Here is a 287,658-nt window from a genome sequence, read left to right on the forward strand (position 1 = left end):
CTCTCCCTAAGAGTTTACAAGGAAACAGCAAACTACATGTGCCTGCCACGTGAGCTTCAAGCCGGTGTAAAGAAGCCTGCAGTTGGCGTATATGGAGTACAAGCTGCACTCCAGTCCGGATGAGTCCTTGTGGAGAAGTTGAAGGCCTAGCAGACTAGCACTGTTGGAAAAGGCCACCAAGACTTGCTGGCCAGGCTGAAAGAACATGGTGCTGCATCACAACACCAGGCCAACATTCATACGAAGAGAACAAAAAAGGCAGTGACAGCCAGACATAACACTAGAAGGACGTGACAACCAGGTAGAAGCAGTGAACTTTATTCACTAGCCTTACGACCTCAAAATCGGGCGAGGTGACTTGAGAGTGAACACAGGGGCTGTGCTTGCAAGGTTGTTGGTTGCCGCAGTAACAACGAAGCCACCTTTGCGATAGTGAATTTTTTCAGTCAGCTGCCACAGACATATGAAGTATGGTGCTGCTGCATTTTTGAAACCTCCACCACCAGTCGATACCATCAAAAAGCAGAATATTGCTGCCCGTCAGACCACATGGATCGAGACTTTTGATGATTTCATAGATGCTCTGGAAGAAGGAAATTATGAAAAAATCATTAAATACTTAAAGTATCTCGTTGGTGATGGAGTAAAAGAAGTGATAAAGAAAATCTCAAAAACAGACAATGGGGGTCATTCTGACCCTGGCGGTCCATGACCGCCATGGCGGAGGGCGGCGGAAGCACCGCCAACAGGCTGGCGGTGCTTCCTGGGCTATTCTGATCGCGGCGGTAAAGCCGTGGTCAGAAAAGGGGAACTGGCGGTTTCCCGCCGGTTTTCCCCTGGCCCAGGGAATCCGCCATGGGGATTCCGACCCCCCTTCCCGCCAGCCTGTTTCTGGTGGTGTCCACCGCCAGAACCAGGATGGCGGGAATGGGTGCCGTGGGGCCCCTGGGGGCCCCTGCACTGCCCATGCCACTGGCATGGGCAGTGCAGGGGCCCCCTAACAGGGCCCCACAAAGATTTTCACTGTCTGCTTTGCAGACAGTGAAAATCGCGACGGGTGCCACTGCACCCGTCGCACCCCTGCAACTCCACCGGCTCCATTCGGAGCCGGCTTCCTCGTTGCAGGGGCTTTCCCGCTGGGCCGGCGGACGGCCTTTTGGCGGTCGCCCGGCGGCCCAGCTGGAAAGTTGGAATGACCGCTGCGGTCTTTTGACCGCGGTGCGGTCATTCAGCAGTAACCGCATGGCGGGCGGCGACCGCCGCCCGCCGCGGTCAGAATGACCGCCAATGTCCTTTAGGAGCCAAGTTCAATCCAATGCCAAACATTAACTATGAAAGGTCGATTTTCAATCAGGCGATACAAGAAGTTGGTGAGGTTGTTGAGAGACTCGATGTGCTCATCATTGCAAATTTAGTGAATTTACTAATGAGGAAGACATGAGCCTCAGATTCTTGACGGTTGTTTGGCAGACTCATTTAGAAGATGCATGTTGCAAAAGACACTGAGGGCCAGATTTACACAGTAAAAGGTGAGTTGGCCTTGGTTATGAAGAGTAGACACAAGCACTGAGCAGGCGCTGTCTAATAGACATCGTCATTGAAAGAAAGACTGTGTTTCTGATGTGGATTTTCATTTTCGCATGAAAATAAATGTCCAACCATCGTACAAACCTGTAAAGGGTGTGAAAAGGAGAACCACTTCATAACAGTTTGTAAACCGAAAGAGAATCAATTGCGACAAGGCGAGATGAGAAAATGGACGCCAGAAGGTTCCACAAGCATTCTCGCCACGCCTACCGAGACAAAAAGCAACCTCAACTGCAACAGGTGGAAACTAAATGAAATTGATCGTCATCATACTCATCCTGCAAAAATTCCTTGACATCACCATCGAGTGGCAGTGAAGAGGGTGAATTATGCAGTGATGATAGATAATATGGAGCGACATGCACAGGTCGGACTTGCCGCTTGCAAAAAGGACAAACGAACGCCAAAAACAAGTGAGTTAATTAAGCAACAGAACTCATATGGGCATTGCCCCATGATCAAACTAAATGTCAATAGTTGTCCCATAACTTTTGTCATCGATAGCAGTGCATCGATCTACATCATGCTAGTCGAACAATTTAACAGTCTGTCACCTGTCCCGCAACTCAAACCATCAAATATGAAGGTGTACACATGGTCTGCCTCCAAACCCCTGCGGAGTCAAGGTTCATTCCCAGTGACTGTGCGGCATAAGATGTCTCTGAAGGCCCCAATCCATGTTCTTCAATGTACTCCATCTAGTTCATGCCTGTATAGTTTTGCAACTGCTGCCAAGATGGGACTGATATCTATCAATTATAACCTAAATATTTAATCTGAAATTGTGAGCCAGTTCCCATCACTGTTTCATGGCCTGGGAAGGCTCAAAACAATGAAAGTGCAACTTTACATCAATGAAGATATCCGGCTTGTTGTCCGGTGACAGCACAGAATAGCATTTCATCTATAAGAAGTAGTCAACAGGAACTAGAAGCCTTGCTGAAACATTATCGAGCACTCTACTGGTCTCACACCATGGATGTCACCCATAGTGGCAGTGTCAAAAAAGGACAGTGAGGTGCAGTGCGCATCTGCATGGATATGTGCCAAGCCAACAAAGGAATCGCAAGAGAAAGACATCCCGGTCCGCACACTGTGAATATGATCATGTAGCTGAATGGAATGAAGTCTTCTCCCATCTTGACCGGATTAGGGGATACCATCAACTTGACTGGAAGGTTGGTTTGTTTAGCAACAAAAGATTGAGCTTTGGAGTGTCATCTGCTGCAGAAATATTCCAAGATGTTATACGTAGAATTATTCAGCATGTTACACCACGCCTTCAATTACAGAGATGACATACTGGTGTTTGGAACGACAAGAAAGAAGCATGATAAGTCTCTCAAACAAGCGTGGCAGTTACTTACAGATGCAGGGCTCACATTAAATGCTGAAAAGTATGAATTTCACAAAACAAAACTCAAGTTCTTTGGGCATGTGTTTTCAGATGGATGTATGACTCCTGATCCTGATAAAGTGTGACCATTATCAGCCACCAGCCCTCCTCAAGATGTCACCTTGGTACGGTCCTTTGAGGGCTTGGCCACGTATTGTTCAAGGCACAGTTGTGATTTTGCCACAGTGAGGGCCACGTTGCGAGACCTGGAAAAACAAAATGTCTAGTTCTCATGGAGCTGAATGTGACCACAGCTCTAAAAGTATAAAACATGAGATTGAAAGTGCTACTGAGGTGGCTTATTTTGATCCTAAACTGAACACTGAGGTCACTGTTGATGTGAGCCTGGTGGTCCTGGGAGCAATCCTTGCTCAGAATAATGGACATCCAAATGCTCGGAGGCAAATTGTGGCATACGCCAGTTGAAGCTTGTTTTAGACAGAACATGTCAATTCCCAGCTTGAAAAAGAAAGTCTAGCTGTAGTATGGGCCTGTGACATTTTCATGTTTCTATATGGAAAGCATTTCAAGATTGTCACAAACCACCAGGCACTGTTCACCATTTTTGGAAATCCGAGGGCCAAGATGCCCCCTCTCATTGAAAGATGGTGGTTGCATCTACAAGAGAACAATCATACAATTGTGCACAAGCCAGGAAAGGATCAAAACCCTGCAGATTACTTCTCACGACTACCCCTACAGAAGCACTGCCCAACGTCGAAAGCTGCTGAGGAAAACATCAACTTGATTGTAATTGTAAACTCTAGCACGCCTGCGGCTCTGTCCATCGCACAGATTATCGTCACTACAAATGCCGGTAAGGACGTGCTTACTCTCAAAAACATAATTTAAGCACAATCGTGGAGAGAGAGCGTTCGACTTCTAAGTGACAATGTTGGATTTTAAAAGCACCGACATACCAAGGATGAACCGTCTGTCACTGAAGAAGGCATTGTGCTAGGAGGATCCCGGATTGTCATACCTGTGAGTCCAAGGCAGCAAGTCATTGAACTTTCTCATGAAGGACCTCGTGGCTTTGGAGCCACCAAGAGGGCCTTGAGAGATTGAGTGTGGTTCTCTCGTTTGTACAAAAAGGGCGAGAGGGAATTTTAAGGATTGTCATTTGTCAACTGCCTGTCTCCTAAGGTGAGACCGTATCTGCTGACTGTCTGATCCTCCCGTGCATGTGTGGGAAAGAATAGCCGTAGACTTCTTTGGGCCCTCTGGTGAATGAACACATCTATTGGTGGTCATTGATGAGCATTCCTGTTTTTCTCTGGTGAAGGACACATCATCAACAATTCACAACAATGTCATTGAGTGGCTGGATAACATATTTGCACTGTGGGGAATTCCAGAGACTCTCAAGCCTGACAATGGTCCGCCATTCAACAGCAAGGAGTTAAAGGAGTTTCTAACCAGATTCAATATCAAACATCAGAAAAGCACACCCTTGTGGTCTCATGCTAACAGTGTCATGGAATGGTTTGTGGGGAACCTGGAACGAGTGATCCAACGTGCATCGATGGAGGGAATTCAGAAGAGTTAGGTGTTTTGTCAAGCCCTCCGTGTCTATCGGTCGACTCCTCACTCTACCACTAGTGAGAGTCTGGCTACCCCAATGTTCGGGAGAGCTATAAGAGCCAAGTTACCACAGAGGGCCCCCGAGCGAACCCTGAATGATGATGGGGGTTCCTGCTACTGACACTGTGCATAAATGTCAGATGAAGACATGCTGGTCAGCGTCGTCGGACTCAGGACATTGTTAAACAAAAACAGAAGTAACAGACAGATCCTCCATTTGAGGTTGAACCTTCGGAAGTTGGGAAGCACAACTGAAATATGATAACGACACCGTCCTGGCAAATCCATCCCAAGAGATTCATCACATTTCAAACATCTGTCTCGCCAATCATCAGTCCTTGCAAACTCAGAGGAGGTTGTTCCACCTGAGAGCCCTAATCAGGCATCAGACCCTGCACCCTTGCGATTCACCCTGGGACCAGCCCAACTCCCTCATGTCACACGGTCTGTGCGAGCACCCAGATGGCTGATCGAGGAACTGCGATGCTGCTATTTGTTCACGCTTTTTTGATTGTCTTTTTGTTTGACAAGGGGGCAGATGTAGTGTCTTAGGACTGTGAGCACTAGGACCCTGTGGCCTCGGGCAAACTCGAGGAAGGGATTAGCAATCAGTCTGGGAGGTGTTGTGGCCTGGTGATTAACGGTTATGAGAGAGTGAGAAGATAGTTGAATGCTGTACGCTGATGAACAAAGATGTTGACTCCGAGCTCCGTGTGTAGCGTGTTCTTGTGCATGCTCCTGGTTTGGGGAGGATGCAACACACTAATCTGGGGCAGGTACACGGCTAGGTGCAGTGTAGAGTTGTGACATACACTACACAGGGGCAGGTACATGGGGTAGGTGCACCGTTGAGAGGTGACATACACTACACTGGGGCAGGTACACAGGGTAGGTGCAGTGTAGAGGGGTGACGTACACTACATGGGGCAGGTACACAGGGTAGGTGCAGAGTGGAGAGGTGACGTACACTACACTGGGGTTGATACGCAGGGTAGCTGCAGCATGGGAAGCTGATGTACACTACCCTGGGGTAGGTATGCAGGGTAGGTGCAGCATGGAGAGGTGACGTACATTAAAAGGGGCAGGTACATGGAGTAGGTACAGTGTGGAGAAGAGATGTACACTATACAGGGGCAGGTACATGGGGTAGGTGTAGCATGGAGAGGTGACGTACATTACACTGGTGCAGGTATACGGGGTAGGTGCAGCATGGAGAGGTGACGTACATTACACTGGGGCAGGTACACAGGGCAGGTGCAGCGTGGAAAGCTGATGTACACCACACAGGGGCAGGTATATAGGGTAGGTGCAGCGTGTAGAAGTGATGGACACCACATTGGGGCAGGTACACGGGGTAGGTACAGTGTGGAGAGGTGACGTACACTACACAGGGGCGATTACACGGGGTAGGTGCAGTGTGGAGAGGTGACGTACACTACACTGGGGTGGGTACATGGGGTAGGTGCAGTGTGGAGCGGTGACGTACACAACACAGGGGCAGTTACACAGGGTAGGTGCAGCGTGGAGAGGTGACGTACACTACACTGTAGCAGGTACACAAGGTAGGTGCAGTGTGGAGAGGTGATGTACACTACACTAGGCCAGGTACACGGGGTAGATTCAGCGTGGAGAGGTGACGCACACTACACAGAGCAGGTACACGTGGTAGGTACAGTGTGAAGAGGTGACGTACACCTCACTGGGGCAGATACACGGCTAGGTGCAGCGTGGAGCAGTGACGTACACCTCACTGGGGCAGGTACAAAGGGTAGGTGCAGTGTGAAGAGGTGACGTACACTACACTGGGGTCGATAAGTGGGGTAGCTGCAGCATGGGAAGCTGATGTACACTACACTGGGGCAGGTACACGGGTAGGTGCAGCGTGGAGCAGTGACGTACACTACACGGGTCAGGTACACGGGATAGGTGCAGCATGGGAAGCTAATGTACACTACACTGGGGCAGGTACACAGGTGACATGCACTACCTTGGGGTGGGTACATGGGGTAGGTACAGCGTGGAGTTGTGACGTACACTACACAGGGGCAGGTACATGGGCTAGGTGCACCGTTGAGAGGTGACGTACACTACACTGGGGCAGGTACACAGGGTAGGTGCAGTGTGGAGGGGTGTCGTACACTACATGGGGCAGGTATTCGGGGTAGGTGCAATGTGGAGAGGTGACGTACACTACACTGGGGTCGGTATGCGGGGTAACTACAGCATGGGAAGTTGATGTACACTACACTGGGGAAGGTACACGGGTAGGTGCAGCTTGGAGAGATGACGTACACCACACTGGGGCAGGTACATGGGGTAGGTGTAGCGTGGAGAGGTGACGTACATTACACTGGGGCAGGTACACGGGGTAGGTGCAGCATGGAGAGGTGACGTACATTACACTGGGGCAGGTACACAGGGCAGGTGCAGCGTGGAAGCTGATGTACACCACACAGGACCAGGTATATAGGGTAGGTGCAGCGTGTAGAGTTGATGTACACCACATTGGGGCAGGTACACGGGGTAGGTGCAGTGTGGAGAGGTGACGTACACAACACAGGGGCGGGTACACGGGGTAGGTGCAGTGTGGAGAGGTGACGTACACTACATGGGGTGGGTACATGGGGTAGGTGCAGTGTGGAGAGGTGACGTACACTGCACAGGGGCGGGTACACAGGGTAGGTGCAGTGTGGAGAGGTGACGTACACCTCACTGGGGCAGGTACACATGATAGGTGCAGTGTGAAGAGGTGACGTACACTACACTGGGGTCGATACGCGGGGTAACTGCAGCATGGGAAGCTGATGTACACTATACTGGGGCAGGTACACGGCTAGGTGCAGCGTGGAGCAGTGACGTACACCTCACTGGGGCAGGTACACGGCTAGGTGCAGCGTGGAGCAGTGACGTACACCTCACTGGGGCAGGTACACAGGGTAGGTGCAGTGTGAAGAGGTGACGTACACTACACTGGGGTCGATACGTGGGGTAGCTGCAGCATGGGAAGCTGATGTACACTACACTGGGGCAGGTACACGGGGTAGGTGCAGCGTGGAGCAGTGACGTACACTACACGGGGGCAGGTACACGGGATAGGTGCAGCATGGGAAGCTAATGTACACTACACTGGGGCAGGTACATGGGGTAGGTGCAGCATGGAGAGGTGACATACACTACCTTGAGGTGGGTACATGGGGTAGGTGCAGCGTAGAGTTGTGACGTACACTACACAGGGGCAGGTACATGGGGTAGGTGCACCGTTGAGAGGTGACATACACTACACTGGGGCAGGTACATGGGTAGGTGCAGCGTGGAGCAGTGACGTACACTACACGGGGCAGGTACACAGGATAGGTGCAGAATGTGAAGCTAATGTACACTACACTGGGGCAGGTACACGGGGTAGGTGCAGCATGGAGAGGTGACATGCACTACCTTGGGATTGGTACATGGGGTAGGTACAGCGTGGAGTTGTGACATACACTACACAGGGGCAGGTACATGGGGTAGGTGCACCGTTGAGAGGTGACATACACTACACTGGGGCAGGTACACAGGGTAGGTGCAGTGTGGAGGGGTGACGTACACTACATGGGGCAGGTATTCGGGGTAGGTGCAATGTGGAGAGGTGACGTACACTACACTGGGGTCAGTATGCGGGGTAACTACAGCATGGGAAGCTGATGTACACTACACTGGGGAAGGTACACGGGTAGGTGCAGCTTGGAGAGATGACGTACACCACACTGGGGCAGGTATATGGGGTAGGTGTAGCGTGGAGAGGTGACGTACATTACACTGGGGCAGGTACACGGGGTAGGTGCAGCATGGAGAGGTGACGTACATTGTACATTACACTGGGGCAGGTGCACAGGGCAGGTGCAGCGTGGGAAGCTGATGTACACCACACAGGGGCAGGTATATAGGGTAGGTGCAGCGTGTAGAGGTGATGTACACCACATTGGGGCAGGTACACGGGGTAGGTGCAGTGTGGAGAGGTGACGTACACAACACAGGGGCGGGTACACAGGGTAGGTACAGCGTGGAGTTGTGACGTACACTACACAGGGGCAGGTACATGGGGTAGGTGCACCGTTGAGAGGTGACGTACACTACACTGGGGCAGGTACACAGGGTAGGTGCAGTGTGGAGGGGTGACGTACACTACATGGGGCAGGTATTCGGGGTAACTGCAGCATGGGAAGCTGATGATCACTACACTGGGGAAGGTACACGGGTAGGTGCAGCTTGGAGAAATGACGTACACCACACTGGGGCAGGTACACGGGGCATGTGCAGCGTGGAGATGTGACTTACATTACACTGGGGCAGGTACATGGGGTAGGTGCAGCGTGGAGAGGTGACGTACATTACACTAGGGCAGGTACACGGGGCAGGTGCAGTGTGGAGAGGTGACGTACACTACACTGGGGTGGGTACATGGGGTAGGTGCAGTGTGGAGCGGTGACGTACACAACACAGGGGCAGTTACACAGGGTAGGTGCAGCGTGGAGAGGTGACGTACACTACACTGTAGCAGGTACACAAGGTAGGTGCAGTGTGGAGAGGTGATGTACACTACACTGGGGCAGGTACACGGGGTAGATTCAGCGTGGAGAGGTGACGCACACTACACAGAGCAGGTACACGTGGTAGGTACAGTGTGAAGAGGTGACGTACACCTCACTGGGGCAGGTACACGGCTAGGTGCAGCGTGGAGCAGTGACGTACACCTCACTGGGGCAGGTACACAGGGTAGGTGCAGTGTGAAGAGGTGACGTACACTACACTGGGGTCGATACGTGGGGTAGCTGCAGCATGGGAAGCTGATGTACACTACACTGGGGCAGGTACACGGGTAGGTGCAGCGTGGAGCAGTGACGTACACTACACGGGTCAGGTACACGGGATAGGTGCAGCATGGGAAGCTAATGTACACTACACTGGGGCAGGTACACAGGTGACATGCACTACCTTGGGGTGGGTACATGGGGTAGGTACAGCGTGGAGTTGTGACGTACACTACACAGGGGCAGGTACATGGGGTAGGTGTACCGTTGAGAGGTGACGTACACTACACTGGGGCAGGTACACAGGGTAGGTGCAGTGTGGAGGGGTGTCGTACACTACATGGGGCAGGTATTCGGGGTAGGTGCAATGTGGAGAGGTGACGTACACTACACTGGGGTCGGTATGCGGGGTAACTACAGCATGGGAAGCTGATGTACACTACACTGGGGAAGGTACACGGGTAGGTGCAGCTCGGAGAGATGACGTACACCACACTGGGGCAGGTACATGGGGTAGGTGTAGCGTGGAGAGGTGACGTACATTACACTGGGGCAGGTACACGGGGTAGGTGCAGCATGGAGAGGTGACGTACATTACACTGGGGCAGGTACACAGGGCAGGTGCAGCGTGGAAGCTGATGTACACCACACAGGACCAGGTATATAGGGTAGGTGCAGCGTTTAGAGTTGATGTACACCACATTGGGGCAGGTACACGGGGTAGGTGCAGTGTGGAGAGGTGACGTACACAACACAGGGGCGGGTACACGGGGTAGGTGCAGTGTGGAGAGGTGACGTACACTACATGGGGTGGGTACATGGGGTAGGTGCAGTGTGGAGAGGTGACGTACACTGCACAGGGGCGGGTACACAGGGAAGGTGCAGTGTGGAGAGGTGACGTACACCTCACTGGGGCAGGTACACATGATAGGTGCAGTGTGAAGAGGTGACGTACACTACACTGGGGTCGATACGCGGGGTAACTGCAGCATGGGAAGCTGATGTACACTATACTGGGGCAGGTACACGGCTAGGTGCAGCGTGGAGCAGTGACGTACACCTCACTGGGGCAGGTACACGGCTAGGTGCAGCGTGGAGCAGTGACGTACACCTCACTGGGGCAGGTACACAGGGTAGGTGCAGTGTGAAGAGGTGACGTACACTACACTGGGGTCGATGCGTGGGGTAGCTGCAGCATGGGAAGCTGATGTACACTACACTGGGGCAGGTACACGGGGTAGGTGCAGCGTGGAGCAGTGACGTACACTACACGGGGGCAGGTACACGGGATAGGTGCAGCATGGGAAGCTAATGTACACTACACTGGGGCAGGTACATGGGGTAGGTGAAGCATGGAGAGGTGACATACACTACCTTGGGGTGGGTACATGGGGTAGGTGCAGCGTGGAGTTGTGACGTACACTACACAGGGGCAGGTACATGGGGTAGGTGCACCGTTGAGAGGTGACATACACTACACTGGGGCAGGTACACGGGTAGGTGCAGCGTGGAGCAGTGACGTACACTACACGGGGCAGGTACACAGGATAGGTGCAGAATGGGAAGCTAATGTACACTACACTGGGGCAGGTACACGGGGTAGGTGCAGCATGGAGAGGTGACATGCACTACCTTGGGATTGGTACATGGGGTAGGTACAGCGTGGAGTTGTGACATACACTACACAGGGGCAGGTACATGGGGTAGGTGCACCGTTGAGAGGTGACATACACTACACTGGGGCAGGTACACAGGGTAGGTGCAGTGTGGAGGGGTGACGTACACTACATGGGGCAGGTATTCGGGGTAGGTGCAATGTGGAGAGGTGACGTACACTACACTGGGGTCAGTATGCGGGGTAACTACAGCATGGGAAGCTGATGTACACTACACTGGGGAAGGTACACGGGTAGGTGCAGCTTGGAGAGATGACGTACACCACACTGGGGCAGGTACACGGGGCATGAGCAGCGTGGAGATGTGACTTACATTACACTGGGGCAGGTACATGGGGTAGGTGCAGCGTGGAGAGGTGACGTACATTACACTGGGGCAGGTACACGGGGCAGATGCAGTGTGGGGAGGTGACTTACACCACACTGGGGCAGGTACATGGGGGGTATGGTGTGTATAACAGTGACGGCAGGTACAGTGTGGACAGTTAGTGTAGGAAAGTACCGTCTTGCCTGGCATGTTACCCCCATTTTTACATGTATGTCAGTTTGTTTTTGCCTGTCTCACTGGGATCCTGCAAGCCAGTACCCCAGTGCTCATAGTTTGTGGCCTGAATGTGTTCCCTGTGTAGTGACTAACTTTGTCACTGAGGCTCTGCTAATCAGAACTTTAATGCTTATGCTCTCTCTGCCTTTAAATTTGTCACTATAGGCTAGTGTCCACTTTTACCAATTTCAATTGGCACACTGGTACACCCTTATAACTCCCTAGTATATGGTACCTAGGTACCCAGGGTATTGGGGTTCCAGGAGATCCCTATGGGCTGCAGCATTTTGTTTGCCACCCATAGGGAGATCAGACAAACCTTTACACAGGCCTGCCACTGCGTCCTGAGTGAAATAACGCACGTTATTTCACAGCCATTTTCACTGCACTTAAGTAACTTATAAGTCACCTATATGTCTAACCTTCACTTGCTGAAGGTTAGATGCAAAGTTACTAAGTGTGAGGGCACCCTTGCACTAGCAAAGGTGCCCCCACATAGTTCAGGGCCCTTTCCTTGGACTTTGTGATTGCGGGGACACCATTACACGCGTGCACTACATATAGGTCAATATCTATGTGTAGCTTCACAATGGTAACTCTGAACACAGACATGTAACATGTCTAGGATCATGGAATTGTCCCACCATGCCAAATCTGGTATTGGGGTGCCAATCCCATGCATCCCCGGGGCTCCAGCATGGACCCCAGGTACTGCCAAACCAGCTCTCTGGGGTTTTCACTGCAGCTACTGCTGCTGCCAACCCCACAGACAAGGTTCTGCCTACCTGGGGTCTGGGCAGCCCAGTCCCAGGAAGGCAGAACAAAGGATTTCCTCTGAGAGAGGGTGTTACACCCTCTCCCTTTGGAAATAGGTGTGAAGGGCCTGAGAGGAGTAGCCTCCCCCAGCCTCTGGAAATGCTTTGAAGGGCACAGATGGTGCCCTCCTTGCATAAACCAGTCTACACCAGTTCAGGGATCCCCCAGCCCCTGCTCTGGCACGAAACTGGACAAAGGAAAGGGGAGTGACCACTCTCCTGTCCATCATCACCCCAGGGGTGGTGCCCAGAGCTCCTCCAGTGTGTCTCAGACCTCTGCCATCTTGAATGCAGAGGTGTGAGGGCACAGTGGAGGCCTCTGAGTGGCCAGTGCCAGCAGGTGACGTCAGAGACCCCTCCTGATAGGTGCTTACCTGGTTAGGTAGCCAATCCTCCTCTGAGGGCTATTTAGGGTCTCTCCTGTAGGTTTCTTGTCAGATAACGAATGCAAGAGCTCACCAGAGTTCCTCTGCATCTCCCTCTTCGACTTCTGCCAAGGATTGACTGCTGACTGCTCAGGACGCCTTGAAAACTGCAAGAAAGTAGTAAGAAGACTACCAGCAACATTGTAGCGCCTAATCCTTCCGGCTTTCTCGACTGTTTCCTGGTGGTGCATGCTCTGAGGGCTGTCTGCCTTCACCCTGCACTGGAAGCCAAGAAGAAATCTCCAGTGGGTCGACGGAATCTTCCCGCTGCTAACGCAGGCACCAAAAGACTGCATCACCAGGTACTCTGGGTCCCCTCTCATCCTGACGAGCTTGGTCCCTGGAACACAAGTGGTGGACCCACGTGACCCAGACTGTCCAGTGGTCCAACTGGCCGAATTTGGGGGAGGTAAGTCCTTGCCTCCACTCCCCAGACAGTAATCCTGTGCACCGCATGTTCTGCACCTACAAGAGCTTCAGTGCACATTTCCAAGAAATCCTTCACGCACAGCCGAGCCTAGGTCCCCAGCACTCTGTCCTGCGATGCTCAGCTCCCTGAGTTGATCTCCGGTGTCATGGGACCTCCTTTTGTAGTGTTGAGACGACTGGCATGTTCAGTCTTCTTGAACCCGTGTTCAAGGACTTCTGCGGGTGCTTCCTGCTTGTGCGTGGGCTCTCTATGTTGCCGAGGGCCCCCTCTGTCTCCTCTCCCAAGTGGTGACATCCTGGTCCTTCCTGGGCCCAGGCAGCACCATTTTTCTCTAACTGTGACTTTTGCAGCTAGCAAGGCTTGTTTGCAGTATATTGCCACATAAAGAACTCTGCATTCTCCAGCACTCCGTGGGACATCTTCTCCACGAAGGAGAACTTCCTACCACTTTTTGTTGTTGCAGAATCTTCGGCTTCTTGCACCCAAAGGCAGCCCTTTTGCACCATCATCCGGGGTTTAGTGGGCTCCTGCCCCCCCCCGTGGACACTTTGGCGACTCTTGGACTTGGTCCCCTTCCTTTGCAGGTCCTCAGGTCCAGTAATCCGTCTTCAGAGCTTTGCAGTCAGTTGTTGTCTTTGCAGAATCCCCTATCTCGACTTTACTGTCTTTCTGGGGTAGTAGGGTACGTTTACTCCTACTTTCCAGGGCCTTGGGGTGGGGTATCTTGGACACTCTTAGTGTTTTCTTACACTCCCAGCGACCCTCTACACACTACACTAGGCCTGGGGTCCATTTGTGGTTCACATTCCACGTTTGGAGTATATGGTTTGTGTTGCCCCTAGGCCTATTACATTCTATTGGATTCTACAGTGTTTGCACTACTTTTCTAACTGTTACTTACCTGATTTGGTTTGTGTGTATATTTTGTGTATTTTACTTACCTCCTAAGGGAGTATATCCTCTGAGATACTTTGGCATATTGTCACTAAAATAAAGTACCTTTATTTTTAGTATAACTGTGTATTGTGTTTTCTTATGATATTGTGCATATGACACTAGGTGGTACTGTAGGAGCTTCACACGTCTCCTAGTTCAGCCTAAGCTGCTCTGCTAAGCTACCATTATCTATCAGCCTAAGCTGCTAGACACCCTATACACTAATAAGGGATAACTGGGCCTGGTGCAAGGTGCAAGTACCCCTTGGTACCCACTACAAGCCAGTCCAGCCTCCTACAGGGAGTGAGTAACACCTGGGCCCGGGGGGCAGATACAGTGGGGAGGGGTTGTAAAGTGTAACACAGGGTGTATTTTAGGGGCATGGGGTGTATGGGGGGGGGCGTTGATGACTTGGGGGGGTGGGAGGGGGTGAGTACTAAGTGAGGGGATGTGAACTATCTCTTTGACTGGGGGCTGGACTGAAAAAGGGGGTCCGACTCTGCTGTGAGTGGGGGGGCTGGACTGAATGTGGGGGGCTGGACTCTGCTGTGAGTGGGGGGGCTGGTCTGAATGTGGGGGGCTGGACTCTGCTGTGAGTGGGGGGCTGGACTGAAAAAGGGGGTCCGACTCTGCTGTGAGTGGGGGGGCTGGACTGAATGTGGGGGGCTGGACTCTGCTGTGAGTGGGGGGGCGGGTCTGAATGTGGGGGGCTGGACTCTGCTGTGAGTGGGGGGGCTGGACTGAATGTGGGGGGCTGGACTCTGCTGTGAGTGGGGGGGCGGGTCTGAATGTGGGGGGCTGGACTCTGCTGTGAGTGGGGGGGCGGGTCTGAATGTGGGGGGCTGGACTCTGCTGTGAGTGGGGGTGCGGGTCTGAATGTGGGGGGCTGGACTCTGCTGTGAGTGGGGGGGCTGGACTGAATGTGGGGGGCTGGACTCTGCTGTGAGTGGGGGGGGCGGGTCTGAATGTGGGGGGCTGGACTCTGCTGTGAGTGGGGGGGCTGGACTGAATGTGGGGGGCTGGACTCTGCTGTGAGTGGGGGGCGGGTCTGAATGTGGGGGGCTGGACTCTGCTGTGAGTGGGGGGGCGGGTCTGAATGTGGGGGGCTGGACTCTGCTGTGAAGGGGGGGGGCAGAGAGGTTGGAGGGGGCGGTAGTTCTATGCCGGGGGGAGGAGTCAGGATGCAGGGGGGGGTCTGGTGCCTCCCCCGGGGGGGGGGGGGCAGGAGGGTCGGTGACTTCAGATCCGGGGCGGGGCCAGGAGCAGCGAGGAGAGGCCGCCGGTGAGTTGGGGGTGCATGAGGGGGTGCCCCCGGGGGGGTTGGTAGCGGAGGGGGTGTCTCTTCCTTGGCCCCTCCCCCGCCGCGGCCATTATAGTTCCCGTTACTTTATTATTCCCGCAGCGCCCCCCCCCCCCCGCCGCGTCTCTGCTTCCTGCCCCCCCCCCCCCCCGCCGCTCCCCGGCGCCCCCCGCACCCCGAGGCCTCAAAATAAAGAACCCGGGGACGGAGCGGAGACTCGGGGAGGGGGAGATAGGAGTGACCCAGAGGGCAGCATTGGCACCAGAGGGGCAGCAGTGGCACCAGAGGGGCAGCAGTGGCACCAGAGGGGCAGCAGTGGCACCAGAGGGGCAGCATTAGCACCAGAGGGGCAGCAGTGGCACCAGAGGGGCAGCAGTGGCACCAGAGGGGCAGCATTAGCACCAGAGGGGCAGCAGTGGCACCAGAGGGGCAGCAGGGGTACTACAGGGGCAGCATTGGCACCAGAGGGGCAGCAGTGGCACCAGAGGGGCAGCATTAGCACCAGAGGGGCAGCAGTGGCACCAGAGGGGCAGCAGTGGCACCAGAGGGGCAGCATTAGCACCAGAGGGGCAGCAGTGGCACCAGAGGGGCAGCAGGGGTACTACAGGGGCAGCATTGGCACCAGAGGGGCAGCAGTGGCACCAGAGGGGCAGCATTAGCACCAGAGGGGCAGCAGTGGCACCAGAGGGGCAGCAGGGGTACTACAGGGGCAGCATTGGCACCAGAGGGGCAGCAGGGGTACTACAGGGGCAGCATTGGCACCAGAGGGGCAGCAGTGGCACCAGAGGGGCAGCAGTGGCACCAGAGTGGCAGCATTAGCACCAGAGGGGCAGCAGTGGCACCAGAGGGGCAGCAGGGGTACTACAGGGGCAGCATTGGCACCAGAGGGGCAGCAGGGGTACTACAGGGGCAGCATTGGCACCAGAGGGGCAGCAGGGGTACTACAGGGGCAGCAGTGGCACCAGAGGGGCAGCAGGGGTACCAGAGGGGCAGCAGGGGCACCAGAGGGGCAGCAGGGGTACTACAGGGGCAGCATTGGCACCAGAGGGGCAGCAGGGGTACTACAGGGGCAGCATTGGCACCAGAGGGGCAGCAGGGGTACTACAGGGGCAGCATTGGCACCAGAGGGGCAGCAGGGGTACTACAGGGGCAGCATTGGCACCAGAGGGGCAGCATTGGCACCAGAGGGGCAGCAGTGGCACCAGAGGGGCAGCAGGGGTACTACAGGGGCAGCATTGGCACCAGAGGGGCAGCAGTGGCACCAGAGGGGCAGCAGGGGTTCTACAGGGGCATCATTGGCACCAGAGGGGCAGCAGGGGTACTACAGGGGCAGCATTGGCACCAGAGGGGCAGCATTGGCACCAGAGGGGCAGCAGTGGCACCAGAGGGGCAGCAGTGGCACCACAGGGCAGCAGTGGCAGCAGGGGCACCACAGGGCAGCAGTGGCACCAGAGGGGCAGCAGTGGCACCACAGGGCAGCATTGGCACCAGAGGGGCAGCAGTGGCACCACAGGGCAGCATTGGCACCAGAGGGGCAGCACTGGTACTATAGGGTCAGCAGTGGCCCCAGAGACGCTGGGCATGTGGGCACCCGGTGGGTTTGCCACCCTTCTCAAGGTAAAAACTCCAACATTTGTGGTACAGCGCCTCGAGTTGTGGCAGGAGCTAGGTGAGTGAGATACTGTGTGCCTGCGTTAATGCACCAGGCCCGCCTCTCTTCGCTTTAAACCACGGGGGCATTGTGAGGGGAGAGCTCCCTTCCTGTGCCCTCTGCTCTCCTTGGAGTTGTTGCCTTCAGTTCCAAGAGAAGGGCTTTTACTGTGTTTTCTTTTTAGCAGCCAGGCTGGTGATATACTGGTGACGTGGCAAAGGAAGAATGGGGCAGTAACAAGTCTGAGTGCAGGGCATCGTGGCACTACGGGGCAATAACAGGACACCGGGGCATCAGCAGATACTGAGGACAGGGCAATAACTGCACCGGGGCAATAACAAGGCACCTGGCCTAGACATGGGAATATAATGACATTAACGACCAAAGAGACAGGGCAATAACTGCACCGGGGCAATAACAAGACACCTGGGATAGACATGGGGATATAATGGCATTAACACCCAAAGGGGCAGGGCAATAACTGCACTGGGGCTGTAACAAGACGCCTGGCCTGGACATGGGAATATAATGACATTAACACCCAAATGGACGGGGCAATAACAGGACACCTAGGATAGACATGGGAATATAATGACATTAACGCCCAAAGGGACAGGGCAATAACTGCACCGGGGCAATAACAAGACACCTGGCCTAGACATGGGAATATAATGGCATTAACACCCAAAGGGACAGGGCAATAACTGCACCGGGGCAATAACAAGACACCTGGGATAGATATGGGAATATAATGATATTAACGCCCAAAGGGACAGGGCAATAACTGCACCGGGGCAATAACAAGACACCTGGCCTAGACATGGGAATATAATGACATTAACACCCAAAGGGACAGGGCAATAACGGCACCGGGGCAGTAACAAGACACCTGGGATAGATATGGGAATATAATGACATTAACGCCCAAAGGGACAGGGCAATAACTGCACCGGGGCAATAACAAGACACCTGGCCTAGACATGGGAATATAATGACATTAACACCCAAAGGGACAGGGCAATAACTGCACCGGGGCAATAACAGGACACCTGGGATAGACATGGGAATATAATGACATTAACACCCAAAGGGACAGGGCAATAACTGCACTGGGGCAGTAACAAGACACCTGGCCTAGACATGGGAATATAATGACATTAACACCCAAAGGGACAGGGCAATAACTGCACCGGGGCAATAACAAGACACCTGGGATAGACATGGGAATATACTGACATTACCACCCAAAGGGACAGGGCAATAACTGCACCGGGGCAATAACAGGACACCTGGGATAGACATGGGAATATAATGACATTAACACCCAAAGGGACAGGGCAATAACTGCACGGAGCAGTAACAAGATACCTGGGATAGACATGGGAATATAATGGCATTAACGCCCAAAGGGACAGGGCAATAACTGCACCGGGGCAATAACAAGACACCTGGCCTAGACATGGGGATATGATGACATTAACGCCCAAAGGGACTGGGCAATAACTGCACCGGGGCAGTAACAAGACACCTGGCCTAGACATGGGAATATAATGACATTAACACCCAAATGGACAGGGCAATAACTGCACCGGGGCAATAACAGGACACCTGGGATAGACATGGGAATATAATGACATTAAAGCCCAAAGGGACAGGGCAATAACTGCACCGGGGCAATAACAAGACACCTGGCCTAGACATGGGAATATAATGACATTAACACCCAAAGGGACAGGGCAATAACTGCACCGGGGCAGTAACAAGACACCTGGCCTAGACATGGGAATATAATGACATTAACACCCAAAGGGACAGGGCAATAACGGCACCGGGGCAGTAACAAGACACCTGGGATAGATATGGGAATATAATGACATTAACGCCCAAAGGGACAGGGCAATAACTGCACCGGGGCAATAAGAAGACACCTGGCCTAGACATGGGGATATAATGGCATTAACACCCAAAGGGACAGGGCAATAACGGCACCGGGGCAATAACAAGGCATCTGGGATAGACATGGGGATATAATGACATTAACACCCAAAGGGACAGGGCAATAACGGCACCGGGGCAGTAACAAGACACCTGGGATAGATATGGGAATATAATGACATTAACGCCCAAAGGGACAGGGCAATAACTGCACCGGGGCAATAAGAAGACACCTGGCCTAGACATGGGGATATAATGGCATTAACACCCAAAGGGACAGGGCAATAACGGCACCGGGGCAATAACAAGGCATCTGGGATAGACATGGGGATATAATGACATTAACAACCAAAGGGACAGGGCAATAACTGCACCGGGGCAATAACAGGCCACCTGGCCTAGACATGGGAATATAATGACATTAACACCCAAAGGGACAGGGCAATAACTGCACCGGGGCAATAACAGGACACCTGGGATAGACATGGGAATATAATGAAATTAACTCCCAAAGGGACAGGGCAATAACTGCACCGGGGCAATAACAGGACACCTGGGATAGACATTGGAATATAATGACATTAACACACAAAGGGACAGGGCAATAACTGCACCAGGGCAATAACAGGACACCTGGGATAGACATTGGAATATAATGACATTAACACGCAAAGGGACAGGGCAATAACTGCACCAGGGCAATAACAGGACACCTGGCCTAGACATGGGAATATAATGACAATAAAAGGACACCCCAGCTTCAGCAGATTGTGAGAACAGGGCAATAACCCTGTGAAGAGGGCAATAACTGGGTAACAGAGCTATATCGGTACCATGGTGTCGTAGTTTGACTTGCTCCAGGCAAGATTGCTGGTTTAAGGATGATAGTACTTTTCTTTATAGGCAAATATGCCAGTCCTACAACAAGTCGCAGCTGCCGTCCCAACCCTCCCGGCTCACAAGCAGCACCTCACCAGAAACCCAACCAGTAAAAGTGTTGTGGTTAAACGGAGATGACCCCTTTCTCACATGAACATCACGTCTCAACCAAACACAGGCAATGACGAAGATACAGTGATGTTTCAATAGGTTTTATTAACAAGACTGTCATCTGCGATAAGTTGCGTGGGCTGCAATGATTAGGATAACGAATAATGCAAGAAACAGAATTGTGAAGACGAGAGTCATTATTAAAAAGACCCCCACCATCTTGCAATAACATGAAATGACACGAGATATGAAATATGTCCTAATACCCTAACATAATTAACCTAATCTCGAACCTAAAGAGAGCTAGACATTATCTGCCAGTACCATGTCCACGAGAGGAGCCCCCCCCACCCTCGTTACCTTGGAATGAGGTCTGTAGCTCAGACTCCGTAGGGACACGAAGACTGGGCCAGTGTCAAGGCGACGTGCAGTATCGATGGATAGTGATGGTGCTGGCATCCGGTCGGAATCCCTCTGACTGTCTGTCTAAGTGAGGAGCATTTATGCAGATCTACTCGGACCCCTGATGTAGTTTGTTCCCAAACAATAGATAACAAGACCTGCTTGGGACGGCAACTTATGTAAACAATTCCTTCGAAGTCGCGAACACCTACAGTTTGTTTATCTTTGTCGCTTGATATTGACGCCTTAGCGCGGTGGCTCTGATAACGTGAAACTAAAACATGGGCCTAACTAGAGTACAAGGCAGCCATCTTAAAAGATATAATTAAATAAATGTGCTATACCAGAGCAAGTAAAGTAGGGTAAAAGTCACTGGGTGACGGGGGTACGAGTCTGCAAGCCAAAGGCTGAGATAACCCCTGTTGCCAATTACAACAAACTAGGATTCACTGCAATGGGAATAGCAGGTAGGGAGCACAAGGCCTCAGGGAAAGCGGTGAGAGGGGGCAGTAGAGCTATCTGCATTAACACCCAAAGGGGCAGGGCGTTAATAGGGCATCGGACAGTTACCATAGATGTATCAATTCTGTGGCATTGAGTGACTCCGGCAGTGTTGCTTAGAGGGATCCTGGAAGCCGGTACCTGGCACAGGTCCCAAGCAAACTCCTGGACACGTTTTGAGATTTCATAGTTCCACCTACGGAAGGCTGTTTGGGATGCACATTTCAACGCTGTAACAACTGTGGGGCATATTCATAAAAAATTCACGCAGCTCAGAAAGTCGCCTTCCTGTGCTGCGTGAAAGGGCAGGAATGCGCCGTATCTAACATTACACAGTACCTTCCTGTCTTTTATCTGCGCTGACGCACAGTGGGCTCCCTAGCACCAGCGCAGGCACCCTTGCACCATGGTACTGTGTGCCGGCGTTGTAAGCAGGATTATTTCTGTGCAGGAAGGGGAACCTTCCTGTACAAAAACAATTCTGGGAGGCTTTTTCCTCTCTCTATGTGCTGCAGAATACCGCTTGCATAAAAGGAGGGGAAAATTAGAAGAAATAAAAAATAATTCTCATTGCACCTCCCCTGGGAGGCGTAAGGTTTTCGATGCATTTCCAGGTCTGCCATTTATAGTAAATCTGGGAATGCATCACAGTCCATGCACCACCCTTAGAACGCCTCCCTGAAGTAGAGCAGTGCAAGGCAGCGATTTGCACTGTGTTGTGTTACTCTAGATTTATCACGCCAGGCAAGGCCACAGAAGGTGGCCTGGCGTGATAAATCTGCCTTAAGAGTTGCTCTTGCACCATGTTGTGTGGTGCAAGAGTGACGCAGTCCTTCATAAATATGGCCCCTGGTGTTTATGGCTCTATGCCAGGGCTTCTGGCACTCTTGCTCTATGGCTGAATTATGCGGCACAGTCTCTTCTAATATTCTCTCACTTTTTACCCTTTTAACATAAACTGATAGTAAAAACATAGAACTGTGCAAATCCAAAGGTTTTTTTAAAAACAAAAGTTACTCCTTTGCCTTATTGTTTTGAAGATGTTCTTTCGCAGCAAATTTAGTGGTAGATTTGTGTACAGGCTGCGTCGCTTTTGCACCATGCAATAAGTGCATGCGTGATGGAAACATTAAGTACGATTTATCAAGCCACACAAGGCCACCTTGCATGGGCCTTACTGCCTTGATGAATCCAGAGTAACGCAGTGCAAATCACTGTCTTGCGTTACTCTGCACCAGCGTTATTCATTCCACAATTTCCCCAGCAAATTACACTCCTCTGTCCTCTAAAAGGCATTGGCAAATCTAGTAGGTGATCCCGCCTGCCCAGGGCAAATATTCGTCTTCTTCATACATTTTGGAATAAGCCCAAACCATACCTCCTACCTGTATTTAGAACTCCACTTGCCCTATTCAGTGTATGCCTGATCTTGTCCACTGCATCTGCTTCAGTGCACCCAATGCCTCAGCAAAGCAAACTCTGTCCACAGCACTGGCACCGGGTCACATGCTGTAAAAGTAAATTCTCTTCATGTGCTTAGGCAGTGTCAAACGTGACAACTGTGCCAGATCATTGTTTCCTAAGTGTATGATCAGCCTATTTTGACACCCCTTATTGGAAAAAACTCTGCCAACAATGTAATTAGGTCCCCCCATCTCATGCCACTCTTTCCCAAGACAACACTTGGCGGCAGATTTACTAACATTTCGCATTGTGTGTGAGAGAGAAGAAATAACATATTTGCAAAGATATGGCACATTTCTGCTTCCTCCTTGCGCTGGTGCACTGTGTGCTTCCTAGCGCCAATGCAGACACCTTTGGGCCATGGTGCAAGGGTGCCTGAGTTATGAGCAGGATTGCATTTTGTGTAGGATGGTCCACCTTCCTGCCCAAAAAACAATCCATAAAAGCATTTTCCTTTTTTTTTAGGTCGAGTATAGCGCGCAAACGCTGATCTTCTCAACATGTTGTAATCTATTCTGTGGGCTTTAACCACGCCCAGCAATTTAATTTGTTCCTGCGCCTGCCTTTCAAAAAATCCTTGTTGTTGTTGGTAAATTCCTTATGTTTGTCCGACCTTGGGGCTGTTTTGATACCGCCTTTGAGACTGACCCTGTTACATGTATTATTGCACGATCGCCCATGTACTTTAGTTTGGCGCACTATTTTTAGGTCAAGCCTAGGCAGCGCGCATGCACTGTCTGCAAGACATGCTGTATTCAATCTATGAGCTTTTAACGATGCTCACTATTGCCATTCGTTCATTGTTGTGCTTTCCTGAAATGCTTCCTTTTTGTTGGTGCATTTGTATAAAGGTCCCTCACTCTGTGTGCTTAGTTCCCTCCCAAGCAATTTCACTAAGAGAACATTTCTGTTGGCCATCACACTACGCCACGCTTCCTCCTGTTACAGCATGTGATGACCCCCCCTTTCTGGTTTCGATTACCTATGCCTGGATGTAAATATACATCCTTTTTGGCTTGCTAAGCCTCTGGAAATGGAGGGACGACACAGCTATACAGGTGGATGTTTTGGTCTGCAAATCCTGTCATAACCAGTTTGTTGAAGTGTAAAGTTTTAGGTACGGTGTCCAAACAGCAGGCTTTATAATCGCTGGATGGACCAAAGCACAAGACAGATTAATTATAACGTAATGTGTCCTTACACCGATGGTGCCTAAAACTCCCAGGACAGTCGTAGGCCCAGGGGCCTCGGTGCTGGGCTTCGTGATGTCTCTCTGATGTCTCTGGACAGCAACATATGCTTGTGTTTACCATTCTCTCCCCTTCAGCAGCACACGCAGTGCCGGGGATTCCCTGGGGAACATTGGCAGCACCCCGAAGCCGTACATTCACCAATGGCTTGCAGATGTTCATGTGTCCTCAGCGCCTCGTTCGTTGCTGTGTCTGTGCTATCATAAGCATCTGTTTTTTACATTGTCAACTCTTAAAACCTATTTCATTCTCTACATTTGAGTCACTGGATTGTGCGATCCTGTGTGCAAGATTTGCATCTTATCAGCCCTAATGGCGCATGAACATAAGATACCACCTCCCCATTTTCGTGTGGAGGATTGTCGACTTATGTATTTGTATTTTTCCTGCACACTGTTGATTTTGGTCTCGTGCTTTGCCTCCAAGTAGCACCTTATGTGGTGCTGCGTTACTGTACCAGCCAAAAGGGAGTCAAAATGGTCTGGAATTATTACTTTTTATAATGAGCGGTATCCCCTGTAATCTACCCTTGTGGAAGACTGATGGCAGGTGTGTAGGTGAAAGCTTCTCGTATTTGTAGTGAATGTCTTTTGAAGTACCTAGGTTGTTTTCTTAATAAAAATATTGATGTTATGCTTTTAATAATTACCCAATTTTGCCCACCTCAACAGAGAGATTGGTTTCGTGTCGACAACCGAGTGATGCCTTCTGATTATGGGCTGGATACACAAATGCGAGGTTAACCGTGGCTTATCCTTCTTGTGTTTTTCAATTGAGGTTTATCAGCAGAGCAGATTGTGATGTGGAGATCTGTCAACAGACCTCATTTTTTGTTCCACATTTAGTCATGAAAATCGAAACCATCTCTGGGATATATTGTTTGACAGAAATGGCTCTATTGCTGTCCTCGAAACATTCAAACCATTATTTTTGGTGTTTCGCATTGAAAGTGTCTTAAATCTGCATGTTTGTCATATATTTCTGATTTACATTTGCTCTCACATGTACACTTGTATAGATAATTGTTTATGCAAAGCATATTTTTATACGAGTACTATTGTACAAATGGTACTCGCACAACTTATATATGATCGAGGAGGGGAGAATCCTTTGGGTCATATTTAATTTACGGATCTAACAGAGTAGGAAGCTTTGCAAGAAAGAAAGCATTGGCATAGCCAATCGGTCTCGACTTTGGGACCTTATAAGTGTTTAACCACGTGCCCAGGTGCTGCATGGTTAAAAACGTATGAGGTCCCAAAGGTGAGACCTATTGGCTATGCCAATGCTTGTTTTCTTTGGCCTCGCCACTTCACAATCGTGGTGGTATGTTGTGTTTCTTTGCAATGTCTGTGGGGTCTTTTTTATTTATTTTCTTTTGCAGTTTTATGTAGCACGAACTTGACACAAAGGTATTGGAGCACTTAATTTTTTTTGCAGTTTTATATAGCGTGAACTTGATACAAAGGTATTACAGCGCTTTACATGAGCACCAGTTACATTACACAACACATTCATTTTTGATAGCAAGGGGACATTAAGTGATTTGCCCAGAATCACAGGGTGTTGAGCCGGTGCCAAGACTCCAACCGTGTTTCCCAGCTCCAAAGTCAGCAGCTCTGGCCCTTACGCCACATCATCTCCCCTAGGGTTCTTTGTCTTGTGCAAGTTGAGGCAGTCTGGGAGTAACTCGTTTTTTTTTTTTTTTTAATATAGCTCGGCCTCAAGCTTGATAGCAAAAATAATCTAGAATTTGGATTGGGCCTCTTCAAATAGAGTTTGGTTAGCGCAAACTCAATACAAAGGTATTACAGCCCTTTACATAACAACTGGTTACATTACACAAGAGCACATTAATTTTTTATAGCAAGGGGAAATTAAGGGGGTCATTCTAACCCTGGCGGTCCAAGACCGCCAGGGCTAAAATGACGGGGGCACCGCCAACAGGCTGGTGGTTCCCCGCTGGGCATTCTGACCGCGGCGGTTTGACCGCGGTCAGAAGTGGAAAACCGGCGGTCTCCCGCCGGTTTTCCGCTGCCCATTTGAATCCTCCATGGGGATTCTGACAGCCCATACCACCATCCTGTTCCTGGCGGTTCGCCCGCCAGGAACAGGATGGCGGTATGGGTTGTCGTGGGGTCCCTGGGGGCCCCTGCAGTGCCCATGCCAATGGCATGGGCACTGCAGGGGCCCCCGTAAGAGGGCCCCACAAAGAATTTCACTCTGCATTGCAGACAGTGAAATTCGCGAGGGGTGCCACTGCACCCGTCGCACCTTCCCACTCCGCCGGCTCCATTCGGAGCCGGCGTCCTTGTGGGAAGGTAGTTTTTCACTGGGCTGGTGGGCGGCCTTTTGGCGGTCGCCCGCCAGCCCAGTGCAAAACCCAGAATACCCTCAGCGGTCTTCCGACCGCGGAGCGGTATTTTGGAGGGGGAAGTCTGGCGGGCGGCCTCCGCCGCCCGCCAGACTTAGAATCACCCCCTAAGTGATTTGTCCAGAATTACAGGATGTTGAGCTGGCACGTGTCATTTAACACACATAAATATAGTCTTAGCCAAGATTTCTCCTTATTGGTACCAGTTTAATGCATGACCTCAAGAGTCAGCAACTAAAAAAAGACCAGATGACCTCTGCAAAGAATCTGCCTCTCTGCAGAATATGCCAGAGTCCCAGAACTGCATTTTCCAGTGGTCCTTCCTCTTTCTAACATGCACCAAGAGGAGACACTACATGCCTAATGTGGGCTACATAAATGATTGTTATAATTTTATTATTATTGTTATTGCACTAGCTGTAGGGTGGGGTTATGAAGAGGAATGGATATTTACGACTTCACTATATATACACATGATGAAGTCATGATGCAGTCTATTAACACAGGAGTTAATATTTTCTCCAAAGTAAAACATGATTCCTATTTATGACTTGTGAGGCACTGAGAATTTGTGGCTTCTTCACAGACTTGGACACATCTGCACTCAGCATCACCACAACATTGATCTGCTTCAGAGCAGAGGTTCACAGCATCTTCAATACACACAGATTCTCCTGTCATGTGACCAGACTATTTCTGGACATCTTCTTTGACTTTAAGAGAGGTCAGAGCTGAGTCATTGCCTAAGAGGGACATGGCTGTCTTAGCCTGTTCTCATTGTGTGTTGTACAGCTGTGCGCTTTATACTGTTGCATTTGGGGATGCACAAGTTACCCTTCAGAGGGTGTATGGTCTAACCAAGCTCTGTTAGGAAGGTGCCTTATGGAGCCACCTAGTGGTTAGGTGAAATTATTGCCAATTTACCTTAAAAACCTAGATGGGGATTGCACCATTGGCGCAGTTTTATTTTGCCCAAGGAGCTGAAAATTGCACCACTCCCTGGCCCAGCTGTTCCAACAGAACGTCCATTGAATGGCTGGGCCTAATTAATTCTCACATGGTTTTTCCCAGTATGTAATGGCATAGACAAGCTAAAAATTATGGAGCGTAATGTGCCTCAACAAGTCTCAGATTATTGTATTCAATATTATAATTCGCACAGAGCTGCTTGCCAGCTAGGAAAGATCTGTGTGATTTCTCAATTACGACTGTGCACCAAACTGTGTCAAAACCAGAAAGGGGACCAAGCATTAGCGTGATATAACACAAGGCATCACCATCGCGGTATCCAGTGCCATGACAGTGACGTGGACAGTGGGCACCTTTGGCTGGATCAATGTCCCCATCCTGGTCTGCATGTAGATTTTGAATGCAAACCTTTTCCCAGCACCTAATTGAGGACCATGAGATTTACTTGTCAAATGATTTCCCAGGAAGCAGGAAGTTGGGCTTATGTGCCCCATAGCACTCATTCTCCTATTCACAGTCATTGCATGTATAGGTTCAACTTACTTGTGTAAATGGCTTGATTTACAAAAGTGGAATATGACTTTGAGCTTATAACTCAATTTACACACACATGATATAACACCTGTATTATGTAACATTAGGTTGGAGTAAATCTGATCTCATGGACGTGGAGTGTGCATTCTATGGTGGGGATGCAATAGAGAGATTGTGCTCACTGACAAAGTTATGAATTGGTAACTACTCACAAACATTCTTAGCCAGGAAATGTTTAGAGCCTTACTGTTGTTACAGACACAAATAAATAATTGTTAAGTAACAGAATGAGGGGAAACATGCCTAAAATTTGTGAAGCTGTGGCTTCTCTACCGATTAAAATCATTTTCCCGGTGGAAAATGGGGGAAAGAGTTGGAAAAGGTAAATGTCTTAGTCATTTTTTCTCATTTGAAATTGTTTTCCATGAGCAGCCATGTATGTGTAGCTGCTTACGATTGTGAGTACTTCCGAAAAGTTGTAACTGTTGCAGGCTTTCGGGCTTACTTCTGGAATTCTTCAAGAATTCCAAAATCAGAATCGAAAATCTTCCCCTCAATGTAGGAGTAAACTTAAGACTGTAGGTTTTCTTAGAGAATGTAGCCCCTTGTGTCTGAAAAAAACACACACACAACTGTAGCACATAATTGGAGAAGCCATGACTGCAGGCCGGGTTGCAGCCGAGTGTCCCCTTCTCCTTGTAAATATTTATGTTACTGTTTCGCTTCTGTAATTCTAACTTGCCATTTAAAATGAAGCCGGTGTTTTGTGGTCATACAGTCTTTGTTCGCTTCTGTACACAGAAGTTTGGCCTAATTTGCGAGTTGCATGTCTTTGCATTCCGAAACAATCATCTCCGGATCACGCTGCAAAGCATGGCTGCTTCATAGCATCTTCAGGCTGGGTAACTTTCCACTTCATAATTCCCAAAGGCCTTACGTACTTTCTTTTCAATTACTTTGAACACTGGATTTTTTTACTTGCTGGAAATGCTTGCTTTGTACCTCTGTCGTCATTCTCCTCTCTCAGAGAGGAGATACGCCTGTGATCTCACAAGCTGATAGAGTGAGTGGCCTATTTATAGAACATCGGTGGCAAAGGAAGCAGTGCACTGCACATAAGCTTTTTGATTTCATTTTTATGTTGCTGTTCTTATGTGCTATATACATATTATAGGTTAAATTGAGGTTATTAGAACACTTTATTGCATGTCGTTTTAGAACACGCATGTTCAATTAAGGACTGGGAAGGCAGGATCCATGCCAGGCTTGCAGGGTAACCACTGTGTAAATAAGTTCCATACAAATGATTTTTATGTAATTCATCTTATGTTGGTATAAAGAAACTCTGACATGGTTCTGGACCTACCTTGGATTCCTAAGAAAACATGCATTTGAATCCTTTTCAGAGCCGGAAAAATTTCCAATGAACCAGCCCTGTAGGGGCCTTACTGGGCACCAATGGTCTAGGTGAAAAAACACTCTCTTGTCCAAACCCAGGCTTCCCGCTCTACTCTGAATGGTCCAGATGGGCAAGAGTTAACATTTTGAGTAGCCACACCACACCGAGTCCAGTCCTAAGCCGAGGGCTGTCATGAGACTGTTAACCCAAGGCAGTGCTTTAAATTAATACAGAGTACCAGCCCTTCTGTATTTCCATTTAAAACACTAACCCAAGGTCACAGATGTGGTACCTCTGAAACGTATCCTGTCAGCCTTTCTCCTGCAACGACAGTCCTGGGAGGGTTGCTGTGGCACCTGGCATACATTAACTACACTCCAAACCAAAACACATTGGTAAACGACATTGCCATTTAGAATGCCAGTAGCTCTAACTCTCACAAATATGAGACCCATTGCATTGCAAATGCTTGTTTCTAACAGGGAGAGGATTTGGCATAACGGCCAGAGCTGTCAACTTCGGAGCTGGGGTATCCAGGTTCGAGATGATTCTGGACGAATCACTTAATCTCCGTGTGCCTACAATTCAGCGCCTTGAGACCCTTAAGGGTAATTTGCTGTGTTTTCCAAACCCTGGATTTATTTATTTATGATGCAAAACGCATCACACATAGAAACAAGGAAGCCATGGGGAGAAATAAAGATATTTTTCCTTATTACGCCTGGGTCTGGGAGGCGTACCGTTTTGACATGTTTACAACTCATTGTAAATCTGGGAGTGTCAAAACCCATGGGTGGATGCGTGATTCACCCACACTTCACCCAGGTGACTCCTCCCTGCCACAAGGTCACGTAAGCCAGTGAAATGCGCTGCCTTGCCTTACCTTGGATTTACTGACCCACACAGAGCCACGCAAGGTGGGGTTGCGTGGCTTAGTAAATCCGAGTTAAGGGGTTACATTGCCTTGCATCATCTTGAATAACGCATGGGCAGCTCAAATCCTTAGTAAATCTAGCCCGCCATGTCTGTTACTGGAAAGTCCAAGGGACTGGCCGTATATATGCTGACCGTGGTACTTCGCTGCCCCACTATCCAAGAAACTGCTTTTCCTGTAGTGGGTCCCTGTACTCAATCTGCAATAAAGAAAACAAAATGAAACCCTCAACTGTTAAAGCACCCCCAAACCACTCCCGACTCCTCTCCTTCCTAATGCACCTCTTACTACTAGAACGTCATCTCTCAATCCTTCTTGTCTTCTGCCATGTTGCTTCAGTCACTGCTCCTATTCTGAACGAATGAGTCCCAAATTGCTTTCCCTTAAAACCCAACCTGTCTGGCACCGTCTGCATCATTGGCAAGATATTTGATGCTGTAATCCGTGATCCGTCTCCATGACAATAAAAATCATCTCTCCTCTTTCCAGACCAAGTCAAAAATCTCTGATGCTTCTTAATAGGACAAATCTGTTCTCTGCCACTGGCCCCTAGCCAACTCCATTTACTTCTGCCATGTTGGTACTTTTAGGATGCACACAGCTGTATCCTCAGCCTGCCACCTTCTAGAAACTCTGCATTATGATCAGTGCCCCAGTCCCTCTTGTACCAACCAACTCAGACACCCTGAAAGCACTGGTGAACATCCGTAACATAGCCAAGCTAAAAACTCTAACCTCAAAAGTGTCATAACACCAAGACCGTAAAACCTACATCAAGCAGGTACCTAGGCCCTGTCCTCTAGACTTACCTGGACCAGTCCTCCGACTGGTCTTGGCCCTCACTGACCTGATGTAGGAAAGTACCATCTTGCCTGGCATGTTACCCCCATTTTTCACTGTATATATGTTGTTTTAGTTGTATGTGTCACTGGGACCCTGGTAACCCAGGGCCCCAGTGCTCATAAGTGTGCCTGAATGTGTTACCTGTGTAGTGACTAACTGTCTCACTGAGGCTCTGCTAATCAGCACCTCAGTGGTTATGCTCTCTCATTTCTTTCCAAATTGTCACTAACAGGCTAGTGACCATTTTTACCAATTTACATTGGCTTACTGGAACACCCTTATAATTCCCTAGTATATGGTACTGAGGTACCTAGGGTATTGGGGTTCCAGGAGATCCCTATGGGCTGCAGCATTTCTTTTGCCACCCATAGGGAGCTCTGACAATTCTTACACAGGCCTGCCACTGCAGCCTGAGTAAAATAACGTCCACGTTATTTCACAGCCATTTTACACTGCACTTAAGTAACTTATAAGTCACCTATATGTCTAACCTTTACCTGGTAAAGGTTAGGTGCAAAGTTACTTAGTGTGAGGGCACCCTGGCACTAGCCAAGGTGCCCCCACATTGTTCAGAGCCAATTCCCTGAACTTTGTGAGTGCGGGGACACCATTACACGCGTGCACTACATATAGGTCACTACCTATATGTAGCTTCACAATGGTAACTCCGAATATGGCCATGTAACATGTCTATGATCATGGAATTGCCCCCTCTATGCCATCCTGGCATAGTTGGCACAATCCCATGATCCCAGTGGTCTGTAGCACAGACCCTGGTACTGCCAAACTGCCCTTCCTGGGGTTTCACTGCAGCTGCTGCTGCTGCCAACCCCTCAGACAGGCATCTGCCCTCCTGGGGTCCAGCCAGGCCTGGCCCAGGATGGCAGAACAAAGAACTTCCTCTGAGAGAGGGTGTGACACCCTCTCCCTTTGGAAAATGGTGTGAAGGCAGGGGAGGAGTAGCCTCCCCCAGCCTCTGGAAATGCTTTGTTGGGCACAGAGGTGCCCAATTCTGCATAAGCCAGTCTACACCGGTTCAGGGGACCCCTTAGCCCTGCTCTGGCGCGAAACTGGACAAAGGAAAGGGGAGTGACCACTCCCCTGACCTGCACCTCCCCTGGGAGGTGTCCAGAGCTCCTCCAGTGTGCTCCAGACCGCTGCCATCTTGGAAACAGAGGTGCTGCTGGCACACTGGACTGCTCTGAGTGGCCAGTGCCACCAGGTGACGTCAGAGACTCCTTGTGATAGGCTCCTTCAGGTGTTGCTAGCCTATCCTCTCTCCTAGGTAGCCAAACCCTCTTTTCTGGCTATTTAGGGTCTCTGTCTCTGGGGAAACTTTAGATAACGAATGCATGAGCTCAGCCGAGTTCCTCTGCATCTCTCTCTTCACCTTCTGATAAGGAATCGACTGCTGACTGCGCTGGAAGCCTGCAAAACTGCAACATAGTAGCAAAGACGACTACTGCAACTCTGTAACGCTGATCCTGCCGCATTCTCGACTGTTTTCCTGCTTGTGCATGCTGTGGGGGTAGTCTGCCTCCTCTCTGCACCAGAAGCTCCGAAGAAATCTCCCGTGGGTCGACGGAATCTTCCCCCTGCAACCGCAGGCACCAAAAAGCTGCATTACCGGTCCCTTGGGTCTCCTCTCAGCACGACAAGCGAGGTCCCTCGAATCCAGCAACTCTGTCCAAGTGACCCCCACAGTCCAGTGACTCTTCAGCCCAAGTTTGGTGGAGGTAAGTCCTTGCCTCACCTCGCTGGGCTGCATTGCTGGGAACCGCGACTTTTGCAGCTACTCCGGCCCCTGTGCACTTCCGGCGGAAATCCTTTGTGCACAGCCAAGCCTGGGTCCACGGCACTCTAACCTGCATTGCACGACTTTCTAAGTTGGTCTCCGGCGACGTGGGACTCCTTTGTGCGACTTCGGGTGAGCACCGTTTCACGCATCCTCGTAGTGCCTGTTTCTGGCACTTCTACGGGTGCTACCTGCTGCTGAGAGGGCTCCTTGTCTTGCTCGACGTCCCCTCTCTCTCCTGGTCCAATTTGCGACCTCCTGGTCCCTCCAGGGCCACAGCAGCGTCCAAAAACGCTAACCGCACGATTTGCAGCTAGCAAGGCTTGTTGGCGTTCTTTCGTCGGGAAAACACTTCTGCACGACTCTCCACGGCGAGAGGGATCCGTCCACCAAAGGGGAAGTCTCTAGCCCTTTTCGTTCCTGCAGAAACCACAGCTTCTTCTGTCCAGTAGAAGCTTCTTTGCACCCACAGCTGGCATTTCCTGGGCATTTGCCCATCTCCGACTTGCTTGTGACTTTTGGACTTGGTCCCCTTGTTCCACAGGTACCCTAGATTGGAAATCCACAGTTGTTGCATTGTTGGTTTGTGTCTTTCCTGCATTATTCCTCTAACACGACTTCTTTGTCCTTAGGGGAACTTTAGTGCACTTTGCACTCACTTTTCAGGGTCTTGGGGAGGGTTATTTTGCTAACTCTCACTATTTTCTAATAGTCCCAGCGACCCTCTACAAGGTCACATAGGTTTGGGGTCCATTCGTGGTTCGCATTCCACTTTTGGAGTATATGGTTTGTGTTGCCCCTATCCCTTTGTTTCCCCATTGCATCCTATTGTAACTATACATTGTTTGCACTGTTTTCTAAGACTATACTGCATATTTTGTATATATATCTTGTGTATATTTCCTATCCTCTCACTGAGGGTACACTCTAAGATACTTTGGCATATTGTCATAAAAATAAAGTACCTTTATTTTTAGTATAACTGTGTATTGTGTTTTCTTATGATATTGTGCATATGACACTTCCGCCGTCCGCCAAGGTACCGCCGTCAGAACACCGCACCGCGGTCGAAAGACCGCTGTGGTGATTCTGACATTTGCCCTGGGCTGGCGGGCGGCCGCCAAAAGGCCGCCCGCCAGCCCAGGGCAAATCAACCTTCCCACTAGGATGCCGGCTCAGAATTGAGCCGGCGGAGTGGGAAGGTGCGACGGGTGCAGTTGCACCCGTCGCGTATTTCAGTGTCTGCTAGGCAGACACTGAAATACTTTGTGGGGCCCCCAGGGGCCCCGCGGCACCCCCTACCGCCATCCTGTTCCTGGCGGGCGAACCGCCAGGAACAGGATGGCGGTAGGGGGTGTCAGAATCCCCCATGGCGGCGCAGAAAGCTGCGCCGCCATGGGGGATTCTAAGGGCAGCGGTAAACCGGCGGGAGACCGCCGGTTTACCCTTTCTGGCCGCGGCTGAACCGCCGCGGTCAGAATGCCCTGCGGGGCACCGCCGGCCTGTCGGCGGTGCTCCCGCCGACCCTGGCCCCGGCGGTCTTAGACCGCCGGGGTCAGAATGACCCCCTAAGTGGTACTGTAGTAGCTTCACACGTCTCCTAGTTCAGCCTAAGCTGCTCTGCTAAGCTACCATTATCTATCAGCCTAAGCTGCTAGACACCCTATACACTAATAAGGGATAACTGGGCCTGGTGCAAGGTGCAAGTACCCCTTGGTACTCACTACAAGCCAGTCCAGCCTCCTACACCTGATTCCTGTGCCTAGAGGCCCTGCTTGTTCTGCTCCTGTGACTGCTGTTCTGTGACAAGTGCTCCTCTCTCTGACCTGATCTCAACCGGATCTGAACTTTCCTTATAGGAAGAACCCAAACAGGCAGCTGGCCACCATACAAGTCAGAAGACAAACAGCTCATTATCAGAGGTGCCCATGGAGCATCTCTCACTCCAACCCTATTCAACATCTACATGACCCCACTGACAGACCTCTTATGGCATCAACAATCTTTCATACGCAGATGACGCTAAAATAATTCTCTCCCTGTCAGACAAGAACCCCGCAACCAAAAACAACTTCGTGAGATGCCTGATTCCTGTGAAAACCTGGATGAGATCCAACTACCTAAAGCTCAACATGAAGAAGACCGAAGGAGTGATCTTCAAAGAGAAGACCTCTGTTTAGGATTCCACCTGGTGGCCAGCAGACCTCGGCCCCCCACCAGCCCTCTCTGCCCACGCCAGGAACCTAAGAATCATCCTTGATGAAAAACTCGACATGTGCGACCAGGTAAACGCTCTGACCTCCATCAACTTTCACACCATAAGGATGCTACGAAAAACAAACCTTCGAGTGGCTTACAGAGAAAAACCCGAAAACAGTAGCAAAGGCCCTGAGTTCTAGCAGACTCAACCACAGCAACACACTCTACAGAGGGAGGGCGAAACAGCTCCTGAACAGGCTCCAAACCATCCAAAACACAGCAGCAAGACTTGTCCTTAACCTACCTCGCCGCACCTACATCTCCCCACACTTCAGAGCCCTTCACTGGCTGCCTGTACAGAAGTGTTCTCAATTCACCGTTACTTCTACACTGCATACACGTCCAGCACCCAGCAGACACCGCCGTCCTGCGGGACTCTTTGTAGCACAGGCCCCCACATACACAAGGACAGAACTGCAGGGTGCGCATTCTCTCACATCACCCCCAAAGCCTGGAAGGACCTGCCACAGCACATCACACCATCCTCAGGACTCCTCAAGGTTCGCACAAAGCTGGAGATCTGGCACTTTCAGTAACCACCCCATGGGGGGCACAGCCTACCAATCCGCAAAGCGCTTAGATACCCTCAGGGATGAGTAGCGCACTATGGAAATAGGCATAACATGACTTTTACAATCCTCTGCCGTCACAGGTTCCCTCAATGTTTGCATTACTCTTCTTTCCCTAATCCAACTGCATAAAACTATCCTCACCAAATCGCCCTCCGCCCGGTCACACCCCCATCATAACTTCTTCTTAAAACACTATTCCTGCCAGCTCTCCTGCTATGGTGGTATGTGACAAACCTCTGTCAATCAAACCCGTTAGAAGATCCAGCAGCTCCCGCTGTCTCCCACACTTCCGTCCCACCAGTCACGCGTCTAGTACACCCGAGATGCGTACACTCCAGTCACACCAGCCGGTAAGCTTTCCTTGTAGAAAGTGCAACGTAACTCCCTAACACATCAACTACTCTACTCCCCCCACGTCCAGACGTTCGATGGCGAATTCTTATCCTCTGCTCCCGAAATCTCTGCTTCTGCGAATGGGATGAAGTACCCGCTGTATTGCTGTTCGCTCCTGGCACATGCTTTGTTTTAACTGCAACATTCAACTTCGAACACCTTAGCATGAAACTTCTCAACACCCTCAGCACTCACAAGCCCTTTGCTTTTTGACCAACTCCACAACCGTCCTGTTGCGCACATTAAAGATCACTGCTTGGGTAGCCAATTCCTCTCCTCCCATCATCAAAGCCACTAGCAGTGGAATGAACCCCTAGAATGCCTTACTACATCCTTGGGTCAGCCAATGTTCTGGCCACTTCTCTGCACACCACCTTCGATCCAACATATACCAAAGCCTTTGCACCTGCTGCATCTGAAAAATCCAAACGTGTCCTCCTTCAGGAGCCACAAGGAAACTGTTAAACTCTTCCACAAGCACCCTTCACGTATGTAAATCAGCTATCACTGCCTTGGCAATATGCACCATGTGATGCAGAAATCTTACCCCTGTTCTAGCTAAACCTAGTCACCTGCAGAAAGTCCTCCCCACACTCACAACTCTCCAAGCAAAGTTCGGGTCTCAAACCAGTTTTGCAATCAGCCTTAATTCCGCTCTCCTTACTCCAACCACGCTGGTTAAACAGTCTTGTATTTCTAGTACCTTGCTATCAGGAAGTCACGTCATCAAAGGTTCTGTGTCCGCTTCAGTACCCAGGAATGTCAGACCTGTTGTTAAACCTTCACTCTGTTCCTGGGCTAACGGGCCACCCAGTTCATGTGTCAACTGTTCAAAACTGCAAACTTCTGCCACATTAATTTGTAGCTGCATGCAAACAGGAAATCATCTAAACCACAACTTGTCACCATTGCTCTGTGTCAAACCCCGTTGTAGGAAAGTGCTTAATGTTTCAGACAGCAAGAAATCACGCAGCCCATCGCTAGAGCCTTGCCCTCGTACATTGCTGGTTATCCGTCCACCAGAAATCCTTCCTCAAGCCTCAGTCCAGCTTTGTGGCTGCTTCCCAGTCAGAGTATTATTGCAACCACCTTCCCAAAAGATCTATGTTAGCCAGATTATATGACCTTTGGCACAGGTTGCAACGACTGACCCCTGCCCCATGGCGTTCTCCAGTGTTCTCCTGCGTTAACCGTGGCAAACATTGAGTGGAGAGTGCCTACCACTACATTTGGGGCACTCCTGCTTGTAGCGGCAGAGTTGTCTTGAGCAATACCCTTTGTTGAAACCCCAGCATGCTCCCGTATAAGCCCGTATCCTCGCCTCTTTGTTGAAACCCCAGCATGCTCCAGTGTAAGCCAGTATCCCCGCCTCTTTGTTGAAACCCAGCATGCTCCAGTGTAAGCCTGTATCCCCGCCTCTTTGTTGAAACCCCAGCATGCTCCAGTGTAAGCCCGTATCCCCGCCTCTTTGTTGAAACCCCAGCATGCTCCAGTGTAAGCCCGTATCCCCACCTCTTTGTTGAAACCCCAGCATGCTCCCGTATAAGCCTGTATCCCCGCCTCTTTGTTGAAACCCCAGCATGCTCCCGTATAAGCCTGTATCCCCGCCTCTTTGTTGAAACCCCAGCATGCTCCAGTATAAGCCCGTATCCCGCCTCTTTGTTGAAACCCCAGCATGCTCCCGTATAAGCCTGTATCCCCGCCTCTTTGTTGAAACCCCAGCATGCTCCCGTATAAGCCCGTTTTCCCGCCTCTGTGTTGAAACCCCAGCAAGCTCCTGTATAAGCCCTTATCCCCGCCTCTTTGTTGAAACCCCAGCATGCTCCCGTATAAGCCTGTATCCCCGCCTCTTTGTTGAAACCCCAGCATGCTCCCGTATAAGCCTGTATACCCACCTCTTTGTTGAAACCCCAGCATGCTCCCGTATAAGCCCGTATCCCCACCTCTTTGTTGAAACCCCAGCATGCTCCAGTGTAAGCCCGTATCCCCGCCTCTTTGTTGAAACCCCAGCAAGCTCCTGTGTAAGCCTGTATCCTGTGCCTCTTTGTTGAAACCCCAGCATGCTCCCGTGTTAAGCCGTATCACCGCCAGGCAGGCCCCGCCCCGTGCAGGACGGTACAGGAAGGGCCGGTATGTGATAGGTAGGCCACTCGGATGACATCCAATGAAGGCATAATTCTGAGTCATCTTCCGCCCTGTCCCCATGTTTCTCGCAGTATATACTGACATAAATTAGAAACGCTTAGGTCCATTCATCCACTGTCATCGGCACCGAGGCCTCCTTGTAGTTCCCACTCCTCCCGTTTGATCCCTCCTGAGTTTGTACATCCCTATGGAGTAATTTTAAAACATCAACAAGTTTGTGCACCAAATTCTGATGTTTTTGTTTTCTGATACATGTGACCCTAGTGGCATAGAAACCTCATGTGTGGCAGCTTTTTCCTGTGAGTTTCTTCATCACCCTCATCATCATCCTCCTCTTTTCCCTCTCCTTTCGCTTTGTCTTTCCTGTCCCTGCATCTCCTTATCATACATTGATTTGCCTGTATTTTTTTCCGGCTCACGGTCTTCCTTTGGAAGGTTCTCCTTTGATGCTGCCTTGTCTTTATTTTCAAGGACAATTACAGTCTCTTCAACCAACCACCACTGCCCGACCTTTCTGCTGCTTCGACTCCTGCCCGGTGGCCACGTTTCTGCCCTGAGACCAGCTCCTCCTTGCTGTCCAGTGGGGCTCTCCCTGTCCGCTCCTGACCTTTGGAATACACCGACACTCTCCTTTCTTCTGTCCTTCATCCCTGCGTTCTTCATTCTTCTCCTCACCGCTGTCTCTCACTTCACCCTCTGCCCACAATCCAGCTGTGCCTCACATTATCCGGGGTGAGCCCCAGGCCCAGAGTGTCCTGGGTGAACCTCACCTCCAGAGTGTCCAAGGTGAACCCCACCCCCAGAGTGTCCGTGGTGAACCCCAGGCCCAGAGAATCGGGGGTGAGCCCCAGAGTGTCCTGGGTGAACCCCACCCCCGGAGTGCCCGTGGTGAACCCCAGGCCCAGAGTGTCCAGGGTGAACCCCAGGCCCAGAGTATCCGTGGTGAACCCCAGGCCCAGAGTATCCGTGGTGAACCCCAGGCCCAGAGTATCCGTGGTGAACCCCAGGCCCAGAGTGTCCGTGGTGAACCCCAGGCCCAGAGTGTCCGTAGTGAACCCCAGGCCCAGAGTGTCCAGGGTGAACCCCAGGCCCAGAGTGTCCAGGGTGAACCCCAGGCCCAGAGTGTCCAGGGTGAATCCCAGGCCCAGAGTGTCCAGGGTGAACCCCAGCCCCAGATTGTCCTGGGGGAACCCCACCCCAGAGTGTCTGTGGTGAACCCCAGCCCCAGAGTATCCGGGGTGAACCCCAGGCCCAGAGTGTCCTGGGCGAACCCCAACCCCAGAGTGTCCAAGTTGAACCCCAGGCCCAGAGTGTCCAAGGTGAACCCCAGTTTCAAAGTGTCCTGGGTTACCTCAGGCCCAGAGTGTCCAAGGTGAACCCCAGCCCCAGAGTGTCCTGGGTGAACCCCACCCCCAGAGTATCCAGGGTGAACCCCAGGCCCAAAGTGTCCGTGGTGAACTCCAGGCCCAGAGTATCCGGGGTGAACCCGAGGCCCAAAGTATCCGGGGTGAACCCCAGGCCCAGAGTGTCCGTGGTGAGCCCCAGCCCCAGAGTGTCCGTGGTGAACCCCAGGCCCATTGTGTCCTGGCAGGCCCAGAGTGTCCATGGCGAACCCCAGGCCCAGAGTGTCCTAGGTGAACCCCAGGCCCAGAGTGTCCGTGGTGAACCCCAGCACAAGAGTATCTGGGGTGAACCCCAGGCTCAGAGTGACCGGGGTGAACCCCAGACCTAGAGGGACCGGGGTGAACCCCAGACCTAGAGGGACCGGGGTGAACCCCAGACCTAGAGGGACCGGGGTGAACCCCAGACCTAGAGTGACCGGGGTGAACCCCAGACCTAGAGTGCCTGGGGTGAACCCCAGGCTCAGAGTGACTGGGGTGAACCCCAGCCCCAGAGTGTCTGTGGTGAACCCCCAGGCCCAGAGTGTCCTGGCAGGCCCAGAGTGTCCAGTGCGAACCCCAACCCCAGAGTGTCCAAGGTGAATCCCAGCCCCAGAGTGTCCGGGGTGAATCCCAGCCCCAGAGTGTCCGGGGTGAATCCCAGCCCCAGAGTGTCCGGGGTGAATCCCAGCCCCAGAGTGTCCGGGGTGAATCCCAGCCCCAGAGTGTCCGGGGTGAATCCCAGCCCCAGAGTGTCCGGGGTGAATCCCAGCCCCAGAGTGTCCGGGGTGAATCCCAGCCCCAGAGTGTCCGGGGTTCCCAGAGTGTCCGTGGTGAACCCCAGGCCCAGAGTGTCCGGGGTGAACCCCAGCCCCAGAGTGTCCGGGGTGAACCCCAGCCCCAGAGTGTCCGGGGTGAACCCCAGCCCCAGAGTGTCCGGGGTGAACCCCAGCCCCAGAGTGTCCGGGGTGAACCCCAGCCCCAGAGTGTCCGGGGTGAACCCCAGCCCCAGAGTGTCCGGGGTGAACCCCAGCCCCAGAGTGTCCGGGGTGAACCCCAGCCCCAGAGTGTCCGGGGTGAACCCCAGCCCCAGAGTGTCCGGGGTGAACCCCAGCCCCAGAGTGTCCGGGGTGAATCCCAGCCCCAGAGTGTCCGGGGTGAACCCCAGCCCCAGGTGAATCCCAGCCCCAGAGTGTCCCCAGCCCCAGAGTGTCCGGGGTGAACCCCAGCCCCAGAGTGTCCGGGGTGAATCCCAGCCCCAGAGTGTCCGGGGTGAATCCCAGCCCCAGAGTGTCCGGGGTGAATCCCAGCCCCAGAGTGTCCGGGGTGAATCCCAGCCCCAGAGTGTCCGGGGTGAATCCCAGCCCCAGAGTGTCCGGGGTGAATCCCAGCCCCAGAGTGTCCGGGGTGAATCCCAGCCCCAGAGTGTCCGGGGTGAATCCCAGCCCCAGAGTGTCCGGGGTGAATCCCAGCCCCAGAGTGTCCGGGGTGAATCCCAGCCCCAGAGTGTCCGGGGTGAATCCCAGCCCCAGAGTGTCCGGGGTGAATCCCAGCCCCAGAGTGTCCGGGGTGAATCCCAGCCCCAGAGTGTCCGGGGTGAATCCCAGCCCCAGAGTGTCCGGGGTGAATCCCAGCCCCAGAGTGTCCGGGGTGAATCCCAGCCCCAGAGTGTCCGGGGTGAATCCCAGCCCCAGAGTGTCCGGGGTGAATCCCAGCCCCAGAGTGTCCGGGGTGAATCCCAGCCCCAGAGTGTCCTGGGTGAATCCCAGCCCCAGAGTGTCCTGGGTGAACCCCAGGCCCAGAGTGTCCGTGGTGAACCCCAGGCCCAGAGTGTCCGTGGTGAACCCCAGGCCCAGAGTGTCCGTGGTGAACCCCAGGCCCAGAGTGTCCGTGGTGAACCCCAGGCCCAGAGTGTCCGTGGTGAACCCCAGGCCCAGAGTGTCCGTGGTGAACCCCAGGCCCAGAGTGTCCGTGGTGAACCCCAGGCCCAGAGTGTCCGTGGTGAACCCCAGGCCCAGAGTGTCCGTGGTGAACCCCAGGCCCAGAGTGTCCGTGGTGAACCCCAGGCCCAGAGTGTCCGTGGTGAACCCCAGGCCCAGAGTGTCCGTGGTGAACCCCAGGCCCAGAGTGTCCGTGGTGAACCCCAGGCCCAGAGTGTCCGTGGTGAACCCCAGGCCCAGAGTGTCCGTGGTGAACCCCAGGCCCAGAGTGTCCGTGGTGAACCCCAGGCCCAGAGTGTCCGTGGTGAACCCCAGGCCCAGAGTGTCCGTGGTGAACCCCAGGCCCAGAGTGTCCGTGGTGAACCCCAGGCCCAGAGTGTCCGTGGTGAACCCCAGGCCCAGATTGTCCGTGGTGAACCCCAGGCCCAGCGTGTCCGTGGTGAACCCCAGGCCCAGCGTGTCCGTGGTGAACCCCAGGCCCAGCGTGTCCGTGGTGAACCCCAGGCCCAGCGTGTCCGTGGTGAACCCCAGGCCCAGCGTGTCCAAGGTGAACCCCAGGCCCAGCGTGTCCGGGGCGTATCCCAGCCCCAGAGTGTCCGGGGTGAACCGAGCCCCAGAGTGTCCTGGGTGAACCCCAGGCCCAGAGTGTCTGTGGTGAACCCCAGGCCCAGACTATCCGGGGTGAACCCTAGCCCCAGAGTGTCTGTGGTGAACCCCAGGCCCAGAGTGTCTGTGGTGAACCCCAGGCCCAGAGTGTCTGTGGTGAACCCCAGGCCCAGAGTGTCTGTGGTGAACCCCAGGCCCAGAGTGTCCATGGTGAACCCCAGGCCCAGAGTGTCCATGGTGAACCCCAGGCCCAGAGTGTCCAGGGCGAACCCCAGCCCCAGAGTGTCCAGGGCGAACCCCAGCCCCAGAGTGTCCTGAGCGAACCCCAGCCCCAGAGTGTCCTGAGCGAACCCCAGCCCCAGAGTGTCCTGAGTGAACCCCAGCCCCAGAGTGTCCTGGGTGAACCCCACCCCCAGAGTATCCGGGGTGAACCCCAGCTCCAGAGTGTCTGGGGTGAACCCCAGCTCCAGAGTGTCCTGGGTGAACCCCAGCCCTCGAGTGTCCGGGGTGACTCGAAGCTCTAGAGTGTACGGGGTGAACCCCAGCTGCAGAGTGTCTGGGGTGAGCCCAAGTGACTGTGTAACTCTCAGGATAGAATGAGGGCAGAGAGCTTCCGTCGGGCTTGGGTTGACGTCTCTTACTTTGGATTGTTTTGAGGTGAAATAGGTGTCAGATTCTTTGGTGTCTCCTTAAGTCAAGAATGGGACAAGGAAGGTAACATAATACAGTTATTACGGCTAATCCCATTATGTCTGTATTATAAATATTCCTTAACTCCGATGATGTTCTTTAAGAAATAATTTATTGGCAAGATGAATTAACAACAGCCTCCAGCCACAACCGGTAGCGAGCATTTCTCCTCACAGCTGTCAACTGTCACAGCAACGGTTATAGAATGCTGGTAGGAACCAACTTGGAAGACAAGGGGGAAATGGGGAGGAATGGAATGTTACACTTGGATCCCTATGGGCAGGTGGGCACACAATGAAAGGAAGGGGGAGATAGAGAATGTACATTTTATACAAAACATTACTTATGATAAATTACAACACTTCTCCTTCCCATAAAAGACTTTCATAGAATGTTTGAAAGTAATATCCTGTTGGGAAATCAAGCGAGCATGTAATCTTTGTGCCAGACAGGAACTGCACGAGCCCTAGCTCTGCGATTGTTCCCATCATATTTCAATACATCCTTTGGCTTTCCATCCATACCTGAATACTTCTGAGATGGACAATGGGCTGTTAATCTATCCATGCTCCACGTTCTGCCATCCTCTAATGTTACTACATTTTTCTTCACCTCTGTTATTTTTATAGGTTTGGAGAATTTAGATTCAAACCCTTGGCGATTGTCTGGTAGTTTAACCATTACCCGATCGCCAACATTCCATCTTCCTAACTTGGAACCATGCTTTTGGTCATATCTTTTCTTGTACCCTTCCTGATGTGTTTTGACTTGATTCTTCATTTTATCTCTATGAACCCATTTAGGCTCTCCTCCACCCAGCCAGTTGGGGGTCAATTTGGTGCCTGGTAACCTCCCTTTGAGCGCTAAGAAGGGTGATACCTTGGTAACTGAATTAGGGGTTGTGTGATAGGACCAAATCATTTTTTGAAGTGCTTTATCAGGAGGAATCCTTGATATGTGTGCGGTTTGCATGCACTCTTTGATCATACGGTTAACGGGTTCCACCAAACCATTTGCTCTAGGGCAATACAATGCTGTTTTGTGATGTATGATAGACAACCTTTGTAAAAACTCACGCATTTCCTCAGAAGTGAATTGGACCCCGTTGTCTGTTACTATAGTGCTAGGCACACCTTCTGTCATGAATGTATCGGTTAAGAAATTCACTAGAGATTGGGTTGTGATGCTGCTAACTACTCTGATGGTGATCCAATGAGAGTGATAGTCCATCAGTACTAACATAAATTTACCAGCCCACGTGGAAAGTTTTAATGGACCAATAATGTCGAGACCCAGTTTGTCCCAAGGTTTGGATGGCACACTCACGGGGGATAGTGGTGCGCACCTGGTATTCTTGCTTTTGTTGCTCATGGCACAAGTCAAACAATCCCTGACTTTATTTTCCACAATGCGGTCCATGCTCGGGAACCAGTACGTGGCCCTGACTTTAGCCTTGGTTAAGCTTCTACCTAAGTGACCTTCATGGGCCAAATCCGTAATCCTATCCCACAAGCCCTTAGGTGGTACTATCCTTTCCCCTCTCATGACTTTGTCGTCAACAATACTTAATTCTTGTCTCACAGCCCAAAAATGTTTTAAATCCTGATCTAGGCCATTAGACTTTGGGGGCCATCCTTGGACTATCCTTACCTTCACATTTAATAGAGTATGGTCGTTTTCCATGCAAGTGTTCCATTCCTCCCTTGTAATACTAGGGATATCAATCATTAATACAGGCTCTTCAGATTATTTACATTTTCCTCCTCCTGTACACATGGTAGCCTGGATAGACAATCCGCTACAGAGTTTTTTATACCAGGAACATATTCGATTTTGAAATTGTAACCTTCCATACCTATGAGCCATTTAGCTATTCGAGGAGTGGTGGTCTCCCTCCCCTTTGTTGAAAATATATAAATCAGAGGCTTATGGTCAGTGCGTACAGTAAATGGTAATCCCCAAAGGAAGTATTTAAAGTGTGAAATAGCCCAAGTACATGCAAGTGCTTCACGCTCTACAGTGGAGTAATTACATTCTGTAGCTTTTAATGCTCTGGAAGCAAACGCTATGATTTTTTCCTCGCCTTCCACCATTTGAGTTAGGGATGCTCCAATTCCTTTCCCACTGGCGTCAGTAGTTAGGATGGTTTCACGTCTGGTGTCAAAATTTCCCAAGGAAGGGGCACTAACAATGGCTTTTTTGATAGACTCAAAGGCTTCATGGCATTCCCCGTCCCATATGAAATGAGTACCTTTTTTTAAGAGGGCTCTTAATGGTGCAGCAATATCTGCAAAATTCTTGATTCTTGATGAATTTAGTCATGTATTCAAATAACCCTAAAAAGGATTTTAATTCCTCCTTATTTGTTGGAGGAGGAGCATCTTTTACAGCATTGACTAAATCAATTTTAGGTTTAATTCCATGTTTGGAAATCGTATGTCCTAGGTAATCAACTGATTGGACTCCCAACTGGCATTTGTCTTTTCTTATGGTTAGACCTGCTTTTTTGAGTGCTGACAGAACTTCCCTTAATGAGTTGTCATGATTAGCTGTAGAATTGCCATATATAAGTATGTCATCTTGGAAGCATAAAACATTCTTTATCCCCTCCAAAATTTTTTGCATGACTCTCTGGAACACTGCAGCTGCTGAAGCAAGACCGAATGGCATTCTGCAGTACCTGTATGCTCCGAATGGAGTTATAAATGAGGTTAAGGATTTGGAATCTTCGTGTAATTCTATTTGGTGGTATGCTGAGGAGAGATCAATTACGCTAAAATGGTTTGCCTCTCCAATTACGCTGATCATTTCATTTATTCTGGGCAGAGGAAATCTATCCACCCAAATATTTGCATTGAGATCTCTTAAGTCGACACAGAGACGAAGACCCCTCCCTCCAGACTTTTGGGTGACTACAATTGGAGCGAACATTCTATAGGTTCTATAATTTTCTGCTTGACCAGTTTGTCCAATTCCTCTTGTAAAGGGTCACGCATTAAATGGGGAATTGGTCTTACCTTATGTATTACTGGTACTGCGTTGTTTTTTAGTTTGATTTTATGTTGGAAATTTTTAAGATGGCCTAAATCATCATTAAATACTTCAGAGAACTCTTCACATAGTTTCTCATACCGTCTTAAGTTCTCTCTTCCTTCCAAAATTGATAACACAGGTTCTTGGCTGTTAGGATCAAGTTTGATTCCTAAAGCTTTTTGGTGAGCCCAACCTAATAAATTAGATCCTTTTTTTGTTAGATAGATCTTTCCCGCAGTGGAACGGTCCTTAAAGGTTATAATCATATTCACCATTCCTACTAATGGTATGGGATCCTTGTTGTACCCCCCAGGTTTTACATCAGGTTGTAAGATAACATACGTTTTGTCCTTAAATTTTTCTTGAAAATTGTTGTAATCGATCAACGTGTAGGGAGAGCATGAGTTAGCATACATTTTGAACAATACTCCATCCAACAAAACGTCACAAGTGGGATAACTACTCCCAGTAGTAGATACTTCACTTACCACTTGGAAAACATATTTGTTAGTACATTCCCCCACATGTCCCACAACATGTACACTTTTTCTTTCATCTTTTAGGTTTTTACATAGTCTAGCATAATGCCCTCTCTTATTGCATTTCCTACAGACTACGGAACGTGCAGGACAATTGATATTGTTGGCTAAATGGTTAAAATTTCCACATCGAAAACATTTTAATTTGTCTCTTCTCTCTTCTTCAAATGCCTTTTTATTGAGAGAGTCTGGAATTTTCTTCCTTTCTCCTGTGTCTTGTACTTCTTTGCCTGGGTGATCTTTCACTAAGTGGATAGTGTCTGAATTGTTGTTTTGTTTCATTTCTCTAATGCACTCTTCTGTGTGTTCTATACTTTTAGCTATTTCTATTGCTTCTTTTAAGTCTGGATTTCCTGCTAATAGTTTTTCTTGAATCTTGTGGTTGTTCGTGCAACAAACTAGCTGGTCTCTAATTAAGGAATCACACAATGGGCCAAAGTCACACATACTAGCCAAACCTCTTAACACAGCAATGTAACTAGAAATTTTCTCTGTTTTTCCTTGTATTCTAGAAAAGAACTTGTGCCTTTCTAATACAATGTTTATTCTTTGACCAAAATGTTTCTCTAATTTGTTGAAAGTTTTATAGTAAACATCTGCTTCGCTATCTGCATCTTCATCCTCACTTTCAGGATCTGGCAGATTCTCATAAACTTTTCTCCCTTGAATACCTAAGTTGTGAAGTAATATGTGTTGTTTCCTTAAGGGAGAGAATTTTTCTCCTCCTATTGCAATCAGATATGAGATGAATATTTTCTCCCATTCCTTCTCGGGTATGGTTGGTTCGCCTGCTTCATCCAAAAAGGGTGGGGGTTGAGACATATTTGTTGCCGCCATGTATAACGTAAACAGATAACAATATACTCAATATACTCTCAGAAAAGAATTAGCATCACTGGCATATATTCGTAAATGCTTAAAGTTCACTGTTTACCTCAGCAATAGAAAGACATATAAAATCATGTATAATATGTTATTATAACAATGGAGGGGTTAATTGTTGATCTGTACCCTCAGTTGACATATACTCTTTTTAAATGGAAGGGAATAAACATAATAAACTTATGCATAAACAAATGCAATTAATAACTACTATAACTTGTTAAATAAGCTGTGCCCATCAGCGTGACAGGCTTCTTGTAAAGTTGGTAGAAGGTGCTAATGAAGGAGCTTTTCCAATCAGCGTGTAGACACAGAATATCAAGCCAGCTCAGATATAAGATATTGAGGCTGTGTCATTAGCCTCACAGTGCAATAGAGCAAATATGCAAAAAAACAAACTGTGTCTGCCAGTGAATGACATGAGATTCGGATTTGCTCAGGAAGGTTTAAGAGCTGTGCCCATCAGCGTGAAGATTATGTGCTGGCTCTCGATAGTAGTAAATCAAAGATGGCGCTATATTGTGTTAGTGTTTCCTGAAGGTGTGCGCTCTAGTCTTCACTCTCTAGTTTCCTGCAGGAGGGTCTGGCTTCCCTTGTCCCATCCCTCCACTCAGACTTATGAAGAAAAAGACTTCGGTTGCTGAAGGGATTCCCGTCAGAAGGTGAGGTAAAAGAAGGATTTCTTTCTAGAAATGCAGTTGGTGATAACTTTGACAGGCTATTTTAAAGCTGTGCCTGTCAGCATGCAGATGGAAAGATTCTTGCATCGTTTACAAGTTTTACAAGAGCCTTTCTCCTTTAATTAAATGTTGAGAGGCAACAATTCACATCGGTAGTTTCTGTTTGTCTCCCAGAGTTGAGCTGAATAGAATTCTGTTTATAATCTTGAAAATGGTTGAGAAATGCAGTGTGTGTCAATAGTTTATTCCAGCCTTGATAGACACAGTTATCAGCTGAGCCTGTCAGATCTGAAGATAGTGCAAGGTTCATAAGGTTTCCTGCTCTGTAATTCTGAAGTTAAACATAAACTTGCCGTTATGTGTTTATGCTGAGAGTATATTTTATAATAATAACCTGCGTTAGCAGCATGGCAGGTGAATGTAGAAACAGACAGTAGTTTCTCAAATTATTTCCAGACTGAAAGTTCTGCTCACTTCAGGGAATTATTTTTGATCTCCTGTTGTTTATTTCCAGCATCTGTCTGTGACACAGGTGTGTAGGAAAGTCCTCCTTTTTTGCCTGATCACCCCCACACTTTTTGGATAGGTACTGGTGGTTACTGACTCTTGGCTGTGCCCTGGGTACTGCTTACCAGTCCCAGGGCCAGTGCTCTGTGTAAAATGGATATGCAAATTTGGCTAATTATAATTGGCTAAGTGAACCTACCTATAAGTCCCTAGTATATGGTAGGGCATGTAGGTTTAGGGACCACAGCATAGGTGGTGCACCCATAGGTGCACTGCTGAGGTGCCCAGTGTCATTTTAAAGGCAAGCCTGCCTTGCTGGCTGCTTTTAAATTAAAGTTATATGCAAATTCGACTTTGGAATTAAAAGTAGTTCCAAAGTCTTAAACTACCTTATTTTTACATATAAGTCACCCCTAAGGTGTGCCCTATGTGCCCCTAGGGCTGGGTGCCATGTAACTATAAGCAGGGACTTTATAAAAATAGATTTATAAGCCCTGGTGAGGTAAAAACAGCCAAATTCGTTTTTCCCTCATTGAAGTAAATGGCCTTCATAGGCTAGAATGGGCAGACTTTATTTTAAATTTTAAAGTCTCCTTAAATATTACATACCAAGAATTTGGTATCAAATTAATTGTTGTAATAAATCCCACAACTTCCAGTTGTTGGATTTAATATAACTTGTTCAGGTAAAAAGTTTAGACTTTACCTAAAAAGTTGCCAATTTCAGCTCTGCATTGTTTTTGCTGCTGTGCTCTGATTGGCCAGCCTGCAGCAGCTTCTGCCAGGCTGCCTTGATGAGGTGTGAAGTGGCCTGGCTTCACACAAAGGAATGTGCTTGGGGGAGAGAATCTCCCCTCAGCAGATGGTGAGGCAGGAAGGGGGAGGGCTGCCAAACTGGTCTTCAAAGGCAGAGAAGGACATCTGGAGCACCCAGCAACACCCCCACATCCTGCAACCCCAGACAACTAGGTGCCCCCTTGATTAGATTAGGAGAGGGCAGGAGAGGGGTGTGTTTATGATTTTTAGCCACACCAGTGGGTGGGCTCAGCCAGATGTAACCTCCAAAAATCAGATTCAGCCATGTTGGATTTTTAGAGACTGTTGCCTTTTGGGATGGATTTTTGCCACACTTCCCAGGAAGTGGTCATCACAGGGGGACAACCCTGTACCTGATTGGAGGACCAGGACCCCCCTGCTTTTCACCCAGGAGCAAGGATAAAACTGGCAGACCTGCCCCCACACCTCAGATCCCCACCAACTTTCAAGAAGAAGGAACTTAAGGAGAAGAAGGACTGCCCTGCTGGACCCCTGGCCTGCACCTGGACCCTGCACTCAGAAGGACTGCACCAGCTGCACACTTGGGCTTCACCACAAGAAGGACTTTGCCTGGCTTCAACTGGTTCAAGGAGGGACTCCCTGTTTGCTACAGGTGAAAAATTGCTATCCAGAGTCCCCCTGCACCAACTCCTGAAAAGTGACCAGTTGACCACTGCCCAGTGGCCAAAAAGGAGTTTGCGCCAGGTGCATTCTGGGAGTTGAAGTCCGCACCCCCCAAGGACCATCACAGAACTTCTGGACCCTTGGGGTGAGCTGTGGACCCCAAAAGAACCTTAAAAGAACATCTGGGTGAAGCCCCAGAAGTTTGGAAAAGATTTGGAATTTTTTTTAAAAAAGCTCCAGAGAGGGACCGACCCGCCGCGGAAATTCTAGCCGGCTTGCCTCAACCGCGACCCGGCATGACTTCGTGGTTCATCCCGGTAAAGAAAAACATCCGAAAAAGAGACTAAGTCCGAACGTAAAAAGTTGACCGGGACCTCCCAGCCATCGTATCCGAGAAGGGCTCCACGGACGTCGGATCAAGATCCAGGTTTACCCCGGTCGAAGGATTTTCATCTCGAAAAAACGACTAAGTCCGAAGGTAGAAATCACCACCGAGGAAACCCACATCGCGTATCCGGACAAGGGCTCCAGGAGGTCGGATTCAACTGGCAGGTTCGTCCCGGTGAAGAAAAACTTCAAAATAAAGACTAAGTCAGAAGGTAACTTTTTAACCGAGGCCTCCCGCGACTTGTAGCCGAGCAGGGCTCCATCGCGGTCGGCCTGAAACTTTGACTTTGCCCCGGTCGAGGTGCAACCAGATGACCCGATTGGCGCTTTTTGTTTCTAAGCGCTAGAAAAATAATAATACTTTAAAAATTCATATCTCCGGTTCCCCTGAACCAATTTTATTCGTTTTTGTGTCATTTTAAAGATAAAAATATAAACTATTTTTATAAATTGGTTCTGGATTTTTAAACTGTTTCCTGTGTTTTATTTAATTACTGTTTTGTGATATTTGAATGCTTAACACACTGTCTCCTAAGTTAAGCCTTGACGCTCGTTGCCAAGCTACCAAGGGTTGAGCTGGGATTAATTTACTGAGACCTAACTGTACCTAGGTGGAGGTTAGTGGCTTGTTGCTAGGTGTAGGTACCTACCTGCCCTTACCAGCAACCCATTTTCCAACATTTTTGGTGGCAGCGGTGGGATCCTGTACTTGTGTTCAGTATCACGTTACAGTTTTGGGTAAAACAAATTAAAAATCCTTTAAATTGTCTTAGTGCAAAAAAACTTTTTTTAATTTTTAATTTTTAATTTTTTTTTTTTATTATTAATTTGGATTAATTTCAATTATTGAATTTTTGTAATTTTTCTAAATTCTTGTTTCCAATTTTTGCAAAATGTTTTTGTTGACACAAAACTAGGGAACCATGGAGCTTGATCTGGCTAGCCTACCCACACTGACAGTAGTCCAGCTTAGGGGGTTGTGTATTGAAAGAGGGTTGCCTGCAACCACAGATCTCAGGAAGCAAATCCTGATTAAATCCCTGACAGCATGGGCTGAGGCCCAAGAGGTAGAGACAGAGGAAGCTCCAGAGGAGGAAGAAAAAGGGGAAGATGCTAACTCTAACTACTCAGGGGAGGGAAGGCATCTGAGCCTAAGTGAGGAAGAGGAAGAACGGTCCTCAGTAGATACAGTCACTAGGGGCAGACCCAAAGCTAGTGGTAGGAAGGGGGTCCCTTCAGGAGGAGAGAACCCATCCATCAGAGAAAGAGAGCTGGAGGCCCAGCTAGCATACATAGCTTTGGAAGCAGAGAAGCTGGCCCTAGAAAAGAAAAAGTGGGCAAGCAAAGAGAAAAGAGATGGTGGCAGCGATAAAGAGGCTGAGGTGTCCCTGGGTGGGGGTTTTGCCCCCAGATTACCCAAAGGGGTGGTTCCTGCCTATGTAGAAGGGGATGACATAGATAAGTGGCTGGGGGCCTTTGAGAGGGCCCTCCAGATGAGGAAAGTCAAGCCTCAGTACTGGGGTTCACTTCTTTGGGAGTTGGTTCCCAACTCTGGGAGGGATAGGCTCCTTACCATGAGTGGGGAAGATGCAGACTCATACCCCAGTATGAAGAGTTGCTTGACTAAAAAGTTTGGTCTGACCCCAGAGCAGTATAGGCTCAGGTTTAGGGACACCCAAAAGACAAGCACCCAGTCCTGGGTGGACTTTGTGGACATTTCAGTAAAGGCACTGGAGGGCTGGATACAGGGCAACAGGGTAAGTACCTTTGAGGGGCTGTACAATTTGATTATGAGGGAGCACCTTCTAACTAATTGTGTCCAAGAGAGGCTCCGCCAGTATCTAGTAGACTCTAGGTTGACCAACCCCAGAGAGCTGGGGGAGGCAGCAGATGACTGGTTAAGAACTAGGGTTAACCAGAAACCCCCAGGGGGTGATCAGAAAAAGGGAGGACATGGTTCTTCTCAGGGCAAAAACCAGGGGAAAGATGATAAAAAGCCCAAAGAGTCCTCACAAGAGTCCCCAAAAACTTCTCAAGGAGGGGGAGCCCCGAGCCAATTCACTTTTAAAGGGAAAGGGTATCAGGGAAAGAATTATGATCCTGCTAAAGCAGGAAGGTTTCAGGAGCTTGCTAAGGCCGGCAAGTGTTTTGATTGTCACCAACCTGGACATAAAAGAGGAGATGCTATCTGCTCCAAGAAGCCCCCCACTGGTGGGCAATCCCAGGGGATTGCTAGTGTAGGGTTGGGGGTGGAAGTTGGCCCAGGGGTGGAATCAGGGTACACTGAGGTCACCTTAGTATCCGTGGGTGGGGTGGACATTGCAACTATGGCCACCTTACCTCCCATGATGGAGAGGTACAGGCAGAGGCCTAAAGTCAATGGGACTGAAGTGGAAGCTCTGAGAGATACAGGAGCCAGTGTGACAATGGTCACAGAAAAGCTGGTTTCTCCAGAGCAGGTCTTACCTGGTGTCTTCCACCAGGTGACTTATGCAGATAGCAGAACCAAACTCCATCCCATGGCTATGGTGAGTCTGGAATGGGGAGGTGTGACTGGCCCTAAGAAGGTAGCTGTAGCTCCTGCCCTCCCAGTAGAGTGTCTGCTGGGAAATGATCTTGAAGCATCTGAATGGTCAGAAGTGGAGAGAAGGGTCCATGCACAGATGTTGGACCTCCCTGAATGGGTGTGTGCTGTGACCAGGTCACAGGCAGCACAACAGGGAAATGCTGGACACTTGGACCCTGGAACAATAGGCCAAGCCTCCAAGAAAAAGAGAAAGGGCACTGGGTCTGGATTGCCAGCCCCAACAAGTACAGAGGGTCAGAAAGAATCCAACCCTGAGGGGGAGGATCTGAACTCTGAGGGAGGGACACTTTCCCTGCAAACTATGCCTGATTGGGCAGAACTGCAAGGGGCAGGTGGGCCCACCAGAGAAGATTTGTGCCAGGGACAAAGAGAGTGTCCCACTCTTGAAGGCCTGAGGCAGACTGCTGCCAGGCAAGAACAAGGGGATACCAGTGGGTCCCACAAGGTTTACTGGGAGGATGGAGTTCTCTACACTGAGGCAAGGGCCCTCAAACCAGGGGCTACTAGGAGAGTAGTTGTCCCCCAGAAGTATAGAGAATTCCTCCTTACCTTAAGCCATGATATCCCCTTAGCTGGTCATTTGGGACAGACCAAGACCTGGAACAGGCTGGTCAACCATTTTTATTGGCCCCAAATGTCAGAAAAAGTCAGGGAGTTTTGCAGCTCCTGTGTCACCTGCCAAGCCAGTGGCAAGACAGGAGGCAAGCCAAAGGCTCCCTTGATACCACTGCCAGTGGTTGGGACTCCCTTTGAGCGGGTGGGGATTGACATTGTTGGTCCCCTAGACCCACCAACTGCCTCAGGTAACAGGTACATTGTGGTGGTTGTGGACCATGCCACCAGGTACCCTGAGGCAATACCCGTCCGGACAGTCACTGCTCCCACAGTGGCTAGGGCCCTACTTGGTGTGTTCACCAGAGTGGGATTCCCAAAGGAGGTGGTCTCAGATAGGGGCACAAACTTTATGTCAGCCTATCTGAAAGCCATGTGGGATGAGTGTGGTGTTACTTATAAGTTCACCACCCCCTACCACCCACAGACCAATGGTCTGGTGGAAAGATTTAATAAGACCCTGAAGGGCATGATCATGGGTTTGTCTGACAAACTCAGGAGGAGATGGGATGTCCTCCTCCCTTGCCTGCTGTTTGCCTACAGAGAGGTGCCACAGAAGGGGGTTGGATTCAGCCCCTTTGAATTACCCGTTTGGGCACCCTGTAAGAGGCCCATTGTGCTTGGTGAGAGAGTCTTGGGAAAAGCCTCTCAAAGAATCCAAGGAGAATGTGCTAGATTATGTGCTAGGCCTGCGGTCACACATGGCTGAGTATATGAAGAAGGCAAGCAGAAACCTGGAAGCCAGCCAGGAGCCCATGAAGCTCTGGCATGATCAAAAGGCTACCATGCCTGAGTATCAACCAGGACAGCTGGTGTGGGTTTTGGAGCCTATGGCTCCTAGGGCACTTCAGGCCAAATGGACTGGGCCCTATCCAATTCTGGAGAAAAAAGGTGAGGTCACCTACTTGGTGGACCTTGGCACCCCCAGGAATCCTCACAGGATCCTGCATGTAAACAGGATGAAACCCCACCAGGACAGGGCAGACATGACCATGCTAATGGTCACTGATGAAGGGAAGGAGGAGGAGGGTGAACCTCTGCCAGACCTCCTGTCCTCAAAGGCAAAAGATGGGTCAGTGGAGGGAGTGGTACTCTCTCCCAAATTGACAGATCAGCAACAAAAAGACTGTAAGCAAGTTTTGGGACAGTTTGCTAGTCTGTTCTCCCTGACCCCAGGACTCACCAATTGGTGTGTCCATGATGTTGACACTGGTGACAGCTTGCCTGTCAAGAACAAGCTGTACAGGCTGTCTGACCAGGTCAAGGCCAACATCAAAGCTGAAGTGGCTAAGATGTTGGACCTCAAGGTAATTGAGCCCTCTGATAGTCCTTGGTCCAGTCCAGTGGTACTGGTGCCCAAAGCTAATCCCCAAGGTGGGAAGAAAGAATTGAGATTCTGTGTGGACTACAGAGGTCTAAACGCAGTCACTAGGACTGATGCTCACCCCATACCTAGAGCTGATGAGCTCATTGACAGGTTGGGGGCTGCCAAATTCCTGAGCACGTTTGATCTGACCTCAGGATATTGGCAGATTGCCTTAAGTCCAAGAGCTAAGGAGAGGTCAGCATTTTCCACACCAGAGGGCCACTTTCAGTTCAAGGTGATGCCCTTTGGCATGAAAAATGCTCCTGCCACCTTCCAACAGTTGGTGAACAGAGTCCTATCTGGGTTGGAATCTTTCAGTGCAGCTTATCTGGATGATATAGCTGTATTTAGTTCCACCTGGAGGGACCACCTGGTCCACCTGAAGGAAGTGCTTCAGGCCCTGCTTCAAGCAGGCCTGACTATCAAGGCAAGCAAGTGCCAGATAGGGCAAAGCTCTGTTGTGTACCTGGGCCACCTTGTTGGTGGAGGCCATGTACAACCTCTCCAGCCCAAGATCCAGACTATTCTGGATTGGGAGGCTCCAAAAACCCAGACTCAGGTCAGGGCCTTTCTTGGCCTGACTGGGTACTACAGGAGGTTTGTTCAGAATTTTGGGACCATAGTGGCCCCTCTGACTGAGCTTACCTCCAAGAAACAGCCCAAGAAGGTCATTTGGACCCCAGAGTGTCAGAAAGCTTTTGACACCCTAAAACAGGCTATGTGTTCAGCACCAGTGTTACTGGCCCCTGACTATAGCAAGGAGTTTGTAGTGCAAACAGATGCTTCAGAGGAAGGGATTGGGGCAGTGTTAGCACAAGTTAATGAAGAGGGCCATGATCACCCAGTTGCCTTCATCAGCAGGCGACTACTCCCCAGAGAGAAAAAATGGAGTGCCATTGAGAGGGAGGCCTTTGCTGTGGTCTGGTCCCTGAAGAAGTTGAGGCCTTACTTGTTTGGCACTCACTTCCGTGTACAAACTGACCACAGACCTCTCAGGTGGTTGATGCAGATGAGGGGGGAGAACCCAAAACTGTTAAGGTGGTCCATTTCCCTACAGGGGATGGACTTCACAGTGGAGCACAGACCTGGGACTGCTCATGCCAATGCAGATGGCCTTTCCAGGTTTTTCCACTTAGCTGATGAGGACTACCAGGGTGTAGGTTAGTACCCATCACCTTTCATCTGGGGGGGGGGGCAGTGTAGGAAAGTCCTCCTTTTTTGCCTGATCACCCCCACACTTTTTGGATAGGTACTGGTGGTTACTGACTCTTGGCTGTGCCCTGGGTACTGCTTACCAGTCCCAGGGCCAGTGCTCTGTGTAAAATGGATATGCAAATTAGGCTAATTATAATTGGCTAAGTTAACCTACCTATAAGTCCCTAGTATATGGTAGGGCATGTAGGTTTAGGGACCACAGCATAGGTGGTGCACACCTAGGTGCACTGCTGAGGTGCCCAGTGTCATTTTAAAAGCAAGCCTGCCTTGCTGGCTGCTTTTAAATTAAAGTTATATGCAAATTGGACTTTGGAATTAAAGGTACTTCCAAAGTCTTAAACTACCTTATTTTTACATATAAGTCACCCCTAAGGTGTGCCCTATGTGCCCCTAGGGCTGGGTGCCATGTAACTATAAGCAGGGACTTTATAAAAATAGATTTATAAGCCCTGGTGAGGTAAAAACAGCCAAATTCGTTTTTCCCTCATTGAAGTAAATGGCCTTCATAGGCTAGAATGGGCAGACTTTATTTTAAATTTTAAAGTCTCCTTAAATGTTACATACCAAGAATTTGGTATCAAATTAATTGTTGTAATAAATCCCACAACTTCCAGTTGTGGGATTTAATATAACTTGTTCAGGTAAAAAGTTTAGACTTTACCTAAAAAGTTGCCAATTTCAGCTCTGCATTGTTTTTGCTGCTGTGCTCTGATTGGCCAGCCTGCAGCAGCTTCTGCCAGGCTGCCTTGATGAGGTGTGAAGTGGCCTGGCTTCACACAAAGGAATGTGCTTGGGGGAGAGAATCTCCCCTCAGCAGATGGTGAGGCAGGAAGGGGGAGGGCTGCCAAACTGGTCTTCAAAGGCAGAGAAGGACATCTGGAGCACCCAGCAACACCCCCACATCCTGCAACCCCAGACAACTAGGTGCCCCCTTGATTAGATTAGGAGAGGGCAGGAGAGGGGTGTGTTTATGATTTTTAGCCACACCAGTGGGTGGGCTCAGCCAGATGTAACCTCCAAAAATCAGATTCAGCCATGTTGGATTTTTAGAGACTGTTGCCTTTTGGGATGGATTTTTGCCACACTTCCCAGGAAGTGGTCATCACAGGGGGACAACCCTGTACCTGATTGGAGGACCAGGACCCCCCTGCTTTTCACCCAGGAGCAAGGATAAAACTGGCAGACCTGCCCCCACACCTCAGATCCCCACCAACTTTCAAGAAGAAGGAACTTAAGGAGAAGAAGGACTGCCCTGCTGGACCCCTGGCCTGCACCTGGACCCTGCACTCAGAAGGACTGCACCAGCTGCACACTTGGGCTTCACCACAAGAAGGACTTTGCCTGGCTTCAACTGGTTCAAGGAGGGACTCCCTGTTTGCTACAGGTGAAAAATTGCTATCCAGAGTCCCCCTGCACCAACTCCTGAAAAGTGACCAGTTGACCACTGCCCAGTGGCCAAAAAGGAGTTTGCGCCAGGTGCATTCTGGGAGTTGAAGTCCGCACCCCCCAAGGACCATCACAGAACTTCTGGACCCTTGGGGTGAGCTGTGGACCCCAAAAGAACCTTAAAAGAACATCTGGGTGAAGCCCCAGAAGTTTGGAAAAGATTTGGAAAATTTTGTAAAAAAGCTCCAGAGAGGGACCGACCCGCCGCGGAAATTCTAGCCGGCTTGCCTCAACCGCGACCCGGCCTGACTTCGTGGTTCGTCCCGGTAAAGAAAAACATCTGAAAAAGAGACTAAGTCCGAACGTAAAAAGTTGACCGGGACCTCCCAGCCATCGTATCCGAGAAGGGCTCCACGGACGTCGGATCAAGATCCAGGTTTACCCCGGTCGAAGGATTTTCATCTCGAAAAAACGACTAAGTCCGAAGGTAGAAATCACCACCGAGGAAACCCACATCGCGTATCCGGACAAGGGCTCCAGGAGGTCGGATTCAACTGGCAGGTTCGTCCCGGTGAAGAAAAACGTCAAAATAAAGACTAAGTCAGAAGGTAACTTTTTAACCGAGGCCTCCCGCGACTTGTAGCCGAGCAGGGCTCCATCGCGGTCGGCCTTAAACTTTGACTTTGCCCCGGTCGAGGTGCAACCAGATGACCCGATTGGCGCTTTTTGTTTCTAAGCGCTAGAAAAATAATAATACTTTAAAAATTCATATCTCCGGTTCCCCTGAACCAATTTTATTCGTTTTTGTGTCATTTTAAAGATAAAAATATAAACTATTTTTATAAATTGGTTTTGGATTTTTAAACTGTTTCCTGTGTTTTATTTAATTACTGTTTTGTGATATTTGAATGCTTTACACACTGTCTCCTAAGTTAAGCCTTGACGCTCGTTGCCAAGCTACCAAGGGTTGAGCTGGGATTAATTTACTGAGACCTAACTGTACCTAGGTGGAGGTTAGTGGCTTGTTGCTAGGTGTAGGTACCTACCTGCCCTTACCAGCAACCCATTTTCCAACAAGGTGGCTATAAGTTGTAGGGGAGGAGGCTGAGACTGCTGTCCCCCACCAGCAATTCGTCGCCAGTATTATAAATATTCCTTAACTCCGATGATGTTCTTTAAGAAATAATTTATTGGCAAGATGAATTAACAACAGCCTCCAGCCACAACCGGTAGCGAGCATTTCTCCTCACAGCTGTCAACTGTCACAGCAACGGTTATAGAATGCTGGTAGGAACCAACTGGGAAGACAAGGGGGAAATGGGGAGGGATGGAATGTTACACTTGGATCCCTATGGGCAGGTGGGCACACAATCAAAGGAAGGGGGAGATAGAGAATGTACATTTTATACAAAACATTACTTATGATAAATTACAACAGTCTGACTCGTACTTCCTCGTTCCATGACTGAGGCCAGGTTCAGGCTTCCATTACGCCTTCTTACCTGTGGGATTTAAGGGGAGGCAATCTTTTGAGGATCCTATAGGGAGGAGTCTGGTTGATTCAGGAGGCAGGTGTTTCTCTCTCTAGTGTAGGCAGTGTGAAGTCTGTTGCGAGGTAGAGGCTCTCCTCCAGCCTGTAAATACAGGGTAAAACCCCTTATGCAGCGGCACTGAAGAGACGGGCAGTAGAAGCGTTGGCAGCAGGCCAACCCCCTGTTCTTGTAAGTAGCTGTTTTGGATTAGTTTGTAAGTGCTCCTGGTATGAGAGGTTGTGTGCATCGCTATAGCAGACAGTACTTACCAGCAGTCTGAGGCAGGTAGTACATATGTAAATCCTTGAGTTGTAGATGTGCGTGCAGATAGTGTAATCTTGATATGATATTATGTCACAATGGTAGGATTGCTGACCACACACCTACATGACGAGACCCTTATCAGAAACAAACAGAGCTCAGGGTGCAGAGTTAGACACTGAGGGCGTAGGAGGGTCTCAGGGGGCGTTGGTGGCTTTGGTGGGGTTTGCCAGGTGGTCCCTTTGAGTGGTCCCAGCAGCTGGAAATATCTGATATTTGACCAAATAATTTGGGGGGTTGTATTTGAACAAGATGGAGGTAAGGGGGTGCTTGAGGCGATTGTGGGGGTTGAACAGGTAAGTGGTGAGTTGATGATGATGGAAGAGGCTGAGCCTTGAAGGACTGTGCACTGAACTCAACTTGTTTTCAGTACTCAGGGGCAACTGATCATATTGTGAGGTTTAGTGGGAGGTGAAAGTGATACGTCACAGGGAACAGAGGCACGTTTGCTAACCCAAGAATTCCCTAAATCAGAGATCCACCTTGCTGTGACTGGGGCACCTCTCTGGGTTTAGCATTTGCCAAAGGTTGTGCATTTTTGGGGCTGGAGTCCGGTTCTACCCCTTGGGCCCCAACTACAAGTGGCCTGTCAGCTCTGATGGGCCCGGCACCCCAGTTACTGCTCCCAGTAGAGGCGCCACTGGTCTGGTTCCACACAGGGATTCTGGCCGCTAAAAACTCACTCACCCTGGAAAATACTGGGAAACGTGGGACCCGCTCAGAATCCCGAATCCCTGCGCGGTATTTCCCAGAATCTCATAAATCCAGTTAGTTCTCCTCCCCTGACATTACCAGGACCCCCGGAATTACCGCAGCCCGTGGTAACAGTAATTATAGGGTGGGGAATTGTCTGGGCCCCTCATAAGAAGGTGACTGTCAGTGAACGACTGAGTCTTGGTGTCTTTGAATCTTTGAAAAGTGATGAAATTAGATAGTTGGTGGGGTCACCCCTCAATGTACAGTGTGCCCCCTCCAGACGTGGTGTGCACCCCTCAGTGTGCACACTCCATGCGTGGTGTGCACCCCTCAGTGTACAGTGTGCCCCCTCCAGATGTGGTGTGCACACTCCATGCGTGGTGTGCACCCCTCAGTGTGCACACTCCTTTCGTGGTGTGCACCCCTCGATGTGCAGTGTGCCGCTTCCAAGCGCGGTGTGCACCCTTCAGTGTACAGTGTGCCCCCTCCAGGCATGGTTTGCACCCCTCGGTGTGCACACTCCATGCGGGGTGTGCGCCCCTCAATGTGCAGTGTGCCCCCTCCAGCCGTAGTGTGCACCCCTCAGTGTGCCCTCTCCAAGCGTGATGTGCACACTCCATGCGTGGTGTGCACCCCTCAATGTGCAAGTGTGCCCCAGCCAGGCGTGGTGTGCACACTCCATGTGTGGTGTGCACCCCTCAGTGTATAGTGTGCCCCCTCCAGACGTGGTGTGCACACTCCATGCGTGGTGTGCACCCCTCAGTGTGCACACTCCTTGGGTGGTGTGCACCCCTCGATGTGCAGTGTGCCCCTTCCAAGCGTGGTGTGCACCCTTCAGTGTACAGTGTGCCCCCTCCAGGCGTGGTGTGCACCCCTCAGTGTGCACACTCCATGCATCATGTGTGCCCCTCAACGTGCAGTGTGCCCCCTCCAGCCTTAGTGTGCACCCCTTAGTGTGCCCTCTCCAGGCGTGATGTGCACACTCCAGGTGTGGTGAGCACCCCTCAATGTTCAGTGTGCCCCCGCCAGGCGTGGTGTGCACACTCCATGCATGGTGTGCACCCTTCAGTGTACAGTGTGCCCCCTCCAGGCGTGGTGTGCACCCCTCAGTGTGCACAGACCATGCGTCATGTGCGCCCCTCAATGTGCAGTGTGCCCCCACAGCTGTAGTGTGCACCCCTCAGTGTGCCCTCTCCAGGCGTAATGTGCACATTCCAGGCGTGGTGAGCACCCCTCAATATGCAGTGTGCCTCCGCCAGGCGTGGTGCGCACACTCCATCCATGGTGTGCACCCCTCAGTGTACAGTGTGCACCCTCCAGACGTGGTGTGCACACTCCATGCATGGTGTGCACCCCTCAGTGTGCAGATGCCTTGCATGGTGTGCACCCCTCGATGTGCAGTGTGCCCCTTCCAGGCGTGCTGTGCACCCTTCAGTGCACAGTGTGTCCCCTCCAGGCGTGGTGTGCACACTCCATGCGTGGTGTGCACCCCTCGATGTGCAGTGTGCCCCTTCCAGGCATGGTGTGCACCCCTCAGTGTACAGTGTGCCCCCTCCAGGCATGGTGTGCACACTCCATGCGTGGTGTGCACCCCTCAATGTGCCCACTCCAGGCGAGGTGTGCACCCCTTAATGTGCAGTGTGCCCCCTCCAGGCATGGTGAGCACCCCTCAGTGTACAGTGTGCCCTCTCCAGGCGTGGTGTGCACACTCCAGGCATGGTGTGCACCCCTCAGTGTACAGTGTGCCCCCTCCAGACATGGTGTGCACACTCCATGCGTGGTGTGCACCCCTCAGTGTGCACACTCCATGCGTGGTGTGCACCCTTCAATGTGCAGTGTGCCCCTTCCAGGCATGGTGTGCACCCTTCATTGTACAGTGTGCCCCCTCCAGGCCTGGTGTGCACACTCCATGTGTGTGCAGTGTGTACACGCCATGCGTGGTGTGCACCCCTCATTGTGCCCGCTCCAGGCATGGTGTGCACCCCTCAGTGTGCACACTCCATGCGTCATGTGTGCCCCTCAATGTGCAGTGTGCCCCCTCCAGCCATAGTGTGCACCCCTTACTGTGCCCCCTCCAGGCGTGATGTGCACACTCCAGGCGTGGTGAGCACCCCTCAATGTTCAGTGTGCCCCCGCCAGGCGTGGTGGGCACACTCCATGCATGGTGGGCACCCTTCAGTGTACAGTGTGCCCCCTCCAGGCGTGGTGTGCACCCCTCAGTGTGCACACACCATGCGTCATGTGCACCCCTCAATGTGCAGTGTGCCCCCTCCAGCCGTAGTGTGCACCTCTCAGTGTGCCCTCTCCAGGTGTGATGTGCACACTCCAGGCGTGGTGAGCACCCCTCAATGTTCAGTTTGCCCCCGCTAGGCATGGGATGCACACTCCATGCGTGGTGTGCACCCCTCAGTGTGCCCCCTCCAGGCGTGGTGTGCACCCCTCAGTGTGCACACTCCATGCATCATGTGTGCCCCTCAATGTCCAGTGTGCCCCCTCCAGCCGTAGTGTGCACCCCTTACTGTGCCCCCTCCAGGCGTGATGTGCACACTCCAGGCGTGGTGAGCACCCCTCAATGTTCAGTTTGCCCCCACCAGGCATGGGGTGCGCACTCCATGCGTGATGTGCACCCCTCAGTGTACAGTGTTCCCCCTCCAGACGTGGTGTGCACCCCTCAGTGTGCACACGCCTTGCATGGTGTGCACCCCTCGATGTTCAGTGTGCCACTTCCAGGTGTGGTGTGCACCCTTCAGTGCACAGTGTGCCCCCTCCAGGCACGGTGTGCACACTCCATGCGTGGTGTGCACCCCTCAGTGTGCAATGTGCACACTTCATGCGTTGTGTGCACTTCTCAATGTGCCCACTCCAGGCGAGGTGTGCACCCCTTAATGTGCAGTGTGCCCCCTCCAGGCGTGGTGAGCACCCCTCAGTGTACAGTGTGCCCTCTCCAGGTGTTGTGTGCATACTCCAGGCATGGTGTGCACCCCTCAGTGTACAGTGTGCCCCCTCCAAACCTGTTGTGCACACTCCATGCGTGGTGTGCACCCCTCAGTGTGCACACTCCATGTGTGGTGTGCACCCTTCAATGTGCAGTGTGCCCCTTCGAGGCATGCTGTGCACCCTTCATTGTACAGTGTGCCCCCTCCAGGCGTGGTGTGCACACTCCATGCGTGATGTGCACCCCTCAGTGTGCAGTGTGCACACTCCATGCGTGGTGTGCACCCCTCAATGTGCCCACTCCAGGCATGGTGTGCACCCCTCAATGTGCAGTGTGCCCCCTCCAGGCGTGGTGTGCATCCCTCAGTGTGCACACTCCAGGCGTTGTGAGTATACTCAGTGTGGTGGGTATGCACAGTGTGGTGTGTTCTTAGTGTGGTGTGTATAAAGAGTGTTTTTTGTATACTTAGGCCCTCATTACAACCCTGGAGGTGGGTGTTAAAGCGGCGGTAACACCGCCAACAGACCGGCGGTAAAAAAAAAAATGGGATCACGACCACGCTGGAAACCGCCAACACAGACAGCCACTTTAACTCTCCGACCGCCAGGGCGGTAGCAACCAAGACCGCGGCGGTCACCGCCAACAGATAGGCGGAAGACAATGTACCGCCCACTCTATTATGAGAGGCCAATCCACCAGCCTTTTTGGGGCGGTACCAACGACATCAAAAGCACAGTGGAAACACTACACTGAAGGGGAACCACTCACCTTCCGACACTCCACGAAGAACCAGGACGCCATGGAGCCCGAATTGCAGGTCCTCCCCATTTGATGTATCTACTAATACACCAGGAAGTAGAAAGAAGGCGGCGGCGACGGTGAGTACTGCACCTAGCACACAAGGGGGTTGGCAAAAGAGAGTTACACACACACGCGCCACGCAACACCCCCACCCTCCACCCTTACCCACAATACCATACACACTAACACATCCAACAACATGACAGATACACCCCGTCACCCCCTGGAAGAACGCAAGGACAAAAGGAAATGAGTTTAACCAGTGATATTTTGGAACATTCAGATATAGCAATCGATTATAAATAATTCAGTATATACTAATATTTACATTATGTAAAGAAGTCCGTACACTCTCCCTTGTAAATGTCCGTGGACAAAAGCACGCACATGACACCTGCCTCAAAACAGAGAGAACACTGTAGTGGTATCAGGTAAAAAAAAACACAGGCATCTCAGGGGGATGGGGAAGGGGGGGGCACCTCAGCCGGAAGATGGTACAATGCCACTGCTCCTCGAGGGGGCTCCATGCCCACTGCTTGGTCGTGGGGAGTGCAAGGCCACAGTCTCTATAGTGGATGCCTTCTTCCACTGGTTCTGGAGGGGGCCTTGTGCCCAGTCTGCTTCATCCGGCCAAGGATAGGGTGAGTGGATGCATCTCTCCACTGTTTCTGGAGGGGACCTTGTGCCCAGTAATGCTGCACCTGGCGCATACTCACTCCTGCAGTAATGTTCACTTGTCACTAACCTAAGGGTGTGTTTATAAGTTTCCTCACTCACTCAGAATGAGTACACTCAGGGCGTGCTCTCAGTCCTGCAAGTTGTTCACTGATCACTGACCTGAGGGTGTGTTTAGACATCTTTCACTCAGTCAGAATAAATGCACTCCATCAGGACGCACACTCAGTCCTGCACTAATGTTTACTGGTCACTGACCTAAGTGTGTGTTTACATGTTTCCTCACTCACTACAAATTAGTGCATTCAGCCAGGGTGCACACTCAGTCCTGCACATGTGTTCCCTGGTCACTGACCTAAGGTTGTGTTTACACGTTTCGTCACTCACTCAGAATGAGTGCACTCAGTCAGGGTGCAAACTCAATCCTGCACTAATGTTCACTGGTCACTGACCTAAGGGTGTGTTCACACGTTTCCTCACTCACTCAGTCAGTGCGCACAGGCACTCCTGCACATGTGTTCACTGATCTAAGGTTGTGTTTACATGTTTGCTCTCTCGGAAAGAGTGTACTCAGCCAGGGTGCACCCTCACTCCTGCACGTGTGTTCAGTGACATAAGGTTGTGTTTACACGTTTCCTCACTCACTTAGAATGAGTGTACATCATCAGGACACACATTCAGTCCTGCACTAATGTTCACTGGTCACTTACCTAAGGTTGTGTTTACAGATTTCCTCACTCATTCAGAATGAGTGCATTCAGCCAGGACGCACGCTCAGTCCTATACACGTTGTCTCTGGTCACTGACCTAAGGTTGTGTTTACACGTTTCCTCACTCACTCAGAAAGAGTGCACTCAGTCATGGGGCGCCCTCAGTCCTGCACTAATGTTTACTGGTCTCTGACCTAAGGTTGTGTTTACACATTTCCACACTCACTCGGAATGAGTGCACTCAGCCAGGGCGCACACTCAGTCCTGCATGTGTGTTTTCTGGTCACTGACCTAAGGTTGTGTTTACAGTTTTCATCACTCACTCAGAATGAGTGTATTCAGTCAGGGTGCACACTCACTCCTGCACTAATGTTCACTTGTCACTGACCTAATGATGTGGTTACACATTTTCTCACTCACTCAGAATGAGTGCACTCAAACAGGGCGCACACTCATTCCTGCACTAATGTTCAGTGACCTAAGGCTGTGTTTACACGTTCCCTCACTCGCTCAGAATGAGTGCACTCAGTCAAGACACACACTTATTCCTGCACTAATGTTCACTGGCAGCGACCTAAGGTTGTGTTTACACGTTTCCTCACTCACTCAGAGTGAGTGCACACTCTCAGGGCACACACTCACTTCTGCACTAATGTTTACTGACCTAAGATTGTGTTTACATGTTTCCTCACTCACTCAGAATGAGTGCACTCACTCAGGGCATAGACTCACTCCTGTGCTAATGTTCACTGGTTACTGACCTTAGGTTGTGTTTACACATTTCCTCACTCACTCAGAATGAGTGCAGTCAGTCAGGGTGCACACTCACTCCTGCACTAATTTTAACTTGTCACAGAGCTAAAGGTGTGGCTACACGTTTTCTCACTCACTCAGAATGAGTGCACTCAGTCAGGGCGTACACTCACTCCTGCACGTGTATTACCTGACCTAAGGTTGTGCTTACACGTTCCCTCACTCGCTCAGAATGAGTGCACTCAGTCAAGACACACTCACTCCTGCACGTGTATTCACTGACCTAAAGTTGTGCTTACAGGTTTCCTCATTCACTCAGAATGAGTACACTCAGTCAGGGCTCACGCTCAGTCCTGCCTGTGCACTAATGTTCACTGGTCACTGACCTAAGGTTGTGTTTACAGGTTTCCTCACTCACTCAGTCAGGACGCACACTCACTCACTGACCTATGGTTTTGCTTTACAACCCTGAGTGAAGTCCGGCGGGCCCCATCCCAGGTGCCTACCGATGACTAGTGGTGCCTAGTGGTGCTCTTACTCCGCACCCAGAGGTGGCGCTGCGTGGTGCCTGGCCCCGGCACATTATCACCCTGGGGTGTGCACACGGGTGGTGTGAGGAGAGTCCTGCACCTCCTGGTCTGAAGAGGGGGCAGAACACACCAGAGATACCCTGCACTCTCCTCTTAGCGCTTCCTCCCTCTGAGGCCCAGATTAGGGTTTGAGGCCAGTCCTTGGGTTTGAGGCAGTCCCTGGATGTGAGGCCAGTCCCTGGGTTTGAGGCCAGTCCCTGGGTTTGAGGCCAGTCCCTGGATGTGAGGCCAGTCCCTGGGTTTGAGGCCAGTCCCTGAGTGTGAGACCAGTCCCTGGGTTTGAGGCCAGTCCCTGGGTTTGAGGCCAATCCCTGGGTTTGAGGCCAATCCCTGGGTTTGAGGCCAGTCCATAGGTTTGAGGCCAGTCCCTGGGTTTGAAGGCCAATCCCTGGGTTTGAGGCCAGTCCATAGGTTTGAGGCCAGTCCCTGGGTTTGAGGCCAGTCCGTAGGTTTGAGGCCATTCCCCGGATGTGAGGCCAGTCCCTGGGTTTGAGGCCAGTCCGTAGGTTTGAGGCCAGTCCCTGGGTTTGAGGCCAGTCCGTAGGTTTGAGGCCAGTCCGTAGGTTTGAGGCCAGTACTTGGGTTTGAGGCCAATCCCTGGGTTTGAGGCCAGTCCATAGGTTTGAGGCCAGTCCATAGGTTTGAGGCCAGTCCCTGGGTTTGAGGCCAGTCCGTAGGTTTGAGGCCATTCCCCGGATGTGAGGCCAGTCCCTGGGTTTGAGGCCAGTCCCTGGGTTTGAGGCCAATCCCTGGGTTTGAGGCCAGTCCATAGGTTTGAGGCCAGTCCCTGGGTTTGAGGCCAGTCCGTAGGTTTGAGGCCATTCCCCGGATGTGAGGCCAGTCCCTGGGTTTGAGGCCAGTCCGTAGGTTTGAGGCCAGTCCCTGGGTTTGAGGCCAGTCCGTAGGTTTGAGGCCAGTCCGTAGGTTTGAGGCCAGTACTTGGGTTTGAGGCCAGTCCCTGGATGTGAGGCCAGTCCCTGGATGTGAGGCCAGTCCCTGGGTTTGAGGCCAGTCCCTGGGTTTGAGGCCAGTCCCTGGGTTTGAGGCCAGTCCCTGGGTTTGAGGCCAGTCCCCGGATGTGAGGCCAGTCCCCGGATGTGAGGCCAGTCCCTGGGTTTGAGGCCAGTCCCTGGATGTGAGGCCAGTCCCTGGGTTTGAGGCCAGTCCCTGGATGTGAGGCCAGTCCCTGGGTTTGAGGCCAGTCCCTGAATGTGAGGCCAGTCCCTGGGTTTGAGGCCATGTTCTGGATCTGAGGCCAGTCCCTGGATGTGAGGCTAGTCTCTGAGTGTGAGACCAGTCCCTGGATGTAAGGCCAGTCCCTGAGTGTGAGGCCAGTCCCTGAGTGTGAGGCCAGTCCCTGGGTTTGAGGCCAGTCCCTGGGTTTGAGGCCAGTCCCTGAGTTTGAGGCCAGTCCCTGAGTTTGAGGCCAGTCCCTGAGTTTGAGGCCAGTCCCTGGGTTTGAGGCCAGTCCCTGAGTTTGATGCCAGTCTCTGGATGTGAGACCAGTCCCTGAGTGTGTGACCAGTCCCTGAGTGTGAGACCAGTCCCTGAGTGTGAGACCAGTCCCTGAGTGTGAGACCAGTCCCTGAGTGTGTGACCAGTCCCTGGATGTGAGGCTAGTCCCTGGGTTTGAGGCCAGTCCCAGAGTGTGAGGCCAGTCCCTGGATGTGAGACCAGTCCCTGGATGTGAGACCAGTCCCTGAGTGTGAGGCCAGCCCGTGGATTTGAGGCCAGTCCCTGGGTTTGAGGCCAGTCCCTGAGTTTGAGGCCAGTCCCTGAATGTGAGGCCAGTCCCTGGGTTTGAGGCCATGTTCTGGATGTGAGATCAGTCCCAGAGTGTGAGACCAGTCCCTGGATGTGAGACCAGCCCGTGGATTTGAGGCCAGTCCCTGGGTTTGAGGCCAGTCCCCGAGTGTGAGGCCAGTCCCCGGATTTGAGGCCAGTCCCTGAGTGTGAGACAGTCCCTGGGTTTGAGGCCAGTCCTCGGATGTGAGACCAGTCCCCGGATGTGAGGCCAGTCCCCGGATGTGAGGCCAGTCCCCGGGTTTGAGGCCGGTCCCTGAGTTTGAGGCCAGTCCCTAGGTTTGAGGCCAGTCCCTAGGTTTGAGGCCAGTCCCTAGGTTTGAGGCCAGTCCCTGAATGTGAGGCCAGTCCCTGGGTTTGAGGCCATGTTCTGGATGTGAGATCAGTCCCAGAGTGTGAGACCAGTCCCTGGATGTGAGACCAGCCCGTGGATTTGAGGCCAGTCCCTGGGTTTGAGGCCAGTCCCCGAGTGTGAGGCCAGTCCCCGGATTTGAGGCCAGTCCCTGAGTGTGAGACAGTCCCTGGGTTTGAGGCCAGTCCTCGGATGTGAGACCAGTCCCCGGATGTGAGGCCAGTCCCCGGATGTGAGGCCAGTCCCTGGGTTTGAGGCCGGTCCCTGAGTTTGAGGCCAGTCCCTAGGTTTGAGGCCTGTCCCTAGGTGTGAGGCCAGTCCCTAGGTTTGAGGCCAGTCCCTGAATGTGAGGCCAGTCCCTGGGTTTGAGGCCAGTCCCTGGGTTTGAGGCAGTCCCTGGATGTGAGGCCAGTCTCTGAGTGTGAGACCAGTCCCTGGGTTTGAGGCCAGTCCCTGAGTGTGAGGCCAGTCCCTAGGATTTGAGGCCAGTCCCTAGGATTTGAGGCCAGTCCCTGGGTTTGAGGCCAGTCCCCGGGTTTGAGGCCAGTCCCCGGGTTTGAGGCCAGTCCCCGGATGTGAGGCCAGTCCCCGGATGTGAGGCCAGTCCCCGGATGTGAGGCCAGTCCCTGGGTTTGAGGCCAGTCCCTGGGTTTGAGGCCAGTCCCTGAGTTTAAGGCCGGTCCCTGGGTTTGAGGCCAGTCCCCGGATGTGAGACCAGTCCCCGGGTTTGATGCCATTCCCCGGGTTTGATGCCAGTCCCTGGGTTTGAGGGCCAGTCCCTGGGTTTGAGGCCAGTCCCTGTGTTTGAGGCAGTCCCTGGATGTGAGGCTAGTCTCTGAGTGTGAAACTAGCCCCTGAGTTTGAGGCCAGTCCCTAGGTTTGAGGTCAGTCTCTGGATGTGAGGCCAGTCCGTGAGTGTGAGACCAGTCCTTGAGTTTGAGGCCAGTCCCTGAGTTTGAGGCCAGTCCCTGGGTTTGAGGCCAGTCCCTGGGTTTGAGGCCAGTCCCTGAGTTTGAGGCCAGTCCCTGAATGTGAGGCCAGTCCCTGGGTTTGAGGCCATGTTCTGGATGTGAGATCAGTCCCTGGATGTGAGGCCAGTCCCTGGATGTGAGGCCAGTCTCTGAGTTTGAGGCCACTCCCTGAGTGTGAGGCCAGTCCCTGAGTTTGAGGCCACTCCCTGAGTGTGAGGCCAGTCCCTGGGTTTGAGGCCATGTTCTGGATGTGAGACCAGTCCCTGAGTGTGAGGCCAGTCCCTGGGTTTGAGGCCATGTTCTGGATGTGAGACCATTCCCTGGGTTTGAGGCGAGTCCCCGGATGTGAGACCAGTCCCTGGGTTTGAGGCCAGTCCCTGGGTTTGAGGCCAGTCCCTGGATGTGAGGCCAGTCCCTGGGTTTGAGGCCAGTCCCTGGATGTGAGGCCAGTCCCTGAGATTGAGGCCAGTCCCTGAGATTGAGGCCAGTCCCTGGGTTTGAGGCCAGTCCCTGGGTGTGAGGCCAGTCCCTGAGTTTGAGGCCAGTCCCTGGATGTGAGGCCAGTCCCTGGATGTGAGGCCAGTCCCTGGGTTTGAGGCCAGTCCCTGAGTTTGAGGCCAGTCCCTGAGTGTGAAGCCAGTCCCTGGGTTTGAGGCCAGTCCCTGAGTTTGAAGCCAGTCGCCGGGGAGGGACCGGCCTGGGGTGTTTCCCCAGCTAAGAAGCTTAGACAGCAGTTTGTCCCCCTGGCAGTGGAGCTCAGTTTTCCACCCTCTTGCGCCATGGAACGGGCGAGGCGCTTTACAGGAGTGGCAGAAAGAGCCTTTTGGTGATAGAAGTGAGAGGCGCCTTGAAGGTGGGAGAGGCACTTTAAACAGAGGCTTTTACACTGAAAGGGGTATTCAGCTAAAATCTGGTTAAAAGGCGGCTGGTGCTTTACCGAGGGGGCATTTAAATAAAGTGAGGGGGCAGGAGATGTCTGTGCTTGCAGGGCTGCACTGTGAACGAGAGAGGCGCTGTACGGGGCAGGAGGCGCTTTATGGTGAGTGCGACAACTTGAAAGGCGCTTTAAGTGTGAGAGCCGAGTTAAAGGAGGCGCTTTATGGTAAGAGAGACGAGTTAAAGGAGGCGCTTTATGATGAGTGCGACGACTTGAAAGGCGCTTTAAGTGTGAGAGCCGAGTTAAAGGAGGCGCTTTATGGTAAGAGAGCCGAGTTAAAGGAGGCGCTTTATGGTGAGAGAGAGAACTTAAAGAAGTGCTTTATGGTGCATGAGATGATTTAAGAGGCGCTTTATGGTGAGTGAGATGACTTAAGAGGCGCTATATGGTGAGTGCGATGACTTAGAGGAGGCGCTTTATGGTGAGTGCGATGTCTTAAGAGGCGCTTTATGGTGAGGGCGATGACTTAGAGGAGGCGCTTTATGGTGAGTGCGATGCCTTAAAGGAGACGCTTTATGGTTAGTGAGATGACTTAAAGGAGGCGCTTTATAGTTAGTGCGATGACTTAAAGGAGACGCTTTACAGTGAGTGAGATGACTTAGGAGGCGCTATATGGTGGGTGAGATGACTTAAGAGGTGCTTTATGGTGAGTGCAACGAGGTAAGAGGCGCTATATGGTGAGTGAGAGCTTAAGAGGCACTATATGGTGAGTGAGATGACTTAAGAGGCGCTTTATGGTGAGTGAGAGCTTGAGAGGCGCTTGAAGGAAGCAGGTCGAAGCTTACAAGACAGAGCAGCTCTGCGCCTCTTGGAGACATGCTGAAAGCTTCCCTGGGAATGTCCTCCGCCCGTTCCTTACCACTGGCTCTGTGGTTTGTAACTCACATTTGCTTGTGTTCTGTTTGCTGGCTTTATTTGTTTCAGGCTGTCCAGTATGACTTTGTCCCTTCCCTGGAGCATAGCCTATTTACTGTATTCTTCCAGGAGTCCTCACTTGATGCAAACGGGCCTTTAAATCTTGTTGTTTTCTTCTCACATTTGTTGTGCATTCAAAGGACAGATTCAGATGTCAGGCTCTGTCTTCCAGGGAGCTGGCGCCTACTTTCCTTTCTGTGGCTTCACAGTGAGAGGGTTTATGTGGCACTCGGGCTGGCACTAAGGTTGTGGCACTCGGGCTGGCACTGAGGTTGTGGCACTCGGGCTGGCACTAAGGTTGTGGCACTCGGGCTGGCACTGAGGTTGTGGCACTCGGGCTGGCGCTGAGGTTGTGGCACTCGGGCTGGCACTAAGGTTGTGGCACTCGGCTGGCACCTTGTGGCACTCGGGCTGGCACTAAGGTGTGCCGGAGGAAGGCTAACACACAGCAACATGGACCTGTCTGTGAATGAACTGCAAATATTTCAGAATATCAGAATTATGACGCACAAATGAAGTACATTAATGGTAATTCTGACGTGTGGTGGAAACAAATATGTTAATATGATCAAAATAAATTAATAACTTGCTGATGACATTTCCACACATTATGGTTTATGCGCTGTGTGCTATTCTCAGTAAACTATGGGCCTGATTCTAACTTTGGAGGACGGTGTTAAACCGTCCCAAAAGTGGCGGATATACCACCTACCGTATTACGAGTCCATTATATCCTATGGAACTCGTAATACGGTAGGTGGTATATCCGCCACTTTTGGGACGGTTTAACACCGTCCTCCAAGGTTAGAATCAGGCCCTATATGTCTGCAAATGTAATTTTCATTTACATTGAAGATGTATTGTCTGTGGGGTAAGTGTGCTGCCACACATGCGTCCTTCAATCTACGCCTCTCCATGCTACTCCATCCTGCGTCACTGCACTCTGCTCCAGCCCACTCTACGCCACTCCACTGTGCGCCACTCTGCATCACTGCACTTTAAGCCACTGCACTCTACACTCTACTCTACGCCACTGCACTCTACGCCACTGCACTCTACACTCTACTCTACGCCACTGCACTCTACGCCACTCCACACCACTGCACTCTATGCTGCTGCACTCTGCTCCAGCCCACTCTACGCCACTGCACATCACTGTACTCTACACGGTGAACTCTACGCCACTACACTCTGCGCCACTCTGCATCACTGCACTCTACACAGTCTACTCTATGCCACTGCACTCTGCGCCACTCTGCATCACTGCACTCTACACAGTCTACTCTACGCCACTGCACTCTGCGCCACTCTGCATCACTGCACTCTACGCCACTGCACTCTACACTGTACTCTACACCATTCCACACCACTGCACTCTATGCTGCTGCACTCTGCTCTGCGCCAGCCCAATCTACGCCATTCCACTGTGCGCCACTCTGCATCACTACACTCTACGCCACTGCACTCTACACTGTACTCTACGCCATTCCACACCACTGCACTCTATGCTGCTGCACTCTGCTCTGCGCCAGTCCGATCTACGCCACTCCACACCACTGTACTCTACACACTCTACGCCACTGCACTCTACTCTACGCCACTCCACGTCACTGTTCTCTACACAATCTACTCTAAGCCACTGCACTCTACTCTACGCCACTCCACTCTGCGCCACTCTGCATCACTGCCCTCTACACAGTCTACTCTACGCCACTGCACTCTGCGCCACTCTGCATCACTGCACTCTACGCCACTGCACTCTACACTGTACTCTACACCATTCCACACCACTGCACTCTATGCTGCTGCACTCTGCTCTGCGCCAGCCCGATCTACGCCACTCCACTGTGCGCCACTCTGCATCACTACACTCTACGCCACTGCACTCTACACTGTACTCTACGCCATTCCACACCACTGCACTCTATGCTGCTGCACTCTGCTCTGCGCCAGCCCGATCTACGCCACTCCACTGTGCGCCACTCTGCATCACTACACTCTACGCCACTGCACTCTACACTGTACTCTACGCCATTCCACACCACTGCACTCTATGCTGCTGCACTCTGCTCTGCGCCAGTCCGATCTACGCCACTCCACACCACTGTACTCTACACACTCTACGCCACTGCACTCTACTCTACGCCACTCCACGTCACTGTTCTCTACACAATCTACTCTAAGCCACTGCACTCTACTCTACGCCACTCCACTCTGCGCCACTCTGCATCACTGCCCTCTACGCCACTGCACCCTACACTCTACTCTACGCCACTGCACTCTGTCACTCCACACCACTGCAGTCTACACTCTACTCTACGCTACTGCACTCTACCTCACTCCACACCACTCTACACTCTATTCTATGCCACTGCACTCTACGCCTCTCCACACCACTGCACTTTACACACTCTACTCTGCGCCAGCCCAGTCTACGCCACTCCACACCACTGCATTCTACACTCTACTCTACGCTACTGCACTCTACGTCACTCCACACCACTGCACTCTACACTCTATTCTACGCCACTGCACTCTACGCTACGCCACTCCACACCACTACACTCTACACAGTCTACTCTAAGCCACAGTACTCTACGTCACTCCACACCACTGCACTCTACACTCTTCCCTGCGCCAGCCCATTCTGTGCCATTCCACTGTGTGCCACTCTGCATCACTGCACTCTACGCCACTGCACTCGCCACAATCTACTTTACGCCACTCCACACCACTGCACTCTACACAATCTACTCTGCGGCAGACCACTCTACGCCACTCCACACCACTGCACTCTGCACTCTACGCCACTGCACTTTACGCCACCTCACTGTACTCTGCACAACTCTACTCTACTCTATGCTACTGTGCTCTGCAGCACTGCACTATGTGCCACTGCTCTCTGTGCCACTGCTCTGTACTCTGCACCACTCTATGCCGGCGCACGCTAACCCACCCTACTAGGTACCACTGCCCTCTACACCACTCCAGTCTAGGCCACTCCACTCTACTCTGCACAACTCTACTCTATGCTACCGTGCTCTGTAGCACTGCACTATGTGCTATTAAGCCTTGCAGCACTGCACTATGTGCTACTGCACTCTATGCCACTGCTCTCTTTGCCACTGCACTCTATGCCACTGCTCTCTACTCTGCACCACTCTACTCTTGCCGGCGCACACTAACCCACCCTACTAGGTACCACTGCATTCTACGCCACTCCATTCTAGGCCACTCCACTCTGCACAACTCTACTCTATGCTACCGTGCTATGCAGCACTGCTCTCTATGCTACTGCACTCTATGCACTGCACTCTATGCCACTGCACTTTATACCACTGCACTCTATGCCACTGGTCTCTATGCCACTGCACTCCACGCACTGCACTATACACACTGCACTCTATGCCACTGCACTCTATGCCAATGCACGCTACAACACTGCTCTCTACGCCACTGCTCTCTACACCACTGCTCTATATGCCACTGTTCTCTATGCCAATGCTCTCTATGCCAATGCACTCTACGCCACTGCACTCTATGCAACAGCTCTCTTCGGTGCACCATCCACTCTACTCTGAAACAATCTACTCTAGGCCACTGCACTTTATGCCACTGCACTCTATATGGCACTGCACTTTATACCACTGAACTCTATCGGGCATCACTCCACTTTATGCCACTTCACTGTACTCTGAAACAATCTACTCTAGGCCTCTGCGCTCTACGCCAGTGCACTCTATGACACTGCACTCTATCCTGCATCATTCCACTCTATGCCTCTTCACTCTATTCTGAAACAATCTACTCTAAGCCACTGCATTCTAAGCTGCATCACTCCACTCTATGCCTCTTCACTCCATTCTGAAACAATCTACTCTAGGCCACTGCACTCCATGCCACTGCACTCTATATGGCACTACACTCTATGCCACTGCATTCTACCCTGCATCACTCCACTCTATGCCACCTCACTGTACTCTGAAACAATCTATTCTAGGCCACTGCACTCTATGCCACTGCACTCTGTCCCACTACACCCTATGCCAATGCACTCTACATCACTCTACTCCACTCTATGCCACTGCATTCTGCACTGCGCTGGCTAAGAAGGAAATCCCAGACGGCCTGCAAGCTTATGCCACGAGGGCCTAGGTCATTATCACTACATTGGTTGCGGGTGTGGTTGCAGGTATGATTGCATTTGTGGTTGCAGGTGTGGTTGCAGGCGTGATTGCATGTGTGGTTGCAGGTGTGGCTCCAAGCGTGGTTGCAAGCGTGGTTGCAGGCATGGTTGCAGGTGTGGTTGCGGGCATGGTTGCCGGTGTGGTTCCAAGGGTGATTGCATGTGTGGTCGCTGGAGTGTTTGCAGGTGTGGTTGCAGGCATGATTGCATTTATGGTTTCAGGTGTGTTTGCAGATGTGGTTCCAAGCATGATTGCATGTGTGATCGCTGGAGTGTTTGCAGATGTGGTTGCAGGTATGATTGCATTTGTGGTTGCAGGTGTGGTTCCAAGCGTGATTGCATGTGTGGTCACTGGAGTATTTGCAGATGTGGTTGCAGGTATGATTGCATTTGTGGTTGCAGGTGTGGTTGCAGTTGTGTTTGAAGGCGTGGTTGCCGGCGTGGTTGCAGGTGTGGTTGCGGGCGTGGTCGCAGGCATGTTTACACATGTGGTTCCAAGCGTGATTGTATGGGTGGTCGCTGGAGTTTTTGCCGGTGTGGTTGTAGGCATGATTGCATTTGTGGTTCCAAGCGTGGTTGCAGGCGTGGTCGCAGGTGTGGTTGCACAAGTGTTTGCAGGTGTGGTTCCAAGCGTGATTGCATTTGTGGTCGCTGGTGTGTTTGCAGATGTGGCTGCAGGTATGATTGCAGGTGTGGTTGCAGTTGTGTTTGCAGGCGTGGTTGCCGGCGTGGTTGCAGGTGTGGTTGCAGGTGTGGTTGCGGGCGTGGTCGCAGTCATGTTTATACGTGTGGTTCCAAGTGCGATTGCATGTGTGGTCGCTGGAGTGTTTGAAGGTGTAGTTGCAGGCATGGTTGCATTGGTGGTTCCAAGCGTGGTTGCAGGCGTGGTCGCAGGTGTGGTCGCAGGCGTAGTGCGGCTTAAGTCTAGCTTCTGGCTTTTGTTCTCAGGCAATAGGCTTCATGTATATGACAGAGTATGAGCCTAGTTTTGCATTCCGGGTAACCTCTTTTTGGGTTCCACAGGCCTCGACTCCAGACCTGCAGAGAGGAGTACAGTCCACTTTGGGGAGCTCAGAGAATGAAAATACTTGTAAGTACCAAGAGCTGTCTGCTGGTGCTTGCGTCATCATCAGTTACTGCTGTGGAGAAGAGTGAGGTGCTGCTTGTGTGAGGTGAGGGGTTGGTTTTGAAGGCCCAGTGAAGGTGAACCCCCCGAACCCCTGAAGGTGCCTGATGCCTGCGGGGGCGGCCAGTGCAGAAGAGGCTGTTTTGACCTGTGGGAAGGCACAGAGTTTGGGTTCAAGGAAGAAGGTGAGATCACACCAAGTGTGAGAGCCCCAGACCTCTGACTCAGTGCCCGGTGGATGGAGATGACTTGCCCCTATGAGAGCGCTCCTTCACCAGGGTGGTGTGTAGGAGGCAGGACCTCACTCAGCAGAACCTGGAGGCAGTATTGGCGCTCGTTACGCGGCTCTCTGGGTTGTGAGCAGAATTTACTGACAGCCGCAGGGCTGTATCCCTCCTCCGTGAACTTCTCACTGAGCTGTGGCTATCTCTAGAGGAGGCGCGTGAGGTGGTAAGAAGGGGTGGGGTCTCGCGAGGTGGTAAGAAGGGATGGGGTCTCACAAGGTGGTAGGAAGGGGTGGAGTCTCGCGAGGTGGTAAGAAGGGGTGGGGTCTCACAAGATCTAAGAAGGGGTGGAGACTCACAGGGTGGTAAGAAGGGGTGGAGTCTCGCAAGGTGGTAAGAAGGGGTGGAGTCTCGTGAGGTGGTAAGAAGGGTTGGAGTCTCACAGGGTGGTAAGAAGGGGTGGAGTCTCGAGAGGTGGTAAGAAGGGGTGGAGTCTCACAGGGTGGTAAGAAGGAGTGGAGTCTCGCGCGGTGGTAAGAAGGGGTGGAGTCTCACAAGGTGGTAAAAGGGGTGGATACTCACAACATGGTAGGAAGGAGGCAGAGTCTCGCAAGGTGGTAAGACGGGGGTGGGTGATGGAGACTAAAGGCAGTGAGAAGAGGGTTGAGCTGCAGAGGTTCAGAAAGTGGTAAGATGGGGGATCTCAGAAGGCAGTGAGTACTGGGTGGAAAGCCCTCGTCTCGTGGGGTAGAAAACAAGTGAGGCTCTTCCTTAGAGCACATGTTGACCTTCTCAGGCACACATGCAGCAGAGACACTACATGCTGTAGAGTCTTTTAGTAGTGCGGGGTAGGAGAAGTCAGTGTTTGAAGAGAGGGTTTGACCCTAAAGACCCTTAATTGTGGAATCCACCTACTTCTGTGTTGACCCTATAGACTTTCTTCAGAGGTGTCTTCATTATTTCTGTGTTGACCATATAGAGTTTCTACTGAGGTGTCTATACAGCTATTTCTACATTGACCCTACAGGTTGTCTACTGTGGTATCTAATTATTTCTGGAGAGCTTTTCTCCATTTCTCCGTTGCCCCCGTAGACGTGCTGTGGTATCTCCTTCTAAAGCTGGGTGGACACAACAGAAGCAGATTATTCTCAATATGAACGTACCCAAAACATCTTAACACACGAACAAACACTCTCGCTGTCACTCTCTTGCTCTCTCTCTCTCTCCTCAATACTTTACAGAGGTACTTTTCATCCTTAACTCTACACCTTACTCTTCATCTCTTTTACTCATCCCCCCATACTCCTCAGGCCACCTTCCTTTCCCAGTACTACTTCACTAGGTCTCCTTCCATCTCCCCTTCTTCCCACATTGAGGTGGGGCCTCCTGTTCCTTCCTGTCATTCCTACCACCTCATCTTTTTCACCCTACACGCCCTTCTGCTACTGCGCCCCATCCTACAGGCCCGCCTACTAGTCTCCAGTTTCCTTTGTTAGCCCCTCCATTGTCACTTCAGTCTCCCTGTACTTTTCCAACAAATTCTTTCGATTAAAGCCATTCCCCGACCCTCACGCTAGCCCCTTCCTTGTTACACTGTCATTCGTAAGAGACAGATGTAGTTCGCTCACCAGCCTCTGCCTTTGCCATCAGGATCCTCATCTACAAAACACCCTTTGTTACTTCACTATAACCAAACTTACAACTCTCTTCAGCCAATGTCTACTACATGGCCCCTCCTGGCCTATCCGGTTGTCTCTCGTATTCATCCTCTATGTTCCCTCACCGTCCATTTGAACTCGTTATGGTCCTACTTCACCTCCTTCTGATTGGAGTCCTGGACCTTAACTTGGCATGGAGCCTGCTGCCAGACTATCCATCTCTGTGGCCATTCACAAGACAATAGGACCAGGAGAGATGACTAGAATGGTCTCCAGATACCTCCTGCTCGCCAGTTCAGTTCACACAACTTCTGTAAACAAACCCTCTCCATCTCTACGGCAACACCCAAGACCATGGGACCAAGAGAGATGACCAGACGGTCTCCAAATATCTCCTGCCCATCATCTCAGTTCACATAACTTCTGTAAACAAACTCTCTCCATCTCTACTGCCATATCCAAGACCATGGCACCAGGAGAGAAGACCACACGGTGTCCAGATACTTCCTGCCAATCGACTCAGTCTACAAGACTCCTATAAACAAACCCTCTGCATCTCTGCGGCCATACAGAAGACCTTCGGACCAGGAGAGATGACCAGAATTTTCTCCAGATACCACCTGTCCACCAGCTCATTCCACAAGACTTCTGGAAACAAACTCTGCATGTCTACGGCCATACCCAAGACCATGGGGCCAGGAGAGGTGACCCGATGGTCTCCAGATATTTCCTGCCCATCAGCTCAGACCACAAGACATCTGTAAACATACTCTCTCCAACTCTGCTGCCTCTCTAGCATAAGACGCAGCTAGTTTCACACCCTTTGTGGTCATTGGCCAGAGCAACCTTACTCTCTTCTCACCCCAATGGTGGCTTGATAGGTCAATGCAACCCCCTAAGATACCTTGACACTTAATATAAGATGTTTGTTAACCAACTCTGTACAGCCTGTGGCTCAACCAACCACACCTCTGAGCTCACACTGCCTGCTGTAGCACCAGACGGACTAACCACCAGATGTGGACTGTCTGGTGGCAAAGGAAGACTTCTGAACACAGATCCACTGTAGCCTCAGCGCCTGCAGCTTCACCAACCAGGGGAGTCTCTGAACCCCTGAGTACCCTGGAATACGCTAACTTCCGGTCGCTCCAGAAACACCTCTGTTCTTTTGAAATCTATTAAAAAAAGCAAGACCAGAGCCCTCCTGTATGACCTGCTCTCTGACTCCAAACCTGATGTCCCCTTTATCACAAACACTGAGCAGGGAGAAGATGCTCACCCACGATTCAGAAGGCCGCCCCCTAAGGGTACCAAGCACACTCCAAAGCCCACTATTGACCGCCAGAGGTCTCGCAGCATTGGAGGGAACGTCTTTACTGGCACAAGTACTAATGTGTTTCTACTCCTTAATTATGATTTTACTGACCCTCCCACACAACACTGCTTTCTAAAGGTCTCGGTTGGCCACATCTTAGATGATCAGAAGAGCTGGTTCCACAAGCTGGGACCACACCACATTGTATCTCTCTCCTCTGGCCTTGAAGGTTTTGACCTCCATGAAGGAGTCACTGGACCAACTCACTCTGTTGACCATACTCGGTTGTAATCATGAAACCAAATGTAATGATCTCAGTGACTGGAAACAAACCTACTTTAGCAACCGCGGCCTCAACCTACCCATTGCACCATTCTTGCAACGCCAGGCCTGGTGGCTCAGACATAAGAGCCTGTGCACCGCCCTGTGGTCGCAGTTCAGTCAGCCACTGGTTCTTCAAATGCGATACAGTGACTACTACTGAAAAACAGAGCAAAAAACATCCATTACTTGTCAATAGTGACAAGAAGCCCCCTTGGGTGAATCAGTTCCACATCTTTGAGGACGTTTCTCTCATGCTTCACCATTAGAAGGTGGCCTGGCTCAACCCAGATGGAAAAACATAACTAGAACCCTGGAAGGAGTGGAGAAAAATGTACATTTATGTAAAAAAACAACTTTAAAATTATATCTAGTACCCTTGAAAGACAAAGGAAACAAATGGAAAAACAAAATTAATCAGAATATAAAAAAACAAAAATCGAGAAGTCACTTGGGGCCAGATGTAGGAACCGTTTTGCATGGCACAAACTGCGAAATTTGCAGTTTGCGCCATGCAAAACAGGCATCGCGATGCACAATCCCATTTTGCGAGTCAATATCGACACGCAAAATGGGAATGCAACTTGCAAATAGGAAGGGGTGTACCCTTCCTATTTGCGATTCGCACCGCAATGCAGAATTGCTTTGTGACCGCGAACGCAGTTGCAAAGCAATTCGCAGTTAGCATCCATGTGAAGTGGGTGCTAACTCATTCGCAAAAGGGAAGGGGTCCCCATGGTACCCCTTCCCCTTTGTGAATGTCGGCAGAAATATTTTTTCAGAGCCGGCAGTGGTCCTATGGACCACTATGGACCACTGTCTATTCTGAAAAAATGAAACCAAATGGTTTCATTTTCCCGAGTGTATTGCAACTCGTTTTCCTTTAAGGAATACGGGTTGCAATACAAAAAAAAACTGCTTTATTGAAAAAGCAGTCACAGACTTGGAGGTCTGCTGTCTCCAGCAGGCCACCATCCCTGTGAGTGCAGAGAATCGCAAGGGGGTCGCAAATTGCGACCCACCTCATTAATATTAATGAGGTGGGTCTTTGCGACCCCTTTGCAATTCGCAGATGGTGTCAGGGACACCATTCTGCATATGGTTTTGCGAGTCGCAAATGTGAGTTGCTCTGACTTTGAATTTGCGAGTCGCAAAACCATTTCTACCTACATCTGTCCCTTGATCCCAGCACCCAAGGCACATTTTGCAAGCTCCATGTCATATTAAGGAGCACTTCGAAACATAAGTGAATTTTGTAACCAGGACTATGGCTCTACCAGCCATAGTTACCCATAGGACCTCTGCCTCTCGCCCTCTGATCGTTTACATGTAAAACCTACTCAACACTCATTGAGAGCAGACAGTAACTTCTCTTCCCATTGACCAAAGCCACTCAACCAAAAGTCTGCAGGTTCAACATACCGTCCATTAAAGGGGCTGCTGAACAAACCAAGGCTGCCTCAGTTACCAGCTCAAAGCCGACCTCTGCCTCCCAGATATCCTCAGTAGGGCTGCCTACTGCCGTCCTGCTCAGAGCGGTCACTAACTTGTCCCCGTGGACCAGAGACTTCCCAATGAACCAAAAACGTCCTACATTTACAAAATATGAACAAAGCGAATCATTCTCGTTTCGGCCCAGCAAACGGCAGGTCAATAGCAATGGACAAAATACACAACTTTAACATCTTCTTTCAGACGGACAAGTTTCTGTCCCAGGTGAGGTGCAGAATCTTTGCTAATTGCAACCTGGGATGAACTCAAGAGCACTGGGAACTTGAACAACGCAGCCTTCCTCCCCCTTCGCCTGCCTTCAGCCTCCAGCACTGTCCACCATCAAGTGCTGCTCCAAGGGCTGAGCTTCTGTGAATCCAAGATACATCTTAAGGGCGTCACGACTGGCCTGGCAGGGTTCAAATCTTCATACTTCCTCTCTTCTTCACCTCTCCATTTACTAGTAAAGTAAGGGTCCCATAACGATGGCCGCCTTCCTTTTTAATGTTCACGTGTTCCAGACCTTGTTGGCTCTTTCAAGCTTACCTGTTACTACTCCTTGACATCAACAACATGGTCCTGCTTTTGGATACACCCTCAAACCAGGGCACGTCAGAAGACGGCCAATGCTTGAGGGCAGCCAACTCGTGGATGCTGTAGAATCTCCTGAACTCAACTCTTCATAGTTGGACATCATCCCTTGCTGTCCGTGGCACCATCTGACGTACGGAAACTGGGGGCTTCCAATTCCGTCACAATGAGATCTGTGTAGTTGGGGGAACGTCGCACTGGTGAGTGCAGGAGGAGACACGCAGTGGTCTGCCAGGGCAGTAGCAGTTCGAGCAGGAGGTGTGTTGCCAATACCTGACAGGATCTGCTGCATGGACTGCTTGGTTGACCCTTCTGGTGCCTCAGTTTGGTGGCCGGCTTGTGTGAATTGTGAATCCCGGCAGCTGTCCTTGGCATTTCACAGGGATGTATGTAGTGAGCAGGAAGTGAAAGATGCCTCGTCAACAGGGTTGAAGCTCCAACTTCCACTGGTGGACTTTCACATGAATCCAGTTCCGAGCTACGGAATTTGACTGGCCCCAGTCAAGTAGGTGGGTGATGCGGCTTGTGCCAGAGAATGGAGCTGTTGGGACAGTGAATCCATTGCTTGCAATACTGCAGAGTCTGTCTTCATTTAAGTACACATCAAATAAAGTTGAATATATCAGAAGGGTAGATGGAAGCACCATGGAGGACAAAGCATAACTTTCGTTCAGGTTAGGCTCAAATTGACAAAAAAGTAGAGCATCACGCCTCCTAATCCTAGTTTCAATACACATCTTAACTAGATTTTTCTTTAAAATATCATTGAATCTTTCCAACCTCCCAGAGGACTGATGGTGGTAAAGACAAATAAATTTAGAGGCGGACGAAAGGCCCCCATCGAGGGAGGTGGGCAGCAGTGGTGATTTTGACACCCTTCCTAATATGGTGGGCTTGGAAAGTGGCACATAAATGAACTGGCAGTACTGGTGGGCAGTGAAGGAAAAGGAGGGGTGAACCGGTGAGTATTTGTCTCATGAGTCATGACATCTCTACTTGCCTAAGCAATACCATGGTGTAGTCGGGCAAGATTTGGAAGCAAACCTTTTGGGGCATGCACTTGCCTGTCCTTCCACACTTTGTAGACGCATCTTTTATCCAAGCCCTCTTTTCTACACCAGAGGCAGCCTCTTGCAGTTAAGTAGGAAAAGAGGGCATGAGGGGTCATTAACATGAGATACAAACAAATGAGCTGTACAAACAGGAGGTTTGGCAACCTTTGGGCAGCTTCGTTGGGTAGGTATTTCCTTTGGATACTTCCTCTTGTGCAGACTGGGGGGCAGCACATATAGCTATAGCAGGTTTAGAGGAGCTGAAGAGAATCAAGTAAACTCTTGTCATAAGATGGATTTCAACAGGGACTCCAACAGTGGTGAGGCCAAGGCCCCAGGGTCACGAGGGACCCTGAAATCATTCTTTGAATCAGTGAAAATGGTTGCAGGTTTTTGATCAGCTAATATTCATGTAATCACAGAATTGGCTGGAAGGGAGCCCCCATTCTAAAAGTCAGCACTGCAAAGCAAAGACAAGACATAAATAGATGTTTGTTTGCAAACATGGCCCTAGTTTAAATCAGTGTCCTGAACTCATGTGGACCTTCTTTGACTTGCAGTGCTTAGAAGTGAGTTTGATGCTTTGATAAACATTACTTTTAATGTCTATCCAAATGTAGGCAATGCTTACACACAACTTGTGACATTTGTAGCGCTTATCACATTTTAAACAGTTTTTACATCAAGTGTTCTGATTTTCCATTTTATTTCATAGTATTGATTTTAATTAATGGACACACGTGTGGTAGCTCTGCAGTTGATAATTGTTTTTGTTTCATTACTGTATTTCCAAAGATGATAAACACACTTTGACACTTCCAAGTTATTATTTCAATCCTTAGTTTAAATGTACACATTTTGTGAGTACTTGTGCAGGTTTTCCCTCAAGCTGTGCAAGGAGCTGGGACAGGTGGATCCATCAGTGGTTGGAAAATGGTACCCGACCAGTGGCCATTGTGGGCGCCTGTGACCTGGAGTGTGGCAGTAATCTGTGTGTCGACCTGCCTGCCACCCCACCTATGAGGTCACATCTGCCCTCCACCCCCCTGGGGAGGTCACACCTGCCTCCCATCCACCTTGGGAGGTCACATGTGACTGCCACGTCCTTGGGAGGTCACAGCCAGCTCGCTCACCATGACAAGCAGGGAGACCAGATGTCTCTTCCTTGGCCTCCTTATATTGGCTGCCCTCTCTCTGTTCTGTACCCTCCCATCTCTCCATGGCCTCCCCTTTCTTACTTCTAGGTTTCCACTTTAGGGCTCCCACACACCCCATCTAGAGTGCTCTGGGTGGCTACAAGATAAGTCCTGGTGGGTTCCAGAGATCTGTGAAGATGGGACACCTTGTGCTCCTTCTCTTTGGAGGTATCTGGAGGTCCCTCTCTGTTGATCCCCAGCTCCCTCTCCATGCCAATAAGCCTCAGATCTGTTGAGTGCGGTGATGTTGCAGCCTTGTTTTCTTCATGGATCCAGAAAATCCACTGATGGGACCTATTCACTGGTCAGTAGGTGTGAACATCACAGGTCATACTATCCGAGGCATCAACCTTGAGCTCTTCTTCCTCCACAGATCCGCCTGTGCGTGGTGTGTCTGCTCCTTGGCCTCTGCTCGCTCCTCTTCCACGTCTCCTGCTCCTCCTTCTGCTGGAAGCTGTGCTGGGCCCAGTGTGAGACGTTGCCACTGATCTCCAGCTATGGGCCATCAGTGTCACCCTTGCTGCACCTGACCGGATACAATCGAGTGCCTGATGGACAGGTGAGTGAGGGATCAATCAATCAGTCAATCAATCAGGGATTTGTAAAGGGCGGCTACTCACTCGTGAGGGTCTCAAGGTGCTAAGGGAGGTAGAGGGGGTGCTAACGATCAGTCGAAGAGCCAGGTCTTGAGGTCCTTCCTGAACTGAGAAAGGGTGGGGGATTGCCTGAGGTGGATGAGGAGGGTGTTCCAGGTCTTGGCGGCGATGTGGGAGAAGGATCTTTCTCCAGCTGTGGGTTTCCGGATGTCGGGGATGTTGGCGAGGGCCTGGTCGGCGGAGCGGAGTTGTCTGGCGGGAGTGTAGAAGGAGATTCTGTGGTTGAGGTAGGCTGGTCCGGCGTCGTGTAGGGCCTTGTAGGCGTGGGTCAGGAGCTTGAAGGTGATTCTCTTGTCGATAGGCAGCCAATGTAGGTCTCTTAGAAGGGCAGAGGTGTGGATGTGTCGTGGGGCGTTATCGATGAGATGGGTGGAGGCATTCTGGTTGCGTTGTAGTCTTTTCCGGGTCTTGGCGGTGGTTCCGGCGTAGAGTGCATTGCCGTAGTCAAGGCAGCTGCTGACAAGGGCCTTCTGGCTTCAATGGGGATCCACTTGTGGATTTTTCGAAGCATGCGCAGGGTGTGTAAGCAACCCGATGAGACTTTACTCACCTGTCGGTCCATTGAGAGCGATGAGTCTACGATGACACCGAGGTTGTGGGCGTGGTCGGTGGGGGAGTTTCCGAGGGTGTCGGCCACCAGGACTTGTTCCAGGTGGAGGGAGTGGAGCCGGGCATGAGGGCTTCTGTTTTGTCTGAGTTCAGTTTGAGGCAACTATCTTTTATCCAGACAGCGACTGCTTTCATTCTTTCGTGGAAATAGTTCTTGGCAGTGGTCGGGTTGTTGGTGAGGGAGACTATCAGTTGGGTGTCGTCGGCGTAGGAGATGATGTTTAGTGCATGGCTTCTGACAATGGTGGCTAGTGGGGTCATGTAGAGGTTGAAGAGGGTGGGACTCAGTGAGGATCCTTGGGGGACGCCGCAGCTGATCTTGGTGGCTTCCAAGATAAAGGGGGGAGTCGGACCCTCTGTGTTTTGCCGGTGAGGAACAAGGAGAGCCATTGCAGTGCTGAGTCTCGGATGCCGGCATCATGGAGGCGGGTGCGTAGTGTGTCGTGTGAGACTGTGTCAAGGGGGCAGAAAGGTCCAGGAGGATGAGGGCGAAAGGTCGCGCCTCGGTTGAGGAGGGTGCAGATGTCGTCTGTGGCGGCGAGGAGGGTGATCTCGGTGCTATGGTTGCATTTGAATCCTGACTGAGAGGGGTCCAGGATGTTGTCGGCTTCTTGGGAGGTGGTGAGTTGTTTGACTGCCTTCTCAATGACTGACTGGAAAGGGGAGCAGGAAGATGGGCCGGTAGTTCTTGAGGTCTGTCAGGTCGGCGGTGGGTTTCTTCAGTAGAGTTTTGATCTCAGCGTGTTTCCAATTCTCTGGGAAGGTTGCAGTCTCAAAGGAGCGGTTGATGGTAGGCCGGAGTTTGGGTGCAATGATGTCGCTGGCTTTTTGGGTGATGGGTGAATGGTGGACATGTGAGTGAGGGACAGGTGAGTGAGGGACCGGTGAGTGAGGGACCGGTGAATGTGGAGCAGGTGAGTGGGGGGCAGGTGAGTGGGGGGCAGCTGAGTGGTGGAAGGCAGGTGAGTGATGGAAGGCAGGTGACTGAGGGACAGGTGAGTTTGGGGCAGGAGAGTTTGGGGCGGGTGATTGAAGGGCAGGTAAGTGATGGACACGTGAGTGAGGAACAAGTGAGTGAGGGTGAGGAGCCCTTCTTGGCAGCCTCATGGGAGCTGCTTTTTCTTTCAAAATGACATTAATGTCCTTACATTTCTGCTGTGTGTGTTGTAATTCGGTTTGTAGCTCTTTTTTACGTTCTTGTAATTCCTCTTCCATTTTGTTTTCTCTTTCATGTTCTTATTACTCCTGTATTCTGTACTTACTTCATCATTTCATTGTTACTCTCCTTTTGTAGCTAATCTCGCATCATGAAATATACTCTTCAAATATGTCAAATTACAGCTCTCACATTTTGCTATAGTTTCACTTTCATTTTGTACGTAACCTTTTTATTCTATAGTAACTCCCTCAGTCTGAGTTTACTCTTTCAAGCTGTGGTAACTCTCTCATTCTGTATTTAATCTCTCCTTCTGGATTTACTCTCATATTCTGTATTTATTCCCTCTTTCTGTATTTACTCTCTGATTCTATAGTTAATCTCTCATTCTGTATCTACTCTCATTCTGTATCTACTCTCTCATTCTGTATGTACTCTCTCATTCTCTGTCTACCCTCTGATTATGTATTTACTCTCTCATTCTGTATTTTTTCTCTCATTCTGTATCTGCTCTCTCATTTTGTATCTCATCTCATTCTGTAGCTATTCTGTGATTCTATTTGCTTCTAGTAGTTCACAACCCCGCAGTAGTATTTACACCAGCGTTTGATTCTTGTAGTTCATGACCGCGCAGTGGTATTTACACCAGCGTTTGATTCTTGTAGTTCATGACCGCGCAGTGGTATTTACACCAGTGTTTCCTACTTGTAGTTCACAACCACACAACAGTATTTCCACCAGCGTTTGCTTCTAGTAGTTCACAACCGCTCAGTAGTATTTACACCAGTGTTTGCTTCTAGTAGTTCACAACCGCTCAGTAGTATTTACACCAGCGTTTGATTCTTGTAGTTCATGACCGCGCAGTGGTATTTACACCAGCGTTTGATTCTTGTAGTTCATGACCGCGCAGTGGTATTTACACCAGTGTTTCCTACTTGTAGTTCACAACCACACAACAGTATTTCCACCAGCGTTTGCTTCTAGTAGTTCACAACCGCTCAGTAGTATTTACACCAGTGTTTGCTTCTAGTAGTTCACAACCGCTCAGTAGTATTTACACCAGTGTTTGCTTCTAGTAATTCACAATTACACAGTAGTATTTACACCAGTGTTTGCTTCTAGTAATTCACAATTACACAGTAGTATTTACACCAGTGTTTTCTTCTAGTAGTTCACAACTGCTCAGTAACACTTTCACTAATGTTTCCTTCTAGTAGTTCACAACCGTGTAATAGTATTTACACCATTGCTTCTAGTAGTTCATAACTGCACAATGGTATTTACACCATTGTTCGCTTCTAGTAGTTCACGACGGCGCAGTAGTACTTAAACCATTGTTTGCTTCTAGTAGTTCACAACTGCACAATGGTATTTACACCAGCATTTGCTTCTAGTAGTTCACAACCTAGTAGTAGTATTTACACTAGTGTTTGCTTCTAGTAGTTCAAGACCGCGTAGTAGGATTTTCAGCAGCGTTTGCTTCTAGTAGTTCACGACCGCTCAGTAGTATTTACATCAGTGTTTGCTTCTAGTAGTTCACGACCGCTCAGTAGTATTTATACCAGTGTTGGCTTCTAGTAGTTCACAACCATGTAGTAGTATTTACATCAGTGTTTGCTTCTAGTAGTTCACTATAGGAAGTTGGCTCTGTATGTGCTATTTCAAAGTAAGGAATAGTATGCAGAGTCCAAGGGTTCCCCTTGGAGGTAAGATAGTGGCAAAAAGAGATAATACTAATGCTCTATTTTGTGGTAGTGTGGTCGAGCAGTAGGCTTATCAGAGGGTAGTGTTAAGCATTTGTTGTACACACACAGGCAATAAATGAGGAACACACACTCAGAGACAATTCCAGGCCAATAGGTTTTTATATTGAAAAATATATTTTCTTAGTTTATTTTAAGAACCACAGGTTCAATATTTACAGTTAATACTTTAAATGTAAGGTACTTCACTTAGGGCCAGATGTAGCAAATAACCAAATTGCGACTTGCAATTTGCGAGTCCCTGCGACTCGCAAATTGCAAGTCGCAATTTGGTATGCAGAAAGGTGCCTCAGACACCTTCTGCAACTCGCGATGGGGTCGCAAAGACCCACCTCAGTAATATTAATGAGGTGGGTCGCAGTTTGCGACCCCATTGCGAGTATGGGCACTCACGGGGATGGTGGCCTGCTGGAGACAGCAGACCACCATGTCCGTGACTGCTTTTTAATAAAGCAGTTTTTTTTTTTTCTAAGTGCAGCCCGTTTTCCTTAAAGGAAAACGAGCTGCACTTGGAAAAAAAAAACAAAACCTTTAGTTTCGGATTTTTTCAGGGCAGGTCCATTGGACCACTGCCTGCTCTGAATTTTTTTTTTTTTCCAGTCACAAAGGGGAAGGGGCCCCGTGGGGACCCCTTCCCTTTTGCGACTGGGTTACCATCCACTTCAAGTGGATGGTAACTTCGAAGCGGTCGCAAATGGAATTGAATTGCATTGCGAGCCGCAAATAGGAAGGGAACACCCCTTCCTATTTGCGAGTCGGAAATGCTTTTTACGAGTCGGATCCGACTCGCAAAATGCATTTCTGCATTGCAAAGGGGCTTTTGTGCCTCGCAAACGGCGTTTTTCGCTTTTTGCGAGGCGCAAACTCTTTACTACATCAGGCCCTTAGATACTTTAGGAACTTTGAATGAAAACAATATCATATGCAGTCTTTGTAAAAATGGCAATAAGCTATTTTCAAAGTGGACACAGTGCAGAAATCAACAGTTCCTGGGGGAGGTAAGTAAAGGTTAGATTATGAGGTAAGTAAAACACTTACACGTCTCAGTCCTGGGGCATAGGCAGCCCACCGTTGGGGGTTCAAGGCAACCCCAAAGTTACCACCCCAGCAGCTCAGGGCTTGTCAGGTGCAGAGGTCAAAGAGGTGCCCAAAACACATAGGCGCCTATGGAGAACAGGGGTGCTCCGGTTCCAGTCTGCCAGCAGGTAAGTACCTGCATCTTCGGGAAGCAGACCAGGGGGGTTTTGTAGAGCACTGGGGGGGACACAAGTAGGGACACAAAACACACCCTCAGCGGCACAGGGGGCTTCTCGGTTTTGTATAGGTTTCAATGGAGGGACCCGGGGGTCACTCTAGCGGTGCAGGCAGGCACGGGGGCTTCTCGGGACAGCCACCACCTGGGCAAGGCAGAGGGTCGCCTGGGGGTCACTCCTGCGTCGAAGTTCGGTTCCTTCAGGTCCTGGGGGCTGCGGGTGCAGTGTTGGTTCCAGGCGTCGGGTCCCTTGTGTGAGAAAGTAGCCTCTTTCTAGCCTTGTTACCCCCACTTTTGGCCTGTTTGTGAGTATATGTCAGGGTGTTTTCACTGTCTCACTGGGATCCTGCTAGCCAGGGCTCAGTGCTCATAGTGAAAACCCTATGTTGTCAGTATGTTTGTTAAGTGTCACTGGGACCCTGCTAGCCAGGACCCCAGTGCTCATAAGTTTGTGACCTATATGTATGTGTTCCCTGTGTGATGCCTAACTGTCTCACTGAGGCTCTGCTAACCAGAACCTCAGTGGTTATGCTCTCTCTGCTTTCCAAATTGTCACCAACAGGCTAGTGACCAATTTCACCAATTCACATTGGCATACTGGTACACCCATATAATTCCCTAGTATATGGTACTGAGGTACCCAGGGTATTGGGGTTCCAGGAGATCCCTATGGGCTGCAGCATTTCTTTTGCCACCCATAGGGAGATCTGACAATTCTTACACAGGCCTGCCAGTGCAGCCTGAGTGAAATAACGTCCACGTTATTTCACAGCCATTTACCACTGCACTTAAGTAACTTATAAGTCACCAAATGTCTAACCTTCACCTGGTGAAGGTTGGGTGCAAAGTTACTTAGTGTGAAGCACCCTGGCACTAGCCAAGGTGCCCCCACATCGTTCAGCGCAAATTCCCCGGACTTTGTGAGTGCAGGGACACCATTACACGCGTGCACAATACATAGGTCACTACCTATGTATAGCGTCACAATGGTAACTCCCAACATGGCCATGTAACATGTCTAAAATCATGGAATTGTCACCCCAATGCCATTCTGGCATTGGGGGGACAATTCCATGATCCCACGGGTCTCTAGCACAGAACCCGGGTACTGCCAAACTGCGTTTCTGGGGTCTCCACTGCAGCTGCTGCTGCTGCCAACCCCTCAGACAGGTTTCTGCCCTCCTGGGGTCCAGGCAGCCCTGCCCAGGAAGGCAGAACAAAGGATTTCCTCTGAGAGAGGGTGTAACACCCTCTCCCTTTGGAAATAGGTGTGAAGGCAGGGGAGGAGTAGCCTCCCCCAGCCTCTGGAAATGCTTTCTTGGGCACAGATGGTGCCATCTCTGCATAAGCCAGTCTACACCGGTTTAGGGATCGCCCAGCCCTGCTCTGGCACGAAACTGGACAAAGGAAAGGGGAGTGACCACTCCCCTGACCTGCACCTCCCAGGGGAGGTGCCCAGAGCTCCTCCCATGTGCCCCAGACCTCTGCCATCTTGGAAACAGAGGTGCTGCTGGCACACTGGACTGCTCTGAGTGGCCAGTGCCATCAGGTGACGTCAGAGACTCCTTCTGATAGGCTCCTTCAGGTGTTGCTAGCCTATCCTCCTTCCTAGGTAGCCAAACCTCCTTTTCTGGCTGTTTAGGGTCTCTGCTTTGGGGAATTCCTTAGATAACGAATGCAAGAGCTCACCAGAGTTCCTCTGCACTTCTCTCTTCACCTTCTGCCAAAGGATCGACCGCTGACTCCTCAGGACGCCTGCAAAACCCCAACAAAGTAGCAAAGACGACTACTGCAACCTTGTATCGCTTCATCCTGCTGGCTTTCTCGCCTGTTTCCTGGTGGTGCATGCTCTGGGGGTAGCCTGCCTCCTTCTTGCACCAGGAGCTCTGAAGAAATCTCCCGTGGGTCGATGGAACCTTCCCCCTGCAACCGCAGGCAACAAACGACTGCATCACCGGTCCTCTGGGTCCCCTCTCAGCACGACGAGCGTGGTCCCTGGAACTCAGCAACTCTGTCCAAGTGACTCCCACAGTCCAGTGACTCTTCAGTCCAAGTTTGGTGGAGGTAAGTCCTTGCCTCCCCACGCTAGACTGCATTGCTGGGTACCGTGTGATTTGCAGCTGCTCCGGCTCCTGTGCACTCTTCCAGGATTTCCTTTGTGCACAGCCAAGCCTGGGTCCCCGACACTCTAACCTGCAGTGCACAACCTTCTGAGTTGTCCTCCGACGTCGTGGGACTCCCTTTTCTGACTTCAGGTGGACTCGGGTTCACTCCTCTTCTAAGTGCCTGTTCCGGTACTTCTGCGGGTGCTGCCTGCTTCTGTGAGGGCTCCCTGACTTGCTGGGCGCCCCCTCTGTCTCCTCATCCAAGTGGCGACATCCTGGTCCCTCCTGGGCCTAAGCAGCATCCAAAAACCCTAACCGCGACCCTTGCAGCTAGCAAGGCTTGTTTGCGGTCTTTCTGCGTTGGAACACCTCTGCAAGCTTCTTCACGACGTGGGACATCCATGCTCCAAAGGGGAAGTTTCTAGCCCTCTTTGTTCTTGCAGAATCCACAGCTTCTACCATCCGGTGGCAGCTTCTTTGCACCCTCAGCTGGCATTTCCTGGGCATCTGCCCACTCTCGACATTGTCACGACTCTTGGACTTGGTCCCCTTGTTCCGCAGATACTCAGGTCCGGAAATCCACTGTTGTTGCTTTGCTGGTGTTGGTCTTCCTTGCAGAAACCCCCTATCACGACTTCTGTGCTCTCTGGGGAATATAGGTGCACTTTACACCTACTTTTCAGGGTCTTGGGGTGGGCTATTTTTCTAACCCTTACTGTTTTCTTACAGTCCCAGCGACCCTCTACAAGCTCACAAAGGTTTGGGGTCCATTCGTGGTTCGCATTCCACTTTTGGAGTATATGGTTTGTGTTGTCTCCATACCTATGTGCTCCTATTGCAATCTATTGTAACTTTACACTGCTTGCATTACTTCCTTTTGCTACTACTGCATATTTGTGGTATTGTGTACATATATCTTGTGTATATTTGGCATCCTCATACTGAGGGTACTCACTGAGATACTTTTGGCATATTGTCATAAAAATAAAGTACCTTTATTTTTAGTATATCTGTGTATTGTGCTTTCTTATGATATTGTGCATATGACACCAGTGGTATAGTAGGAGCTTTGCATGTCCCCTAGTTCAGCCTAAGCTGCTCTGCTATAGCTACCTTCTATCAGCCTAAGCTGCTAGAAACACCTCTTCTACACTAATAAGGGATAACTGGACCTGGTACAGAGTGTAAGTACCCCTTGGTACCCACTACAAGCCAGGCCAGCCTCCTACACCTTGTTACAAGCATTCGCGGTCAGGGGGAGCCTCTGGATTCTCTCTGCAGGCGTCACTGTGGGGGCTCAGGGGGTCGTCTCTGGTTACTCACGGGCTCGCAGTCGCCGGGGAGTCCTCCCTGAGGTGTTGGTTTTCTGCAGGTCGAGCCGAGGGCGTCGGGTGCAGAGTGTAGAGTCTCACGCTACCGGCAGGAAACGTGAAGTCCTTGGAAGTTGCTTCTTTGTTGCAGTGCCACTGTTCACGTGAGTTTCTTGGTCCTGCAGTCCAGGGCAGTCCTCTGAGAGGTCAGAGGTCGCTGGTCCCGGTCGGATGCGTCACTGGAGCAGGTTTTCGAAGTTGGAGACAGGCTGGTAGGGCTGGGGCCAAATAAGTTGTTGTCTTCCTCCTTCTCTGCAGGCTTGTAGGTCAGCAGTCCTTCTACTTTCTTCAAGTTGCAGGAATCTGATTTCCTGGGATCTGGGGTGCCCCTAAATACTGAAATTAGGGGTGTGTTTAGGTCTTCGAGGGCAGTAGCCAATGGCTACTGTCCTTGAGGGTGGCTACACCCTCTTTGTGCTTCCTCCCTGTGGGGAGGGGGGCACATCCCTAATCCTATTGGGGGAATCCTCCAAACTCAAGATGGAGGATTTCTAAAGGCAGGGGTCACCTCAGCTCAGGACACCTTATCAGGCATTTGTTTCTGGCCTCCGAGGGCACAAAGGCTCTCACCCCAGCGGCTCAGAAACGCGTCTCTCAGCAGCAGGCTGGCACAGACCAGTCAGTCCTGCACTGAAAGATTGGGTAAAATACAGGGGGAATCTCTAAGATGCCCTCTGTGTGCATTTTTTAATAAATCCAACACTGGCATCAGTGTGGGTTTATTATTCTGAGAAGTTTGATACCAAACTTCCCTGTGTTCAGTGTAGCCATTATGGAACTGTGGAGTTCGTTTTGACAAACTCCCAGACCATATACTTAATATGGCCACAACTGTACTTACAATGTATAAGAATAGACTTAGACGCTGTAGGGGCATATTGCTCATGTAGCTATGCCCTCACATGTGGTATAGTGCACCCTGCCGTAGGAGGGTGACTTACCTATGCCACAGGCAGTATTTTGTGTGCATGGCATCCTGAGCGGGTGCCCTCAGAGTGCCATGCCAACCTCACACCGCCCATGGCATTGATAAGTCACCCTTCTAGCAGGCCTTACAGCCCTAAGGCAGGGTGCACTTTACCACAGGTGAGGGCATAGGTGCATGAGCACTATGCCCCTACAGTGTCTAGGCAAATCCTTAGACATTGTAAGTGCAGGGTAGCCATAAGAGTATATGGTCAGAGAGTTTGTCAAACACGAACTCCACAGCTACACTGAAAACTGGGAAGTTTGGTATCAAACTTCTCAGCACAATAAATTTACTCTGATGCCAGTGTGCACTTTATTGTAACATACACACAGAGGGCATGGCATCTTAGAGATGCCCCCTGAATACCTACCCGACCTCTTGTGTAGGCTGATCAGTTTCTGTCAGCCTACCACACACCAGACATGTTGCTGGCCACATGGGGAGGGTGCCTTTGTCACTCTTTGGCCCGAAACAAAGCCTGTACTGGGTGGAGGTGCTTCTCACCTCCCCCTGCAGGAACTGTATCACCTGGCGGTGAGCCTCAAAGGCTCACCCCTTTTGTTACAGCGCCCCAGGGCACTCCAGCTAGTGGAGATGACCGCCCCTCTGGCCACTGCCCCCACTTTTGGCGGCAAGTCCAGGGGAGATAATGAGAAAAAGGAGGAGTCACCCACCAGTCAGGACAGCCCCTAAGGTGTCCTGAGCTGAGGTGACCCCTGCCTTTAGAAATCCTCCATCTTGATTTTGGAGGATTCCCCCAATAGGATTAGGGATGTGCCCCCCCCTCCCCACAGGAAGGAGACACAAAGAGGGTATAGCCACCCTCCAGGACAGTAGCCATTGGCTACTGCCCTCCCAGACCTAAACACACCCCTAAATTCAGTATTTAGGGGCACCCCAGAACCAAGGTGTGAGAAAGTAGCCTCTTTCTAGCCTTGTTACCCCCACTTTTGGCCTGTTTGTGAGTGTATGTCAGGGTGTTTGTCACTGTTTTCACTGTCTCACTGGGATCCTGATAGCCAGGCCTCAGTGCTCATAGTGAAAACCCTATGTTTTCAGTATGTTTGTTATGTCTCACTGGGATCCTGCTAGCCAGGGCCCAGTGCTCATAAGTGGGAACACTATGGGGGTCATTCTGACCCTGGCGGTCAACGACCGCGAGAGCACCGCCAACAGGCTGGCGGTGCTCTCAAGGGCATTCTGACCGCGGCGGTTTGGCCGCGGTCAGAAAGGGAAAACCGGCGGTCTCCCGCTGCCCTCAGTAATCCGCCATGGGGATTCCGACACCCCATACCGCCATCCTGTTCCTGGCGGTTCGCCCGCCAGGAACAGGATGGCGGTATGGGGTGTCGTGGGGCCCCTGGGGGCCCCACAAAGAATTTCAGTGTCTGCTTAGCAGACACTGAAATTCGCGACGGGTGCAACTGCACCCGTCGCACCTTTCCCACTCCGCCGGCTCCATTCGGAGCCGGCTTCCTCGTGGGAAGGGGTTTCCCGCTCGGCTGGTGGGTGGCCTTCTGGCGGTCGCCCGCCAGCCCAGCGGGAAAGCCAGAATGGCCTCCGCAGTCTTTCGACCGCGGAGCGGCCATATGGCGGTTCCCGCCGGCCTCAAAATGAGGCCCTATGTTTTCAATATGGTTGTTATGTGTCACTGGGACCCTGCTAGTCAGGACCCCAGTGCTCATAAGTTTGTGGCCTATATGTATGTGTTCCCTGTGTGGTGCCTAACTGTCTCACTGAGGCTCTGCTAACCAGAACCTCAGTGGTTATGCTCTCTCATTTCTTTTAAATTGTCACTAACAGGCTAGTGACCAATTTTACCAATTTACATTGGCTTACTGGAACACCCTTATAATTCCCTAGTATATGGTACTGAGGTACCCAGGGTATTGGGGTTCCAGGAGATCCCTATGGGCTGCAGCATTTCTTTTGCCACCCATAGGGAGCTCTGACAATTCTTACACAGGCCTGCCACTGCAGCCTGAGTGAAATAACGTCCACGTTATTTCACAACCATTTTACACTGCACTTAAGTAACTTATAAGTCACCCACTTGTCTAACCTTTACCTGGTACAGGTTAGGTGCAAAGTTACTTAGTGTGAGGGCACCCTGCCACTAGCCAAGGTGCCCCCACATTGTTCAGGGCCAATTCCCCGGACTTTGTGAGTGCGGGGACACCATTACACGCGTGCACTACATATAGGTCACTACCTATATGTAGCTTCACAATGGTAACTCCGAATATGGCCATGTAACATGTCTATGATCATGGAATTGCCCCCTCTATGCCATCCTGGCATAGTTGGCACAATCCCATGATCCTCTGGGTCTCTAGCACAGACCCGGGTACTGCCAAACTGCCTTTCCTGGGGTTTCACTGCAGCTGCTGCCAACCCCTCAGACAGGTTTCTGCCCTCCTGGGGTCAAGCCAGGCTTGTCCCAGGATGGCAGAACAAAGGACTTCCTCTGAGAGAGGGAAAATGGTGTGAAGGCAGGGGAGGAGTAGCCTCCCCCAGCCTCTGGAAATGCTTTCATGGGCACTTTTGGTGCCCATTTCTGCATAAGCCAGTCTACACCGGTTCAGGGACCCCTTAGCCCTGCTCTGGCGTGAAACTGGACAAAGGAAAGGGGAGTGACCACTCCCCTGACCTGCACCTCCCCTGGGAGGTGTCCAGAGCTCCTCCAGTGTGCTCCAGACCTCTGCCATCTTGGAAACAGAGGTGCTGCTGGCACACTGGACTGCTCTGAGTGGCCAGTGCCACCAGGTGACGTCAGAGACTCCTTGTGATAGGCTCCTTCAGGTGTTGCTCGCCTATCCTCTCTCCTAGGTAGCCAAACCCTCTTTTCTGGCTATTTAGGGTCTCTGTCTCTGGGGAAACTTTAGATAACGAATGCAAGAGCTCATCCGAGTTCCTCTGCATCTCTCTCTTCACCTTCTGCCAAGGAATCGACTGCTGACCGCGCTGGAAGCCTGCAAAACTGCAATATAGTAGCTAAGACGACTACTGCAACTCTGTAACGCTGATCCTGCCGCCTTCTCGACTGTTTTCCTGGTGGTGAATGCTGTGGGGGTAGTCTGCCTCCTCTCTGCACTAGAAGCTCTGAAGAAATCTCCCGTGGGTCGACGGAATCTTCCCCCTGCAACCGCAGGCACCAAAAAGCTGCATTACCGGTCCCTTGGGTCTCCTCTCAGCACGACGAGCGAGGTCCCTCGAATCCAGCAACTCTGTCCAAGTGACTCCCACAGTCCAGTGACTCTTCTGTCCAAGTTTGGTGGAGGTAAGTCCTTGCCTTCCTACGCCAGACTGCATTGCTGAGAACCGTGACTTTTGCAGCTACTCCGGCCCCTGTGCACTTCCGGCGGAAATCCTTTGTGCACAGCCAAGCCTGGGTCCACGGCACTCTAACCTGCATTGCACGACTTTCTAAGTTGGTCTCCGGCGACGTGGGACTCCTTTGTGTAACTTCGAGTGAGCACCGTTTCACACATCCTCGTAGTGCCTGTTTCTGGCACTTCTCCGGGTGCTACCTGCTGCTGAGAGGGCTCCTTGTCTTGCTCGACGTCCCCTCTACCTCCTGGCGCAATTTGCGACATCCTGGTCCTTCCTGGGCCACAGCAGCATCCAAAAACGCTAACCGCACGATTTGCAGCTAGCAAGGCTTGTTGGCGTTCTTTCGGCGGGAAAACACTTCTGCACGACTCTCCACGGCGTGAGGGATCCGTCCTCCAAAGGGGAAGTCTCTAGCCCTTGTCGTTCCTGCAGAAACCTTAGCTTCTTCTGTCCAGTAGAAGCTTCTTTGCACCCACAGCTGGCATTTCCTGGGCATCTGCCCATCTCCGACTTGCTTGTGACTTTTGGACTTGGTCCCCTTGTTCCACAGGTACCCTCGACTGGAAATCCATCGTTGTTGCATTGCGGGTTTGTGTCTTTCCTGCAGTATTCCTCTATCACGACTTCTTTGTCCTTGGGGGAACTTTAGTGCACTTTGCACTCACTTTTCAGGGTCTTGGGGTGGGCTATTTTTCTAACCCTCACTATTTTCTAATAGTCCCAGCGACCCTCTACAAGGTCACATAGGTTTGGGGTCCATTCGTGGTTCGCATTCCACTTTTGGAGTATATGGTTTGTGTTGCCCCTATCCCTATTGTCCCCATTGCATCCTATTGTAACTATACATTGTTTGCACTGTTTTCTAAGACTATACTGCATATTTTTGGTATTGTGTATATTTCCTATCCTCTCACTGAGGGTACACTCTGAGATACTTTGGCATATTGTCATAAAAATAAAGTACCTTTATTTTTAGTATAACTGTGTGTTGTGTTTTATTATGATATTGTGCATATGACATTAAGTGGTACTGTAGGAGCTTCACTCGTCTCCTAGTTCAGCCTAAGCTGCTCTGCTAAGCTACCATTATCTATCAACCTAAGCTGCTAGACACCCTATACACTAATAAGGGATACCTGGGCCTGGTGCAAGGTGCAAGTACCCCTTGGTACTCACTACAAGCCAGTCCAGCCTCCTACACAAGGAAACTAGATTCCTGCAACCGTAACAAGAAGAAGGACTGCTGACCTGAAGCCCTGCAGAGAAGACGGAGACGACAACTGCCGTGGCCCCAGCCCTACCGGCCTGTGTCCCAACATCGAAGAAAACTGCAACAGCGACGCATCCAACAGGGACCAGCGACCTCTGAAGCCTCAGAGGACTGCCCTGCAACCAAGGACCAAGAAACTCCTGTGAACAGCGGCCCTGTTCAACAATCTGCAACTTTCTTGCAACAAAGAAACAACTTTAAAGACTTCACGTTTCCCGCCGGAAGCGTGAGACTTTCCACTCTGCACCCAATGCCCCCGGCTCGACCTTCCGGAAAACCAACACTTCAGGGAGGACTCCCCGGCGACTGCGAGCCCGTGAGTAGCCAGAGTTGACCCCCCTGAGCCCCCACAGCGACGCCTGCAGAGGAAATCCAGAGGCTCCCCCTGACCACGACTGCCTGTAACAAGGGATCCGACGCCAGGAACCAACACTGCACCCGCAGCCTCCAGGACCTGAAGGAACTGAACTCCAGTGCAGGAGCGACCCCCAGGCGACCCTCTGCCTTGCCCAGGTGGTGGCTACCCCCAGGAGCCCCCCTGTGCCTGCCTGCATCGTTGAAGAGACCCCCGGGTCTCCCCATTGATTCCTATCTGAAACCCGACTCCTGTTTGCTCTCTGCACCCGGCCACCCTTTGTGCCGCTGAGGGTGTACTTTCTGTGCCTGCTTGTGTCCCCCCTTGTGCCCTATAAAACCCCCCTGGTCTGCCCTCTGAGTATGCGGGTACTTACCTGCTGGCAGACTGGAACCGGGGTACCCCTGTTCTCCATTGAAGCCTATGTGTTTTGGGCACCTCTTTGACCTCTGCACCTGACCGGCCCTGAGCTGCTGGTGTGGTAACTTTGGGGTTGCCTTGAACCCCCAATGGTGGGCTACCTTGGACCCAACTTTGAGACTTGTAAGTGTTTTACTTACCTGCAAAAACTAACAAACACTTACCTCCCCCAGGAACTGTTGATTTTTGCACAGTGTCCACTTTTAAAATAGCTTATTGCCATTTTTACAAAGACTGTACATGATATTGTGATTATTCAAAGTTCCTAGAGTATCTAAGTGAAATACCTTTCATTTGAACTAAGAAAATATATTTTTCTACATAAAAACTTATTGGCCTGGAATTGTCTTTGAGTGTGTGTTCCTCATTTATTGCCTGTGTGTATGTACAACAAATGCTTAACACTACCCTCTGATAAGACTACTGCTCGACCACACTACCACAAAATAGAGCATTAGTATTATCTCTTTTTGCCACTATCTTACCTCTAAGGGGAACCCTTGGACTCTGTGCACACTATTTCTTACTTTGAAATAGTACATACAGAGCCAACTTCCTAAATTGGTGGATCAGCGGTGGGGTACAAGACTTTGCATTTGCTGGACTACTCAGCCAATACCTGATCACACGACTAAATTTCAAAAATTGTCATTAGAAACTGATTTTTGCAATTTGAGCTATTTTTCAAAATTTTTAAAAGTCCTGCTAGGCCCTTGTGTAAGTCCCTGTTAGAATTTATTTTAGAGTTTAAAAGTTTTGTAAAAGTTAAGTTCTAGAAATAGTTTTAGATTCTTAAAAAGTAATCCCAACCTTTAGAGAAATAATGTCTAGTACAGATGAGATGGTGGTGGAACTCAACCTCACCCCTTACCTGCATCTAAGGATGTCAGAGTTAAGGACTCTGTAAACTAAAAAAGATAAAAACAGGGTCCAACCCTACCAAAGTACAGCTCCAGGAGCTTTTGGCAGGGTTCAAAAGGGGCCACCCCTCTGAGGATAATCTTTCAGATGGGGAAATTAGTGAGCAGGAGGATGACTTCCCCCCTCCTGTCCTAAATAGGGAGAACAGGGTCCCTCAAACCCTGACTCCTCAAATCCTAGTCAGAGAGACTGGTTCTTCCATAGGAGAGACAAGTACCTCTGAAAACATTGAGGGCAGCCTCAATGAAGATGACCTCCTGTTAGCCAGGATGGCCAAAAGATTGGCTTTGGAAAAACAGCTCCTAGCCTTAGAAAGGAAAAGAAAAGAGATGGGGTTAGCTCCCATCAATGGAGAATACTGACATCCTAAAAATCCCCAAAGGCATTGTAACAAAATATGAAGATGGTGATGACATCACCAAATGGTTCACAGCTTTTGAGAGGGCTTGTGCAACCAGAAAAGTAAACAGATCTCACTGGGGTGCTCTCCTTTGGGAAATGTTCACTGGAAAGTGTAGGGATAGACTCCTCACACTCTCTGGAAAAGATGCAGAATCTTATGACCTCATGAAGGGTACCCTGATTGAGGGCTTTGGATTCTCCACTGAGGAGTATAGGATTAGATTCAGGGGGGCTCAAAAATCCTCGAGCCAGACCTGGGTTGATTTTGTAGACTACTCAGTGAAAGCACTGGATGGTTGGGTAACTGGAAATGAAGTGCATGACTATGTTGGGCTTTATAATTTGTTTATGAAAGAACACATTTTAAGTAACTGCTTCAATGAAAAGTTGCATCAGTATCTGGTAGACCTAGGTCCAATTTCTCTCCAAGAATTGGGAAAGAAGACAGACCACTAGGTCAAGACTAGGGTAACCAAAACTTCCACTGGGGGTGACCAAAAGAAAGGGGTTACAAAGCCTCCCCGGGAGAAAGTGGGTGACACTGGAAACAAAGAAAAAGAGTCCTCTGTAGGCCCTCAAAAACCAGATCAGGTGAGTGGGCCCCGAGACACAACCCAAAACAAAGGTGGGTACCAGGGTAAGAACTGGGATGCCACTAAGGCATGGTGCCAAAACTGTAGACAGACAGGGCACCACACCAAGGACACTTCTTGTCCCAAAAACAAACCCCCTAGCAAAATCCCAGGGGTAACCAGTGTAGCCATTGGGGATGACTCCTCAGATGAGAAGGTCTTCATAGCTTTCAACTGGAAAAAGGGCCCAACAGGTGAGTTGGAGATTCCAGAGGGAAGTAGACACTTCCACCACCTACAGGTGAATGGAATCCCAGCCACTGCCCTGAGAGACACTTGTGCCAGTCACACTATTGTGCATGACAGGCTGGTGTTCTCAAACCAGTACATCCCAGGTGAGACTGCCAGAGTAAGAGTTAGCCCAGACAGGGTAACTGATAGGCCTGTGGCTTTTGTGTCCATAGAAGTGGGTGGGACTTTTAGCTGGAGAAGGGTGGTAGTCAGTACAGACCTCCCCCTTGATTGTCTCCTTGGAAATGACTACCCAGAGGTTAGTCAGAGCCCAAGAGAGGAACTGGTCCAGTGCCAGTCCTCTCCCAAGGATTTTGGAGGTCCTGCCCCTGCAGTAACTGCAAGTAGGCCCCAGAAGAAAAAGAAAAGAAAACCGTGTAGGAAGGGTGGACAACCTTTAGCCAAGGTTCCAGCAAGCCAAGGAGATTCTGCTCCAGTAGGGGAGAACTCCAAAAGTGGCACTGGTAAAGTCCAACCTGACCCACAAGAAGTCCTGGCTAGTCATGCAACTGTTAAGCCTGAGTGGGTGGCTCCTCAGTTAACAGAAGAAAGAGTGGAAGAAGGGTGTTTACTACAAGATGTAGTAACCCCCCACTCTTACACAGCAGTCAGGCACCCTGAACCCAAAGAAGCCTGTAACTTAGTTCCTTCCCTTGCAGGTGAAGAACTAAAGGTGTGGTTCTGGGCACTGACAGCTGTCAGTGGCCTCTGCTGGGTGTTAGCCTTTATGGCTGCACTATCCTTGGCATGGTGGTCTGACCCCATGCCAAATAGCAAGTTTTGTGGTAGTATGGTCGATCAGTAGGCTTATCAGAGGGTAGTGTTAAGCACTTGTTGTACACACACAGGCAATAAATGAGGAACACACACTCAAAGACAATTCCAGGCCAATAGGTTTTTATATAGAAAAATATATTTTCTTAGTTTATTTTAAGAACCACAGGTTCAAGATTTACAAACAATACTTTAAATGAAAGGTACTTCACTTAGATACTTTAGGAACTTTGAATAAAAGCAATATCATATACAGTCTTTGTAAAAATGGCAATAAGCTATTTTCAAAGTGGACACAGTGCAAAAATCAACAGTTCCTAGGGGAGGTAAGTAAAGGTTAAGTTTGCAGGTAAGTAAAACACTTACAAGTCTCAAAGTTGGGTCCAAGGTAGCCCACCTTTGGGGGTTCAAGGCAACCCCAAAGTTACCACACCAGCAGCTCAGGGCCGGTCAGGTGCAGAGGTCAAAGAGGTGCCCAAAACACATAGGCTTCAATGGAGAACAGGGGTGCTCCGGTTCCGGTCTGCCAGCAGGTAAGTACCCGCGTCTTCGGAGGGCAGACCAGGGGGGTTTTATAGGGCACCGGGGGAGACACAAGTCAGCACAAAACGTACACCCTCAGCGGCACAAGGGCGGCCGGGTGCAGTGTGCAAACAGGCTTTGAGTTTTGAATTGGAATCAATGGGGAGACCCGGGGATTTCTTCAACGATGCAGGCACAGGGGGGGCTCCTCGGGGTAGCCACCACCTGGGCAAGGGAGAGGGCCACCTGGGGGTTGCTCCTGCACTGGAGGTCGGATCCTTCAGGTCCTGAGGGCTGCGGGTGCAGTGTCCCTACCAGGCGTCGGGTTCTTAGAAGCAGGCAGTCGCGGTCAGGGGGAGCCTCGGGATTCCCTCTGCAGCCGTCGCTTGGGGGGCTCAACTCTGGCTACTCACGGGCTCACAGTCGCCGGGGAGTCCTCCCTGTAGTGTTGGTTTTTCGCAGGTCGAGCCGGGGGCGTCGGTGCAGAGTGGAAAGTCTCATGCTTTTTGCCACTATCTTACCTCTAAGGGGGACCCTTGGACTCTGTGCACACTATCTCTCACTTTGCAAAAGTGCATACAGAGCCAATTTCCTACAGTCATTCAGGGCAGTGGGATGAGCAGGTCCAGCAGACACTTGGCTTCTGTCACTCAGTCAGTCATTCAGGGCGGGGGTATGAGCAGTTAGTGTGTACAATAGACCTCACTTCCTACTTGCCATAGTATGAGCACAATATGGACCTGGAACTGAGACCCTAACACCCTTCCTCGCCCCTGGATTGCCGCTGTTGGCATGTTTTTGGGGTGAATTTTGCCTCCCCCTGCCCATACCACCCCACCTCCCTTGTGATCACAACTGCGGGGCAGTGCCTGGAAGGCTGTCACAGTTTTGTTTCTTCCAGTTTATGGCTCTTCTGCACAGCGGGCAGGCGGCCCTCGCCACCAGGAGGCTACGCTCCATGGAGGCTGGCACTGCTCCCATTGTGTGCCAGGGTCTTCCGGTGATCGCGAACTGCCCCGCGCCACAGCAGCTCATACAGCTGTGATTCCGCATTGCATTCTGGTACTTGTAGTGACAGCCACAAGAGCCAGAATGTAAATCAGACATCCACGATTGAATGACCTACTAAAAACTACTTAAGATTTCTGGGCGCCTCTACCTGGCTGCCTTTCAGTGACTCCCACCCTTCATGCTTCACCCCAGTTCCCGCCTTACTGTTCCAGTGCCCTAAAGCCGTCTTCTTCCAACAGAAGCTGCTTTTCCTGGGGCACCTTGCACAACTTGTTGCACAGCTCATTCCCCCGCACTGTGTTCTTCACAGCAGGTTGATGAGCATTCCTTCATCTGATGTCAGTCCGGGGCCGGACTGGCCGTAGCGGGCATCAGGCGTTTTCCCGGTAGGCTGGAAAGGTGTGGTCCGGTTTTGCACCAGTGAGGTCCTGTTTGCAGCAGTGAGATCCGGTTTTGCACTAGTGAGGGCCGGTTTGCACCAGTGAGAGCTGGTTTTGCACCAGTTTGGTCCGGTTTTGCAGCGGTGAGGTCCGGTTTTGCAGTGGTGAGGTCCGGTGATGGCTGGTTTTGCAGCGGTGAGGGCAGGTTTTGCACCAGTGAGAGCTGGTTTTGCAGCGGTGAGGGCCGGTTTTGCACCAGTGAGGGCCGGTTTGCAGCGGTGAGGGCCGGTTTTGCATTGGTGAGGGCCGGTGAGGGCTGGTTTTGCAGCGGTGAGGGCCGGTGAGGGCTGGTTTTGCAGCGGTGAGGGCCGGTTTTGCACCAGTGAGAGCCGGTTTTGTAGCGGTGAGGGCTGGTTTTGCTGCGGTGAGGGCCGGTTTTGCAGTGGTGAGGGGCGGTGAGGGCTGGTTTTGCAGCGGTGAGGGCCGGTTTTGCAATGGTGAGGGGCACTGAGGTCCGGTTTTGCAGCGGTGAGGGCCGGTTTTGCACCAGTGAGGGCCGGTTTTGCAGCGGTGAGGGCCGGGGAGGGCCGGTTTTGCAGCGGTGAGGGGCGGTGAGGGCCGGTTTTGCAGCGGTGAGGGCCAGTGAGGGCTGGTTTTGCAGCGGTGAGGGCCGGTATTGCAGTGGTGAGGGGCGGTGAGGGCCGGTTTTGCAGCGGTGAGGGCCGGTTTTGCAGCAGTGAGGGCCGGTTTTGCAGCGGTGAGGGGCGGTGAGGCCGGTGAGGGCTGATTTTGCGGCAGTGAGGGCCGGTTTTGCAGCGGTGAGGGCTGGTTTTGCAGCGGTGAGGGCCGGTGAGGGCTGGTTTTGCAGCGGTGAGGGCCGGTTTTGCAGCGGTGAGGTCCGGTTTTGCAGCGGTGAGGGGGCGGTGAGGCCGGTGAGGGCTGGTTTTGCAGCGGTGAGGGCCGGTTTTGCAGCGGTGAGGGGCGGTGAGGGCCGGTGAGGGCTGGTTTTGCAGCGGTGAGGGCCGGTTTTGCACCAGTGAGAGCCGGTTTTGCAGCGGTGAGGGCTGGTGAGGGCTGGTTTTGCAGCGGTGAGGGCCGGTTTTGCAGTGGTGAGGGGCAGTGAGGGCTGGTTTTGCAGCGGTGAGGGCCGGTTTTGCAGCGGTGAGGGGCAGTGAGGTCCGGTTTTGCAGTGGTGAAGGCCGGTTTTGCACCAATGAGGGCCGGTTTTGCAGCGGTGAGGGCCGGTGAGGGCCGGTTTTGCAGCGGTGAGGGGCGGTGAGGGCCGGTGAGGGCTGGTTTTGCAGCGGTGAGGGCCGGTTTTGCAGTGGTGAGGGGCGGTGAGGGACAGTTTTGCAGCGGTGAGGAGCGGTGAGGGGCGGTGAGGGCTGGTTTTGCGGCAGTGAGGGCTGGTTTTGCAGCGGTGAGGGGCGGTGAGGGCTGGTTTTGCGGCAGTGAGGGCTGGTTTTGCAGTGGTGAGGGCCGGTTTTGCAGTGGTGAGGGGCGGTGAGGCCGGTGAGGGCTGGTTTTGCGGCAGTGAGGGCCGGTTTTGCAGCGGTGAGAGCCGGTGAGGGCTGGTTTTGCAGCGGTGAGGGCCGGTTTTGCAGCGGTGAGGGCCGGTTTTGCAGCAGTGAGGGGCGGTGAGGGCCGGTTTTGCAGCGGTGAGGGCCGGTTTTGCAGTGGTGAGGGGCAGTGAGGGCTGGTTTTGCAGCGGTGAGGGCCGGTTTTGCAGCGGTGAGGGGCAGTGAGGTCCGGTTTTGCAGCGGTGAGGGCCGGTTTTGCAACAATGAGGGCCGGTTTTGCAGGGGTGAGGGCCGGTGAGGGCTGCTTTTGCAGCGGTGAGGGCCGGTTTTGCAGTGGTGAGGGGCGGTGAGGGCCGGTTTTGCAGCGGCGAGGGCCGGTTTTGCAGCGGTGAGGGGCGGTGAGGCCGGTGAGGGCTGGTTTTGTGGCAGTGAGGGCCGGTTTTGCAGCGGCGAGAGCCGGTGAGGGCTGGTTTTGCAGTGGTGAGGGCCGGTTTTGCAGCGGTGAGGGGCGGTGAGGGCTGGTTTTGCAGCGGTGAGGGCTGGTGAGGGCTGGTTTTGCAGCGGTGAGGGCCAGTTTTGCACCAGTGAGAGCAGGTTTTGCAGCGGTGAGGGCCGGTGAGGGCCGGTTTTGCAGCGGTGAGGGCCGGTTTTGCAGTGGTGAGGGGCGGTGAGGGCTGGTTTTGCAGCGGTGAGGGCCGGTTTTGCAGCGGTGAGGGGCAGTGAGGTCCGGTTTTGCAGCGGTGAGGGCCGGTTTTGCAGCGGTGAGGGCCGGTGAGGGCTGCTTTTGCAGCGGTGAGGGCCGGTTTTTTAGTGGTGAGGGGCGGTGAGGGCTGGTTTTGCAGCGGTGAGGGCCGGTTTTGCAACGGTGAGGGCCGGTTTTGCAACGGTGAGGGGCGGTGAGGGCTGGTTTTGCGGCAGTGAGGGCTGGTTTTGCAGCGGTGAGGGCCGGTTTTGCAGCGGTGAGGGGCGGTGAGGGGCGGTGAGGGCTGGTTTTGCGGCAGTGAGGGCCGGTTTTGCAGCGGTGAGGGCCGGTTTTGCAGCAGTGAGGGCCGGTTTTGCAGCGGTGAGGGGCGGTGAGGCCGGTGAGGGCTGGTTCTGCAGCAGTGAGGGCCGGTTTTGCAGCGGTGAGAGCCGGTGAAGGATGGTTTTGCAGCGGTGAGGGCCGGTTTTGCAGCGGTGAGGGCTGGTTTTGCAGCGGTGAGGGGCGGTGAGGGCCGGTTTTGCAGCGGTGAGGGGCGGTGAGGGTTGGTTTGCAGCGGTGAGGGCCGGTTTTGCAGCGGTGAGAGGCGGTGAGGGCCGGTTTTGCAGCGGTGAAGGCCGGTTTTGCAGTGGTGAGGGGCGGTGAGGGCCGGTTTGCAGCGGTGAGGGCCGGTTTTGCAGCGGTGAGGGGCGGTGAGGGCCGGTTTTGCAGCAGTGAGGGCCGGTTTTGCAGCGGTGAGGGCCGGTTTGCAGCGGTGAGGGCCGGTTTTGCAGCGGTGAGGGGCAGTGAGGGCCGGTTTTGCAGCGGTGAGGGGCGGTGAGGGCCGGTTTTGCACCAGTGAGAGCTGGTTTTGCAGCGGTGAGGGCCGGTGAGGGCTGGTTTTGCAGTGGTGAGGGCTGGTTTTGCAGCGGTGAGGGGCAGTGAGGTCCGGTTTTGCAGCGGTGAGGGCCGGTTTTGCACCGGTGAGGGCCGGTGAGGGCTGCTTTTGCAGCGTTGAGGGCCGGTTTTGTAGTGGTGAGGGGCGGTGAGGGCCGGTTTTGCAGCGGTGAGGGACGGTGAGGGCTGGTTTTGCAGCAGTGAGGGCTGGTTTTGCAGCGGTGAGGGGCGGTGAGGGCTGGTTTTGCGGCAGTGAGGGCTGGTTTTGCAGCGGTGAGGGACGGTTTTGCAGCGGTGAGGGCCGGATTTGCAGCGGTGAGTGGTGGTGAGGCCGGTGAGGGCTGGTTTTGCGGCAGTGAGAGCCGGTTTTGCAGCGGTGAGAGCCGGTGAAGGCTGGTTTTGCAGCGGTGAGGGACGGTTTTGCAGCGGTGAGGGGCGGTGAGGGTTGGTTTGCAGCGGTGAGGGGCGGTGAGGGTTGGTTTGCAGCGGTGAGGGCCGGTTTTGCAGCGGTGAGGGCAGGTGAGGGCCGGTTTTGCAGCGGTGAGGGGCGGTGAGGGTTGGTTTGCAGCGGTGAGGGCCGGTTTTGCAGCGGTGAGGGGCGGTGAGGGCCGGTTTGCAGCGGTGAGGGCCGGTTTTGCAGCGGTGAGGGCTGGTTTTGCAGCGGTGAGGGGCGGTGAGGGCCGGTTTGCAGCGGTGAGGGCCGGTTTTGCAGCGGTGAGGGCCGGGTTTGCAGCGGTGAGGGCCGGTTTGCAGCGGTGAGGGGTGGTGAGGGCCGGTTTTGCAGCGGTGAGGGCCGGTTTGCAGCGGTGAGGGCCGGTTTTGCAGCGGTGAGGGCCGGTTTGCAGCGGTGAGGGCCGGTTTTGCAGCGGTGAGGGCCGGTTTTGCAGCGGTGAGGGCCGGTTTGCAGCGGTGAGGGCCGGTTTTGCAGCGGTGAGGGCCGGTTTTGCAGCGGTGAGGGCCGGTTTTGCAGCGGTGAGGGCTGGTTTGCAGCAGTGAGGGGTGGTGAGGGCCGGTTTGCAGCGGTGAGGGGCGGTGAGGGCCGGTTTTGCAGCGGTGAGGGCCGGTTTTGCAGCGGTGAGGGACGGTGAGGGCCGGGTTTGCACCGGTGAGGGCCGGTGAGGGCTGCTTTTGCAGCGGTGAGGGCCGGTTTTGTAGTGGTGAGGGGCGGTGAGGGCCGGTTTTGCAGCGGTGAGGGACGGTGAGGGCTGGTTTTGCGGCAGTGAGGGCTGGTTTTGCAGCGGTGAGGGGCGGTGAGGGCTGGTTTTGCGGCAGTGAGGGACGGTTTTGCAGCGGTGAGGGCCGGATTTGCAGCGGTGAGTGGTGGTGAGGCCGGTGAGGGCTGGTTTTGCGGCAGTGAGGGCCGGTTTTGCAGCGGTGAGAGCCGGTGAAGGCTGGTTTTGCAGCGGTGAGGGCCGGTTTTGCAGCGGTGAGGGCCGGTGAGGGCCGGTTTTGCAGCGGTGAGGGGCGGTGAGGGTTGGTTTGCAGCGGTGAGGGCCGGTTTTGCAGCGGTGAGGGCCGGTTTTGCAGCGGTGAGGGCCGGTGAGGGCCGGTTTTGCAGCAGTGAGGGGCGGTGAGGGCCGGTTTTGCAGCGGTGAGGGGCGGTGAGGGTTGGTTTGCAGCGGTGAGTGCCGGTTTTGCAGCGGTGAGGGCCGGTTTGCAGCGGTGAGGGCCGGTTTTGCAGCGGTGAGGGCTGGTTTGCAGCGGTGAGGGGTGGTGAGGGCCGGTTTGCAGCGGTGAGGGGCGGTGAGGGCCGGTTTTTCAGCGGTGAGGGCCGGTTTTGCAGCGGTGAGGGCCGGGTTTGCAGCGGTGAGGGCTGGTTTTGCAGCGGTGAGGGCCGGGTTTGCAGCGGTGAGGGACGGTGAGGGCTGCTTTTGCAGCGGTGAGGGGTGGTGAGGGCCGGTTTTGCAGCTGTGAGGGCCGGTTTTGCAGCGGTGAGGGCCGGTTTGTAGCGGTGAGGGCCGGGTTTGCAGCGGTGAGGGACGGTGAGGGCCGGGTTTGCAGCGGTGAGGGCTGGTTTTGCAGCAGTGAGGGCGGGGTTTGCAGCGGTGAGGGCCGGTGAGGGCTGCTTTTGCAGCGGTGAGGGCCGGTTTTGCAGCGGTGAGGGCTGCTTTTGCAGCGGTGAGGGCCGGGTTTGCAGCGGTGAGGGCCGGTTTGCAGCGGTGAGGGCCGGGTTTGCAGCGGTGAGGTGACGGTGAGGGCCGGGTTTGCAGCGGTGAGGGCTGGTTTTGCAGCGGTGAGGGCGGGGTTTGCAGCGGTGAGGGCCGGTGAGGGCTGCTTTTGCAGCGGTGAGGGCCGGTTTTGCAGCGGTGAGGGCCGGTTTGCAGCGGTGAGGGGTGGTGAGGGCCGGTTTGCAGCGGTGAGGGCCGGTTTTGCAGCGGTGAGGGCCGGTTTGCAGCGGTGAGGGGTGGTGAGGGCCGGATTTGCAGCGGTGAGGGCCGGTGAGGGCTGCTTTTGCAGCGGTGAGGGCTGCTTTTGCAGCGGTGAGGGCCGGTTTGCAGCGGTGAGGGCCGGTTTTGCAGCGGTGAGGGACGGTTTTGCAGCGGTGAGGGGTGGTTTGCAGCGGTGAGGGACGGTGAGGGCCGGGTTTGCAGCGGTGAGGGCCGGTTTGCAGCGGTGAGGGCCGGTGTTGCAGCGGTGAGGGCCGGTGTTGCAGCGTTGAGGGCCGGTTTGCAGCGGTGAGGGCCGGTTCGCAGCGGTGAGGGCCGGTTTTGCAGCGGTGAGGGCCGGTTTGCAGCGGTGAGGGCCGGTTTGCAGCGGTGAGGGCCGGTTTTGCAGCGGTGAGGGCCGGGTTTGCAGCGGTGAGGGCCGGTTTGCAGCGGTGAGGGCCGGTTTGCAGCGGTGAGGGCCGGTTTGCAGCGGTGAGGGCCGGTTTTGCAGCGGTGAGGGCCGGTTTTGCAGCGGTGAGGGCCGGTTTGCAGCGGTGAGGGCCGGTTTGCAGCGGTGAGGGCCGGTTTTGCAGCGGTGAGGGCCGGTTTGCAGCGGTGAGGGGTGGTGAGGGCCGGTTTACAGCGGTGAGGGCCGGTTTTGCAGCGGTGAGGGACGGTTTGCAGCGGTGAGGGGTGGTGAGGGCCGGATTTGCAGCGGTGAGGGCCGGTGAGGGCTGCTTTTGCAGCGGTGAGGGCTGCTTTTGCAGCGGTGAGGGCCGGTTTGCAGCGGTGAGGGCCGGTTTTGCAGCGGTGAGGGCCGGTTTTGCAGCGGTGAGGGGTGGTTTGCAGCGGTGAGGGACGGTGAGGGACGGGTTTGCAGCGGTGAGGGCCGGGTTTGCAGCGGTGAGGGCCGGTTTGCAGCGGTGAGGGCCGGTGTTGCAGCGGTGAGGGCCGGTTTGCAGCGGTGAGGGCCGGTTTGCAGCGGTGAGGGCCGGTTTTGCAGCGGTGAGGGCCGGTTTGCAGCGGTGAGGGCCGGTTTGCAGCGGTGAGGGCCGGTTTTGCAGCGGTGAGGGCCGGGTTTGCAGCGGTGAGGGCCGGTTTGCAGCGGTGAGGGCCGGTTTGCAGCGGTGAGGGCCGGTTTGCAGCGGTGAGGGCCGGGTTTGCAGCGGTGAGGGCCGGTTTTGCAGCGGTGAGGGCCGGTTTGCAGCGGTGAGGGCCGGTGTTGCAGCGGTGAGGGCCGGTTTGCAGCGGTGAGGGCCGGTTTTGCAGCGGTGAGGGCCGGTTTGCAGCGGTGAGGGCCGGTTTGCAGCGGTGAGGGCCGGTTTGCAGCGGTGAGGGCTGGTTTTGCAGCGGTGAGGGCCGGTTTGCAGCGGTGAGGGCCGGTTTGCAGCGGTGAGGGCTGGTTTTGCAGCGGTGAGGGCCGGGTTTGCAGCGGTGAGGGCCGGTTTGCAGCGGTGAGGGCCGGTTTGCAGCGGTGAGGGCCGGTGAGGGCTGGTTTTGCAGTGGTGAGGGCTGGTTTTGCAGCGGTGAGGGGCAGTGAGGTCCGGTTTTGCAGCGGTGAGGGCCGGTTTTGCACCGGTGAGGGCCGGTGAGGGCTGCTTTTGCAGCGTTGAGGGCCGGTTTTGTAGTGGTGAGGGGCGGTGAGGGCCGGTTCTGCAGCGGTGAGGGACGGTGAGGGCTGGTTTTGCAGCAGTGAGGGCTGGTTTTGCAGCGGTGAGGGGCGGTGAGGGCTGGTTTTGCGGCAGTGAGGGCTGTTTTTACAGCGGTGAGGGACGGTTTTGCAGCGGTGAGGGCCGGATTTGCAGCGGTGAGTGGTGGTGAGGCCGGTGAGGGCTGGTTTTGCGGCAGTGAGAGCCGGTTTTGCAGCGGTGAGAGCCGGTGAAGGCTGGTTTTGCAGCGGTGAGGGCCGGTTTTGCAGCGGTGAGGGGCGGTGAGGGCCGGTTTTGCAGCGGTGAGGGGCGGTGAGGGTTGGTTTGCAGCGGTGAGGGCCGGTTTTGCAGCGGTGAGGGCCGGTTTTGCAGCGGTGAGGGCCGGTTTTGCAGCGGTGAGGGCAGGTGAGGGCCGGTTTTGCAGCAGTGAGGGGCGGTGAGGGTTGGTTTGCAGCGGTGAGGGCCGGTTTTGCAGCGGTGAGGGGCGGTGAGGGCCGGTTTGCAGCGGTGAGGGCCGGTTTTGCAGCGGTGAGGGCTGGTTTTGCAGCGGTGAGGGGCGGTGAGGGCCGGTTTGCAGCGGTGAGGGCCGGTTTTGCAGCGGTGAGGGCTGGTTTGCAGCGGTGAGGGGTGGTGAGGGCCGGTTTGCAGCCGTGAGGGGCGGTGAGGGCCGGTTTTGCAGCGGTGAGGGACGGTGAGGGCCGGGTTTGCAGCGGTGAGGGCTGGTTTTGCAGCGGTGAGGGCTGGTTTTGCAGCGGTGAGGGCCGGGTTTGCAGCGGTGAGGGCCGGTGAGGGCCGGGTTTGCAGCGGTGAGGGCCGGTTTTGCAGCGGTGAGGGCCGGTTTGCAGCGGTGAGGGGTGGTGAGGGCCGGTTTTGCAGCGGTGAGGGCCGGTGTTGCAGCGGTGAGGGCCGGTTTTGCAGCGGTGAGGGCCGGTTTGCAGCGGTGAGGGCAGGTTTTGCAGCGATGAGGGGTGGTGAGGGCCGGTTTTGCAGCGGTGAGGGCCGGTTTGCAGCGGTGAGGGCCGGTTTGCAGCGGTGAGGGCCGGTTTTCAGCGGTGAGGGCCGGTTTTCAGCGGTGAGGGCCGGTTTTGCAGCAGTGAGGGCCGGTTTGCAGCGGTGAGGGCCGGTTTGCAGCGGTGAGGGCCGGTTTGCAGCGGTGAGGGCCGGTTTTGCAGCGGTGAGGGGTGGTGAGGGCCGGTTTTGCAGCGGTGAGGGCAGGTTTGCAGCGGTGAGGGCCGGTTTGCAGCGGTGAGGGCCGGTTTGCAGCGGTGAGGGCCGGTTTTAAAGCGGTGAGGGGTGGTGAGGGCCGGTTTTGCAGCGGTGAGGGCCGGTTTGCAGCGGTGAGGGCCGGTTTGCAGCGGTGAGGGCCGGTTTGCAGCGGTGAGGGCCGGTTTGCAGCGGTGAGGGGCGGTTTTGCAGCGGTGAGGGGCGGTGAGGGCCGGTTTTGCAGCGGTGAGGGCCGGTTTGCAGCGGTGAGGGGCGGTGAGGGCCGGTTTGCAGCGGTGAGGGCCGGTTTGCAGCGGTGAGGGCCGGTTTGCAGCGGTGAGGGCCGGTTTGCAGCGGTGAGGGCCGGTTTGCAGCGGTGAGGGCCGGTTTTGCAGCAGTGAGGGCCGGTTTGCAGCGGTGAGGGCCGGTTTGCAGCGGTGAGGGGCGGTGAGGGCCGGTTTGCAGCAGTGAGGGCCGGGTTTGCAGCGGTGAGGGGCGGTTTGCAGCGGTGAGGGCCGGTTTGCAGCGGTGAGGGGTGGTGAGGGCTGGTTTGCAGCGGTGACGGCCGGTTTGCAGCGGTGAGGGCCGGTTTGCAGCGGTGAGGGCCGGTTTGCAGCGGTGAGGGCCGGTTTTGCAGCGGTGAGGGGCAGTGAGGGCCGGTTTTGCAGCGGTGAGGGCCGGTTTGCAGCGGTGAGGGCCGGTTTTGCAGCGGTGAGGGCCGGTTTTGCAGCGGTGAGGGGCGGTGAGGGCCGGTTTGCAGCGGTGAGGGCCGGTTTGCAGCGGTGAGGGCCGGTGAGGGCTGGTTTTGCAGCGGTGAGGGCCGGTGAGGGCTGGTTTTGCAGCGGTGAGGGCCGGTTTTGCAGCGGTGAGGGGCGGTGAGGGCCGGTTTTGCAGCGGTGAGGGCCGGTTTGCAGCGGTGAGGGCCGGTTTGCAGCGGTGAGGGGCGGTGAGGGCCGGTTTGCAGCGGTGAGGGCCCAGCCCAGAAACAAAAGCTTCAGTGCTTTTGTTAGTTGGACCCCATCCTTGATCCAGGGGCTGGTCTGACAGAAGTGCCAGGGTTGCTTTGGGTTCGCAGTCCGGCCCTGTATCCATTCCTGGGGACACAGCCGCACACAGGTCATTCACACAGAGCACACAAGCACTCAGTGCCTGCCAAGCATCGTGGTTCAGTCCTAATCTACAACATACAAATAAAGGCATTCTGGGAGTCGTAGTCTTGGCTTTCTTCCCTCGAACTAAGGGAAAATGATGCTTTGCAAGGTTGCAGTCATTCGGCAGTCGTAAAAAAGGTGCTGTACTCACTCCAAACTTCTCAAAACCATGCAAGATCAAGTTCCACTAACTTATGGGGGAGCACAGATCTCCGCAGCAGTTACACAACCCACTAAGCTACTATATGAGAATCGCTCTTCCTCAACACAATTTGAATCCAGCTGAAGTTTGATTTCTCAAGCCTCTCCAACACAACTCCCACGCTTCCCAGACTGAAGGCTGAGGTGACATTCAGTAAATGCCGCTGCTATTCAGCGTGGCTAAAAACCATTAACACTGACGACGCCAATAGCTCTCAGATTGCCATGATGTATTGGCTTTGCCAGTGCTTGTTTTCTTTTTAAGTGGGCATTGTGGACGGCAGTGTGGTGTTATGTTCCTCCGCTGATGGCATCAGGTGTGTGCCTCGGAAGCCCCAGACTCCTGTTTCCTCCTTCGGATCTGGGCGCAGAGAAGCCTCCCGGAGAGGCAGGAGGAGGAGGAAGGATTTCGAGTTTTCCTGAACATGAAACACTGAGCACCAAAGGGCACCAAGGAGAGGCGCCGTCCTCCAGTGTAGGGTCGTGGGGGGTTTATCCCTGATGGCGCAGGTGGGGATGGAGCACCCACAGCTCAGGTGATGCTCTGAACGCCATGACACGCCGTTGGAAAGAGTAGCGCTCAGAAGCGGGGGCGGGCGCCTAAACCTGTACAGGTCCCTCAGACCCATCCCCGACCCCGGGGCTCGCAGCGCCTTCATCAAAGCACGAACGTTTCAAATGCCAGCCCTGCAGGAAGCTACCTGCCTCCGAGAGGGGCCTGTAGAGTCTGGTACACACGGGAGTCTGGTGCACACGGGAGTCTGGTACACACGGGAGTCTGGTGCACACGGGAGTCTGGTACACACGGGAGTCTGGTGCACACGGGAGTCTGGTACACACGGGAGTCTGGTGCACACGGGAGTCTGGTGCACACGGGAGTCTGGTACACACGGGAGTCTGGTGCACACGGGAGTCTGGTACACACGGGACTCTGGTGCACACGGGAGTCTGGTACACACGGGAGTCTGGTGCACACGGGAGTCTGGTACACACGGGAGTCTGGTGCACACGGGAGTCTGGTGCACACGGGAGTCTGGTACACAAGGGACTCTGGTACACACGGGAGTCTGGTGCACACGGGAGTCTGGTGCACACGGGTGTCTGGTACACACGGGACTCTGGTACACACGGGAGTCTGGTGCACACGGGAGTCTGGTACACACGGGAGTCTGGTACACACGGGAGTCTGGTGCACACGGGAGTCTGGTACACACGGGACTCTGGTACACAAGGGAGTCTGGCACACACGGGAGTCTGGTACACACGGTACTCTGGTACACACGGGTGTCTTGTACACACGGGAGTCTGGTACACACGGGACTCTGGTACACACGGGACTCTGGTACACACGGGAGTATGGTACACACGGGTGTCTGGTACACACGGGACTCTGGTACACACGGGAGTCTGGTACACACGGGACTCTGGTACACACGGGAGTCTGGTACACACGGGAGTCTGGTACACACGGGACTCTGGTACACACGGGTGTCTGGTACACACGGGAGTCTGGTACACACGGGACTCTGGTACACACGGGAGTCTGGTACACTCGGGACTCTGGTACACACGGGAGTCTGGTACACTCGGGACTCTGGTACACACGGGAGTCTGGTACACACGGGTGTCTGGTACACACGGGAGTCTGGTACACACGGGACTCTGGTACACACGGGTGTCTGGTACACACGGGAGTCTGGTACACACGGGAGTCTTGTACACACGGGAGTCTGGTACACACGGGAGTCTGGTACACACGGGAGTCTGGTGCACACGGGAGTCTGGTGCACACGGGACTCTGGTACACACGGGTGTCTTGTACACACGGGAGTCTGGCACACACGGGAGTCTGGTACACACGGTACTCTGGTACACACGGGTGTCTTGTACACACGGGAGTCTGGTACACACGGGACTCTGGTACACACGGGACTCTGGTACACACGGGACTCTGGTACACACGGGAGTATGGTACACACGGGTGTCTGGTACACACGGGACTCTGGTACACACGGGAGTCTGGTACACACGGGACTCTGGTACACACGGGAGTCTGGTACACACGGGACTCTGGTACACACGGGAGTCTGGTGCACACGGGAGTCTGGTACACTCGGGACTCTGGTACACACGGGACTCTGGTACACACGGGAGTCTGGTGCACACGGGACTCTGGTGCACACAGGACTCTGGTACACACGGAAGTCTGGTACACACGGGAGTCTGGTGCACACGGGAGTCTTGTACACACGGGAGTCTTGTACACACGGGACTCTGGTACACACGGGACTCTGGTACACACGGGTGTCTGGTACACACGGGTGTCTGGTACACACGGGAGTCTTGTACACACGGGAGTCTTGTACACACGGGACTCTGGTACACACAGGACTCTGGTACACACAGGTGTCTTGTACACACGGGTGTCTGGTACACACGGGTGTCTGGTACACACAGTACTCTGGTACACACGGGAGTCTTGTACACACGGGTGTCTGGTACACACGGGACTCTGGTACACACGGGACTCTGGTACACACAGGTGTCTTGTACACACGGGACTCTGGTACACACGGGACTCTGGTACACACGGGACTCTGGTACACACGGGTGTCTGGTACACACGGGAGTCTGGTACACACGGGTGTCTGGTACACACGGGAGTCTGGTACACATGGGTGTCTGGTACACACGGGACTCTGGTACACACAGGAGTCTGATACACACAGGAGTCTGGTACACACGGGACTGTGGTACACACGGGAGTCTGGTACACACGGGAGTCTGGTACACACAGGACTCTGGTACACACGGGAGTCTGGTACAAACGGGAGTCTGGTACACACAGGAGTCTTGTACACACGGGAGTCTGGTACACACGGGAGTCTGGTACACACGGGACTCTGGTACACACAGGAGTCTGGTACACTCGGGAGTCTGGTGCACACGGGAGTCTGGTACACACGGGACTCTGGTACACACGGGACTCTGGTACACACGGCAGTCTGGTACACACGGGAGTCTGGTACACACGGGACTCTGGTACACACGGGACTCTGGTACACACAGGAGTCTGGTACACACGGGACTCTGGTACACACGGGTGTCTGGTACACAGAGGAGTCTGGTACACACGGGTGTCTTGTACACACGGGACTCTGGTACACACAGGACTCTGGTACACACAGGAGTCTGGTACACACGGGTGTCTTGTACACACGGGACTCTGGTACACACGGGACTCTGGTACACACGGGACTCTGGTACACACGGGTGTCTTGTACACACGGGTGTCTGGTACACACGGGTGTCTGGTACACACGGTACTCTGGTACACACGAGAGTCTTGTACACACGGGTGTCTGGTACACACGGGACTCTGGTACACACGGGACTCTGGTATACACGGGACTCTGGTACACACGGGTGTCTGGTACACACAGGAGTCTGGTACACACGGGTGTCTTGTACACACGGGACTCTGGTACACACAGTACTCTGGTACACACAGGAGTCTGGTACACACGGGAGTCTGGTACACACGGGACTCTGGTACACACGGGAGTCTTGTACACACGGGACTCTGGTACACACGGGACTCTGGTACACACGGGACTCTGGTACACACGGGTGTCTTGTACACACGGGTGTCTGGTACACACGGGTGTCTGGTACACACGGTACTCTGGTACACACGGGAGTCTTGTACACACGGGTGTCTGGTACACACGGGACTCTGGTACACACGGGACTCTGGTACACACGGGTGTCTCACGGGACTCTGGTATACACGGGACTCTGGTACACACGGGTGTCTGGTACACACAGGAGTCTGGTACACACGGGTGTCTTGTACACACGGGACTCTGGTACACACAGTACTCTGGTACACACAGGAGTCTGGTACACACGGGAGTCTGGTACACACGGGTTTCTTGTACACACGGGACTCTGGTACACACGGGACTCTGGTACACACGGGACTCTGGTACACACGGGTGTCTTGTACACACGGGTGTCTGGTACACACGGGTGTCTGGTACACACGGTACTCTGGTACACACGGGAGTCTTGTACACACGGGTGTCTGGTACACACGGGACTCTGGTACACACGGGACTCTGGTACACACGGGTGTCTTGTACACACGGGACTCTGGTACACACGGGAGTCTTGTACACACGGGACTCTGGTACAGACGGGTGTCTTGTACACACGGGTGTCTGGTACACACGGGTGTCTGGTACACACGGGACTCTGGTACACACGGGTGTCTGGTACACACGGGACTCTGGTACACACGGGACTCTGGTACACACGGGACTCTGGTACACACGGGTGTCTGGTACACACAGGAGTCTGGTACACACGGGTGTCTTGTACACACGAGACTCTGGTACACACAGGACTCTGGTACACACAGGAGTCTGGTACACACGGGAGTCTGGTACACACGGGTGTCTTGTACACACGGTACTCTGTTACACACGGGACTCTGGTACACACGGGTGTCTTGTACACACGGGTGTCTGGTACACACGGGTGTCTGGTACACACGGTACTCTGGTACACACGGGAGTCTTGTACACACGGGTGTCTGGTACACACGGGACTCTGGTACACACGGGACTCTGGTACACACGGGACTCTGGTACACACGGGTGTCTGGTACACACAGGAGTCTGGTACACACGGGTGTCTTGTACACACGGGACTCTGGTACACACAGGACTCTGGTACACACGGGAGTCTGGTACACACGGGTGTCTTGTACACACGGGACTCTGGTACACACGGGAGTCTTGTACACACGGGACTCTGGTACACACGGGACTCTGGTACACACAGGACTCTGGTACACACGGGTGTCTGGTACACACGGGTGTCTGGTACACACGGTACTCTGGTACACACGGGAGTCTTGTACACACGGGTGTCTGGTACACACGGGACTCTGGTACACACGGGACTCTGGTACACACGGGTGTCTTGTACACACGGGTGTCTGGTACACACAGGACTCTGGTACACACGGGAGTCTTGTACACACGGGTGTCTGGTACACACGGGACTCTGGTACACACGGGACTCTGGTACACACGGGAGTCTGGTACACACGGGTGTGTTGTACACACGGGACTCTGGTACACACAGGAGTCTGGTACACACGGGAGTCTGGTACACTCAGGAGTCTGGTGCACACGGGAGTCTGATACACACGGGAGTCTGGTACACACAGGAGTCTTGTACACACGGGAGTCTGGTACACACAGGACTCTGGTACACACAGGACTCTGGTACACACAGGAGTCTGATACACACAGGAGTCTGGTACACACGGGACTGTGGTACACACGGGAGTCTGGTACGCACAGGAGTCTGGTACGCACAGGACTCTGGTACACACGGGAGTCTTGTACACACGGGACTCTGGTACACACGGGAGTCTGGTACACACGGGAGTCTTGTACACACGGGTGTCTGGTACACACGGGACTCTGGTACACACGGGACTCTGGTACACACGGGAGTCTGGTACACACAGGAGTCTTGTACACACAGGAGTCTGGTACACTCAGGAGTCTGGTGCACACGGGAGTCTGGTACACACGGGAGTCTGGTACACACGGGAGTCTGGTACACACAGGACTCTGGTACACACAGGAGTCTGGTACACACGGGAGTCTGGTACACACGGGTGTCTTGTACACACGGGACTCTGGTACACACGGGAGTCTTGTACACACGGGACTCTGGTACACACGGGAGTCTGGTACACACGGGAGTCTTGTACACACGGGTGTCTGGTACACACGGGACTCTGGTACACACGGGACTCTGGTACACACGGGAGTCTGGTACACACAGGAGTCTTGTACACACAGGAGTCTGGTACACTCGGGAGTCTGGTGCACACGGGAGTCTGGTACACACAGGAGTCTGGTACACACAGGAGTCTGGTACACACAGGAGTCTGGTACACACAGGAGTCTTGTACACACGGGAGTCTGGTACACACAGGACTCTGGTACACACAGGAGTCTGGTACACACGGGAGTCTGGTACACACGGGTGTCTTGTACACACGGGACTCTGGTACACACGGGAGTCTTGTACACACGGGACGAGTCTGGTACACTCAGGAGTCTGGTGCACACGGGAGTCTGGTACACACGGGAGTCTGGTACACACGGGAGTCTGGTACACACGGGACTCTGGTACACACAGGAGTCTGGTACACACGGGAGTCTGGTACACACGGGTGTCTTGTACACACGGGACTCTGGTACACACGGGAGTCTTGTACACACGGGACTCTGGTACACACGGGACTCTGGTACACACGGGTGTCTTGTACACACGGGTGTCTGGTACACACGGGAGTCTGGTACACACGGGTGTCTGGTACACACAGGACTCTGGTACACACGGGAGTCTGGTACACACGGGAGTCTGGTACACACGGGAGTCTTGTACACACGGGTGTCTGGTACACACGGGACTCTGGTACACACGGGACTCTGGTACACACGGGAGTCTTGTACACACGGGAGTCTGGTACACACGGGACTCTGGTACACACGGGAGTCTGGTACACACAGGTGTCTCGTACACACGGGACTCTGGTACACACGGGAGTCTTGTACACACGGGACTCTGGTACACACGGGACTCTGGTACACACGGGTGTCTGGTACACACGGGAGTCTGGTACACACGGGAGTCTTGTACACACGGGAGTCTTGTACACACGGGACTCTGGTACACACGGGAGTCTTGTACACACGGGACTCTGGTACACACGGGACTCTGGTACACACGGGACTCTGGTACACACAGGTGTCTTGTACACACGGGTGTCTGGTACACACGGGTGTCTGGTACACACGGTACTCTGGTACACACGGGAGTCTTGTACACACGGGTGTCTGGTACACACGGGAGTCTGGTACACACGGGTTTCTTGTACACACGGGACTCTGGTACACACGGGAGTCTTGTACACACGGGACTCTGGTACACACAGGACTCTGGTACACACGGGACTCTGGTACACACGGGTGTCTTGTACACACGGGTGTCTGGTACACACGGTACTCTGGTACACACGGGAGTCTTGTACACACGGGTGTCTGGTACACACGGGACTCTGGTACACACGGGACTCTGGTACACACGGGTGTCTTGTACACACGGGTCTCTGGTACACACGGGAGTCTTGTACACACAGGACTCTGGTACACACGGGTGTCTTGTACACACGGGTGTCTGGTACACACGGGTGTCTGGTACACACGGGACTCTGGTACACACGGGAGTCTTGTACACACGGGTGTCTGGTACACACGGGTGTCTGGTACACACGGTACTCTGGTACACACGGGAGTCTTGTACACACGGGTGTCTGGTACACACGGGACTCTGGTACACACGGGACTCTGGTACACACGGGTGTCTTGTACACACGGGACTCTGGTACACACGGGAGTCTTGTACACACGGGACTCTGGTACACACAGGTGTCTTGTACACACGGGTGTCTGGTACACACGGGTGTCTGGTACACACGGGACTCTGGTACACACGGGAGTCTTGTACACACGGGTGTCTGGTACACACGGGACTCTGGTACACACGGCAGTCTGGTACACACGGGAGTCTGGTACACACGGGACTCTGGTACACACGGGACTCTGGTACACACGGGACTCTGGTACACACGGGTGTCTGGTACACACAGGAGTCTGGTACACACGGGTGTCTTGTACACACGGGACTCTGGTACACACAGTACTCTGGTACACACAGGAGTCTGGTACACACGGGAGTCTGGTACACACGGGTTTCTTGTACACACGGGACTCTGGTACACACGGGAGTCTTGTACACACGGGACTCTGGTACACACGGGACTCTGGTACACACGGGACTCTGGTACACACGGGTGTCTTGTACACACGGGTGTCTGGTACACATGGGTGTCTGGTACACACGGTACTCTGGTACACACGGGAGTCTTGTACACACGGGTGTCTGGTACACACGGGACTCTGGTACACACGGGTGTCTTGTACACACGGGAGTCTTATACACACGGGACTCTGGTACACACGGGACTCTGGTACACACGGGTGTCTTGTACACACGGGTGTCTGGTACACACGGGACTCTGGTACACACGGGAGTCTGGTACACACGGGTGTCTGGTACACACGGGACTCTGGTACACACGGGACTCTGGTACACACGGGACTCTGGTACACACGGGTGTCTGGTACACACAGGAGTCTGGTACACACGGGTGTCTTGTACACACGACACTCTGGTACACAGAGGACTCTGGTACACACAGGAGTCTGGTACACACGGGAGTCTTGTACACACGGTACTCTGTTACACACGGGACTCTGGTACACACGGGTGTCTTGTACACACGGGTGTCTGGTACACACGGGTGTCTGGTACACACGGTACTCTGGTACACACGGGAGTCTTGTACACACGGGTGTCTGGTACACACGGGACTCTGGTACACACAGGACTCTGGTACACACGGGACTCTGGTACACACGGGTGTCTGGTACACACAGGAGTCTGGTACACACGGGTGTCTTGTACACACGGGACTCTGGTACACACAGGAGTCTGGTACACACAGGAGTCTGGTACACACGGGAGTCTGGTACACACGGGTGTCTTGTACACACGGGACTCTGGTACACACGGGAGTCTTGTACACACGGGACTCTGGTACACACGGGACTCTGGTACACACGGGACTCTGGTACACACGGGTGTCTGGTACACACGGGTGTCTGGTACACACGGTACTCTGGTACACACGGGAGTCTTGTACACACGGGTGTCTGGTACACACGGGACTCTGGTACACACGGGACTCTGGTACACACGGGACTTTGGTACACACGGGTGTCTTGTACACACGGGTGTCTGGTACACACGGGACTCTGGTACACACAGGAGTCTTGTACACACGGGTGTCTGGTACACACGGGACTCTGGTACACACGGGAGTCTTATACACACGGGAGTCTGATACACACGGGTGTCTTGTACACACGGGACTCTGGTACACACGGGACTCTGGTACACACGGGACTCTGGTACACACAGGAGTCTGGTACACACGGGAGTCTGGTACACACGGGAGTCTGGTACACACGGGAGTCTGGTGCACACGGGAGTCTGATACACACGGGAGTCTGGTACACACGGGAGTCTTGTACACACGGGAGTCTGGTACACACAGGACTCTGGTACACACAGGAGTCTGATACACACAGGAGTCTGGTACACACGGGACTGTGGTACACACGGGAGTCTGGTACACACGGGAGTCTGGTACGCACAGGACTCTGGTACACACGGGAGTCTTGTACACACGGGACTCTGGTACACACGGGAGTCTGGTACACACGGGAGTCTTGTACACACGGGACTCTGGTACACACGGGACTCTGGTACACACGGGAGTCTGGTACACACGGGAGTCTGGTACACACGGGAGTCTTGTACACACGGGAGTCTGGTACACTCAGGAGTCTGGTACACTCAGGAGTCTGGTGCACTCGGGAGTCTGGTGCACACGGGAGTCTGGTACACACAGGAGTCTGGTACACACGGGAGTCTTGTACACACAGGACTCTGGTACACACGGGAGTCTGGTACACACGGGTGTCTTGTACACACGGGACTCTGGTACACACGGGAGTCTTGTACACACGGGACTCTGGTACACACGGGAGTCTGGTACACACGGGAGTCTTGTACACACGGGTGTCTGGTACACACGGGACTCTGGTACACACGGGACTCTGGTACACACGGGACTCTGGTACACACAGGAGTCTTGTACACACAGGAGTCTGGTACACTCGGGAGTCTGGTGCACACGGGAGTCTGGTACACACAGGAGTCTGGTACACACAGGAGTCTTGTACACACGGGAGTCTGGTACACACAGGACTCTGGTACACACAGGAGTCTGGTACACACGGGAGTCTGGTACACACGGGTGTCTTGTACACACGGGACTCTGGTACACACGGGAGTCTTGTACACACGGGACGAGTCTGGTACACTCAGGAGTCTGGTGCACACGGGAGTCTGGTACACACAGGAGTCTGGTACACACAGGAGTCTTGTACACACGGGAGTCTGGTACACACGGGAGTCTGGTACACACAGGACTCTGGTACACACGGGAGTCTGGTACACACGGGTGTCTTGTACACACGGGACTCTGGTACACACGGGAGTCTTGTACACACGGGACTCTGGTACACATGGGACTCTGGTACACACGGGTGTCTTGTACACACGGGTGTCTGGTACACACGGGAGTCTGGTACACACGGGTGTCTGGTACACACAGGACTCTGGTACACACGGGAGTCTGGTACACACGGGAGTCTGGTACACACGGGAGTCTTGTACACACGGGTGTCTGGTACACACGGGACTCTGGTACACACGGGACTCTGGTACACACGGGAGTCTGGTACACACGGGACTCTGGTACACACGGGAGTCTGGTACACACGGGTGTCTCGTACACACGGGACTCTGGTACACACGGGAGTCTTGTACACACGGGACTCTGGTACACACGGGACTCTGGTACACACGGGTGTCTTTTACACACGGGTGTCTGGTACACACGGGTGTCTGGTACACACGGGACTCTGGTACACACAGGACTCTGGTACACACGGGACTCTGGTACACACGGGAGTCTGGTACACACGGGAGTCTGGTACACACGGGTGTCTGGTACACACGGGACTCTGGTACACACGGGAGTCTTGTACACACGGGAGTCTGGTACACTCAGGAGTCTGGTGCACACGGGAGTCTGATACACACGGGAGTCTGGTACACACGGGAGTCTTGTACACACGGGAGTCTGGTACACACGGGAGTCTGGTACACACGGGACTCTGGTACACACAGGAGTCTGGTACACACGGGAGTCTGGTACACACGGGAGTCTTGTACACACGGGAGTCTTGTACACACGGGTGTCTGGTACACACGGGACTCTGGTACACACGGGACTCTGGTACACACGGGACTCTGGTACACACAGGAGTCTTGTACACACAGGAGTCTTGTACACACAGGAGTCTGGTGCACTCGGGAGTCTGGTACACACGGGAGTCTGGTACACACGGGAGTCTGGTACACACGGGAGTCTTGTACACACGGGAGTCTGGTACACTCGGGAGTCTGGTGCACACGGGAGTCTGGTACACACGGGACTCTGGTACACACGGGACTCTGGTACACACAGGAGTCTGGTACACACAGGAGTCTTGTACACACAGGAGTCTGGTACACTCGGGAGTCTGGTACACTCGGGAGTCTGGTACACTCGGGAGTCTGGTACACACAGGAGTCTTGTACACACAGGAGTCTTGTACACACGGGTGTCTGGTACACACAGGATCCTGGTACACACGGGAGTCTGGTACACACGGGTGTCTTGTACACACGGGTGTCTGGTACACACGGGATCCTGGTACACACGGGAGTCTGGTACACACGGGACTCTGGTACACACGGGACTCTGGTACACACGGGAGTCTTGTACACACGGGAGTCTGGTACACTCGGGAGTCTGGTACACTCGGGAGTCTGGTGCACACGGGAGTCTGGTGCACACGGGAGTCTTGTACACACGGGTGTCTGGTACACACGGGATCCTGGCACACACGGGATCCTGGCACACACGGGAGTCTGGTACACACGGGAGTCTTGTACACACGGGAGTCTGGTACACACAGGAGTCTGGTACACTCAGGAGTCTGGTGCACACGGGAGTCTGGTACACACAGGAGTCTTGTACCCACAGGAGTCTGGTACCCACAGGAGTCTTGTACACAGTGGTGTCTGGTACACACAGGAGTCTGGTACACACGGGAGTCTGGTACACGCGGGAGTCTTGTACCCACAGGAGTCTGGTACCCACAGGAGTCTGGTACACACGGGAGTCTTGTACACAGAGGTGTCTGGTACACACAGGAGCCTGGTACACACGGGAGTCTGGTACACACAGGAGTCTGGTACACACAGGAGTCTGGTACACACGGGAGTCTGGTACACACGGGAGTCTGGTACACACAGGAGTCCTGTACACAGAGGAGTCTGGTACACTCAGGAGTCTGGTACACTCAGGAGTCTTGTACACACAGGAGTCTTGTACACACAGGAGTCTGGAAAACACAGGATTCTTGTACACACAGGAGTCTCGTACACACAGGAGTCTCGTACACACAGGAGTCTTGTACACACAGGTGTCTTGTACACACAGGAGTCTTGGAGTTTTGTACACACAGGAGTCTCGTACACACAGGAGTCTTGTACACACAGGAGTCTGGTACACACAGGAGTCTTGTACACACAGGAGTCTGGTACACACAGGAGTCTTGGAGTCTTGTACACACAGGAGTCTGGTACACACAGGAGTCTTGTACACACAGGAGTCTGGTACACACAGGAGTCTAGGAGTCTTGTACACACAGGAGTCTGGTACACACAGGAGTCTGGTACACACAGGAGTCTGGTACACACAGGAGTCTTGTACACAGAGGAGTCTGGTACACTCAGGAGTCTGGTATACACAGGAGTCTTGGAGTCTTGTACACACAGGAGTCTTGTACACACAGCAGTCTTGTACACACAGGAGTCTGGAAAACACATGAGTCTTGTACACACAGCAGTCTTGTACACACAGGAGTCTTGGAGTCTTGTACACATAGGAGTCTCGTACACACAGGTGTCTTGGAGTTTTGTACACACAGGAGTCTCGTACACACAGGAGTCTCATACACACAGGAGTCTCGTACACACTGGAGTCTCGTACACACAGGAGTCTTGTACACACAGGAGTCTTGTACACACAGGAGTCTTGTACACACAGGAGTCTCGTACACACAGGAGTCTTGTACACACAGGAGTCTTGTACACACAGGAGTCTGGTACACACAGGAGTCTTGGAGTCTTGTACACACAGGAGTCTTGTACACACAGGTGTCTTGTACACACGGGAGTCTGGTACACACAGGACTCTGGTACACACAGGAGTCTGGTACACACGGGAGTCTGGTACACACGGGTGTCTTGTACACACGGGACTCTGGTACACACGGGAGTCTTGTACACACGGGACGAGTCTGGTACACTCAGGAGTCTGGTGCACACGGGAGTCTGGTACACACAGGAGTCTGGTACACACAGGAGTCTTGTACACACGGGAGTCTGGTACACACGGGAGTCTGGTACACACAGGACTCTGGTACACACGGGAGTCTGGTACACACGGGTGTCTTGTACACACGGGACTCTGGTACACACGGGAGTCTTGTACACACGGGACTCTGGTACACATGGGACTCTGGTACACACGGGTGTCTTGTACACACGGGTGTCTGGTACACACGGGAGTCTGGTACACACGGGTGTCTGGTACACACAGGACTCTGGTACACACGGGAGTCTGGTACACACGGGAGTCTGGTACACACGGGAGTCTTGTACACACGGGTGTCTGGTACACACGGGACTCTGGTACACACGGGACTCTGGTACACACGGGAGTCTGGTACACACGGGACTCTGGTACACACGGGAGTCTGGTACACACGGGTGTCTCGTACACACGGGACTCTGGTACACACGGGAGTCTTGTACACACGGGACTCTGGTACACACGGGACTCTGGTACACACGGGTGTCTTGTACACACGGGTGTCTGGTACACACGGGTGTCTGGTACACACGGGACTCTGGTACACACAGGACTCTGGTACACACGGGACTCTGGTACACACGGGACTCTGGTACACACGGGAGTCTGGTACACACGGGAGTCTGGTACACACGGGTGTCTGGTACACACGGGACTCTGGTACACACGGGAGTCTTGTACACACGGGAGTCTGGTACACTCAGGAGTCTGGTGCACACGGGAGTCTGATACACACGGGAGTCTGGTACACACAGGAGTCTTGTACACACGGGAGTCTGGTACACACGGGAGTCTGGTACACACGGGACTCTGGTACACACAGGAGTCTGGTACACACGGGAGTCTGGTACACACGGGAGTCTTGTACACACGGGAGTCTTGTACACACGGGTGTCTGGTACACACGGGACTCTGGTACACACAGGAGTCTTGTACACACAGGAGTCTTGTACACACAGGAGTCTGGTACACTCAGGAGTCTGGTGCACACGGGAGTCTGGTACACACGGGAGTCTGGTACACACGGGAGTCTTGTACACACGGGAGTCTGGTACACACGGGAGTCTGGTACACTCGGGAGTCTGGTGCACACGGGAGTCTGGTACACACGGGACTCTGGTACACACGGGACTCTGGTACACACAGGAGTCTGGTACACACAGGAGTCTTGTACACACAGGAGTCTGGTACACTCGGGAGTCTGGTACACTCGGGAGTCTGGTACACTCGGGAGTCTGGTACACTCGGGAGTCTGGTACACTCGGGAGTCTGGTACACACAGGAGTCTTGTACACACAGGAGTCTTGTACACACGGGTGTCTGGTACACACAGGATCCTGGTACACACGGGAGTCTGGTACACACGGGTGTCTTGTACACACGGGTGTCTGGTACACACGGGATCCTGGTACACACGGGAGTCTGGTACACACGGGACTCTGGTACACACGGGACTCTGGTACACACGGGAGTCTTGTACACACGGGAGTCTGGGACACTCGGGAGTCTGGTGCACACGGGAGTCTGGTGCACACTGGAGTCTGGTGCACACGGGAGTCTTGTACACACGGGTGTCTGGTACACACGGGATCCTGGCACACACGGGAGTCTGGTACACACAGGAGTCTTGTACACACGGGAGTCTGGTACACACAGGAGTCTTGTACACAGAGGAGTCTGGTACACTCAGGAGTCTGGTGCACACGGGAGTCTGGTACACACAGGAGTCTTGTACCCACAGGAGTCTGGTACCCACAGGAGTCTTGTACACAGTGGTGTCTGGTACACACAGGAGTCTGGTACACACGGGAGTCTTGTACACACAGGAGTCTGGTACCCACAGGAGTCTGGTACACACGGGAGTCTTGTACACAGAGGTGTCTGGTACACACAGGAGCCTGGTACACACGGGAGTCTGGTACACACAGGAGTCTGGTACACACAGGAGTCTGGTACACACGGGAGTCTGGTACACACGGGAGTCTGGTACACACAGGAGTCCTGTACACAGAGGAGTCTGGTACACTCAGGAGTCTGGTACACTCAGGAGTCTTGTACACACAGGAGTCTTGTACACACAGGAGTCTGGAAAACACAGGATTCTTGTACACACAGGAGTCTCGTACACACAGGAGTCTCGTACACACAGGAGTCTTGTACACACAGGTGTCTTGTACACACAGGAGTCTTGGAGTTTTGTACACACAGGAGTCTCGTACACACAGGAGTCTTGTACACACAGGAGTCTGGTACACACAGGAGTCTTGTACACACAGGAGTCTGGTACACACAGGAGTCTTGGAGTCTTGTACACACAGGAGTCTGGTACACACAGGAGTCTTGTACACACAGGAGTCTGGTACACACAGGAGTCTTGGAGTCTTGTACACACAGGAGTCTTGTACACACAGGAGTCTGGTACACACAGGAGTCTGGTACACACAGGAGTCTGGTACACACAGGAGTCTTGTACACAGAGGAGTCTGGTACACTCAGGAGTCTGGTATACACAGGAGTCTTGGAGTCTTGTACACACAGGAGTCTTGTACACACAGCAGTCTTGTACACACAGGAGTCTGGAAAACACATGAGTCTGGAAAACACATGAGTCTTGTACACACAGCAGTCTTGTACACACAGGAGTCTTGGAGTCTTGTACACATAGGAGTCTCGTACACACAGGTGTCTTGGAGTTTTGTACACACAGGAGTCTCGTACACACAGGAGTCTCATACACACAGGAGTCTCGTACACACTGGAGTCTCGTACACACAGGAGTCTTGTACACACAGGAGTCTTGTACACACAGGAGTCTTGTACACACAGGAGTCTCGTACACACAGGAGTCTTGTACACACAGGAGTCTTGTACACACAGGAGTCTGGTACACACAGGAGTCTTGGAGTCTTGTACACACAGGAGTCTTGTACACACAGGTGTCTTGTACACACAGGAGTCTTGGAGTCTCGTACACACAGGAGTCTCGTACGGAGTCTTGTACACACAGGAGTCTTGTACACACAGGAGTCTTGTACACACAGGTGTCTTGTACACACAGGTGTTAGGCACAGAGGGTTCTTCGGTGTCCCGATGGGCTCCGGACACCATAACTGAGACAGCACCGTCTGCTGCAGAAGTTCATTCCCACAGCTGACACACTGCTGAGCTAGAGGACGTCTGGGAAACTTAGGGAGTCACCTTCGGTGCTAAGAAGCTTAGCTAGGGGCTGCAAGGGAGGGCTTGGTTACCAAAGGCTGATTCCATTATTCGGTGCAATGAGTCATTGAACTACCATCACAGTGTTGCAATTCCTTTTAATATACTGCTTATGAATTTCTTTTGGTTATTTGTATGTGACACATTATGTGCACTAGACCAGGACAGTCATTTTAATAGACACATCAACATATAGAATGTGGATTTCTAGTGTGTGTTCATCTATGATGGAAGGAACTTCCCAATTCACTAACACAAGTAACCCTGTAGTGTCACAGGACTGATCATGTACCAGAACGCACCACCCTCATGTGATGCACAGGTGGCTCGTGGGCTACAGGCCGGCAGAGTTCCTGGTTCCAGTTGGTAAGCCGGATAAGCCGCCCTTTCCCAGAGGATTTACAATTTCTAAAACAGGGACGTAGTTTGCAAAAGTGGAAAAACCATGTCTGAGCTCTTTTACTTTGAGCTCCCAAAACATGTTCAATTTATTCCCAGAAATCTCTGGTAGTCTTCATACTTCTGCTTCGATCAAATCACAGTAAAATCTTTCTACTGAGTTTAATTTATTAACTTCCAATGCTCTACAAATTTTAATCCTGTGCATTAATTTTAATAAAGAGTTCTGTGTTTGCCTTTTCTATTGTAACGGCTTCAGAGATGTATTTTCCTGCTGCTTGCCTTTTGGATCTTACTATTTTGTGGTGTTAACCTCTTTTTAGGTCGAGTGCACAAGCGCTCTGACCTGTTGTAAGTATTGTGGGCCTTTAACCACGCCCACGGCACACCCATCACTATTGCTCATTCATGGGCTTGCCTCTCAAAAATCCTTGGTTTTCATTGGTAAATGCTTTACGTTTGTCCCTCCTTTGGGCGGTTCTGTTACCGCCTTGGACACCAACTGTGTTACATGGATAATTGCACATTTGCTGATACGTTTGACTGAGAGTGAATTTCTTTTTCCTTTTGTTTCTCTCCTTCGCGCTCATGGCGGCCATAGCACTTTGAATTGGCCACTTAGGGCAACTGATTTACTTTTTATTCTCAATTTAAGTGGCAAGAAAAGTCCAGTTAGGAGTTTACAACGCTAATAGCTCTAAGTCCAGCAAACGCGAGACCCGTTGCATTGCAAATGCTTGTTGATTATCCTACTCCTAGTGCACCTTCTTGAAAGGGCAGAGGCGCTGCAGCGACCAGACGCACGCACCCCTTCAGTTTGTACTGTGTTTAGTGATGTTCTCAGCACCAGGAGGCCCCTGGTGGGGAGACGCTGTGCGTTTTCAATCACTGTGCACCTCCAGGCCTCCTCCTAGCTCTGACATCCAGATCCTTGGGTAGTGTGCACTGCTGGGTCATGTTTTCTGAAGTTTGAGCCTGTGCCACTCAGTAGAAAGGTGCCTGTAGGTTCTGCTCATATGTCCATGTCTCCATTTGTCTCACTAGGTGCTCTCCAGGGCACGGTGCCACCAGTGTGCGGTGGTGTCCAGCTCGGGGCAGATGCTGGGAGCCCGGAAGGGTCAGGAGATCGACTCTGCGGACTGTGTGCTGCGCATGAACCAAGCGCCCACCCGGGGCTTCGAGGAGGATGTGGGCAGCAAGAGCACTGTTCGGGTGGTGTCCCACACCAGCGTCCCCATTCTCATCCGGAACGCCACATACTTCTTCCAGCAGGCCCCGGACACCCTGTATGTCATCTGGGGGCCACCGAAGGTACTGAACCACGAAAAGGGGGTGATCTACCGGAGGCTGCTCAAGGTGCAAGAGATGTACCCCAGCACGCAGGTGTACACGCTGACTGAGGCTATGATGGCTCGCTGCGACCAGATCTTCAAAAATGAAACCGGAAAGGACAGGTGAGCCTATCCAGAAAAGATGACCCAACTTCTGACACCGGGAACCAGCCGTGGAAAGCACCATGTGAACGTGACTGCAGGAGAGGAGCTCGTGTGCATGCTGGTGTGCTACTGCACGAGAGGGGCTGGTGTGCTACTGCACGAGAGGGGCTGGTGTACTACTGCACGAGAGGGGCTGGTGTACTACTGCACGAGAGGGGCTGGCGTGCTACTGCACGAGAGGGGCTGGTGTGCAGGCTGGACTGTGTATTACTGAAGAGTACAAAAAGTGATGGGGTGCTTGCATTAATCTCAGTAGCGGGTAATTACTCGGGTACATCCCAGTCCATCGTTCTCTTGCCCACCATGCCACCACAGTTTGGACCCAGCCAGATGCAGAGCAACCTTGGTCCTGTTCTAATAGGAGCAGATGAGCCTGAACTGCTAGACAGGTCCTCACTTAACCAGAGCACAGCCAATGCACTCCACACCAGTCCACTTCATTGTATGCCACTCTACGCAAGTCCAATCTGTGCCACTCCAGTATACAACACTCTACTCCACTATACAACACTCAATGCCAATGCACTCTACACCATCCCCTCTACTCTGTGCCACTCCAGTGTATGCCACTCTATGCAACTCCTATCTCTGCCGCTCCAGTCTACTCTCTGCCACTCCAGTGTATGCCACTCTATGCAAGTCCAATCTGTGCCGCTCCAATATCACAGAGAAGCCCCTGGCCTAAGAAAGCCCCAGCCGCACATAAGCCCCTGCAGGGAATCCCCTGCCCCAGGGAAAGCCCTGCACTAGGGAAGCCTCTGCCCAAGGAAAGCATCTACCACCTACCTCAGAGAAACCCCTGCAGGGAAGCCCCTGCCCCAGGGAAGCCCCTGCACTAGGGAAGCCCCTGCCCCAGGGGAGACCTGCCTCCACAGATCTTGTGGTTTGCTTTGGGGTCTGTGAGGAAGTTAAGACAGTTTAAGTGAAGGAGTCTTGCGTGGGAGAAACATTTGATTTTGTTGCTGAGATAAGTTGGTGCTCAGTCTTTTAGGCACTTACTTCCTAGTCATTTATGTTAAGTGAAGACCAACACTCACTCCACGCGACCAAACATTGTAACACACTCGCTCACTCCACATGACCAAACAGTGTAAAACACTCACTCATTGCACGCTAACAAACATTGTAACCCACTCACTCACCCAAACATTGTAACCTGCTCATTCATTCCACGCAAGTAAACATTGTAACCTGCTCACTCACTCCACACAAGCAAACATTGTAACCTGCTCACTCACTCCACGCAAGAAAACATTGTATTGCAATAGAGGTGTGGATGTGCATGGTGCAAGTGGCATTGCTGAAAAAGTGGTGGAAGCATGCATGTTGGAAGGCGCATCATTGCAAGAGAGGTACAGATATGTGTGATGGGAGGGCATTGTTACAAGAGACATGCAGATGCGTCTGATGGGAGGGACATCATTGCAAGAGAGGTGCAGTTGTGCATCATGGAAGTGGCATTGTTACAAGAGAGGTGCAGATGTGCATGGTGGGAGGGGAATCATTGCAAGAGAGGTGCAGATGTGCATGATGGGAGGGGCATCATTGCAAGAGCTGCAGATGTGCATGGTGGGAGGGGCATCATTGCAAGAGCTGCAGATGTGCATGGTGGGAGGGGCATCATTGCAAGAGCTGCAGATGTGCATGGTGGGAGGGGCATCATTGCAAGAGAGGTGGAGATGTGCATGGTGGGAGGGGCATCATTGCAAGAGGTGCAGATGTGCATGGTGGGAGGGGCATCATTGCAAGAGGTGCAGCGGTGCAGATGTGTATGGTGGGAGGGGCATCATTGCAAGAAGTGCAGATGGGCATGGTGGGAGGGGCATCATTGCAAGAGGTGCAGCGGTGCAGATGTGCATGGTGGGAGGGGCATCATTGCAAGAGTTGCAGATGTGCATGGTGGGAAGAACGTGAATGCTGGCGGATGCACTTCCTTGGTGCGTGTTAAGGGACTGGGGGCCTTTCCATGTTCTATGCTCATTACAGCATTGTGTGGATTATGACGTTATAGTGGCGGGTGCATGTGCAGGGGTGCATTACTTCATTAGAGGGGCGGGGGGTCATGTACTGGAGGCATTATAGCATGCACATGTTTGGGTGGGTTAAGAGATTAGCGGGTGCACATGCTGTGGTTTTATTGTGGCAGGAGATGTTCTGGGGTGCATGTGCAGGTGGTGCATTATTGCATTAGAGGGGTGGTGGAGCATGCTTGTGTGGATTATGGCATTAGAGAAGTGCTTGCCCCTGCTAGGGGTATATTAAGTCATGAGGGGAGGTGTTGTGCTGCGTACGTTACAGCATTTGGTAATTATGGAATTAGAGATGTGGGGTCATATGGCGTGTAGATTATGCCATTAGAGTGGCGCTTGCACATTATGGCATTAGAAAGGTGGGTCATATGGTGTGTAGATTATGCCAGTAGAGTGGCGCTTGCACGTTATCGCATTATAGATGTGGGGTCATATGGTGTGTAGATTACGTCATTAGAGTGGCGCTTGCACGTTATGGCATTAGAGAGGTGGGTCATATGGTTTGTAGATTACGCCATTAGAGTGGCGCTTGCACGTTATGGCATTAGAGAGGTGGGTCATATGGTGTGTAGATTACGCCAGTAGAGTGGCGCTTGCACGTTATGGCATTAGAGAGGTGGGTCATATGGTGTGTAGATTACGCCATTAGAGTGGCGCTTGCACGTTATGGCATTAGAGAGGTGGGTCATATGGTGTGTAGATTACGCCATTAGAGTGGCGCTTGCACGTTATGGCATTAGAGAGGTGGGTCATATGGTGTGTAGATTACGCCATTAGAGTGGCGCTTGCACATTATGGCATTAGAGAGGTGGGTCATATGGCGTGTAGATTATGCCATTAGAGTGGCGCTTGCACGTTATGGCATTAGAGAGGTGGGTCATATGGTGTGTAGATTATGCCAGTAGAGTGGCGCTTGCACGTTATCGCATTATAGATGTGGGGTCATATGGTGTGTAGATTACGTCATTAGAGTGGCGCTTGCACGTTATGGCATTAGAGAGGTGGGTCATATGGTTTGTAGATTACGCCATTAGAGTGGCGCTTGCACGTTATGGCATTAGAGAGGTGGGTCATATGGTGTGTAGATTACGCCATTAGAGTGGCGCTTGCACGTTATGGCATTAGAGAGGTGGGTCATATGGTGTGTAGATTACGCCATTAGAGTGGCGCTTGCACGTTATGGCATTAGAGAGGTGGGTCATATGGTGTGTAGATTACGCCATTAGAGTGGCGCTTGCACATTATGGCATTAGAGAGGTGGGTCATATGGTGTGTAGATTATGCCAGTAGAGTGGCGCTTGCACGTTATCGCATTATAGATGTGGGGTCATATGGTGTGTAGATTACGTCATTAGAGTGGCGCTTGCACATTATGGCATTAGAGAGGTGGGTCATATGGTGTGTAGATTATGCCAGTAGAGTGGCGCTTGCACGTTATCGCATTATAGATGTGGGGTCATATGGTGTGTAGATTATGCCATTAGAGTGGCGCTTGCACGTTATGGCATTAGAGAGGTGGGTCATATGGTTTGTAGATTACGCCATTAGAGTGGCGCTTGCACGTTATGGCATTAGAGAGGTGGGTCATATGGTGTGTAGATTACGCCAGTAGAGTGGCGCTGGCACGTTATGGCATTAGAGAGGTGGGTCATATGGTGTGTAGATTACGCCATTAGAGTGGCGCTTGCACGTTATGGCATTAGAGAGGTGGGTCATATGGTTTGTAGATTACGCCATTAGAGTGGCGCTTGCACGTTATGGCATTAGAGAGGTGGGTCATATGGTGTGTAGATTACGCCAGTAGAGTGGCGCTGGCACGTTATGGCATTAGAGAGGTGGGTCATATGGTGTGTAGATTACGCCATTAGAGTGGCGCTTGCACGTTATGGCATTAGAGAGGTGGGTCATATGGTGTGTAGATTACGCCATTAGAGTGGCGCTTGCACGTTATGGCATTAGAGAGGTGGGTCATATGGTGTGTAGATTACGCCATTAGAGTGGCGCTTGCACGTTATGGCATTAGAGAGGTGGGTCATATGGTGTGTAGATTATGTCATTAGAGTGGCGCTTGCACATTATGGCATTAGAGAGGTGGGTCATATGGTGTGTAGATAACGCCATTAGAGTGGCACTTGCACATTATGGCATCATAGAGGTGGGGTCATATGGTGTGTAGATTATGCCATTAGAGTGGCGCTTGCACGTTATGGCATCAGAGAGGTGGGTCATATAGTGTGTAGATTACGCCAGTAGAGTGGTGCTGGCACGTTATGGCATTAGAGAGGTGGGTCATATGGTGTGTAGATTATGCCAGTAGAGTGGCGCTTGCACGTTATGGCATCAGAGAGGTGGGTCATATAGTGTGTAGATTACGCCATTAGAGTGGCGCTTGCACGTTATGGCATTAGAGAGGTGGGTCATATGGCGTGTAGATTACGCCATTAGAGTGGCGCTTGCACGTTATGGCATTAGAGAGGTGGGTCATATGGCGTGTAGATTACGCCATTAGAGTGGTGCTTGCACGTTATGGCATTAGAGAGGTGGGTCATATGGTGTGTAGATTACGCCAGTAGAGTGGTGCTGGCACGTTATGGCATTAGAGAGGTGGGTCATATGGTGTGTAGATTACGCCATTAGAGTGGCGCTTGCACGTTATGGCATTAGAGAGGTGGGTCATATGGTGTGTAGATTACGCCATTAGAGTGGCGCTTGCACGTTATGGCATTATAGATGTGGGGTCATATGGTGTGTAGATTATGCCAGTAGAGTGGCGCTTGCACGTTATGGCATTATAGATGTGGGGTCATATGGTGTGTAGATTACGCCATTAGAGTGGCGCTTGCACGTTATGGCATTAGAGAGGTGGGTCATATGGTGTGTAGATTACGCCAGTAGAGTGGTGCTGGCACGTTATGGCATTAGAGAGGTGGGTCATATGGCGTGTAGATTATGCCATTAGAGTGGCGCTTGCACATTATGGCATTAGAGAGGTGGGTCATATGGTGTGTAGATTATGCCAGTAGAGTGGCGCTTGCACGTTATCGCATTATAGATGTGGGGTCATATGGTGTGTAGATTATGCCATTAGAGTGGCGCTTGCACGTTATGGCATTAGAGAGGTGGGTCATATGGTTTGTAGATTACGCCATTAGAGTGGCGCTTGCACGTTATGGCATTAGAGAGGTGGGTCATATGGTTTGTAGATTATGCCATTAGAGTGGCGCTTGCACGTTATGGCATTAGAGAGGTGGGTCATATGGTTTGTAGATTACGCCATTAGAGTGGCGCTTGCACGTTATGGCATTAGAGAGGTGGGTCATATGGTGTGTAGATTACGCCAGTAGAGTGGCGCTGGCACGTTATGGCATTAGAGAGGTGGGTCATATGGTGTGTAGATTACGCCATTAGAGTGGCGCTTGCACGTTATGGCATTAGAGAGGTGGGTCATATGGTGTGTAGATTACGCCATTAGAGTGGCGCTTGCACGTTATGGCATTAGAGAGGTGGGTCATATGGTGTGTAGATTACGCCATTAGAGTGGCGCTTGCACGTTATGGCATTAGAGAGGTGGGTCATATGGTGTGTAGATTATGTCATTAGAGTGGCGCTTGCACATTATGGCATTAGAGAGGTGGGTCATATGGTGTGTAGATAACGCCATTAGAGTGGCACTTGCACATTATGGCATCATAGAGGTGGGGTCATATGGTGTGTAGATTATGCCATTAGAGTGGCGCTTGCACGTTATGGCATCAGAGAGGTGGGTCATATGCTGTGTAGATTATGCCATTAGAGTGGCGCTTGCACGTTATGGCATCAGAGAGGTGGGTCATATAGTGTGTAGATTACGCCAGTAGAGTGGTGCTGGCACGTTATGGCATTAGAGAGGTGGGTCATATGGTGTGTAGATTATGCCAGTAGAGTGGCGCTTGCACGTTATCGCATTATAGATGTGGGGTCATATGGTGTGTAGATTATGCCATTAGAGTGGCGCTTGCACGTTATCGCATTATAGATGTGGGGTCATATGGTGTGTAGATTATGCCATTAGAGTGGCGCTTGCACGTTATGGCATTAGAGAGGTGGGTCATATGGTGTGTAGATTATGCCAGTAGAGTGGCGCTTGCACGTTATCGCATTATAGATGTGGGGTCATATGGTGTGTAGATTATGCCATTAGAGTGGCGCTTGCACGTTATCGCATTAGAGAGGTGGGTCATATGGTGTGTAGATTATGCCATTAGAGTGGCGCTTGCACGTTATGGCATTAGAGAGGTGGGTCATATGGCGTGTAGATTATGCCATTAGAGTGGCGCTTGCACGTTATGGCATTAGAGAGGTGGGTCATATAGTGTGTAGATTACGCCATTAGAGTGGCGCTTGCACGTTATGGCATTAGAGAGGTGGGTCATATAGTGTGTAGATTATGCCATTAGAGTGGCGCTTGCACGTTATGGCATTAGAGAGGTGGGTCATATAGTGTGTAGATTACGCCATTAGAGTGGCGCTTGCACTTTATGGCATTAGAGAGGTGGGTCATATAGTGTGTAGATTACGCCAGTAGAGTGGTGCTGGCACGTTATGGCATTAGAGAGGTGGGTCATATGGTGTGTAGATTATGCCATTAGAGTGGTGCTTGCACGTTATGGCATTAGAGAGGTGGGTCATATGGTGTGTAGATTACACCATTAGAGTGGCGCTTGCACGTTATGGCATTAGAGAGGTGGGTCATATGGTGTGTAGATTACGCCATTAGAGTGGCGCTTGCACGTTATGGCATTAGAGAGGTGGGTCATATAGTGTGTAGATTACGCCAGTAGAGTGGTGCTGGCACGTTATGGCATTAGAGAGGTGGGTCATATGGTGTGTAGATTATGCCATTAGAGTGGCGCTTGCACATTATCGCATTAGAGAGGTGGGTCATATGGCGTGTAGATTATGCCATTAGAGTGGCGCTTGCACATTATCGCATTAGAGAGGTGGGTCATATAGTGTGTAGATTACGCCATTAGAGTGGCGCTTGCACGTTATGGCATTAGAGAGGTGGGTCATATGGCGTGTAGATTATGCCATTAGAGTGGCGCTTGCACGTTATGGCATCAGAGAGGTGGGTCATATAGTGTGTAGATTACGCCAGTAGAGTGGTGCTGGCACGTTATGGCATTAGAGAGGTGGGTCATATGGTGTGTAGATTACGCCATTAGAGTGGCGCTTGCACGTTATGGCATTATAGATGTGGGGTCATATGGTGTGTAGATTATGCCAGTAGAGTGGCGCTTGCACGTTATCGCATTATAGATGTGGGGTCATATGGTGTGTAGATTATGCCATTAGAGTGGCGCTTGCACGTTATCGCATTATAGATGTGGGGTCATATGGTGTGTAGATTATGCCATTAGAGTGGCGCTTGCACGTTATCGCATTAGAGAGGTGGGGTCATATGGTGTGTAGATTATGCCATTAGAGTGGCGCTTGCACGTTATCGCATTAGAGAGGTGGGTCATATGGTGTGTAGATTATGCCATTAGAGTGGCGCTTGCACGTTATGGCATTAGAGAGGTGGGTCATATGGCGTGTAGATTATGCCATTAGAGTGGCGCTTGCACGTTATGGCATTAGAGAGGTGGGTCATATAGTGTGTAGATTACGCCATTAGAGTGGCGCTTGCACGTTATGGCATTAGAGAGGTGGGTCATATAGTGTGTAGATTATGCCATTAGAGTGGCGCTTGCACGTTATGGCATTAGAGAGGTGGGTCATATAGTGTGTAGATTACGCCATTAGAGTGGCGCTTGCACTTTATGGCATTAGAGAGGTGGGTCATATAGTGTGTAGATTACGCCAGTAGAGTGGTGCTGGCACGTTATGGCATTAGAGAGGTGGGTCATATGGTGTGTAGATTATGCCATTAGAGTGGTGCTTGCACGTTATGGCATTAGAGAGGTGGGTCATATGGTGTGTAGATTACACCATTAGAGTGGCGCTTGCACGTTATGGCATTAGAGAGGTGGGTCATATGGTGTGTAGATTACGCCATTAGAGTGGCGCTTGCACGTTATGGCATTAGAGAGGTGGGTCATATAGTGTGTAGATTACGCCAGTAGAGTGGTGCTGGCACGTTATGGCATTAGAGAGGTGGGTCATATGGTGTGTAGATTATGCCATTAGAGTGGCGCTTGCACATTATCGCATTAGAGAGGTGGGTCATATGGCGTGTAGATTATGCCATTAGAGTGGCGCTTGCACATTATCGCATTAGAGAGGTGGGTCATATAGTGTGTAGATTACGCCATTAGAGTGGCGCTTGCACGTTATGGCATTAGAGAGGTGGGTCATATGGCGTGTAGATTATGCCATTAGAGTGGCGCTTGCACGTTATGGCATCAGAGAGGTGGGTCATATGGTGTGTAGATTACGCCATTAGAGTGGCGCTTGCACGTTATGGCATTAGAGAGGTGGGTCATATGGTGTGTAGATTACGCCATTAGAGTGGCGCTTGCACGTTATGGCATTAGAGAGGTGGGTCATATGGTGTGTAGATTACGCCATTAGAGTGGCGCTTGCACGTTATGGCATTAGAGAGGTGGGTCATATGGTGTGTAGATTACGCCATTAGAGTGGCGCTTGCACGTTATGGCATTAGAGAGGTGGGTCATATGGTGTGTAGATTACGCCATTAGAGTGGCGCTTGCACGTTATGGCATTAGAGAGGTGGGTCATATGGTGTGTAGATTACGCCATTAGAGTGGCGCTTGCACGTTATGGCATTAGAGAGGTGGGTCATATGGTGTGTAGATTATGCCAGTAGAGTGGCGCTTGCACGTTATCGCATTATAGATGTGGGGTCATATGGTGTGTAGATTACGCCATTAGAGTGGCGCTTGCACATTATCGCATTAGAGAGGTGGGTCATATGGTGTGTAGATTATGCCATTAGAGTGGCGCTTGCACGTTATGGCATTAGAGAGGTGGGTCATATGGTGTGTAGATTATGCCATTAGAGTGGCGCTTGCACGTTATCGCATTAGAGAGGTGGGGCCACGCGTTGCAGCCATCACACCATCAGGAGTGCTCATGCGCATGCTGGGAAGAGGCAGCTGACGGTTCTGTTCTTCTGTGTCGTAGGATGAAGTCCGGCTCCTTTCTGAGCACCGGATGGTTCACCATGATCTTGGCGATGGAGCTGTGCGAAAAGATCTCCGTGTACGGCATGGTGAGCGAGAGCTACTGCAGGTATGAAAGCATTGCAACACACGCCTGTGCCTGGCACATGTGTGTCCAAGTGTGTCCTGCACAAACTCATCAAAACAGCATTTATGAATTGTGAAAACATGCACAACATCCATAGCCAAAGGGTGTGAATCCAGGCAGGATGCAGACACCTGTGCCTGAAACACCTGGATTCATGTGTCATGTGCACGACAGAGACTCCGAGCCACAGAGTCCTCACTTTTTGAATATTCCCTAGGTGTGAGACTGGATCTGGAAGCTTTCAGCAGTACCTCTGCATGCCTGTAGGTGGCGCCATGCAGCTCAGCACCAGCACTGTTCAGCTCCAGAAATGTCATGCGGAGCCTATGTAGGCGCTAATGCTGTGCACTGACCTCAGTTTCTGTCTGTCCGCACCTCCTGACGTGGATCCGGAGCTTCCTTTCGTATCTCTGAGACACTTTACCTTGAGACTTGTCCAAACTTCTACTGTGTTGAAGGGATGTCGCCCCTTAAAGCGGCAGGTTTTAAATATTGCATGGACTGTCGCAAGAAAGGTTCTGTGACAGATCCCCACCAGGAGTGCCTGTGGAGTTTAGTCACAACTCTAAGGCCGGCAGTGCCTGTGCGTCAGTAAACCCGAAGGACATTCAGGACACCGAGGTGAAACACACCAAAGGCGCTCATGTCCCCAGTCTTCATGCTCGACGCCTTCTCACCGCTCGCATTCACTTGAGCAGGCATGGGGTGGCTGATAGTTCTTGATCTGACTCCCAGGTTGGCGGAGCCGATCCCATCACTTGCTCCAGCACAAGACGAGTTTCAGGGGCCGTCTGCCACCACTCAACAGAGTGAGGAGACTATGACCCTGGTGGTGCGTTTGCTCAGTCCTATCAAGATGACAGCTGGTGTGATGACTTGCAGGAGGCTAGTGGTCCCGATTCCTGTCCTGGAATGAACCTTCTCTCGCCCCCTGGACTAGCCGTACAAGAATCCGCTTCCTACACTACGGGAGTGCGAGGGGCGGCAAAATGTTTCCGTTGATCCATCAGCCAACCACCAAAATGTGCGACGCCATCTTCCTGCCCAGGCAATGCAGCTTTTCTATCACAGTACCCCTCCCCAAAAAGCTTGGTGGTGCTGACATCTGCAAGCAGAACTGACCCCAACATGTTCCCAATTACTCCCGCCCTGCATGTTGAAACCTTTGGCAAGTTAACCTTTTCGTCCACTGGTGAGGCACCGCATGTTTGTGAATGCCAGTTCGTGGCCATGCCCTTTGGGACTTGGTGGCCCAAGTCCTCACAGGTGTCCCTTTAGATCTCTAACTGGTTCTCGTCAGTCCATTCAGGACAGTCAGGATGCTGTCAAGTTCATGATTTCTTGTGGCTAGGGTACCACTGATGCCATCGAGCAGGGTTGCCATTCGCCACCACGCCTGGCTGCAGCCCACCAGTTTTTCAGGTGAAGATCGGTCGTCCCTTATTAACATTTGATGGGACTCGCCGGATTGGGGACAGGGAAGGCCCTTTTCTCGAGTAGTTCAAGAACAGGGCCACAGCACCCTTCTCACCAGCCACATAAGCCCTACCGCTCCTTTGGTTGGTTCGGCAAAGGTACCTTGTAGGAAGCTGGCCCAGTGTGTGATGGACACCTATAGTGCTTACACCTTATTCCAGGTCCAGGTATCCCCTAATAGTGAGGTGTAGTCCGTGTCTAGGAAGCCAGGGCTCTCTAGGGGTAGCTGTGGATGAGCAGCCGAGGCTTATCTAAGAGACATGCAAAGCTTATGCAATACCACTGTAGTCACACAGCACTTACACACATGAAAGAACCAGACAGTGTTACAAAAATAAAGACACTTTATTATAGTAACACAAATACTAGAACACTGAATAGGCAGTCCCCCCAACCAGAGGTAAGTACTCGCTCTATATATTCACGCAGTAGCAATAAAAAATTAGCATAGAAACAAGAAGCATTGGCAATTCTTAGTAAAAGTATAAAAGGCCCTGGGGAGGGACAAACCCTATACTAAGCAAATGGAATGTGAGATTCAGTCCCCCACCCAAGGATGTGGAGACGTTAGAGGGGAGCTGGAGGAACGAGGAACCCCAAGAGGTGAGTACCAGAGTGACCCCCAGCGACCAGGAGAGCAGAGGTAAGTACCTGGTTTTCCCAAGGACTAACACACGGACTTAGAAAGAGGATTGTACCAGAACAGGACCAGACAAGAAGACCCCAGAGGTGGATTCTGGTCGAAGAGGACCTGCAAAGGAAGGGCACAGAGTCCAGTCCACGATGGAGTGCCCGGTAGGGGCAGGAGCCACTGCCCACCCTTCTGTGGATGCAGAACCAGGCCGACAAGGGAAGAAGAGGACCAGCTGTGAGGCCCAGGAGCAGAAGATGCACATGTACCTGTGATGCAGGATCCACGCAGCTCCAGAGGAGAGTACATCTGCTTAGCCGGTCGTCGTTGCGATTGGTGCCTGCAGATGAAAGGGAATGGGCCCTTCACTCAAAGGGAGATTCCTTCTTACTTCTTGGTGCAGCTGAAGTCTCACTGACCTCAGAGGATGCACAGCCGGGTAAATGTTGCAGTTTCTGGAAGGAGCCGGAGAAACAATGTTGCAAAGCGGAGTCGTTGCTGGAGTTGCAGATTGTCGGTGCTTGAAGAGTCCAGTTTCTGTTCCTGTGGCCAGAAGATGAAGTAAATGATGCAGAGGAGTCCTGTTGAAATCTTGCACATCAAATTAAATTTGGGGAGCCACCCTCAAGGGAGTCCCTAAATAGCCATAAAAGGGGGTTTGGTCACCTAGTAAGGTGACCACCTATCAGGAGGGGTCTGTGATATGACCTGCCTGACCTGGTCACTCCGATGCTCCCAGGGGCGTTTGCACACCTTGGTTTGAAGATGGCAAAATCGAGTCTCCACCTGGAGGAGCTCTGGGCACCACCCCTGGGGTGGTGATGGACAGGGGAGTGGTCCCTCCCCTTTCCCTTGTCCACGTTCATGCCAGAGAAAGGACTGGGGGTCCCTGGACTGGTGCAAACCGGTTTATGCCAGGAGGGTACCAAATGTGCCCTTCAAAGCAAACCACTGGCTTGTGGAGGCTATCCCTCCCAAGCCATGCAACACCTGTTTCCAAGGGAGAGGGTGTTGCCTCCCTCTGCCACATGAAATTATTTGTTCTGCCCTCTTCTGCCTGAGCTGGTCAAGCAGCAGGAGGGCAGACACCTGTCTGAGGGGTGGCAGCAGTGAGGGCTGCCTGGAAAACCCCGGAAGTCTGGTAGGAGCAATACTGGTGGTCCTCTAAGGATCCATCAGAGTGTATTGAATCCTACAACCAATATTGGCAAAAGTATTGGGTTATGATTCCGACATGTTTGATACCAAACATGCCCATGTTCGGAGTTTCCATATGTAGCTGGGAATAGGTAGTGTCCTGTCCAGTACACGTGTAAAATGGCTTCCCGCACTTACGAAGTCCAGTGTAATGGAGCTGAAGTTTGTAGGGGCACCTCCGCTCATGCAGGGGTGCTGTCACACACAGGTACTTACACACTGCCCTCTGGGCCGGAGAACCTACCATAGGGGTGACTTGCAGTGACCCGGTGCAGTGACCTGTGGTGAAAGGGTGCATGCACCTTTTCACGCAGGCTGTAATGGCAGGCCTGCAGACACTTTTTGCAAGGACTCCAATGGGTGGCACAATACATGCTGCATGCAGCCCATTAGGAACCCCTGGTGCCCCAGTGCCCTGGGTACCTGTGTACCATATGCTAGCGACTTACCTGGGGGCACCAGTATACCAATTGTGGGGTGTGCAAAGTCCTAGGCAACCAAACTTAGAGGGAGAAAGAACAGTCACTGGGGTCCTGGTTAGCAGGATCCTAGTGAAAACAGTCAAAGCATACTGAGAGCAAGCAAAACGTGGGGTTAACCATGCCAAAAAGAGGGTACTGTCCTACGTACCTCATACCAGCAGCCAAACCAACCCCACAGCATGGTGCCCAGAAGTTTCACGGTTGCAGCTGTGGTCCCCAGCACACCTTCAGGCATGGTCAATGGGCTGCCCAGTCCACTACTGTGAGAAGGTAGCCTCTTTCTAGCCTTGTTACCCCCACTTTTGGCCTGTTTGTGAGTGTATGTCAGGGTGTTTGTCACTGTTTTCACTGTCTCACTGGGATCCTGATAGCCAGGCCTCAGTGCTCATAGTGAAAACACCATGTTTTCTGTATGGTTGTTATGTGTCACTGGGATCCTGCTGGTCAGGACCCCAGTGCTCATAGGTTTGTGGCCTATATGTATGTGTCACTGGGACCCTGTCACACAGGGCCCCAGTGCTCATAGGTGTGCATGTGTATGTTCCCTGTGTGGTGCCTAACTGTCTCACTGAGGCTCTGCTAACCAGAACCTCAGTGGTTATGCTCTCTCATTTCTTTCCAAATTGTCACTAACAGGCTAGTGACCATTTTTACCAATTTACATTGGCTTACTGGAACACCCTTATAATTCTCTAGTATATGGTACTGAGGTACCCAGGGTATTGGGGTTCCAGGAGATCCCTATGGGCTGCAGCATTTCTTTTGCCACCCATAGGGAGCTCTGACAATTCTTACACAGGCCTGCCACTGCAGCCTGAGTGAAATAATGTCCACGTTATTTCACAGCCATTTTACACTGCACTTAAGTAACTTATAAGTCACCTATATGTCTAACCTTTACCTGGTAAAGGTTAGGTGCAAAGTTACTTAGTGTGAGGGCACCCTGGCACTAGCCAAGGTGCCCCCACATTGTTCAGAGCCAATTCCCTGAACTTTGTGAGTGCGGGGACACCATTACACGCGTGCACTACATATAGGTCACTACCTATATGTAGCTTCACAATGGTAACTCCGAATATGGCCATGTAACATGTCTATGATCATGGAATTGCCCCCTCTATGCCATCCTGGCATTGTTGGTACAATTCCATGATCCCAGTGGTCTGTAGCACAGACCCTGGTACTGCCAAACTGCCCTTCCTGGGGTTTCACTGCAGCTGCTGCTGCTGCTGCTGCCAACCCCTCAGACAGGCATCTGCCCTCCTGGGGTCCAGCCAGGCCTGGCCCAGGATGGCAGAACAAAGAACTTCCTCTGAGAGAGGGTGTGACACCCTCTCCCTTTGGAAAATGGTGTGAAGGCAGGGGAGGAGTAGCCTCCCCCAGCCTCTGGAAATGCTTTGTTGGGCACAGAGGTGCCCAATTCTGCATAAGCCAGTCTACACCGGTTCAGGGACCCCTTAGCCCCTGCTCTGGCGCGAAACTGGACAAAGGAAAGGGGAGTGACCACTCCCCTGACCTGCACCTCCCCTGGGAGGTGTCCAGAGCTCCTCCAGTGTGCTCCAGACCTCTGCCATCTTGGAAACAGAGGTGCTGCTGGCACACTGGACTGCTCTGAGTGGCCAGTGCCACCAGGTGACGTCAGAGACTCCTGCTGATAGGCTCCTTCAGGTGTTAGTAGCCTATCCTCTCTCCTAGGTAGCCAAACCCTCTTTTCTGGCTATTTAGGGTCTCTGTCTCTGGGGAAACTGCAGATAACGAATGTATGAGCTCAGCCGAGTTCCTCTGCATCTCCCTCTTCACCTTCTGATAAGGAATCGACCGCTGACCGCGCTGGAAGCCTGCAAACCTGCAACATAGTAGCAAAGACGACTACTGCAACTCTGTAACGCTGATCCTGCCGCCTTCTCGACTGTTTTCCTGCTTGTGCATGCTGTGGGGGTAGTCTGCCTCCTCTCTGCACCAGAAGCTCCGAAGAAATCTCCCGTGGGTCGACGGAATCTTCCCCCTGCAACCGCAGGCACCAAAAAGCTGCATTACCGGTCCCTTGGGTCTCCTCTCAGCACGACGAGCGAGGTCCCTCGAATCCAGCGACGCTGTCCAAGTGACCCCCACAGTCCAGTGACTCTTCAGCCCAAGTTTGGTGGAGGTAAGTCCTTGCCTCACCTGGCTGGGCTGCATTGCTGGGAACCGCGACTTTGCAGCTACTCCGGCCCCTGTGCACTTCCGGCGGAAATCCTTCGTGCACAGCCAAGCCTGGGTCCACGGCACTCTAACCTGCATTGCACGACTTTCTAAGTTGGTCTCCGGCGACGTGGGACTCCTTTGTGCAACTTCGGCGAGCACCGTTTCACGATCCTCGTAGTGCCTGTTTCTGGCACTTCTCCGGGTGCTACCTGCTTCAGTGAGGACTCCTTGTCTTGCTCGACGTCCCCTCTCTCTGCAGGTCCAATTTGCGACCTCCTGGTCCCTCCTGGGCCCCAGCAGCGTCCAAAAACGCCAAACGCACGATTTGCGTGTAGCAAGGCTTGTTGGCGTCCTTCCGGCGGGAAAACACTTCTGCACGACTCTCCAAGGCGAGAGGGATCCGTCCACCGAAGGGGAAGTCTCTAGCCCTTTTCGTTCCTGCAGAAACCTCAGCTTCTTCTGTCCAGTCGAAGCTTCTTTGCACCCGCAGCTGGCATTTCCTGGGCATCTGCCCATCTCCGACTTGCTTGTGACTTTTGGACTTGGTCCCCTTGTTCCACAGGTACCCTAGATTGGAAATCCACAGTTGTTGCATTGCTGGTTTGTGTCTTTCCTGCATTATTCCTCTAACACGACTCTTTTGTCCTTAGGGGAACTTTAGTGTACTTTGCACTCACTTTTCAGGGTCTTGGGGAGGGTTATTTTTCTAACTCTCACTATTTTCTAATAGTCCCAGCGACCCTCTACAAGGTCACATAGGTTTGGGGTCCATTCGTGGTTCGCATTCCACTTCTGGAGTATATGGTTTGTGTTGCCCCTATCCCTATGTTTCCCCATTGCATCCTATTGTAACTATACATTGTTTGCACTGTTTTCTAAGACTATACTGCATATTGTTTGCTATTGTGTATATATATCTTGTGTATATTTCCTATCCTCTCACTGAGGGTACACTCTAAGATACTTTGGCATATTGTCATAAAAATAAAGTACCTTTATTTTTAGTATAACTGTGTATTGTGTTTTCTTATGATATTGTGCATATGACACTAAGTGGTACTGTAGTAGCTTCACACGTCTCCTAGTTCAGCCTAAGCTGCTCTGCTAAGCTACCATTATCTATCAGCCTAAGCTGCTAGACACCCTATACACTAATAAGGGATAACTGGGCCTGGTGCAAGGTGCAAGTACCCCTTGGTACTCACTACAAGCCAGTCCAGCCTCCTACATTGGTGGCAGCGGTGGGATAAGTGCTTGAGACTACTTACCACTCTTGTCATTGTACTTTTCATAAGAGAAAAATATACAAAACAAGGTCAGTGTATATACACATAGCCAAAAAGTTTTGCATTTCCTCTTTTCACTCTTTTCTAAGTGCTGAAAAGTACTCCTAAACTTTCAAAAAGTTCTTAAAAGTTTTAAAAGTTTTTGTCTGTCTTTCCAAAAAGTTCTGAAAACTTTTTTCTCTTTTTCTATCACTTTAACTCTCTCTAAAAAATGTCTGGTACAGGCCAAAATGTTGAACTGTCCAAAATTGCATGTGATCACCTTAGCTGGAAAGGAGCAAGGAGTCTCTGCATAGAGAGAGGTTTGAGTGTAGGGAAGAATCCTTCCTTAGAACTGTTAATTAATATGCTTAGAGTACAGGATAAGGCCATAAGTGCCCAATCTGGTGAAAAAGTAGCTAATGGTTCTCAATCTGATCCAGGGACTCCCCCAGGAAAAGGTTCAGGAAAGAAACTTCTCAGCCTGCCCATTACTAGACAGTCTAGCATAGTTGGTACAGAAATTGAATCACACCATACTGATGGTGTGCTCTCACATTATGCTGGTAGCCAAGCTGTTAGGGTGCCCTCTGTAAGGGACAGGTCTCCTTCTGTTCATTCCCATCATACCTCTGTATCTAGAAATGTCCCTCCCACCCACCCTGATGACAGATTGTTAGAAAGGGAACTCAATAGATTGAGAGTGGAACAAACCAGACTGAAGCTCAAGAAGCAACAGCTGGATTTGGATAGACAGTCTTTAGAATTAGAGGAGGAAAGACAGAAGTTGGGTTTAGATACCCATGGTGGCAGCAGCAGTATTCCCCATAGTCATCCTGCAAAAGAGCATGATTCCAGGAATCTGCACAAGATAGTTCCCCCTTATAAGGAGGGGGATGACATTAACAAGTGGTTTGCTGCACTTGAGAGGGCCTGTGCTGTACAGGATGCCCCTCAAAAGCAGTGGGCTGCTATCCTATGGCTATCATTTAGTGGAAAAGGTAGGGATAGGCTCCTTACTGTGAAAGAAAATGATGCCAATAATTTTACAGTTCTTAAGAATGCACTCCTGGATGGTTATGGCTTAACCACTGAACAGTACAGGATAAAGTTCAGAGAGACCAAAAAGGAGTCTTCACAAGACTGGGTTGATTTCATTGACCATTCAGTGAAGGCCTTGGAGGGGTGGTTACATGGCAGTAAAGTTACTGATTATGAAAGCCTGTATAACACAATCCTGAGAGAGCATATACTTAATAATTGTGTGTCTGATTTGTTGCACCAGTACCTGGTAGACTCTGATCTGACCTCTCCCCAAGAATTGGGAAAGAAGGCAGACAAATGGGTCAGAACAAGGGTGAACAGAAAAGTTCATACAGGGGGTGACAAAGATGGCAATAAGAAGAAAGATGGTGAAAAATCTCAAGATAAGCATGGGGATAAGGGTAAAACCAAAGATCCCACTTCAAATCTTAAACACTCTTCAGAGGGTGGGGATAAAACAAATTCTTCCTCTTCTTCCCAACCTGCACACATTAAAAAGCCTTGGTGCTTTGTGTGTAAAAATAGAGGCCATAGGCCAGGGGATAAGTCCTGTACAGGTAAACCCCCTGAGCCTACCACCACTAATACATCAAGCTCTAGTGCCCCTAGCAGTAGTGGTACTAGTGGTGGGACTGCTGGCAACAGTCAAGCAAAGGGTGTAGTTGGGTTCACTTATGGGTCCATAGTGGAAACTGATGTAATCAGTCCCAAGACAGTTTCTGTCACACCTAGTGGCACTGGCCTTGCCACACTGGCTGCTTGTCCCCTTACAATGGATAAGTACAGGCAGACAGTTTAAATAAATGGTGTTGAGGCCTTGGCCTACAGGGACACAGGTGCCAGTTTCACTTTGGTGACTGAAAACCTAGTGCCTCCTGAACAACACATCATTGGACAACAGTATAAGATTATTGATGTCCATAACTCCACTAAGTTTCTTCCCTTAGCTATAATTCAGTTTAGTTGGGGTGGAGTTACTGGCCCTAAGCAGGTGGTGGTATCACCTAGCTTACCTGTAGACTGTCTCTTAGGTAATGACCTAGAGGCCTCAGGTTGGGCTGATGTAGAGTTTTATGCCCATGCAGCCATGCTGGGCATCCCTGAGGAATTGTTCCCTCTCATTTCAAGTGAAATGAAAAAGCAAAGGAGAGAAGGCCTGAAAACTCAGGATCCCTCTCCATCAACAGGTAAAAAAGGTATCACAGTATCCCCTAACCACCCTACCATTCAGGATACTATTCCTGTGGTGGGAGAAACCTCTCCTGGGGTGGCACCTGTTCCAAGGGAATCATCAGCTGGCAAAGCTGGACTCCCTGAGGTGGAAGTACCTCTCTGTGGGATAACTAACATTGGTGAGAAAAACAGCACCATTTTAGTTAACATGGAGCATCCCTCCAACCCTCCCAGAGAAACTTTAGTGCAGAAACCCTGCACTACCTCACAACACTTAGGACAGCATCCCTGCCCTAGTGTGGAGCTCATAGGACAGCATCCCTGCCCTGCTCCAACTCAAGAGAAACAGCATCCCTGTTCTCTCTTCCAGCCAGATGGACAAAGTTTTTGCCCAGCTATGGCTTTTCTGAGACAGCATCCCTGTCTGGCATTTCCATCACTACAAATAGGTTCAGTGGACAATTCCCACTGCTCTAAACTAAAACTTACTGATAGAAACTCTGAAAATACATCTTCACATTGTTGCTTAGCTAAAAAACTTCAAACAGGGTGGTTTACATCCCCACAGGGAAGTAACCATATAGTGGATGATAAAGGGAGTAACCAGTCTATTGCAGAGCTACTCTCTACTTATCACCACTTAGACAATAAAGTCTCAACTGGCCAAGGTTAGCCTTATTGTCCTTCGTTTGGGGGGGGGTTGTGTGAGAAGGTAGCCTCTTTCTAGCCTTGTTACCCCCACTTTTGGCCTGTTTGTGAGTGTATGTCAGGGTGTTTGTCACTGTTTTCACTGTCTCACTGGGATCCTGATAGCCAGGCCTCAGTGCTCATAGTGAAAACACCATGTTTTCAGTATGGTTGTTATGTGTCACTGGGATCCTGCTGGTCAGGACCCCAGTGCTCATAGGTTTGTGGCCTATATGTATGTGTCACTGGGACCCTGTCACACAGGGCCCCAGTGCTCATAGGTGTGCATGTGTATGTTCCCTGTGTGGTGCCTAACTGTCTCACTGAGGCTCTGCTAACCAGAACCTCAGTGGTTATGCTCTCTCATTTCTTTCCAAATTGTCACTAACAGGCTAGTGACCATTTTTACCAATTTACATTGGCTTACTGGAACACCCTTATAATTCTCTAGTATATGGTACTGAGGTACCCAGGGTATTGGGGTTCCAGGAGATCCCTATGGGCTGCAGCATTTCTTTTGCCACCCATAGGGAGCTCTGACAATTCTTACACAGGCCTGCCACTGCAGCCTGAGTGAAATAATGTCCACGTTATTTCACAGCCATTTTACACTGCACTTAAGTAACTTATAAGTCACCTATATGTCTAACCTTTACCTGGTAAAGGTTAGGTGCAAAGTTACTTAGTGTGAGGGCACCCTGGCACTAGCCAAGGTGCCCCCACATTGTTCAGAGCCAATTCCCTGAACTTTGTGAGTGCGGGGACACCATTACACGCGTGCACTACATATAGATCACTACCTATATGTAGCTTCACAATGGTAACTCCGAATATGGCCATGTAACATGTCTATGATCATGGAATTGCCCCCTCTATGCCATCCTGGCATTGTTGGTACAATTCCATGATCCCAGTGGTCTGTAGCACAGACCCTGGTACTGCCAAACTGCCCTTCCTGGGGTTTCACTGCAGCTGCTGCTGCTGCCAACCCCTCAGACAGGCATCTGCCCTCCTGGGGTCCAGCCAGGCCTGGCCCAGGATGGCAGAACAAAGAACTTCCTCTGAGAGAGGGTGTGACACCCTCTCCCTTTGGAAAATGGTGTGAAGGCAGGGGAGGAGTAGCCTCCCCCAGCCTCTGGAAATGCTTTGTTGGGCACAGAGGTGCCCAATTCTGCATAAGCCAGTCTACACCGGTTCAGGGACCCCTTAGCCCCTGCTCTGGCGCGAAACTGGACAAAGGAAAGGGGAGTGACCACTCCCCTGACGTGCACCTCCCCTGGGAGGTGTCCAGAGCTCCTCCAGTGTGCTCCAGACCTCTGCCATCTTGGAAACAGAGGTGCTGCTGGCACACTGGACTGCTCTGAGTGGCCAGTGCCACCAGGTGACGTCAGAGACTCCTGCTGATAGGCTCCTTCAGGTGTTAGTAGCCTATCCTCTCTCCTAGGTAGCCAAACCCTCTTTTCTGGCTATTTAGGGTCTCTGTCTCTGGGGAAACTGCAGATAACGAATGCATGAGCTCAGCCGAGTTCCTCTGCATCTCCCTCTTCACCTTCTGATAAGGAATCGACCGCTGACCGCGCTGGAAGCCTGCAAACCTGCAACATAGTAGCAAAGACGACTACTGCAACTCTGTAACGCTGATCCTGCCGCCTTCTCGACTGTTTTCCTGCTTGTGCATGCTGTGGGGGTAGTCTGCCTCCTCTCTGCACCAGAAGCTCCGAAGAAATCTCCCGTGGGTCGACGGAATCTTCCCCCTGCAACCGCAGGCACCAAAAAGCTGCATTACCGGTCCCTTGGGTCTCCTCTCAGCACGACGAGCGAGGTCCCTCGAATCCAGCGACGCTGTCCAAGTGACCCCCACAGTCCAGTGACTCTTCAGCCCAAGTTTGGTGGAGGTAAGTCCTTGCGTCACCTCGCTGGGCTGCATTGCTGGGAACCGCGACTTTGCAGCTACTCCGGCCCCTGTGCACTTCCGGCGGAAATCCTTCGTGCACAGCCAAGCCTGGGTCCACGGCACTCTAACCTGCATTGCACGACTTTCTAAGTTGGTCTCCGGCGACGTGGGACTCCTTTGTGCAACTTCGGCGAGCACCGTTTCACACATCCTCGTAGTGCCTGTTTCTGGCACTTCTCCGGGTGCTACCTGCTTCAGTGAGGGCTCCTTGTCTTGCTCGACGTCCCCTCTCTCTGCAGGTCCAATTTGCGACCTCCTGGTCCCTCCTGGGCCCCAGCAGCGTCCAAAAACGCCAAACGCACGATTTGCGTGTAGCAAGGCTTGTTGGCGTCCTTCCGGCGGGAAAACACTTCTGCACGACTCTCCACGGCGTGAGGGATCCGTCCTCCAAAGGGGAAGTCTCTAGCCCTTTTCGTTCCTGCAGAAACCTCAGCTTCTTCTGTCCAGTAGAAGCTTCTTTGCACCCGCAGCTGGCATTTCCTGGGCATCTGCCCATCTCCGACTTGCTTGTGACTTTTGCACTTGGTCCCCTTGTTCCACAGGTACCCTAGATTGGAAATCCACAGTTGTTGCATTGCTGGTTTGTGTCTTTCCTGCATTATTCCTCTAACACGACTATTTTGTCCTTAGGGGAACTTTAGTGCACTTTGCACTCACTTTTCAGGGTCTTGGGGAGGGTTATTTTTCTAACTCTCACTATTTTCTAATAGTCCCAGCGACCCTCTACAAGGTCACATAGGTTTGGGGTCCATTCGTGGTTCGCATTCTACTTTTGGAGTATATGGTTTGTGTTGCCCCTATCCCTATGTTTCCCCATTGCATCCTATTGTAACTATACATTGTTTGCACTGTTTTCCAAGACTATACTGCATATTTTTGCTATTGTGTATATATATCTTGTGTATATTTCCTATCCTCTCACTGAGGGTACACTCTAAGATACTTTGGCATATTGTCATAAAAATAAAGTATCTTTATTTTTAGTATAACTGTGTATTGTGTTTTCTTATGATATTGTGCATATGACACTAAGTGGTACTGTAGTAGCTTCACACGTCTCCTAGTTCAGCCTAAGCTGCTCTGCTAAGCTACCATTATCTATCAGCCTAAGCTGCTAGACACCCTATACACTAATAAGGGATAACTGGGCCTGGTGCAAGGTGCAAGTACCCCTTGGTACTCACTACAAGCCAGTCCAGCCTCCTACAACTACCCCACCTGCAAAACCCTTTGCCATTAGTGGAGCACGCCACTCGGTGGGAGGCAGGGTCCGATGGTTCTTGCGGGTTGGCAGGTCATTATATCAAACAGGTGGGTCTGGGACCTGCTGTAGGAGGCTGGACTGGCTTGTAGTGAGTACCAAGGGGTACTTGCACCTTGCACCAGGCCCAGTTGTCCCTTATTAGTGTATAGGGTGTCTAGCAGCTTAGGCTGATAGATAATGTCTTGGGACTGATTACATCAGTTTCCACTATGGACCCATAAGTGAACCCAACTACACCCTTTGCTTGACTGTTGCCAGCAGTCCCACCACTAGTACCACTACTGCTAGGGGCACTAGAGCTTGATGTATTAGTGGTGGTAGGCTCAGGGGGTTTACCTGGACAGGACTTATCCCCTGGCCTATGGCCTCTGTTTTTACACACAAAGCACCAAGGCTTTTTAATGTGTGCAGGTTGGGAAGAAGAGGAAGAATTTGTTTTATCCCCACCCTCTGAAGAGTGTTTAAGATTTGAAGTGGGATCTTTGGTTTTACCCTTATCCCCATGCTTATCTTGAGATTTTTCACCATCTTTCTTCTTATTGCCATCTTTGTCACCCCCTGTATGAACTTTTCTGTTCACCCTTGTTCTGACCCATTTGTCTGCCTTCTTTCCCAATTCTTGGGGAGAGGTCAGATCAGAGTCTACCAGGTACTGGTGCAACAAATCAGACACACAATTATTAAGTATATGCTCTCTCAGGATTGTGTTATACAGGCTTTCATAATCAGTAACTTTACTGCCATGTAACCACCCCTCCAAGGCCTTCACTGAATGGTCAATGAAATCAACCCAGTCTTGTGAAGACTCCTTTTTGGTCTCTCTGAACTTTATCCTGTACTGTTCAGTGGTTAAGCCATAACCATCCAGGAGTGCATTCTTAAGAACTGTAAAATTATTGGCATCACTTTCTTTCACAGTAAGGAGTCTATCCCTACCCTTTCCACTAAATGATAGCCATAGGATAGCAGCCCACTGCTTTTGAGGGACATCCTGTACAGCACAGGCCCTCTCAAGTGCAGCAAACCACTTGTTAATGTCATCCCCCTCCTTATAAGGGGGAACTATCTTGTGCAGATTCCTGGAATCATGCTCTTTTGCAGGATGACTATGGGGAATACTGCTGCTGCCACCATGGGTATCTAAACCCAACTTCTGTCTTTCCCTCTCTATTTCTAAAGACTGTCTATCCAAATCCAGCTGTTGCTTCTTGAGCTTCAGTCTGGTTTGTTCCACTCTCAATCTATTGAGCTCCCTTTCTAACAATCTGTCATCAGGGTGGGTGGGAGGGACATTTCTAGATACAGAGGTATGATGGGAATGAACAGAAGGAGACCTGTCCCTTACAGAGGGCACCCTAACAGCTTGGCTACCAGCATAATGTGAGAGCACACCATCAGTATGGTGTGATTCAACCTCTGTACCAACTATGCTAGACTGTCTAGTAATGGGCAGGCTGAGAAGTTTCTTTCCTGAACCTTTTCCTGGGGGAGTCCCTGGATCAGATTGAGAACCATTAGCTACTTTTTCTACAGATTGGGCACTTATGGCCTTATCCTGTACTCTAAGCATATTAATTAACAGTTCTAAGGAAGGATTCTTCCCTACACTCAAACCTCTCTCTATGCAGAGACTCCTTGCTCCTTTCCAGCTAAGGTGATCATATGCAAGTTTGGACAGTTCAACTTTTTGGCCTGTGCCAGACATTTTTAGAGAGAGTTAAAGTGATAGACAAAGAGAAAAAAGTTTTCAGAACTTTTTGGAAAGACAGAAAAAACTTTTTAAACTTTTAAGAAATTTTTGTAAGTTTAGAAGTACTTTTCAGCACTTAGAAAAGAGTGAAAAGAGGAAATGCAAAACTTTTTGGCTATGTGTATATACACTGACCTTGTTTTGTATATTTTTCTCTTATGAAAAGTACAATGACAAGAGTGGTAAGTAGTCTCAAGCACTTATCCCACCACTGCGCAACCAATGTAGGAGGCTGGACTGGCTTGTAGTGAGTACCAAGGGGTACTTGCACCTTGCACCAGGCCCAGTTGTCCCTTATTAGTGTATAGGGTGTCTAGCAGCTTAGGCTGATAGATAATGGTAGCTTAGCAAAGCAGCTCAGGCTGAACTAGGAGACGTGTGAAGCTACTACAGTACCACTTAGTGTCATATGCACAATATCATAAGAAAACACAATACACAGTTATACTAAAAATAAAGGTACTTTATTTTTATGACAATATGCCAAAGTATCTTAGAGTGTACCCTCAGTGAGAGGATAGGAAATATACACAAGATATATATACACAATAGCAAAAATATGCAGTATAGTCTTAGAAAACAGTGCAAACAATGTATAGTTACAATAGGATGCAATGGGGAAACATAGGGATAGGGGCAACACAAACCATATACTCCAGAAGTGGAATGCGAACCACGAATGGACCCCAAACCTATGTGACCTTGTAGAGGGTCGCTGGGACTATTAGAAAATAGTGAGAGTTAGAAAAATAACCCTCCCCAAGACCCTGAAAAGTGAGTGCAAAGTGCACCAAAGTTCCCCTAAGGACAAAATAGTCGTGTTAGAGGGAGAATGCAAGGAAAACACAAATCAGCAATGCAACAACGATGGATTCCTGTCTGAAGGTACCTGTGGAACAAGGGGACCAAGTCCAAAAGTCACAAGCAGCTCGGAGATGGGCAGATGCCCAAGAAATGCCAGCGGTTGGTGCAAAGAAGCTCTTACTAGGCTGAAGAACTGTGAATACTGCAGGAACGACAAGGGCTAGAGACTTCCCCTTTGGAGGATGGATCCCCCACGCCTTGGAGAGTCGTGCAGAAGTGTTTTCCCGCCGGATGGACGCCAACAAGCCTTGCTACACGCAAATCGTGCGTTTGGCATTTTTGGACGCTGCTGGGGCCCAGGAGGGACCAGAAGGTCACAAATTGGACCTGCAGAGAGAGGGGACGTCGAGCAAGACAAAGAGCCCTCACTGAAGCAGGTAGCACCCGGAGAAGTGCCAGAAACAGGCACTACGAGGATGCGTGAAACGGTGCTCGCCGAAGTTGCACAAAGGAGTCCCACGTCGCCGGAGACCAACTTAGAAAGTCGTGCAATGCAGGTTAGAGTGCCGTGGACCCAGGCTTGGCTGTGCACACAGGATTTCCGCCGGAAGTGCACAGGGGCCGGAGAAGCTTGCAAAGTCGCGGTTCCCAGCAATGCAGCCCAGCGAGGTGAGGCAAGGACTTACCTCCACCAAACTTGGGCTGAAGAGTCACTGGACTGTGGGGGTCACTTGGACGGTGTCGCTGGATTCGAGGGACCTCGCTCGTCGTGCTGAGAGGAGACCCAAGGGACCGGAGATGCAGCTTTTTGGTGCCTGCGGTTGCAGGGGGAAGATTCCGTCGACCCACGGGAGATTTCTTCGGAGCTTCTGGTGCAGAGAGGAGGCAGACTACCCCCACAGCATGCACAAGCAGGAAAACAGTCGAGAAGGCGGCAGGATCAGCGTTACAGAGTTGCAGTAGTCGTCTTTGCTACTATGTTGCAGGTTTGCAGGCTTCCAGCGCGGTCAGCGGTCGATTCCTTATCAGAAGGTGAAGAGGGAGATGCAGAGGAACTCGGCTGAGCTCATGCATTCGTTATCTAAAGTTTCCCCAGAGACAGAGACCCTAAATAGCCAGAAAAGAGGGTTTGGCTACCTAGGAGAGGGGAAAGGCTACTAACACCTGAAGGAGCCTATCAGCAGGAGTCTCTGACGTCACCTGGTGGCACTGGCCACTCAGAGCAGTCCAGTGTGCCAGCAGCACCTCTGTTTCCAAGATGGCAGAGGTCTGGAGCACACTGGAGGAGCTCTGGACACCTCCCAGGGGAGGTGCAGGTCAGGGGAGTGGTCACTCCCCTTTCTTTTGTCCAGTTTCGCGCCAGAGCAGGGGCTAAGGGGTCCCTGAACCGGTGTAGACTGGCTTATGCAGAATTGGGCACCTCTGTGCCCAACAAAGCATTTCCAGAGGCTGGGGGAGGCTACTCCTCCCCTGCCTTCACACCATTTTCCAAAGGGAGAGGGTGTCACACCCTCTCTAAGAGGAAGTTCTTTGTTCTGCCATCCTGGGCCAGGCCTGGCTGGACCCCAGGAGGGCAGCTGCCTGTCTGAGGGGTTGGCAGCAGCAGCAGCTGTAGTGAAACCCCAGGAAGGGCAGTCTGGCAGTACCAGGGTCTGTGCTACAGACCACTGGGATCATGGAATTGTACCAACAATGCCAGGATGGCATAGAGGGGGCAATTCCATGATCATAGACATGTTACATGGCCATATTCGGAGTTACCATGGTGAAGCTACATATAGGTAGTGACCTATATGTAGTGCACGCGTGTAATGGTGTCCCCGCACTCACAAAGTTCAGTGAATTGGCTCTGAACAATGTGGGGGCACCTTGGCTAGTGCCAGGGTGCCCTCACACTAAGTAACTTTGCACCTAACCTTTACCAGGTAAAGGTTAGACATATAGGTGACTTATAAGTTACTTAAGTGCAGTGTAAAATGGCTGTGAAATAACGTGGACGTTATTTCACTCAGGCTGCAGTGGCAGGCCTGTGTAAGAATTGTCAGAGCTCCCTATGGGTGGCAAAAGAAATGCTGCAGCCCATAGGGATCTCCTGGAACCCCAATACCCTGGGTACCTCAGTACCATATACTAGGGAATTATAAGGGTGTTCCAGTAAGCCAATGTAAATTGGTAAAAATGGTCACTAGCCTGTTAGTGACAATTTAAAAGTAATGAGAGAGCATAACCACTGAGGTTCTGGTTAGCAGAGCCTCAGTGAGACAGTTAGGCACCACACAGGGAACATATACATGCACACCTATGAGCACTGGGGCCCTGTGTGACAGGGTCCCAGTGACACATACATATAGGCCACAAACCTATGAGCACTGGGGTCCTGACTAGCAGGATCCCAGTGACACATAACAACCATACTGAAAACATGGTGTTTTCACTATGAGCACTGAGGCCTAGCTATCAGGATCCCAGTGAGACAGTGAAAACAGTGACAAACACCCTGACATACACTCACAAACAGGCCAAAAGTGGGGGTAACAAGGCTAGAAAGAGGCTACCTTCTCACACCTGCACATTGCACCTCCACTCCTTCTACCGTCTCCCCGGTGACTGATGGAGGACCATCTTTCCATTTTGAGTCAGGAAGTGCAATCCCCTTTGGCAAAAGGGCTGTCAAGCCAGTGTTTGATCCAGAAGTAGGACGTGTCTGTTACTCCCACTGCTTCCCAAGAAGGACAGAGGCATTGAGCCTATCTTGAACCTGCACCGTCTCAACCTCTTCCAGAAAATTCAGAATGCTCACTCTGGCCCAGATCGGGTCTGCCCTTGATTCTGGAGGCTGGATGGGGCCTTGGACCTGCTGGACACCTATTTCCATACCTGTGCTGCCACCCATCGGCATTACATGCGGTTCATGGTGAGACAGGAGTATATTCCGTTTGCTGTGCTCCCTTTTGATCTCACCAGTGCCACGCAGGTGTTCATGGAGGTACTGTCAGTGGTGGCAGCACACCTTCGGAGGTCAGGGGCGGCAGCCCTCCCCTACTTCGCCAACTGGCTGTTAAGGCAGACTCAACCCAGGCACCAGCCACCTCCAGACCACGGCAAACCTCCAGTCACGTATGGGTTCACTGCCAGTGGGCTGAAGTCACACCAGACCCGCTGATGCTTCCCTTCATTGAGGTCATTCTGGGCACAGTTCGGATTCGTGGCTTTCCTACAGGAAAAGCGAGAGTAGGACATTTAAACTATGATCCTGATGTTTCAGTGAGTCCTGGATTTCTTTGAGGTCGACTGTGAGGCCCTGGGGAGCGATGGCTTCTGCATCCTGCAGGTCGAGCACACCAGGTGGCATATGCAGGCTCTTCAGTGGGATATGAAGCCTCAGTGGGCCCAAAATCAAAGGGATCTCTTCATCCATGTTCAGAAATCAGAGGAGACTGCCACGAACTTCAGTGGTGGTTATTTGGCTGTGATTGGGTCTGAGGCAGACCCCGCTCTTTTCCCCACCCAGAGATGATCGTGGTGACAGATGCATCGCTTCGAGGTTGGGGTGGACATCTGGGAGAGGTGGAGATCCAAGGCCTGTGGTTTGTAGCAGGTGCCGTCTCCACATTAGCTTCTGGAGCCGAGGGCCATTCTCTTGGTGTTGAAAGTCTTCCATCAATCGAATGAAGGCTGGTACAAGGGCTTACTGACAACACCACCACAGTGTGGTACAAACAGGACGGGACAGGATCACGGACCCTGTGCTGGAGTGCCTTGTATCTCTGGAAGTGACTAGATCACCAAGGAGGGTTCCTGTGGTGAACAACCTGGCAGGATCATTGAATGCCAGGGAGGATGAGCTCAGCCATCAGTGCCTAGTGGATTGGAAATGGCAGTTACAGCTGAAGGTGGTGCAAATGGGAGAACCTTGGCTTGATGTGTTCGTCACTGACGAGAACATGCAGTGACAGCAATTTTTTGCTTTGAAGTTTCCAAGGCATCTCTCACTCGAAGATGTATTCCATTTCAAGTGAACCTCGGGACGCCTGTACACCTTTCCGTCAATACCACTCCTGCCCGACTTCTCAAGATGATCAGGACTGACCATGCCTAAGTCATCCTAGTACTCTTGATTGGGCACGATTAGTCTGGTCTTCCGAACTCCTGGGCTTCAGCATCTGTCGCCTGATCTGTTTGCCCCTTCGGGTGGACCTGCTGTTGCAACAGGAGGACAGGATCCTACACCTGGGTCTGTGCAATTTTCACCTTAATGCGTGGAGATTGAGCGGCGGCAGCTGAACACCTGTGACCTTCCTCCGGAGGTGACTGATATCACCTTGGCAGCTGGGCGTTTCGCAGCTAAAACCTATTATTGGGACAGATTTGTGGCCTTGTGCAGTAGTCTGCAGTTTGCCTCCCTTCAGGCCAAGTTATCGGACATTTTATTGGTTGTTTTTTGCTTGCCGTGGGCACAGTTAAAGGGTACCTTTCGGCTCTTTCTGCTCTTGTGTGTGGTACTTCGGCCAACCCTCTTTGTTCGAGTCTCCTGTTATGAGATTTTTGAACTGGCTCTCTGTTCGTCACCACCGTGGGACCTTACCTTGGTCCTCAGCTTTCTAATATGCATTCCATTTGAGACACTTAACAGCTGCTCACCCTCAGGACAGGCTTCCTCATTGGCATAACCTCAGAGTTGCGTGAGTGAGCTTCAAGCTGTCTGTGTCGACCTTTCGCACACCACATTCAACCCAGATAAGCTGGTTCAGCCGGCTCGTCGTCCTTTTTGTCAAAAGTTGTGACAGCCCTTCACACTTGCCAAGATATCACCCTGTCAATGTTCTGTGCTCTGTCTCACCCCTGTGAGGAGGAGGGGAGACTTTGTGGCTTGGACCCCAAGAGAAAGCCCAGTTCTAAATAAAAGTCGTACTAAAGGTCACCAGATGGACTATCAGCTCTTTGCGGGGTTCGCTGGAGTGAAAAAAGGTAACATTGTGCAGAAGAGAACCGCTTCCCGCTGGATCGTGCTCTGAGATCTGCTACGCACTGCCCAGGATGCAGCCTCTGGAGGGACTACATGCTCGTTCCACCAGGGCCGAAGCTGTTACCACTGGATTAGCGCCCCGAGTCCCTGTACCAGACATTTGTCAGCCGGCTACATGGGTGTCTTGCATACGTTCACAAAGTACTTTTGTCTGAACAGTCAGCTCCACCGAGAAGGGCATTTTGGACTTTTTGGTACGAGTCCATTCACATCCCATCTCCAGTTGCGTTGGAATCTCTTCAAAAGGTGGGAAATCGGCCGCTAGAAGTCACAATCGAGTAACAGGCTCTTTCTGGTAGAGTCAGTATCTAGCTGCACATTCCTCACCAACACTCCCATCCATTAATAGGATCCCAAGTCTAGTAATGTGCGCACTAGTCACAATCAGATTGCTTTTGGGGCTTCGCATCTGGGGGCGTGGACAGTCTTGAAAGCAAGTGACGGGAGCGTGGCACCTGTTTAGGCTTCGCAGAATAGCTTCGGTGCAGAGCTGCTCGGTGCCACCTGCCGGCACGCAAAGGTTCTGCTGAAAGTTTCCAGATCCAGTCTGATGCCTTGTGAATATTCAGAAGGTGAGGAATCCGCTGCTAGGTAGATCTTTACTACAAACAGCGTTACCGAAGGTAGGTAACGGTTCGTCAATGCCGATTGCACGTAAATCCATGATGAACGCAGGCGCAGTCATCCACGCCGCTACATGTGAATTCAAGCACAATCATTCATAGAGTCATGAATCCAAAAGTGCACACATCCAACAGCACTAGATGCACATAAATCCACGTGTGACAAGTGCACGTTATTTGATCCACCATGCCTGTGAATCCATGCATGAAAAATACCTAGGCACACTTTCAAGCATCCATACAGGGGTTACCGTGTCACATGCAATGCTGCTCCGGACCCTCCAGGGGTCGAGTCCGGGTCTGCACATATATTTTCACGTTACTTCATGGCAGTACTTGGAGTCGATTGCACCAGTGCTTCTGATCTCACCTGGGATAACACACATCAAGAACCTGTTCTTGCCCTGTGCACGGATACAACGTTAACCAGTAACTAATTGGTAACAAGTCTTGAACCAATATCCTTAACCAGATACCTGTCATTGGCGTTAATCATTGGGACTCGGTGTTGATGGCACCAGTGCGTCTGCTCTCACCCGGGGACGACGCGCATCAAGAACCTCTTCTCACCCTGTGCACAGTTGCAGCATTAACCAGTAACTAATTCTAGACTAGTCTTGAACAGTATCCTTAACTAGCTACCTGTCATTGGTGTTAACCACCTGGACTCGTGTCGATGGCATCAGTGCTTCTGATATCACCCGGGGATCACCCAAATCAAGAACCTCTTCTCGCCCTGTGCACGGATACAACATTGACCAGTCACTAATTATTAACAAATCTTGAACCAGTATACTTAACCAGATACCTTGCATCAACGTTAATCCTGTGGAATCGGTGTCAATGGCACCAGTGCTTCTGATCTCACCATGGATGACACACATCAAGAACCTCTGTACATTTTTGTAATAAATGCATTTATTCCAAAATGTCACCTTAGAGATGCCCCTACGAACGCTAACCACCCTGGTATGGATGCTGGCCTGTCACAATGAGCCCACCACCACCAGACAGGATTCTGGAAGCCTGGGGTGAGAGATCCTGCTCCCTGGAACCCAGAACAAAGCCCTCCCTGGGCAGAGGTGCAATTACCCCCTCCCTCAGGAATGTGCACCGCTCTGCTAGCGAGCTTCAAAGGGTTTGCCACCCTTGTAACTCGCCCCCAAGCCTGCCGCTAGCAGCAGATGGCCGCCCACATTGCAACCCCCCTCTTTTCAATCAATCAATCAGGACTTTGTAAAGCGCCCTACTCACCCATGCTCTTTTGGCGGGAGCGACTGCGGGAAACCACACAAAGGCCAGGAGGAGTGGTCACCCCCTGCTTCCACCACGACTAAGATGTTGCATGCGAGGTGACCCCTCCATTTCATTTTCCTCCATCTTTCACCGATGGTACATTGCACTCTGAAGAAAGGTCTCTAAGTTATTGTTAATGGATTTTTAGCCTATCATTAGTAAGTTGAGTGGTAAAAGTTGTGTGTTGCTCACCCCCACACCCTGTGTCGGAGGGGGGGATAACACAAGAACGTCAGACCTTGAGAGGGGCAATCCCCTGGGCTAGAATGGCAGGTGACCCAGTTTTGTAGGAAAACATGGAGGAAACAAAATCCTACAGCATTTATTATTACCAATAATACACTTCCAAGCTGGATCATAAATGATCTTACTTCCAAAGCTAGGACAAGACTCTTAGACGGTGGTAGTTTAAGGAATATCAGGAATCAATTTGGATGGCAAAGGGCTCATAAAACCATGGGCGAGCAAGCATAGTGTCGTCCTTAAAGAGTTAGTGCTTCAAGATGAATCTGGCTTCAGTAAAAATAGATCGAGAACAAACAAGATGAGACAAATTACAGATCTATCAGTGCTAATAAATTATCATTGATAATGTTATATAGATCTCTATCTGTTAGAGACTTCTAGTTGCAGATTCTTTACCTTAGAATTATCCTCCAGGTGTCAGTTTGGATCTAAAGATTTTTCTTAAGCAGTACCCCTGGGGTCCGTTAGGTGGCGTCAGTCGGCTCCGCATTTGTCGTCGGCATCGTCTGTGGCAGGTATGACATCATTGGTCCTGTGTAGGTGCCACCCCAGCGGGCTGACTTCAGTCCTTTTCTTTCCAGGCCAGAGAGCACTGATTCGAAGAGAGCTACCCCTCATTCAATTTTTGACTGGCTTTTTCAATTTTTTCTCGAAGATTTTCTTGAGTTTAACTTCTGGTGCGTTGAGAATATCATCGAGGAAAAACATGTTTAAGCCCTGCGGTTGCTGTCATGGGGTTATGTCCGTGACAGATCCGCACCTGGTGTGTCTTTGGTGCCTGGAGCGCAACCACAACCCAAAGTGATGCTCCGAGTGTCAGGCCATGCATCTAAAGGCATTGAGGGAGCGGTCTCTGAAGCTGATGGCAGCCTAACGCTTGACCGTGCAGGTCGAGATCTCGGCTGAGAGGAAGGTCCTGCGATCGGTCACGGAGTCCCCCTTTGGTGTCGCCCCACTCCACTTGAGGCATAAGAAGTCCAAGTGGTCAAATCGCTCTTCGACTTCTCTTCGTCCATTAGGCACTCTAGGCCTCCCTCTGTGGAGCCTGTGTTGACCCCGCCCCTTCACAAGTTTCTGGGAGCCGGAGCGACACCTGCCCAACTCAAGGAGTGTTATGAGGCCAGGTGCCTCATTTTTAGGCAGTCTGACACCTCTGGAGCACCTTTGGGCCCTGCGGAGTCAAAAGGGGACCCCTTCGGGTTCCATGTCAGTGGCTTTGGCACAAGGGGCACCAATGGATCCAGGCCTGGATCCGGACTGGCGTGGGTCATACCATCCCGACCTTCCACAATGCTGATGCTCCCGGTGCCGCCCATGCCCCCAAGAGGCACCATCCCCATTCGTATTCCCGACATGAAAACAGATGGGCATGGTGTGACTCCAACGCCAGCGGGAGCTTTGCCTCTTATGTAAATCCTGAGCCCCTTTCCTTTGTGCTCGGCTATGGGGAAGAATGGTATGGATCGCCGGACCCTTTGGTATACCAGATCTAAGACTCTATGGATTGGCGCACAGACTTGGGTGAGGTCAGCGGGCTGGATACTTCTCCAGATGCTGGCATGCTTTCTCCCTATACCATGGCCGCGGAGGACGGATACTCTGTGGTGGTGAGAAGAGCAGCTGAGGTCTTGGACCTTGAGCTGCCTTTGGTGGCAATCTGGACTAACCTCTTGACAGGGGCTGGGGCTACGTCCTCTGAACCCCTGCTCCCGTTTAATGAGGACCTTACAGATGTCCTATTGGGTACCTGGTCCAAACCCAGCATAGGGGTTCCTGTGAATAGGACAATTGCCTGCTGCCATCACCCCACTCCTGGGGACCCAAGCTTTTGACGCAATTCCCCACTCGTGAGAATTTGGTTATCCAACTCTCCACTTCCCAGGGTGCGTTCCCTTCTCTATCCCCGGATACGGAATCCAAAAGGCTGAACATACTTGGGAAGAAGATGTTTTTCTTCCACCAGTCTTGTTTTGCGGTCCATGAAGACTGCATGCCTTTGGGGCTGTTATTCTCACACGCTGTGGGATACGGTTGTCCAAGTGCTGCCACAGGTCCTGGAAGAGGCCTGTGCTGTACGTTCTCAAGCACTTTCTGATGGGAGGGACGCAACAAAGTTCGCAATCCGATGTGGACTGGATACGACCGACTCACTGGGCAGAGCTGTTTCATTGACCGTGGCCCTGAGGCGCCACACCTGGTTGAGGAAGTCTGTTTTTTTGGGGGGATGTCAAAACTAATTTGATGGATATGCCCTTTGATATCACCCATCTCTTCGAAGACAAGGCAGGCTTTAAGGATTCTCATGTTACGGCATGGTCCACGGACTTTGCAGTGGCCCCTCATCTCCTTCAGTCTGCCTTTATCCCATTTCAGGGCTACGGAAGGGGTGCCCAACTGCGTCCATTCCTGGCCAGCCACCGTGCACATGCCTCCCAGACTCTCACTCGGTCAGGAATGAGGTCCTCATCCTGGGCCCTACAACTACTGCATGGGATGACTCCTGGTGGCCTAGCGCCCTCTGAACTGCCCCCTCGCCTACCGACCACGCCTGCAGCCTTGGCATCATCCTTGACACGTCACTTTCCATGACCCGCCAAGTCAACTCGTCTCATCCGCATGTTTACACACTCCGCCTACTCTGGAAGATCTTCAAATGGATACCCATTGACGCAAGAGGGACAGTCACTCATGTACTCGCCAGCAGTAGACTCGACTACGGCAACGCACTCTATGCGGAATCAAGAAGAAACTCCATACTAGACTTCAGAGGATACAGAACGCCGCATGTAGGAGGCTGGACTGGCTTGTAGTGAGTACCAAGGGGTACTTGCACCTTGCACCAGGCCCAGTTATCCCTTATTAGTGTATAGGGTGTCTAGCAGCTTAGGCTGATAGATAATGGTAGCTTAGCAGAGCAGCTTAGGCTGAACTAGGAGACGTGTGAAGCTACTACAGTACCACTTAGTGTGATATGCACAATATCATAAGAAAACACAATACACAGTTATACTAAAAATAAAGGTACTTTATTTTTATGACAATATGCCAAAGTATCTTAGAGTGTACCCTCAGTGAGAGGATAGGAAATATACACAAGATATATATACACAATAGCAAAAATATGCAGTATAGTCTTAGAAAACAGTGCAAACAATGTATAGTTACAATAGGATGCAATGGGGAAACATAGGGATAGGGGCAACACAAACCATATACTCCAAAAGTGGAATGCGAACCACGAATGGACCCCAAACCTATGTGACCTTGTAGAGGGTCGCTGGGACTATTAGAAAATAGTGAGAGTTAGAAAAATAACCCTCCCCAAGACCCTGAAAAGTGAGTGCAAAGTGCACTAAAGTTCCCCTAAGGACAAAGAAGTTGTGTTAGAGGAATAATGCAGGAAAGACACAAACCAACAATGCAACAACTGTGGATTTCCAATCTAGGGTACCTGTGGAACAAGGGGACCAAGTCCAAAAGTCACAAGCAAGTCGGAGATGGGCAAATGCCCAGGAAATGCCAGCTGCGGGTGCAAAGAAGCTTCTACTGGACAGAAGAAGCTGAGGTTTCTGCAGGAACGAAAAGGGCTAGAGACTTCCCCTTTGGTTGACGGATCCCTCTCGCCGTGGAGAGTCGTGCAGAAGTGTTTTCCCGCTGAAAGAACGCCAACAAGCCTTGCTAGCTGCAAATCGTGCGGTTAGCGTTTTTGGACGCTGCTGTGGCCCTGGAGGGACCAGGAGGTCGCAAATTGGACCAGGAGGTAGAGGGGACGTCGAGCAAGACAAGGAGCCCTCTTAGCAGCAGGTAGCACCCGGAGAAGTGCCAGAAACAGGCACTACGAGGATGCGTGAAACGGTGCTCACCCGAAGTTACACAAAGGAGTCCCACGTCGCCGGAGACCAACTTAGAAAGTCGTGCAATGCAGGTTAGAGTGCCGTGGACCCAGGCTTGGCTGTGCACAAAGGATTTCCGCCGGAAGTGCACGGAGGCCGGAGTAGCTGCAAAAGTCGCGGTTCCCAGCAATGCAGTCTAGCGAGGTGAGGCAAGGACTTACCTCCACCAAACTTGGACTGAAGAGTCACTGGACTGTGGGGGTCACTTGGACAGAGTCGCTGGATTCGAGGGACCTCGCTCGTCGTGCTGAGAGGAGACCCAAGGGACCGGTAATGCAGCTTTTTGGTGCCTGCGGTTGCAGGGGGAAGATTCCGTCGACCCACGGGAGATTTCTTCGGAGCTTCTGGTGCAGAGAGGAGGCAGACTACCCCCACAGCATGCACAAGCAGGAAAACAGTCGAGAAGGCGGCAGGATCAGCGTTACAGAGTTGCAGTAGTCGTCTTTGCTACTATGTTGCAGGTTTGCAGGCTTCCAGCGCGGTCAGCAGTCGATTCCTTGGCAGAAGGGGAAGAGAGAGATGCAGAGGAACTCGGATGAGCTCTTGCATTCGTTATCTAAAGTTTCCCCAGAGACAGAGACCCTAAATAGCCAGAAAAGAGGGTTTGGCTACCTAGGAGAGAGGATAGGCTACTAACACCTGAAGGAGCCTATCACAAGGAGTCTCTGACGTCACCTGGTGGCACTGGCCACTCAGAGCAGTCCAGTGTGCCAGCAGCACCTCTGTTTCCAAGATGGCAGAGGTCTGGAGCACACTGGAGGAGCTCTGGACACCTCCCAGGGGAGGTGCAGGTCAGGGGAGTGGTCACTCCCCTTTCCTTTGTCCAGTTTCGCGCCAGAGCAGGGGCTAAGGGGTCCCTGAACCGGTGTAGACTGGCTTATGCAGAATTGGGCACATCTGTGCCCAAGAAAGCATTTCCAGAGGCTGGGGGAGGCTACTCCTCCCCTGCCTTCACACCATTTTCCAAAGGGAGAGGGTGTAACACCCTCTCTCAGAGGAAGTCCTTTGTTCTGCCATCCTGGGACAAGCCTGGCTTGACCCCAGGGGGGCAGAAACCTGTCTGAGGGGTTGGCAGCAGCAGCAGCTGCAGTGAAACCCCAGGAAAGGCAGTTTGGCAGTACCAGGGTCTGTGCTACAGACCACTGGGGTCAATGAATTGTCCCAATAATGCCAGGATGGCATAGAGGGGGCAATTCCATGATCTTAGACATGTTACATGGCCATATTCGGAGTTACCATTGTGAAGCTACATATAGGTAGTGACCTATATGTAGTGCACGCGTGTAATGGTGTCCCCGCACTCACAAAGTTCAGGGAATTGGCTCTGAACAATGTGGGGGCACCTTGGCTAGTGCCAGGGTGCCCTCACACTTAGTAACTTTGCACCTAACCTTTACCAGGTAAAGGTTAGACATATAGGTGACTTATAAGTTACCTAAGTGCAGTGTAAAATGGCTGTGAAATAACGTGGACGTTATTTCACTCAGGCTGCAGTGGCAGGCCTGTGTAAGAATTGTCAGAGCTCCCTATGGGTGGCAAAAGAAATGCTGCAGCCCATAGGGATCTCCTGGAACCCCAATACCCTGGGTACCTCAGTACCATATACTAGGGAATTATAAGGGTGTTCCAGAAAGCCAATGAAAATTGGTAAATTGGTCACTAGCGTGTTAGTGACAATTTGGAAAGAAATGAGAGAGCATAACCACTGAGGTTCTGGTTAGCAGAGCCTCAGTGAGACAGTTAGGCACCACACAGGGAACACATACATATAGGCCACAAGCTTATGAGCACTGGGGTCCTGACTAGCAGGGTCCCAGTGACACATAACAAACATACTGAAAACATAGGGTTTTCACTATGAGCACTGGGCCCTGGCTAGCAGGATCCCAGTGAGACAGTGACAACACCCTGACATATACTCACAAACAGGCCAAAAGTGGGGGTAACAAGGCTAGAAAGAGGCTACTTTCTCACACCGCAGCCAGACTGATTCTGGACATTCCCTGCCACAGCCACATCTCCGCTCACCTGAGAGACGTACACTGGCTCCCCATCAACAAACGCATTGCTTACAAGCTCATGACACACGTGTACAAGGCTCTTCACAACATCAGACCTGCCTACCTCAACCATCGCCTCTCCTTCTACACACCCTCCAGGCAGCTCTGCTCTGCTCAACTGGCCCTCACCGCCATCCCCAGGATCAGGAAGAACATGGCCGGAGGAAGATCCTCCTCTTACCTCACTGCACAGGCCTGGAACACGCTGACGCTCCACCTCAGACAGACCCCCTCGCTGGCTCCGTTCAGGAAGGACCTCAAGACCCGGCCCTTCCACTGATCCACATTCCCCAGCTAGCGCCTTGAGACCCCTGGGTGATAAGTCACGCTTTATAAATGCTGATTGATTGATTGACTCTCTGGTCAGCACCTGAGGAGTGATTAAATGTTCTTGTCTTGGTGAATGGTGGAGATTATGGGGGATGGGCGGGTGGTCTGCACTTCGAAGTGAGTGAGACCCCCTGAGGTTATAGTGTTTTAGTCGGGTGTTTGTATGGACGGAACTGTGGAGCGAGCATGCCAGCTGCCCGAGCCTCTCCTTGATGGAAGCGGGTGAGTTCCCGTGGAACGGGGGCGACTGGGTCTGGTCTTGCGCCAGGGATAGTTCGAGCTGGGTGCGGATGCCTCAGAGTGTCTGGCGGGGAGGCGTCCTGTGCCCATTCTAGGCAGGACCATGACTTGGACCTCAGGTGTGAAATCACCTGGAGAGTGAAGAACTTCACTCCCTCCTCCCCAAAGGAGTCTGGATCAGCGTTAGTCCTTGCTGTCCGCCTCGGTCTGGTCTGTCTTTCTATCAATCTATCTACCGTTTTTCTTTCTTTCTTTTTCTTTCTTCTTTTCTTTCTTTGTCTTTCTTTCTTCTTTTCTCTGTCTGTCTCTCTCTCTCTCTCTCTCTCCCTCTCTGTCTCCCTGTCTCTCCCCTCCTCTCCCTCCCACTCTCTTCACTTATGTACCCCTTTTCTTTTTGTGTATTTCTGACCCATCTCAGTTCCTTCCTCTCCGCTTGGTCCTTTTTGAGTCTCATCACTGAGTTCCTTTCCCGCTTCTTCTGTCTCTCGAGTTTGAGTCTCCACTTGCTCAGCTCCTTTCCTGGTCTCTCCCCTCTCACGCTTTCTTCTCTCCTCGTGAGAGGTCTCTCTTCCTTGTGTTATTATTCCTGGTCTCTCCCCTCTCTCGCTTCTTCTCCAGAGAGGTCTCTCTTCTTTGTGTTTTTATTCCTGGTCTCTCCCCTCTCTCGCTTTCTTCTCTTCTCCAGAGAGGTCTCTCTTCCTTGTGTTATTATTCCTGGTCTCTCCCCTCTCTCGCTTCTTCTCCAGAGAGGTCTCTCTTCTTTGTGTTTTTATTCCTGATCTCTCCCCTCTCTCGCTTCTTCTCTTCTCCAGAGAGGTCTCTCTTCCTTGTGTTTTTATTCCTGATCTCTCCCCTCTCTCGCTTCTTCTCCAGAGAGGTCTCTCTTCTTTGTGTTTTTATTCCTGATCTCTCCCCTCTCTCGCTTTCTTCTCTTCTCCAGAGAGGTCTCTCTTCCTTGTGTTATTATTCCTGGTCTCTCCCCTCTCTCGCTTCCTTCTCCAGAGAGGTCTCTCTTCCTTGTGTTTTTATTCCTGGTCTCTCCCCTCTCTCGCTCTCTTCTCTTCTCCTGAGAGGTCTCTCTTCCTTGTGTTTTTATTCCTGATCCCTCCCCTCTCTTTCTTGTGCTCCTTGTACTCCCCCCTGTTCTCTATCCTGTGCTCTCCCCGTGCTTTCCCCTGTGCTGCCCCCATGCTCCCCCTGTGCTCTCTCCTGTGCTTCCCCCTGTGCTCCCCCTGTGCTCCACCTGTGCTGTCCCCTGTGCTGTCCCCTGTGCTCCCCCTGTTTTCTATCCTGTGCTCTCCCCTGTGCTCTCCCCTGTGCTCCCCCCTTTTCTCTATCCTGTGCTCTCCCCTGGGCTCCCCCTGTGCTCTCCCCTGTGCTCCCCCTGTGCTGTCCCCTGTGCTCCCCCTGTGCTTCCCCCTGTGCTCCCCCTGTGCTGTCCCCTGTGCAACCCCCCTGTTCTCTATCCTGTGCTCCCCCTGTGCTCTCCCCGTGTGCTCACCCCTGCTCTCTATCCTGTACTCTCCCCTGTGCTCCCCCTTTTCTCTATCCTGTGCTCTCCTCTGGGATCCTCCTGTGGCCTCTCCTGTGCTCTCCTTGCTCTATCCTGTGCTCTCTCTGTGCTCTCCCCTGCACCCCCCTGTGCTCCCCCTGTGCTCCCCCCTGTGCTCTCCATGGCTCCCCCCTGTGCTCCCCCTGTGCCCTTCTTGCGCTGCCCCCATGCTCCCCCTGTGCTTCGTCCATGCTCCCCTGTGCTCCCCGTGCTCTACTTGTACTCCCCTTGTGCTCCCTCTGTGCTCCCCCCTGTGCTCTTCCCTGTGCTCCCCCCTGTGCTCCCCCTGTGCCCTCCTTGCGCTGCCCCCATGCTCCCCCTGTGCTCCCCCTGTGCTACCCCGTGTCCTCCTTGCGCTGCCCATGCTCCCACCTGTGCTCCCCCCATGCTGCCCCCTGTGCTCCCCCTTGTGATCCCCCTTGGGCTCCCCCCTGTGCTCCCCCATGCTCCCCCCATGTCCTCCTGTGCTCCCCGTGCTCCTCCCCATGCTCCCCCATGCTCCCCCCTATGTCCCCCTGTGCTCCCCCGTGCTCCTCCCCATGCCCCCCCTGTGCTCGCCCCATGCTCCACCCTGCGCTCCCCCATGCCCCCCTCGCGCTCGGGCCAGAGTTTGCTCCATCTCTGCTCCTGGTTGACTCATTCCTCTCTCCCTCAGGGTGAAGAACCAGCAGTCAGTGCCTTACCACTACTTTGAGAAGGGGAAGATGACTGAGTGCAGCATGTACCTGGTGCACGAGAGAGCCCCCCGCGGGGGCCATCGCTTCATTACTGAGAAGGCGGTCTTCTCCCGGTGGGCCAAGAGAAGGAACATTGTATTTACTCATCCATCCTGGAAGGAGGACTGAGGAGCCTGCACTCAGTCCCCACGTGCTCCTGCAACAAAGTGCCTCAGTCTTGGTGAATAGGATGACGTTTGTGAGTGATAACAAAGGATTCATTACTCTTTCCCCCCTCTGTACAGAGCCATAGTCTGGACGCCTTCAGGGTATGCGCTTCGGACCCTCCTCAGTGACTGTGGGACCTTCATGGGAGAGACCCCCTGTGCCAGGAAGGACCCCCTGTGCCAGGGGGGACCATCTGTGCCAGGAGGGACCATCTGCGCATCTGCCCTTGTCCTGAGGTCCTCTGTGCTCTGCAACGTTTAGGGTTTTTACTTTCATGGTAGCCATTGTTAGGCAATGTCCTATGGGGTGGGATTGACTCCTGTCTTTTATTTTAGGTGAGCGTGGTCTGTGCTCTCTCCGTGGCACAGCGCTCGCAAGAGCTCCACTGACAGTTTCAGGAGGACATGAGGCCACAGACATAAGTGTTAAAAATGTTGAAATGGTTGCATTAGGGGCATTTTTTAAGTTTTTTACAAAGTGCATGTTAGGAGATCAGTCATATAATAAGGTCAATTTTCAGAATAAATGTTTTTTAGCGGTTGGCTGAGAAATACGTTTGAATGATAATAGACATTGCGATCATATGTAAAGAGTGTTCATGGGAGCAGGTGAGTATTAATACTCACATCAGCCTAGAATGGACATTTGACGTCAGACTTGGTTGGGGTCGCGAGAGATGCCGGGCGCTTTGTGGCCGTTAGGACAGGCAGTCACAGGTACCGTCTCCAACACCCTACACTTCACCATAACCCAGCTTTCAGTGGCCCAGACATGCCCCAAACATCCATCGGAAACGCTACTCTTCTCCAACAATACTTCACCCTTACACCTACAGTTGTTCCTACCCCCAAGTCCTAGTGGCAAACACAAACCCAGGTCAACCCTGCCCTCGTCTCCGCAATGACACCACTACAGCCCGTGTCGCACTACACTTGCACTGAAGTTCAGAGGGGCAGTCTGGTTACATTTATCTTTCCCCTGAGTTTGAAATCTTTCCTCTCATTGGATTCTGGAGACTTGAGATTTCTTCACTCTATGATCCTTAGATTTGAGGGATATCTGTGGCCAGCATGTTATGTTGCAGGTCACGTGCTTTGCCCTAGCTTACCTTCTTGGATCTGGGAAAAGGGATCTCTTTTGGATGCAGGGATGCTTCACTCGGGGATCCTGGGATTTAAGGGGCGTCTCTGGAATCCCGAGGGCTATCTGTTGGTAGCATATTTTCTTGTAGGTCACAAGCCTTGTATCTGAAGAAGGGATCTCAGTCTTCTTTCTGAGATACTGGAGTCTCTTGATCCCTTCTCTCTGGGGTTCTGGAGTCTGTTGGTCCCTTCTTTTTGGGATCCTGCAGTCTGTTATCCCTTCTCTGTGGGATCCCGGTGTCTGCTGGCATCTTCTCTCTCGGATCCCGGAGTCTGCTGGTCCCTTCTCTCTAGGATACAGGAGTCTGCTGGTATCTTCTCTCCCGGACCCCAGAGTCTGCTGGTATCTTCTTTCTTGGATCCTGGAGTCTGTGGGTATCTTCTCTCTTGGATACTAGAGTCTGCTGGTATCTTCTCTCTCAGATCCCGGTGTCTGCTGGTATCTTCTCTCTCAGATCCCGGAGTCTGCTGGTATCTTCTCTCTCAGATCCCGGTGTCTGCTGGTATCTTCTCTCTCAGATCCCAGAGTCTGCTGGTATCTTCTCTCTCGGATCCCAGAGTCTGCTGGTATCTTCTCTCTCAGATCCTGGAGTCTGTTGGTATCTTCTCTCTCAGATCCCGGTGTCTGCTGGTATCTTCTCTCTCAGATCCCAGAGTCTGCTGGTATCTTCTCTCTCAGATCCCAGAGTCTGCTGGTATCTTCTCTCTCAGATCCCAGAGCCTGCTGGTATCTTCTCTCTCGGATCCCAGAGTCTGCTGGTATCTTCTCTCTCGGATCCCGAAGTCTGCTCGTATCTTCTCTCTCAGATCCCGGAGTCTGCTGGTCCCTTCTCTCTAGGATACAGGAGTCTGCTGGTATCTTCTCTCCCAGATCCCAGAGTCTGCTGGTATCTTCTCTCCCGGATCCCGGAGTCTGCTGGTATCTTCTCTCCCGGATCCCAGAGTCTGCTGGCATCTTCTCTTTCGGATACTGGAGTCTGCTGGTATCTTCTCTCTCGGATACTGGAGTCTGCTAGTATCTTATCTCAGATCCTGGAATCTGCTGGTATCTTCTCTCTCAGATCCCGGAGTCTGCTGGTATCTTCTCTCTCGGATCCCGGAGTCTGCTGTTATCTTCTCTCTCGGATACTGGAGTCTGCTGGTATCTTTTCTCAGACCCGGGAGTCTGCTGGTATCTTCTCTCTCGGATCCCGGAGTCTGCTGGTATCTTCTCTCTCGGATCCTGGAGTCTGCTGGTATCTTCTCTCTCGGATTCCAGAGTCTGCTGGTATCTTCTCTCTCAGATCCCGGAGTCTGCTGGTATCTTCTCTCTGGGATCCTGGAGTCTGCGGGTATCTTTTTTCTCAGACCCGGGAGTCTACTGGTATCTTCTCTCTCGGATCCTGGAGTCTGCTGGTATCTTCTCTGTCGGATCCCAGAGTCTGCTGGTATCTTCTCTCTTGGACCCCTGGGTTGAGATCCTTCCCCTTACTGCCCCTTGCAGGGATCATGACCGTTAGGAGTGTCCCCCTCATTGCTGCTCCAGAGTTTGGAGGTCAGCTCTCTCTCTCGCAATGTATTATATCGGGGGTCTCTTCTGTCTTGGGTATACTTCCGTTTTTTTTCTTGTATCCTATATAGCGCCCAGAATTGCACAGTGCTTCAAGGCTTTAGGACTCACTAAAGTGCATAGATGATACATCAGCAAGTTCTAATAAATTAACAGAAATAGACGGTTCAGGAACACTTGGTCGATCCCTCAACAAATGCCTCTTTGTAAGTTTCTGACGAAAGGAGAGAATTTGGGGCTTCCTGGGGACCCCTTGGAGACCGAGGCACCTTGTGGACCATGGATTCTCTCAGCTCACCCTCCCGCTTGCTCTTTCTTGTACGTCACTATCTTGAAATCATGACTGATGGATGTTGCGCAAGCAGACGGGGTGCTCTTAGGAGATCACTCCCACAGGTGACTTCCGACCGTTTTCACGATAAAGGACATCAAGGCCCATATTCATACTTTTTTACGCAAACCCGTGCCAGTGCAGGTTTGCGTCAAAAAGTTTAACGCCGGCTACCGCCATTCCAACGTGCCAGCCGGGTGTCATATTTAAGGAATGATGGTAGCCGACGCTGCGGCCTGGTTAGCATCAAAATAAATTACTCTAACTGGGCAGCGGAGGCGTAGGGAAGACTGGGGGTTGTGCATCAAAGAATGACTCTGACCCGACTAGCGTCATATTTTGATGCACAACCACCATGGAATTACTCCTGTCCTAGCAAAGACAGGAGTCATGCCCCCCTGCCCAATGGCCATGCCCAGGCCCCCTATGCCACCTAAAACAAAATGAAAAAAAGACCTACTTCTACTTACCTCTACTTACCGTAGATGTGTCCCCCCATCCATGGGTGTCCTCCAGGGGTGGGCGAGGGTGGCAGGGGGTGTTCCTGGGGGCAGGGAAGGGCAGCTGTGGACTGCTTCCGTGGTCGGAGACCATGGAACTGAGCCCACAGGTTCCTTAACGCCAGCCCTGACCCAGGCGTTAAAAAACAGAGCAAATCCGTCTGGGCGCCATTTTCTTAGGCCCGCCTCCTCCTGTGCATCAAAATGACGCAGGAGGATAAATAAGGTACACATGCCTTAGAGTCATTTTTTGCACGGGAACGCCTACCTTGCATGTCATTAACGCAATGTAGGTTTTCACGTACAAAAAATGACTCAAACTCCATAAATTTGGCGCTGGACGGGTCCAGCGCCAAAGTATAAATATGGAGTTAAGTTTGTGCCGAATTTGCGTTAAAAAAAAAATGCGCAAATCCGGCGCAAACAGAGTATAAATATGGACCCAAATGCTTGCAGGTCTGTCTGACCACCAGGAGGCGGCTTGAGGCGTGAGTCTGTAAGTCCAAGAGCTACAAGACAGGTCTGCTTCCTAGCGCCGCACTCTGGGAAGATCCCACGGCGCTTGATGTCTGGCTCACTGATCTGTGCTAAGGCCTGCTGTCTCCCAGGAAGCAAGGGAGCAGCTTTGAAACGAAGAGTACAGGACAACTGCCCCAACATGGGGTGCAAGTGACACCTTACTATCAAAAACACCACTAAACCGAAGACTCTTCGCACCGTCTGTTCGGCAGAGTCCTCAGTGCTTCAAGTCTGTCCTGTCGGGTGGTCTGTGGTGTTTGGGGGCAGGGTCTGCTGTCAGGGCTGCCTCTCCTCAGAGCCCTCAGTGCTTTGAGTCTTCCCTGCATGGGGGTCTGTGGTGTTTAGGGGGGGTCTGCTGTCGGGGCTGCCTCTCCTCAGAGCCCTCAGTGCTTTTGAGTCTTCCCTGTATGGGGGTCTGTGTTGTTTAGGGGGGGTCTGCTGTCGGGGCTGCCTCTCCTCAGAGCCCTCAGTGCTTTGAGTCTTCCCTGTATGGGGGTCTGTGGTGTTTAGGGGGGGTCTGCTGTCGGGGCTGCCTCTCCTCAGAGCCCTCAGTGCTTTGAGTCTTCCCTGCATGGGGGTCTGTGGTGTTTAGGGGGGGTCTGCTGTCGGGGCTGCCTCTCCTCAGAGCCCTCAGTGCTTTGAGTCTTCCCTGCATGGGGGTCTGTGGTGTTTAGGGGGGGTCTGCTGTCGGGGCTGCCTCTCCTCAGAGCCCTCAGTGCTTTGAGTCTTCCCTGCATGGGGGTCTTTGGTGTTTAGGGGGGGTCTGCTGTCGGGGCTGCCTCTCCTCAGAGCCCTCAGTGCTTTGAGTCTTCCCTGCATGGGGGTCTGTGGTGTTTAGGGGGGGTCTGCTGTCGGGGCTGCCTCTCCTCAGAGCCCTCAGTGCTTTTGAGTCTTCCCTGCATGGGGGTCTGTGGTGTTTAGGGGGGGTCTGCTGTCGGGGCTGCCTCTCCTCAGAGCCCTCAGTGCTTTTGAGTCTTCCCTGCATGGGGGTCTGTGGTGTTTAGGGGGGGTCTGCTGTCGGGGCTGCCTCTCCTCAGAGCCCTCAGTGCTTTTGAGTCTTCCCTGCATGGGGGTCTGTGGTGTTTAGGGGGGGTCTGCTGTCGGGGCTGCCTCTCCTCAGAGCCCTCAGTGCTTTTGAGTCTTCCCTATATGGGGGTCTTTGGTGTTTAGGGGGGGTCTGCTGTCGGGGCTGCCTCTCCTCAGAGCCCTCAGTGCTTTGAGTCTTCCCTGTATGGGGGTCTGTGGTGTTTAAGGGGGGTCTGCTGTCGGGGCTGCCTCTCCTCAGAGCCCTCAGTGCTTTGAGTCTTCCCTGTATGGGGGTCTGTGGTGTTTAGGGGGGGTCTGCTGTCGGGGCTGCCTCTCCTCAGAGCCCTCAGTGCTTTGAGTCTTCCCTGTATGGGGGTCTGTGGTGTTTAGGGGGGGTCTGCTGTCGGGGCTGCCTCTCCTCAGAGCCCTCAGTGCTTTGAGTCTTCCCTGTATGGGGGTCTGTGGTGTTTAGGGGGGGTCTGCTGTCGGGGCTGCCTCTCCTCAGAGCCCTCAGTGCTTTGAGTCTTCCCTGTATGGGGGTCTGTGGTGTTTAGGGGGGGTCTGCTGTCGGGGCTGCCTCTCCTCAGAGCCCTCAGTGCTTTGAGTCTTCCCTGTATGGGGGTCTGTGGTGTTCAGGGGGGTCTGCTGTCGGGGCTGCCTCTACTTAGAGTCCTCAGTGCTTTGAGTCTTCCCTGTATGGGGGTCTGTGGTGTTTAAGGGGGGTCTGCTGTCGGGGCTGCCTCTCCTCAGAGCCCTCAGTGCTTTGAGTCTTCCCTGTATGGGGGTCTGTGGTGTTTAGGGGGGGTCTGCTGTCGGGGCTGCCTCTCCTCAGAGCCCTCAGTGCTTTTGAGTCTTCCCTGCATGGGGGTCTGTGGTGTTTAGGGGGGGTCTGCTGTCGGGGCTGCTTCTCCTCAGAGCCCTCAGTGCTTTTGAGTCTTCCCTATATGGGGGTCTTTGGTGTTTAGGGGGGGTCTGCTGTCAGGGCTGCCTCTCCTCAGAGCCCTCAGTGCTTTGAGTCTTCCCTGTATGGGGGTCTGTGGTGTTTAAGGGGGGTCTGCTGTCGGGGCTGCCTCTCCTCAGAGCCCTCAGTGCTTTGAGTCTTCCCTGTATGGGGGTCTGTGGTGTTCAGGGGGGTCTGCTGTCGGGGCTGCCTCTACTTAGAGTCCTCCAGTTTTGGGGTGCCCCATCTGGAGGGTCTCCCAGGTTGCCTTCCTGGTTCTCAGTCAGTATTTATACATCTTATATCCGGTGACGTGGCTGGGGCCCCTGCAGTGAGCCTCTCTCTCCCCCGAACGCTGACCACTTTCATTGCTTCAGTAGAATTGGTGATGTGTCCCACTGCACTAGAGACTGACACCAAAAGGTACTGACTGAAGTACCCTGTTACCAACCACTAGACTGGAGTTTGATGCACCTGACCGCCGTGCCCTCCAGTACTTGCTTCACCTGCCCCTGCCTCATCAGAGCGTTCCCTGCTCTCTCAGTACCCGTCCCCTCCTCTGCTTACTCAGCACTCGTACCTTCCTCTTCTCTCCCAGTACTCAGTGCATCGTACCCTCCTCTGCTCTCCCAGTACTCAGTGCATCGTACCCTCCCCTGCTCGCAGTACTCAGTGCATCGTAACCTCTCCCAGTACTCAGTACACCGTACCCTCCCATGCTCCCCCAGTACTCAGTACTCGTACCTTCTTCTTCTCAGTGCATCGTACCCTCCCCTGCTCTCAGTACTCAGTCCCCTCCCCATCTCTTCCAATGCTCAGTACATCGTACCCTCCCTTGCTCTCAGTACTCAGTGCATCGTCCCCTCTCCATCTCTTCCAGCGCTCAGTACATTGTACCCTCCTCTGCTCTCTCAGCACTCAGTGCATCGTTCCCTCCCCATCTCTTCCAGCGCTCAGTACATTGAACCCTCCTCTGCTCTCTCAGTACTCAGTGCATCACACCCTCCTCTGCTTACTTAGTACTCGTACCTTCCTCTTCTCTCCCAGTACTCAGTACATCGTACCCTCTCCATCTCTTCCAGTACTCAGTGCATCGTACCCTCTCCATCCCTTCCTGCACTCAGTGCATCGTACCCTCCCCTGCTCCCAGTACTCAGTACATCGTACCCTCTCCATCTCTTCCAGTACTCAGTGCATCGTACCCTCCCCTGCTCGCAGTACTCAGTACATCGTACCCTCCCATGCTCTCCCAGTACTCTGTACATCGTACCCTCCCATGCTCTCCCAGTACTCTGTACATCGTACCCTCCCATGCTCTCCCAGTACCCAGTACATCGTGACTTCCTCTGCACTCCCAGCACATCTCCCAGTACTCTCTTATCTGGTCGTCCTGCGCTCAGTACCCTCCTCATTAGAGCCCTGTCCTGCTCTTTCAGTATTTGCATCATCATGCTGTCTTTCATCTCCCAGTACTCACCAGTACTCTTCCCAGTACCCTCTTCATTGCTTCCTCTGCTCTCCAAGTACTCATTCACCCATCTCACTACCTTATCCCCAGTACTCATTAAAGCGCATCCTCGGTGCTATCCAGCGCTCTCTTCCATTACTGATGCTTCAGGGCGCTCAGAATGTAATGACAAATCAGTATTTCTGCAGTAAAGTGTCCTTGACTCGCCACCAGCACAATATGTGCCCTTAATAAACTGTTTTACAATACCTGCTGCCTCTTGTATCATTTGCTGCTAGTGACATTTTATTACACGTCCCAGACCCCACTGGCATGCACAAGAGAGGGCGAGGGCAGAGGTCAACTGAGCCTGAGGGCAGAGATCCCCTGGGCCTGAGGGCAGCGGTCCCTTGAGCCTGAGGGCAGCGGTCCCTTGAGCCTGAGGGCACTGGTCTCCTGGGTACGAGGGCAGACGTCCCCTGAGCACGAGGGCAGAGGTTCCCGGAGCCAGAGGGCACAGGCCTCCTAAGCCTGAGGGCAGACATCCCTGGAGCATGAGGGCCCTGGTCTCCGGAGTGAGGGCGGAAGTTCCCTGAGCATTAGGACAAAGGTCCCCTGAGGGTAGAGGTCCCCTGAGCATGAGGGCAGAGGTCAACTGAGCCTGAGGGCACTGGTCCCCGGAGCATGAGGGCACTGGTCCCCTGAGCACGAGGGCAGACGTCCCCTGAGCACGAGGGCAGAGGTTCCTGGAGCCAGAGGGCACAGGTCCCTTGAGCATGACGGCAGAAGCCAACTGAGCCTGAGGGCAGAGGTCCTCTGAGAAGAGGGCAGAGGTCAACTGAGCCTTAAGGCACTGGTCCCCAGAGAATGAGGGAACTGGTCCCGAATCATGAGGGCAGACGTCCCTTGAGCATGAGGGCAGAGATCCCCTGAGCATGAGGGCAGAGATCCACTGAACCTGAGGACAGAGGTCCCTTGAGCCTGAGGGCATTGGTCCCCAGAGCAAGAGGGCAGAGGTCAACGGAGCCTGAGGGCACTGGTCCCCGGAACATGAAAGCATTGGTCCCCGGAGCACGAGGGCACTGGTCCCAGGAGCATGAGGGCACAGGCCTGCTTAGCATGAGGGCAGAGGTCCTCTGAACATGAAGGCAGAGGTTCCCTGAGAATGAGGGAAGACTTTCCTTAAGCATCGGGGCAGGTGTCCCTTGAGCTTGGGGGCAGAGGTCCCCAGATCATGAGGGCACTGGTCCCTTAAGCATGTGGGCTGAGGTACCCTGAGCATAAGGGTGGAAGTTTCCTGAGCATTAGGGAAGAGGTCCCCTGAGCATTAGGGAAGAGGTCCCCTGAGGGTGAGGCCAGAGGTCCCCTGAGGGTGAGGCCAGAGGTTCCCTGAATTTTAGGGCAGAGGTCCACTGAGGGCAGAGGGCACTGGAGCATGAGGGCAGAGACCCCCTGAGAGCAGAGGTCTCCAGAGCATGAGGGCTGGGGTCCCCTGAGCCTGAGGGCAGAGGCCCCTAGACATGAGGGCACTGGTCCCCTGACAATGAGGGCAGAGGTCCCCAGAGCATGAGGGTACTGGTCCCCTGAGGGCAGAGATTCCTTGAACAGGAGGGCAGAGACCCCTTGAGCATGAGGGCAGAGGCCCCTTAAGTATGAGGCCACTGGTCTCCTGAGCATGAGGGCACTGGTCTCCTGAGCATGAGGAAGGAGGGCTACTGAACATCAAGGCACTGGTCAACTCAGCATCGAGGCAGAGGTCTACTGAACATGAGGGCACTGGAGCTCTGCGCTTGAGGGCAGAGGTCCCATGAGCATAAGGCAAAGGTCCTCTGAGTACAAGTGCAGAGATCCTCTGAACACAAGAGCAGAGGTCCCCTGAACATGAGAGCATTGGTCCTTGGAGCATGAGGGCAGAGGTCCCCAGAACATGAGAGCATTGGTCCCTGTAGCATGAGGGCAGAGTTCCACAAAGCATGAGGGCCCTGGTCCCTTGAGCAATGAGGGACGAGGTCCCCTGACAAAGAGGGCAGGTTCCCCTTGAGCATGAGGGCAGAGGTCCTCTGAGCATGAGGGCAGAGGTTCCCTGAGGGCAGAGATCCATGGGCCATGAGGGCGGAGGTTCCCGAGTATGATGGCCGAGATCCCCTGAGCATGAGGGCAGAAGTCCCCTGAGGACAGAGATCCCCTCAGCATGAGGGCACTGGCCCCCGGAGAATGAGGGCAGAGGTGCACTGAACCCCAAGCATGAGAGCTGAGACCCACTGAGCATGAGGGTGGAAGTTTCCTGAGGATGAGGTCCCCTGAGCACGAAAGCAGAGGTCCCCTGAGAATGAGGGCAGAGGTCCCCTGACCATGAGAGCATTGGTCCTTGGAGCATGAGGGAAGAGGTCCCCAGAGCATGAGGGCAGTGGTCCCCTGAGCATGAGGGCAGAAGACTACTGAACATGAAGGCACTGGTCAACTCACCATCGGGGAGAGGTCTACTGAACATGAGAGTACTGGTCCCCTGAGCTTGAGGGCAGAGGTCCCTGGAGCATGAAAGAGGAGAACCCAAGAGCCTGAGGCGAGAGGTCCTTAAAGCATGAGGACAGAGGTCCCCGGCGGATGAGGGCCGAGGTCTCCTGAAGGCTAGAGGGCAGAAGTCACCTGAGCATGAGGGCAGAGGCTGTGCGTGCCCTCAGAGGGGGACATGAAAGCAGTTCCGATGCATGACCAACACTGCACCCATGAGGATCTGATGGCGCGGACCTTCTTGGGGCACAGTGCCCAGCAGAGGCGCACCCTGCGCACCTTGTGGAGTCAGACCTCTTTGCAGGTGGGTACAGGGACGAAGCGCGGGAGGCGAGGACTAGTGCAGGACCACGGCAGGTCTTTGTGTCTGAACAGCCACCTCTGTGTTTTGACGCATTTCGAGATTTACAAGAATCCGCAAACCTGGGAATGGGTCACAATCTTGGGCTCCTCAGGGAGGCGCCAGAAGGAGAAATATCTTTCTCTCTCCTTGTTATTCTTTCTATGTGCGCTGCATTCTGCCGCTCACAGGAGGACGAAGCCTCCATGATGGTGTTTGTAGAGGTCGGAGCCTCCATGATGGTGTTTGTAGAGGACGAAGCCTCCATGATGGTGTTTGCAGAGGAAGAAGCCTCCATGATGGTGTTTGTACAGGAAGAAGCCTCCATGATGGAGTTTGCAGAGGAAGGAGCCTCCATGATGGTGTTTGTACAGGAAGAAGCCTCCATGATGGTGTTTGCAGAGGAAGGAGCCTCCATGATGGTGTTTGTAGAGGAAGGAGCCTCCATGATGGTGTTTGCAGAGGAAGGAGCCTCCATGATGGTGTTTGTACAGGAAGGAGCCTCCATGATGGTGTTTGCAGAGGAAGGAGCCTCCATGATGGTGTTTGTACAGGAAGGAGCCTCCATGATGGTGTTTGCAGAGGAAGGAGCCTCCATGATGGTGTTTGTAGAGGACGAAGCCTCCATGATGGTGTTTGTAGAGGACGAAGCCTCCATGATGGTGTTTGCAGAGGACGAAGCCTCCATGATGGTGTTTGCAGAGGAAGGAGCCTCCATGATGGTGTTTGTACAGGAAGAAGCCTCCATGATGGAGTTTGCAGAGGAAGGAGCCTCCATGATGGTGTTTGTACAGGAAGAAGCCTCCATGATGGAGTTTGCAGAGGACGAAGCCTCCATGATGGTGTTTGTAGAGGAAGGAGCCTCCATGATGGTGTTTGTAGACGACGAAGCCTCCATGATGGTGTTTGTAGAGGAAGGAGCCTCCATGATGGTGTTTGTAGAGGAAGGAGCCTCCATGATGGTGTTTGTAGAGGACGAAGCCTCCATGATGGTGTTTGTACAGGAAGAAGCCTCCATGATGGAGTTTGCAGAGGAAGGAGCCTCCATGATGGTGTTTGCAGAGGAAGAAGCCTCCATGATGGTGTTTGTAGAGGACGAAGCCTCCATGATGGTGTTTGCAGAGGAAGAAGCCTCCATGATGGAGTTTGTAGAGGAAGGAGCCTCCATGATGGTGTTTGTAGAGGAAGAAGCCTCCATGATGGAGTTTGCAGAGGAAGGAGCCTCCATGATGGTGTTTGTAGAGGACGAAGCCTCCATGATGGTGTTTGTAGAGGAAGGAGCCTCCATGATGGTGTTTGTAGAGGAAGAAGCCTCCATGATGGAGTTTGTAGAGGAAGGAGCCTCCATGATGGTGTTTGTAGAGGAAGAAGCCTCCATGATGGTGTTTGTAGAGGAAGGAGCCTCCATGATGGTGTTTGTACAGGAAGAAGCCTCCATGATGGAGTTTGTAGAGGAAGGAGCCTCCATGATGGTGTTTGTAGAGGAAGAAGCCTCCATGATGGTGTTTGTAGAGGAAGGAGCCTCCATGATGGTGTTTGTAGAGGAAGGAGCCTCCATGATGGTGTTTGCAGAGGAAGAAGCCTCCATGATGGTGTTTGTAGAGGAAGAAGCCTCCATGATGGTGTTTGCAGAGGAAGGAGCCTCCTGCACAGGAGCACTCGTGTCTGCGGCGCGGGCACCCTTGCCCATGGGACAGGGGCGCCTGCATTGGCAGCACATGTGTGCAGGGAGAGGGCAGAGATGTTTCTGCAGCAACGAGCAGCCTGGGTCACCCCAGGGGTCTGTGCATAGAAACCACCTCAGCTCAGCAACAAAGCTGTGGAAACAGAGGCGCTTCCCTAACCAGCCGCTAGATGGGGGCCTCGTACAAAGCGTGGACGAGTTTCAAGCTGCAGATCTATAAATACAGGAGGGGACTCCAGGGAAGGAGCAGCATACAAGGCCGCGCCTTGTTCCACCCACAGAGCACACACAGGGTGACTGTCTGTCTTCTGGAGATTCAAAAACACCAGGTGAAAGCCTTCGTTGGAAGCAGAGCACCTGTGACTGCTGCAAACCTGTGCCCGAGGCAAGACTGGGAAAACGAACTCTCATGTGTAGCAAGAAGGCCCTTTCCTGTCCCAGGTGTGAGCGTCCACCAGGGCCCAGACATCACCAAGTCACAAACAGAGGAACCACAGACAGCCCAAACCATCCCCTCTGGTGCCGAAGATCACACAAGTGGCACTAAAGGCACACCTAGGGACCCTCAGCACCTACTGCAAGGCCTGGGGTGTCTCTGCAAGGGCTGGGGTGTCTGAGGCAAATCCATCCGCAAGGGCTGGGGTGTCTGAGACATATCCATCTGCAAGGGGTGGGGTGTCTGAGAGGGCTGGGGTGTCTGAGGCAAATCCATCTGCAAGGGCTGGGGTGTCTCCGCAAGGGCTGGGGTGTCTGAGGCATATCCATCCACAAGGGGTGGGGTGTCTGAGACATATCCATCTGCAAGGGGTGGGGTGTCTGAGAGGGCTGGGGTGTCTGAGGCAAATCCATCTGCAAGGGCTGGGGTGTCTCCGCAAGGGCTGGGGTATCTGAGGCATATCCATCCGCAAGGGCTGGGGTGTCTGCAAGGGCTGGGGTGTCTGCAAGGGCTGGGGTGTCTGAGGCAAATCCATCCGCAAGGACTGGGGTGTCTGAGGCAAATCCATCCGCAAGGGCTGGGGTGTCTGAGACATATCCATCTGCAAGGGGTGGGGTGTCTGAGAGGGCTGGGGTGTCTGAGGCAAATCCATCCGCAAGGGCTGGGGTGTCTGAGGCAAATCCATCCGCAAGGGCTGGGGTGTCTGAGACAAATCCATCCGCAAGGGCTGGGGTGTCTGAGGCAAATCCATCCGCAAGGGCTGGGGTGTCTGAGAGGGCTGGGGTGTCTGAGGCAAATCCATCCGCAAGGGCTGGGGTCTCTGCAAGGGCTGACGAGTCTGAGACAAATCCATCCGCAAGGGCTGGGGTGTCTGCAAGGGCTGGGGTGTCTGAGGAAATCCATCCGCAAGGGCTGGGGTGTCTGAGAGGGCTGGGGTGTCTGAGACAAATCCATCCGCAAGGGCTGGGGTGTCTGCAAGGGCTGGGGTGTCTGAGGCAAATCCATCCGCAAGGGCTGGGGTGTCTGAGGCAAATCCATCCGCAAGGTCTGGGGTGTCTGCAAGGGCTGAGGAGTCTGAGACCAATCCATCCGCAAGGGCTGGGGTGTCTGAGAGGGCTGGGGTGTCTGAGACAAATCCATCCGCAAGGGCTGGGGTGTCTGAGACATATCCATCTGCAAGGGTTGGGGTGTCTGAGAGGGCTGGGGTGTCTGAGACAAATCCATCCGCAAGGGCTGGGGTGTCTGCAAGGGCTGGGGTGTCTGAGACATATCCATCCGCAAGGGCTGGGGTGTCTGAGAGGGCTGGGGTGTCTGAGACAAATCCATCCGCAAGGGCTGGGGTGTCTGCAAGGGCTGGGGTGTCTGCAAGGGCTGGGGTGTCTGAGGCAAATCCATCCGCAAGGGCTGGTGTGTCTGAGGCAAATCCATCTGCAAGGGCTGGTGTGTCTGAGACATATGCATCCGCTTGCACAGCCACGGCTCGGTTCGACCCGCCACCACATACCCAGCCTGGTGCACACACACCTGGTCTGGCTAAACACATATCCGGCATGGTGCACAGATACCCGACCTCGCTGCACACATACCCGACCTTGCTGCACACATGCCTGGTCTGGCTAAACACATACCCGGCCTGACTGCACACATACCTGGAGCACACATACCTGGCCTGGCTGCACACACACCTGGACTGGTGCACACATACCTGGCCTGGCTGCACACACACCTGGCCTGGTGCACACATACCTGGCCTGGCTGCACACATACCTGGCCTGGCTGCACACACACCTGGTCTGGCTAAACACATACCTGGTCTGGTGCACACATACCCGGCCTGGTGCACACATACCTGGCCTGGCTGCACACATACCTGGCCTGGCTGCACACATTCCTGGTCTGGTGCACACATACCCGGCCTGGTGCACACATACCTGGCCTGGCTGCACACACACCTGGTCTGGCTAAACACATACCTGGTCTGGTGCACACATACCCGGCCTGGCTGCACACATACCTGGCCTGGCTGCACACACACCTGGTCTGGCTAAACACATACCTGGTCTGGTGCACACATACCCGGCCTGGTGCACACATACCTGCCTGGCTGCACACATACCTGGCCTGGCTGCACACATACCTGGCCTGGCTGCACACACACCTGGTCTGGTGCACACATACCCGGCCTGGTGCACACATACCTGGCCTGGCTAAACACATGCCTGTTCTGGTGCACACATACCTGGCCTGGTGCACACATACCTGGCCTGCTGTTACAAAAGGAGTATTCCGGTAATTCTTAGAGGACTACAGTGGAAATGATGGAAGTCTGCGCCCACCCGTGTAGTACAGAAGGTAAAACTGAAAAAAAGGAATCCGGTGAAACATTTGTTTTCAAATGGAAAATTATTTTAGGATATATAAAATGCAAAAGCAGAAAAGCAGCCAGTAAGCTAAATATAAGGCTGCTTTTCTGCTTTTGCATTGTATATATCCTAAAATAATTTTCCATATGAACACAAGTCCTTCTTGGTATTTAATTTGTCAGTTTAATTTTCCATTAACTTTTCAAATGTTTCACCTGATTCCTTTTTTCTCAGTTTTACCTTCTGTACTACACGGGCGGGCGCAGACTTTCATCATTTCCAAGTGGTGCGGGACTGGTGACTCTTCGTGTGCGTGGGACACCGGCACTTCCTTGCAGCACCCCCCCCCCAACACACTTTCTGCCTGGTTTCTGGATGTAACTAGGACTGGAGTCTGCTAGAATCCTGCTAACGTGCGGTTGCCTGGACCCTCTAGTCAGTGTGCCTAGATGTGCACACTACATAGAGGGCCAGCCTCCCCGCGCAGTGTGTCTAGCTCTGCACATAGCATAAAGCGCCAGCCTCCCCCGCGCAGTGTGCCTAGATGTGCACACTACATAGAGGGCCAGCCTCCCCGCGCAGTGTGTCTAGCTGTGCACGCTACATAGAGGGCCAGCCTCCCCCGCACAGTGTGCCTAGCTGTGCACGCTACATTGAGGGCCAGCCTCCCCCATGCAGTGTGCCTAGCTGTGCACACTACATAGAGGGCCAGCCTCCCCGCGCAGTGTGCCTAGCTGTGCACGCTACATAGAGGGCCAGCCTCCCCCGCGCAGTGTGCCTAGCTGTGCACGCTGCATAGAGGGCCAGCCTCCCCGCGCAGTGTGTCTAGCTGTGCACGCTACATAGAGGGCCAGCCTCCCCATGCAGTGTGCCTAGCTGTGCACACTACATAGAGGGCCAGCCTCCCCGCGCAGTGTGCCTAGCTGTGCACGCTGCATAGAGGGCCAGCCTCCCCGCGCAGTGTGCCTAGCTGTGTACACTACATAGAGGGCCAGTCTCCCGCGCGCAGTGTGCCTAGCTGTGTACACTACATAGAGGGCCAGCCTCCCCGTGCAGTGTGCCTAGCTGTGCACACTACATAGAGGGCCAGCCTCCCCCCGCACAGTGTGCCTAACTCTGCACACTAGATAGAGGACCAGCCTCCCCCTGCACAGTGTGCCTAGCTGCGCACGCTACATAGAGGGCCAGCCTCCCCGCGCAGTGTGCCTAGCTCTGCACACTATATAGAGGGCCAGCCTCCACCGGCGCAGTGTGCCTAGCTCTGCACACTACATAGAGGGCCAGCCTCCCTCGCACTGTGTGCAGAGAGGGCCAGCCTCCCCTCGCAGTATGCCTAGCTCTAAACACTACAGAGAGGGTCAGCCTCCCCGCGCAGTGTGCCTAGCTCTGCACACTGCAGAGAGGGCCAGTCTCCCCGCGCAGTGTGCCTAGCTCTGCACACTGCAGAGAGGGCCAGCCTCCCCCTGCACAGTGTGCCTAGCTCTGCACGCTACATAGAGGGCCAGCCTCCGCCACGCAGTGTGCCTAGCTCTGCACACTACATAGAGGGCCAGCCTCCCCCGTGCAGTGTGCCTAGCTGTGCACACTGCACAGAGGCCCAGAGCCCCCCGCGCAGTGTGCCCAGCTGTGCACACTACATAGAGGGCCAGCCTCCCCGCGCAGTGTGCCTACCTCTACACACTGCAGAGAGGGCCAGCCTCCCCCGCGCAGTGTACCTACCTCTGCACACTACATAGAGGGCCAGCCTCCCCCACACAGTGTGCCTAGCTCTGCAAACTACATAGAGGGCCAGCCTCCCCCGCGCAGTGTGCCTAGCTGTGCAAGCTACATAGAGGGCCAGCCTCCCCGCGCAGTGTGTCTAGCTCTGCACACTATATAGAGGGCCAGCCTCCCCCCGCACAGTGTGTCTAGCTGTGCACGCAACATAGAGGGCCAGCCTCGGCTAGCTGTGCACGCTACATAGAGGGCCAGCCTCCCCGTGCAGTGTGCCTAGCTTTGCACACTACATAGAGGGCCAGCCTCCCGCGCGCAGTGTGCCTAGCTGTGCACACTACATAGAGGGCCAGCCTCCCCCGCGCAGTGTGCCTAGCTCTGCACAATGCAGAGAGGGCCAGCCTCCCCGCGCAGTGTGCCTAGCTGTGCACGTTACATAGAGGGCCAGCCTCCCCCGCGCAGTGTGCCTAGCTGTGCACGTTACATAGAGGGACAGCCTCCCCCGCGCACTGTTCCTAGCTCTGTACTGTACTGTGCAAGGGAGACTGGCCCTCTATGTAGTGTACACAGCTAGGCACACTGCGCGGGGAGGCTGTCCCTCTATGTAGTGTGCACAGCTAGGCACACTGCGCTGGTGGAGGCTGGCCCTCTATGTAGCTTGCACAGCTAGGCACACTGCGCGGGGAGGCTGGCCCTCTATGTAGTGTACAGAGCTAGGAACACTGCGCGGGGGAGGCTGTCCCTCTATGTAACGTGCACAGCTAGGCACACTGCGCGGGGAGGCTGGCCCTTTATGTAACGTGCACAGCTAGGCACACTGTGCGGGGAGGCTGGCCCTCTCTGCAGTGTGCAGAGCTAGGCACACTGCGCGGGGAGGCTGGCCCTCTTTGTAGTATGCAGAGCTAGGCATACTGCGCGGGGAGGCTGACCCTCTATGTAGTGTTTAGAGCTAGGCACACTGCGCGGGAGGCTGGCCTCTCTGCAGTGTGTAGAGGTAGGCACACTGTGCGAGGGAGGCTGGCCCTCTATGTAGTGTGCACAGCTAGGCACACTGCGTGGGGGAGGCTGGCCCTCTATGTAGCGTGCACAGCTAGGCACACTGCGCGGGGAGGCTGGCCCTCTATGTATTGTGCCCAGCTAGGCACACTGCGCGGGGAGGCTGGCCCTCTATGCAGTGTGCAGAGCTAGGCACACTGTGCAGGGGGAAGCTGTCCCTCTATGCAGTGTGCAAAGCTAGGCACACTGAGCGGGGGAGGCTGGCCCTCTATGTAGTGTGCAGAGCTAGGCACACTGCGCGGGGGAGGCTGGCCCTCTATGTATTGTGCACAGCAAGGCACACTGCGCGGGGGAGGCTGGCCTTCTATACAGTGTGCAGAGCTAGGCACACTGCGCGGGGGAGGCTGGCCCTCTATGTAGTGTGCACAGCTAGGCACACTGCGCGGGGGGATTCTGGCCCTCTATGTAGTGTGCAGAGCTAGGCACACTGCGCGGGGGAGTCTGGCCCTCTATGTAGTGTGCAGAGCTAGGCACACTGTGCGGGGGAGGCTGGCCCTCTATGTAGTGTGCACAGCTAGGCACAGTGCGCGGGGGGAGGCTGGCCCTCTATGTAGCGTGCACTGCTAGGCACACTGCGCTGGGGAGGTTGGCCCTCTATGTAACGTGCACAGCTAGGCACAGTGCGCAGGGGGAGGCTGGCCCTCTATGTAGTGGGCACAGCTAGGCACAGTGCGCAGGGGGAGGCTGGCCCTCTATGTAGTGTGCAGAGCTAGGTACACTGCATGGGAGGCTGGCCCTCTATGTAGTGGGCATAGCTAGGCACACTGAGTGGGGGGAGGCTGGCCCTCTATGTAATATGCACAGCTAGGCACACTGCGCGGGGAGGCTGGCCCTCTCTGCAGTGTGCAGTGCTAGGCACACTGCGCGGGGAGGCTGGCCCTCTATGTAGTGTGCAGAGCTAGGCATACTGCGCGGCGAGGCTGACCCTCTATGTAGTGTTTAGAGCTAGGCACACTGCACGGGGAGGCTGGCCTCTCTGCAGTGTGTAGAGGTAGGCACACTGTGCGAGGGAGGCTGGCCCTCTATGTAGTGTGCACAGCTAGGCAAACTGCGTGGGGGAGGCTGGCCCTCTATGTAGCGTGCACAGCTAGGCACACTGCGCGGGGAGGCTGGCCCTCTATGTAGTGTGCCCAGCTAGGCACACTGCGCGGGGGAGGCTGGCCCTCTATGCAGTGTGGAGAGCTAGGCACACTGTGCAGGGGGAAGCTGGCCCTCTATGCAGTGTGCAAAGCTAGGCACACTGCGCGGGGAGGCTGGCCCTCTATGTAGTGTGCAGAGCTAGGAACACTGCGCGGGGAGGCTGGCCCTCTATGTAGTGTGCACAGCTAGGCACACTGCGCGAGGTGAGGCTGGCCTTCTATACAGTGTGCAGAGCTAGGCACACTGCGCGGGGGGAGGCTGGCCCTCTATGCAGTGTGCAGAGCTAGGCACACTGTGTGGGGAGGCTGGCCCTCTATGTAGTGTGCACAGCTAGGCACACTGCGCGGGGGAGGCTGGCCCTCTCTGCACACTACATAGAGGACCAGCCTCCCCCTGCGCAGTGTGCCTAGCTGCGCACGCTACATAGAGGGTCAGCCTCCCCCGCGCAATGTGCCTAGCTCTGCACACTACATAGAGGGCCAACCTCCCCTCGCCCAGTGTGCCTAGCTCTGCACACTATATAGAGGGCCAGCGTCCACCCGCGCAGTGTGCCTAGCTGTGCACACTACATAGAGGGCCAGACTCCCTTGCACAGTGTGCAGAGAGGGCCAGCCTCCCCGCGCTGTATGCCTAGCTCTAAACACTACAGAGAGGGTCAGCCTCCCCCGCGCAGTGTGCCTAGCTCTGCACACTGCAGAGAGGGCCAGTCTCCCCACGCAGTGTGCCTAGCTCTGCACACTGCAAAGAGGGCCAGCCTCCCCCTGCACAGTGTGCCTAGCTCTGCATGCTACATAGAGGGCCAGCCTCCCCCCACGCAGTGTGCCTAGCTCTGCACACTACATAGAGGGCCAGCCTCCCCCCGTGCAGTGTGCCTAGCTGTGCACACTGCACAGAGGGCCAGAGTCCCCCGCGCAGTGTGCCCAGCTGTGCACACTACATAGAGGGCCAGCCTCCCCCACGCAGTGTGCCTACCTCTACACACTGCAGAGAGGGTCGGCCTCCCCGCGCAGTGTACCTACCTCTGCACACTACGTAGAGGGCCAGCCTCCCTCACACAGTGTGCCTAGCTCTGCAAACTACATAGAGGGCCAGCCTTCCCCGCGCAGTGTGCCTAGCTGTGCAAGCTACATAGAGGGCCAGCCTCCCCGTGCAGTGTGTCTAGGTCTGCACACTATATAGAGGGCCAGCCTCCCCCCGCACAGTGTGTCTAGTTGTGCACGCAACATAGAGGGCCAGCCTCGCCTAGCTTATCACACTACATAGAGGGCCAGCCTCCCCCACACAGTGTGCCTACCTCTGCACACTACATAGAGGGCCAGCCTCCCCCCACGCAGTGTGCCTAGCTTATCACACTACATAGAGGGCCAGCCTTCCCCCGCACAGTGTGCCTAGCTCTGCACACTACATAGAGGGCCAACCTCCCCCTACGCAGTGTGCCTAGCTTGTCACACTACAGAGAGGGCCAGCCTCCCCTGCGCACTGTGCCTAGCTGTGCATGCTACATAGAGGGCCAACCTCCCCCTGCGCAGTGTGCCTAGCTTTTCACACTACTTAGAGGGCCAGCCTCCCCCGCGCAGTGTGCCTATCTGTGAATGCTACATAGAGGGCCAGCCTCCCCGCACAGTGTGCCTAGCTGTGCACGCTACATAGAGGGCCAACCTCCCCCTGCGCAGTGTGCCTAGCTTTTCACACTACATAGAGGGCCAGCCTCCCCCCACGCAGTGTGCCTAGCTTATCACACTACATGGAGGGCCAGCCTTCCCACGCACAGTGTGCCTAGCTCTGCACACTACATAGAGGGCCAACCTCCCCCTACGTAGTGTGCCTAGCTTATCACACTACAGAGAGGGCCAGCCTCCCCGTGCACTGTGCCTAGCTGTGCCTCCTACATAGAGGGCCAACCTCCCCCTGCGCAGTGTGCCTAGCTTTTCACACTACATAGAGGGCCAGCCTCCCCCGCGCAGTGTGCCTATCTGTGAACGCTACATAGAGGGCCAGCCTCCCCCGCGCAGTGTGCCTAGCTGTGCACGCTACATAGAGGGCCAACCTCCCCCTGCGCAGTGTGCCTAGCTTTTCACACTACATAGAGGGCCAGCGTCCCCCACGCAGTGTGCCTATCTGTTCACGCTACATAGAGGGCCAGCCTCCTCGCGCAGTGTGCCTAGCTGTGCACGCTACGTAGAGGGCCAGGCCCCCCGCGCAGTATACCTAGCTGTGCACACTACATAGAGGGCCAGCTTTCCCCAGCGCAGTGTGCCTAGCTGTACACATTACATAGAGGACCAGCCTCCCCCTGCTCACTGTGACTAGCTGTGCATGCTACATAGAGGGCCAACCTCCCCCTGCGCAGTGTGCCTAGCTTTTCACACTACATAGAGGGCCAGCCTCCCCCCGCGCAGTGTGCCTAGCTGTGCACACTACATAGAAGGCCAGCCTCCCCGCGCAGTGTGCCTACCTCTGCACACTACAAAGAGGGCCAGCCTCCCCCACGCAGTGTGCCTACCTCTGCACACTACACAGAGGGCCAGCCTCCCCGTGCAGCGTGCCTAGCTCTGCACACTGCATAGAGGGCCAGCCTCCCCCACGCAGTGTGCCTAGCTCTGCACACTACATAGATGGCCAACCCCCCCCTGCGCAATGTGCCTAGCTTATAACACTACATAGAGGGTCAGCATCCCCCCGCGCATTGTGCCTAGCTCTGCACACTACATAGAGGGCCAGCCTCCCCGCGCAGTATGCCTAGCTGTGCACGCTACATAGATGGACAGCCTCCCCCCGCACAGTGTACCTAACTCTGCACACTACATAGAGGGCCAGCCTCCCCCTGCGCACTGTGCCTAGCTGTGCATGCTACATAGAGGGCCACCCTCCGCCTGCGCAGTGTGCCTAGCTTTTCACACTACTTCGAGGACCAGCCTCCCCGCGCAGTGTGCCTATCTGTGCACGCTACATAGAGGGCCAGCCTCCCCCACGCAGTGTGCCTAGCTGTGCACACTACATAGAGGGCCAGCCTCCCTTGCACAGTGTGTCTAGCTGTGCACGCAACATAGAGGGCCAGCCTCCCCCGCACAGTGTGCCTAACTCTGCACACTACATAGAGGACCAGCCTCCCCGTGCACTGTGCCTAGCTGTGCATGCTACATAGAGGGCCAACCTCTCCCTGCGAAGTGTGCCTAGCTTTTCACACTACATAGAGGGCCAGCCTCCCCCGCACAGTGTGCCTAGCTGTGCACGTTACATATAGGGCCAGCCTCCAACCGCGCAGTGTGCCTAGCTCTGCATGCTACATAGAGGGCCAGCCTCCCCCGTGCAGTGTGCCTAGCTGTGCACACTGCACAGAGGGCCAGAGTCCCCCGCGCAGTGTGCCCAGCTGTGCACACTACATAGAGGGCCAGCCTCCCCCGCGCAGTGTGCCTACCTCTACACACTGCAGAGAGGGCCAGCCTCCCCCACGCAGTGTACCTACCTCTGCACACTACATAGAGGGCCAGCCTCCCCTGCGCAGTGTGTCTAGCTCTGCACACTATATAGAGGGCCAGCCTCCCCCGCACAGTGTGTCTAGCTGTGCACGCAACATAGAGGGCCAGCCTCGCCTAGCTGTGCACGCTGCATAGAGGGCCAGCCTCCCCACGCAGTGTGCCTAGCTTATCACACTATATAGAGGGCCAGCCTCCCCCGCACAGTGTGCCTAGCTCTGCACACTACATAGAGGGCCAGCCTCCCCACACAGTGTGCCTACCTCTGCACACTACATAGAGGGCCAGCCTCCCCCCACGCAGTGTGCCTAGCTTATCACACTACAGAGAGGGCCAGCCTCCCCTGCACACTGTGCCTAGCTGTGCATGCTACATAGAGGGTCAACCTCCCCCTGCGCAGTGTGCCTAGCTTTTCACACTACATAGAGGGCCAGCCTCCCCCGCGCAGTGTGCCTATCTGTGAATGCTACATAGAGAGCCAGCATCCCCGCACAGTGTGCCTAGCTGTGCACGCTACATAGAGGGCCAACCTCCCCCTGCGCAAAGTGCCTAGCTTTTCACACTACATAGAGGGCCAGCCTCCCCCCACGCAGTGTGCCTAGCTTATCACACTACATAGAGAGCCAGCCTTCCCCCGCACAGTGTGCCTAGCTCTGCACACTACATAGAGGGCCAACCTCCCCCTACGTAGTGTGCCTAGCTTATCACACTACAGAGAGGGCCAGCCTCCCCCGTGCACTGTGCCTAGCTGTGCCTGCTACATAGAGGGCCAACCTCCCCCTGCGCAGTGTGCCTAGCTTTTCACACTACATAGAGGGCCAGCCTCCCCCGCGCAGTGTGCCTATCTGTGAACGCTACATAGAGGGCCAGCCTCCCCGCGCAGTGTGCCTAGCTGTGCACGCTACATAGAGGGCCAGCCTCCCCGTGCAGTGTACCAAGCCCTGCACACTACATAGAGGGCCAGCCTCCCCGCACAGTGTGCCTAGCTCTGCACGCTACATAGAGGGCCAGCCTCCCCGCAAAGTGTGCCTAGCTCTGCGTGCTACATAGAGGGCCAGCCTCCACCTGCACAGTGTGCCTAGCTATGCCCACTACATAGAGGGCCAGCCTCCCATGCAGTGTACCTATCTCTGCACACTACATAGAGGGCCAGCCTCCCCCCGCGCAGTGTGCCTAGCTGTGCACGCTACATAGAAGGCCAGCCTCCCCCGCGCAGTGTGCCTACCTCTGCACACTACAAAGACGGCCAGCCTCCCCCCACGCAGTGTGCCTACCTCTGCACACTACACAGAGGGCCAGCCTCCCCGTGCAGCGTGCCTAGCTCTGCACACTGCATAGAGGGCCAGCCTTCCCCTACACAGTGTGCCTAGCTCTGCACACTACATAGATGGCCAACCCCCCCTGCGCAGTGTGCCTAGCTTATAACACTACATAGAGGGTCAGCATCCCCCGCGCATTGTGCCTAGCTCTGCACACTACATAGAGGGCCAGCCTCCCCGCGCAGTGTGCCTAGCTGTGCACGCTACATAGATTGACAGCCTCCCCCCGCACAGTGTACCTAACTCTGCACACTACATAGAGGGCCAGCCTCCCCCTGCGCACTGTGCCTAGCTGTGCATGCTACATAGAGGACCAGCCTCCCCCGCGCAGTGTGCCTATCTGTGCATGCTACATAGAGGGCCAGCCTCCCGCGCAGTGTGCCTAGCTGTGCACGCTACATAGAGGGCCAGCCTCCCCCACGCAGTGTGCCTAGCTGTGCACACTACATAGAGGGCCAGCCTTCCCCCACACAGTGTGCCTAGCTCTGCACACTACATAGAGGGCCAACCTCCCCCTACGCAGTGTGCCTAGCTTATCACACTACAGAGAGGGCCAGCCTCCCCTGCACACTGTGTCTAGCTGTGCATGCTACATAGAGGGCCAACCTCCCCCTGCGCAGTGTGCCTAGCTTTTCACACTACATAGAGGGCCAGCCTCCCCCGCGCAGTGTGCCTATCTGTGAATGCTACATAGAGGGCCAGCATCCCCGCACAGTGTGCCTAGCTGTGCACGCTACATAGAGGGCCAACCTCCCCCTGCGCAGTGTGCCTAGCTTTTCACACTACATAGAGGGCCAGCCTCCCCCCACGCAGTGTGCCTAGCTTATCACACTACATAGAGAGCCAGCCTTCCCCCGCACAGTGTGCCTAGCTCTGCACACTACATAGAGGGCCAACCTCCCCCTACGTAGTGTGCCTAGCTTATCACACTACAGAGAGGGCCAGCCTCCCCGTGCACTGTGCCTAGCTGTGCCTGCTACATAGAGGGCCAACCTCCCCCTGCGCAGTGTGCCTAGCTTTTCACACTACATAGAGGGCCAGCCTCCCCCGCGCAGTGTGCCTATCTGTGAACGCTACATAGAGGGCCAGCCTCCCCGCGCAGTGTGCCTAGCTGTGCACGCTACATAGAGGGCCAGCCTCCCCGTGCAGTGTACCAAGCCCTGCACACTACATAGAGGGCCAGCCTCCCCGCACAGTGTGCTTAGCTCTGCACGCTACATAGAGGGCCAGCCTCCCCGCAAAGTGTGCCTAGCTCTGCGTGCTACATAGAGGGCCAGCCTCCACCTGCACAGTGTGCCTAGCTATGCCCACTACATAGAGGGCCAGCCTCCCATGCAGTGTACCTAGCTCTGCACACTACATAGAGGGCCAGCCTCCCCCGCGCAGTGTGCCTAGCTGTGCACGCTACATAGAAGGCCAGCCTCCCCCGCGCAGTGTGCCTACCTCTGCACACTACAAAGAGGGCCAGCCTCCCCCCACGCAGTGTGCCTACCTCTGCACACTACACAGAGGGCCAGCCTCCCCGTGCAGCGTGCCTAGCTCTGCACACTGCATAGAGGGCCAGCCTTCCCCTACGCAGTGTGCCTAGCTCTGCCCACTACATAGATGGCCAACCCCCCCTGCGCAGTGTGTCTAGCTTATAACACTACATAGAGGGTCAGCATCCCCCGCGCATTGTGCCTAGCTCTGCACACTACATAGAGGGCCAGCCTCCCCGCGCAGTGTGCCTAGCTGTGCACGCTACATAGATGGACAGCCTCCCCCCGCACAGTGTACCTAACTCTGCACACTACATAGAGTTCCAGCCTCCCCCTGCGCACTGTGCCTAGCTGTGCATGCTACATAGAGGACCAGCCTCCCCCGCGCAGTGTGCCTATCTGTGCATGCTACATAGAGGGCCAGCCTCCCGCGCAGTGTGCCTAGCTGTGCACGCTACATAGAGGGCCAGCCTCCCCCACGCAGTGTGCCTAGCTGTGCACACTACATAGAGGGCCAGCCTCCCCCGCACAGTGTGTCTAGCTGTGCACGCAACATAGAGGGCCAGCCTCCCCCCGCACAGTGTGCCTAACTCTGCACACTACATAGAGGACCAGCCTCCCCGTGCACTGTGCCTAGCTCTGCATGCTACATAGAGGGCCAACCTCTCCCTGCGCAGTGTGCCTAACTTTTCACACTACATAGAGGGCCAGCCTCCCCCCGCGCAGTGTGCCTAGCTGTGCACGTTACATAGAGGGCCAGCCTCCAACCGCGCAGTGTGCCTAGGTCTGCATGCTACATAGAGGGTCAGCCTCCCTCACGCAGTGTGCCTAACTGTGCACGCTACATAGAGGGCCAGCCTCCCCCCATGCAGTGTGCCTAGCTGTGCACGCTACATAGACGGCCAGCCTCCCCCCGTGCAGTGTGCCTAGCTGTGCACACTACATAGAGGGCCAGCCTCCCCGCGCAGTGTGCCTAGCTGTGCACACTACATAGAGGGCCAGCCTCCACCAGCACAGTGTGCCTAGCTGTGCACACTACATAGAGGGCCAGCCTCCCCCGCGCAGTGTGCCTAGCTGTGTACACTACATAGAGGGCCAGTCTCCCCCGTGCAGTGTGCCTAGCTGTGCACACTATATAGAGGGCCAGCCTCCCCGCGCAGTGTGCCTAGCTGTGCACACTACATAGAGGGCCAGCCTCCCCCCGCACAGTGTGCCTAACTCTGCACATTACATAGAGGACCAGCCTCCCCCTGCACAGTGTGCCTAGCTGCGCACGCTACATAGAGGGCCAGCCTCCCCGCGCAGTGTGCCTAGCTCTGCACACTACATAGAGGGCCAATCTCCCCCGCGCAGTGTGCCTAGCTCTGCACACTATATAGAGGGCCAGCCTCCACCGGCGCAGTGTGCCTAGCTGTGCACACTACATAGAGGGCCAGCCTCCCCCGCGCAGTGTGCCTAGCTGTGTACACTACATAGAGGGCCAGTCTCCCCCCGCGCAGTGTGCCTAGCTGTGCACACTGCATAGAGGGCCAGCCTCCCCACGCAGTGTGCCTAGCTGTGCACACTACATAGAGGACCAGCCTCCCCCTGCACAGTGTGCCTAACTCTGCACACTACATAGAGGACCAGCCTCCCCCTGCGCAGTGTGCCTAGCTGCGCACGCTACATAGAGGGCCAGCCTCCCCCGCGCAGTGTGCCTAGCTGTGCACACTACATAGAGGGCCAACCTCCCCCGCGCAGTGTGCCTAGCTCTGCACACTATATAGAGGGCCAGCCTCCACCGGCGCAGTGTGCCTAGCTGTGCACACTACATAGAGGGCCAGCCTCCCTCGCACAGTGTGCAAAGAGGGCCAGCCTCCCCGCGCAGTATGCCTAGCTCTAAACACTATAGAGAGGGTCAGCCTCCCCGCGCAGTGTGCCTAGCTCCGCACACTGCAGAGAGGGCCAGTCTCCCCGCGCAGTGTGCCTAGCTCTCCACACTGCCGAGAGGGCCAGCCTCCCCCTGCACAGTGTGCCTAGCTCTGCACGCTACATAGAGGGCCAGCCTCCCCCCACGCAGTGTGCCTAGCTCTGCACACTACATAGAGGGCCAGCCTCCCCCGTGCAGTGTGCCTAGCTGTGCACATTGCACAGAGGGCCAGAGTCCCCCGCGCAGTGTGCCCAGCTGTGCACACTACAAAGAGGGCCAGCCTCCCCCGCGCAGTGTGCCTACCTCTACACACTGCAGAGAGGGCCAGCCTCCCCCTCGCAGTGTACTTACCTCTGCACACTACATAGAGGGCCAGCCTCCCCCACACAGTGTGCCTAGCTCTGCAAACTACATAGAGGGCCATCCTCCCCCGCGCAGTGTGCCTAGCTGTGCAAGCTACATAGAGGGCCAGCCTCCCCGCGCAGTGTGTCTAGCTCTGCACGCAACATATAGGGCCAGCCTCGCCTAGCTGTACATGCTACATAGAGGGCCAGCCTCCCCCGTGCAGTGTGCCTAGCTTTGCACACTACATAGAGGGCCAGCCTCCCCCGCGCAGTGTGCCTACCTCTACACTCCGCAGAGAGGGCCAGCCTCCCCGCGCAGTGTACCTACCTCTGCACACTACATAGAGGGCCAGCCTCCCCCACACAGTGTGCCTAGCTGTGCAAACTACATAGAGGGCCAGCCTCCCCCGCGCAGTGTGCCTAGCTTTGCACACTACATAGAGGGCCAGCCTCCCCCGCGCAGTGTGCCTACCTCTACACTCCGCAGAGAGGGCCAGCCTCCCCGCGCAGTGTACCTACCTCTGCACACTACATAGAGGGCCAGACTCCCCCACACAGTGTGCCTAGCTGTGCACACTGCATAGAGGGCCAGCCTCCCCGCGCAGTGTGCCTAGCTGTGCACACTACATAGAGGGCCAGCCTCCCCCCGCACAGTGTGCCTAACTCTGCACACTACATAGAGGACCAGCCTCCCCCTGCGCAGTGTGCCTAGCTGCGCACGCTACATAGAGGGCCAGCCTCCCCCGCGCAGTGTGCCTAGCTGTGCACACTACATAGAGGGCCAACCTCCCCCGCGCAGTGTGCCTAGCTCTGCACACTACATAGAGGGCCAGCCTCCCTCGCACAGTGTGCAAAGAGGGCCAGCCTCCCCCGCGCAGTGTGCCTAGCTGTGCAAGCTACATAGAGGGCCAGCCTCCCCGCGCAGTCTGTCTACCTCTGCACGCAACATAGAGGGCCAGCCTCGCCTAGCTGTGCACGCTACATAGAGGGCCAGCCTCCCCCGTGCAGTGTGCCTAGCTTTGCACACTACATAGAGGGCCAGCCTCCCGCGCGCAGTGTGCCTAGCTGTGCACACTACATAGAGGGCCAGCCTCCCCCGCGCAGAGTGCCTAGCTCTGCACACTGCAGAGCGGGCCAGCCTCCCCGCGCAGTGTGCCTAGCTGTGCACGTTACATAGAGGGCCAGCCTCCCCCGCGCAGTGTGCCTAGCTGTGCACGTTACATAGAGGGACAGCCTCCCCCCGCGCAGTGTTCCTAGATCTGTACACTACATAGAGGGCCAGCCTCCCCGCGCAGTGTGCCTAGCTGTGCAAGCTACATAGAGGGCCAGCCTCCACCAGCACAGTGTGCCTAGCTGTGCACACTACATAGAGGGCCAGCCTCCCCCGCGCAGTGCGCCTAGCTGTGCACACTACATAGAGGGCCAGCCTCCCCGCGCAGTGTGCCTAGCTGTGCATACTACATAGAGGGCCAGCCTCCCCCCGCACAGTGTGCCTAACTCTGCACACTACATAGAGGACCAGCCTCCCCCTGCGCAGTGCCTAGCTCTGCATGCTACATAGAGGGCCAACCTCTCCCTGCGCAGTGTGCCTAGCTTTTCACACTACATAGAGGGCCAGCCTCCCCCCGCGCAGTGTGCATAGCTGTGCACGTTACATAGAGGGCCAGCCTCCAACCGCGCAGTGTGCCTAGCTCTGCATGCTACATAGAGGGCCAGCCTCCCTCACGCAGTGTGCCTAACTGTGCACGCTACATAGAGGGCCAGCCTCCCCCCATGCAGTGTGCCTAGCTGTGCACGCTACATAGACGGCCAGCCTCCCCCCGTGCAGTGTGCCTAGCTGTGCACACTACATAGAGGGACAGCCTCCCCCTGCGCAGTGTGCCTAGCTGTGCACACTACATAGAGGGTGTAGGAAAGTACCATCTTGCCTGGCATGTTACCCCCATTTTTCACTGTATATATGTTGTTTTAGTTGTATGTGTCACTGGGACCCTGGTAACCCAGGGCCCCAGTGCTCATAAGTGTGCCTGAATGTGTTACCTGTGTAGTGACTAACTGTCTCACTGAGGCTCTGCTAATCAGAACCTCAGTGGTTCTGCTCTCTCATTTCTTTCCAAATTGTCACTAACAGGCTAGTGACCATTTTTACCAATTTACATTGGCTTACTGGAACACCCCTATAATTCCCTAGTATATGGTACTGAGGTACCCAGGGTATTGGGGTTCCAGGAGATCCCTATGGGCTGCAGCATTTCTTTTGCCACCCATAGGGAGCTCTGACAATTCTTACACAGGCCTGCCACTGCAGCCTGAGTGAAATAATGTCCACGTTATTTCACAGCCATTTTACACTGCACTTAAGTAACTTATAAGTCACCTATATGTCTAACCTTTACCTGGTAAAGGTTAGGTGCAAAGTTACTTAGTGTGTGGGCACCCTGGCACTAGCCAAGGTGCCCCCACATTGTTCAGAGCCAATTCCCTGAACTTTGTGAGTGCGGGGACACCATTACACGCGTGCACTACATATAGGTCACTACCTATATGTAGCTTCACAATGGTAACTCCGAATATGGCCATGTAACATGTCTATGATCATGGAATTGCCCCCTCTATGCCATCCTGGCATAGTTGGCACAATCCCATGATCCCAGTGGTCTGTAGCACAGACCCTGGTACTGCCAAACTGCCCTTCCTGGGGTTTCACTGCAGCTGCTGCTGCTGCCAACCCCTCAGACAGGCATCTACCCTCCTGGGGTCCAGCCAGGCCTGGCCCAGGATGGCAGAACAAAGAACTTCCTCTGAGAGAGGGTGTGACACCCTCTCCCTTTGGAAAATGGTGTGAAGGCAGGGGAGGAGTAGCCTCCCCCAGCCTCTGGAAATGCTTTGTTGGGCACAGAGGTGCCCAATTCTGCATAAGCCAGTCTACACCGGTTCAGGGACCCCTTAGCCCCTGCTCTGGCGCGAAACTGGACAAAGGAAAGGGGAGTGACCACTCCCCTGACCTGCACCTCCCCTGGGAGGTGTCCAGAGCTCCTCCAGTGTGCTCCAGACCTCTGCCATCTTGGAAACAGAGGTGCTGCTGGCACACTGGACTGCTCTGAGTGGCCAGTGCCACCAGGTGACGTCAGAGACTCCTTGTGATAGGCTCCTTCAGGTGTTGCTAGCCTATCCTCTCTCCTAGGTAGCCAAACCCTCTTTTCTGGCTATTTAGGGTCTTTGTCTCTGGGGAAACTTCAGATAACGAATGCATGAGCTCAGCCGAGTTCCTCTGCATCTCCCTCTTCACCTTCTGATAAGGAATCGACTGCTGACCGCGCTGGAAGCCTGCAAACCTGCAACATAGTAGCAAAGACGACTACTGCAACTCTGTAACGCTGATCCTGCCGCCTTCTCGACTGTTTTCCTGCTTGTGCATGCTGTGGGGGTAGCCTGCCTCCTCTCTGCACCAGAAGCTCCGAAGAAATCTCCCGTGGGTCGACGGATTCTTCCCCCTGCAACCGCAGGCACCAAAAAGCTTAATTACCGGTCCCTTGGGTCTCCTCTCAGCACAACGAGCGAGGTCCCTCGAATCCATCGACTCTGTCCAAATGACCCCCACAGTCCAGTGACTCTTCAGTCCAAGTTTGGTGGAGGTAAGTCCTTGCCTCACCTCGCTGGGCTGCATTGCTGGGAACCGCGACTTTTGCAGCTACTCCGGCCCCTGTGCACTTCCGGCGGAAATCCTTTGTGCACAGCCAAGCCTGGGTCTACGGCACTCTAACCTGCATTGCACGACTTTCTAAGTTGGTCTCCAGCGACGTGGGACTCCTTTGTGCAACTTCGGCGAGCACCGTTTCACGCATCCTCGTAGTGCCTGTTTCTGGCACTTCTCCGGGTGCTACCTGCTTCCGTGAGGGCTCGTTGTCTTGCTCGACGTCCCCTCTCTCTTCAGGTCCAATTTGCGACCTCCTGGTCCCTCCTGGGCCCCAGCATCGTCCAAAAACACCTAACGCACGATTTGCAGCTAGCAAGGCTTGTTGGCGTTCTTCCGGCGGGAAAATACTTCTGTACGACTCTCCACGGCGAGTGGGATCCTTCCACCAAAGGGGAAGTCTCTAGCCCTTTTCGTTCCTGCAGAAACCTCAGCTTCTTCTGTCCAGTCGAAGCTCCTTTGCACTCACAGCTGGCATTTCCTGGGCATCTGCCCATCTCCGACTTGCTTGTGACTTTTGGACTTGGTCCCCTTGTTCCACAGGTACCCTAGATTGGAAATCCACAGTTGTTGCATTGCTGGTTTGTGTCTTTCCTGCATTATTCCTCTAACACGACTACTTTATCCTTAGGGGAACTTTAGTGCACTTTGCACTCACTTCTCAGGGTCTTGGGGAGGGTTATTTTTCTAGCTCTCACTATTTTCTAATAGTCCCAGCGACCCTCTACAAGGTCACATAGGTTTGGGGTCCATTCGTGGTTCGCATTCCACTTTTGGAGTATATGGTTTGTGTTGCCCCTATCCCTATGTTTCCCCATTGCATCCTATTGTAACTATACATTGTTTGCACTGTTTTCTAAGACTATACTGCATATTTTTGCTATTGTGTATATATATCTTGTGTATATTTCCTATCCTCTCACTGAGGGTACACTCTAAGATACTTTGGCATATTGTCATAAAAATAAAGTACCTTTATTTTTAGTATAACTGTGTATTGTGTTTTCTTATGATATTGTGTATATGACACTAAGTGGTACTGTAGTAGCTTCACACGTCTCCTAGTTCAGCCTAAGCTGCTCTGCTAAGCTACCATTATCTATCAGCCTAAGCTGCTAGACACCCTATACACTAATAAGGGATAACTGGGCCTGGTGCAAGGTGCAAGTACCCCTTGGTACTCACTACAAGCCAGTCCAGCCTCCTACATTGGTTGTGCAGTGGTGGGATCAGTGCTTGAGACTACTTACCACTCTTGTCATTGTACTTTTCATAAGAGAAAAATATACAAAACAAGGTCAGTGTATATACACATAGCCAAAAAGTTTTGCATTTCCTCTTTTCACTCTTTTCTAAGTGCTGAAAAGTACTTCTAAACTTTCAAAAAGTTCTTAAAAGTTTAAAAAGTTTTTTTCTGTCTTTCCAAAAAGTTCTGAAAACTTTTTTCTCTTTTTCTATCACTTTAACTCTCTCTAAAAAATGTCTGGCACAGGCCAAAGTGTTGATCTGTCCAAACTTGCATATGACAACCTTAGCTGGAAAAGAGCAAGGACTCTCTGTATAGAGAGAGGTTTGAGTGTAGGGAAAAATCCTTCCTTGGAACTGTTACTTAACATGCTTAGAGAACAGGATAAGGCCATAAGTGCCCCATCTGTTGAAAAAGTACCTAATAGTTCCCAATCTGATTCAGGGACTCCCCCAGGAAAAGATTCAGGAAAGAAACTTCCTAGCCTGCCCATTACTAGACAATCTAGCATAGATGGTAATGATGATGAGCCACACCAAATAAATAGTGTTGTCTCACATCATAGCAAAAGCATTTATTCTCACCATACTGGTAGTAATGTTTCTGTAAACCAAGCTGTTAGGGTGCCTTCTGTAAGGGACAGGTCTCCTTCTTTTCATTCCCATCATAGCTCTGTTTCTAGAAATGTCCCTCCCACCAACCCTGATGACAGAATGTTAGAGAGGGAACTCAATAAGTGGAGGGTGGAACAAACCAGACTGAAGCTTAAAAAGCAACAGCTGGATTTGGATAGACAGTCTTTTGAATTAGAGAAGGAAAGACAGAAGTTGGGTTTAGATACCCATGGTGGCAGCAGCAGTACTCCCCATAGTCATCCTGCAAAAGAGCATGATTCCAGGAATCTGCACAAGATAGTTCCCCCTTATAAGGAGGGGGATGACATTAACAAGTGGTTTGCTGCACTTGAGAGGGCCTGTGTTGTACAGGATGTCCCTCAAAGGCAGTGGGCTGCTATCCTATGGCTATCATTTAGTGGAAAAGGTAGGGATAGGCTCCTTACTGTGAATGAAAATGATGCTAATAATTTCCAAGTTCTTAAGAATGCACTCCTGGATGGTTATGGCTTAACCACTGAACAGTACAGGATAAAGTTCAGAGAGACCAAAAAGGAGTCTTCACAAGACTGGGTTGATTTCATTGACCATTCAGTGAAGGCCTTGGAGGGGTGGTTACATGGCAGTAAAGTTACTGATTTTGACAGCCTGTATAACTTAATCCTGAGAGAGCATATTCTTAATAATTGTGGGGGTCATTCTGACCCTGGCGGCCGGTGGCCGCCAGGGCCACCGACCACGGGAGCACCGCCAACAGGCTGGCGTTGCTCCCACGAGCATTCTGACCGCGGCGGTTCAGCCGCGGTCAGAAGCGGCAAGTCGGCGGGCTCCCGCCGACTTACCGCTGCTCGGGGGAATCCTTCATGGCGGCGGAGCGCGCTCCGCCGCCATGAGGATTCTGACAGCCCCTACCGCCATTTCCCGCCATGAACAGGATGGCGGTAGGGGGTGCCGCGGGGCCCCTGGGGGCCCCTGCCGTGCCCATGCCAATGGCATGGGCACGGCAGGGGCCCCCGTAAGAGGGCCCAGCAAAGTATTTCAGTGTCTGCCATGCAGACACTGAAATACGCGACGGGTGCAAACTGCACCCGTCGCACCCCTGCAACTACGCCGGCTCAATTCTGAGCCGGCGTCCTCATTGCAGGGGCATTTCCTCGTGGCCGGCGGGCGCTCTTTTGGAGAGCGCCCGCCGGCCCAGAGGAAATGTTAGAATGGCCGCCGCGGTCTTGTGACCGCGGTGCGGTCATTTGGCGGCGGAACCTTGGCGGACGGCATCCGCCGTCCGCCAAGGTTAAAATCAGGCCCTGTGTGTCTGATTTGTTGCACCAGTACTTGGTGGACTCTGATCTGACCTCTCCCCAAGAATTGGGAAAGAAGGCAGACAAATGGGTCAGAACAAGAGTGAACAGAAAAGTTCATACAGGGGGTGACAAAGATGGCAACAAAAAGAAGGATGGTAAGTCTTCTGACAAGGGTGGGGACAAATCTAAAAATGAGTCTTCATCAGGCCCACAAAAACACTCTGGTGGGGGTGGTGGGCCCAAATCCTCCTTTAATCAGAACAAGGAAAAGAAACCATGGTGCTATTTATGTAAAATAAAAGGCCATTGGACAGCAGATCCCAGTTGTCCAAAGAAAGGCACCACAGCTCCTACCACTACAACCCCTACTGCTACACCTAGTGTCCCTACTAATAGCAGTGGTGGTGGGAGCAAACCTACTAATAGCCAATCCAAGGGAGTAGCTGGGCTCACTTTTGGTAATTTAGTTGGGGTTGGTCTGATTAGGGAGACCACAGAGGCTACTTTAGTCTCTGAAGGGGCTATTGATTTAGCCACTTTGGTTGCTTGCCCCCATAACTTGGAGAAGTACAAGCAACTAACCCTAATAAATGGTGTTGAGGTCCAGGCCTACAGGGACACAGGTGCCAGTGTCACAATGGTGATTGAGAAACTGGTGCACCCTGAACAACACATACTTGGACACCAGTACCAAGTAACCGATGCTCACAACATAACACAAAGCCACCCCATGGCTGTTGTAAATCTCAACTGGGGGGGGGTAACTGGTCCAAAGAAAGTTGTGGTAGCTTCAGATTTACCTGTAGACTGTCTATTAGGGAATGATTTGGAGTCATCAGCTTGGTCAGATGTGGAGTTGGAGGCCCATGCAGCAATGCTGGGCATCCCAGGGCATATTTTTGCTTTGACAAGGGCTCAGGCCAAAAAGCAAAAAGGACAGGGAAGCTTGGATCCTGGAACAATGGACCAAGTGCTCCCTAAAGCTAGGGGTAGTAGAAGCAAACCACTTCCTACTATCCCTCCCTCTACAGTGGATTCTACCTCTGAGGAAGAAGAATTCCCTCCCTGTGCAGAACCTACACCAGAGGAGCTGGAAGCAGACACTGCTGAGCTTTTGGGTGAAGGGGGGCCTGCCAGAGAGGAGCTGAGTGTGGCACAGCAAACCTGTCCCACATTAGAGGGTCTCAGACAGCAAGCTGTCAAACAGGCTAATGGGGATGTCAGTGACTCTCACAGAGTTTACTGGGAGGACAACCTCTTGTACACTGAGCATAGGGATCCTAAACCTGGAGCTGCCAGGAGATTAGTGATTCCTCAGGAGTACAGAAAGTTCCTCCTAACACTGGCACATGACATTCCCCTAGCTGGGCACCTGGGTCAAATGAAAACTTGGGACAGATTGGTTCCATTGTTTCATTGGCCTAGGATGTCTGAGGACACAAAGGAATTTTGTAAGTCCTGTGAAACCTGTCAAGCCAGTGGCAAGACAGGTGGCACTCCAAAGGCACCCCTTATCCCGCTGCCTGTGGTTGGGGTTCCCTTTGAAAGGGTAGGGGTTGACATAGTTGGCCCCCTTGACCCTCCTACTGCTTCAGGCAATAGGTTTATCTTGGTGGTAGTGGACCATGCCACAAGATGCCCTGAAGCAATTCCTTTAAGGACCACTACAGCTCCTGCAGTGGCAAAGGCCCTCCTGGGAATATTTTCCAGGGTGGGCTTCCCAAAGGAAGTAGTATCAGACAGAGGAAGCAATTTCATGTCTGCATACTTAAAGGCCATGTGGAAGGAGTGTGGTATAACGTACAAGTTCACAACACCCTATCATCCACAAACAAATGGACTGGTGGAGAGATTTAATAAAACTCTCAAAGGCATGATTATGGGACTCCCTGAAAAACTCCGCAGGAGATGGGATATCCTTCTACCATGCCTCCTTTTTGCCTACAGGGAGGTACCCCAGAAAGGAGTGGGCTTCAGCCCCTTTGAACTTCTTTTTGGACACCCTGTTAGGGGTCCACTCACACTTGTAAAGGAGGGTTGGGAACAACCTTTAAAAGCTCCAAAGCAGGATATTGTGGATTATGTACTTGGCCTCAGATCAAGGATGGCTGAGTACATGAAAAAGGCCAATAAAAACCTTCAGGCCAGCCAAGAGCTCCAGAAGCAATGGCATGATCAGAAGGCTGTTTTGGTTCAGTACCAACCAGGGCAGAAAGTGTGGGTCTTGGAGCCTGTGGCCCCAAGAGCACTCCAAGATAAATGGAGTGGACCCCACACAATTGTTGAAAAGAAGGGTGAAGTCACCTACATGGTTGACTTAGGCACTGCCAGGAGTCCCCTTAGGGTGGTCCATGTCAACCGCCTGAAACCCTACTGTGACAGGGCTGATCTCACCCTGCTCATGGCAACTGATGAGGGACAGGAAGAAGACAGTGATCCTCTACCTGATCTCTTCTCTTCCACAGAACAAGATGCTCTTGTGGAAGGTGTAGTTTTGGCTGATTGTCTTACTGCTGAGCAGAAAGATAATTGCATAAATCTCCTAGGACAATTTTCAGAACTCTTCTCTACTGTGCCAGGCACCACTTCTTGGTGTGAGCACACTATAGATACTGGAGACAGTTTACCTGTCAAAAGTAAGATCTATAGGCAGCCTGACCATGTCAGGGACTGCATAAAGCAAGAAGTTCAGAAAATGTTGGAACTAGGAGTGGTTGAGCACTCTGACAGTCCATGGGCTTCTCCTGTGGTACTGGTACCAAAACCCAATTCTAAAGATGGAAAGAAGGAAATGCGGTTTTGTGTAGACTATAGAGGTCTCAACTTGGTAACCAAAACTGATGCTCACCCTATACCCAGGGCAGATGAGCTTACAGATACACTGGCATCTGCCAAGTATCTAAGCACTTTTGATTTGACTGCAGGGTATTGGCAGATCAAATTATCAGAAGATGCTAAATCTAAGACTGCATTTTCTACCATTGGAGGACATTACCAGTTTACTGTAATGCCTTTTGGTTTGAAAAATGCACCTGCCACTTTTCAGAGGTTGGTGAACACAGTCCTGCAAGGGCTGGAAGCTTTCAGTGCAGCATATTTGGACGATATAGCTGTCTTTAGCTCCAGCTGGGATGATCACCTGGTCCACCTATGGAAAGTTTTGGAGGCCCTGCAAAAGGCAGGCCTCACTATCAAGGCTTCAAAGTGCCAGATAGGGCAGGGTAAGGTGGTTTATCTGGGACACCTTGTTGGTGGGGAACAGATTGCACCACTTCAGGGGAAAATCCAAACAATTATTGATTGGGTTCCCCCTACCACTCAGACTCAGGTGAGAGCCTTCCTAGGCCTCACTGGGTACTACAGGAGGTTCATTAAGAACTATGGCTCCATTGCAGCCCCTCTTAATGACCTCACATCCAAGAAAATGCCTAAAAAGGTATTATGGACAGCAAACTGTCAGAAAGCTTTTGAGGAGCTGAAGCAGGCCATGTGCTCTGCACCTGTCCTGAAAAGCCCTTGTTACTCTAAAAAATTCTATGTCCAAACTGATGCATCTGAATTAGGAGTAGGGGCAGTCCTATCACAACTTAATTCTGAGGGCCAGGATCAACCTGTTGCTTTTATTAGTAGGAGGTTGACCCCTAGAGAAAAGCGTTGGTCTGCCATTGAGAGGGAGGCCTTTGCTGTGGTCTGGGCTCTGAAGAAGTTGAGGCCATACCTGTTTGGCACTCACTTCATTGTTCAGACAGACCACAAACCTCTACTTTGGCTAAAACAAATGAAAGGTGAAAATCCTAAATTGTTGAGGTGGTCCATATCCCTACAGGGAATGGACTATACAGTGGAACATAGACCTGGGAGTAGCCACTCCAATGCAGATGGACTCTCCAGATATTTCCACTTAGACAATGAAGACTCATCAGGTCATGGCTAGTCTTATTGTCCTTCGTTTGGGGGGGGGGGTTGTGTAGGAAAGTACCATCTTGCCTGGCATGTTACCCCCATTTTTCACTGTATATATGTTGTTTTAGTTGTATGTGTCACTGGGACCCTGGTAACCCAGGGCCCCAGTGCTCATAAGTGTGCCTGAATGTGTTACCTGTGTAGTGACTAACTGTCTCACTGAGGCTCTGCTAATCAGAACCTCAGTGGTTATGCTCTCTCATTTCTTTCCAAATTGTCACTAACAGGCTAGTGACCATTTTTACCAATTTACATTGGCTTACTGGAACACCCCTATAATTCCCTAGTATATGGTACTGAGGTACCCAGGGTATTGGGGTTCCAGGAGATCCCTATGGGCTGCAGCCTTTCTTTTGCCACCCATAGGGAGCTCTGACAATTCTTACACAGGCCTGCCACTGCAGCCTGAGTGAAATAACGTCCACGTTATTTCACAGCCATTTTACACTGCACTTAAGTAACTTATAAGTCACCTATATGTCTAACCTTTACCTGGTAAAGGTTAGGTGCAAAGTTACTTAGTGTGTGGGCACCCTGGCACTAGCCAAGGTGCCCCCACATTGTTCAGAGCCAATTCCCTGAACTTTGTGAGTGCGGGGACACCATTACACGCGTGCACTACATATAGGTCACTACCTATATGTAGCTTCACAATGGTAACTCCGAATATGGCCATGTAACATGTCTATGAGCATGGAATTGCCCCCTCTATGCCATCCTGGCATAGTTGGCACAATCCCATGATCCCAGTGGTCTGTAGCACAGACCCTGGTACTGCCAAACTGCCCTTCCTGGGGTTTCACTGCAGCTGCTGCTGCTGCCAACCCCTCAGACAGGCAGCTGCCCTCCTGGGGTCCAGCCAGGCCTGGCCCAGGATGGCAGAACAAAGAACTTCCTCTGAGAGAGGGTGTGACACCCTCTCCCTTTGGAAAATGGTGTGAAGGCAGGGGAGGAGTAGCCTCCCCCAGCCTCTGGAAATGCTTTGTTGGGCACAGAGGTGCCCAATTCTGCATAAGCCAGTCTACACCGGTTCAGGGACCCCTTAGCCCCTGCTCTGGCGTGAAACTGGACAAAGGAAAGGGGAGTGACCACTCCCCTGACCTGCACCTCCCCTGGGAGGTGTCCAGAGCTCCTCCAGTGTGCTCCAGACCTCTGCCATCTTGGAAACAGAGGTGCTGCTGGCACACTGGACTCCTCTGAGTGGCCAGTGCCACCAGGTGACGTCAGAGACTCCTTGTGATAGGCTCCTTCAGGTGTTGCTAGCCTATCCTCTCTCCTAGGTAGCCAAACCCTCTTTTCTGGCTATTTAGGGTCTCTGTCTCTGGGGAAACTTCAGATAACGAATGCATGAGCTCAGCCGAGTTCCTCTGCATCTCCCTCTTCACCTTCTGATAAGGAATCGACTGCTGACCGCGCTGGAAGCCTGCAAACCTGCAACATAGTAGCAAAGACGACTACTGCAACTCTGTAACGCTGATCCTGCCGCCTTCTCGACTGTTTTCCTGCTTGTGCATGCTGTGGGGGTAGCCTGCCTTCTCTCTGCACCAGAAGCTCCGAAGAAATCTCCCGTGGGTCGACGGAATCTTCCCCCTGCAACCGCAGGCACCAAAAAGCTGCATTACCGGTCCCTTGGGTCTCCTCTCAGCACGACGAGCGAGGTCCCTCGAATCCAGCAACTCTGTCCAAGTGACCCCCACAGTCCAGTGACTCTTCAGTCCAAGTTTGGTGGAGGTAAGTCCTTGCCTCACCTCGCTGGGCTGCATTGCTGGGAACCGCGACTTTGCAGCTACTCCGGCCCCTGTGCACTTCCGGCGGAAATCCTTTGTGCACAGCCAAGCCTGGGTCCATGGCACTCTAACCTGCATTGCACGACTTTCTAAGTTGGTCTCCGGCGACGTGGGACTCCTTTGTGCAACTTCGGCGAGCACCGTTTCACGCATCCTCGTAGTGCCTGTTTCTGGCACTTCTCCGGGTGCTACCTGCTTTAGTGAGGGCTCTTATTCTTGCTCGACGTCCCCTCTCTCTTCAGGTCCAATTTGCGACCTCCTGGTCCCTCCTGGGCCCCAGCAGCGTCCAAAAACGTCTTACGCACGATTTGCAGCTAGCAAGACTTGTTGGCATTCTTCCGGCGGGAAAATACTTCTGCACGACTCTCCACGGCAAGAGGGATCCGTCCACCAAAGGGGAAGTCTCTAGTCCTTTTCGTTCCTGCAGAAACCTCAGCTTCTTCTGTCCAGTCGAAGCTTCTTTGCACTCGCAGCTGGCATTTCCTGGTCATCTGCCCATCTCCGACTTGCTTGTGACTTTTGGACTTGGTCCCCTTGTTCCACAGGTACCCTAGATTGGAAATCCACAGTTGTTGCATTGCTGGTTTGTGTCTTTCCTGCATTATTCCTCTAACACGACTACTTTATCCTTAGGGGAACTTTAGTACACTTTGCACTCACTTTTCAGGGTCTTGGGAGGGTTATTTTTCTAACTCTCACTATTTTCTAATAGTCCCAGCGACCCTCTAAAAGGTCACATAGGTTTGGGGTCCATTCGTGGTTCGCATTCCACTTTTGGAGTATATGGTTTGTGTTGCCCCTATCCCTATGTTTCCCCATTGCATCCTATTGTAACTATACATTGTTTGCACTGTTTTCTAAGACTATACTGCATATTTTTGCTATTGTGTATATATATCTTGTGTATATTTCCTATCCTCTCACTGAGGGTACACTCTAAGATACTTTGGCATATTGTCATAAAAATAAAGTACCTTTATTTTTAGTATAACTGTGTATTGTGTTTTCTTATGATATTGTGTATATGACACTAAGTGGTACTGTAGTAGCTTCACACGTCTCCTAGTTCAGCCTAAACTGCTCTGCTAAGCTACCATTATCTATCAGCCTAAGCTGCTAGACACCCTATACACTAATAAGGGATAACTGGGCCTGGTGCAAGGTGCAAGTACCCCTTGGTACTCACTACAAGCCAGTCCAGCCTCCTACAGAGGGCCAGCCTCCACCAGCACAGTGTGCCCAGCTGTGCACACTACATAGAGGGCCAGCCTCCCCCGCGCAGTGTGCCTAGCTGTGTACACTACATAGAGGGCCAGTCTCCCCCCGCGCAGTGTGCCTAGCTGTGCACACTACATAGAGGGCCAGCCTCCCCGCGCAGTGTGCCTAGCTGTGCACACTACATAGAGGGCCAGCCTCCCCCCGCACAGTGTGCCTAACTCTGCACACTACATAGAGGACCAGCCTCCCCCTGCGCAGTGTGCCTAGCTGCGCACGCTACATAGAGGGCCAGCCTCCCACGCGCAGTGTGCCTAGCTCTGCACACTACATAGAGGGCCAACCTCCCCCGCGCAGTGTGCCTAGCTCTGCACACTATATAGAGGGCCAGCCTCCACCGGCGCAGTGTGCCTAGCTGTGCACACTACATAGAGGGCCAGCCTCCCTCGCACAGTGTGCAGAGAGGGCCAGCCTCCCCGCGCAGTATGCCTAGCTCTAAACACCACAGAGAGGGTCAGCCTCCCCGCGCAGTGTGTCTAGCTCCGCACACTGCAGAGAGGGCCAGTCTCCCCGCGCAGTGTGCCTAGCTCTGCACACTGCAGAGAGGGCCAGCCTCCCCCTGCACAGTGTGCCTAGCTCTGCACGCTACATAGAGGGCCAGCCTCCCCCCACGCAGTGTGCCTAGCTGTGCACATTGCACAGAGGGCCAGAGTCCCCCGCGCAGTGTGCCCAGCTGTGCACACTACAAAGAGGGCCAGCCTCCCCCGCGCAGTGTGCCTACCTCTACACACTGCAGAGAGGGCCAGCCTCCCCCGCGCAGTGTACCTACCTCTGCACACTACATAGAGGGCCAGCCTCCCCCACACAGTGTGCCTAGCTCTGCAAACTACATAGAGGGCCAGCCTCCCCCGCGCAGTGTGCCTAGCTGTGCAAGCTACATAGAGGGCCAGCCTCTCCGTGCAGTGTGTCTAGCTCTGCACGCAACATATAGGGCCAGCCTCGCCTAGCTGTACATGCTACATAGAGGGCCAGCCTCCCCCGTGCAGTGTGCCTAGCTTTGCACACTACATAGAGGGCCAGCCTCCCCGCGCAGTGTGCCTACCTCTACACTCTGCAGAGAGGGCCAGCCTCACCGCGCAGTGTACCTACCTCTGCACACTACATAGAGGGCCAGCCTCCCCCACACAGTGTGCCTAGCTCTGCAAACTACATAGAGGGCCAGCCTCCACCGCGCAGTGTGCCTAGCTGTGCAAGCTACATAGAGGGCCAGCCTCCCCGCGCAGTGTGTCTAGCTCTGCACGCAACATAGAGGGCCAGCCTCGCCTAGCTGTACACGCTACATAGAGGGCCAGCCTCCCCCGTGCAGTGTGCCTAGCTTTGCACACTACATAGAGGGCCAGCCTCCCGCGTGCAGTGTGCCTAGCTGTGCACACTACATAGAGGGCCAGCCTCCCCCGCGCAGTGTGCCTAGCTCTGCACACTGCAGAACGGACCAGCCTCCCAGCGGAGTGTGCCAAGCTGTGCACGTTACATAGAGGGCCAGCCTCCCCCGCGCAGTGTGCCTAGCTGTGCACGTTACATAGAGGGACAGCGTCCCCCCGCGCAGTGTTCCTAGCTCTGTACACTACATAGAGGGCCAGCCTCCCCGCGCAGTGTGCCTAGCTGTGCAAGCTACATAGAGGGCCAGCCTCCACCAGCACAGTGTGCCAAGCTGTGCACACTACATAGAGGGCCAGCCTCCCCCGCGCAGTGTGCCTAGCTGTGCACACTACATAGAGGGCCAGCCTCCCCGCGCAGTGTGCCTAGCTGTGCATACTACATAGAGGGCCAGCCTCCCCCCGCACAGTGTGCTTAACTCTGCACACTACATAGAGGACCAGCCTCCCCCTGCGCAGTGTGCCTAGCTGCGCACGCTACATAGAGGGCCAGCCTCCCCGCGCAGTGTGCCTAGCTGTGCATACTACATAGAGGGCCAGCCTCCCCCCGCACAGTGTGCTTAACTCTGCACACTACATAGAGGACCAGCCTCCCCCCGCGCAGTGTGCCTAGCTGTGCAAGCTACATAGAGGGCCAGCCTCCACCAGCACAGTGTGCCAAGCTGTGCACACTACATAGAGGGCCAGCCTCCCCCGCGCAGTGCGCCTAGCTGTGCACACTACATAGAGGGCCAGCCTCCCCGCGCAGTGTGCCTAGCTGTGCATACTACATAGAGGGCCAGCCTCCCCCCGCACAGTGTGCTTAACTCTGCACACTACATAGAGGACCAGCCTCCCCCTGCGCAGTGTGCCTAGCTGCGCACGCTACATTGAGGGCCAGCCACCCCGCGCAATGTGCCTAGCTCTGCACACTACATAGAGGGCCAACCTCCCCCCGCGCAGTGTGCCTAGCTCTGCACACTATATAGAGGGCCAGCCTCCACCCGCGCAGTGTGCCTAGCTGTGCACACTACATAGAGGGCCAGCCTCCCTCGCACAGTGTGCAGAGAGGGCCAGCCTCCCCGCGTAGTATGCCTAGCCCTAAACACTACAGAGAGGGTCAGCCTCCCCCGCGCAGTGTGCCTAGCTCTGCACACTGCAGAGAGGGCCAGTCTCCCCGCGCAGTGTGCCTAGCTCTGCACACTGCAGAGAGGGCCAGCCTCCCCCTGCACAGTGTGCCTAGCTCTGCACGCTACATAGAGGGCCAGCCTCCCCCCACGCAGTGTGCCTAGCTCTGCACACTACATAGAGGGCCAGCCTCCCCCCGTGCAGTGTGCCTAGCTGTGCAAACTGCACAGAGGGCCAGAGTCCCCCGCCCAGTGTGCCCAGCTGTGCACACTGCATAGAGGGCCAGCCTCCCCCGCGCAGTGTGCCTACCTCTACACACTGCAGAGAGGGCCAGCCTCCCCGCGCAGTGTACCTACCTCTGCACACTACATAGAGGGCCAGCCTCCCCCACACAGTGTGCCTAACTCTGCAAACGACATAGATGGCCAGCCTCCCCTGCGCAGTGTGCCTAGCTGTGTACACTACATAGAGGGCCAGTCTCCCCCCGCGCAGTGTGCCTAGCTGTGCACACTACATAGAGGGCCAGCCTCCCCGCGCAGTGTGCCTAGCTGTGCACACTACATAGAGGGCCAGCCTCCCCCCGCACAGTGTGCCTAACTCTGCACACTACATAGAGGACCAGCCTCCCCCTGCGCAGTGTGCCTAGCTGCGCACGCTACATAGAGGGCCAGCCTCCCCCTGCAGTGTGCCTAGCTCTGCACACTACATAGAGGGCCAGCCTCCCGCGTGCAGTGTGCCTAGCTGTGCACACTACATAGAGGGCCAGCCTCCCCCGCGCAGTGTGCCTAGCTCTGCACACTGCAGAACGGACCAGCCTCCCCGCGGAGTGTGCCTAGCTGTGCACGTTACATAGAGGGCCAGCCTCCCCGCGCAGTGTGCCTAGCTGTGCACGTTACATAGAGGGACAGCCTCCCCCCGCGCAGTGTTCCTAGCTCTGTACACTACATAGAGGGCCAGCCTCCCCGCGCAGTGTGCCTAGCTGTGCAAGCTACATAGAGGGCCAGCCTCCACCAGCACAGTGTGCCTAGCTGTGCACACTACATAGAGGGCCAGCCTCCCCGCGCAGTGCGCCTAGTTGTGCACACTACATAGAGGGCCAGCCTCCCCGCGCAGTGTGCCTAGCTGTGCATACTACATAGAGGGCCAGCCTCCCCCCGCACAGTGTGCCTAACTCTGCACACTACATAGAGGACCAGCCTCCCCCTGCGCAGTGTGCCTAGCTGCGCACGCTACATAGAGGGCCAGCCACCCCCGCGCAATGTGCCTAGCTCTGCACACTACATAGAGGGCCAACCTCACCCCGCGCAGTGTGCCTAGCTCTGCACACTACATAGAGGGCCAGCCTCCCTCGCACAGTGTGCAGAGAGGGCCAGCCTCCCCGCGTAGTATGCCTAGCTCTAAACACTACAGAGAGGGTCAGCCTCCCCGCGCAGTGTGCCTAGCTCTGCACACTGCAGAGAGGGCCAGTCTCCCCGCGCAGTGTGCTAGCTCTGCACACTGCAGAGAGGGCCAGCCTCCCCCTGCACAGTGTGCCTAGCTCTGCACGCTACATAGTGGGCCAGCCTCCCCCCACGCAGTGTGCCTAGCTCTGCACACTACATAGAGGGCCAGCCTCCCCCGCGCAGTGTGCCTACCTCTACACACTGCAGAGAGGGCCAGCCTCCCCCGCGCAGTGTACCTACCTCTGCACACTACATAGAGGGCCAGCCTCCCCCACACAGTGTGCCTAGCTCTGCAAACTACATAGAGGGCCAGCCTCCCCCGCGCAGTGTGCCTAGCTGTGCAAGCTACATAGAGGGCCAGCCTCCCCGCGCAGTGTGTCTAGCTCTGCACGCAACATATAGGGCCAGCCTCGCCTAGCTGTACATGCTACATAGAGGGCCAGCCTCCCCGTGCAGTGTGCCTAGCTTTGCACACTACATAGAGGGCCAGCCTCCCCCGCGCAGTGTGCCTACCTCTACACTCTGCAGAGAGGGCCAGCCTCACCGCGCAGTGTACCTACCTCTGCACACTACATAGAGGGCCAGCCTCCCCCACACAGTGTGCCTAGCTCTGCAAACTACATAGAGGGCCAGCCTCCCCTGCGCAGTGTGCCTAGCTGTGCAAGCTACATAGAGGGCCAGCCTCCCCGCGCAGTGTGTCTAGCTCTGCACGCAACATAGAGGGCCAGCCTCGCCTAGCTGTGCACGCTACATAGAGGGCCAGCCTCCCCCGTGCAGTGTGCCTAGCTTTGCACACTACATAGAGGGCCAGCCTCCCGCGTGCAGTGTGCCTAGCTGTGCACACTACATAGAGGGCCAGCCTCCCCCGCGCAGTGTGCCTAGCTCTGCACACTGCAGAACGGACCAGCCTCCCAGCGGAGTGTGCCAAGCTGTGCATGTTACAAAGAGGGCCAGCCTCCCCCGCGCAGTGTGCCTAGCTGTGCACGTTACATAGAGGGACAGCGTCCCCCCGCGCAGTGTTCCTAGCTCTGTACACTACATAGAGGGCCAGCCTCCCCGAGCAGTGTGCCTAGCTGTGCAAGCTACATAGAGGGCCAGCCTCCACCAGCACAGTGTGCCTAGCTGTGCACACTACATAGAGGGCCAGCCTCCCCCGTGCAGTGCGCCTAGCTGTGCACACTACATAGAGGGCCAGCCTCCCCGCGCAGTGTGCCTAGCTGTGCATACTACATAGAGGGCCAGCCTCCCCCATGCAGTGTGCCTAGCTGTGCATGCTACATAGAGGGCCAGCCTCCCCGCGCAGTGTGCCTAGCTGTGCACGCTACATAGAGGGCCAGCTTCCCCCCGCGCAGTGTGCCTAGCTTTGCACACTACATAGAGGGCCAGCCTCCCCCGTGCAGTGTGCCTAGCTGTGCACATTGCACAGAGGGCCAGAGTCCCCCACACAGTGTGCCCAGCTGTGCACACTACAAAGAGGGCCAGCCTCCCTCGCGCAGTGTGCCTACTTCTACACACTGCAGAGAGGGCCAGCCTCCCCGCGCAGTGTACCTACCTCTGCACACTACATAGAGGGCCAGCCTCCCCCACACAGTGTGCCTAGCTCTGCAAACTACATAGAGGGCCAGCCTCCCCCGCGCAGTGTGCCTAGCTGTGCAAGCTACATAGAGGGCCAGCCTCCCCGCGCAGTGTGTCTAGCTCTGCACGCAACATATAGGGCCAGCCTCGCCTAGCTGTACATGCTACATGGAGGGCCAGCCTCCCCCGTGCAGTGTGCCTAGCTTTGCACACTACATAGAGGGCCAGCCTCCCGTGCAGTGTGCCTACCTCTACACTCTGCAGAGAGGGCCAGCCTCCCCGCGCAGTGTACCTACCTCTGCACATTACATAGAGGGCCAGCCTCCCCCACACAGTGTGCCTAGCTCTGCAAACTACATAGAGGGCCAGCCTCCCCCGCGCAGTGTGCCTAGCTGTGCAAGGTACATAGAGGGCCAGCCTCCCCGCGCAGTGTGTCTAGCTCTGCACGCAACATAGAGGGCCAGCCTCGCCTAGCTGTGCACGCTACATAGAGGGCCAGCCTCCCCGTGCAGTGTGCCTAGCTTTGCACACTACATAGAGGGCCAGCCTCCCGCGCGCAGTGTGCCTAGCTGTGCACACTACATAGAGGGCCAGCCTCCCCCGCGCAGAGTGCCTAGCTCTGCACACTGCAGAGCGAGCCAGCCTCCCCGCGCAGTGTGCCTAGCTGTGCACGTTACATAGAGGGCCAGCCTCCCCCGCGCAGTGTGCCTAGCTGTGCACGTTACATCGAGGGACAGCCTCCCCCCGCGCAGTGTTCCTAGCTCTGTACACTACATAGAGGGCCAGCCTCCCCGCGCAGTGTGCCTAGCTGTGCAAGCTACATAGAGGGCCAGCCTCCACCAGCACAGTGTGCCTAGCTGTGCACACTACATAGAGGGCCAGCCTCCCCCGCGCAGTGCGCCTAGCTGTGCACACTACATAGAGGGCCAGCCTCCCCCCGCACAGTGTGCCTAACTCTGCACACTACATAGAGGACCAGCCTCCCCCTGCGCAGTGTGCCTAGCTGCGCACGCTACATAGAGGGCCAGCCTCCCCCGCGCAATGTGCCTAGCTCTGCACACTACATAGAGGGCCAACCTCCCGCCGCGCAGTGTGCCTAGCTCTGCACACTATATAGAGGGCCAGCCTCCACCCGTGCAGTGTGCCTAGCTGTGCACACTATATAGAGGGCCAGCCTCCCTCGCACAGTGTGCAGAGAGGGCCAGCCTCCCCGCGTAGTATGCCTAGCTCTAAACACTATAGAGAGGGTCAGCCTCCCCCGCGCAGTGTGCCTAGCTCTGCACACTGCAGAGAGGGCCAGTCTCCCCACGCAGTGTGCCTAGCTCTGCACACCGCAGAGAGGGCCAGCCTCCCCCTGCACAGTGTGCCTAGCTCTGCACGCTACATAGAGGGCCAGCCTCCCCCCACGCAGTGTGCCTAGCTCTGCACACTACATAGAGGGCCAGCCTCCCCCGTGCAGTGTGCCTAGCTGTGCACAATGCACAGAGGGCCAGAGTCCCCCACGCAGTGTGCCCAGCTGTGCACACTACATAGAGGGCCAGCCTCCCCGCGCAGTGTGCCTACCTCTACACACTGCAGAGAGGGCCAGCCTCCCCCGCGCAGTGTACCTACCTCTGCACACTACATAGAGGGCCAGCCTCCCCCACACAGTGTGCCTAACTCTGCAAACTACATAGATGGCCAGCCTCCCCCGCGCAGTGTGCCTAGCTGTGCAAGCTACATAGAGGGCCAGCCTCCCAGCGCAGTGTGTCTAGCTCTGCACACTACATAGAGGACCAGCCTCCCCGTGCACTCTGCCTAGCTCTGCATGCTACATAGAGGGCCAACCTCTCCCTGCGCAGTGTGCCTAGCTTTTCACACTACATAGAGGGCCAGCCTCCCCCGCGCAGTGTGCATAGCTGTGCACGTTACATAGAGGGCCAGCCTCCAACCGCGCAGTGTGCCTAGCTCTGCATGCTACATAGAGGGCCAGCCTCCCTCACGCAGTGTGCCTAACTGTGCACGCTACATAGAGGGCCAGCCTCCCCCCATGCAGTGTGCCTAGCTGTGCACGCTACATAGACGGCCAGCCTCCCCCCGTGCAGTGTGCCTAACTGTGCACACTACATAGAGGGCTAGCCTCCCCCGCGCAGTGTGCCTAGCTGTGCACACTACATAGAGGGCCAGCCTCCACATGAACAGTGTGCCTAGCTGTGCACACTACATAGAGGGCCAGCCTCCCCCGCGCAGTGTGCCTAGCTGTGTACACTACATAGAGGGCCAGTCTCCCCCGCGCAGTGTGCCTAGCTGTGCACACTACATAGAGGGCCAGCCTCCCGCGCAGTGTGCCTAGCTGTGCACACTACATAGAGGGCCATCCTCCCCCCGCACAGTGTGCATAACTCTGCACACTACATAGAGGACCAGCCTCCCCCTGCGCAGTGTGCCTAGCTGCGCACGCTACATAGAGGGCCAGCCTCCCCCGCGCAGTGTGCCTAGCTCTGCACACTACATAGAGGGCCAACCTCCCCCACGCAGTGTGCCTAGCTCTGCACACTATATAGAGGGCCAAACCTCCACCGGCGCAGTGTGCCTAGCTGTGCACACTACATAGAGGGCCAGCCTCCCTCGCACAGTTTGCAGAGAGGGCCAGCCTCCCCGCGCAGAATGCCTAGCTCTAAACACTACAGAGAGGGTCAGCCTCCCCGCGCAGTGTGCCTAGCTCCGCACACTGCAGAGAGGGCCAGTCTCCCCGCGCAGTGTGCCTAGCTCTGCACACTGCAGAGAGGGCCAGCCTCCCCCTGCACAGTGTGCCTAGCTCTGCACGCTACATAGAGGGCCAACCTCCCCCCACGCAGTGTGCCTAGCTCTGCACACTACATAGAGGGCCAGCCTCCCCCGTGCAGTGTGCCTAGCTGTGCACATTGCACAGAGGGCCAGAGTCCCCCGCGCAGTGTGCCCAGCTGTGCACACTACAAAGAGGGCCAGCCTCCCCGCGCAGTGTGCCTACCTCTACACACTGCAGAGAGGGCCAGCCTCCCCCGCGCAGTGTACCTACCTCTGCACACTACATAGAGGGCCAGCCTCCCCCACACAGTGTGCCTAGCTCTGCAAACTACATAGAGGGCCAGCCTCCCCCGCGCAGTGTGCCTAGCTGTGCAAGCTACATAGAGGGCCAGCCTCCCCGCGCATTGTGTCTAGCTCTGCACGCAACATATAGGGCCAGCCTCGCCTAGCTGTACATGCTACATAGAGGGCCAGCCTCCCCCGGGCAGTGTGCCTAGCTTTGCACACTACATAGAGGGCCAGCCTCCCCCGCGCAGTGTGCCTACCTCTACACTCTGCAGAGAGGGCCAGCCTCTCCGCGCAGTGTACCTACCTCTGCACACTACATAGAGGGCCAGCCTCCCCCACACAGTGTGCCTAGCTCTGCAAACTACATAGAGGGCCAGCCTCCCCCGCGCAGTGTGCCTAGCTGTGCAAGCTACATAGAGGGCCAGCCTCCCCGCGCAGTGTGTCTAGCTCTGCACGCTACATAGAGGGCCAGCCTCGCCTAGCTGTGCACGCTACATAGAGGGCCAGCCTCCCCCGTGCAGTGTGCCTAGCTTTGCACACTACATAGAGGGCCAGCCTCCCGCGTGTAGTGTGCCTAGCTGTGCACACTACATAGAGGGCCAGCCTCCCCCGCGCAGTGTGACTAGCTCTGCACACTGCAGAACGGACCAGCCTCCCCACGGAGTGTGCCTAGCTGTGCACGTTACATAGAGGGCCAGCCTCCCCGCGCAATGTGCCTAGCTGTGCACGTTACATAGAGGGACAGCCTCCCCCCGCGCAGTGTCCCTAGCTCTGTACACTACATGGAGGGCCAGCCTCCCCGCGCAGTGTGCCTAGCTGTGCAAGCTACATAGAGGGCCAGCCTCCACCAGCACAGTGTGCCTAGCTGTGCACACTACATAGAGGGCCAGCCTCCCCCGCGCAGTGTGCCTAGCTGTGCATACTACATAGAGGGCCAGCCTCCCCCCCCACAGTGTGCCTAACTCTGCACACTACATAGAGGACCAGCCTCCCCCTGCGCAGTGTGCCTAGCTGCGCACGCTACATAGAGGGCCAGCCACCCCCGCGCAATGTGCCTAGCTCTGCACACTACATAGAGGGCCAACCTCCCCCCGCGCAGTGTGCCTAGCTCTGCACACTGTATTGAGGGCCAGCCTCCACCCGCGCAGTGTGCCTAGCTGTGCACACTACATAGAGGGCCAGCCTCCCTCGCACAGTGTGCAGAGAGGGCCAGCCTCCCCGCGTAGTATGCCTAGCTCTAAACACTACAGAGAGGGTCAGCCTCCCCCGCGCAGTGTGCCTAGCTCTGCACGCTGCAGAGAGGGCCAGTCTCCCCGCGCAGTGTGCCTAGCTCTGCACACTGCAGAGAGGGCCAGCCTCCCCCTGCACAGTGTGCCTAGCTCTGCACGCTACATAGAGGGCCAGCCTCCCCCACGCAGTGTGCCTAGCTCTGCACACTACATAGAGGGTCAGCCTCCCCCTGTGCAGTGTGCCTAGCTGTGCACACTGCACAGAGGGCCAGAGTCCCCCGCACAGTGTGCCCAGCTGTGCACACTACATAGAGGGCCAGCCTCCCCGCGCAGTGTGCCTACCTCTACACACTGCAGAGAGGGCCAGCCTCCCCGCGCAATGTACCTACCTCTGCACACTACATAGAGGGCCAGCCTCCCCCACACAGTGTGCCTAACTCTGCAAACTACATAGATGGCCAGCCTCCCCCGCGCAGTGTGCCTAGCTGTGCAAGCTACATAGAGGGCCAGCCTCCCCGCGCAGTGTGTCTAGCTCTGCACACTATATAGAGGGCCAGCCTCCCCCGCACATTGTGTCTAGCTGTGCACGCAACATAGAGGGCCAGCCTCGCCTAGCTGTGCACGCTACATAGAGGGCCGGCCTCCCCGCGCAGTGTGCCTAGCTTATCACACTACATAGAGGGCCAGCCTCCCCGCACAGTGTGCCAAGCTCTGCACACTACATAGAGGGCCAGCCTCCCCCACACAGTGTGCCTACCTCTGCACACTACATAGAGGGCCAGCCTCCCCCCACGCAGTGTGCCTAGCTTATCACACTACATAGAGGGCCAGCCTTCCCCCACACAGTGTGCCTAGCTCTGCACACTACATAGAGGGCCAACCTCCCCCTACGCAGTGTGCCTAGCTTATCACACTACAAAGAGGGCCAGCCTCCCCTGCGCACTGTGCCTAGCTGTGCATGCTACATAGAGGGCCAACATCCCCCTGCACAGTGTGCCAAGCTTTTCACACTACATAGAGGGCCAGCCTCCCCGCGCAGTGTGCCTATCTGTGAACGCTTCATAGAGGGCCAGCCTCCCCCACACAGTGTGCCTAGCTGTGCACGCTACACAGAGGGCCAACCTCCCCCTGCGCAGTGTGCCTAGCTTTTCACACTACATAGAGGGCCAGCCTCCCCCCACGCAGTGTGCCTAGCTTATCACACTACATAGAGGGCCAGCCTTCCCCCGCACAGTGTGCCTAGCTCTGCACACTACATAGAGGGCCAACCTCCCCCTACGTAGTGTGCCTAGCTTATCACACTACAGAGAGGGCCAGCCTCCCCGCGCACTGTGCCTAGCTGTGCCTGCTCCATAGAGGGCCAACCTCCCCCTGCGCAGTGTGCCTAGCTTTTCACTCTACATAGAGGGCCAGCCTCCCCGCGCAGTGTGCCTAGCTGTGCACGCTACATAGAGGGCCAACCTCCACCTGCGCAGTGTGCCTAGCTTTTCACACTACATAGAGGGCCAGCCTCCCCGCGCAGTGTGCCTATCTGTTCACGCTACATAGAGGGCCAGCCTCCTCGCGCAGTGTGCCTAGCTGTGCACGCTACGGGGGGCCAGCCCCCCTGCGCAATGTACCTAGCTGTGCACACTACATAGAGGGCCAGCTTTCCCCAGCGCAGTGTGCCTAGCTGTGCACATTACATAGAGGACCAGCCTCCCCCTGCTCACTGTGACTAGCTGTGCATGCTACATAGAGGGCCAACCTCCCCCTGCGCAGTGTGCCTAGCTTTTCATACTACATAGAGGGCCAGCCTCCCCCGCGCAATGTGCCTAGCTGTGCACGCTACATAGAAGGCCAGCCTCCCCCGCGCAGTGTGCCTACCTCTGCACACTACAAAGAGGGCCAGCCTCCCCCACGCAGTGTGCCTACCTCTGCACACTACACAGAGGGCCAGCCTCCCCGTGCAGCGTGCCTAGCTCTGCACACTGCATAGTGGGCCAGCCTCCCCCCACGCAGTGTGCCTAGCTCTGCACACTACATAGATGGCCAACCCCCCCTGCGCAGTGTGCCTAGCTTATAACACTACATAGAGGGTCAGCCTCCCCCGCGCATTGTGCCTAGCTCTGCACACTACATAGAGGGCCAGCCTCCCTGCGCAGTGTGCCTAGCTGTGCACGCTACATAGATGGACAGCCTCCCCCTGCACAGTGTACCTAACTCTGCGCACTACATAGAGGGCCAGCCTCCCCTGCGCACTGTGCCTAGCTGTGCATGCTACATAGAGGGCCAACCTCCGCCTGCGCAGTATGCCTAGCTTTTCACACTACTTAGAGGACCAGCCTCCCCGCGCAGTGTGCCTATCTGTGCATGCTACATAGAGGGCCAGCCTCCCCTTGCAGTGTGCCTAGCTGTGCACGCTACATAGAGGGCCAGCCTCCCCCACGCAGTGTGCCTAGCTGTGCACACTAGATAGAGGGCCAGCCTCTCCGCACAGTGTGTCTAGTTGTGCACGCAACATAGAGGGCCAGCCTCCCCCCGCACAGTGTGCCTAACTCTGCACACTACATAGAGGACCAGCCTCCCCGTGCACTGTGCCTAGCTGTGCATGCTACATAGAGGGCCAACCTCTCCCTGCGCAGTGTGCCTAGCTTTTCACACTACATAGAGGGCCAGCCTCCCCCGCGCAGTGTGCCTAGCTGTGCACGTTACATAGAGGGCCAGCCTCCAACCGCGCAGTGTGCCTAGCTCTGCATGCTACATAGAGGGCCAGCCTCCCTCACGCAGTGTGCCTAACTGTGCACGCTACATAGAGGGCCAGCCTCCCCCCATGCAGTGTGCCTAGCTGTGCACACTACATAGAGGGCCAGCCTCCCCGCGCAGTGTGCCTAGCTGTGCACACTACATAGAGGGCCAGCCTCCCCGCACAGTGTGTCTAGCTGTGCACGCAACATAGAGGGCCAGCCTCCCCCCGCACAGTGTGCCTAACTCTGCACACTACATAGAGGACCAGCCTCCCCCGTGCACTGTGCCTAGCTGTGCATGCTACATAGAGGGCCAACCTCTCCCTGCGCAGTGTGCCTAGCTTTTCACACTACATAGAGGGCCAGCCTCCCCCGCGCAGTGTGCCTAGCTGTGCACGTTACATAGAGGGCCAGCCTCCAACTGTGCAGTGTGCCTAGCTCTGCATGCTACATAGAGGGCCAGCCTCCCTCACGCATTGTGCCTAACTGTGCACGCTACATAGAGAGCCAGCCTCCCCCATGCAGTGTGCCTAGCTGTGCACGCTACATAGAGGGCCAGCCTCCCCCGCGCAGTGTGCCTAGCTGTGCACACTACATAGAGGGCCAGCCTCCCCCTGCACAGTGTGTCTAGCTCTGCACACTATATAGAGGGCCAGCCTCCCCCCGCACAATGTGCCTACCTCTGCGCACGACATAGAGGCCCAGCCTCCCCCGCGCAGTGTGCCTGGCTGTGCACACTACAGAGAGGGCTAGCCTCCCCCCACGCACTGTGCCTAGCTGTGCACGCTACATAGAGGGCCAGCTTCCCCCCGCGCAGTGTGCCTAGCTTTGCACACTACATAGAGGGCCAGCCTCCCCCGTGCAGTGTGCCTAGCTGTGCACATTGCACAGAGGGCCAGAGTCCCCCGCACAGTGTGCCCAGCTGTGCACACTACAAAGAGGGCCAGCCTCCCCCGCGCAGTGTGCCTACCTCTACACACTGCAGAGAGGGCCAGCCTCCCCCGCGCAGTGTACCTACCTCTGCACACTACATAGAGGGCCAGCCTCCCCCCCACACAGTGTGCCTAGCTCTGCAAACTACATAGAGGGCCAGCCTCCCCGCGCAGTGTGCCTAGCTGTGCAAGCTACATAGAGGGCCAGCCTCCCCGCGCAGTGTGTGTAGCTCTGCACGCAACATATAGGGCCAGCCTCGCCTAGATGTACATGCTACATAGAGGGCCAGCCTCCCCCGTGCAGTGTGCCTAGCTTTGCACACTACATAGAGGGCCAGCCTCCCCCGCGCAGTGTGCCTACCTCTACACTCTGCAGAGAGGGCCAGCCTCCCCGCGCAGTGTACCTACCTCTGCACACTACATAGAGGGCCAGCCTCCCCCACACAGTGTGCCTAGCTCTGCAAACTACATAGAGGGCCAGCCTCCCCCGCGCAGTGTGCCTAGCTGTGCAAGCTACATAGAGGGCCAGCCTCCCCGCGCAGTGTGTATAGCTCTGCACGCAACATAGAGGGCCAGCCTCGCCTAGCTGTGCACGCTACATAGAGGGCCAGCCTCCCCGTGCAGTGTGCCTAGCTTTGCACACTACATAGAGGGCCTGCCTCCCGCGCGCAGTGTGCCTAGCTGTGCACACTACATAGAGGGCCAGCATCCCCGCGCAGAGTGCCTAGCTCTGCACACTGCAGAGCGGGCCAGCCTCCCAGCGCAGTGTGCCTAGCTGTGCACGCTACATAGAGGGCCAGCCTCCCCCACGCAGTGTGCCTAGCTGTGCACACTAGATAGAGGGCCAGCCTCTCCGCACAGTGTGTCTAGTTGTGCACGCAACATAGAGGGCCAGCCTCCCCCCGCACAGTGTGCCTAACTCTGCACACTACATAGAGGACCAGCCTCCCCGTGCACTGTGCCTAGCTGTGCATGCTACATAGAGGGCCAACCTCTCCCTGCGCAGTGTGCCTAGCTTTTCACACTACATAGAGGGCCAGCCTCCCCCGCGCAGTGTGCCTAGCTGTGCACGTTACATAGAGGGCCAGCCTCCAACCGCGCAGTGTGCCTAGCTCTGCATGCTACATAGAGGGCCAGCCTCCCTCACGCAGTGTGCCTAACTGTGCACGCTACATAGAGGGCCAGCCTCCCCCCATGCAGTGTGCCTAGCTGTGCACACTACATAGAGGGCCAGCCTCCCCGCGCAGTGTGCCTAGCTGTGCACACTACATAGAGGGCCAGCCTCCCCGCACAGTGTGTCTAGCTGTGCACGCAACATAGAGGGCCAGCCTCCCCCCGCACAGTGTGCCTAACTCTGCACACTACATAGAGGACCAGCCTCCCCCGTGCACTGTGCCTAGCTGTGCATGCTACATAGAGGGCCAACCTCTCCCTGCGCAGTGTGCCTAGCTTTTCACACTACATAGAGGGCCAGCCTCCCCCGCGCAGTGTGCCTAGCTGTGCACGTTACATAGAGGGCCAGCCTCCAACTGTGCAGTGTGCCTAGCTCTGCATGCTACATAGAGGGCCAGCCTCCCTCACGCATTGTGCCTAACTGTGCACGCTACATAGAGAGCCAGCCTCCCCCATGCAGTGTGCCTAGCTGTGCACGCTACATAGAGGGCCAGCCTCCCCCGCGCAGTGTGCCTAGCTGTGCACACTACATAGAGGGCCAGCCTCCCCCTGCACAGTGTGTCTAGCTCTGCACACTATATAGAGGGCCAGCCTCCCCCCGCACAATGTGCCTACCTCTGCGCACGACATAGAGGCCCAGCCTCCCCCGCGCAGTGTGCCTGGCTGTGCACACTACAGAGAGGGCTAGCCTCCCCCCACGCACTGTGCCTAGCTGTGCACGCTACATAGAGGGCCAGCTTCCCCCCGCGCAGTGTGCCTAGCTTTGCACACTACATAGAGGGCCAGCCTCCCCCGTGCAGTGTGCCTAGCTGTGCACATTGCACAGAGGGCCAGAGTCCCCCGCGCAGTGTGCCCAGCTGTGCACACTACAAAGAGGGCCAGCCTCCCCCGCGCAGTGTGCCTACCTCTACACACTGCAGAGAGGGCCAGCCTCCCCCGCGCAGTGTACCTACCTCTGCACACTACATAGAGGGCCAGCCTCCCCCCCACACAGTGTGCCTAGCTCTGCAAACTACATAGAGGGCCAGCCTCCCCGCGCAGTGTGCCTAGCTGTGCAAGCTACATAGAGGGCCAGCCTCCCCGCGCAGTGTGTGTAGCTCTGCACGCAACATATAGGGCCAGCCTCGCCTAGATGTACATGCTACATAGAGGGCCAGCCTCCCCGTGCAGTGTGCCTAGCTTTGCACACTACATAGAGGGCCAGCCTCCCCGCGCAGTGTGCCTACCTCTACACTCTGCAGAGAGGGCCAGCCTCCCCGCGCAGTGTACCTACCTCTGCACACTACATAGAGGGCCAGCCTCCCCCACACAGTGTGCCTAGCTCTGCAAACTACATAGAGGGCCAGCCTCCCCCGCGCAGTGTGCCTAGCTGTGCAAGCTACATAGAGGGCCAGCCTCCCCGCGCAGTGTGTCTAGCTCTGCACGCAACATAGAGGGCCAGCCTCGCCTAGCTGTGCACGCTACATAGAGGGCCAGCCTCCCCGTGCAGTGTGCCTAGCTTTGCACACTACATAGAGGGCCTGCCTCCCGCGCGCAGTGTGCCTAGCTGTGCACACTACATAGAGGGCCAGCATCCCCGCGCAGAGTGCCTAGCTCTGCACACTGCAGAGCGGGCCAGCCTCCCCGCGCAGTGTGCCTAGCTGTGCACGTTACATAGAGGGCCAGCCTCCCCCGCGCAGTGTGCCTGGCTGTACACGTTACATAGAGGGACAGCCTCCCCCGCGCAGTGTTCCTAGCTCTGTACACTACATAGAGGGCCAGCCTCCCCGCGCAGTGTGCCTAGCTGTGCAAGCTACATAGAGGGCCAGCCTCCACCAGCACAGTGTGCCTAGCTGTGCACACTACATAGAGGGCCAGCCTCCCCCGCGCAGTGCGCCTAGCTGTGCACACTACATAGAGGACCAGCCTCCCCCTGCGCAGTGTGCCTAGATGCGCACGCTACATAGAGGGCCAGCCTTCCCCGCGCAGTGTGCCTACCTCTGCCCACTACATAGAGGGCCAGCCTCCCCCTCGCAGTGTGCCTACCTCTGCACACTACACAGAGGGCCAGCCTCCCCGTGCAGCGTGCCTAGCTCTGCACACTGCATAGAGTGCCAGCCTCCCCCCACGCAGTGTGCCTAGCTCTGCACACTACATAGATGGCCAACCCCTCCCTGCGCAGTGTGCCTAGCTTATATCACTACATAGAGGGTCAGCCTCCCCCTGCGCATTGTGCCTAGCTCTGCACGCTACATAGAGGGCCAGCCTCCCCCCATGCAGTGTGCCTAGCTGTGCATGCTACATAGAGGCCCAGCCTCCCCGCGCAGTGTGCCTAGCTGCGCACGCTACATAGAGGGCCAGCCTCCCCCGCGCAATGTGCCTAGCTCTGCACACTACATAGAGGGCCAGCCTCCCTCGCACAGTGTGCAGAGAGGGCCAGCCTCCCCGCGTAGTATGCCTAGCTCTAAACACTACAGAGAGTGTCAGACTCCCCCGCGCAGTGTGCCTAGCTCTGCACACTCCAGAGAGGGCCAGTCTCCCCACTCAGTGTGCCTAGCTCTGCACACCGCAGAGAGGGCCAGACTCCCCCTGCACAGTGTGCCTAGCTCTGCACGCTACATAGAGGGCCAGCCTCCCCCCACGCAGTGTGCCTAGCTCTGCACACTACATAGAGGGCCATCCTCCCCCCGTGCAGTGTGCCTAGCTGTGCACACTGCACAGAGGGCCAGAGTCCCCCGCGCAGTGTGCCCAGCTGTGCACACTACATAGAGGGCCAGCCTCCCCCACGCAGTGTGCCTACCTCTACACACTGCAGAGAGGGCCAGCCTCCCCGCGCAGTGTACCTACCTCTGCACACTACATAGAGGGCCAGCCTCCCCCACACACTATGCCTAACTCTGCAAACTACATAGATGGCCAGCCTCCCCCGCGCAGTGTGCCTAGCTGTGCAAGCTACATAGAGGGCCAGCCTCCCCGCGCAGTGTGTCTAGCTCTGCACACTATATAGAGGGCCAGCCTCCCCCGCACAGTGTGTCTAGCTCTGCACACTACATAGAGGACCAGCCTCCCCGTGCACTGTGCCTAGCTCTGCATGCTACATAGAGGGCCAACCTCTCCCTGCGCAGTGTGCCTAGCTTTTCACACTACATAGAGGGCCAGCCTCCCCCGCGCAGTGTGCATAGCTGTGCACGTTACATAGAGGGCCAGCCTCCAACCGCGCAGTGTGCCTAGCTCTGCATGCTACATAGACGGCCAGCCTCCCTCACGCAGTGTGCCTAACTGTGCACGCTACATAGAGGGCCAGCCTCCCCCCATGCAGTGTGCCTAGCTGTGCACGCTACATAGACGGCCAGCCTCCCCCGCGCAGTGTGCCTTGCTGTGTACACTACATAGAGGGCCAGTCTCCCCCCGCGCAGTGTGCCTAGCTGTGCACACTACATAGAGGGCCAGCCTCCACCAGCACAGTGTGCCTAGCTGTGCCCACTACATAGAGGGCCAGCCTCCCCCGCGCAGTGTGCCTTGCTGTGTACACTACATAGAGGGCCAGTCTCCCCCCGCACAATGTGCCTAACTCTGCACACTACATAGAGGACCAGCCTCCCCCTGCGCAGTGTGCCTAGCTGCGCACGCTACATAGAGGGCCAGCCTCCCCGCGCAGTGTGCCTAGCTCTGCACACTACATAGAGGGCCAACCTCCCCCGCGCAGTGTGCCTAGCTCTGCACACTATATAGAGGGCCAGCCTCCCCGCGCAGTATGCCTAGCTCTAAACACTACAGAGAGGGTCAGCCTCCCCGCGCAGTGTGCCTAGCTCCGCACACTGCAGAGAGGGCCAGTCTCCCTGCGCAGTGTGCCTAGCTCTGCACACTGCAGAGAGGGCAAGCCTCCCTCTGCACAGTGTGCCTAGCTCTGCACGCTACATAGAGGGCCAACCTCCCCCCACGCAGTGTGCCTAGCTCTGCACACTACATAGAGGGCCAGCCTCCCCCGTGCAGTGTGCCTAGCTGTGCACATTGCACAGAGGGCCAGAGTCCCCCGCGCAGTGTGCCCAGCTGTGCACACTACAAAGAGGGCCAGCCTCCCCCGCGCAGTGTGCCTACCTCTACACACTGCAGAGAGGGCAAGCCTCCCTCTGCACAGTGTGCCTAGCTCTGCACGCTGCATAGAGGGCCAACCTCCCCCCACGCAGTGTGCCTAGCTCTGCACACTACATAGAGGGCCAGCCTCCCCGTGCAGTGTGCCTAGCTGTGCACATTGCACAGAGGGCCAGAGTCCCCCGCGCAGTGTGCCCAGCTGTGCACACTACAAAGAGGGCCAGTCTCCCCGCGCAGTGTGCCTAGCTCTGCACACTGCAGAGAGGGCAAGCCTCCCTCTGCACAGTGTGCCTAGCTTATCACACTACATAGAGGGCCAGCCTTCCCCCGCACAGTGTGCCTAGCTCTGCACACTACATAGAGGGCCAACCTCCCCCTACGCAGTGTGCCTAGCTTATCACACTACAAAGAGGGCCAGCCTCCCCTGCGCACTGTGCCTAGCTGTGCATGCTACATAGAGGGCCAACATCCCCCTGCGCAGTGTGCCAAGCTTTTCACACTACATAGAGGGCCAGCCTCCCCCGCGCAGTGTGCCTATCTGTGAACGCTTCATAGAGGGCCAGCCTCCCCCACACAGTGTGCCTAGCTGTGCACCCTACATAGAGGGCCAACCTCCCCCTGCGCAGTGTGCTTAGCTTTTCACACTACATAGAGGGCCAGCCTCCCCCCACGCAGTGTGCCTAGCTTATCACACTACATAGAGGGCCAGCCTTCCCCCGCACAGTGTGCCTAGCTCTGCACACTACATAGAGGGCCAACCTCCCCCTACGTAGTGTGCCTAGCTTATCACACTACAGAGAGGGCCAGCCTCCCCCGCACACTGTGCCTAGCTGTGCCTGCTCCATAGAGGGCCAACCTCCCCCTGCGCAGTGTGCCTAGCTTTTCACTCTACATAGAGGGCCAGCCTCCCCGCGCAGTGTGCCTAGCTGTGCACGCTACATAGAGGGCCAACCTCCCCCTGCGCAGTGTGCCTAGCTTTTCAAACTACATAGAGGGCCAGCCTCCCCGCGCAGTGTGCCTATCTGTTCACGCTACATAGAGGGCCAGCCTCCTCGCGCAGTTGTGCCTAGCTGTGCACGCTACGGGGGGGCCAGCCCCCCCGCGCAATGTACCTAGCTGTGCACACTACATAGAGGGCCAGCTTTCCCCAGCGCAGTGTGCTTAGCTGTGCACATTACATAGAGGACCAGCCTCCCCCTGCTCACTGTGACTAGCTGTGCATGCTACATAGAGGGCCAACCTCCCCCTGCGCAGTGTGCCTAGCTTTTCATACTACATAGAGGGCCAGCCTCCCCCGCGCAATGTGCCTAGCTGTGCACGCTACATAGAAGGCCAGCCTCCCCGCGTAGTTTGCCTACCTCTGCACACTACAAAGAGGGCCAGCCTCCCCCCACGCAGTGTGCCTACCTCTGCATACTGCATAAAGGGCCAGCCTCCCCCTCGCAGTGTGCCTACGTCTGCACACTACACAGAGGGCCAGCCTCCCCGTGCAGCGTGCCTAGCTCTGCACACTGCATAGTGGGCCAGCCTCCCTCCACGCAGTGTGCCTAGCTCTGCACACTACATAGATGGCCAACCCCCCCTGCGCAGTGTGCCTAGCTTATAACACTACATAGAGGGTCAGCCTCCCCCGCGCATTGTGCCTAGCTCTGCACACTACATAGAGGGCCAGCCTCCCCGCGTAGTGTGCCTAGCTGTGCACGCTACATAGATGGACAGCCTCCCCCTGCACAGTGTACCTAACTCTGCGCACTACATAGAGGGCCAGCCTCCCCCTGCGCACTGTGCCTAGCTGTGCATGCTACATAGAGGGCCAACCTCCGCCTGCGCAGTATGCCTAGCTTTTCACACTACTTAGAGGACCAGCCTCCCCGCGCAGTGTGCCTATCTGTGCATGCTACATAGAGGGCCAGCCTCCCCGTGCAGTGTGCCTAGCTGTGCACGCTACATAGAGGGCCAGCCTCCCCCACGCAGTGTGCCCAGCTGTGCACGCTACATAGAGGGCCAGCCTCCCTCACGCAGTGTGCCTAACTGTGCACGCTACATAGAGGGCCAGCCTCCCCCCATGCAGTGTGCCTAGCTGTGCACACTACATAGAGGGCCAGCCTCCCCGCGTAGTGTGCCTAGCTGTGCAGACTACATAGAGGGCCAGCCTCCCCCGCACAGTGTGTCTAGCTGTGCACGCAACATAGAGGGCCAGCCTCCCCCCGCACAGTGTACCTAACTCTGCACACTACATAGAGGACCAGCCTCCCCCGTGCACTGTGCCTAGCTGTGCATGCTACATAGAGGGCCAACCTCTCCCTGCGCAGTGTGCCTAGCTTTTCACACTACATAGAGGGCCAGCCTCCCCCCGCGCAGTGTGCCTAGCTGTGCACGTTACATAGAGGGCCAGCCTCCAACTGTGCATTGTGCCTAACTCTGCACACTACATAGAGGACCAGCCTCCCCGTGCACTGTGCCTAGCTGTGCATGCTACATAGAGGGCCAACCTCTCCCTGCGCAGTGTGCCTAGCTTTTCACACTACATAGAGGGCCAGCCTCCCACCGCGCAGTGTGCCTAGCTGTGCACGTTACATAGAGGGCCAGCCTCCAACCGCGCAGTGTGCCTAGCTCTGCATGCTACATAGAGGGCCAGCCTCCCTCACGCAGTGTGCCTAACTGTGCACGCTACATAGAGGGCCAGCCTCCCCCCATGCAGTGTGCCTAGCTCTGCACGCTACATAGAGGGCCAACCTCCCCGCGCAGTGTGCCTAGCTGAGCACACTACATAGAGGGCCAGCCTCCCCCGCACAGTGTGTCTAGCTGTGCACGCAACATAGAGGGCCAGCCTCCCCCCGCACAGTGTGCCTAACTCTGCACACTACATAGAGGACTAGCCTCCCCCGTGCACTGTGCCTAGGTGTGCATGCTACATAGAGGGCCAACCTCTCCCTGCGCAGTGTGCCTAGCTTTTCACACTACATAGAGGGCCAGCCTCCCCCCGCGCAGTGTGCCTAGCTGTGCACGTTACATAGAGGGCCAGCCTCCAACTGTGCAGTGTGCCTAGCTCTGCATGCTACATAGAGGGCCAGCCTTCCTCACGCAGTGTGCCTAACTGTGCACGCTGCATAGAGGGCCAGCCTCCCCCATGCAGTGTGCCTAGCTGTGCATGCTACATAGAGGGCCAGCCTCCCCGCGCAGTGTGACTAGCTGTGCACACTACATAGAGGGCCAGCCTCCCCCTACACAGTGTGTCTAGCTCTGCACACTATATAGAGGGCCAGCCTCCCCCCGCACAATGTGCCTACCTCTGCGCACGACATAGAGGCCCAGCCTCCCCCGCGCAGTGTGCCTGGCTGTGCACACTACAGAGAGGGCTAGCCTTCCCCCACGCACTGTGCCTAGCTGTGCACGCTACATAGAGGGCCAGCTTCCCCCGCGCAGTGTGCCTAGCTTTGCACACTACATAGAGGGCCAGCCGCCCCCGCGCACTGTGCATATCTGTGCATGCTACATAGAGGGGCAGCCTCCCCGCGCAGTGTGCCTAGCTTTGCACACTACATAGAGGACCAGCCTCCCCTTGCAGTGTGCCTAGCTCTGCACGCTACATAGAGGGCCAGCCTCCCCGCGCAGTGAGCCTAGCTCTGCACACTACATAGAGGGCCAGCCGCCCCCGCGCACTGTGCCTAGCTGTGCATGCTACATAGAGGGCCAGCCTCCCCGCGCAGTGTGCTTAGCACGCACTGTGCCTAGCTGTGCACGATACATAGAGGGCCAGCTTCCCCCGCACAGTGTGTCTAACTGTGCATGCTACATAGTGGGCCAGCCTCCCCGTGCACTGTGCCTAGCTGTGCACACTACATAGAGGGCCAGACTCCCCCACACAGTGTGCCTAGCTCTGCACGCTACATAGAGGGCCAGCCTCCCCCGCGCAGTGTGCCTAGCTCTGCACACTACATAGAGGGCCATCCGCCCCGCGCACTGTGCCTACCTGTGCACGCTACATAGAGGGCCAGCTTCCCCCGAGCAGTGTGCCTAGCGCGCACTGTGCCTAGCTGTGCACGCTACATAGAGGGCCAGCCTTCTCCTGCACAGTGTGTCTAGCTGTTCATGCTACATAGAGGGCCAGCCTCCCCGTGCACTGTGCCTACCTGTGCACGCTACATAGAGGGCCAGCCTCCCCGCGCAGTGTGCCTAGCTTTGCACACTACATAGTGGGCCAGCCTCCCCCCGCACAGTGTGTCTAGCTCTGCACACTATATAGAGGTCCAGCCTCCCCGCACAGTGTGCCTACCTCTGCGCACTACAGAGAGGGCTAGCGTCCCCTCACAGTGTGCCTAGCTGTGCACGCTACATAGAGGGCCAGCCTCCCCCCGCGCACTGTGCCTAGCTGTGCACACTACATAGAGGGCCAGCCTCCCCGCGCAGTGTGCCTAGCTTTGCACACTACATAGAAGACCAGCCTCCCCCTCGCAGTGTGCCTAGCTCTGCACGCTACATAGAGGGCCAGCCTCCCAGCACAGTGTGCCTAGCTCTGCACACTACCTAGAGGGCCAGCCGCCCCGCGCAGTGTGCATAGCTGTGCACTCTACATAGAGGAGCAGCCTCCCCCGCGCAGTGTGCCTACCTCTGCACACTACAAAGAGGGCCAGCCTCCCCCCACGCAGTGTGCCTACCTCTGCATACTGCATAAAGGGCCAGCCTTCCCCGCGCAGTGTGCCTAGCTGTGCAGACTACATAGAGGGCCAGCCTCCCCCGCACAGTGTGTCTAGCTGTGCACGCAACATAGAGGGCCAGCCTCCCCCCGCACAGTGTACCTAACTCTGCACACTACATAGAGGACCAGCCTCCCCCGTGCACTGTGCCTAGCTGTGCATGCTACATAGAGGGCCAACCTCTCCCTGCGCAGTGTGCCTAGCTTTTCACACTACATAGAGGGCCAGCCTCCCCCCGCGCAGTGTGCCTAGCTGTGCACGTTACATAGAGGGCCAGCCTCCAACTGTGCATTGTGCCTAACTCTGCACACTACATAGAGGACCAGCCTCCCCGTGCACTGTGCCTAGCTGTGCATGCTACATAGAGGGCCAACCTCTCCCTGCGCAGTGTGCCTAGCTTTTCACACTACATAGAGGGCCAGCCTCCCCCCGCGCAGTGTGCCTAGCTGTGCACGTTACATAGAGGGCCAGCCTCCAACCGCGCAGTGTGCCTAGCTCTGCATGCTACATAGAGGGCCAGCCTCCCTCACGCAGTGTGCCTAACTGTGCACGCTACATAGAGGGCCAGCCTCCCCCCATGCAGTGTGCCTAGCTCTGCACGCTACATAGAGGGCCAGCCTCCCCGCGCAGTGTGCCTAGCTGAGCACACTACATAGAGGGCCAGCCTCCCCCGCACAGTGTGTCTAGCTGTGCACGCAACATAGAGGGCCAGCCTCCCCCCGCACAGTGTGCCTAACTCTGCACACTACATAGAGGACCAGCCTCCCCCGTGCACTGTGCCTAGCTGTGCATGCTACATAGAGGGCCAACCTCTCCCTGTGCAGTGTGCCTAGCTTTTCACACTACATAGAGGGCCAGCCTCCCCCGCGCAGTGTGCCTAGCTGTGCACGTTACATAGAGGGCCAGCCTCCAACTGTGCAGTGTGCCTAGCTCTGCATGCTACATAGAGGGCCAGCCTTCCTCACGCAGTGTGCCTAACTGTGCACGCTACATAGAGGGCCAGCCTCCCCCATGCAGTGTGCCTAGCTGTGCATGCTACATAGAGGGCCAGCCTCCCCCGCGCAGTGTGACTAGCTGTGCACACTACATAGAGGGCCAGCCTCCCCCTACACAGTGTGTCTAGCTCTGCACACTATATAGAGGGCCAGCCTCCCCCCGCACAATGTGCCTACCTCTGCGCACGACATAGAGGCCCAGCCTCCCCCGCGCAGTGTGCCTGGCTGTGCACACTACAGAGAGGGCTAGCCTTCCCCCACGCACTGTGCCTAGCTGTGCACGCTACATAGAGGGCCAGCTTCCCCCGCGCAGTGTGCCTAGCTTTGCACACTACATAGAGGGCCAGCCGCCCCCGCGCACTGTGCATATCTGTGCATGCTACATAGAGGGGCAGCCTCCCCGCGCAGTGTGCCTAGCTTTGCACACTACATAGAGGACCAGCCTCCCCTTGCAGTGTGCCTAGCTCTGCACGCTACATAGAGGGCCAGCCTCCCCGCGCAGTGAGCCTAGCTCTGCACACTACATAGAGGGCCAGCCGCCCCCGCGCACTGTGCCTAGCTGTGAATGCTACATAGAGGGCCAGCCTCCCCGCGCAGTGTGCTTAGCACGCACTGTGCCTAGCTGTGCACGATACATAGAGGGCCAGCTTCCCCCGCACAGTGTGTCTAACTGTGCATGCTACATAGTGGGCCAGCCTCCCCGTGCACTGTGCCTAGCTGTGCACACTACATAGAGGGCCAGACTCCCCCACACAGTGTGCCTAGCTCTGCACGCTACATAGAGGGCCAGCCTCCCCCGCGCAGTGTGCCTAGCTCTGCACACTACATAGAGGGCCATCCGCCCCGCGCACTGTGCCTACCTGTGCACGCTACATAGAGGGCCAGCTTCCCCCGAGCAGTGTGCCTAGCGCGCACTGTGCCTAGCTGTGCACGCTACATAGAGGGCCAGCCTTCTCCTGCACAGTGTGTCTAGCTGTTCATGCTACATAGAGGGCCAGCCTCCCTGTGCACTGTGCCTACCTGTGCACGCTACATAGAGGGCCAGCCTCCCCGCGCAGTGTGCCTAGCTTTGCACACTACATAGAGGGCCAGCCTCCCCCCGCACAGTGTGTCTAGCTCTGCACACTATATAGAGGTCCAGCCTCCCCGCACAGTGTGCCTACCTCTGCGCACTACAGAGAGGGCTAGCGTCCCCTCACAGTGTGCCTAGCTGTGCACGCTACATAGAGGGCCAGCCTCCCCCCGCGCACTGTGCCTAGCTGTGCACACTACATAGAGGGCCAGCCTCCCCGCGCAGTGTGCCTAGCTTTGCACACTACATAGAAGACCAGCCTCCCCCTCGCAGTGTGCCTAGCTCTGCACGCTACATAGAGGGCCAGCCTCCCAGCGCAGTGTGCCTAGCTCTGCACACTACCTAGAGGGCCAGCCGCCCCGCGCAGTGTGCATAGCTGTGCACTCTACATAGAGGAGCAGCCTCCCCCGCGCAGTGTGCCTACCTCTGCACACTACAAAGAGGGCCAGCCTCCCCCCACGCAGTGTGCCTACCTCTGCATACTGCATAAAGGGCCAGCCTTCCCCGCGCAGTGTGCCTACCTCTGCCCACTACATAGAGGGCCAGCCTCCCCCTCGCAGTGTGCCTACCTCTGCACACTACATAGTGGGTCAGCCTCCCCCTCGCAGTGTGCCTCCCTCTGCACACTACACAGAGGGCCAGCCTCCCCGTGCAGCGTGCCTAGCTCTGCACACTGCATAGAGGGCCAGCCTCCCCCACACAGTGTGCCTAGCTCTGCACACTACATAGATGGCCAACCCCTCCCTGCGCAGTGTGCCTAGCTTATAACACTACATAGAGGGTCAGCCTCCCCCGCGCACTGTGCCTAGCTCTGCATGCTGCATAGAGGGCCAGCCTCCCCGCGCAGTGTGCCTAGCTGTGCACGCTACAAAGATGGACAGCCTCCCCCGCACAGTGTACCTAACTCTGCACACTACATAGAGGGCCAGCCTCCCCCTGCGCACTGTGCCTAGCTGTGCATGCTACATAGAGGGCCAACCTCCGCCTGCGCAGTATGCCTAGCTTTTCACACTACTTAGAGGACCAGCCTCCCCGCGCAGTGTGCCTATCTGTGCATGCTACATAGAGGGCCAGCCTCCCCGCGCAGTGTGCCTAGCTGTGCACGCTACATAGAGGGCCAGCCTCCCCCGCAGAGTGTGTCTAAATGTGCACGCAACATAGAGGGCCAGCCTCCCCCGCACAGTGTGCCTAACTCTGCGCACTACATAGAGGACCAGCCTCCCCCGTGCACTGTGCCTAGCTGTGCATGCTACATAGAGGGCCAACCTCTCCCTGCGCAGTGTGCCTAGCTTTTCACACTACTTAGAGGGCCAGCCTCCCCCACGCAGTGTGCCTAGCTCTGAACGCTACATAGAGGGCCAGCCTCCAACCGCGCAGTGTGCCTAGCTCTGCATGCTACATAGAGGGCCAGCCTCCCTCACGCAGTGTGCCTAACTGTGCACGCTACATAGAGGTCCAGCCTCCCCCCATGCAGTGTGCCTAGCTGTACACGCTACATAGAGGGCCAGCCTCTCCGCGCAGTGTGCCTAGCTGTGCACACTACATAGAGGGCCAGCCTCCCCCTGCACAGTGTGTCTAGCTCTGCACACTATATAGAGGGCCAGCCTCCCCCCGCACAATGTGCCTACCTCTGCGCACGACATAGAGGCCCAGCCTCCCCCGCGCAGTGTGCCTGGCTGTGCACACTACAGAGAGGGCTAGCCTCCCCCGCGCAGTGTGCCTAGCGCGCACTGTGCCTAGCTGTGCACGATACATAGAGGGCCAGCCTCCCCCCGCACAGTGTGTCTAACTGTGCATGCTACATAGTGGGCCAGCCTCCCCGTGCACTGTGCCTAGCTGTGCACGCTACATAAAGGGCCAGCCTCCCCCACACAGTGTGCCTAGCTCTGCACGCTACATAGAGGGCCAGCCTCCCCCGCGCAGTGTGCCTAGCTCTGCACACTACATAGAGGGCCATCCGCCCCGCGCACTGTGCCTACCTGTGCACGCTACATAGAGGGCCAGCTTCCCCCGAGCAGTGTGCCTAGCGCGCACTGTGCCTAGCTGTGCACGCTGCATAGAGGGCCAGCCTTCCCCTGCACAGTGTGTCTAGCTGTTCATGCTACATAGAGGGCCAGCCTCCCCGTGCACTGTGCCTACCTGTGCACGCTACATAGAGGGCCAGCCTCCCCGCGCAGTGTGCCTAGCTTTGCACACTACATAGAGGGCCAGCCTCCCCCCGCACAGTGTCTAGCTCTGCACACTATATAGAGGGCCAGCCTCCCCGCACAGTGTGCCTACCTCTGCGCACTACATAGAGGGCTAGCGTCCCCTGACAGTGTGCCTAGCTGTGCACGCTACATAGAGGGCCAGCCTTCCCCCGCGCACTGTGCCTAGCTCTGCACACTACATAGATGGCCAACCCCTCCCTGCGCAGTGTGCCTAGCTTATATCACTACATAGAGGGTCAGCCTCCCCCTGCGCATTGTGCCTAGCTCTGCACGCTACATAGAGGGCCAGCCTCCCCGCGCAGTGTGCCTAGCTGTGCACGCTACAAAGATGGACAGCCTCTCCCCGCACAGTGTACCTAACTCTGCACACTACATAGAGGGCCAGCCTCCCCCTGCGCACTGTGCCTAGCTGTGCATGCTACATAGAGGGCCAACCTCCACCTGCGCAGTGTGCCTAGCTTTTCACACTACTTAGAGGACCAGCCTCCCCGCGCAGTGTGCCTATCTGTGCATGCTACATAGAGGCCCAGCCTCCCCGCGCAGTGTGCCTAGCTGTGCACGCTACATAGAGGGCCAGCCTCCCCCCACGCAGTGTGCCTAGCTCTGCACACTACATAGATGGCCAACCCCTCCCTGCGCAGTGTGCCTAGCTTATATCACTACATAGAGGGTCAGCCTCCCCCTGCGCATTGTGCCTAGCTCTGCACGCTACATAGAGGGCCAGCCTCCCCGCGCAGTGTGCCTAGCTGTGCACGCTACAAAGATGGACAGCCTCCCCTCGCACAGTGTACCTAACTCTGCACACTACATAGAGGGCCAGCCTCCCCCTGCGCAGTGTGCCTACCTCTGCATGCTACATAGAGGGCCAACCTCCGCCTGCGCAGTGTGCCTAGCTTTTCACACTACTTAAAGGACCAGCCTCCCCGCGCAGTGTGCCTATCTGTGCATGCTACATAGAGGGCCAGCCTCCCCGCGCAGTGTGCCTAGCTGTGCACGCTACATAGAGGGCCAGCCTCCCCCGCACAGTGTGTCTAACTGTGCACGCAACATAGAGGGCCAGCCTCCCCCCGCACAGTGTGCCTAACTCTGCACACTACATAGAGGACCAGCCTCCCCCGTGCACTGTGCCTAGCTGTGCATGCTACATAGAGGGCCAACCTCTCCCTGCGCAGTGTGCCTAGCTTTTCACACTACTTAGAGGGCCAGCCTCCCCCACGCAGTGTGCCTAGCTCTGCACGCTACATAGAGGGCCAGCCTCCAACCGCGCAGTGTGCCTAGCTCTGCATGCTACATAGAGGGCCAGCCTCCTTCACGCAGTGTGCCTAACTGTGCACGCTACATAGAGGTCCAGCCTCCCCCCATGCAGTGTGCCTAGCTGTGCACGCTACATAGAGGGCCAGCCTCCCCGCGCAGTGTGCCTAGCTGTGCACACTACATAGAGGGCCAGCCTCCCCCTGCACAGTGTGTCTAGCTCTGCACACTATATAGAGGGCCAGCCTCCCCCCGCACAATGTGCCTACCTCTGCGCACGACATAGAGGCCCAGCCTCCCCCGCGCAGTGTGCCTGGCTGTGCACACTACAGAGAGGGCTAGCCTCCCCCCATGCACTGTGCCTAGCTGTGCAAGCTACATAGAGGGCCAGCCTCCCCCGCGCAGTGTGCCTAGCTTTGCACACTACATAGAGGGCCAGCTGCCCCCGCGCACTGTGCCTAGCTGTGCACGCTACATAGAGGGGCAGCCTCCCTGCGCAGTGTGCGTAGCTTTGCACACTACATAGAGGACCAGCCTCCCCCTTGCAGTGTGCCTAGCTCTGCACGCTACATAGAGGGCCAGCCTCCCCGCGCAGTGTGCCTAGCTCTGCACACTACATAGAAGGCCAGCCGCCCCCGCGCACTGTGCCTAGCTGTGCATGCTACATAGAGGGCCAGCCTCACCCGCGCAGTGTGCCTAGCGCGCACTGTGCCTAGCTGTGCACGATACATAGAGGGCCAGCCTCCCCCCGCACAGTGTGTCTAACTGTGCATGCTACATAGTGGGCCAGCCTCCCCGTGCACTGTGCCTAGCTGTGCACGCTACATAGAGGGCCATCCGCCCCGCGCACTGTGCCTACCTGTGCACGCTACATAGAGGGCCAGCTTCCCCCGAGCAGTGTGCCTAGCGCGCACTGTGCCTAGCTGTGCACGCTACATAGAGGGCCAGCCTTCTCCTGCACAGTGTGTCTAGCTGTTCATGCTACATAGAGGGCCAGCCTCCCCCGTGCACTGTGCCTACCTGTGCACGCTACATAGAGGGCCAGCCTCCCCGCGCAGTGTGCCTAGCTTTGCACACTACATAGAGGGCCAGCCTCCCCCTGCACAGTGTGTCTAGCTCTGCACACTATATAGAGGGCCAGCCTCCCCGCACAGTGTGCCTACCTCTGCGCACTACAGAGAGGGCTAGCGTCCCCTCACAGTGTGCCTAGCTGTGCACGCTACATAGAGGGCCAGCCTCCCCCCGCGCACTGTGCCTAGCTGTGCACACTACATAGAGGGCCATCCGCCCGCGCACTGTGCCTACCTGTGCACGCTACATAGAGGGCCAGCTTCCCCCGAGCAGTGTGCCTAGCGCGCACTGTGCCTAGCTGTGCACGCTACATAGAGGGCAGCCTTCCCCTGCACAGTGTGTCTAGCTGTTCATGCTACATAGAGGGCCAGCCTCCTCGTGCACTGTGCCTACCTGTGCACGCTACATAGAGGGCCAGCCTCCCCGCGCAGTGTGCCTAGCTTTGCACACTACATAGAGGGCCAGCCTCCCCCGCACAGTGTGTCTAGCTCTGCACACTATATAGAGGGCCAGCCTCCCCGCACAGTGTGCCTACCTCTGCGCACTACATAGAGGGCTAGCGTCCCCTCACAGTGTGCCTAGCTGTGCACGCTACATAGAGGGCCAGCCTTCCCCGCGCACTGTGCCTAGCTGTGCACACTACATAGAGGGCCAGCCTCCCCCTGCGCATTGTGCCTAGCTCTGCACGCTACATAGAGGGCCAGCCTCCCCGCGCAGTGTGCCTAGCTGTGCACGCTACAAAGATGGACAGCCTCCCCCCGCACAGTGTACCTAACTCTGCACACTACATAGAGGGCCAGCCTCCCCCTGCGCACTGTGCCTAGCTGTGCATGCTACATAGAGGGCCAGCCTGCGCAGTGTGCCTAGCTTTTCACACTACTTAGAGGACCAGCCTCCCCGCGCAGTGTGCCTATCTGTGCATGCTACATAGAGGGCCAGCCTCCCCGTGCAGTGTGCCTAGCTGTGCACGCTACATAGAGGGCCAGCCTCCCCCCGCACAGTGTGCCTAACTCTGCACACTACATAGAGGACCAGCCTCCCCCGTGCACTGTGCCTAGCTGTGCATGCTACATAGAGGGCCAACCTCTCCCTGCGCAGTGTGCCTAGCTTTTCACACTACTTAGAGGGCCAGCCTCCCCCACGCAGTGTGCCTAGCTGTGCACGCTACATAGAGGGCCAGCCTCCAACCGCGCAGTGTGCCTAGCTCTGCATGCTACATAGAGGGCCAGCCTCCCTCACGCAGTGTGCCTAACTGTGCACGCTACATAGAGGTCCAGCCTCCCCCCATGCAGTGTGCCTAGCTGTGCACGCTACATAGAGGGCCAGCCTCCCCGCGCAGTGTGCCTAGCTGTGCACACTACATAGAGGGCCAGCCTCCCCCTGCACAGTGTGTCTAGCTCTGCACACTATATAGAAAGCCAGCCTCACCCCGCACAATGTGCCTACCTCTGCGCACGACATAGAGGCCCAGCCTCCCCCGCGCAGTGTGCCTGGCTGTGCACACTACAGAGAGGGCTAGCCTCCCCTCACGCACTGTGCTTAGCTGTGCACGCTACATAGAGGGCCAGCCTCCCCCGCGCAGTGTGCCTAGCTTTGCACACTACATAGAGGGCCAGCCGCCCCCGCGCACTGTGCCTAGCTGTGCACACTACATAGAGGGGCAGCCTCCCCGCGCAGTGTGCGTAGCTTTGCACACTACATAGAGGACCAGCCTCCCCTTGCAGTGTGCCTAGCTCTGCACGCTACATAGAGGGCCAGCCTCCCCGCGCAGTGTGCCTAGCTCTGCACACTACATAGAGGGCCAGCCGCCCCCGCGCACTGTGCCTAGCTGTGCATGCTACATAGAGGGCCAGCCTCCCCCGCGCAGTGTGCCTAGCGCGCACTGTGCCTAGCTGTGCACGATACATAGAGGGCCAGCCTCCCCCCGCACAGTGTGTCTAACTGTGCATGCTACATAGTGGGCCAGCCTCCCCGTGCACTGTGCCTAGCTGTGCACGCTACATAGAGGGCCACCCGCCCCGCGCACTGTGCCTACCTGTGCACGCTACATAGAGGGCCAGCTTCCCCCGAGCAGTGTGCCTAGCGCGCACTGTGCCTAGCTGTGCACGCTACATAGAGGGCCAGCCTCCCCCGCGCAGTGTGCCTACCTCTGCACACTACAAAGAGGGCCAGCCTCCCCCCACGCAGTGTGCCTACCTCTGCATACTGCATAAAGGGCCAGCCTCCCCCTCGCAGTGTGCCTACCTCTGCACACTACACAGAGGGCCAGCGTCCCCGTGCAGCGTGCCTAGCTCTGCACACTGCATAGTGGGCCAGCCTCCCCCCACGCAGTGTGCCTAGCTCTGCACACTACATAGATGGCCAACCCCCCCCTGCGCATTGTGCCTAGCTCTGCACACTACATAGAGGGCCAGCCTCCCCGCGCAGTGTGCCTAGCTGTGCACGCTACATAGATGGACAGCCTCCCCCTGCACAGTGTACCTAACTCTGCGCACTACATAGAGGGCCAGCCTCCCCCTGCGCACTGTGCCTAGCTGTGCATGCTACATAGAGGGCCAACCTCCGCCTGCGCAGTATGCCTAGCTTTTCACACTACTTAGAGGACCAGCCTCCCCCGCGCAGTGTGCCTATCTGTGCATGCTACATAGAGGGCCAGCCTCCCCGTGCAGTGTGCCTAGCTGTGCACGCTACATAGAGGGCCAGCCTCCCCCACGCAGTGTGCCTAGCTGTGCACACTAGATAGAGGGCCAGCCTCCCCGCACAGTGTGTCTACCTGTGCACGCAACATAGAGGGCCAGCCTCCCCCCGCACAGTGTGCCTAACTCTGCACACTACATAGAGGACCAGCCTCCCCGTGCACTGTGCCTAGCTGTGCATGCTACATAGAGGGCCAACCTCTCCCTGCGCAGTGTGCCTAGCTTTTCACACTACATAGAGGGCCAGCCTCCCCCCGCGCAGTGTGCCTAGCTGTGCACGTTACATAGAGGGCCAGCCTCCAACCGCGCAGTGTGCCTAGCTCTGCATGCTACATAGAGGGCCAGCCTCCCTCACGCAGTGTGCCTAACTGTGCACGCTACATAGAGGGCCAGCCTCCCCCCATGCAGTGTGCCTAGCTGTGCACACTACATAGAGGGCCAGCCTCCCCGCGCAGTGTGCCTAGCTGTGCACACTACATAGAGGGCCAGCCTCCCCCGCACAGTGTGTCTAGCTGTGCACGCAACATAGAGGGCCAGCCTCCCCCCGCACAGTGTGCCTAACTCTGCACACTACATAGAGGACCAGCCTCCCCCGTGCACTGTGCCTAGCTGTGCATGCTACATAGAGGGCCAACCTCTCCCTGCGCAGTGTGCCTAGCTTTTCACACTACATAGAGGGCCAGCCTCCCCCGTGCAGTGTGCCTAGCTGTGCACGTTACATAGAGGGCCAGCCTCCCCCCGCGCATTGTGCCTAGCTCTGCACACTACATAGAGGGCCAGCCTCCCCGCGCAGTGTGCCTAGCTGTGCACACTACATAGATGGACAGCCTCCCCCTGCACAGTGTACCTAACTCTGCGCACTACATAGAGGGCCAGCCTCCCCCTGCGCACTGTGCCTAGCTGTGCATGCTACATAGAGGGCCAACCTCCGCCTGCGCAGTATGCCTAGCTTTTCACACTACTTAGAGGACCAGCCTCCCCCGCGCAGTGTGCCTATCTGTGCATGCTACATAGAGGGCCAGCCTCCCCGTGCAGTGTGCCTAGCTGTGCACGCTACATAGAGGGCCAGCCTCCCCCACGCAGTGTGCCTAGCTGTGCACACTAGATAGAGGGCCAGCCTCCCCGCACAGTGTGTCTACCTGTGCACGCAACATAGAGGGCCAGCCTCCCCCCGCACAGTGTGCCTAACTCTGCACACTACATAGAGGACCAGCCTCCCCGTGCACTGTGCCTAGCTGTGCATGCTACATAGAGGGCCAACCTCTCCCTGCGCAGTGTGCCTAGCTTTTCACACTACATAGAGGGCCAGCCTCCCCCGCGCAGTGTGCCTAGCTGTGCACGTTACATAGAGGGCCAGCCTCCAACCGCGCAGTGTGCCTAGCTCTGCATGCTACATAGAGGGCCAGCCTCCCTCACGCAGTGTGCCTAACTGTGCACGCTACATAGAGGGCCAGCCTCCCCCCATGCAGTGTGCCTAGCTGTGCACACTACATAGAGGGCCAGCCTCCCCGCGCAGTGTGCCTAGCTGTGCACACTACATAGAGGGCCAGCCTCCCCCGCACAGTGTGTCTAGCTGTGCACGCAACATACAGGGCCAGCCTCCCCCCGCACAGTGTGCCTAACTCTGCACACTACATAGAGGACCAGCCTCTCCCGTGCACTGTGCCTAGCTGTGCATGCTACATAGAGGGCCAACCTCTCCCTGCGCAGTGTGCCTAGCTTTTCACACTACATAGAGGGCCAGCCTCCCCCCGCGCAGTGTGCCTAGCTGTGCACGTTACATAGAGGGCCAGCCTCCAACTGTGCAGTGTGCCTAGCTCTGCATGCTACATAGAGGGCCAGCCTCCCTCACGCAGTGTGCCTAACTGTGCACGCTACATAGAGGGCCAGCCTCCCCCATGCAGTGTGCCTAGCTGTGCACGCTACATAGAGGGCCAGCCTCCCCCGCGCAGTGTGCCTAGCTGTGCACACTACATAGAGGGCCAGCCTCCCCCTGCACAGTGTGTCTAGCTCTGCACACTATATAGAGGGCCAGCCTCCCCCGCACAATGTGCCTACCTCTGCGCACGACATAGAGGCCCAGCCTCCCCCGCGCAGTGTGCCTGGCTGTGCACACTACAGAGAGGGCTAGCCTCCCCCCACGCACTGTGCCTAGCTGTGCACGCTACATAGAGGGCCAGCTTCCCCCCGCGCAGTGTGCCTAGCTTTGCACACTACATAGAGGGCCAGCCTCCCCGTGCAGTGTGCCTAGCTGTGCACATTGCACAGAGGGCCAGAGTCCCCCGCGCAGTGTGCCCAGCTGTGCACACTACAAAGAGGGCCAGCCTCCCCCGCGCAGTGTGCCTACCTCTACACACTGCAGAGAGGGCCAGCCTCCCCCGCGCAGTGTACCTACCTCTGCACACTACATAGAGGGCCAGCCTCCCCCCCACACAGTGTGCCTAGCTCTGCAAACTACATAGAGGGCCAGCCTCCCCGCGCAGTGTGCCTAGCTGTGCAAGCTACATAGAGGGCCAGCCTCCCCGCGCAGTGTGTGTAGCTCTGCACGCAACATATAGGGCCAGCCTCGCCTAGCTGTACATGCTACATAGAGGGCCAGCCTCCCCCGTGCAGTGTGCCTAGCTTTGCACACTACATAGAGGGCCAGCCTCCCCCGCGCAGTGTGCCTACCTCTACACTCTGCAGAGAGGGCCAGCCTCCCCGCGCAGTGTACCTACCTCTGCACACTACATAGAGGGCCAGCCTCCCCCACACAGTGTGCCTAGCTCTGCAAACTACATAGAGGGCCAGCCTCCCCCGCGCAGTGTGCCTAGCTGTGCAAGCTACATAGAGGGCCAGCCTCCGCGCGCAGTGTGTCTAGCTCTGCACGCAACATAGAGGGCCAGCCTCGCCCAGCTGTGCACACTACAAAGAGGGCCAGCCTTCCCCCGCACAGTGTGCCTAGCTCTGCACACTACATAGAGGGCCAACCTCCCCCTACGCAGTGTGCCTAGCTTATCACACTACAAAGAGGGCCAGCCTCCCCTGCGCACTGTGCCTAGCTGTGCATGCTACATAGAGGGCCAACATCCCCCTGCGCAGTGTGCCAAGCTTTTCACACTACATAGAGGGCCAGCCTCCCCCGCGCAGTGTGCCTATCTGTGAACGCTTCATAGAGGGCCAGCCTCCCCCACACAGTGTGCTTAGCTTTTCACACTACATAGAGGGCCAGCCTCCCCCCACGCAGTGTGCCTAGCTTATCACACTACAGAGAGGGCCAGCCTCCCCCGCGCACTGTGCCTACCTGTGCCTGCTCCATAGAGGGCCAACCTCCCCCTGCGCAGTGTGCCTAGCTTTTCACTCTACATAGAGGGCCAGCCTCCCCGCGCAGTGTGCCTAGCTGTGCACGCTACATAGAGGGCCAACCTCCCCCTGCGCAGTGTGCCTAGCTTTTCACACTACATAGAGGGCCAGCCTCCCGGCGCAGTGTGCCTATCTGTTCACGCTACATAGAGGGCCAGCCTCCTCGCGCAGTGTGCCTAGCTGTGCACGCTACGGGGGGGCCAGCCCCCCCGCGCAATGTACCTAGCTGTGCACACTACATAGAGGGCCAGCTTTCCCCAGCGCAGTGTGCCTATCTGTGCACTTTACATACAGGACCAGCTTCCCCCTGCTCACTGTGACTAGCTGTGCATGCTACATAGAGGGCCAGCCTCCCCCTGCGCAGTGTGCCTAGCTTTTCATACTACATAGAGGGCCAGCCTCCCCCGCGCAATGTGCCTAGCTGTGCACGCTACATAGAAGGCCAGCCTCCCCCGCGCAGTGTGCCTACCTCTGCACACTACAAAGAGGGCCAGCCTCCCCCCACGCAGTGTGCCTACCTCTGCATACTGCATAAAGGGCCAGCCTCCCCCTCGCAGTGTGCCTACCTCTGCAAACTACACAGAGGGCCAGCCTCCCCGTGCAGCGTGCCTAGCTCTGCACACTGCATAGTGGGCCAGCCTCCCCCCACGCAGTGTGCCTAGCTCTGCACACTACATAGATGGCCAACCCCCCCTGCGCAGTGTGCCTAGCTTATAACACTACATAGAGGGTCAGCCTCCCCCCGCGCATTGTGCCTAGCTCTGCACACTACATAGAGGGTCAGCCTCCCCGCGCAGTGTGCCTAGCTGTGCACGCTACATAGATGGACAGCCTCCCCCTGCACAGTGTACCTAACTCTGCGCACTACATAGAGGGCCAGCCTCCCCCTGCGCACTGTGCCTAGCTGTGCATGCTACATAGAGGGCCAACCTCCGCCTGCGCAGTATGCCTAGCTTTTCACACTACTTAGAGGACCAGCCTCCCCGCGCAGTGTGCCTATCTGTGCATGCTACATAGAGGGCCAGCCTCCCCGTGCAGTGTGCCTAGCTGTGCACGCTACATAGAGGGCCAGCCTCCCCCACGCAGTGTGCCTAGCTGTGCACACTAGATAGAGGGCCAGCCTCCCTGCACAGTGTGTCTAGCTGTGCACGCAACATAGAGGGCCAGCCTCCCCCCGCACAGTGTGCCTAACTCTGCACACTACATAGAGGACCAGCCTCCCCGTGCACTGTGCCTAGCTGTGCATGCTACATAGAGGGCCAACCTCTCCCTGCGCAGTGTGCCTAGCTTTTCACACTACATAGAGGGCCAGCCTCCCCCCGCGCAGTGTGCCTAGCTGTGCACGTTACATAGAGAGCCAGCCTCCAACCGCGCAGTGTGCCTAGCTCTGCATGCTACATAGAGGGCCAGCCTCCCTCACGCAGTGTGCCTAACTGTGCACGCTACATAGAGGGCCAGCCTCCCCCCATGCAGTGTGCCTAGCTGTGCACACTACATAGAGGGCCAGCCTCCCGCGCAGTGTGCCTAGCTGTGCACACTACATAGAGGGCCAGCCTCCCCGCACAGTGTGTCTAGCTGTGCACGCAACATAGAGGGCCAGCCTCCCCCCGCACAGTGTGCCTAACTCTGCACACTACATAGAGGACCAGCCTCCCCCGTGCACTGTGCCTAGCTGTGCATGCTACATAGAGGGCCAACCTCTCCCCGTGCACTGTGCCTAGCTGTGCACGCTACATAGAGGGCCAGCCTCCCCCACACAGTGTGCCTAGCTGTGCACGTTACATAGAGGGCCAGCCTCCAACTGTGCAGTGTGCCTAACTCTGCACACTACATAGAGGACCAGCCTCCCCGTGCACTGTGCCTAGCTGTGCATGCTACATAGAGGGCCAACCTCTCCCTGCGCAGTGTGCCTAGCTTTTCACACTACATAGAGGGCCAGCCTCCCTCCGCGCAGTGTGCCTAGCTGTGCACGTTACATAGAGGGCCAGCCTCCAACCGCGCAGTGTGCCTAGCTCTGCATGCTACATAGAGGGCCAGCCTCACTCACGCAGTGTGCCTAACTGTGCACGCTACAAAGAGGGCCAGCCTCCCCCCATGCAGTGTGCCTAGCTCTGCACGCTACATAGAGGGCCAGCCTCCCCGCGCAGTGTGCCTAGCTGAGCACACTACATAGAGGGCCAGCCTCCCCCGCACAGTGTGTCTAGCTGTGCACCCAACATAGAGGGCCAGCCTCCCCCCGCACAGTGTGCCTAACTCTGCACACTACATAGAGGACCAGCCTCCCCCGTGCACTGTGCCTAGCTGTGCATGCTACATAGAGGGCCAACCTCTCCCTGCGCAGTGTGCCTAGCTTTTCACACTACATAGAGGGCCAGCCTCCCCCTGCGCAGTGTGCCTAGCTGTGCACGTTACATAGAGGGCCAGCCTCCAACTGTGCAGTGTGCCTAGCTCTGCATGCTACATAGAGGGCCAGCCTTCCTCACGCAGTGTGCCTAACTGTGCACGCTACATAGAGGGCCAGCCTCCCCCATGCAGTGTGCCTAGCTGTGCACGCTACATAGAGGGCCAGCCTCCCCCGCGCAGTGTGACTAGCTGTGCACACTACATAGAGGGCCAGCCTCCCCCTGCACAGTGTGTCTAGCTCTGCACACTATATAGAGGGCCAGCCTCCCCCGCACAATGTGCCTACCTCTGCGCACGACATACAGGCCCAGCCTCCCCCGCGCAGTGTGCCTGGCTGTGCACACTACAGAGAGGGCTAGCCTTCCCCCACGCACTGTGCCTAGCTGTGCACGCTACATAGAGGGCCAGCTTCCCCCGCGCAGTGTGCCTAGCTTTGCACACTACATAGAGGGCCAGCCGCCCCCGCGCACTGTGCATATCTGTGCATGCTACATAGAGGGGCAGCCTCCCCGCGCAGTGTGCCTAGCTTTGCACACTACATAGAGGACCAGCCTCCCCCTTGCAGTGTGCCTAGCTCTGCACGCTACATAGAGGGCCAGCCTCCCCGCGCAGTGAGCCTAGCTCTGCACACTACATAGAGGGCCAGCCGCCCCCGCGCACTGTGCCTAGCTGTGCATGCTACATAGAGGGCCAGCCTCCCCGCGCAGTGTGCCTAGCACGCACTGTGCCTAGCTGTGCACGATACATAGAGGGCCAGCTTCCCCCGCACAGTGTGTCTAACTGTGCATGCTACATAGTGGGCCAGCCTCCCCGTGCACTGTGCCTAGCTGTGCACACTACATAGAGGGCCAGACTCCCCCACACAGTGTGCCTAGCTCTGCACGCTACATAGAGGGCCAGCCTCCCTCGCGCAGTGTGCCTAGCTCTGCACACTACATAGAGGGCCATCCGCCCCGCGCACTGTGCCTACCTGTGCACGCTACATAGAGGGCCAGCTTCCCCCGAGCAGTGTGCCTAGCGCGCACTGTGCCTAGCTGTGCACGCTACATAGAGGGCCAGCCTTCTCCTGCACAGTGTGTCTAGCTGTTCATGCTACATAGAGGGCCAGCCTCCCCGTGCACTGTGCCTACCTGTGCAAGCTACATAGAGGGCCAGCCTCCCCGCGCAGTGTGCCTAGCTCTGCACACTACATAGAGGGCCAGCCGCCCCCGCGCACTGTGCCTAGCTGTGCATGCTACATAGAGGGCCAGCCTCCCCGCGCAGTGTGCCTAGCACGCACTGTGCCTAGCTGTGCACGATACATAGAGGGCCAGCTTCCCCCGCACAGTGTGTCTAACTGTGCATGCTACATAGTGGGCCAGCCTCCCCGTGCACTGTGCCTAGCTGTGCACACTACATAGAGGGCCAGACTCCCCCACACAGTGTGCCTAGCTCTGCACGCTACATAGAGGGCCAGCCTCCCTCGCGCAGTGTGCCTAGCTCTGCACACTACATAGAGGGCCATCCGCCCCGCGCACTGTGCCTACCTGTGCACGCTACATAGAGGGCCAGCTTCCCCCGAGCAGTGTGCCTAGCGCGCACTGTGCCTAGCTGTGCACGCTACATAGAGGGCCAGCCTTCTCCTGCACAGTGTGTCTAGCTGTTCATGCTACATAGAGGGCCAGCCTCCCCGTGCACTGTGCCTACCTGTGCACGCTACATAGAGGGCCAGCCTCCCCGCGCAGTGTGCCTAGCTTTGCACACTACATAGAGGGCCAGCCTCCCCCCGCACAGTGTGTCTAGCTCTGCACACTATATAGAGGTCCAGCCTCCCCGCACAGTGTGCCTACCTCTGCGCACTACAGAGAGGGCTAGCGTCCCCTCACAGTGTGCCTAGCTGTGCACGCTACATAGAGGGCCAGCCTCCCCCCGCGCACTGTGCCTAGCTGTGCACACTACATAGAGGGCCAGCCTCCCCGCGCAGTGTGCCTAGCTTTGCACACTACATAGAGGGCCAGCCGCCCCCGCGCACTGTGCCTAGCTGTGCATACTACATAGAGGGCCAGCCTCCCCGCGCAGTGTGCCTAGCACGCACTGTGCCTAGCTGTGCACGATACATAGAGGGCCAGCTTCCCCCGCACAGTGTGTCTAACTGTGCATGCTACATAGTGGGCCAGCCTCCCCGTGCACTGTGCCTAGCTGTGCACACTACATAGAGGGCCAGACTCCCCCACACAGTGTGCCTAGCTCTGCACGCTACATAGAGGGCCAGCCTCCCTCGCGCAGTGTGCCTAGCTCTGCACACTACATAGAGGGCCATCCGCCCCGCGCACTGTGCCTACCTGTGCACGCTACATAGAGGGCCAGCTTCCCCCGAGCAGTGTGCCTAGCGCGCACTGTGCCTAGCTGTGCACGCTACATAGAGGGCCAGCCTTCTCCTGCACAGTGTGTCTAGCTGTTCATGCTACATAGAGGGCCAGCCTCCCCGTGCACTGTGCCTACCTGTGCAAGCTACATAGAGGGCCAGCCTCCCCGTGCAGTGTGCCTAGCTCTGCACACTACATAGAGGGCCAGCCGCCCCCGCGCACTGTGCCTAGCTGTGCATGCTACATAGAGGGCCAGCCTCCCCGCGCAGTGTGCCTAGCACGCACTGTGCCTAGCTGTGCACGATACATAGAGGGCCAGCTTCCCCCGCACAGTGTGTCTAACTGTGCATGCTACATAGTGGGCCAGCCTCCCCGTGCACTGTGCCTAGCTGTGCACACTACATAGAGGGCCAGACTCCCCCACACAGTGTGCCTAGCTCTGCACGCTACATAGAGGGCCAGCCTCCCTCGCGCAGTGTGCCTAGCTCTGCACACTACATAGAGGGCCATCCGCCCCGCGCACTGTGCCTACCTGTGCACGCTACATAGAGGGCCAGCTTCCCCCGAGCAGTGTGCCTAGCGCGCACTGTGCCTAGCTGTGCACGCTACATAGAGGGCCAGCCTTCTCCTGCACAGTGTGTCTAGCTGTTCATGCTACATAGAGGGCCAGCCTCCCCATGCACTGTGCCTACCTGTGCACGCTACATAGAGGGCCAGCCTCCCCGCGCAGTGTGCCTAGCTTTGCACACTACATAGAGGGCCAGCCTCCCCGTGCAGTGTGCCTAGCTGTGCACGCTACATAGAGGGCCAGCCTCCCCGCGCAGTGTGCCTAGCGCGCACTGTGCCTAGCTGTGCACGCTACATAGAGGGCCAGCCTTCTCCTGCACAGTGTGTCTAGCTGTTCATGCTACATAGAGGGCCAGCCTCCCCGTGCACTGTGCCTACCTGTGCACGCTACATAGAGGGCCAGCCTCCCCGCGCAGTATGCCTAGCTTTTCACACTACTTAGAGGACCAGCCTCCCCCGCGCAGTGTGCCTATCTGTGCATGCTACATAGAGGGCCAGCCTCCCCGTGCAGTGTGCCTAGCTGTGCACGCTACATAGAGGGCCAGCCTCCCCCACGCAGTGTGCCTAGCTGTGCACACTAGATAGAGGGCCAGCCTCCCCGCACAGTGTGTCTACCTGTGCACGCAACATAGAGGGCCAGCCTCCCCCCGCACAGTGTGCCTAACTCTGCACACTACATAGAGGACCAGCCTCCCCGTGCACTGTGCCTAGCTGTGCATGCTACATAGAGGGCCAACCTCTCCCTGCGCAGTGTGCCTAGCTTTTCACACTACATAGAGGGCCAGCCTCCCCCGCGCAGTGTGCCTAGCTGTGCACGTTACATAGAGGGCCAGCCTCCAACCGCGCAGTGTGCCTAGCTCTGCATGCTACATAGAGGGCCAGCCTCCCTCACGCAGTGTGCCTAACTGTGCACGCTACATAGAGGGCCAGCCTCCCCCCATGCAGTGTGCCTAGCTGTGCACACTACATAGAGGGCCAGCCTCCCCGCGCAGTGTGCCTAGCTGTGCACACTACATAGAGGGCCAGCCTCCCCCGCACAGTGTGTCTAGCTGTGCACGCAACATACAGGGCCAGCCTCCCCCCGCACAGTGTGCCTAACTCTGCACACTACATAGAGGACCAGCCTCTCCCGTGCACTGTGCCTAGCTGTGCATGCTACATAGAGGGCCAACCTCTCCCTGCGCAGTGTGCCTAGCTTTTCACACTACATAGAGGGCCAGCCTCCCCCCGCGCAGTGTGCCTAGCTGTGCACGTTACATAGAGGGCCAGCCTCCAACTGTGCAGTGTGCCTAGCTCTGCATGCTACATAGAGGGCCAGCCTCCCTCACGCAGTGTGCCTAACTGTGCACGCTACATAGAGGGCCAGCCTCCCCCATGCAGTGTGCCTAGCTGTGCACGCTACATAGAGGGCCAGCCTCCCCCGCGCAGTGTGCCTAGCTGTGCACACTACATAGAGGGCCAGCCTCCCCCTGCACAGTGTGTCTAGCTCTGCACACTATATAGAGGGCCAGCCTCCCCCCGCACAATGTGCCTACCTCTGCGCACGACATAGAGGCCCAGCCTCCCCCGCGCAGTGTGCCTGGCTGTGCACACTACAGAGAGGGCTAGCCTCCCCCCACGCACTGTGCCTAGCTGTGCACGCTACATAGAGGGCCAGCTTCCCCCCGCGCAGTGTGCCTAGCTTTGCACACTACATAGAGGGCCAGCCTCCCCGTGCAGTGTGCCTAGCTGTGCACATTGCACAGAGGGCCAGAGTCCCCCGCGCAGTGTGCCCAGCTGTGCACACTACAAAGAGGGCCAGCCTCCCCCGCGCAGTGTGCCTACCTCTACACACTGCAGAGAGGGCCAGCCTCCCCCGCGCAGTGTACCTACCTCTGCACACTACATAGAGGGCCAGCCTCCCCCCCACACAGTGTGCCTAGCTCTGCAAACTACATAGAGGGCCAGCCTCCCCGCGCAGTGTGCCTAGCTGTGCAAGCTACATAGAGGGCCAGCCTCCCCGCGCAGTGTGTGTAGCTCTGCACGCAACATATAGGGCCAGCCTCGCCTAGCTGTACATGCTACATAGAGGGCCAGCCTCCCCCGTGCAGTGTGCCTAGCTTTGCACACTACATAGAGGGCCAGCCTCCCCCGCGCAGTGTGCCTACCTCTACACTCTGCAGAGAGGGCCAGCCTCCCCGCGCAGTGTACCTACCTCTGCACACTACATAGAGGGCCAGCCTCCCCCACACAGTGTGCCTAGCTCTGCAAACTACATAGAGGGCCAGCCTCCCCCGCGCAGTGTGCCTAGCTGTGCAAGCTACATAGAGGGCCAGCCTCCGCGCGCAGTGTGTCTAGCTCTGCACGCAACATAGAGGGCCAGCCTCGCCCAGCTGTGCACACTACAAAGAGGGCCAGCCTTCCCCCGCACAGTGTGCCTAGCTCTGCACACTACATAGAGGGCCAACCTCCCCCTACGCAGTGTGCCTAGCTTATCACACTACAAAGAGGGCCAGCCTCCCCTGCGCACTGTGCCTAGCTGTGCATGCTACATAGAGGGCCAACATCCCCCTGCGCAGTGTGCCAAGCTTTTCACACTACATAGAGGGCCAGCCTCCCCCGCGCAGTGTGCCTATCTGTGAACGCTTCATAGAGGGCCAGCCTCCCCCACACAGTGTGCTTAGCTTTTCACACTACATAGAGGGCCAGCCTCCCCCCACGCAGTGTGCCTAGCTTATCACACTACAGAGAGGGCCAGCCTCCCCCGCGCACTGTGCCTACCTGTGCCTGCTCCATAGAGGGCCAACCTCCCCCTGCGCAGTGTGCCTAGCTTTTCACTCTACATAGAGGGCCAGCCTCCCCGCGCAGTGTGCCTAGCTGTGCACGCTACATAGAGGGCCAACCTCCCCCTGCGCAGTGTGCCTAGCTTTTCACACTACATAGAGGGCCAGCCTCCCGGCGCAGTGTGCCTATCTGTTCACGCTACATAGAGGGCCAGCCTCCTCGCGCAGTGTGCCTAGCTGTGCACGCTACGGGGGGGCCAGCCCCCCCGCGCAATGTACCTAGCTGTGCACACTACATAGAGGGCCAGCTTTCCCCAGCGCAGTGTGCCTATCTGTGCACTTTACATACAGGACCAGCTTCCCCCTGCTCACTGTGACTAGCTGTGCATGCTACATAGAGGGCCAGCCTCCCCCTGCGCAGTGTGCCTAGCTTTTCATACTACATAGAGGGCCAGCCTCCCCCGCGCAATGTGCCTAGCTGTGCACGCTACATAGAAGGCCAGCCTCCCCCGCGCAGTGTGCCTACCTCTGCACACTACAAAGAGGGCCAGCCTCCCCCCACGCAGTGTGCCTACCTCTGCATACTGCATAAAGGGCCAGCCTCCCCCTCGCAGTGTGCCTACCTCTGCAAACTACACAGAGGGCCAGCCTCCCCGTGCAGCGTGCCTAGCTCTGCACACTGCATAGTGGGCCAGCCTCCCCCCACGCAGTGTGCCTAGCTCTGCACACTACATAGATGGCCAACCCCCCCTGCGCAGTGTGCCTAGCTTATAACACTACATAGAGGGTCAGCCTCCCCCCGCGCATTGTGCCTAGCTCTGCACACTACATAGAGGGTCAGCCTCCCCGCGCAGTGTGCCTAGCTGTGCACGCTACATAGATGGACAGCCTCCCCCTGCACAGTGTACCTAACTCTGCGCACTACATAGAGGGCCAGCCTCCCCCTGCGCACTGTGCCTAGCTGTGCATGCTACATAGAGGGCCAACCTCCGCCTGCGCAGTATGCCTAGCTTTTCACACTACTTAGAGGACCAGCCTCCCCGCGCAGTGTGCCTATCTGTGCATGCTACATAGAGGGCCAGCCTCCCCGTGCAGTGTGCCTAGCTGTGCACGCTACATAGAGGGCCAGCCTCCCCCACGCAGTGTGCCTAGCTGTGCACACTAGATAGAGGGCCAGCCTCCCTGCACAGTGTGTCTAGCTGTGCACGCAACATAGAGGGCCAGCCTCCCCCCGCACAGTGTGCCTAACTCTGCACACTACATAGAGGACCAGCCTCCCCGTGCACTGTGCCTAGCTGTGCATGCTACATAGAGGGCCAACCTCTCCCTGCGCAGTGTGCCTAGCTTTTCACACTACATAGAGGGCCAGCCTCCCCCCGCGCAGTGTGCCTAGCTGTGCACGTTACATAGAGAGCCAGCCTCCAACCGCGCAGTGTGCCTAGCTCTGCATGCTACATAGAGGGCCAGCCTCCCTCACGCAGTGTGCCTAACTGTGCACGCTACATAGAGGGCCAGCCTCCCCCCATGCAGTGTGCCTAGCTGTGCACACTACATAGAGGGCCAGCCTCCCGCGCAGTGTGCCTAGCTGTGCACACTACATAGAGGGCCAGCCTCCCCGCACAGTGTGTCTAGCTGTGCACGCAACATAGAGGGCCAGCCTCCCCCCGCACAGTGTGCCTAACTCTGCACACTACATAGAGGACCAGCCTCCCCCGTGCACTGTGCCTAGCTGTGCATGCTACATAGAGGGCCAACCTCTCCCCGTGCACTGTGCCTAGCTGTGCACGCTACATAGAGGGCCAGCCTCCCCCACACAGTGTGCCTAGCTGTGCACGTTACATAGAGGGCCAGCCTCCAACTGTGCAGTGTGACTAACTCTGCACACTACATAGAGGACCAGCCTCCCCGTGCACTGTGCCTAGCTGTGCATGCTACATAGAGGGCCAACCTCTCCCTGCGCAGTGTGCCTAGCTTTTCACACTACATAGAGGGCCAGCCTCCCTCCGCGCAGTGTGCCTAGCTGTGCACGTTACATAGAGGGCCAGCCTCCAACCGCGCAGTGTGCCTAGCTCTGCATGCTACATAGAGGGCCAGCCTCACTCACGCAGTGTGCCTAACTGTGCACGCTACAAAGAGGGCCAGCCTCCCCCCATGCAGTGTGCCTAGCTCTGCACGCTACATAGAGGGCCAGCCTCCCCGCGCAGTGTGCCTAGCTGAGCACACTACATAGAGGGCCAGCCTCCCCCGCACAGTGTGTCTAGCTGTGCACCCAACATAGAGGGCCAGCCTCCCCCCGCACAGTGTGCCTAACTCTGCACACTACATAGAGGACCAGCCTCCCCCGTGCACTGTGCCTAGCTGTGCATGCTACATAGAGGGCCAACCTCTCCCTGCGCAGTGTGCCTAGCTTTTCACACTACATAGAGGGCCAGCCTCCCCCTGCGCAGTGTGCCTAGCTGTGCACGTTACATAGAGGGCCAGCCTCCAACTGTGCAGTGTGCCTAGCTCTGCATGCTACATAGAGGGCCAGCCTTCCTCACGCAGTGTGCCTAACTGTGCACGCTACATAGAGGGCCAGCCTCCCCCATGCAGTGTGCCTAGCTGTGCACGCTACATAGAGGGCCAGCCTCCCCCGCGCAGTGTGACTAGCTGTGCACACTACATAGAGGGCCAGCCTCCCCCTGCACAGTGTGTCTAGCTCTGCACACTATATAGAGGGCCAGCCTCCCCCGCACAATGTGCCTACCTCTGCGCACGACATACAGGCCCAGCCTCCCCCGCGCAGTGTGCCTGGCTGTGCACACTACAGAGAGGGCTAGCCTTCCCCCACGCACTGTGCCTAGCTGTGCACGCTACATAGAGGGCCAGCTTCCCCCGCGCAGTGTGCCTAGCTTTGCACACTACATAGAGGGCCAGCCGCCCCCGCGCACTGTGCATATCTGTGCATGCTACATAGAGGGGCAGCCTCCCCGCGCAGTGTGCCTAGCTTTGCACACTACATAGAGGACCAGCCTCCCCCTTGCAGTGTGCCTAGCTCTGCACGCTACATAGAGGGCCAGCCTCCCCGCGCAGTGAGCCTAGCTCTGCACACTACATAGAGGGCCAGCCGCCCCCGCGCACTGTGCCTAGCTGTGCATGCTACATAGAGGGCCAGCCTCCCCGCGCAGTGTGCCTAGCACGCACTGTGCCTAGCTGTGCACGATACATAGAGGGCCAGCTTCCCCCGCACAGTGTGTCTAACTGTGCATGCTACATAGTGGGCCAGCCTCCCCGTGCACTGTGCCTAGCTGTGCACACTACATAGAGGGCCAGACTCCCCCACACAGTGTGCCTAGCTCTGCACGCTACATAGAGGGCCAGCCTCCCTCGCGCAGTGTGCCTAGCTCTGCACACTACATAGAGGGCCATCCGCCCCGCGCACTGTGCCTACCTGTGCACGCTACATAGAGGGCCAGCTTCCCCCGAGCAGTGTGCCTAGCGCGCACTGTGCCTAGCTGTGCACGCTACATAGAGGGCCAGCCTTCTCCTGCACAGTGTGTCTAGCTGTTCATGCTACATAGAGGGCCAGCCTCCCCGTGCACTGTGCCTACCTGTGCAAGCTACATAGAGGGCCAGCCTCCCCGCGCAGTGTGCCTAGCTCTGCACACTACATAGAGGGCCAGCCGCCCCCGCGCACTGTGCCTAGCTGTGCATGCTACATAGAGGGCCAGCCTCCCCGCGCAGTGTGCCTAGCACGCACTGTGCCTAGCTGTGCACGATACATAGAGGGCCAGCTTCCCCCGCACAGTGTGTCTAACTGTGCATGCTACATAGTGGGCCAGCCTCCCCGTGCACTGTGCCTAGCTGTGCACACTACATAGAGGGCCAGACTCCCCCACACAGTGTGCCTAGCTCTGCACGCTACATAGAGGGCCAGCCTCCCTCGCGCAGTGTGCCTAGCTCTGCACACTACATAGAGGGCCATCCGCCCCGCGCACTGTGCCTACCTGTGCACGCTACATAGAGGGCCAGCTTCCCCCGAGCAGTGTGCCTAGCGCGCACTGTGCCTAGCTGTGCACGCTACATAGAGGGCCAGCCTTCTCCTGCACAGTGTGTCTAGCTGTTCATGCTACATAGAGGGCCAGCCTCCCCGTGCACTGTGCCTACCTGTGCACGCTACATAGAGGGCCAGCCTCCCCGCGCAGTGTGCCTAGCTTTGCACACTACATAGAGGGCCAGCCTCCCCCCGCACAGTGTGTCTAGCTCTGCACACTATATAGAGGTCCAGCCTCCCCGCACAGTGTGCCTACCTCTGCGCACTACAGAGAGGGCTAGCGTCCCCTCACAGTGTGCCTAGCTGTGCACGCTACATAGAGGGCCAGCCTCCCCCCGCGCACTGTGCCTAGCTGTGCACACTACATAGAGGGCCAGCCTCCCCGCGCAGTGTGCCTAGCTTTGCACACTACATAGAGGGCCAGCCGCCCCCGCGCACTGTGCCTAGCTGTGCATACTACATAGAGGGCCAGCCTCCCCGCGCAGTGTGCCTAGCACGCACTGTGCCTAGCTGTGCACGATACATAGAGGGCCAGCTTCCCCCGCACAGTGTGTCTAACTGTGCATGCTACATAGTGGGCCAGCCTCCCCGTGCACTGTGCCTAGCTGTGCACACTACATAGAGGGCCAGACTCCCCCACACAGTGTGCCTAGCTCTGCACGCTACATAGAGGGCCAGCCTCCCTCGCGCAGTGTGCCTAGCTCTGCACACTACATAGAGGGCCATCCGCCCCGCGCACTGTGCCTACCTGTGCACGCTACATAGAGGGCCAGCTTCCCCCGAGCAGTGTGCCTAGCGCGCACTGTGCCTAGCTGTGCACGCTACATAGAGGGCCAGCCTTCTCCTGCACAGTGTGTCTAGCTGTTCATGCTACATAGAGGGCCAGCCTCCCCGTGCACTGTGCCTACCTGTGCAAGCTACATAGAGGGCCAGCCTCCCCGCGCAGTGTGCCTAGCTCTGCACACTACATAGAGGGCCAGCCGCCCCCGCGCACTGTGCCTAGCTGTGCATGCTACATAGAGGGCCAGCCTCCCCGCGCAGTGTGCCTAGCACGCACTGTGCCTAGCTGTGCACGATACATAGAGGGCCAGCTTCCCCCGCACAGTGTGTCTAACTGTGCATGCTACATAGTGGGCCAGCCTCCCCGTGCACTGTGCCTAGCTGTGCACACTACATAGAGGGCCAGACTCCCCCACACAGTGTGCCTAGCTCTGCACGCTACATAGAGGGCCAGCCTCCCTCGCGCAGTGTGCCTAGCTCTGCACACTACATAGAGGGCCATCCGCCCCGCGCACTGTGCCTACCTGTGCACGCTACATAGAGGGCCAGCTTCCCCCGAGCAGTGTGCCTAGCGCGCACTGTGCCTAGCTGTGCACGCTACATAGAGGGCCAGCCTTCTCCTGCACAGTGTGTCTAGCTGTTCATGCTACATAGAGGGCCAGCCTCCCCGTGCACTGTGCCTACCTGTGCACGCTACATAGAGGGCCAGCCTCCCCGCGCAGTGTGCCTAGCTTTGCACACTACATAGAGGGCCAGGCTCCCCCCGCACAGTGTGTCTAGCTCTGCACACTATATAGAGGTCCAGCCTCCCCGCACAGTGTGCCTACCTCTGCGCACTACAGAGAGGGCTAGCGTCCCCTCACAGTGTGCCTAGCTGTGCACGCTACATAGAGGGCCAGCCTCCCCCCGCGCACTGTGCCTAGCTGTGCACACTACATAGAGGGCCAGCCTCCCCGCGCAGTGTGCCTAGCTTTGCACACTACATAGAAGACCAGCCTCCCCCTCGCAGTGTGCCTAGCTCTGCACGCTACATAGAGGGCCAGCCTCCCAGCGCAGTGTGCCTAGCTCTGCACACTACCTAGAGGGCCAGCCGCCCCCGCGCAGTGTGCATAGCTGTGCACTCTACATAGAGGAGCAGCCTCCCCCGCGCAGTGTGCCTACCTCTGCACACTACAAAGAGGGCCAGCCTCCCCCCACGCAGTGTGCCTACCTCTGCATACTGCATAAAGGGCCAGCCTTCCCCGCGCAGTGTGCCTACCTCTGCCCACTACATAGAGGGCCAGCCTCCCCCTCGCAGTGTGCCTACCTCTGCACACTACATAGAGGGTCAGCCTCCCCCTCGCAGTGTGCCTCCCTCTGCACACTACACAGAGGGCCAGCCTCCCCGTGCAGCGTGCCTAGCTCTGCACACTGCATAGAGGGCCAGCCTCCCCCCACACAGTGTGCCTAGCTCTGCACACTACATAGATGGCCAACCCCTCCCTGCGCAGTGTGCCTAGCTTATAACACTACATAGAGGGTCAGCCTCCCCCGCGCACTGTGCCTAGCTCTGCATGCTGCATAGAGGGCCAGCCTCCCCGCGCAGTGTGCCTAGCTGTGCACGGTACAAAGATGGACAGCCTCCCCCGCACAGTGTACCTAACTCTGCACACTACATAGAGGGCCAGCCTCCCCCTGCGCACTGTGCCAGCTGTGCATGCTACATAGAGGGCCAACCTCCGCCTGCGCAGTGTGCCTAGCTTTTCACACTACTTAGAGGACCAGCCTCCCTGCGCAGTGTGCCTATCTGTGCATGCTACATAGAGGGCCAGCCTCCCCGCGCAGTGTGCCTAGCTGTGCACACTACATAGAGGGCCAGCCTCCCCCGCACAGTGTGTCTAACTGTGCACGCAACATAGAGGGCCAGCCTCCCCCCGCACAGTGTGCCTAACTCTGCACACTACATAGAGGACCAGCCTCCCCGTGCACTGTGCCTAGCTGTGCATGCTACATAGAGGGCCAACCTCTCCCTGCGCAGTGTGCCTAGCTTTTCACACTACTTAGAGGGCCAGCCTCCCCCACGCAGTGTGCCTAGCTCTGCACGCTACATAGAGGGCCAGCCTCCAACCGCGCAGTGTGCCTAGCTCTGCATGCTACATAGAGGGCCAGCCTCCCTCACGCAGTGTGCCTAACTGTGCACGCTACATAGAGGTCCAGCCTCCCCCCATGCAGTGTGCCTAGCTGTACACGCTACATAGAGGGCCAGCCTCCCCGCGCAGTGTGCCTAGCTGTGCACACTACATAGAGGGCCAGCCTCCCCCTGCACAGTGTGTCTAGCTCTGCACACTATATAGAGGGCCAGCCTCCCCCGCACAATGTGCCTACCTCTGCGCACGACATAGAGGCCCAGCCTCCCCCGCGCAGTGTGCCTGGCTGTGCACACTACAGAGAGGGCTAGCCTCCCCCCACGCACTGTGCCTAGCTGTGCACGCTACATAGAGGGCCAGCCTCCCCCCGCGCAGTGTGCCTAGCTTTGCACACTACATAGAGGGCCAGCCGCCCCAGCGCACTGTGCCTAGCTGTGCACGCTACATAGAGGGGCAGCCTCCCCGCGCAGTGTGCCTAGCTTTGCACACTACATAGAGGACCAGCCTCCCCCTTGCAGTGTGCCTAGCTCTGCACGCTACATAGAGGGCCAGCCTCCCCGCGCAGTGTGCCTAGCTCTGCACACTACATAGAGGGCCAGCCGCCCCCGCGCACTGTGCCTAGCTGTGCATGCTACATAGAGGGCCAGCCTCCCCCGCGCAGTGTGCCTAGCGCGCACTGTGCCTAGCTGTGCACGATACATAGAGGGCCAGCCTCCCCCCGCACAGTGTGTCTAACTGTGCATGCTACATAGTGGGCCAGCCTCCCCGTGCACTGTACCTAGCTGTGCACGCTACATAGAGGGCCAGCCTCCCCCACACAGTGTGCCTAGCTCTGCACGCTACATAGAGGGCCAGCCTCCCCCGCGCAGTGTGCCTAGCTCTGCACACTACATAGAGGGCCATCCGCCCCGCGCACTGTGCCTACCTGTGCACGCTACATAGAGGGCCAGCTTCCCCCGAGCAGTGTGCCTAGCGCGCACTGTGCCTAGCTGTGCACGCTACATAGAGGGCCAGCCTTCCCCTGCAAAGTGTGTCTAGCTGTTCATGCTACATAGAGGGCCAGCCTCCCCGTGCACTGTGCCTACCTGTGCACGCTACATAGAGGGCCAGCCTCCCCGCGCAGTGTGCCTAGCTTTGCACACTACATAGAGGGCCAGCCTCCCCCCGCACAGTGTGTCTAGCTCTGCACACTATATAGAGGGCCAGCCTCCCCGCACAGTGTGCCTACCTCTGCGCACTACATAGAGGGCTAGCGTCCCCTCACAGTGTGCCTAGCTGTGCACGCTACATAGAGGGCCAGCCTTCCCCCGCGCACTGTGCCTAGCTCTGCACACTACATAGATGGCCAACCCCTCCCTGCGCAGTGTGCCTAGCTTATATCACTACATAGAGGGTCAGCCTCCCCCTGCGCATTGTGCCTAGCTCTGCACGCTACATAGAGGGCCAGCCTCCCCGCGCAGTGTGCCTAGCTGTGCACGCTACAAAGATGGACAGCCTCCCCCCGCACAGTGTACCTAACTCTGCACACTACATAGAGGGCCAGCCTCCCCCTGCGCACTGTGCCTAGCTGTGCATGCTACATAGAGGGCCAACCTCCGCCTGCGCAGTGTGCCTAGCTTTTCACACTACTTAGAGGACCAGCCTCCCCCGCGCAGTGTGCCTATCTGTGCATGCTACATAGAGGCCCAGCCTCCCCGCGCAGTGTGCCTAGCTGTGCACGCTACATAGAGGGCCAGCCTCCCCCCACGCAGTGTGCCTAGCTCTGCACACTACATAGATGGCCAACCCCTCCCTGCGCAGTGTGCCTAGCTTATATCACTACATAGAGGGTCAGCCTCCCCCTGCGCATTGTGCCTAGCTCTGCACGCTACATAGAGGGCCAGCCTCCCCGCGCAGTGTGCCTAGCTGTGCACGCTACAAAGATGGACAGCCTCCCCCCGCACAGTGTACCTAACTCTGCACACTACATAGAGGGCCAGCCTCCCCCTGCGCACTGTGCCTAGCTGTGCATGCTACATAGAGGGCCAACCTCCGCCTGCGCAGTGTGCCTAGCTTTTCACACTACTTAAAGGACCAGCCTCCCCGCGCAGTGTGCCTATCTGTGCATGCTACATAGAGGGCCAGCCTCCCCGCGCAGTGTGCCTAGCTGTGCACGCTACATAGAGGGCCAGCCTCCCCCGCACAGTGTGTCTAACTGTGCACGCAACATAGAGGGCCAGCCTCCCCCCGCACAGTGTGCCTAACTCTGCACACTACATAGAGGACCAGCCTCCCCGTGCACTGTGCCTAGCTGTGCATGCTACATAGAGGGCCAACCTCTCCCTGCGCAGTGTGCCTAGCTTTTCACACTATTTAGAGGGCCAGCCTCCCCCACGCAGTGTGCCTAGCTCTGCACGCTACATAGAGGGCCAGCCTCCAACTGCGCAGTGTGCCTAGCTCTGCATGCTACATAGAGGGCCAGCCTCCTTCACGCAGTGTGCCTAACTGTGCACACTACATAGAGGGCCAGCCTCCAACCGCGCAGTGTGCCTAGCTCTGCACGCTACATAGAGGGCCAGCCTCCCCGCGCAGTGTGCCTAGCTTTGCACACTACATAGAGGGCCAGCCTCCCCCCGCACAGTGTGTCTAGCTCTGCACACTATATAGAGGTCCAGCCTCCCCGCACAGTGTGCCTACCTCTGCGCACTACAGAGAGGGCTAGCGTCCCCTCACAGTGTGCCTAGCTGTGCACACTACATAGAGGGCCAGCCTCCCCCCGCGCACTGTGCCTAGCTGTGCACACTACATAGAGGGCCAGCCTCCCCGCGCAGTGTGCCTAGCTTTGCACACTACATAGAAGACCAGCCTCCCCCTCGCAGTGTGCCTAGCTCTGCACGCTACATAGAGGGCCAGCCTCCCAGCGCAGTGTGCCTAGCTCTGCACACTACCTAGAGGGCCAGCCGCCCCCGCGCAGTGTGCATAGCTGTGCACTCTACATAGAGGAGCAGCCTCCCCCGTGCAGTGTGCCTACCTCTGCACACTACAAAGAGGGCCAGCCTCCCCCCACGCAGTGTGCCTACCTCTGCATACTGCATAAAGGGCCAGCCTTCCCCGCGCAGTGTGCCTACCTCTGCCCACTACATAGAGGGCCAGCCTCCCCCTCGCAGTGTGCCTACCTCTGCACACTACATAGAGGGTCAGCCTCCCCCTCGCAGTGTGCCTCCCTCTGCACACTACACAGAGGGCCAGCCTCCCCGTGCAGCGTGCCTAGCTCTGCACACTGCATAGAGGGCCAGCCTCCCCCCACACAGTGTGCCTAGCTCTGCACACTACATAGATGGCCAACCCCTCCCTGCGGAGTGTGCCTAGCTTATAACACTACATAGAGGGTCAGCCTCCCCCGCGCACTGTGCCTAGCTCTGCATGCTGCATAGAGGGCCAGCCTCCCCGCACAGTGTGCCTAGCTGTGCACGGTACAAAGATGGACAGCCTCCCCCGCACAGTGTACCTAACTCTGCACACTACATAGAGGGCCAGCCTCCCCCTGCGCACTGTGCCTAGCTGTGCATGCTACATAGAGGGCCAACCTCCGCCTGCGCAGTGTGCCTAGCTTTTCACACTACTTAGAGGATCAGCCTCCCTGCGCAGTGTGCCTATCTGTGCATGCTACATAGAGGGCCAGCCTCCCCGCGCAGTGTGCCTAGCTGTGCACACTACATAGAGGGCCAGCCTCCCCCGCACAGTGTGTCTAACTGTGCACGCAACATAGAGGGCCAGCCTCCCCCCGCACAGTGTGCCTAACTCTGCACACTACATAGAGGACCAGCCTCCCCGTGCACTGTGCCTAGCTGTGCATGCTACATAGAGGGCCAACCTCTCCCTGCGCAGTGTGCCTAGCTTTTCACACTACTTAGAGGGCCAGCCTCCCCCACGCAGTGTGCCTAGCTCTGCACGCTACATAGAGGGCCAGCCTCCAACCGCGCAGTGTGCCTAGCTCTGCATGCTACATAGAGGGCCAGCCTCCCTCACGCAGTGTGCCTAACTGTGCACGCTACATAGAGGTCCAGCCTCCCCCCATGCAGTGTGCCTAGCTGTACACGCTACATAGAGGGCCAGCCTCCCCGCGCAGTGTGCCTAGCTGTGCACACTACATAGAGGGCCAGCCTCCCCCTGCACAGTGTGTCTAGCTCTGCACACTATATAGAGGGCCAGCCTCCCCCGCACAATGTGCCTACCTCTGCGCACGACATAGAGGCCCAGCCTCCCCCGCGCAGTGTGCCTGGCTGTGCACACTACAGAGAGGGCTAGCCTCCCCCCACGCACTGTGCCTAGCTGTGCACGCTACATAGAGGGCCAGCCTCCCCCCGCGCAGTGTGCCTAGCTTTGCACACTACATAGAGGGCCAGCCGCCCCAGCGCACTGTGCCTAGCTGAGCACGCTACATAGAGGGGCAGCCTCCCCGCGCAGTGTGCCTAGCTTTGCACACTACATAGAGGACCAGCCTCCCCCTTGCAGTGTGCCTAGCTCTGCACGCTACATAGAGGGCCAGCCTCCCCGCGCAGTGTGACTAGCTCTGCACACTACATAGAGGGCCAGCCGCCCCCGCGCACTGTGCCTAGCTGTGCATGCTACATAGAGGGCCAGCCTCCCCCGCGCAGTGTGCCTAGCGCGCACTGTGCCTAGCTGTGCACGATACATAGAGGGCCAGCCTCCCCCCGCACAGTGTGTCTAACTGTGCATGCTACATAGTGGGCCAGCCTCCCCGTGCACTGTACCTAGCTGTGCACGCTACATAGAGGGCCAGCCTCCCCCACACAGTGTGCCTAGCTCTGCACGCTACATAGAGGGCCAGCCTCCCCCGTGCAGTGTGCCTAGCTCTGCACACTACATAGAGGGCCATCCGCCCCGCGCACTGTGCCTACCTGTGCACGCTACATAGAGGGCCAGCTTCCCCCGAGCAGTGTGCCTAGCGCGCACTGTGCCTAGCTGTGCACGCTACATAGAGGGCCAGCCTTCCCCTGCAAAGTGTGTCTAGCTGTTCATGCTACATAGAGGGCCAGCCTCCCCGTGCACTGTGCCTACCTGTGCACGCTACATAGAGGGCCAGCCTCCCCGCGCAGTGTGCCTAGCTTTGCACACTACATAGAGGGCCAGCCTCCCCCCGCACAGTGTGTCTAGCTCTGCACACTATATAGAGGGCCAGCCTCCCCGCACAGTGTGCCTACCTCTGCGCACTACATAGAGGGCTAGCGTCCCCTCACAGTGTGCCTAGCTGTGCACGCTACATAGAGGGCCAGCCTTCCCCCGCGCACTGTGCCTAGCTCTGCACACTACATAGATGGCCAACCCCTCCCTGCGCAGTGTGCCTAGCTTATATCACTACATAGAGGGTCAGCCTCCCCCTGCGCATTGTGCCTAGCTCTGCACGCTACATAGAGGGCCAGCCTCCCCGCGCAGTGTGCCTAGCTGTGCACGCTACAAAGATGGACAGCCTCCCCCCGCACAGTGTACCTAACTCTGCACACTACATAGAGGGCCAGCCTCCCCCTGCGCACTGTGCCTAGCTGTGCATGCTACATAGAGGGCCAACCTCCGCCTGCGCAGTGTGCCTAGCTTTTCACACTACTTAGAGGACCAGCCTCCCCCGCGCAGTGTGCCTATCTGTGCATGCTACATAGAGGCCCAGCCTCCCCGCGCAGTGTGCCTAGCTGTGCACGCTACATAGAGGGCCAGCCTCCCCCCACGCAGTGTGCCTAGCTCTGCACACTACATAGATGGCCAACCCCTCCCTGCGCAGTGTGCCTAGCTTATATCACTACATAGAGGGTCAGCCTCCCCCTGCGCATTGTGCCTAGCTCTGCACGCTACATAGAGGGCCAGCCTCCCCGCGCAGTGTGCCTAGCTGTGCACGCTACAAAGATGGACAGCCTCCCCCCGCACAGTGTACCTAACTCTGCACACTACATAGAGGGCCAGCCTCCCCCTGCGCACTGTGCCTAGCTGTGCATGCTACATAGAGGGCCAACCTCCGCCTGCGCAGTGTGCCTAGCTTTTCACACTACTTAAAGGACCAGCCTCCCCGCGCAGTGTGCCTATCTGTGCATGCTACATAGAGGGCCAGCCTCCCCGCGCAGTGTGCCTAGCTGTGCACGCTACATAGAGGGCCAGCCTCCCCCGCACAGTGTGTCTAACTGTGCACGCAACATAGAGGGCCAGCCTCCCCCCGCACAGTGTGCCTAACTCTGCACACTACATAGAGGACCAGCCTCCCCGTGCACTGTGCCTAGCTGTGCATGCTACATAGAGGGCCAACCTCTCCCTGCGCAGTGTGCCTAGCTTTTCACACTACTTAGAGGGCCAGCCTCCCCCACGCAGTGTGCCTAGCTCTGCACGCTACATAGAGGGCCAGCCTCCAACTGCGCAGTGTGCCTAGCTCTGCATGCTACATAGAGGGCCAGCCTCCTTCACGCAGTGTGCCTAACTGTGCACACTACATAGAGGGCCAGCCTCCAACCGCGCAGTGTGCCTAGCTCTGCATGCTACATAGAGGGCCAGCCTCCTTCACGTAGTGTGCCTAACTGTGCACACTACATAGAGGGCCAGCCTCCCCCTGCACAGTGTGTCTAGCTCTGCACACTATATAGAGGGCCAGCCTCCCCCCGCACAATGTGCCTACCTCTGCGCACGACATAGAGGCCCAGCCTCCCCCGCGCAGTGTGCCTGGCTGTGCACACTACAGAGAGGGCTAGCCTCCCCCACACGCACTGTGCCTAGCTGTGCAAGCTACATAGAGGGCCAGCCTCCCCCCGCGCAGTGTGCCTAGCTTTGGACACTACATAGAGGGCCAGCCGCCCCCGCGCACTGTGCCTAGCTGTGCACGCTACATAGAGGGGCAGCCTCCCCGCGCAGTGTGCGTAGCTTTGCACACTACATAGAGGACCAGCCTCCCCCTTGCAGTGTGCCTAGCTCTGCACGCTACATAGAGGGCCAGCCTCCCCGCGCAGTGTGCCTAGCTCTGCCCACTACATAGAGGGCCAGCCGCCCCCGCGCACTGTGCCTAGCTGTGCATGCTACATAGAGGGCCAGCCTCACCCGCGCAGTGTGCCTAGCGCGCACTGTGCCTAGCTGTGCACTATACATAGAGGGCCAGCCTCCCCCCGCACAGTGTGTCTAACTGTGCATGCTACATAGTGGGCCAGCCTCCCCGTGCACTGTGCCTAGCTGTGCACGCTACATAGAGGGCCATCCGCCCCGCGCACTGTGCCTACCTGTGCACGCTACATAGAGGGCCAGCTTCCCCCGAGCAGTGTGCCTAGCGCGCACTGTGCCTAGCTGTGCACGCTACATAGAGGGCCAGCCTTCTCCTGCACAGTGTGTCTAGCTGTTCATGCTACATAGAGGGCCAGCCTCCCCCGTGCACTGTGCCTACCTGTGCACGCTACATAGAGGGCCAGCCTCCCCGCGCAGTGTGCCTAGCTTTGCACACTACATAGAGGGCCAGCCTCCCCCTGCACAGTGTGTCTAGCTCTGCACACTATATAGAGGGCCAGCCTCCCCGCACAGTGTGCCTACCTCTGCGCACTACAGAGAGGGCTAGCGTCCCCTCACAGTGTGCCTAGCTGTGCACGCTACATAGAGGGCCAGCCTTCCCCTGCACAGTGTGTCTAGCTGTTCATGCTACATAGAGGGCCAGCCTCCTCGTGCACTGTGCCTACCTGTGCACGCTACATAGAGGGCCAGCCTCCCCGCGCAGTGTGCCTAGCTTTGCACACTACATAGAGGGCCAGCCTCCCCCCGCACAGTGTGTCTAGCTCTGCACACTATGTAGAGGGCCAGCCTCCCCGCACAGTGTGCCTACCTCTGCGCACTACATAGAGGGCTAGCGTCCCCTCACAGTGTGCCTAGCTGTGCACGCTACATAGAGGGCCAGCCTTCCCCGTGCACTGTGCCTAGCTGTGCACACTACATAGAGGGCCAGCCTCCCCCTGCGCATTGTGCCTAGCTCTGCACGCTACATAGAGGACCAGCCTCCCCGCGCAGTGTGCCTAGCTGTGCACGCTACAAAGATGGACAGCCTCCCCCCGCACAGTGTACCTAACTCTGCACACTACATAGAGGGCCAGCCTCCCCCTGCGCACTGTGCCTAGCTGTGCATGGTACATAGAGGGCCAACCTCCGCCTGCGCAGTGTGCCTAGCTTTTCACACTACTTAGAGGAGCAGCCTCCCCGCGCAGTGTGCCTATCTGTGCATGCTACATAGAGGGCCAGCCTCCCCGCGCAGTGTGCCTAGCTGTGCACGCTACATAGAGGGCCAGCCTCCCCGCACAGTGTGTCTAACTGTGCACGCAACATAGAGGGCCAGCCTCCCCCCGCACAGTGTGCCTAACTCTGCACACTACATAGAGGACCAGCCTCCCCCGTGCACTGTGCCTAGCTGTGCATGCTACATAGAGGGCCAACCTCTCCCTGAGCGGTGTGCCTAGCTTTTCACACTACTTAGAGGGCCAGCCTCCCCCACGCAGTGTGCCTAGCTCTGCACGCTACATAGAGGGCCAGCCTCCAACCGCGCAGTGTGCCTAGCTCTGCATGCTACATAGAGGGCCAGCCTCCCTCACGCAGTGTGCCTAACTGTGCACGCTACATAGAGGTCCAGCCTCCCCCCATGCAGTGTGCCTAGCTGTGCACGCTACATAGAGGGCCAGCCTCCCCGCGCAGTGTGCCTAGCTGTGCACACTACATAGAGGGCCAGCCTCCCCCTGCACAGTGTGTCTAGCTCTGCACACTATATAGAGAGCCAGCCTCCCCCCGCACAATGTGCCTACCTCTGCGCACGACATAGAGGCCCAGCCTCCCCCGCGCAGTGTGCCTGCCTGTGCACACTACAGAGAGGGCTAGCCTCCCCCCACGCACTGTGCCTAGCTGTGCACGCTACATAGAGGGCCAGCCTCCCCCCGCGCAGTGTGCCTAGCTTTGCACACTACATAGAGGGCCAGCCGCCCCTGCGCACTGTGCCTAGCTGTGCACGCTACATAGAGGGGCAGCCTCCCCGCGCAGTGTGCGTAGCTTTGCACACTACATAGAGGACCAGCCTCCCCCTTGCAGTGTGCCTAGCTCTGCACGCTACATAGAGGGCCAGCCTCCCCGCGCAGTGTGCCTAGCTCTGCACACTACATAGAGGGCCAGCCACCCCCGCGCACTGTGCCTAGCTGTGCATGCTACATAGAGGGCCAGCCTCGCCCGCGCAGTGTGCCTAGCGCGCACTGTGCCTAGCTGTGCACGATACATAGAGGGCCAGCCTCCCCCCGCACAGTGTGTCTAACTGTGCATGCTACATAGTGGGCCAGCCTCCCCGTGCACTGTGCCTAGCTGTGCACGCTACATAGAGGGCCATCTGCCCCGCGCACTGTGCCTACCTGTGCACGCTACATAGAGGGCCAGCTTCCCCCGAGCAGTGTGCCTAGCGCGCACTGTGCCTAGCTGTGCACGCTACATAGAGGGCCAGCCTCCCCCGCGCAGTGTGCCTACCTCTGCACACTACAAAGAGGGCCAGCCTCCCCCCACGCAGTGTGCCTACCTCTGCATACTGCATAAAGGGCCAGCCTCCCCCTCGCAGTGTGCCTACCTCTGCACACTACACAGAGGGCCAGCCTCCCAGTGCAGCGTGCCTAGCTGTGCACACTGCATAGTGGGCCAGCCTCGCCCCACGCAGTGTGCCTAGCTCTGCACACTACATAGATGGACAACCCCCCCTGCGCAGTGTGCCTAGCTTATAACACTACATAGAGGGTCAGCCTCCCCCTGCGCATTGTGCCTAGCTCTGCACACTACATAGAGGGCCAGCCTCCCCGTGCAGTGTGCCTAGCTGTGCACGCTACATAGATGGACAGCCTCCCCCTGCACAGTGTACCTAACTCTGCGCACTACATAGAGGGCCAGCCTCCCCCTGCGCACTGTGCCTAGCTGTGCATGCTACATAGAGGGCCAACCTCCGCCTGCGCAGTATGCCTAGCTTTTCACACTACTTAGAGGACCAGCCTCCCCCGCGCAGTGTGCCTAGCTGTGCACACTACATAGAGGGCCAGCCTCCCCCGCACAGTGTGTCTAGCTGTGCACGCAACATAGAGGGCCAGCCTCTCCCCGCACAGTTTGCCTAACTCTGCACACTACATAGAGGACCAGCCTCCCCCGTGCACTGTGCCTAGCTGTGCATGCTACATAGAGGGCCAACCTCTCCCTGCGCAGTGAGCCTAGCTTTTCACACTACATAGAGGGCCAGCCTCCCCGCGCAGTGTGCCTAGCTGTGCACACTACATAGAGGGCCAGCCTCCCCCTGCACAGTGTGTCTAGCTCTGCACACTATATAGAGAGCCAGCCTCCCCCCGCACAATGTGCCTACCTCTGCGCACGACATAGAGGCCCAGCCTCCCCCGCGCAGTGTGCCTGGCTGTGCACACTACAGAGAGGGCTAGCCTCCCCCCACGCACTGTGCCTAGCTGTGCACGCTACATAGAGGGCCAGCCTCCCCCCGCGCAGTGTGCCTAGCTTTGCACACTACATAGAGGGCCAGCCGCCCCCGCGCACTGTGCCTAGCTGTGCACGCTACATAGAGGGGCAGTCTCCCCGCGCAGTGTGCGTAGCTTTGCACACTACATAGAGGACCAGCCTCCCCTTGCAGTGTGCCTAGCTCTGCACGCTACATAGAGGGCCAGCCTCCCCGCGCAGTGTGCCTAGCTCTGCACACTACATAGAGGGCCAGCCACCCCCGCGCACTGTGCCTAGCTGTGCATGCTACATAGAGGGCCAGCCTCGCCCGCGCAGTGTGCCTAGCTGTGCACGATACATAGAGGGCCAGCCTCCCCCGCACAGTGTGTCTAACTGTGCATGCTACATAGTGGGCCAGCCTCCCCGTGCACTGTGCCTAGCTGTGCACGCTACATAGAGGGCCATCCGCCCCGCGCACTGTGCCTACCTGTGCACGCTACATAGAGGGCCAGCTTCCCCCGAGCAGTGTGCCTAGCGCGCACTGTGCCTAGCTGTGCACGCTACATAGAGGGCCAGCCTCCCCCGCGCAGTGTGCCTACCTCTGCACACTACAAAGAGGGCCAGCCTCCCCCCACGCAGTGTGCCTACCTCTGCATACTGCATAAAGGGCCAGCCTCCCCCTCGCAGTGTGCCTACCTCTGCACACTACACAGAGGGCCAGCCTCCCAGTGCACCGTGCCTAGCTCTGCACACTGCATAGTGGGCCAGCCTCTCCCCACGCAGTGTGCCTAGCTCTGCACACCTCATAGATGGCCAACCCCCCCTGCGCAGTGTGCCTAGCTTATAACACTACATAGAGGGTCAGCCTCCCCCCGCGCATTGTGCCTAGCTCTGCACACTACATAGAGGGCCAGCCTCCCCGTGCAGTGTGCCTAGCTGTGCACGCTACATAGATGGACAGCCTCCCCCTGCACAGTGTACCTAACTCTGCGCACTACATAGAGGGCCAGCCTCCCCCTGCGCACTGTGCCTAGCTGTGCATGCTACATAGAGGGCCAACCTCCGCCTGCGCAGTATGCCTAGCTTTTCACACTACTTAGAGGACCAGCCTCCCCCGCGCAGTGTGCCTAGCTGTGCACACTACATAGAGGGCCAGCCTCCCCCGCACAGTGTGTCTAGCTGTGCACGCAACATAGAGGGCCAGCCTCCCCCTCGCAGTGTGCCTACCTCTGCACACTACACAGAGGGCCAGCCTCCCAGTGCAGCGTGCCTAGCTGTGCACACTGCATAGTGGGCCAGCCTCGCCCCACGCAGTGTGCCTAGCTCTGCACACTACATAGATGGACAACCCCCCCTGCGCAGTGTGCCTAGCTTATAACACTACATAGAGGGTCAGCCTCCCCCTGCGCATTGTGCCTAGCTCTGCACACTACATAGAGGGCCAGCCTCCCCGTGCAGTGTGCCTAGCTGTGCACGCTACATAGATGGACAGCCTCCCCCTGCACAGTGTACCTAACTCTGCGCACTACATAGAGGGCCAGCCTCCCCCTGCGCACTGTGCCTAGCTGTGCATGCTACATAGAGGGCCAACCTCCGCCTGCGCAGTATGCCTAGCTTTTCACACTACTTAGAGGACCAGCCTCCCCCGCGCAGTGTGCCTAGCTGTGCACACTACATAGAGGGCCAGCCTCCCCCGCACAGTGTGTCTAGCTGTGCACGCAACATAGAGGGCCAGCCTCTCCCCGCACAGTGTGCCTAACTCTGCACACTACATAGAGGACCAGCCTCCCCCGTGCACTGTGCCAAGCTGTGCATGCTACATAGAGGGCCAACCTCTCCCTGCGCAGTGAGCCTAGCTTTTCACACTACATAGAGGGCCAGCCTCCCCGCGCAGTGTGCCTAGCTGTGCACACTACATAGAGGGCCAGCCTCCCCCTGCACAGTGTGTCTAGCTCTGCACACTATATAGAGAGCCAGCCTCCCCCCGCACAATGTGCCTACCTCTGCGCACGACATAGAGGCCCAGCCTCCCCCGCGCAGTGTGCCTGGCTGTGCACACTACAGAGAGGGCTAGCCTCCCCCCACGCACTGTGCCTAGCTGTGCACGCTACATAGAGGGCCAGCCTCCCCCCGCGCAGTGTGCCTAGCTTTGCACACTACATAGAGGGCCAGCCGCCCCCGCGCACTGTGCCTAGCTGTGCACGCTACATAGAGGGGCAGTCTCCCCGCGCAGTGTGCGTAGCTTTGCACACTACATAGAGGACCAGCCTCCCCTTGCAGTGTGCCTAGCTCTGCACGCTACATAGAGGGCCAGCCTCCCCGCGCAGTGTGCCTAGCTCTGCACACTACATAGAGGGCCAGCCACCCCCGCGCACTGTTCCTAGCTGTGCATGCTACATAGAGGGCCAGCCTCGCCCGCGCAGTGTGCCTAGCGCGCACTGTGCCTAGCTGTGCACGATACATAGAGGGCCAGCCTCCCCCCGCACAGTGTGTCTAACTGTGCATGCTACATAGTGGGCCAGCCTCCCCGTGCACTGTGCCTAGCTGTGCACGCTACATAGAGGGCCATCCGCCCCGCGCACTGTGCCTACCTGTGCACGCTACATAGAGGGCCAGCTTCCCCCGAGCAGTGTGCCTAGCGCGCACTGTGCCTAGCTGTGCACGCTACATAGAGGGCCAGCCTCCCCCGCGCAGTGTGCCTACCTCTGCACACTACAAAGAGGGCCAGCCTCCCCCCACGCAGTGTGCCTACCTCTGCATACTGCATAAAGGGCCAGCCTCCCCCTCGCAGTGTGCCTACCTCTGCACACTACACAGAGGGCCAGCCTCCCAGTGCAGCGTGCCTAGCTCTGCACACTGCATAGTGGGCCAGCCTCCCCCCACGCAGTGTGCCTAGCTCTGCACACCTCATAGATGGCCAACCCCCCCTGCGCAGTGTGCCTAGCTTATAACACTACATAGAGGGTCAGCCTCCCCCCGCGCATTGTGCCTAGCTCTGCACACTACATAGAGGGCCAGCTTCCCCGTGCAGTGTGCCTAGCTGTGCACGCTACATAGATGGACAGCCTCCCCCTGCACAGTGTACCTAACTCTGCGCACTACATAGAGGGCCAGCCTCCCCCTGCGCACTGTGCCTAGCTGTGCATGCTACATAGAGGGCCAACCTCCGCCTGCGCAGTATGCCTAGCTTTTCACACTACTTAGAGGACCAGCCTCCCCCGCGCAGTGTGCCTAGCTGTGCACACTACATAGAGGGCCAGCCTCCCCCGCACAGTGTGTCTAGCTGTGCACGCAACATAGAGGGCCAGCCTCCCCCCGCACAGTGTGCCTAACTCTGCACACTACATAGAGGACCAGCCTCCCCCGTGCACTGTGCCTAGCTGTGCATGCTACATAGAGGCCCAACCTCTCCCTGCGCACTGAGCCTAGCTTTTCACACTACATAGAGGGCCAGCCTCCCCCCGCGCAGTGTGCCTAGCTGTGCACGTTACATAGAGGGCCAGCCTCCAATTGTGCAGTGTGCCTAGCTCTGCATGCTACATAGAGGGCCAGCCTCCCTCAGGCAGTGTGCCTAACTGTTCACGCTACATAGAGGGTCAGCCTCCCCCATGCAGTGTGCCTAGCTGTGCACGCTACATAGAGGGCTAGCCTCCCCCACGCAGTGTGCCTAGCTGTGCACACTACATAGAGGGCCAGCCTCCCCCTGCACAGTGTGTCTAGCTCTGTACACTATATAGAGGGCCAGCCTCCCCCCGCACAATGTGCCTACCTCTGCGCACGACATAGAGGCCCAGCCTCCCCCGCGCAGTGTGCCTGGCTGTGCACACTACAGAGAGGGCTAGCCTCCCCCCACGCACTGTGCCTAGTTGTGCACGCTACATAGAGGGCCAGCTTCCCCCCGCGCAGTGTGCCTAGCTTTGCACACTACATAGCGGGCCAGCCTCCCCCGTGCAGTGTGCCTAGCTGTGCACATTGCACAGAGGGCCAGAGTCCCCCGCGCAGTGTGCCCAGCTGTGCACACTACAAAGAGGGCCAGCCTCCCCCGCGCAGTGTGCCTACCTCTACACACTGCAGAGAGGGCCAGCCTCCCCCGCGCAGTGTACCTACCTCTGCACACTACATAGAGGGCCAGCCTCCCCCCCACACAGTGTGCCTAGCTCTGCAAACTACATAGAGGGCCAGCCTCCCCCGCGCAGTGTGCCTAGCTGTGCAAGCTACATAGAGGGCCAGCCTCCCCGCGCAGTGTGTGTAGCTCTGCACGCAACATATAGGGCCAGCCTCGCCTAGCTGTACATGCTACATAGAGGGCCAGCCTCCCCGTGCAGTGTGCCTAGCTTTGCACACTACATAGAGGGCCAGCCTCCCCCGCGCAGTGTGCCTACCTCTACACTCTGCAGAGAGGGCCAGCCTCCCCGCGCAGTGTACCTACCTCTGCACACTACATAGAGGGCCAGCCTCCCCGCGCAGTGTGTCTAGCTCTGCACGCAACATAGAGGGCCAGCCTCGCCTAGCTGTGCACGCTACATAGAGGGCCAGCCTCCCCGTGCAGTGTGCCTAGCTTTGCACACTACATAGAGGGCCAGCCTCCCGCGCGCAGTGTGCCTAGCTGTGCACACTACATAGAGGGCCAGCCTCCCCCACGCAGAGTGCCTAGCTCTGCACACTGCAGAGCGGGCCAGCCTCCCAGCGCTTTGTGCCTAGCTGTGCACGTTACATAGAGGGCCAGCCTCCCCCGCGCAGTGTGCCTAGCTGTGCACGTTACATAGAGGGACAGCCTCCCCCGCGCAGTGTTCCTAGCTCTGTACACTACATAGAGGGCCAGCCTCCCCGCGCAGTGTGCCTAGCTGTGCAAGCTACATAGAGGGCCAGCCTCCACCAGCACAGTGTGCCTAGCTGTGCACACTACATAGAGGGCCAGCCTCCCCGCGCAGTGCGCCTAGCTGTGCACACTACATAGAGGGCCAGCCTCCCCGCGCAGTGTGCCTAGCTGAGCACACTACAAAGAGGGCCAGCCTCCCCCCGCACAGTGTGCCTAACTCTGCACACTACATAGAGGACCAGCCTCCCCCTGCGCAGTGTGCCTAGCTGCGCACGCTACATAGAGGGCCAGCCTCCCCCGCGCAATGTGCCTAGCTCTGCACACTACATAGAGGGCCAACCTCCCGCCGCGCAGTGTGCCTAGCTCTGCACACTATATAGAGGGCCAGCCTCCCCCTCGCAGTGTGCCTACCTCTGCACACTACATAGAGGGTCAGCCTCCCCCTCGCAGTGTGCCTCCCTCTGCACACTACACAGAGGGCCAGCCTCCCCGTGCAGCGTGCCTAGCTCTGCACACTGCATAGAGGGCCAGCCTCCCCCACACAGTGTGCCTAGCTCTGCACACTACATAGATGGCCAACCCCTCCCTGCGCAGTGTGCCTAGCTTATAACACTACATAGAGGGTCAGCCTCCCCCTGCGCACTGTGCCTAGCTCTGCATGCTGCATAGAGGGCCAGCCTCCCCGCGCAGTGTGCCTAGCTGTGCACGCTACAAAGATGGACAGCCTCCCCCGCACAGTGTACCTAACTCTGCACACTACATAGAGGGCCAGCCTCCCCCTGCGCACTGTGCCTAGCTGTGCATGCTACATAGAGGGCCAACCTCCGCCTGCGCAGTGTGCCTAGCTTTTCACACTACTTAGAGGACCAGCCTCCCCGCGCAGTGTGCCTATCTGTGCATGCTACATAGAGGGCCAGCCTCCCCCCATGCAGTGTGCCTAGCTGTGCACGCTACATAGAGGCCCAGCCTCCCCGCACAGTGTGCCTATCTGTGCATGCTAAATAGAGGCCCAGCCTCCCCGCGCAGTGTGCCTAGCTGTGCACGCTACATAGAGGGCCAGCCTCCCCCCACGCAGTGTGCCTAGCTCTGCACACTACATAGATGGCCAACCCCTCCCTGCGCAGTGTGCCTAGCTTATATCACTACATAGAGGGTCAGCCTCCCCCTGCGCATTGTGCCTAGCTCTGCACGCTACATAGAGGGCCAGCCTCCCCGCGCAGTGTGCCTAGCTGTGCATGCTACATAGAGGGCCAGCCTGCGCAGTGTGCCTAGCTTTTCACACTACTTAGAGGACCAGCCTCCCCGCGCAGTGTGCCTATCTGTGCATGCTACATAGAGGGCCAGCCTCCCCGTGCAGTGTGCCTAGCTGTGCACGCTACATAGAGGGCCAGCCTCCCCCACACAGTGTGTCTAACTGTGCACGCAACATAGAGGGCCAGCCTCCCCCCGCACAGTGTGCCTAACTCTGCACACTACATAGAGGACCAGCCTCCCCCGTGCACTGTGCCTAGCTGTGCATGCTACATAGAGGGCCAACCTCTCCCTGCGCAGTGTGCCTAGCTTTTCACACTACTTAGAGGGCCAGCCTCCCCCACGCAGTGTGCCTAGCTCTGCACGCTACATAGAGGGCCAGCCTCCAACCGCGCAGTGTGCCTAGCTCTGCATGCTACATAGAGGGCCATCCTCCCTCACGCAGTGTGCCTAACTGTGCACGCTACATAGAGGTCCAGCCTCCCCCCATGCAGTGTGCCTAGCTGTGCACGCTACATAGAGGGCCAGCCTCCCCGCGCAGTGTGCCTAGCTGTGCACACTACATAGAGGGCCAGCCTCCCCCTGCACAGTGTGTCTAGCTCTGCACACTATATAGAGGGCCAGCCTCCCCCCGCACAATGTGCCTACCTCTGCGCACGACATAGAGGCCCAGCCTCCCCCGCGCAGTGTGCCTGGCTGTGCACACTACAGAGAGGGCTAGCCTCCCCCCACGCACTGTGCCTAGCTGTGCAAGCTACATAGAGGGCCAGCCTCCCCCCGCGCAGTGTGCCTAGCTTTGCACACTACATAGAGGGCCAGCCGCCCCCGCGCACTGTGCCTAGCTGTGCACGCTACATAGAGGGGCAGCCTCCCCGCGCAGTGTGCGTAGCTTTGCACACTACATAGAGGACCAGCCTCCCCCTTGCAGTGTGCCTAGCTCTGCACGCTACATAGAGGGCCAGCCTCCCCGCGCAGTGTGCCTAGCTCTGCACACTACATAGAGGGCCAGCCGCCCCCACGCACTGTGCCTAGCTGTGCATGCTACATAGAGGGCCAGCCTCACCCGCGCAGTGTGCCTAGCGCGCACTGTGCCTAGCTGTGCACGATACATAGAGGGCCAGCCTCCCCCCGCACAGTGTGTCTAACTGTGCATGCTACATAGTGGGCCAGCCTCCCCGTGCACTGTGCCTAGCTGTGCACGCTACATAGAGGGCCATCCGCCCCGCGCACTGTGCCTACCTGTGCACGCTACATAGAGGGCCAGCTTCCCCCGAGCAGTGTGCCTAGCGCGCACTGTGCCTAGCTGTGCACGCTACATAGAGGGCCAGCCTTCTCCTGCACAGTGTGTCTAGCTGTTCATGCTACATAGAGGGCCAGCCTCCCCCGTGCACTGTGCCTACCTGTGCACGCTACATAGAGGGCCAGCCTCCCCGCGCAGTGTGCCTAGCTTTGCACACTACATAGAGGGCCAGCCTCCCCCTGCACAGTGTGTCTAGCTCTGCACACTATATAGAGAGCCAGCCTCCCCGTGCACTGTGCCTAGCTGTGCACGCTACATAGAGGGCCAGCCTCCCCCACACAGTGTGCCTAGCTCTGCACGCTACATAGAGGGCCAGCCTCCCCGCGCAGTGTGCCTAGCTCTGCACACTACATAGAGGGCCATCCGCCCCGCGCACTGTGCCTACCTGTGCACGCTACATAGAGGGCCAGCTTCCCCCGAGCAGTGTGCCTAGCGCGCACTGTGCCTAGCTGTGCACGCTACATAGAGGGCCAGCCTTCCCCTGCACAGTGTGTCTAGCTGTTCATGCTACATAGAGGGCCAGCCTCCTCGTGCACTGTGCCTACCTGTGCACGCTACATAGAGGGCCAGCCTCCCCGCGCAGTGTGCCTAGCTTTGCACACTACATAGAGGGCCAGCCTCCCCCCGCACAGTGTGTCTAGCTCTGCACACTATATAGAGGGCCAGCCTCCCCGCACAGTGTGCCTACCTCTGCGCACTACATAGAGGGCTAGCGTCCCCTCACAGTGTGCCTAGCTGTGCACGCTACATAGAGGGCCAGCCTTCCCCGCGCACTGTGCCTAATTGTGCACACTACATAGAGGGCCAGCCACCCCCTGCGCATTGTGCCTAGCTCTGCACGCTACATAGAGGGCCAGCCTCCCCGCGCAGTGTGCCTAGCTGTGCACGCTACAAAGATGGACAGCCTCCCCCCGCACAGTGTACCTAACTCTGCACACTACATAGAGGGCCAGCCTCCCCCTGCGCACTGTGCCTAGCTGTGCATGCTACATAGAGGGCCAACCTCCGCCTGCGCAGTGTGCCCAGCTTTTCACACTACTTAGAGGACCAGCCTCCCCGCGCAGTGTGCCTATCTGTGCATGCTACATAGAGGGCCAGCCTCCCCGCGCAGTGTGCCTAGCTGTGCACGCTACATAGAGGGCCAGCCTCCCCCGCACAGTGTGTCTAACTGTGCACGCAACATAGAGGGCCAGCCTCCCCCCGCACAGTGTGCCTAACTCTGCACACTACATAGAGGACCAGCCTCCCCCGTGCACTGTGCCTAGCTGTGCATGCTACATAGAGGGCCAACCTCTCCCTGCGCAGTGTGCCTAGCTTTTCACACTACTTAGAGGGCCAGCCTCCCCCACGCAGTGTGCCTAGCTCTGCACGCTACATAGAGGGCCAGCCTCCAACCGCGCAGTGTGCCTAGCTCTGCATGCTACATAGAGGGCCAGCCTACCTCACGCAGTGTGCCTAACTGTGCACGCTACATAGAGGTCCAGCCTCCCCCCATGCAGTGTGCCTAGCTGTGCACGCTACATAGAGGGCCAGCCTCCCCGCGCAGTGTGCCTAGCTGTGCACACTACATAGAGGGCCAGCCTCCCCCTGCACAGTGTGTCGAGCTCTGCACACTATATAGAGAGCCAGCCTCCCCCCGCACAATGTGCCTACCTCTGCGCACGACATAGAGGCCCAGCCTCCCCCGCGCAGTGTGCCTGGCTGTGCACACTACAGAGAGGGCTAGCCTCCCCCCACGCACTGTGCCTAGCTGTGCACGCTACATAGAGGGCCAGCCTCCCCCCGCGCAGTGTGCCTAGCTTTGCACACTACATAGAGGGCCAGCCGCCCCCGCGCACTGTGCCTAGCTGTGCACGCTACATAGAGGGGCAGCCTCCCCGCGCAGTGTGCGTAGCTTTGCACACTACATAGAGGACCAGCCTCCCCCTTGCAGTGTGCCTAGCTCTGCACGCTACATAGAGGGCCAGCCTCCCCGCGCAGTGTGCCTAGCTCTGCACACTACATAGAGGGCCAGCCGCCCCCGCGCACTGTACCTAGCTGTGCATGCTACATAGAGGGCCAGCCTCGCCCGCGCAGTGTGCCTAGCGCGCACTGTGCCTAGCTGTGCACGATACATAGAGGGCCAGCCTCCCCCGCACAGTGTGTCTAACTGTGCATGCTACATAATGGGCCAGCCTCCCCGTGCACTGTGCCTAGCTGTGCACGCTACATAGAGGGCCATCCGCCCCGCGCACTGTGCCTACCTGTGCACGCTACATAGAGGGCCAGCTTCCCCCGAGCAGTGTGCCTAGCGCGCACTGTGCCTAGCTGTGCACGCTACATAGAGGGCCAGCCTTCTCCTGCACAGTGTGTCTAGCTGTTCATGCTACATAGAGGGCCAGCCTCCCCGTGCACTGTGCCTACCTGTGCACGCTACATAGAGGGCCAGCCTCCCCGCGCAGTGTGCCTAGCTTTGCACACTACATAGAGGGCCAGCCTCCCCCCGCACAGTGTGTCTAGCTCTGCACACTATATAGAGGGCCAGCCTCCCCGCACAGTGTGCTTACCTCGGCGCACTACAGAGAGGGCTAGCGTCCCCTCACAGTGTGCCTAGCTGTGCACGCTACATAGAGGGCCAGCCTCCCCCCGCGCACTGTGCCTAGCTGTGCACAGTACATAGAGGGCCAGCCTCCCCCGCGCAGTGTGCCTAGCTTTGCACACTACATAGAAGACCAGCCTCCCCTCGCAGTGTGCCTAGCTCTGCACGCTACATAGAGGGCCAGCCTCCCAGCGCAGTGTGCCTAGCTCTGCACACTACCTAGAGGGCCAGCCGCCCCGCGCAGTGTGCATAGCTGTGCACTCTACATAGAGGAGCAGCCTCCCCCGCGCAGTGTGCCTACCTCTGCACACTACAAAGAGGGCCAGCCTCCCCCCACGCAGTGTGCCTACCTCTGCATACTGCATAAAGGGCCAGCCTTCCCCGCGCAGTGTGCCTACCTCTGCCCACTACATAGAGGGCCAGCCTCCCCCTCGCAGTGTGCCTACCTCTGCACACTACATAGAGGGTCAGCCTCCCCCTCGCAGTGTGCCTCCCTCTGCACACTACACAGAGGGCCAGCCCCCCCGCGCACTGTGCCTAGCTCTGCATGCTACATAGAGGGCCAGCCTCCCCGCGCAGTGTGCCTAGCTGTGCACGCTACAAAGATGGACAGCCTCCCCCGCACAGTGTACCTAACTCTGCACACTACATAGAGGGCCAGCCTCCCCCTGCGCACTGTGCCTAGCTGTGCATGCTACATAGAGGGCCAGCCTCCGCCTGCGCAGTGTGCCTAGCTTTTCACACTACTTAGAGGACCAGCCTCCCCGCGCAGTGTGCCTATCTGTGCATGCTACATAGAGGGCCAGCCTCCCCGCGCAGTGTGCCTAGCTGTGCACGCTACATAGAGGGCCAGCCTCCCCGCACAGTGTGTCTAACTGTGCACGCAACATAGAGGGCCAGCCTTCCCCGCACAGTGTGCCTAACTCTGCACACTACATAGAGGACCAGCCTCCCCCGTGCACTGTGCCTAGCTGTGCATGCTACATAGAGGGCCAACCTCTCCCTGCGCAGTGTGCCTAGCTTTTCACACTACTTAGAGAGCCAGCCTCCCCCACGCAGTGTGCCTAGCTCTGCACGCTACATAGAGGGCCAGCCTCCAACCGCGCAGTGTGCCTAGCTCTGCATGCTACATAGAGGGCCAGCCTCCCTCACGCAGTGTGCCTAACTGTGCACGCTACATAGAGGTCCAGCCTCCCCCATGCAGTGTGCCTAGCTGTGCACGCTACATAGAGGGCCAGCCTCCCCGCGCAGTGTGCCTAGCTGTGCACACTACATAGAGGGTCAGCCTCCCCCTCGC

At 54.9% G+C, this 287,658-nt stretch overlaps 2 protein-coding genes across 2 annotated transcripts; both read left to right on the forward strand.

The window, feature by feature from the left end:
- The first annotated feature begins 3,568 nt into the window (after window positions 1-3,568).
- Window positions 3,569-42,136, forward strand: LOC138302236 (collagen alpha-1(III) chain-like). The gene is made up of 5 exons (XM_069242556.1): window positions 3,569-3,800; window positions 29,435-29,560; window positions 38,605-39,212; window positions 39,755-40,402; window positions 40,502-42,136. Exons 1-5 carry the CDS (start codon window positions 3,569-3,571, stop codon window positions 42,134-42,136), a joined length of 3,249 nt encoding a protein of 1,082 aa, XP_069098657.1.
- On the forward strand, window positions 15,443-174,355 carry ST6GALNAC4 (ST6 N-acetylgalactosaminide alpha-2,6-sialyltransferase 4). The gene is made up of 6 exons (XM_069236936.1): window positions 15,443-15,465; window positions 76,343-76,409; window positions 84,667-84,852; window positions 132,021-132,430; window positions 141,628-141,735; window positions 173,586-174,355. Exons 2-6 carry the CDS (start codon window positions 76,398-76,400, stop codon window positions 173,773-173,775), a joined length of 906 nt encoding a protein of 301 aa, XP_069093037.1. The 5' UTR covers window positions 15,443-15,465; window positions 76,343-76,397; the 3' UTR covers window positions 173,776-174,355.
- Window positions 174,356-287,658: the final 113,303 nt, after the last annotated feature.

Source organism: Pleurodeles waltl, chromosome 6 (genome assembly GCF_031143425.1).
Source record: "Pleurodeles waltl isolate 20211129_DDA chromosome 6, aPleWal1.hap1.20221129, whole genome shotgun sequence".
In the NCBI taxonomy this organism is placed as follows: domain Eukaryota; kingdom Metazoa; phylum Chordata; class Amphibia; order Caudata; family Salamandridae; genus Pleurodeles; species Pleurodeles waltl.

Bases quoted from the DNA above. Each gene is read 5' to 3' on its own strand.
- LOC138302236 (XM_069242556.1), top strand. From the start codon at position 3,569: ATGCCCCCTCTCATTGAAAGATGGTGGTTGCATCTACAAGAGAACAAT. The intron at 3,801-29,434 runs GTAAGGACGTGC...TGTTTCTAACAG, and splicing joins TATCGTCACTACAAATGCCG to GGAGAGGATTTGGCATAACG. The intron at 39,213-39,754 runs GTGAACCCCAGT...GGTGAACCCCAG, and splicing joins CCAGGCCCAGAGTGTCCAAG to GCTCAGAGTGACTGGGGTGA.
- ST6GALNAC4 (XM_069236936.1), top strand. The intron at 84,853-132,020 runs GTGAGTGAGGGA...TTGTCTCACTAG, and splicing joins ATCGAGTGCCTGATGGACAG to GTGCTCTCCAGGGCACGGTG. The intron at 132,431-141,627 runs GTGAGCCTATCC...TCTGTGTCGTAG, and splicing joins AATGAAACCGGAAAGGACAG to GATGAAGTCCGGCTCCTTTC.